Consider the following 288,358-nt stretch of genomic DNA (forward strand, 5'->3'; position numbering starts at 1 on the left):
TTTCTTTTTAATCATACTTTGCAACAGACGACAACTGCTAATCTTGCATAGTAGAAATATCCTACGAAAAGATGGTGTTAATGATAAAACTTTTGTTCGGACAATTTTTGAAGTTTTAGTCAGCAGGGGCGTTTTGTAATACTTTTCCTACTGCCATATAAGATTAAAATGAAAAGATGTACTAATATAAAATATAGTATGACCAGATTGATAAAGTAAAAAAAGAGTTTAATGTGTTCACTTACATTCTTCATAGAACAATTTAGAACGCGTCACGAGTTAATCTACCATTACCTCTTGTGTTGCTATGCGTTTGAATACCGAAAGCCGGTGTACAACTTAGCTGGAATGCATCCCGAGTTGAGGGAAATCATATGGCATCCGATTATTTCGGTATTGAAGTTTCCGAAGGTAGCCGATTCGTCCTCGGGTTTCCAGGTTCATTGTGCGCATGTACATAACCAGAATGAGTGAGAGTTCCAGCATGTTTGGCCCAGGGCAACAGTTGGATTGGTGTCGGCAGTTCAATAGCTACTCATTACGAAAATTTTTCGTGAATCAACAAATGGTATCGAAATCGATCTGGATTGATGTCCATTCATATACGGTTTATTGGAACACGTGAGGCAAAGAGAGAGTGTACCGTTGTATGATAAAATCGACAGTGGAGGCTTAATATCTTTATTCCAGCATCTAGGCTCCAGTACCGAAAGCTGTGGATTGAAGAATGTCGAAAACTATGCACTCAATTTCGAGAAATCGCAACGCTTATGCAAAAAGAACGTCTGTCGCGCATCAATCCACAGGCAAGCAGTCGTCCAGGGAATAACGGTTGCTCCGATTTAGGGTAACCCTGGATATTATCAAAACAATTTTGTAGCATGGGTAAACCAGTGTCTGGCAGGATTTTACTCTCTGAAATCTATTCAGTTGATTTTCAGCTCCCGGGAACGCATGACGTGTTTTATAACCCGTGTTTGACGTTGTAGGAATTTTCAAGCAGCTATTTTATAAGTATATGGCAATCTGCATAACGGCTAAATCCTGTACAATTTATTTTTTCCTCGATCGATGTAATTGTGTAAAGTTGCGAGAAATCATTGAAATTATCAACAGTGCACCATCTGGTGCATCAATTCTAATAGTACTTACAGCTGAATTTGCACTGGGCTTTTTGAGGCCGGGGAAAGTGAAAAAAAGTTGACCACCTAACCGACACCATAATCATGCATTAACCTTGTTAATAGCTCATCTTCTCTTGCACCTGACTGGTCTTATGCTGGAGGACTCGTGTAGTTTTGATAGACCCGGAGCAGTGTGAAAGGTTTCCGAGTTGTGACCACTGGTGCAGAAAATTGAAAGGACAAATACGCAGTCAGGGTGTCCCAGGCATGTGTGGCTTTAAAAAGTGTGTGGGCAAGTGAAAGGGAATCAAGTGTGGTGGCGGGAAGTCAACCCAGAAATACTGCTTGCAGAAAGAAACCAGACCTAACAGTAACGTCTGGGCAAAGTGAAATATCAAATTTTCCAGCGTACCGCTTTGCGTTCGCTTCAGTGGAGTTTAAATTGAGTTGGGCATCCTTTTGCTCCCAATTGCAATAAATTTGTGGATCTTTCTACTCCGCGGTTTGGATCAACAGATGCTAAATTTCTTTGGCAGCTATGCGGCTTAGAGCGGAAATGAGATAATAGAACCGAAACTTTTACCTTTTGGTAAGTTGATTTGCATTCCATATGATAAATTGATGTTCAAATGTTTGCAGCATGTATTTGTTTCAATTATAGGTAAAATATTTTATATTGACTTAGTAAAACTTTAAGAAAAACAAATTCGGTTATGTGCCTTAAGCACAAAAATGGACTTACCTCTATGTGATATTCGCTTTTTTTTTTTTTTAAATTTTGCCATTTGGGTGACTATTTTCATGTTAAGGAGGTTCAAAGGAATAGATTTTTTCTAATTTTTTGTACTTTATACGAAGGCCACTACTTATATTTAAACATATTTAAGTGAAAATGGCTTTATTGTTTTTCAAAGTATTCTCCATGAAAATCATTTGTGCCACTGTGAAGATGGCACCCCAAAAACATGGTTTTAGAATGTTTCAACAGCAACATTTCTTTGCACCAATCGACACGAGCCTCTTTTTGAGCGATTGTCAAATTGTGCGGGATCCAACGAGAACAAACCTTTTTTTACGACCAGGCGTTCATACAATATTAAATGCACTAATGCCCAAGGATGCCTCTATCCCACGGTATGTCACATGCCCATCTTGCATTATCAGTTCAAGCACATCATCGATGGTTCCTGGAAAAACAACTAATTTTGGACGACCTTCACGAAATTCGTCGGCGACCGAACTACGACCACGATTGAATTCACTATATCAGCGATATACGTGGTTTTTAATGGTGCTTCATCGCCATACAAAGAACTAAATTCATCGACACACTCTTGTTGACATAATCCACGTCGAAAGTTGTGAAAAATAATCCAACGAATTGCTTCTCTTGCAATTTCTATTTTTGGCCAAATTGATTTTTTAACTAACTGTAAACAACACAAATAACGTTTGTACATCAAAACGTTCAGAGTACGTTCATGTTAAAAGATGTCAAACTATATTTTGGTGTTGCTAGATTTTAGCTATTGACATTGGTGTGGCCAGTTCCCGAAATATAAGTTGCGGACCACGCATGTGACTTTTTTTTTATTCGACTTTTGACTTTTGAAATTTCATGTTATGAGTTCAACTATCAACTATTTTGATGTTTAGCGACTGTAACAATAACAATTGTAACACGCCAGATATCGTATGCTTAATCCTGACCTGGATGGATTTTTATGGCGTTTTTCATTGAAAAACACTGGTGGCGTGGATTGCTCTGGTTTTGCACTTTCGAGCAGAAATGGCAATGAAACACCGTCAGAATGTTGCATTTCTGCTCGAAAGTGCAAAACCAGAGCAATCCACGCCACCAGTGTTTTTTCAATGAAAAATGGCATTAGTGTACTATATACTTATACTAAAACCATAAGTTGAGATTTGCTGTCTCTGTTCCATCCATTGATTCCTAGGGTGAAATGAAAACAGGTGCATTCGTTTCGAGTTTTCGTGTTATTATAATAGTAGTATTGCACAATTGTCATTTTTTTTCTGTCGGATTGCTTTTCAGAGCCGAAGATATTGCATTCGATTCTATTACAATACGTTGATTGAAAGCCGAGTAATATGCAAAATAACATTGCGACTCTATCAATAAGATGACTATTGGTACAATAAGAGATTGATAGTACCTATTAATTTTCTTCGGGCATAAGCAGTCGATTATTTCGTGTGGAATCCGGCAGTAAAAAAATATTGTGGGATCACGAAAAATTGTTGTAGAGGTCACGACACATGTTTGGTAATAAATCACGATCGTGTGAAATCATCATGCGTGTTTTGTTCAGAGTCTTCAACAATTCGTTTGGAATTTTCGAATAAAACATGTACTGAACCGGTTTTTGACCGTCGACGCCTGACTAGAGTAATGAACGGTGACATTGATTCTCCAACGGTTTTATGTTTTATTAATCTCCAAGCTTCTCGACAATCTCCTCACTCGACTAATCTACTTCAATAAATTCATCGAACTACATTCGGACATTTTCAAAAATCTAACATCTATTCGAGTTTGGTGAACCATCTCTTAAGTTTGCAGATATTCACCCTCATACTTGTTTACTTCCGTATCGAGCACTATTTTCAATGCTTTCTTTACTTTGCACGAAGGTTAATTTAAAAATTTTATTTACCAACTTGAATTCCGTTAACTTCTTTGATGCTTGGCATATTCCTGAAAAAACTACCTGTGATGCCGATCCTTCTTTTGTACAAGAATCGCGTTCGGACACATTCGAGTGAACACAAGAATGGCTTATTTGCATTCGTTTGAAAGTATGTGTTCGTCGAATAGTCAAACAAATGTAAACAAGCATGATGATACGAAATCAACGAAGAACAGGTCAAATAACAAATGATATCAAACATTTTTCATTACAACTTATGAACTGATGGTTTAAAGTTGGATTGGCGTTGTTCTCATGTATGTACGGTGTTTGAAAGTGTGATTGATTCGAACGTAAACGGTAATGCGAATTTGACATACTTTAGAACGTGTCGCATACGGCCGTAAACAAGTATGAGTGTGATCCAAGTTATTATCAAGTTTTCAAGTTATTGATCGCTTGAATTTCGTGCTTTTGATTTAGTTCATTATTCGTCAAATTCATTTTTTAAACAATAAAAAAAATATTGCATGCGTGCCAGAGTGAGCAGTATGCACTCGAATTCTGCAGCGCTTGGAGTAGTTAATTACAATTGCACTTGGTCTATTGTTCGTTATATCTTTCAGTGGATATCCCGCCGAAACCTATTTTTTGTGTCGAAAGCGTTCATTCCAAGGCAATCCACAAACCAATGTTCGTTTCAACCTGATAATATAGATGTTTGAAGCAGGGGTAGAAATAGTCAGTATCATCTTTTCATATCACATATTTATTGTAAATATTATAATGAAGTCGAATGATTTTTGATAAGATGAATTTTGGTTTTACTTAGAATTTAAAAAGGCATTCAATTCCATTTCCCACAATTTCAAACATAATAGCAATTTTAGTTTTGTTACCAATTTTTTTAATTCACGGTGTTCGGTTTTTCGATTCACAGTCGGAAATCTTGATTCACATTTTCATGCGCAAAATGGGCTTATTTCCACCTCTGGTTTGAAGCGAAACAGAAGAAAAGGCATACATATTCTATTATCGAAAGTTTCAATGTGAGATACAATCTTACTAGATCACTCGGGCGAGACAAATGGTGACTTTTCAGACCTATAAAGGCTTGTTTGCGACAAAATCTGGACACTGTTCATTGTGTAAAATCAATTTTTCGTGATACTAAAAGCTTTTAGATCGAAGATGGCATCGATAGAAGGACGAGGTCGAAAAGCACTTGTGTGCGGTGGCAATGAAAATCCGGAACTGTCACTACGTTCAAAGAAAGCTTAGTTTTCCTGCAACCACTATCCATAATACTCTTATACCATGTTCACATTAGCGCTTATATCACTTGATATACCGAGATGATACGCATATCACGTGGTAGTGTTCACATATGATCGAAATGATATCGTTTGACAATCAAGTTGTCATATTGAATGTTCCCATTAGGAGTAAGATCAATAATATTGCTTTTCTCTCCTACAATTCAATTAATAATTGAAGTCTTGCATTCAATGGTCTCCGAACGCCAGTATTCGTTGAAAAATTCGAAATTATAATGATTGTTTATTGTCACTCTCAAAGTGACGTTCATAAATGAGTGCGTTCAATGCCATTATCCGTGTTGCTAGTTGCGATTTTTGACAACTCGATATGATATCGTACATGATATCCCGTATATCATGCCAAAATGGTGGTACGCGTTGACATCAAATTGTATGGGATATCAAGTGATATCGCACATGATATCATCGGATATCAAGTATATCCGTATATCACTTGATATCAGCGCTAATGTGAACATACTATTAGATATTTCCTTACTTGTCAGACAACAGCGAGGTGTGGAGCGGAACAAAAACGGGTCTCAGGAATCACCAGAAGAGCGCGAAGATGAAGCAAATGTTGCAGAAGAGGCCAGATTTTTCTACGCACGTATTGTGACAAGAAAAATAAAAATGTTTTCAACTTTGGTACATACTTCTAAGTGCCGTCAAGACATAAAATTGTTCAAGGTGAAAACTACCGAACCGTTATGATAAACAGAAAGTCACGGCTAAAACCCGGGCTCGCAAGTTGTATCGCGAATATTTGACTGCCATGCAAAAAACGGCGTAGAGAAGCATTTCAGGGCGAAGAAAATTTTTCCAAGAAATAGTTGACTTGCATTCAATATGCTGCTGTGGTTGAGCAAGCCAGATCTCCGTCACTATTGGAACGGTAAACATGCGATTCTTACCATTCCTATGCAGACCATGACGCTCCCTTGCTATTCTTGTATAATTTGGCATCTGGTCACTACACCAAAGATGTTTTGGAATGGTATTAAGCGGATGAAAGTCCATGATGTACTGAAACAAGCGAATCCTCCTAACTGCTCGAGTTGCGACCTATTGAGCGTTATTGGGCTCTCGTGAAGAGAGAACTCTCTCAATATAAATAACAAGTTACAACCATGTATATAACAATTTTGAAAATCTTGGACAAAGGCAGCTAAATCGTTTGCAGATAAATCTGCAAAGCAAGTCTTGGCATTACATTCCTTTTGTGGAATTTGGCCTTTCTGTTTCAACAGACTTTGCAGCCGATTCTTAGTCTTCAGAATCATTGCATGGTTAGTACAGTACTATGGATTCTACTGACACTAAAAATCCCTCCAGGTCGGGGCTCGAACATACGACAACTGGCTTGTAAGACCAGCGTCCCATGCATTGAACCGCCAACCCGCCAACTGAAATCTGCACAGAACATAAATCTAAGTAAACTCAAAAGAGCGTAGCTCCTGCATGCAGCCTAATTAAGTTACTGTTATTAGTTTCAAGATGACTAATAATGCACAATTAAATGAATAAAAAATGCATCTTGGATTGAGCAAACAGCAATTTTGTTTTATTCCAAAATTAATCTGTTCAGATTTTGTCGCGAACAAACCTTATATACATGATTTGGTTTTTACCATTAGGACATCATTTACTTTCGCAACTTTGTGGTTTTTGTGGATTAAATACATTTAACTATTCTACTAATGATGGTAGTAAGAAATATATGTAGTATTCACTTACATTGTTGATTGTATTATTCATAGTAAAAAATGTTTACTAGTTTGCCTTTGGTAGCTATTATTATCTTTCGCACGGCATGTTTTGTCCTTTATTTCAGATATTAATCGCAATTTCTTCCGTCTGTATGTGGAGATTATGGGTTCACAACTGATAAAGTAGTATTATACTATGTGATGTTAGTCCGCGGTCAAACGGCCGCAATGTTGTTATTTTGCTTTCAATATCGTTTCAATGGAATATCATGGAGACGCGTGATGATTGGCGAATCTGTAGATTGGCCTGAATCTCCATCCAACGAAGTTTTACCACCCCTACTCAGTTTGCGGAATAAATTCATGCAATAATATGTGATGTTATTCTTTCACTCGATATAGTCCAACTATACTGAAATTGTAATCCTACTTAATTCGGTTGATACATTTAAATACACAATCGCAATTTTTAGAATAGGTAGGGTAAATGCACAAGATTAAGCTGTAGTGTTGATATTTCTCAAGATCTGTTTTGAATGTCTTTACGTGATGCAAGCTTAGCGTGATGGATGAGGCGAGCATCTCTCGCATCAACCACTAGAGTTTGGTTGCAATCTCTGCATTTAGTTTGAGAAAAATTTTCTAGCCCGAAAAGTGTTTGTCTATGCAAACAGGCGTAAATCATATGCTATCACAGGCATAATATACTGCAGTTATGGTTATGATGCATTTACTTAGAATTCAGTTTATATAAGTCTGAATTGCTTAAATCGCATCGACCAGATAATAATTATAGTTATAAACAACTTTTTTTTCTACATAACACGTATTCTAGCCAAAGAGCCGGTGTGTTCTAATTAGAGCAGATGAACGAATAGTCATTTTATTAATCGGACCATCATCTTCTCCCCGGTCCTAAAAAGACATAATAAGATAAGTTCGATACTTCGGTTGTAACGAGTCATAAATCCGAAGCGAGTGCATAAAAGTTAATCTTACCATCTTGCACCAATGTATTGAAAAGAAATAGTAGAACTTGCTATCACAAATAGTTTCGTTCTATGTAAGTAATGAACTGTGATGGTAAAATGATTAGTCATAGGTTTATCTTAGTACATTTTCTTGACAAATATGTATACGATATACGGTTTATGCATATACAATATACGAATCATGTTTTTTTTGTAAAGAGAAGTAAAGTATTCTTGATAGTCTGAATGTATAATTTCTATAATTTTTTCTCATCGTTCTATAAACCCACTGTCAGCTGATGCCCAAAAACACCCAAACATGTCGACTTAATTCAGGGGAATGATTTCCTTTGGGAGTGGTAATACAGGGTGGCAAGTGACCGAGAAAATCGAGAAAACCAGAAAAAAACTGGTAATTTTTGTCCAGAACGGGGAGTATTTTATTAGCTCAAATATATGTAACAATTTTCAGCATTATGATTTTACATCTACTGATACGACTTACTTTACTATGGGGCGCATTTTCAATATTTACCCTCTGAGAGAATGATAAGGAAATGTGATCATAATTTAATGATAACATTTTCAGTTGTATGACATAATCTTAAATAATTCAAAATGAAACTTTTCTGATATGTTTGGTGTCAACGGATTTATATAAGCTAACTACCGATAGATTCAAAATTCTTCAACTTGAGCGTGTTTTGGAACAACATTAAAGTGTTTCTATAGTACACTATTGAAAAACTTGTCAGATTTTACCTATGTTAACACCAGCCAATCAAAACGCGTTCTGAGTACGAGAACAAAATGTGCATCGATATAAAAGACGAATATTTCACCTTTTTGCATCATTGTCTGAGCAACACTTAACGAATATTGCCTTTGCAGCAGCCTTTGCGGTAAGCACCAACAGGTTATCTACTTGCAGCTTATAGTTGTCTTCGTCACGGTAGCAGCCGTTAACTCATGAGCCAATAATAATGAAACACAACTTCTCCGTTTAAATGCTTTTTACTGAATGTATAAAAATATTACGGATTCTATGATGAACAATCAATTGGAAATTCGAACAATATCTCATATCTCATCCAACGAGTTTGAACAGCAGTTTTAAATGAATCTGGAAGCATGAGAGTTTTCTTAGTTATTATCAATAATAGCACAATGTAAGCTCATAAAGAAAAATAAGGGTAATTTTGATGCTTTTGCTAGATTTTTATTAGGCTTGAGAATAAATATACAAATTGTTTTTGGCAAAGGCAAATGTTTTTAGTATATTGTTGAAAAATTCATGTTTTTTTTCAAATTTTAGGCAAAAATTTTATCATAATTTTTCTCAGTATTGTCAGCTCGAGACAATACTTGTTATATGCAATTATTTGTGTGAGACAGTGATTTCTGTCAAAAAATTGAAAAAGTTTTCCACCGTTTACCGGGAGTATTTGATTTCCTTTCATCAGAACTGAAACAGGTTTGAGAGCTGGAACTAGAAAGGTCCAGAATATGGAACTAGAAAGGTCCAGAATATGGTTTAATTTGTTCAGTGGATCTATATTTAATTTTCTTTTGAAGGTCCTCAACTATGGATTCCATAATAGTATCTCAAGAATGTTGATGTTGGTATCGACGAAGCAGCAGTTGAATGTTGTCGATGATAGGGTTTTGGAACTAATAGACTCCTAACTTCAATCATGTAATGATTTAAATAATACATTGCTGTATCGATATTTCCAAAAACAATTTCAGGGTAGACATTACTTTCGGTATGAGATCTGTATCCTAGCCGATTAGTTATATGGCGGTAGCATATATAACTAATTGAACTAATCATTGTTCTATTTGAAATCCTGAATGTTATTTGTAGATTTTCTGAAACAAAGTCTGTTCGAGTAAATACTACCTTACAAATGTTAGATTGATCTTCTACAACTAGATCAATTACAGAAGGATTTATCATAGATGATAAACTAGCTGGACTATATGGAAATAAAATTAGCTAGAAACCATCGAAGAGTTAATTATGAAGAATACATACTTTCTGGTTATTCCACTAGAGATACTTAGCATTTAGAACCCAATAAAGAAAAAAATTACAGGGTTCTGCACGAAACATGACCGATTATAACGACATTAAAAATGCAATTTTGAAATTCTCTCATCAACAGACTTAAATTTAAAAAATAGACAAATGATTGTGAAACACTATCTAGGATTCTAAAGCGACCGTTCGTAAATAGAGATTTCTGTTCACGACAAGCGCAACCGGTGATTGGTTTGCTATGTTTGATGCATGTTATTGGGTAATGTTGAATAATGGTTGTACGTGAAGTCCAATCTGTTTTGTCTCCGACTAACCTAATGAGAAAATTTCTAAGGCAGGTATAAATTTAAGGATTTCTGCTTTATCTATCTTTTTCTACAGATATACTTCTAAGAACTTACGTATTTGGGTTTATTTCTTTAGAAAACTACAGAAAATTTAAAATGGGAATTATTCAAATGTAATCTTTTAATATTGGAATGCCAAATTAAAGAAAAATATTTTTCCCGGCTTTCCTTATCGTAAATCTACAACCTAATTGACACCAATATCTTAGATTTGAAATAGCTCAAAACATTACATTTTGGCATCAATTCGTTATACACGTACCAAAAATAATAATGTGGCTAGAATTTCCAATAACTTCGATAAAGTGCAAGTCGTCTATTTGGGTGTAATAGTGACAAATCTGAAACATTCTCGTCGAACCCATTCCAAAATACTCCTGTATATAAATTTTAAACAGTATCGACAATAATAATGATTAGCATCCACTCATCAAGCTGGTTTACATGCTCTTTTTAACTCGTTCAAGCATCAGTCTGTTCAATTCAATTTATTATAAGTACTTCTTATAAATAGCAAATATTTTCAAGCCTATTGGTTGTTGAATCTCGATGATCAGGCTCAGAAGTACCGTAATAAACGCTTCTAACTAGGTGATCTGAAGATGGATTTATATTATTTATCGATGAACATTAAAATAGGTCCTAAGTGAATTGCTTAGAGTATCATAATAATCGGAAGAGGAAATAAGCAAAGAGAATCTGTTATTTACAGTTAGAATTTAATCGAATGTTAATCGAGGTATAATAAAATTCATCTTTAAATCACCTAGTTAAAAGCGTTTGAAATAACGGTTGTTTTGAACCTATTAAATAAGTCCAGTGTTTTCTGCAAACCCGAACCAAAATTAATAACGAATTGCAATGCAGTCAACACCCACATAAACGAACAAGGCATTTTAATACCAAAAATGAAGTTGAACGTATTTTTAATCGAGACACTTTCGTAGAAGTGGTAGTGTATCTGAACCACTTGCATGAGAAGAATTCGAATCGTATGCACATACACACCAAACCGGTTGCAGTGAATGTAAACATTCAATATGCTTTTCAACCCTAGACATTCGTTTAGCCGAAGTGTGTAGAAAATCGGGTTTTGATCGAATTATCAAAGTTATCAATTGTTTTATTAGGTGTTGAATTTTCATTGATTACTAGCTGACCCGTCGAACTTCGTCTCGCTTGAAATTATTTTTTAAATTTATGTTTCCTGACAGAAGAATTATCAAACGGTAATGCTTCTTTCCATTATTTCACTGATTATTTAGAAAATAAACGAATTACGGCGAATTCGTATCCAACACATTAACTTCAGCCCGAAAAGGAAATATCATACAAAATTATTGTGAACATGTTGAAAGATTTTGTTGTGTAAACATTAAGTGAATGCACCGATCGCCATCTTATCCTTTGAGTCGGTGCATTGAACAGAGATTGTAGATCTCTCTTATGGGGCAATTTATCATTTCAGGAAAACAGCCATTGTTGCAAAACGCAAAAGTAGATTTCTTAGCTGTCTTCGAACAGAAATTTAAAACAGAAATATCAATTTGTTTGGCACATTTTTTCTGAATAAACTGATGTTTTCTTCGATTCATCAAGAAATAGTAGAGAAAACTGCCATTGCGTTTTTCAACAATGGCTGTTTCCCGAATATTGTTTGTAGAACTAGTCTGATGATATTACTTAATCTTGTTGGATGAATGTTCGTAGCATGACAATCACAAGATCAATTTCCGATTAACAATTTAGTGATGAAATAAGAAATTATTGAACATTCGAAAGCTCAAATTATCATTTTATCAAATATTGCACCCATTAACTTCAATATGGACACTACATTCGTTAAATAATTGTATCAATAGTCGTCTCATTAGTTGAGTCACCTCATCATTTTAATTAGTACTCGATCTACAATTAACGAATGGCGTTGAGTTCGGTCTTGAGAGTCAATATCAGAATGAATTATATGAAAAAATGTGTAACTTTTCTGTTCTAGCGGAGTGAATATGAGGAGTGATTATACCAGTATTCTTCTTATCGTTCAAGCCAATTCATAAAACAGTAGTAGTAATGGTTTTTGAATGCCACGATTTCTCCTCCAGATATGGTGTTCACGATTTGCATTTGGTAATTGGTCAAGTAATACAAAGTTCGAAAAATGGAATGATTTAGCTTAAGCAGCTTACAAATGTCATGATGCCATAATCAGCCTAAGCATCCTGTAATCCACCCTTAAAAATTTACTCGAAGCGGCTGAAGGAACTTCAGCATGCTAAATGAAAGAAAAATTTCTTTATTTGACCTCATTATTTCAGCAGCAGAATCCAGTCATTAATTTGTTTAAAAATCGTTCTATATGTTGATATGTTCAATTCACAATAGTCAACATTATTTATCCAACTGATCACATTGTACACAATGCATCCACTGGTAAACGATGTCAGAACTTTTGATCCTGCTTACGATAAATCAAGAACAGTCAAATGCGTTCCACCAGTCATTTGGCAAGCAATGATTGTGATACCTTATTCAGTACGTGTTTCAAAATAACGAATCACATGCATGTCAAATCTCCACTCAAAACTACTCGTTGCGCTCCAAACAATTTTCCAATGATCTAGTATTCTTTTCTTCAACGGCGAAATACTGAGCATCTTCCTGCGCGCCAAACATCAATCGAAGATCTAGCAATCATTGGCGACTTTTTTTCAACGGAAAATTCCATTGTACATAAAAAACAATGGATGGATTTTTCACACTCTTCCGGCAAGTTTTCCTAGTTTTTTTTTATGTACGAACCCGGTGGGGGTAAAACCTGATCAAACAAAAAAAAGAATCATGTAAATCCGTCCATCCGTTCTTACGTGAAGCGATTACAAAGAATGATCTAGATCCATTAGAATTTCAGGAATGGCGGAGGGTCCCGAATGACGGTGGAAGAACATTTCTGAGTTTTTGTGGAAAAAGAAAGAAACAATGAAGTCAGTTCTCATTTATATGTTGGCCTTTCGATTTGATGATGGCTCCACAAATTCTGAGCACTCCCAATCGTTGCCAATACTGCTGAAGACATTGACATGGATGCCAGATGGAATAGTGTTTCTCTGAAGTATCCGGTGATAACACCTGCTTCCATTGTTCAATTGACCAGCTTTTGTGTTTTTTTACCCATTTGAGTCGTTTTTCGAACCTTTACCGATCCCAACAATGCTTTTCTGGTAGCGATTCGGCCATACAAACCGGCATCATGCAACCGACGTGTGACCGTCGTATCAGAAATTGGATTTGGAAACGTTCGATTGATCTCGGCTTTAATGTCTGGCACTGTTTTAAATCTGGACTGTTTACTTAACATTTGTATATACCTATCATCCCTTACTGACGTTTTTCTGCGTCGGCCCAAGCGTTTTCTGTCTGAAAACGTTAGTTTCAGCGAATCTCTCAAATGTTGTGCCGGCTCCTTTCTATGATACTCTCACTATTTGTGCTATTCCTCGCTGCGAATAGCTTGTTTTATTCGAAATCACTATCTGAGCACGTTTTTCTTTCGATATTTGATATGTTCTTGTCCTGTAGAAATTCCAATGCAAATCCTGTACAATGTACCAGTGTAATGCAAATGTCAAACTGTCTAAACTGCAGGTTATGTTACTACTAATCAAATCCAGATAGGGTACGAAAGCATTTGAACTGCTCAGCACTGATGAGTCAAAGACGAAACGTAAAAATAATAAAAACGGTTATGTGCCCTAGCACAAAATGTTTCTAACCCCTAAAGGAAATAAATGAGTTTTTCTCTTTAATACTCGTAGATACCAAACAGTTTAGTAAACAATAAAAATTGAAAATTGGATTATAAATTATGATCATATTTCCGATAGCATGCAGAGAAAACAAATATAAATACCAAATACGAGATTATTACATGTGCCTCCAAGTTTAGTAGCTTGTGAAGGAGCAGATTTTATATCAAACTTCATATACATGCTCGTGAAATCAATGAATTTAGGGAGACACTTTGCAGGCGTATGGGTAATGTTAATAATGTGTACGTAAAAACAAATTCCAACGTCTTTTTCCAGATTTGATTATATAAAACTATTATACAGTTTAAAAGAATCAGTCGTTTCGGCTTAGAATTGCAATACAGGAAGAATGGAAATGTTTAACAAAACCTTTTTCATTTTGCTGAAAATTGCTTGTGAAAAATATTTTGGTTTCAGTTTTCTTTCATTAACATACTTCATATGCAACTGACACATTTCAATATGGATTTCCTCTAGATTTTGTTTTTAAATAAAGATTTACATGTCTTTTATTATTATTCCAGCGAAATATGAACCTTTGCTTCAAGAAGCCAAGAGCAATTGTCACGAGTTGCTGTCGAAAAACTCTATTCTTTTGGAAAAATACTTTTTAACAATATATATTTCTTTTATTTTTATTTTGTGTAACACAATCTAACACAAATGCAATAAAGTAGTGTAGTTAAGCATCCTAATAGGTAACAAAAAAGCAAAAATTCAAAATGTATGAAATTTTCCATCAAACAATGACGAAAAATTGATCAAAATTTGTATTTTAACCTAAAAGCATGCTTTATATTTGTTTGAGTATATATCATTGAAAAAGCACGAATGTTTCATATTCAATTGGTCACGCGCCTTTGGTAAACTGGTTGCACTGAACATACAAATTCGGCAGAATCAACAGGTGCAGTGCCGATTGAATCAGTATCACACAAAGTATCAAAAAACAAGGTATCACACCACTGGAGTTATCAGCTGATGGCTGTACCTTTATTAAAAACGATTCTGAACGCTTTTCTTGAGGTGTATGATTGTATTACATGAACCTATTTTGTTATTGATATATGCGATGCATATACTGACTTACATACTAGTGCTAGAGTAAATTTAAGTGTTTGCCGGAAGTGATTTTAATGACATTTCGTATAACATATGTTTATATCAGGGCCTTACGATTTCACCATCTTCATTGGAATTAACAAGATCTTTTTTTTTGTCACTAACTTTTTCGTTCCCCTTTCCCTGTTTTTTCACCATCTCGATGGCAACTAATTAGATCTCTGTCGTTTTCAAACATTTTGTTCCCACACCCCTTTTTTACCCCGTTTCCCACAATATTTACTTCTTTTTTTCATTCTCTTCCGTAACATCACCATCACCGGAAGACCGCTCCAGTCAATGACCAGCATGCGGGCCACCCGCCGGGCCTTCGTAGCCTGGGGGTGTTTCCCGCGGACCCTCACGGACCGAAGAATGCGGCCAACATAGAAAATTACCATCGCCATCTGGAATCATCTCATCCTAAATTCAATTCACCGGCCACTACCGATCGCCAGATACTATATTACATAATGATACTACTCTAGTTTTAAGTTAGACGATAATTAAGATTAGTAAATACCCTTGGCATCTTAGAGCTGAAGCAGTGTGCCTTAATATTAGATTATATTATTGAATAAAAAAAAATCAGGGCCTTACAAGAATATGCAGAAAAGTGCAATTCTATATTTTGTTGCCCAAAATGAACGTTTCAAATTTATCAATATTTGTTACTCAAGAAACAATTTAGAACAAGACTGACTATTAATACATATAACCTTTACCTTCATCACTTGAAAATTAACTTAAATAGTTCTAGATATTAATTCTACCCATTGCAAGTTCAAGCATTCCTTCGATCTGCATTTTTGTGGTGTGAGGAATATGTTTATCATATACGTACTGAACATAAAGTACGTGATATACAAATTACTAAATAAAATATAAACATGGGCCGTACTTGATTTCTCAAACCGCAAAGAAACATAAAATATATTTATAACAACACTTTTTAAATACATTTTTATTTTTGATGTAATAAGAAATTCTTATCTTTCACCACATTTAAATCTGTATTTTTCAGAGGAAATAATTTATGTGTATATGTGGAATTCATGTTTCGCACGACATCATGTTTCGAAACGACACTCATAAAGATGTGTTCTACATCAATACTTTTATTTATGCATTGTCGTCGTTATGCAATGTGTTAGTGACGGCGCAAACTTTTTCAACTTCCATTTTGATGAATCTGATGCATTTGGTAGGAAATGATCTGTGGGACTGAAAAGTGCCTTGAATTGTCACGACCAACAGGATCTGAATTTATACAGAACTGAGATGGCTTTTGGCGTGTACACGCGGTAAATTCGTCGTCCAAAATTTGACTCGAAATTCATTGTGATTTCCAATTGAATTCCAAAGAAGCTGGAACAATCCATTTCGAGCGGAATCAGTAGGTACATTTGGAATTCACAATGAATTCCGACTCAAATGTACTGAGCAGCGCTTCCATGACGACTAACGACTTCCACAGGTAGGCTTTGGGGTATGCCCGGCTGCAGCACAATTCTGCTGTTTGGCGCTCGCTTCATTCCAAAAGCATGAGGTCTTCGATGTTGCTCTCCCGTATGTCTTGCTTCGACAAGCTTTGTTCAGAAAATGGTGAGAATAGTGGAATGATCATTTTTTATTTCTATACAGTTGTACAGCAGTAGATACCACGATGTAAAATACCCTGGTGATCACGTTTTTCTATGTGTTAGTGCGGTTGTCATTTTATTTTGAAATAACAGAGAGACGTGAAGAAGAAAAAACATAAACAAATGACGTTCCGGGAGTTGCTTTTATGAAAATATTTAGAGTTGGTTCTGTTTGCGAAAATATTGACAGTGAAATGCGGTGTTTTGTTCCGGGATGTTTCAATCGTTTTCATCACCTGCATTTGAAATGCCACCCACAGCACAATCACTCCATTATCCATGATAACTGTAATAGATACCACAGTGCGATCAGCCAAATCCTTCCTCCAACGAAATGAACAGAATCGGATGTGTGTAAAATTTTCTATATTTCGACGTTACCTTGCAAGCCCTTGAAGAAAAAATGTTCAGATTTTCAATTAGTGCCAAAGATTCGCCAGGCTGCGCGACAACTGGAGTAACTTAGAAGTGAAATCCCGTTCTGAAATGGTCGTTTGTTTATGTTTACATGCTTGAATCCCGGCGCGCCATACTTAATTTCGTGAGAAAATTACCAACACAACCAAAACTATCTTATCACGCCACCAGTGTATTTTACGTCGTGAGTAGATACTTTTCTCTCGCTTTTTATGGCGCAGACCATTTGGTCCATATCAGCTAGTAGATACTTTGTTCTCTTCCTTTCTGGTTCTGACATAAGTCAAATCGGGTAGTTTTTCAATAGTGTACTATTGAAACACTTCAATGTTGTTGCAATACACGTTGGAAAATTTTGAATCTATTGGATTGTATAAATCCTTCAACAGGTCACTATAAGCTTTCAAAATACGAGAAACGCAAACACGCGTCATGAGTTTTCCTCTTTGATACTCGTTGATACCAAACATTTCAGAAAAATGTTATTTTGAATTATTTGAAATTACGTCATACAACTGAAAATTTTATCATAAAATTATGATCGTGTTTCCGATGGTGTGTAGAAAAAATTATGTTGATACGTTAGATTCACGATCAAAAACTCATCACTCTCACAAAGGGTAAATTTTAAAAGGCGCCTAATAGTAAAGTAAGTCATATTTACGTCAAAAAGTTTTGCTGTGACTGAGTAAAGCTTTGAATCACTCTCTTACAATCGATATTGTCGTGATATCCTGGAGTGTAAGGTATCTATTTTATTTTACTAAATTACATTGACCGACGTTGTATCCGAGTGATAGTTTCGGAGTTAAAAGTGAAAAGGTTGACCTCGGAAGCAGATTAACACCTAACTCTGGATCCTGGCCATAGCAAGTGGCCGAAGAAATCGCGTCGAGATTACCTGTGCACCGATCAAAATTATCACCATCGGCAGTTAAAGCGTCTTTTTGACCAGCAGCGACAGCGAATCGGCGTGACGCCATTTCCTGAAAATATCGGCGGCGAAGGCGGTACGATTCGGCGTAATTAATTATAAACATATTATTAATTTTAATATTAATTCACACAGGACAATCTCTCTATTTTATTTTTTTCTCGACCTACAATCAACGATCCTAATGTTTATGTCATCCATTAAAGCAAATGTAGTGAATAGAAATGGACAATGGTTTAGAATGCAACGAATTAGAGAAGAAATTGCGATGAATATGAGCAAGAAAAATAAAGTTTTATTCGGAACTATTTTTCAAATCGCTCGCGTTTTTAGATAAACCTGCTGAGGCTCCTGTTTAAATTGAAGGCTAATGAGTGAAAACAAATGAATATATCTTTTTCGTATACTTACGTATGTAATTGACATAAAATCGAAAATAATATCAAATTAAAACCCGATATCACTGAGAATACTATAAAATTCATTCCATACAAACATACAAATCTGATTAGAAAACAGATTTTTCAAAAGCCTGAGTTACAGTTATTAGAAATGTATTTCTCACCTAAAAAGTAAGTACTCTGGAATTTTCGTAGACAGTCATTATTATACTATGCATAATGTATATTTTACTCACACCGTGAGGTATTATAATAGTATAGGTATAAAAATAAGAAAATTTTCCAATATTCTGCCAAACTATCAATGACATTTCTATTTTAATACATTTTTTTTTTCTAATTTAATACAAAATTTCTATAACATGAGGACATTTAAATATATTTTTTAGAGGCGAACCAGTTTATTGGCACAATGACGCCAAAATGAAATGTAGAGGCGCTGCTTGTTTAAAGATGATCCTTTCAGTAAAAGCTGTCAAACCAGCAGGAAAATTTTTAATTACTTCACATTTTTAACGATTTCTTATCAAAACGGGTACATTCATTTGAAAAATCATAGTAGAGTAGAGGAAAATGTTTGTACTCTGAGTTGGTTTATTTAGACTGGAGCATTAAACTTGATTCAATACCATTTTCAAATGCCCAGAAATAACAAATAAAGTAAAAAAATAATTTCTGTTTAAAAAAATGTTGATCGGAAAAAACCTAGCCTTACCAAATTTCACACATTTTTGAAAATTTTCCATGTTTAATCGTAGTTTACACAGAAAATGTAGTAGTAATCACTTTGAAATCGATTTTCTTCTACCCCTTTTACTTTTATTGCTGATATCTATTTGGGAAGCGGCGGCCTCTTGCATACAAACCTGTAGCCGCCTCGTTTGCCCGGTCTACTCAAAGCTAGGTTTCTTTGCTTTAGTTAGGTCCGAACGAGCGGTAGCGAGGTCGGACAGCACATGAACCAAAATGATGTGGCGTAGCCGCATTAGTATTTTTTCATTTTCACTTAATAAACGGAAAATACCACCTACATTTGCCTAGTAGATACACCTATGCAATTGCTTTGATGCTTACTAGCTAATAGTCAACAAGTTTTCTTGGAACTACTTTCTGAGGTTCATGAATCAATCTTTATTCAAGAGTACAACAATCAATCATTATTCAAGAAGTACAATGGTAGATTAACAAAACGGGCGTTTACGATATCATCTTTCGTTTGTCTTTAATTTAAATCAATTCTAATTACGATTTCAGGATTCGGCGAAATGACCCTTTCGGCATTCGGCGAAGTGACCCATTCGGCGAAATGTCATTCGGCGAAAAAACCCTTTCGGCGAAATGACTTTAGGCGAAACGGCATTCGGCGAAATGGCTTTCGGCGAAATGACCCTGATCCATCTATTTGTACTATTGAATAAACGAAAAAAGTTGCAAATCACTACTACCGACATGAAAATTTTCGGTAGAACTCTCCTTTTCTTAGTTCCATTTTTCATTTGCAGGTGTCGCTACCGGTAATTCTGTTTTGCGATAATGTGCCAATAGCTCAAAACCTTTTAAATATAGACAAAAATAGACTTTGAATCAAATGGCATTGGCTTCGGTTGACGTCGGTAGTACTAATTTTCAGTATAAGTAGGCGGAAAATGCTTTAGTGATTATTGTCAATGAATTTTCATGGAAATTGTAAACAATTCTCCACATTGATAAAATCATTTTTTCGGCTGATGTAATATAATCGGCGGCATGATTAAAATGTTGTAACCGGCGCGTTGATCATCATTTTCTTAAAATGGCGGCGTGTGGAAAATATCGGCGGCAGCGGCGCACAGATCAAGTCGAGATCGCTTGAGGATGTATTTGACGATCCGTGGGTAAGTCTTTTGTATTTGCTTTGTTTCTTGGCTCTTGTAGATTTTGTATATTTTTGGTTTTAATTTGACTTTCCGCGGTATTGTAACCTATATTTTAGTGCGAATAAAATTGTGGGAGGTGAGAGCCCATAGAGTCGTCAGTAATAGGCATAGTCTCATGAGAAGACATGTTTCAAGATTTCCTAATCATGGTACCGGTAATAGATTTTACCCGAGGGTAAAAGATCTATTTAAAATGTATTATTGCTGATACATTTGAAGCGGTACTTTTATTCAAGATGGATTCAAAGGAGAAGTCTTACAGTTTCATATGGAATTTCTGAATTTGTTGCGGATATTACTTCCGGATTCGGAACTACCGGGTAAACAGGATTTGTAGATTTTGTTAGTTTTATTTCGAACAATTTTTGCTGTTTCTATCCAATGAACTGTTGTTTTTGAGAATTCCACAGTAATATTTATGATGTTATGAGTAATATGAGAAAAACATCATTACACCACTAGGTGGATGAAAGTTTTTTAAATATAAATAATTTTTTTTAGTTCCGTTCAGAATTTTTACAATAATTGATAATTAATATTTAAGAAAGAAATCACATTTTTGTGGAATCTTTTGATAGCTAGTTATAACACGTTTCTTGCTACTCACTGGCCTTCAGGCCTCAGTCCTTCCTGGTATATTATCGTGTTTTTGTTATGGGGATAAGCATGTCTTGTTTGTACAACTAATGCTTGCGTAGTTGTTTGTTGAATACTAACGAGTCACGTTACGATGTTGTTTCCCGGGACTCAAAGTGCACAGTGAAACACCCTTTTCTCTTACGTAGGGTGAACCCTCTGCTATCAGATACCGACGTAAATACTCTAATCTAATCTGAAATATGAAATGTTAATGGATACGATTACTCACCAGACGAGTTTGAGCCAGGGCATGTGCCTTCACATTAGCCAATAGACCAGCGTATGTAGTATCTATTTCGTGATAAACGTATTTGTACGTTCGTACGTCGATATGATTTTGATGCATCTATGAAAATAACCCTATATTCATATATCAATGCAAAGCAGTAACAGAACGTCGAAGCATATTGATTAGTTAAATATAATGCGCTCAATTTCCTCGGCATGATACTATGTAATCGAGCTTATAGATGAATGATTCGCTATGAAACGCGATAGACATCAGAAATTTACTAGCTTTTCGGGACTTTAAGGAATAGAAATTTTGAAAGTAGACAGAACTCTCAGTAATTCCATCCTTAAACTGTTCTACAACTATACTGCTCCCCTCTCTAGTTTATTTGGTTTACTTGAGCAATTAGGTAATTTTCGTTGTTACGCCGTTTGAAAAATGTGTTCTTTTAGTTACATTTGCGAAATCAATATCACATATAGATCTTCAACTTATGAGGATCTCCCATGCTATGCGATTTTTCTTTTCAGATTTCCCAAGTGAGTTCGCAAAGTTCATACGTGTTGCAGAATTATGTATGAGATTGACATATCTTGAACCAATGGGAGGAATAAAACTCTCGTTCAATTTTCTAAGAGATGACTTAATCGATTTCAACATGTTCAGGATTGTTTGAAAGGTACTGGTGGATCATTAATCAAGATCGAAGTTTAAATGCCTGTCACTTATGATTCCAGATATGTAATGGTATAAAAGACTGAACCGGCAAACCGCACCTCTCCTATTCGCGTTGTATTTTCTCCAAAAAGGGTTGACGTTCAAGTTCAATAGTATTATTGCTGATACTCTCGGTTCGGTGAATGTTAACAAAGAAGCGACGTTAGCGTTGAGGTACGCCTTTGATAAACCCAGAATAAATTCAACAGTTGCACTATTTATGTACCATTTAACGTTTGTTATGCTTCATTAAAGTATAGTGACTTTGTGAAAGTGTAATAACGTGACAGTGAAATAATGGAATTAAATGGTACATAAATAGTGCAACTGTTGAATATATTCCGCTAACAGCTCCAGGTGAAAAATAGCTGAATAAATTGTTATCCCCTTTGTGAATAAGTTGGTATCAAAAATTACCTCAAGAAAAGATATGAAAAGGGGTGGGTAGGGTCTAACGCTTATGAAATTCATTTATTTTTTCCTTGTATTTTCTGCTAGTAAAAGATTTCAAGAATATTTTGTAAAATCGCCTATTGGAACAAAACTCAGATACAGGCTCAAAAGTTCTGATTCGATAGACTTGAAAATTTGACAAAACATGACAAACAAACAAATGTTTTTTTTATAACAAAATGCAAAGAAAAAATATGGTTTTTCGAAAATGTTAGACCCTACGCGCCCTTTAGAAAAATAAATTGTTTCCTTCGTTTTTAAAGACAATAAACTTTGAACGCTTTTTTCTCGGAAGCAGGTTTTGAAAGTCCGTGTCCATTGTCATTAAAAAACTAATTCACATTTTTTTATAAATTTGCAGATATTTTCTAATAAATTACTAGACCCCAACGTTTGCTTTTTTGTTGTTTGTTTTACAGCTACAAAATGCAGATGAAAAATGTTGTTCGAATGATAAAGCATCATGTTATGCAAAACAAACTCTTTCACGTTTCTTCGCATAACTTTCATGTTAAAAACACTATCTTTCGATTTATAATTGAAACTTTCAAGAAATTTCAAAAAAAGAGAAAATCAACAAAATGAGACTCTCATTTTCAGTTAGGCCCTTTTGTCGTGGGACTATAAAACTGTTGACGCCATGGCACAATATCTTAACTAGACCAAACTTGAAACAAGAGGTAGAGAAACGTGTACGAAAACTCGTAATAAATGGATATCTAACGAATATCAGAAACTGTGAGCATTTTTTATTATTTTTTTGCCAGCTCATTGATACGGGGGAAAAAAGCAGATTGCGGATATAACAGCAATATAAACACTGCACAATTCGTATTAGAACTGGTTGAAAGCGAATGAACAAGGTAACTTACTAGAGAACCTAATGTATGATTATGAGATAATCATGCGTTCTCTCTAATGCTCATGATATGGAAATATGCTGCAGCCTGTTCAATAAAAAAATTGTTAGCTTATTTGCTCAAAACTCACACACTAGGATTCAAATGGCATCACTGTAAAGCGTACCATGTTATCAGTGTAGATAATAAAACATATTTCGGCGAAACCATGTTACGTTGAATCAGTTATAATGGAAATCAAAATTCCAAAGTTGTGTTGTGCAGAATTGACTTCAGTCTGTAGTTGCTGGCCAGATTAATAATGACTGTGTCCAAGCCACAGATTAAAAAGGCCCAAAAGCGTATGAATTTTGCTATTTTATTACGTTTCATTTGTTGACTATGGACAATATTCAACTAAAGCAATTTTACGTTTTCTTCCTGTTCTCCCTTAGGCTCCCTACGAAGAGCGAAGCATAAACCACATCCGCCAATGCCGGCTAGAAAGGGGCTGCTCGCGCCCCAGAATACGTTTCTGGATACAATAGCGACACGGTTTGACGGAACACGTGAGTACACTACTTTCACTACCAATTAGAATTTATTATACAGACAGAAGAACAGCTTTCTTTTGTAGCATGTAGTACATTTATTGCTTTTGCAAACTTGTTACGGTCGCGCGGATTTCGCGATTCTCGCAAATATCGCGGATTTGGCGCGTTTTCTTATCTAGTTTTGATAAAGTGGCGCGGAATTCGATATTTATGATACAATTTTGAGTAATGTAGAATAACAAATAACTCAAAATTATATGAGATGATTGTAACGACTGGAAAATCATTTTTAATGATTATTCACGGCTTTCTCAGTCACTTTTCACTGCTCGACGTTTCGGCCGTCTTTGGCCAATTGAAAATTTGACTGAGAAAGCCTTGAATAATCATTAAAAACTCAAAATTATAGTTTTCTAAAATATTTGACTTCAACGAGTATTAAAGACGCTTGTTTGTTTTTCTCGTCATCCGAGCGACGATTTTGATGCAGTGAGCTACATTGAATTTTCAAGTTACAAATTGAGTCGGCATAAAATGTAAAAATTGATACGTTTCATTCATTCTAGACAGCGCAGTTGGTTTTTACATTAGTAAATAAATTATTAAAGAACTTTTTTAATATTTTCTTCTATTGAAATTATTTAATTCGAGCACTCTATTTTTTCCTGTCTTACTAATTTCTGTGTCAGAATAGGTGTTTCGTAAATTTGTGTTACTTTGGTATAGATACACCGTTACAATTCTGGAAGTAATGAAATGAAATCATGCATAATTCAATATGAACTACCTATGAAATTATGAAAAAGATTTTAGATATATACAAGTGTGAAGTTTTTTTTCGTATTCACGTCATCCAGTTATGTCTCTGGCTTTACCCACCCACTTTTCTGTTTTTACGACATATAGAAAGCGCGTAACTTTCAAACTATACCTACCGATTGATGCAAAACTATATCGAAAATTACTAAATAAATTTTCAAATACCAAATGGCTAATCAATGCAGGCTGAACGAGATTTATTTCCGAACCGATTATACATGAAACTTCATTCTAGTAGATGATCATGTACACGATAATATGTAATACTAGTATACAATCAACGAATAGATTATATATAATACAATCGAATAGATACTAACTTTAGTACAGACGTTAAAGTTAGTATTTTATTGCATGATTTATGAATGAATTTCTGTTTACAAATAGTTTCATGTTAATTTTGCGCAATTGAGTTCTGAGTTTCGTTCGAATACTGCTAGTTTTTTGTTCAGAGATTCGCGCGGGTTTCATGCTTCGCGCGGTTTTCACGCGTTTTTGTTTTGATTTTTTCGGTGTGATACAGTGAAAATCTCTTGTAATTTTAATTAATCAGTCATATAAATACCACAGAAAAATAGACAAAAAATTCGTTTTACATTTTAACTTTGTTTCAATCTACTTAGTAATGGAATGAAGGCTTTCTCACTTCACTTATTTTCTTATAGATTATTATTTGATTCTTGAAAGTGAAAGTGAAAGAGAAAGTGAAGTGAATTTCACAATTTCAGGAACCCGGATCCGGGAACCGGTATTACCCAAGTCGGTTCGTACAGCCTTTAACTAGTATAAACTGCAAATTGCACTAGTTTTGCACCCAATTAGGAGGATTTTCAATCGCTCAATAATCAGTTGGGGACGGGTATAGCGTGATGGGATAGTCGATGCCTTTCACGCAGCCCGCCTGGGTTCGATTCCCAACCCCGCACATAGGGTCAGAGAGATTTTCTGGTCCGAAGAGGTGAATGACCTAAGATGTTAAAGCCTCTATAATTGAAACAAAAAAAAAAAAAAATAATCAGTTTTCGAAAATCGGATCCAGCAAAAAAATATTTTTCTGTTAGTTTTTAGTGGAGTGAATTAAAGCACTTTTAAACGATATTCTAACAAACACAGATACTACTGCTTCGCTGTGCTCTTGACAACCTTCATTAGTCCATAAATTCTAAGTTTATTGGAAGGAAAGTACGGTGTTGTCGCTTTTGTACTAGCACAGATATATCATTGTACTGTAATATTACAGGTAGCTTATTATGCTAAGTTTCGAAATGTTAAGGTATTTCCCGTTTGTTAGTTCTTTATATTCAGGTAGTAACTTGAAAAGCCAAGAATTGAGAATTGATTTTCTTGGTCATGGTTTAATATAGAATTCGAATTATTATTATGTGTTCCTAAACTTTCGGCTGTGCTTAGATTCTATGAAAATTTGTCCCTAATTTTTTAAGTCATTCGTCGTAAGTTCATATCAATTTTCAATAAAGGCATGTACTGCTACTTTTGACTTGAAATGATATGATAATCCCTATTCTATTTCTTTAGAAGCTTTAGCTATTTCTGCGATATGCTCTTTAAAACGAGTATCCAGTGTATTTTTGTCATAATGGGAAAACGAGATTTTATATATTCGGATTTTTTCAAATTATCTGTACTGTAATTATAGCTACTAGTAGAGTTTTTAATTGATAGTTCTTACTCCAAAATACTCATTCCAAACAAAACCTCTTCAGTAGTCTAACAAGTTTTTTGAAATTATTAACAAAATGATCAAAAACATCTTAAGGGGTTACATCACTGTAGAAATAAAAAGAAGAAGGAGTTTTTTGGGGAATTATTTTGGGATCCAAAAAATGGAGTAATCCGAGTTTTGTATGAAACACTTTTTAATATGTATATTTAAGTACAACAAAATGATCAGTTTTAAAAATTAAAAAACAAATTGGCGGCTTGGCGGCATTTCCGCGAAAGTATAAAATAAAAAATAAAAAATCATAAAATAAAAAATATTCACAACAAAAAAGTACCTATGTGGAGATAACTATCAAGAATATTCTGTAAAAATTTTAAATCGATTGGTCAAGATTTACTTGACTTAAGTTTTTCGGCCAGCTCAAAAAACGTGGTTCTGAGACACAAAAGGCGCTCGGAGTATAATAGTCTGAATCTCGCGGTAAAACTCGAAATTAGGACGTCTAGAAATTTTTCCCGCTTTTCATATTTTGGAATATTATTTTTAGATCATACATGACCTTTTGCAATGAAAAAAAAAATCTCGATTTTTTGGAAAATCTACAGTGGTGTAACTCCTTAATAAAGTTATATTTGCACAACATATGTAGGGTAAGGGCTCCCTATTTCATCTCAGCTCCAATTTCCATCTCATTCCTTCACCTCATAACTTTGAACATTAATCATATCTTTAAACGAACCTGAACAAAACTGTGGAACGTTTTAAAACATTTATTCTAAGTTTTGCCACACTTTCCAATTGCAAAAAATAGTTAAAAAAACCTTCAACGATCGCTTTTTTCATTTAAAATAAACTCACTTTTTGATTTAGGAACCACTTTCGTTTGAAGTTTTACAATTCATCGTGTTTCTGAATACTAATCGATTCGTCTCAAAACATGATTACTATTTCACATAATTACACAACTATTCAATGTTGGATGACTTTATCGTTAGTAATGCTCACTTTCCACTGTTAATGTTTATTCAACAATTAAAGACTTCTGAAATTACCTGATAAACAATAAAAGCAATGAAAAATATGAGATGAAAATTTGCAATTCAATTGATTGTGCTTTGTTTTCGTCTCATTTCATATCGCAAGGTGCCCAAGTTTTCTCATAATGTCAAATAAAAAAAATTATTTTTCTTCTTTAAATTATCATCAACAAGTATTTTTTGGTATCCGTGACATTAGTTTAATTATATCATTGATATTTATATATAAATAAAACAGTTTCGGATTCTAATATTACCAAACAGAGCGTGTTAAATACTAATTAAATAACCACTGTGGCAAATCTAGTAGCACTGGTTTCTTTCCGCTATACGTCACCATAACACTGTTGAATGTGTGTGTTTCATCGGCTGTGCACTAATTAAATGAATCAAATTCAAATTCAAATCAAATTCAAATTGGTTTTAAATTTTAATATAAATGTTTATCAGTGTTCATCATCAAACATTTGCACAAAAGATTTCCATTTTAAAATGTGATTTGTCCGTTGATTAATGAACTTTTAAAGAAGTATTGCAATCAAATACTAATATATACTCAGAGAGAAAAGTCTAACGGTTTACTTCTCACTTTCTATGAACCTTTACAAATCTGTATTAAATTTAGAAAATCTGTAATCTGGTTTAAGGAACGCGAACGCAAAAATCTATACAATGGTTCTGCATTTTGTTTTTAGAAGGGCTAATGCCTAAATAGTAACAATTCTTTTTTTGTTTTTTTAACTTCTCCAAATTAACTGCAGAGTAAAATTTTAAATTTGAAACGAAAGGTAATAAAAACGATCCAAAATATTTTAAACGTCGAATTGATTCCAAACTGTTTTTTTTTCAAATATCGTGTGTTGTGCCATAGTTGGAATTAGGCCCTTTTTAAGAAAAATTCTGACATTTTGAACCTGAGAGTGTAATAGTGCAATATTTTGGTTTTGATTGCTGTCGCCATTGCTAATTTATGGGATGAATAAAGGACCAACGATAGGATGAATATAAAACCTTTGAGATGAAAGTAGGAGCACAGTAGTGAACATATCAGAAGTGTTTTTAGCTGATATTTTAATTATTATTTTAATTTCCAAGGAATGTGAATCAATTCCCAATGTGGAGCAAGGCGAATTAAGCAGAAAGATGAAAAAATCGTAGTAATTTTTGGCTAAATCAGGTGTTTAAGGTAACGTCCTTACAAATGAGATGAAATAGGGAGCCCTTACCCTAGATTCGCGTGATTCCTATAGCTTCGCTTTTGCATCGATTGACCAATCAGAGCGATGCTTCTCAACTAATAAATCGCTTACTTCTTCAAAACCATCGTCTCTGCTCGCTATAAATCGAAATGTCTATCATATATAATTGAAAATACGTGGCTTGATACATTCAATTCGAAACATAGAAATATTTCTCCCACAAAGATGGTAAAGTTTCATTAATAAAAATAAAAAAAAAATAGAGATATTTCCAATCAAATGGTGAAATAATACTAATATTATTTTACAAAATTATCTGAGCTGTAAGTATTCAAAATCTGAACACATTTCTACGTGTATTTTTCCTTGAGTTTCGAATTTGCACCCTATATAGAAAACAAAGATGTTAGGACTTTATGATATTAGGTGAAACAAGTAACAGATCATTGAGGCCATAACCAATCATGTTGCATGATAAGCAGCTTCTTTTGAATATATTCGTTCAGAACTTAAAGAATTTTTTTAAGTCTCGTTCACAGTTTTTTCTCCTGCACTGTGTGTTGGTGCATACTACTGGTTTTGGTGGTCCAGGCTGTGTAATGCTAAGAAATGTTAAAAAAGAAGAAACATTGACTTTGCTCCAATCGCTGTTGAAGCTTCCCTTCCGTCATGCCACACGTTTTTCAATATTCTAGCATTGGCTTTTCTAAAGTACTTGCATATAAGTGCTACGAATGGCTCCGGATAATATGTCAACAATATTAGCTTTCAATTTTACGCATCTTCGCCTTATATGGAAGGTGGATCTTTCAGAAATACTGCAAGAGTATTTTAGTCGCTGTGATTGCCTCCCGCGATTAGGAAGATCAACGATATAATCGACCTGTTCATAGCGATTCACCCACTTGCTTAAGAATGTTTTTGCCCCATGTTTTTTTGTTATCTTGAGCCCATTTTAGCGCGAACATAAAAAGTGCCTCGAATCAGTTCATGTGTTACATTCGTCGTGCACGGTCGAGTTTTTTTTCTCTCCGCTCTGTGTCCATACGTTGTGTGTGTGCAGAGGATAGGTCGAAGTCCAGTTTGCAAACAATTCTCGTAGCGGGCGATTGCTTTTCTCTGTCGTTCTTTCATTGTATGTTTTGCTCGGGCTACGCCATCCGGACTACAACTTGTACTCGGTCCTTACTCTCCGAGTACTTGAGATTTTTAGTGAAATAGCACTTTCGATCAGTTGAACAAAGCGGATAGTAATTGGAAAGACAGAGAGCTTCGCTGATAGCAGAATGCCTAGAATTCTTTTTCGTTTGTGTGTATTTTGTCGTGAATAAGACTTACTTTACTATGGGGTGCCTTTCCAAAATTTACCCTCTGAGAGAGTGATAAGTTTTTGATGTGAATATCTCTTGTTGTATCAAACGAATCAACATTATTTTTGCTACATGCCATCGAAAATATGATCATAATTTTATGATAGAATATTCAGTTGTGTGACATAATCTCAAATAATTCAAAATTAAACTTTTCTGAAATGTTTGGTATAAACGAGTATCAAAGAGGATAATTCATAAGGCGCGTTTGCCTTTTTCGTATTTTTAAAGCTCAGTGATCTGTGAAAGGATTTATATAATCTAACTACCAATAGAATAGAAATTTTTCAACTTATGCGTGTATAGAAAAAGCATTGAATTATTTCAATAGTACACTATTGAAAAACCTGTCTCATTTGACCCATGTCAACACCAGCCAATCAGAACGCGTTCTGAGGAAGAGAACAAAATATCTGCTGCTGTACAACAAATCGTTCGAGAAAATGTTCCGAACAGTGTTTAATATCGTAGTGAGTTCCACAATTTGGTCCTTTAGAAAGGCAGGAATGAATCCCGTACAGCATCCGGATAGTTTCTTTCAATGAAAGGCAAAGAATGAATCCTGTACAGCATCCGGATAGTTTCTTTCAATGAAATGCAAATCCGAAATGAAATAATCGAAGCTAAAATTCTATATGCTGCTATTTTTATAGCCGTTAGGACCATCCATTAGTGAAAAGGCTACATAAGAAATCTCGTAAAAAGAAACCTTTTAACAAAATTTGGATCAGTTTGGATTCTATCGCCACAGCGAGCAGATGTATTTTGTGTCGTTTGCAAAGCTAGTTTCGCTTCCGACAAGAGCGATTACGTCACAGCTGCTAGTCGTTTGCATTGGTGTAAAAACAACGAAAAGGGGACAACGGTGGAGAGCATCACACAAAATCAGAACGGCTAAAAGTTTCTAAAGAACTATTAGGATTTGTTGTTCGCAAATCGCAGGGAAATATCCTCAGTTTAGTGCAAATCTAGAACAGTTTGGTTAGATTTGTGCACTTTTCGCTGTGTGAAATTCATAGCTATCGAGATCAAGTGAAGCCTTCTTTGTTTTTGCGAAAAATGTTCCAGAGTTTAATGTCGTAGAGAATTACGCAGTTTGACCCTTCTGAATGCTGGAAACGAATCCCTACACCATATTGGTAGTTTCTTTCAATAAATTATGCGAATCCAAAACAAAATAATCGACATTAAAATTCTGTATGCGGCTGTTTTTATAGACGTTAGGACCGCCCATCAGTGAAAAAGCTACAAACGAAATCACGTAAAAAGAAACCTCTTAACAAAAATTGGATCAGTTTGGATTCTATCATCACTGCGAGCAGATGTATTTTGTGTCGTTTGCAAAGCTAGTTTCGCTTTCGGCAAGAGCGATTACGTCACAGCTGCCAGTCATTTGCATTGGTGAAAAAGAAACTTTGGAGAGCATTAGACCAAATCAGCCGTTCTAGACGTTTTCTAAAGAACTATTAGGATTTGTTGCTCGCAAATCGAAGGTACATATTCTCAGTGTAGTGCAAATCTAAAACTGTTTGATTTGATTTGAGCACTTTTCGCTGTGTGAAATTCACAGTAATCAAGTCAAGATCAAGTGAAGCCTTTTTTTGTTTTTGCGAAAAATGTGGAAAAGGGGAATGCTTGCATAATTCATTCAATTGATCAACTAATTGATATTCGGAAGTGTTGAGGAACATGTCAGTTGTTTTCGTATTCACGACATCCAGTTATGTCTCTGACATTACCCACCTGCCTTTTTTAAATCTATATTTGTCAGAATTGACTAAGCCGTCTCTGAGAAAAGTTAGTGCACTTATTTTCATTTTTTTGCACATATCATCCTGTAATTCCGAAACCGAAAGTCGGATTCGAATTAAATTCAGGAACTGGAGCTGCAAACTAAACTAAAGATGCTCAAGCGGCGAAAAATGAGAATTTACCGCCCCAAAATTCTACGATGTTAACCTGTTAACCGATCGAGGCGCCGTCTGCATGTCATTGTCGGTGTTGTCAGATTTCTATGGAATGTGTGAAAGTTTACAATTCGATCGTGTCATTCAGACTGAATATTAGGATTGGTCTACAGCGGACCCATTCGCTAGTGGTTTTATTTTATTCTTTTAGTGGTCGTGTTTCATCTCGCGTTGCTGACAGCAGAGCGTGCAGGAGAAAAGGGATACTGGTGAGATCGTTCCTTGGAGATATTTTATATTTTTCTTACTTATTATATTTCTCCTGAGTATCCAAAATCAGGTTTTGTTGAGATCAGATTGTTTACCAAAACATATCCGGATCTCTTTCCCTCCTTACTAACAAATCTCCTATCCCGTAATGTTCGTTGAGATACAGTGGTACCCGCGGTCTCTAGAAACAACGAGTATCGGACTAACATTCCTTCCTTTCCCTCAGTAGCACAGCCTTTGGTCGTAGCCAGCGTCTTTATACATCGTTTAATAAAAAGTTAGGAGTGAGTGGGTATGTACAGTGAAAATGATTTGCTTCTCCCAAGCTTCATTTGCTTGGTTCATTATACATTTCCACTCATACGGTCATTCACGAAGTGCAACTACGGGCGATCTACTTCAGCTCAGTATAAAATTTCAAACACACTGCATCCTACAATTCCGGAACCGGAAGCCGGAACCGGATAAAACTCAGGATTTTCGTATGGGACCACAGGATATTTCATTTGAATGGAAGTGTGACAATCGTTCAAACCATCGCTGAGAAAGGTGAGTGAGATCTATTTGGGAAAATATGACCACTATTTCCGGTTCCCATCGGAATCGGAAGCTGGGAACCATGATAGCCGGAATCAGTTTTGAGGCCAGTTTAGACAATTTTTTAATGGTTTGTTTCGCCCTTGTAATGTAATCATAAGACCTTTAACTTATATCTAAGTTTGTAAAATAGGTAACGCCATCTTTGAGAGAAATTAGCACAGATATTTTCATTATTTTGCCCATTTCACCCCATAACACCCGAACCGGAAGGCCTATCCAAATAAACTTCAATAATTTCGTATGTGATGAGACTTTTCATTTTGATCTAAGATTGTGAAAACCGGTTCAGCCGTTTCTAAGATATTGTAGTGATTTCCGGTTTGGAGTACACGAGCACTTTTTTCGATAATTCCGGAATCTAGAACGAAGATTCGGTATACCAAAAATCAATGTATTTGTTCAACTAACCAAATCTGTCCAATTCAAGAATAATACGGCAATTTGAATGTATTGGATTGAATTTTCCGTGTCATGTATAAAAACACGTCCCTTAAAATGAAATTTTTATACCTATTTGTCTGTAAATCCGGAACCGGTAGTAGTATCCGGATGGAGTTTGATAAGATTACATGGGGTTGTAAGACCTTTCATTTGAACCTATGCTTGTGAAAATTGGATAAGCGTTCTTTGAGAAATTGCACGTTTTTAGTTCATTTTGCACATTTAACCCCGTAACTCCCGAACCGGAATTCGGATCCAGAGTTGAGCGGTCTCTGAGAAAATCGAATGCACTTTTTAATCATTTTTTGCACCGATCCGGTTAGCACCCTATGGGACCAAGAGACTTTTCATTTGAATCTAAGTTTGTGAAAATTGGTTCAGCCATCTCCAAGAAAATCGAGTGCACAGTTTTGTTACATACACACGAACATACATACACACATACAGACACACGCACACAGAGAAGTCACAGCCATTTGATCTTTGAACTTGAGCAATGGCCCGACAGTAGCTTTTAAACGAGCTTAAGTTTGTTAAAATCAGTTCAGCTATCTATTGAGCGTTAAAACTATCTTCGAGAAGTGCATACATACACATATAAACAGACATTTTCCGATATCGTCGAGCTGAATCGAATGGTATTTAACACTATGAGTCTCCGAGGCTCCGTTCGACAGTCGGGTTTTCCAGCAATTCTAATACCTTTCTATGGAAAAAGGCAAAAAGGCATGGCTTCTTTGTATAAAAATACACAAATGATGAAAAAAGAATCACATATAGTCATCTACAATTTTCTTTGCATTTGCATTTGATTGTACTTCGCAGATTCCAACTTTGTTCTTGGCAACGCGCAAGTTAGCGGATATCCGATAGTGTATTGTTCTGATGGCTTTGTGGAACTTTCAGGATTTTCACGAGCGCAAATTATGCAGAAAGGTAATTTTTCATGTGTTGTTACCATGTTATTCACATTCTACTAGCATATTTTGACATCCTAATAAAGCAAAATTCATAGTAAACTTCTAATGTAATGTATTCCAGGATGTGCTTGTCGGTTTCTCTATGGCTCGGAGACGAAGGAAGAACATAAAAGTCAAATTGAAAGCAGTCTCGATGGAAAAAATGAGCTGAAGTTGGAGGTGATATTCTATAAAAAGAATGGTGAGTTTATTTATATTCATTATGCACGATGCACCTATAATCACCTGAGTCGGTTAGTTGATGGTACGTTTCATAGTGTTATTCCCTTAACCCAGAAGGGCTTCTTATGCACAGTCACGGTTTGTGATATTCATTTCCATGGGGAAGAATCATAAAAATGCTATTCATTTCCGCTTTCGCAGTCGTGAGCATATGGGAAGTTTAAAACACAAGTTTGCCACAAAGATGAATTGTTTTGTCATCTTCTTACGCTCGCTTTATGAATATGAGAGTGGAAATTATATGTATATTCAGATTGTCATTTCATGATAAACTGAAAATGAGTAGATGGAAGTTGTGCTCAAAGTTTGGAAATTCTAGATTGATTCATTCAAACTTATGATGTTTCACAATAACTGTGAAATTGAACTTCGTCGTCTTCCTAGAACCGTTTCGAACGAATATGTTAGTGGTTTGGAATATTGATTTGAAAAGTTTCTTATACTTTATACTAGATTACTGCATATATATATATATATATATATATATATATATATATATATATATATATATATATATATATATATATATATATATATATATATATATATATATATATATATATATATATATATATATATATATATATATATATATATATATATATATATATATATATATATATATATATATATATATATATATATATATATATATATATATATATATATATATATATATATATATATATATATATATATATATATATATATATATATATATATATATATATATATATATATATATATATATATATATATATATATATATATATATATACAGTCACGGTTTGTGATATTCATTTCCATGGGGAAGAATCATAAAAATGCTATTCATTTCCGCTTTCGCAGTCGTGAGCATATGGGAAGTTTAAAACACAAGTTTGCCACAAAGATGAATTGTTTTGTCATCTTCTTACGCTCGCTTTATGAATATGAGAGTGGAAATTATATGTATATTCAGATTGTCATTTCATGATAAACTGAAAATGAGTAGATGGAAGTTGTGCTCAAAGTTTGGAAATTCTAGATTGATTCATTCAAACTTATGATGTTTCACAATAACTGTGAAATTGAACTTCGTCGTCTTCCTAGAACCGTTTCGAACGAATATGTTAGTGGTTTGGAATATTGATTTGAAAAGTTTCTTATACTTTATACTAGATTACTGCATATATATATATATATATATATATATATATATATATATATATATATATATATATATATATATATATATATATATATATATATATATATATATATATATATATATATATATATATATATATATATATATATATATATATATATATATATATATATATATATATATATATATATATATATATATATATATATATATATATATATATATATATATATATATATATATATATATATATATATATATATATATATATATATATATATATATATATATATATATATATATATATATATATATATATATATATATATATATATATATATATATATATATATATATATATATATATATATATATATATATATATATATATATATATATATATATATATATATATATATATATATATATATATATATATATATATATATATATATATATATATATAGGCTTAGTGAAGAATCATCAAGCAAAGCCTTGGTATTCCTGTTGTGGAATTTGACCTTCTGTTTCAACAGACTTCGCAGCCGATTCAGAATGTAGGGTAAAGTGTTATAATATGTCCCCCTTAAGAAAACATTGAGATATTTCCAAGTGTATTGATATATTTTCTTCGAGAATGTAAGTATTTCATTGCAATACGGATGAGGAACATAATTTTTAATGACTCCAATAGAAATGATGAGAATTGATTGATATAAACACATTTTCCAAAACGGCCACATTATTAGTTTTTTTCGCTCGCCTCAGACATAATGCCCCAGCAGCCGTAAAATATGTCTCACAACAAATCAGTGGCATGACACACGACAAAAGACATTTTATCCCACAACAATGATGCATTATGCTTCTTGAATTGTCCATAAAGTTACTGTTTTGAGATAATCAGTATGTCAAAGAAATGGCGGATAAAACATCTATTTAGTCGAAGCAAAACCTTACATCGAAAAGCTGCCAAATGAAATTTTTAGTTTTTTCATACGACAACCACCAAACTTGCATAGCAGAAAGATCCTACGAAAAGATTGTGTTAGTGATAAAACTTTGGTTCAGAAAAGTCTTCAATGCTTAAAAAAGGAAATGGGGCATTTTGGCTAGCAGGGGCGCTTTATAAGACTTTCCCCTACAGAACCATTGCATGGCTGGTGCTACGATTCTACTGAAACTACGAATTCTTCCAGGTCGGGGCTCGAACAGAAGGATCATCAGTACCCCATTTATTATCTCCACTTTATTTTGGCCCTTCTTATTCAATAGGTAGAGTCGGATCAAGATGTAATGTATGAATTGATCCAGTGTAATGGCGGTAGGCCTAATACAATAAGCGATAGTGCGATGCATAATACATTAAAAAAATGTTGTTAAAAAAAGAATAGGTGTGAACGGAATATAATTCATTTGATTATTTACTATCAATTGACCAATTCTGTATGAAATGTTCAAAACGACGAATGTAAAAATGAGAGATTCCTTAAATTCGTCGTTTTGCACATTTTTACAGAATTATTTCGATTGTTTTGTATATTCATTTTATTGTAAAACTGAATCTTACAAACTAGTAACAAAAAAATAAACTTTTGGTGGAAAAAATCAAACGACAATTTTTCAAAATGCCAGGTACAATAAGTAGATACAATTTTCCAGAATGCCTATTATTTTATTCACTGAAATATTAACCGTAACTAGTTATACGTTTTATCACGCTCAAACTATCTCGAATTTCGACAGATAGTACCACTGAAAGTGACCACTGAGCAAGTAGCCTGAAATTGAGTTGGCGTTTGAATTAATTTATTATATGATGGCGAGTGCGATAGATTACTTCTGAAAATTCCTCCTCATACCTATTATAATTATTTCTACCACTGTAAAAATCCCACTAATTTGTGTACCCTCTGCAGTGCGCAATCTACAACTTTAGTTTGATTAAAAAGGACATTTTTCGTGATTGATTGGGTCATCGAGAAGGTCATCCTTCTACCAATTCCGGAAAACTTGGGTATCTTACCTTACCTAACAGCTATAGGCCTGGGGTGTCCTTTGCTGTATCAAGCATACGTCTCCACATAACTCGGTCCATGGCTGCTCGTCACCAGCCACTCAAGGCAAGGATGCTTCTGAGATCACCGTCCACTTGATCGATCCACCTTGCTAGCTGCGCTCCTCTTCTTCTTGTACCAGTCGGATTAGATTCAAGAACCATTTTCACTGGGCTGTCATGCGACATCCTTATGACATGCCCAGCCCATCGTAGACGTCCGATTTTAGCTGTCCGTACGATAGGTGGTTCTCCTAGCAGCTGTTGCAATTCGTGATTCATACGCGGTCTCCACGTCCCGTCTTCCATCTGCACTCCGCCATAGATGGTCCTCAGTACCTTTCTTTCGAAAACACTGAGGGCGCGTTGGTCCTCTGCCAACATAGTCCAGGTCTCGTGGCCATAGAGAACAACCGATCTAATTAGCGTTTTGTAGATGGTCAATTTCGTGCGGTGGCGTACTTTTCTCGATCGGAGGGTTTTTCTGAGTCCAAAGTACGCACGATTCCCTGCCAAAATACGTCTATGAATTTCTCTGCTGGTGTCATTATCGGCGGTCACCAGTGAGCCCAAATACACGAACTCGTCAACCACCTCGATATCGTCACCGTCTATCAATATTCGTGGTGGGAGGCGTTGTGTTTCTTCTCTAGAGCCTCTTCCTCTCATGTATTTTGTTTTCGACGCATTTATGGCCAGTCCGATACGCCTAGCTTCAGCTTTCAGTCCGATGTAGGTTTCCGTCATCTTCTCAAGGTTACGTGTCACAATATCAATATCGTCAGCGAAGCCAAAAAGTTGTACGGACTTTCGGAAGATCGTGCCACTCGTGTCGATCCTCGCTCTTCGAATCACACCTTCCTGGGCAATATTGAACAAGATACAAGAAAGTCCATCACCCTGACGTAGCCCTCTCCGAGATTCGAAGGGACTTGAGAGCGTCGTAGATACTCGGACGTAGTACATCATTCTATCCATCGTTGCTTTGACCAATCGCGTCAGTTTATCCGGGAAACCGTATTCGTGCATTATCTGCCATAGCTGTTCTCGATCGATTGTGTCGTATGCCGCTTTGAAGACAATGAATAGGTGATGCATGGGTACGTTGTATTCACGACACTTCTGGAGTACTTGTCTTATCGCGAATATGTGATCCGCAGTGGCGCGGGCTCCAGTAAATCGCGCTTGGTACGGCCCTACGAATTCCTTAGTTATTGGTGATAGACGACGGCAAAGGAGAGTACCTTGTAGGCGGCGTTCAGCAATGTGATTGCGCGGTAATTGCAGCAATCCAGCTTATCGCCCTTTTTGTAGACGGGACATACCACTCCTTCCATCCATTCCTGCGGTAGAATCTCCTCCTCCCAAATCCATAAAAGCATTCAGTGCAGCGCTCTAGTCAGTGCCTCTCCTCCATGTTTGAGCAGCTCGCCTGGCAACTGGTCATTGCCCGCGGCTTTGTTGTTCCTCAACTTGCCGATCTCCTCACTTATCTCTGACAGATCAGTGACTGGGAATCTGTCGTCGGCTGAGCGTGCACCCAGATTGATTCCTGTACCGTTATCTGTATCTTGTGCTTCGCCATTCAGATGCTCGTCATAGTACTGCTTCCACCTGTCGATCACCTCACGTTCGTTCGTGAGAAGGTTACCACTGGTATCTCTGTACATTTCGGCCTGTGGCGTGTAGCCTCTACGTGAGCGGTTCACCTTCTCATAGAACCTCCGTGTGTCATTTGCGCGGTACAGCTGTTACATCGCTTTGAGATCTTGGTCTTCCTGGTGGCGCTTTTTCTTCCGGAAAACCGTGTTCTGTCTGTTCCGCGCCTGTCTGTATCGTTCCTCGTTCGCTCTAGTGCGGTGTTGTAGCATCCTCGCCCTTGCTGCATTCTTCTCCTCGACCAACTGCTGACATTCGCCGTCAAACCAGTCATTTCCTCGATTCGATAACCTCGTACCTAGAACGGCTGCAGCAGTGCTACTCACAGCGGACCTTATGTTCCTCCAGCCGTCTTCAAGAGTCGCCGCGCCAAGCTGCTCTTCCGTTGGTAGCACTAGCTCCAGTTGTTGCGCTTATTCCTCTGCAGTATGAATGCTTCGTAGCTGCTCGAGATTGAGTCCCGGCGTTCCTGTGCGACGAGTATTGTGCACCGTCGATAGTTTTGAGCGCATACAAACCGCGACAAGGTCAGAATCAATGTTGGCACTGCGGTAAGTGCGGACATTGATGACGTCGGAGAAGAATCGCCCGTCGATGAGAAAGTGGTCGATTTGATTTTCTGTATGTTGATCAGGTGATCTCCAGGTGGCTTTGTGGATATCTTTGCGGGGGAAGAAGGTGCTTCGAACGACCATACCTCGGGAGGCTGCAAAGTTTACGCATCGTTGACCGTTGTCGTTTGTTACCGCGTGCAGGCTCTCCAGCCCGATCACGGGCCTGTACATTGCCTCCCGGCCTACCTGAGCATTCATGTTGCCGATGATGTGTTTTACATCCCGCCGTGGGCAGCTGTCGTTTGTTCGTTCCAGCTGCGTGTAGAATGCTTCCTTCTCGTCATCGGGTCTCGTCTCATGTGGGCAGTGCACGTTGATGACGCTGTAATTGAAGAAACGGCCCTTGATCTTCTATACGCATATTCTATCACTGATTGGCTGCCACCCAATCACGCGCTGGCGCATCTTTCCAAACACTACAAATCCCGTTCCTAGAACGTTGGTTGTGCCACAGCTCTGGTAGAAGGTAGCCGCTTGATGCCCACTTTTCCACACCTTCTGTCCCGTCCAACAAAGTTCCTGCAGTGCTACGACATCGAATCCGCGGATTTGAAGCTCATCATGCAGCATTCGGTCGTATCCTGGGAAGCCAAGCGATTTGCAGTTCCATGTGCCAAGCTTCCAATCGTAGTCCTTTGTTCGTTGCGTAGGTCTTTGCCGATTATTCCGAGTCGTATTTCTTTCTTGATCGTACGTAACATATGTTTTCCGGGCGGCTTGTTAGGCCTGCACCAACCTCCTGTCTCGCCGGAGGGCCATCATGTCAGCACTGTTTAGAGTTCCACACTGACACAAGGACGGTAATCAGCCGCTCCTAACATGGAGAACAGACGCTGTTTCGAGCCGCCCCAACATGGGGAACAGACGCTCGGGTAGGCTCGCTCTCTGTAAAGAGAAGGCAAGCCCCCCTTCTTTGTCAGCATACGACCAAGGTCCAACCGGGGTTGGCTACCCGATCTTTCCTATGGTTACTCGTCCCCAGCCGGCATCGCGGGGTGGTAGGGATAGGAGTTACTGGACAAAAGGCTAAGAACCACATTGGGGCCTGAATTGCGCATAAAACTATATATTTGAAATAATTGGTGGTTGAAATTTCAATTAATAACAAATAATTTAAAAATTCCCTTTTTGCCAAACCGTTCTCATAGCTTCCTCTAACACAGATGACAACTTCGTATACATAAGATCACTTTGCATTACGCATAGCATGTAGGCGGTTATTGAAATAGAGCCCCTTCACACGATCAATATTAGTATTAAACCGACTTGCACTGTGTGCGGCTCTTAACGCTGTGTAAAAAGATTCTGTTCTCATCAGCAAATAGGCCTTATGTGCATTTTCATGCGCCGTTTGCTTTGCGTGAGAGGCAATGATTTTTTTTTGGAGTTCTGCTGATGTTTTGCATTCGAGGTGCTGATCGACCTCGATCATCGAGGGCTTGATAATTTTGATCAGTGGTGACATTATGCATCCAAGCCGAATCGACTTTTCCGTACTAGTCTTTCGTTCCGGGGTGATTCGATGAGAATTCTGAAAGAATCTTTAAAACATAGTTCTTCATTTAATTCTTCCACAAAATTAGCTTTGTGTCAATGTGTATGTATTCTGGATGACAGTTTCACTTATAATACACTTAAATTTAATGGGTTCAAAGTATGTTTATGACACGTGTGTTGTGGGCTAGAGGATTTCTTACTTTTTAGGTTAAGTCTAAATTGCATTAAAGTCAGTTTCAATCGCCATTTTGTTGTTCTACCACAACATTTATTGACTACTAAAAGATGACAATACTTTTGACTTTTATGTGTGTGTGTATGAAACATAAATGTGCCCTAGATTTTCTCGGAGATGGCTGGATCGATTTTCACAAAATTAGATTCAATTGAAAGTTCTTATGGTCCCATAGTTGGCTATTGAATTTTATCTGGACCGCTCAACCCTTTTTCCCAAGCTCAGAAAATCAAACAATTTAAAGGTTCTCACCATAAAAACAAAAATAAAGATGATGGTGGATGCACTAAACTACAGGGTCCGGCACTCGAAGTGTAACCAACTTCAGACCTTCGAGCCTGGCGTCAAGGTAAATGCGACATATTATCGGGAAAGTATTCTGGAGGTTGCTTTGAAGCCGTGGGCAGACAAACATTTCGGTGGCAGACCATGGACGTTTCAGCAGGACTCGGCACCGTCTCACAAAGCTCGAGTGAACCAAGAATGGCTGAAAAACAACGTTCCGAACTTCATCACGTCCACACAATGGCTCTCGAATTCACCAGATGCGAATCCAATGGATTATTCTCTTTGGGCCATTTTGGAGAGCAAAGTCCGAACTAAAAGATACACCAGTCTCGAGGCGCTGAAAATAGTTATTGTCCGCGAGTGGGCCAAAATACACCTGCAAGTCACATTCGGGCAGCTTGCGATTCGTTTTTTGACCGTCTAAAGGCCATAGTCAAGGCAAAAGGTGGTCATATCGAGCAAAAGTGAATTGATTATGAATTTTGTATTATTTTTACACATTTTGTACTTTGAATTAAGTAAAAGTAATTTTCCAAACTGAATTTATGGCCTTTTTAATTGGTTACACTTCGAGTGCCGGACCCTGTAAAAGCTTATTCAAGTGATCAATTAGAACCATAATCTAAGTGCTTAGATTGAGTTTATCTTTGATACTATATGATATTGCATCTAATAATTCTATATATGTCAGTCTATGCAACTCATTTGTACTAAACTGAGGAGGTCGCTTTATTATAACTTTCAGATATTTTTGACGCGTTTTAGTCCTAGTGGAAAAGCAACATGATTAAAATGGTACTGCATAACGATGTATTAGTTATAATTTTGCTTGATCAGACCATGTTTTGTAACCATTCAGTTAGATTACATGATTGTAGCTCGGCTCAATAATAATAGTGATGGGCTAATGCTAAAAGATGATTGTGTATTTGTCATATTTAAAAAAATATAAGTTTTTGTCATATTTAAATATATATAAGTGATATGAAGATTATATCACAACTTTGAACTGAATCAATTTGCAAGTCACTGTCGACAAAAGAATTCATTTTTAAGTGAACAATATCGAAGTAATGTTTTCGAATCGAGTCAAATGTGGCAAATTGATCAACAAATCGTACAGGTATACAAGCGCTCCGAATTGGATCCGATGGCTTGATTGATACTTGTGTAGAAATCGTAAAACGAAATGTAAAATTCGAAAAGTGAGATTGAGTGCTGTTTTCAAATCTGGGAAATTCTTAGTTGTTATGGTTGGAATTAGATATGATTTATAAATTATAAACGAAATTGATTTTTTAAGTCTATTGCTAATGTTTCACCACTGAAATCAAATCTGTATGTGAACTGATAATTCCATTCGAGTATAAAAGACAGTTTTAAGTCATACGTTTGATGACTACACATTAATAAACAATTTGTTACCCATATTTGTAAGGTTTTACTACCTGGATTCGTTCAAACACTAGTAAATAGAAAAACTCGTCCAAAAATTTGCTGAATACATGGATATGTCATAAGAACCACTATCACGCTATCTTCAATAGGTTAATGATATTTCATATACTCAAGCGAACACGGTGTGCAGCAGACAGCAGAAAATTGCACCGACACACAATGCAAAAGCGACAATCCTGTGAGCGAGCTCATATACTTTACAATCCAGTCATCACCTCACTGGACGATTTGGTTTGTTCACAGGCAAGCACCTAATAAGCAAAGAAATTTTATGCAGCATATATTCATAGATTTCTCTTTTTGCGAAACTTCTCATTACGCAGAGCGATGCGGTGCTTTTTTATGCATGATGCCGAAGTCTCTCTATGCCGAACGAAGCAGATCTGCAACTAAATGAAGTTCGAGGTGTAGACCATCGATCAAAAGAAGGGCATGGTATGCTATTGAAAAACTGAAACGTCATTGCCATACATGTTTAAGTTGAATGTTCCTAAATCGATTGGTAGTTGAATTATATAAATCCATCAACAAATGACTGAGTTATTATCGTTCAAAATTATAACCGAAAAAGGTTACGCGTTCCAAAGTTTTGTCTACGTGATTTATGAACGGTCCCTATCCAATAATACATATAAATCAGGAAACATTTTTTTTAGTTGAAAATTCCAAATCACGTAAACTTCTTTTTACGTAGAACATTCTAAATAACGCAAACTTTTTTTACGTCATGATTCGATTTACGAACCCCCGATTATTACGTGAATGGAGGCCAGAATGTACTATGATATTCTATTCAAAATATTTCTCTTCGATACTTGGAAGAAACAAAAGAGATGCTTTGTTCATGAACTAGTATAACCTACAGAATGAAAAAGTTCTATGATCAGTGAGGTCATCCATGAGAAAACTAAGTGAATGCCACTATTGTAGGTATTTCCGACACCGAAACCAGATAAACGGTATAATCAAAGTCGTTCGTACGGACATCAACATGACGTATAAACTCTACTAGTTATTATTCAAATTTTGATAAATCATATGAAATGATTTTGACATCGTACTTCAAACGACGGTGTGAGTTTTTGTTTAATCCGAGGAATATGCTAAATGTTTGCTAGGAGAAACAGATTTGAACTTAAGATTGGGAATACCGGTTCTGCCATCTCTGAGGAAAGAAAGTGAGATCGTTTTTTGAGTACATGACTATTATATCCTATCGTTAATCGAAAACCAGGAACCAGAATAGTCGCACTCGGTTTGTTTGGCTGCCAATTTAGATTTTTTACGTTTATTGTTTTGCCGCTTTAAGTGAGGGCAAAAAATCTTTAACACACTTTACTTTATAATTCCAGAACCGGAAGTCGGTTCCGGATGAAATCTCAGAGTTTTGTTCAAATCGGTTTCGTCATCAATGAGAAAAGTGAGTGAGACCAATTTTTGAATATATAACCACTATTGCAGCTGATTCCGGAAGCTGGGACCATGTTAGCCGGAATTGATATGTTTGGTTATCAACTGAATTGATATGTTTGGTTATCTGGCTGATAACTGATAACCGATTGGAGTTGTTTCGAGCCCTGTTTTGATTGTTTTACGTGTTTTGATTCACTGCTTTAAGTGACGGTATCATATTTTAAATATACTTTACCCCATAATTCCGGAACCGGAAGTCGGATCCGGATAAAATTTGAAAAGTTTGTATGGGACCATAGGATCTTTCATTTGAACAAAAGTTTGGTAAAGTCGGTCACGCCATTTTTGAGAAAAGTGAGAAAGTAATTTGAAATAGGATTTTTTACACTAATCACCCTGTAGTTTTGAAACCAAAAGTCGGATCGAAATAAAATTCAGAAAGTTTGTATTAGAAAATTTTACCTTTCATTTGAATCTAAGTTTGTGAGAATCGGTTCAGCCGTCTATAAGAAAAGTTAGTGCACTTATTTTAATTGTTTTGTACATATCAACCTGTAAATCCGGAACCGGAAATCAGATTCGAATTAAATTCAGGAGCTTTGTATGGTGCTACAAGACCTTTAATTTGAATCTAAGTTTGATAAAATTGGTTCATCCATCTCCGAGAAAAGTGAGTGCAAAAATGTTACATACATACATACGCACACACACATATACAGACATTTTGACTCAGTTTTCACAGATTTTTTTCATATTTACTTGCATGAATTCATTTCCAGTAAAAATATGAATTTGTGAGCAAATGCCATCTTAACACTCCGAATACCAAGGAGGTAAAAAAAGTGGGAACGCTAATTTTAAATGACTATATCTTAGGCAGAGATTTACAAATTACAGAAATTTTTGAATCTTAGTTTTTTGTGACTTGGCTAAACATTCAAGAATGTTCGTGTACCAACCGACTAAATTTACTTTCAGCTAAAATTTCAAAAATTTTATATATTTCATATTTACCAAAAATTACAAAAAAAATCGGTATTTTCACAGAAGTTTTTAAAATTGAAGAAGTTGTAGGCACTTACGTGGATTTGACGTAAGTGCACGTCTAAGAAATTTTGCTTACGTACTCAATTAACTTAGCAACGTGTAAAATTTTAGGAGTAAAATCTATTTACATCAAAATCTCAAAAAATCTACATTTTCGTGGAAGTTTTCAAATTTAGTATATTGGAAAATGTGAAACAAACATCTGTGACTCACCATCTAACCAACTAACAACAGCAATTAAAGTACAAAGCGCATCTATAGCAACTGCAAATGAACCCAAGACTGCGATCAACAATGAAACCAAGGAAACGGAAACCACTCACAACTCCAACGATGTAGCAATGGATGATATAAGCAACGGACAAAATGACCTCCAATCTTCGCTAGAAGGATATGGGAGCTCCTCTTCCCCTAGAAGAAGGGTGACAACGAGATCCAACAATAAAAAAAAATATTATGTAACAAAAACATGGGTAAATCGGCCACGTAAAGCTATACGCAAATTGGCCTGAATAAAAATTGTTATTAAAAAAAACATCTGTGATCGTTTATGTAGATTGAATTTGGTATTAGCTCAAATTTGTAGAAAAAATAATTCTATATATACCAAAAAATCTAATAAAAACTCGATATTTTTACTTACATTTTCAAATTATAACAGTACTAGGAACTTAACTAGAAATGCAAAGAAAACATCCAAGCTTTTATGTTCATCAATCGATTGAATTTAGAAACAGGTAATATTACGTACATCAAAACACCGCCTGGATATGTTGTAGAGTTTTCGGAAGAAGGAACTCAACAAATTTGCCAAGAAGTGTTTGTGGCAAGCGATCTGGGAAAAATTTAAAATGGATTTTCGATTGTACGAGGTCTGTTCAAAAAGTTCCCGGAATTTTTTAATTGCGCGCGTCTGGAGAGTCCGGTGGTCAAAAAAAAATTTTTTATTGTGTTGGTACATATGTCCCTAATGTATGGTGAAATTTTCAGCTGTATTCATTGTTTACATTCTGTCTTGTAGCGGCTGGTGTGGACTTGTTTTTTTGAGCTCGGCGATTTTTGTCTTGGTGACGTTGGGTGCTTCCACATGGATGATTGTGCTTTTGTTTCGACATCATAACCGTACACCCATGTTTCATCACCAGTTATGACCCTTTCAAGTTAATTTGGATCGTCGTTGACGTCGTTTAACAGCTCCTGAGCGATGGTAATGCGTTTGTTTTTTTTTATCAAAATTCAGCAGTTTTGGAACGAATTTTGCTGCCACTCGTTTCATGCCCAAAACATTTGAAAAAATATGATGGCATGAGCCAACTGATATGCCAACTTCATCAGCAACTTCTCTAATAGTGATTCGGCGATCATCCATAATCATTTTTTCCACTTTTCCCACATTTTCATCGATTATTGACATGCTGGGTCGACCGGAGCGTTCGTCGTCTTCAACGTCTTCGCGGCCATCTTGGAAACGCTTATACCACTCGTAAACACTTGTTTTTTTCATAGCAGACTCACTGTAGGCTCTCTGTAACATTTCGCACACTTGGTTACACTTTATTTCATTTTTCACGCAAAATTTAATACAAATTCTTTGACTCTTCAATTCTTCCATTGTTTAAACTAACAAAAATCGCCGAGCTCAAAAAAACACGTCTACACCAGCCGCTACAAGACAGAATGTAAACAATGAATACAGCTGAAAATTTCACCATACATTAGGGATATATGTACCAACACAATAAAAAAAAATTTTTGACCACCGGACTCCCAGACGCGCGCAATTAAAAAATTCCGGGAACTTTTTGAACAGACCTCGTATGCTTGATATATTGGTGTTAAGTCTGATTCGCTCCTATGTTGTCAAGCTGCTACGCGTATAATTGAGCCACTCCATCATCCCGAACCCCTTTTTTGTGAATGTATACATATTGCAACCGGGTAATAAACCGAACTTAATGCTAATGCTAATTGCGGCGAGAATATGGATTTTTTAATTTTTTTGACAAGAAAACGAAATTATTTCACTCTACAGATTTTACCAGTTTCGGAGTTCAATCGAGTTCAATGAAATTTTCTACAAATTGTAACTAATACCAAATTCAATCTACATAAAAGATCATAGATGTTTTACATTTTCCAATATACTAAATTCGAAAACTTCCACGAAAATGTAGATTTTTTTGAGATTTTGATGTAAATATTCGATTTTACCCTAAAATTTTACATGTTGCTAAGTTCATTGAGTTGGTAAGCACTTTCTTAGACGTGCACTTACGTCAAATCCACGTAAGTGCCTACAACTTCTTCAATTTTAAAAACTTCTGTGAAAATATTGATTTATTTTAGATTTTTGGTAAATGTAAAATACAAAGTTTTTGAAATTTTAGCTGAAAGTAAATTTAGTTGGTTGGTAAACGAACATTCTTGAATGCTTAGTCAAGTCACACAAAACTCTAAGATTCAAAAATTTCTGTAAAAATACAAAATTTCTTGAGAAAAAAGTTTTGAAATCGGTCCAAACATGGCTAAGATATAGTCAGTCAAAATTAGCGTTCCCACTTTTCATGGTACCCTTGGTAGTCAGCGTAGCTTTTTACCCCCTTGGTATTCGGAGTGTTAATCAATTTTTTTCTTCACAAGAAACTGTATTATTCAAACATTTTTCAGCTGAAACATTTCTAAACATTGTGACCCAAGGTTCCCGCGATGGAGCGTACCTTGGGCCAAATTTCAACAAATTTTCACGATCACTTTTTGTGTACAAATTACAAAAGAATCCGTTTACAAAAAAGTCACAATGAAGGTGAGGAGGTATACTAAAATGCAAGAGTGCTGAAGTGTTAGATACCTTTGATTTACACTTATAAACAGTTTAGATTCTTAAGTTAACGGCAGAGTTGTGGAACGTGGTTGAGAAAAAAACCGTCCTATTTTAATCTCGATGGGTTCCTGAGCTAAATGAAAAAAAATTATGTTGGCCTTTGTTAGCTGTAACGTACATCAGTGTCTTTAAATTAACGACAGGTGTCAATTAGTAAGATCATGTAACGCGGTACCAATAAAATTGACTGTTTTAGTTTATATTGGGAGTCTACTAATTAAAAATTCTCTCTCTCTTCTTCCTAGGTACGCCGTTTTGGTGTTTGCTGGATATTGTACCCATCAAAAATGAAAAACGGGAGGTGGTGTTGTTTCTCGCATCCCACAAGGATGTTACCACTGCGAAGATGTCAGAGATGTCGATGTCGGATGAGTGTGATAGCGGTAAGTAGTTATACGAGTACGTTATACTTTATGTGTTTTTCAATGCTTGCTTTTGTAACGTAAGTGCTTTGAAGATGCAGTAATATATAGTGCAAATTCGAAGATGACTGACTAACTTTGTAGTAGTAGCGCAAATTTTTTCTCTCGATTTCGTAAATTATATTTCTGATATAGTATCTGCTAGAATAACTCGTAAATCATTATCACGTGTATCGAAGAAACGAAAATCGATATAACCACCTTTCGTCATGTTAGTAACATGCATGTTTCTCCATTTCCACTGTTATGAAAGAATTAAAAGCCATTTGGATAAATGACATAATTTAATTTACTTTTACTATTAAAACAACATCAAATTGGTTTGTTATATCGTTTCTGTTCGTACATTGAAATGGCCTTGTACAACTCTAACTACACATAGAAATTGGATGGCTTTGAATCCTTGAAGTATATTAAATATTCAATTATTCTAATAGTAGTACACTGATTTTGCAATATTTTACTTCTAGTTTGACTTCTTGTTTGACTCAATGTTTGTTTTACTGCAATATTATTCTTTTATACTTTTTACCTTTTTTTATATATATAAAAAATAGGTATAGAATTCGCTCAAACTTTAGAAATTTTTTCCGAGGCCCGGAGGGCCGAATGACATATAGCAATCGATTCAGCTCGACGAACTGAGCAAATGTCCGTGTGTGTGTATGTGTGTGTGTGTCTGTATGTGTGTTGTCAACTAAGAGGTCGAGATCTCAGAGATGGCTGGACCGATTTTGATCAAACTAGTCGCAAATGAAAGGTCTCCTCGTCACCCAAAACGCTATTGAATGGTTTTGAGATCGGATGTTTTCTTTTTGAGTTATACGAAGTTTTATGTCAAAATTTTCAGTTTCAGTTCAGTATCTGTCACAATTGACCTTGAAAACAGAATATGTTTTCAGACTTTGATTCCGCACGGTAATAACTATTCAACAAGCCATAGATTGTTAAAATCCGTTCATTTTTAACGGAGATATCGGAATTTTTGTGTAAACGACTTTTTCCTTATTCCAGCAGTAGAAGTTTTGAGCGCTGTATGACAAAGAAATGCTTGGAAGCAACGTGAAACATAATTTTTTATACTGTGACATACAATTGTTTCTAAGTACTAAAAAGACTGTGTACAGCATCCTTTTTAATGACAATTTACCTTGGACCGATTTTAGCACGGTTCGTTTTGGCAATATAATCGTTCTAATATGGCATAACATATGTAAACCAGATGATATCAGCATTTTCGAGTTGGAAGTAATTCCATAATTATATTGATTTTAACTACTTACAGCAATAAAAGCTGGAAGAACATAACTTCCATATACCATACGACTCAGTTCGTCGAGATCAGCAAATGCGTGTGTGACAAATAATTTCAATCAATTTTCTCGGAGATGGCCAAACCGTTTTCTACAAACTCAGAACAACATTTGAAAAGTAGTATACTACCAAACAAGGTTCCCGAATTACGTTTGGATCCGACTTCTGACTGCGGAACCACAGGATGATATATGAAACGAAATTAAAATAATGCAATTCATTTTTTCTCGTAGATGGCTGAACCGATATAAGATTCAAATTAAATCTAAGAACCATCTATGATTCAAATGAGAGGTCTTTAAATCCTATAAAATTTAGTCAGATCATATTTCTGGTTTAGAAGATACAGGGTGATTAGTATAAAAATGTCCATTTCACATAAATTAATCAGGTTTATCGGGTTTGCTGATTTGGATAGTCGATTACGAAATAAATTTATTTCAGTTTAAGCGGTATTCAGTTTTCGATTCGGAATGTACCCCCAAATTTTAATTCGCACTACAATTTCTTAAAGATATCTACACACTCCTCAGGTGAATTTAACTGATTTCGGCTACACCGATTTTAGAACTCCGGGTCCAGTATCGAATCGTTTCTCGAAGCTCAATCATTTTTTAAAAAAGGTCAAATCGAACTTCAAAAACAAAAATTCAAATTAAAAGACTTAAGGTCCCATACAAAATTGGTGAATTTTATCCGATTCTGGAATTACAGATGATGAGTTTTTAAAATTCATACCGATATAGAAGGTGTAAATTGTTTGACGTATTAATTTATGGCCATTCGAATTATTTTGGGTTATGCTAGTTCCTGAATACCGGCTCTGAAAATACCATAAACGAAAAACTCTTGAGTGGAACTTACTTCGACATCTCATGGAATGTTAAATCGATTGTCACACGTTAAGATTGAAATTCGATACGATTTGCAGTTTCGAAATTACAGGGTAATGAGCGATTAAAATCTCAATTTGCCGTTTAAAACGACGATAATTAAAATAATGTCATGAGAACTAAAACACCTAAGAATATCCATGCAAAAAAAACACATGCGGATTGATAAAAAAAGGTATCATCTCACTGCTAGGTGGATTAATCACGTTTTTTATTATAACATCGGTATTGATTATCGGGAAGAATCGGCATATTTGAGATATAAAACTAATATTGCTTCATTACGACCTAAATCTGCACTCACTCGTAGGTTGATATTGATTTCGAATTGAACAATCATATTTTTCTTGCATCTGGATCTACCATCTCTGGGACGAATACGATTTTTCCCTCTAAGAGGCAATTTACAATTTTAGTAAAATAGCCATTGTTGCGAAAGCAAAAACAGTTTTCTTCGCTAGCGGAAAATCAGGAGAGGAATATCGGTTTATTTGGTAAATGATTCTTAATAAACTGAATAACCACAGCTTTTGCGTTTTTAACCTTAAAAAGGCAATGTACAGTGGGGTCTCGTATATCGCGGTTCACCGGGGGCGTGAAAAACTAATTCGCGATATGGAAGACCCAGAGTATATGGGATTTCGACTGATTGGGGCTGTGAACTATCTTGCTCCTGTTAACAGTTAGCACCATACAGTCCTCAACAAACTTGTTGTAGTTACTAAGACCCACCGTTTAGAGTAATTTTGCAGACAAATTGTTTAGAATTAATCCATCAGTTGTGCCTTGAAAAGAGTATGAAATAATTCATATATTTACAATTGAGAAAACGATTTGAGCATGGAATATCGCGAATATTTTAGTATTTGAAATCTTCCAACAACTTTTCGAGATACTCAAAGTTTATCAACAAGTAAAAATTATATTTCAGAATCTCTCCATTAGAAGAAATTAGTGTGTTTGTTATGGTACATATTTCAATATCAAAATTAAGCTCTAGTTCGAAAACTAAAAGTTGTAGAACGATTTTGACTTCTAGAAAGATGTTCAGAATGTTCATTTTGGAAATCATGTTAATTAGAAACTCATACACCTAGTGGCGCAAGTGGGCTCTCAATTTTGCGATAGAAAATTGGAATGTTAGTGTTTTGGAAAAAAATGTTCCGGAGTTCAAAACAGATCAAACAGTAGTTAAAATGTATGTCATTGGTGGTGTGCAATTCAGGGTTAGAAATTTTTGCAACTCAAAATCATGTTGACTTATTAAGAATGTACATTAAATGATTGAAGAAACAGTTCTTGTTGTATCTACAAGTTGGTATACTGTAACTGAAAATCATAATTGTTCACGAGAGTGATGTTATCGATTAATTTTCATCAATAAGTTAATAGAGGATATACAAATTGAAAACTGTTTTTCTAGAAGACGCTAGTAAGCTACTAGAGTATTAAGATGAATAAGCTGTTGACGTTTGAAATCTAAGGAACTTGATACAGTACAGTACAGTAGTACTGCCATTTGAAATTAATTTTGTAATTAACTTAAGAACTAGAAAGGGAGTTTAAACATAATTGGGAACAATGAATAAACAGACCATATATTCTACAAAAAGCCATAATAAGTCAATGCTGATGGAATTCTCAGGAATGGATGATATCGAAAATTCGTAACAAGTCAATATAACCAGTTCGAGGTTGTAACAAAATTTGCTACGTAAACGGCCTGAGAGACATTCCGGCGAACTGATAAAAAAGAAAAACGAACATCATTCGCCTCTTTGGACCAGAAAAAAACTTTTTGACGCTATGTGCGGGGGTTGAGAATTGAACCCAGGTGGGCTGCATGTAATGCATCGACTAACCCATCACGCTATACCCGTCTCTCACCAACCAGTTATAAGATTATAACCAATTCAAGAAATACCATTATATCCAAGTCAACCAAATTTGAGTTCAATATATACTGCGTCATCCTATAGTCGCACATGTACACACTGAATGACATAGGACATGTTTTTGAAGATCCCGAACGGAATCAATGAATTGGAGACACTCGCCAATGAATTGTATTTGGAGTAATAAATCAAATGAAGGTCACTAGCGTCAACTAGTATAAGTCACGAAAAAAACTAAATACTAACTTTTTTGAGATATGGCGTAATCTATGTTGTATTGAGAACTAACGCAATAAAAACACGGGGAGGACAAGTTTCATACTAAAACAACTTCCATTATACAGTTAAAGATCTTCCGAACAACTTTCGTGGATTAATGGATAATGTTAACCTGGTAGATCGATTCCTTTTAAATACATTTATGTAATTTTTCCCATAATTTACGTATTTCATATAAAGTGGTTTAGGATCACAACTTTTCCAAATTATCAGAATCAGTTTTATTTTTACGAGTTATACAACATTATGGTATTAACACTTTTTTCAATGCATTTCTGATAAGACAGTTCTCAACTAATTCTAATTACAATTATCCTACATTTTTGGTTTAATCAAACACAACAAATTTCTCGAAGACAATACGGTTCTATACTATACTCATTTTATGAGAACTTTCAAGAAATGTTGATAAATCAGAAGACGCTATCTAGGATTTTGGATCGATTACAAACATAATCTACTCATCGAACCCGTTAAGAAAAAAACTATAAAATTAAATCCAACTATTTAGGGTAACTGCAACCTTAATCATCTCATATACAAAAATCACCAGTTCTGGTATCTCTATTAAATGCTTTGACTATAAGGATAAAATAGAAATAGGTATGGCGCATTTTTCGTTCTATTTTCTTGGGGATATTTTTTTAGGAACGAAGTAAAAAAGTGGAACCGCATCGCAATCCATTGGCTGTAAGCCGAGAATTTGGCGAAATTCTCTTAGATTCCAGATGTCGATGGCTTTTTCAAAGAAACAGTTTTCATTGTGTCAATTTTGAACCAACTTGTTGAAAAACTGTTCGAATAAATCACTCTTCGAAACAATTCTGATTTCAAATTATAACACCGTAGAACTGCCGTCTGGGAGATATCAAAAGAGTTTTTCAATAATATAACAAGTTTTGAAACCCTGAAACATCTTCTCGATGAAACGATAATAAAAATCAACATGATCTTGATTTACAGGAATATTCAATCCGGAATTGCAAACTAGCGCCACTATTTAAGTAAATTTTGACTACTGTTAACACTATTTAAAATGTTTTGAACTTCCTGGAGGAGCAGTTCTCCTTCGCCTCTAGAGGAGCAGTTCTCAGCTAATTGTCCGTTGAATGATTCTAAATTATGAGTCTAAGGAACTATAACAAGTTTACCGAAGACTGTATGTCTGTTGACAGAAGCGAGATAACCATTTAAAACCCCAATCAGTCGAAATCGCATGTGCTCTGGGTCTCCTATATCGCGGTTATATTTCTGGCAATAAGAAATCCGGCAACAATGAATGCCAGTAAAAACGAATCCGCGTTGTAGGAGACCACACTGTAATTGTTTCAACCACTTGTTCTCATAGCATAGCCCTAGATTTCTTCATTTAAGCTTTTCCTTTCAATTCATTTATCGGGAAGAAATTAATTGATTTCTTTTACTCCTGTAAAATGCAACGATTTTCGTTTTGTTAGTGTGTATGTATGTTTGAGTAGACATCATCAGTTCAAGGATTTACCAAAAGAATGCTGGTAGATTTAGCGTAGCCCCGAAATCATTCACCGATTAGTCTTGACGTTATTGTTGATACTGAAAAAAAAAAAACAAAAAGGGTTGGGTGGACCCTTGAGCCGAAGAGATTACGCGTGTACCACGATAATGCAAAACTCCCTTCCAATAATATCATCACAACTGAACGATGAACACCTTCACTATCCGTGCTTGAACCCACCTGATGGTTTGTTTGAAAAGGTGCGTCAAACTCATAATTAAAAATAACTCATAATTTAAACTACAAGATTATTCATCAAAATCGATATTGACCCTTATTCAGAAAAATAAAAATACAAGATTATTCATTAACATCGATATTGTCTCCTTCAAAGTACTCCCCATCGACTGCAACACACTTATGCCAGCGCTTGATCCAATGCTCGAAACATTTTTTATATTCAGTTTTCGGTATGGCCATCAGAGCCATTTGTGATTTTTCCATAATCTTATCTCGGGTGCTGTAACGCGTTCCGTTACATACTGCCATCGTTATTCGTGATCATACAAACGAATACAATTATACAATTCAGCAACCACCGAATTCACCTGATTTGGCTTCCTGTGACTTTTTCCTATTTGGTCGACTCAAGAAACCGCTCCGTGGAACGCATTTCAGCACCCGAGATAAGATTATGGAAAAGTCGTAGATGGCTATGATAACATAATTGCACTCGCATGTTTCCCCGTTTGATACTGATCATATTTAAAACTAGCTCAAGACGGCTCTCCGTCTTAACAAAGACTAAAATACAAATCGTTGTCGACAATTCTTGTTGTATAAACATTCGAAAGCGTACATCTGTTTTCTTTTTGTTAGTAGTGAAATAAAATAAACATTTTTGTTTAAAATCTCGACATCCCAACAACGTTGGTTGTTTCCTTTAGGAAAATGTCGTTTCGTGGAGGGTGGAATAACCAAATATTATATTGCAAAGAAAAGGATGGGTCATATAAAAGAATGAGTCAATTCGTCGAAAGTAAATAAGTCTTATAAGCCATTATCTTACATCCATTTATACGAAACTTCTGTCATCGTATTTCAAAGCAAAGTCTTGGCATTACATTCCAAGTGGAATTTGGCCTTTCTCTTTCAACAGACTTCGAAATCGATTCTTAGTGTACAGAATCATTGCATGGCTAGTACTACGATACTACTGACACTATGAATCCTTCCAGGTTGGGGCTCGAACATATAACAACTGGCTTGTAAGACCAGCGCCGTATTTCAGCTTCATCTAATTTACTCATTAGCAGTCGAGCCGATCAGATGGATTTTGAGGTTTCTGCGACAATCAAGTTATTTCGTTCACTATAAAAGTATTTGTTGCTTTTCCCATATAAAAAGGTTATACAATCACTTGTGAAAATCAAATGTAGTATATCAATGTAGTAGTATTATACAATAGAAATCTTCTAAAACCTTTTAAATTGTAGTATTTCGGGGATTTTCTGCTGTAATATAAAGAAGAAAATAATATGAGAAAGGCAGAATTATATTACTAGGTGGATTAGAACAGGTTTTTGGCTTTATCATATAGAAAGGTTATGCAATCATTCGTAAAACCGACTAGTAAAAATTGGCTCGAAGGGTATGTATGTGTGTGTGCGTGTATGAGAGAGAGAGAGTCAAATACTCACTAGGTTTTCTCGGAGATGGCTGAGCCGATTTTGACAAACTTAGATTCAAATGAAAGGTCTTATGGTCTAGGGTGTTCTAGTTCTAGTTCTAGGGTGAAGTGTGTTCAATATTGTACATCGTCACTTAAACCGGAGGAACAAAAACTGTAAAAAATGTTGTAAACTTGACTCAAAACCGTTATTCCAGATTTTAGGGTCAAATGAAAGGTCTTATGGTCCTACCAAAAATTACTGCATATTTTCGGATACAACAAACATTCAAATCGTCATTAAGAGTGCGATGGCAAAATTGTATAAAATCTTCAAAATTTTAATAAAAACTAGTAGAGTTTGTACGTCATGTTAGTTTTTGGCCGCACAAACCGACTTCGACTTCGATTATACCGATTCTCGGGTTCCGATGCCGGCAGTGCATATAATAGTGAACCCGCTTCGTTTTCTTAAGGATGACCTACGCGAGCAAAGCACTGTTTCATTTTCTATGTTATACTAGTTAATGCACAAACAATCCCTTGGTTTCTTTCAAAAATCTAAGAGAAAAGTTTTGAATGGAATACCACAATATTATACATGAGAAAGGCATCATTACACCATTAGGTGGATTAAAACAGGTTTTCATCTTCAAAACTACATTTGTTTCTATACTTTATGTTTCGTCTTCGACTCGTCAGTACATAACAGTTTATGTTGAACATTACATTTGTTTTCCAATATTTTTGGGTAAAACCAAGCGGGTAAATAGTTTCATAAAAATCATTGATTGTGAATATTTACACTCTAAGAAAATTGGTGGCATAAAATTTGGTCTTCATGGACAGCTATTTTGTAGAACATTGTTTGTGGGGAATGTCGAACCACCAGAAACTTATTATCAGAGCCACGTTACGTTGTAAAATATGATCTTTCATTAAAATCTTATGCTTCTTTCATTGCAAAGTCCAAAAGAAACGGTTCACATGAATATTTGTTCGAATGGTCTCAATTCTCAAAGCGGAACGATTGCGAAACCAGTCTTATTGTTAAATTGACAGGACGGTCGTCTTCCCAGAAAGTAGGTAAAGCATCAACATTGCCAGTCCTCCTTATCCTTTATCTTTCCCTGTGAACGATAGAGATGGTATCAGCTCCCAATACTATTTCCTAAACAGCTCATATTTGCAAACATAGGAAAATATTGTGCAATCCGCTAAGATTATCATCACAATGTAACGCAACGTAAATGGTCTTGATTTGCAAAGCGGCTCGAGATGAGAAAATTGATGAAATATTTATTGGAATCGATAGAACGATCAATATAATTTAATGTTTGAAAAGGATTTCATGCAAATATTGGCCGTGGCTCCGCTTTAGGTGACCCATCCGCAAGGTCCAATTTTGGCACACTCTCTCCAATATATCGGCCGGTATTCCACGAATAATGCCACAGGCCCATAATCCACACCAAACAGTGCCTTTTTTGGGATGCATTGGTAGCTCTTGTAATGCTTCTGGTTTGTCTTTATTCCAGATGCGGCAATTTTGCTTGTTGACGTATTCATTTAGTTGAGTCGCTGAACAAGTTTGACAATGACACAAGACAAGATTCAGGCGTGATCTGTTAAAACTGTGCTGCCAAAAAGATACCAGCAAAAAATCACCCTTTTTTTCGAGTCTAAGTACAGATGTGGTTCGAAGTTGGTCACTTACCCCTAATAATATAATAATTAAGACATCGACTGACATATTATTGTATCATGGTTTTGAGGTACCGTGTCTAATTGTTACGGGACATACCACAGATTTGACATTTTAAATTATTTCGGGAGCATTATGTATGTAGCATAAAATTTTTTTTTAAAATAGTCTATTTGCAATATGTGCTTATATCATTAGGCTTTAATCGCTTTATTTTGCTATTTTTTCTTAAAGGGATACTTTATAACTTCATGCTCTACTCAGAACATGAAAATTTTCTTGTTACTTATTTTTGAGTTGTGTTGAATCTTTCCTTTCATCCGCTCTCTCAATTTCCACACAAAGAGCAAAACCGTGTAGATACCTAGCTATTTGATGAACTGATTTCCGGTGAAACTAACGGTCGGTGCAACGGCATCAGATAAAATATCTTCCGGGAAAATACAAGAAAACATGTTGTCGTTTCTGGACAACAAACACATCGCTACCCTTAGAAACCATAGGGAAAATTTAACATACATTCATTTGCACTACATCACATTTAAGATAACACATAATCAACAATAGTACGCCACAATACTCGGTTTGTGGCTGCCGCTCTCCATCCTCGATTACGCCCAATGCTCGCCAGATCACGTTCTACCTGTCCCACAAATCTCCCCACCTTCTTGTTCCAAACGGATTTGTGGCAAACACCAGTTTAGCAGGGTTGTTGTTCGGTATTCTTGCAACATGCCCTGCCAACCGTTCCAAAGATTCTCGAGATCCGCAAAGCACACAAATTGACTGGATCTCGTGAAAATTGTACCCCGGCTGTTAAGCCCAGCTCGTCGCATTACTCCTTCCAAGGCGATGTTGGATAGTAGGCATGAGAGTCCATCACCTTGCCGCAGTCCCCAGTGAGATCCGAATGAACTGGATAGTTCACCCAAGACTCTTACGTAGTTCTGCACACCGTCCATCGTCGCTTTGATCATTCTATTCAGTTTCTTATTAAAGTTGTTCTCGTCCATAATTTTCCATAGCTTGATTTAAATATTTGTTTTTACGTGAAATATTTGTTACCATGATCACTATTCGTCATTCGTGCACTTGTATAATGCTTTTTTTTGTATTTCTCTAAGATCAATCAACTCGTAAAGATCTCCACAACCCTACAATATATCTTAAACCCGGCGAACGATCACAATTAGGTTAAAGCTGGATATAAACAAACTATATAAGAAAATCTGTCTTAATCCACCTAGTGGTGTAATGATGCCTTTCTCATTTTACTTTATTTCCAAAAATTGCACTGGAAGATTCTGTCAAAAAAAGAAACTTTCTTTGGGTATGAACTAACATAACCTTTTCAATTTGTGAACAGTTATGTCAAATTATTAAGAATTTTACTTTATTTTGCATCGTCGCACTAAATTATTGAACACACTTCGCCCTATAGATCTAAAACCGGAAGTCGGACCCGGATGAAATTAAACAGCAACCTATGAGACTATAGGAACTTTTACTTGAGCTTAAGTTTGTGGGAGCCGATCAAATCATCCCTGAGAAAATTGAGTGAATCTCGTTCTAGAGTTTTTCCATTACTATATCCATTACTTGCGAACGGAGCAAAGCCGCACGTATCGTCGCGTATTAGTCTTACATCGTCATTGACGTCTTGCAACATCATGACGATGTGAATGTTTTGACACTCATCGCCCTATAATTTCGGAACCGGAAGTCAGATCAGGATTAAATTACATAGCATATTTAAAGCCAATGAGAGCTTTAATTTGAATCATGATTCGTGAAAATCGGTTTAACCGTTGCTGAGAAATCGAATTCATTTCCGGTTTTTGGAGATTCTATTATCGGTGCTTTCGGAAGCGGAAACCGGGGACTAGTAGTCCCAAAGTAGTTTTATATATTCACTAACTAACAAGATCAAGATAGATGAATTCAGCAGTAAGTTTTGTATAAATGTGCACCTCGTTTCGCCATCGCATGTGAAAAAATATTCATGAAATTGAAAATTTTCACTAATCGCACTGTAATACCGGAACCAGAAGTCAGATTGAATAATTTTTTCGAAGACTTATTAAAGAATTTTAAGACCTTTCATTTGTTTCTTAGTTTATAAAAATTGGTAAGGAAAGTTCCGAGAAATTTGAGTGCGCACTTTTTAATAAATTTGCACTTACCGGAACCGGAAGTTAAATCCAAATGAAATTCAGGCGAATTGTATGAGGTCATAAGACCTTTTATTTGAATCTAAGTTTGTGAAAATCGGTTCAGCCATCTCTGAGAAGCGTGTGTGACTTTTTCCTTTATTTTTGGTGCATATCACACTGTAATTCCGGAACCAGAAGTAGGATCCAAATGAAACTCAAGAGCTTTATAAGGGACCTTAAGACCCATCATTCGAATCTAAGTTTGTGAAAATCGGTTCAGCCATCTCTGAGAAAATTGAGCGACATTATTTGTCACATATACACATAAACACACAGACATTTTGTGATCTCGATGAACTGAGTCGAATGGTATATGACACTTGGCCCTCCGGGCCTCGGTTGTAAAGTAGATTTTCACAGCGATTGCATGGCCTTTCTATATGAAAAAGACAAAAAAGTGAAGTGTATTCCCGGTGTGAAAAATTTGATTTTGAAAATGTTGAACAGTGAGTGTTCGAGTGTTAGTAGTTTGAAAATTCGCGAGAATTTTTTTTAGCTACAATGTTTTACTACGATGCAAAATGTATTGTGATTTTGATTTATACTGTTTTCTTTTATTGATCAGATCAGCCCGAGAGGTGACCCAGAGTCGCCCAAACAACTTTTGAGATGTTTGTTTTAGCAACCTGGGGTCGCTCTAGATCGGACTCCAATCGCGTAGTTTCGCTCTGAAAATTTTCTCGGGTCGCACCACGCATCCATGCGAGTTTGTTTATTTTTTCCTTTTTTTCATGAGTTGTTGTTCAAGGCGCGTACTACGTGTTCGTTTTACTCGAATACGAATATTTACTGTGAATATGCCGAATATGTCAGTTCGCCGAAAGGGTCATTTCGCCAAAAGGGTCATGTCTCCTGTATAATTGATGTGGTGTAGCCACATAACCGAAGCCAAGATGGCTCGGTGGCACAAGTGGCGAAGCCGCGTTAGATATTTTTTCATTTTCACTCAATAAACGGAAAATGCCACATTCATTCGCCTGGTAGATACACCTATGCAATTGCTTTGATGCTTAGTAGCCAGGCCCGTACCCAGGATTTCATTTCGGGAGGGGCCCAAAGATTAAAAAATAATGTTACTTATGTACCAAATTCTCGGAGTGACTTTTACGGCTCTTTTTAACATACACTTTAAACTTTTTCACTGGAACTGATATTGTATTACATTTAATTACGTTTACTGTCTTGTTATTTCTGTAACACATGTCTGAGACATTCTAAATAATTATATGTTTCTGATTTCGGGAGGGGCCAGGGTCCCTCGCCACCCCTCCCCCCTCCCCCCTCTGCTTACGTTACTGTTAGTAGCTAATAGTCAACAAATTTTCTTGGGAACTCCGGTCTAAGGTTCATGAATCAATCTTTATTCAAGAGTACAAGAATCAATCTTTATTCAAGAAGTCCAATTGTAGGTCAACAAAACGGGCGTTAACGCTATCACCGAAATGGCTTTCGGCGAAATGGCATTCGGTGAAATGACCCTGATCGGTTATATTCGCGACACTTCTGGCGAACTTTTCTTATCGCGAATATGTGATCCGTAGTGGCGCGTTCTCCAGTAAATCCCGCTTTGTACGGTCCTACGAATTCCTTAGCTATTGGTGATAGACGACGGCAAAGAATTTGGGAGAGTACCTTTTAGACGGCGTTCAACAATGTGATTGCGCGGTAATTGCAACAATCTTGCTTATCGTCCTTTTTGTAGACGGGACATACCACTCCTTCCATCCATTCCTGCGGTAGAATCTCCTCCTCCCAAATCCTAGAAATCATTCAGTGCAGCGCTCTAGTCAGTGCCTTTCCTCCATGTTTGAGCAGCTCGCCTGGCAACTGGTCATTGCCCGCGGCTTTGTTGTTCCTCGACTTGCCGATTTCCTCACTTATCTCCGACAGATCAGTGGCTGGGAATCTGTCGTCGGCTGAGCGTGCACCCAGATTGATTCCTGTGCCGTTCTCTGTATCTTGTGCTTCGCCATTCAGATTCTCATCATAGTACTGCTTCCACCTGTCGATCACCTCACGTTCGTTCGTGAGAAGGTTACCACTGGTATCTCTGCACATTTCGGCGTGTGGTGTGTAGCTTTTACGTGAGCGGTTCTCCTTCTCATAGAACTTCCGTGTGTCATTTGCGCGGTACAGCTGTTCTATGTTCGGAAACCCGTGTTCTATCTGTTCCGCGCCTGTCTGTATCGTTCCTCGTTCGCTCTCGTGCGGTGTTGCAGCATCCTCGCCCTTGCTGCATTCTTCTCTTCGACCAACTGCTGAAATTCGCCGTCAAACCAGTCATTTTAGAGCTAACAGCTCGGCTGAAAAGTTCGTATCGTTTAATAGAAACACACATTTTTTGCCAAAATTCGTTTTTATTATTCAACATTATTGCCATCAGAGGCGATACAGCGATTATAGCGATCTTCCAACTTTTCGATGCCATTTTTGTAGTACGATTTGTCCTTTGCCTCAAAATAGGCCTCAGTTTCAGCGATTACCTCTTCATTGCTTCTAAATTTTTTACCAGCGAGTATTCTCTTGAGGTCTGAGAACAGGAAAAAGTCACTGGGGCCAAATCTGGAGAATACGGTGGATGAGGGAGCAATTCGAAGCCCAATTCGTTCAATTTCAGCATGGTTTTTCGTTGTTGTTTTTGATCGATTGTGAGCTCACGCGGCATCCATTTTGCACAAAGCTTTCTCATATCCAAATATTCGTGAATAATATGTCCAACACGTTCCTTTGATATCTTTAGGGTGTCAGCTATCTCGATCAACTTCACTTTACGGTCATTGAAAATCATTTTGTGGATTTTTTTCACGTTTTCATGGGTAACAGCCTCTTTTGGACGTCCACTGCGTTCATCGTCTTCGGTGCTCATATGACCAGTACGAAATTTTGCAAACCACTTACGAATTGTTGCTTCGCCCGATGCAGAGTCTGGATAACACTCATCAAGCCATTTTTTGGTATCGGCGGCACTTTTTTTCATCAAAAAGTAGTGTTTCATCAGCACACGACATTCCTTTTTTTCCATTTTTTTCACAATAACAAAAGTAGCTTCACTTAAAATGCAATATCTCACAAACTAATAATGAGACAGCTGTCAAATTTATACACGTATCTTTTGAAGGTTGGTACTAACTGAAAATGATATGGATTTAATTCTAGTGGCGCCCTCTCATAGAAACGATACGAACTTTTCAGCCGATCTGTTGAGGTAGTGTGTCTTATTATATTATATTATATTATTAAAAAAATTGTAGGGTAGAAAATATTCACATAACTTTTCACGTAACTATGATGTGATCATTTTTTAATGAAGAAGAGAAATGTTTTTTTAGAAAAAGATGCCAGTTGTCAGGTCTGGTCCTAGGTGCGAATGTCAAAACCCCTTGAATCAAATTGTTTACTTTTCGAAGGAACTGTTGTGTAATAAAAAATTCTCGTCAACGTGTAAACATATTAATGTGTAGTACAGATGGTCGGGTAATCTTTTCTATTTGAGAAAGGCAAAACACAAAAGTAGGTGAAAAACTCAACCCTTGCGTATTGATTACTCTCCGGATATAGCGAAAGGCAATATTCTTGACCAATCGACACTAATTTTATTAAATTTTGCAAGTGGTACATGAACCTCTATAAAGTGCGAAAGGTATTTTTACCATTTTTTAATAATAATAATAGAAATAGATTTTCTTATACATTTGTGTTTATACATTGCTAAATATTTGAAGTTCATATAGTTTCTGAATTTTATGCGCTTGAGACAAGACTCTGATTACTTTAATATTTCATTTATATGTATCAGACTTCAACTTCGGACGACATCGTCTGAACAGAATTCTTTTTACAACCAGCCTCGAGAGAAGCTCAATTTGTCAACTATTCTGTTTTAATTTTTTATTTGCAAATTTTTTTTCTTACCCTCAAGCTTACATCTACAGATATTTCAAAAGAAACTTCCCTGTTTTTTCTGTGTTTGTACAATGAAGAAACTGACCATTTTATCTAGCGTTTCATAGAATGCCTCCCTTACAATGGTTTATTGATAAATAGTTTTCTAATTTGTTTGAGTATTTCAGGAAGTGTCACTAAATATTGTAATATAGCAGTAAACCTAGGTAGTCAGACAAATTTCCCTGTTTCAAATTATTCTTCGCATTACCTTACGTTAGTGTTAGTGCCCATATTATCATCACCACTAGAATCTTTTCTATTCTGCATCTTGATGTATTTTTAATGAGTCCATTCTTTCCAACATTTTTGTACCATCGGTAATTTTAGCTGCTTTATTGGGAGCACGATTTCGATCCGCTGAAACCTCTTTGCTTGCAGACGATGGGGCAGAGGATGATCATTTGGAAATTCCCCCGGGCGTCAACATGGGCAGACGGCGTTCTCGTGCGGTGTTGTATCAACTATCTGGACATTATAAGCCTGAAAAAATGAAGACTAAAATTAAACTAAATAGTGTAAGTATGAAAGTGTTCATTTTTTTGAATTTACTTCTATTCACTGATTATTGTTAAGTTTTAATTCAATTGAACAGACAAAATTGCACACTGTAATACTTTTCATGCGAATGAATTATTTAAAGGGTTTCTTTTGTTTTCTGTTTTTTCGGATTTTCTAGAATATATTACATTCTAGCGAAGCCCCGCTACCTGAATACAAAACGCAAGCCTTAAAAAAATCACGTTTCATATTATCACACTATGGAATGTTCAAAGGATGCTGGGATTGGATGATTCTTGTGGCTACTTTCTACGTTGCCGTTGCTGTACCTTACAACGCCGCATTTGCTAAAACTGACCGTTTGACTATGGCATCCGATGTTATCGTTGAGGCTTTATTTATTGTTGGTAAGTAAGATGATATCGTATCTAGAGATGTACGGAAAGGCTGATTTTATGAAACGTGTCACAAGCCTGAATAGGGTTTCATCGGTATATTACATTTTTATCGATTTTGACGCTTGATAGAATTTTATTGGTTTAATATACTATTCAAATTGGATGTGCAAATATTTCGCTTTGATGTTCAGTGGGATCATGGTTAGATAGAAAAAAGTGCTTCAATTAATTTATTCTCGAAGTATTTTACCATAGATTCAGTACTGCGCATTCCCGGTTTTAGGGTGAAATCAATCTGGAGCAAATTTTGAGTGCGTATTATTATATTTACAGTTACTTTTCATCTTTTCTATACCATAGTCAAATTCTTTATAAGAGAGATGTGTGAGACACGCCACAAATTTAGTTGAGTAGGAAGATAACAATAATAAAAGTGTTGGGAGTATAATCGCGATGTTTGAAGCGTGGTTGAGGCCTGTTGTCGTAACTGACGATGCTATGTTTGACCTAACTTAGATATCCATCTGTAGTCATGTGAGTCTATTTCAAAGTATGTGTTTATTTTTAATCGGAAAATCTCACTTCGCTATATGTTATCTACGCGACTACAGACTGGAAAAAGACTGATGGAATAGCACAAATGTGAATTTGCTGAAATATTACCACTGCGCCGGGACTTGAACCTGAGGAAACCGTTTTACCAAATGAGCTACTTAAACAAAAAGAATAAAATCGGCTAACCAACCCTAGGGCAGGGATAGGTTGGCTGAGTTTGATAAAATATGTGAAACGCCTTTTTCTCCGCGATCGCGTTTTCAGTCACAAAAAGTTTAAACGAACCCAGTCTATAGTTTCAAGATTCTGATCTCTTCTTTGTATTTGTTACTCATTTTAATTTATTTTTATTAATTATTTCTCATGAATATTTTTCCTTATAATCGGTAATATTAGCATAATATTTAATTTCGTTCAAAAAAGGTTAACATTTCACGAATATCGAAGCGCACATTACTCTACGCTATACATACAACTATACAACTCGGCCAACCCAGCCCGCCCAAAATTCGACTTACATATCTTAATGAATGTTTCCACGAACAATCACAATTTATAAAAATAAACGTAAGGCTACAGCGTTTTGAATACCCTATTAAGCGGTTTTTTGGAATATGATATAAATATTACTTTGTAAAAATAGAAATTTACTCACCTGCACCGATAAAAGAACAAATATGCTCCCATACAAACGACAACATAAAAACACATGAAATTGGGTGACCCAATAGCCCACCAAAATCACTAAAGATGTCGCCACCGCGCGTAATAGTCTGTTCATAAAAGACACTCGGCCAACCTGCACCTTCTGTTACCCAGCCCCGGTCTCTGCTACTGAGAAATTATAGATCTTCTCAAATTCTTTCTCATAAACTAAACATAAATTGTGAAGCAATTAAATTATCGTTATGTACAGGAGAAGTGTTTATATTTATATCAATCTCATCCACACAAACAATTGAAAAGAAATGATGTCACAAATCGCGTCACACGTTAAGCTCGCGTCATCTCACCTTAATCGCTGCGCAGAAGAAGGATTATTATGTGCATGCAACTAAGGATTCGAGGTCTATGTGACTAAAGCAACACCGGATTTTTTTTTTTTTTTTATTTCAATTATAGAGACTTTAACATCTTAGGTCATTCGCCTCTTCGGACCAGAAAATCTTTCTGACCCTATGTGCGGGGTTGGGAATCGAACCCAGGCGGGCTGCGTGAAAGGCATCGGCTATCCCATCACGCTACACCCGTCCCCAACACCGGATGACTATCATGCAAACGTTATCGAACTATCGCTAGCGCCCAAAGCGTTGTGAACGGAACGACCGTCCCTTCGCCCTCCCATCCTAGATAAACCATTGCAAATTCAATTGATTCTAATGTATTAACCCAAGGATACAATTGTGAATGATTAATCTCACTGTAGAAAAATACGTAATGAAACTAACAAATAAAAATGATAGTTTCTTCGCATAACACATCAAAATGTATTTTACACTGTAGTATAACGAATTGAAGATTCGGAATATACACTAGTACAACTCCGGGAGTAAAACTTGACCTTAAATTTCAGAGCAGCATGCGATTTAGTGAAAAAAGGAGTTGTGACTGATACCCAAGTAATTATTACGTCATTATATATCATTCCAGATGGGACCATGTAAAGACCAGCAATTTCCTTAAAATTGGCTTACAAATTTTTCCAATTTGTAGATCTTCTTAGTAGACCATTTATCTTACTTTAGTTTACTTTACCTCGTCGATTAGAAATAACGCTTTGCGGCACCTCATCGGTCATCTAAAGTGGCGCGTCAACTGTCAGCCAGAACGTCAACCGCCTTAAAACGTTAAGTTAGTTGAATTGTGCAATAAATTAATGTCGTTTTCGCTTGATACCAAACCTAACCCAGTTTTCACCCTAACTGCTGTCAAACCGTTTATTTTAAGCTAGTTTCAACGTTGTTGAACTGAAAATCGAGTCTGTTTCGAACCTGGATCGTGTATCAGGTTTGCTCAAATCCCCGTTGCTAAGTGCGAAATCAACACAGTTTCGTGAAAAGTGTTTGTTTGATGAAACTACCCTGGGTCAGTTTCAGTTTTCTCAAGCGAAAACGACATAAATGTAATGTATATTAGGATACAATAACGGCGACGTATTCGAGCCGACCCACTTCCGGATTACTGTTTGCAACAAAATTTGTAAGTCGAATGTATTATTACTTAAAGAATATGAACTTAAATGAAAGTATAATTAAATTTCAGCTTAAAGCTGACTCCAAGTACCATTAGTCTGCTTTCGGGAGTTTGGTCGAGCAAACAATTCTACCTCAACAGAACTTCGATTATTTAGCAAACAGGTTTTTAGGTTTGTTATATTGTTTGTTTATTGTTTGTTTAGGTTTGTTATAGGAATTGTTATTGTTTATTATACGCATACTTCCAATTGGTACTCGTGCTGATCCTCAAACTTTGAAACCAAACATAATAAATCAATATATATATATATATATATATATATATATATATATATATATATATATATATATATATATATATATATATATATATATATATATATATATATATATATATATATATATATATATATATATATATATATATATATATATATATATATATATATATATATATATATATATATATATATATATATATATATATATATATACATAACTAATAGTACTGTTGTTGTAGTGTTCAATTAAACGGTACAACAACAGCACTATTAGTGAGAATATTCTACTAACAGCTCAAACAGAAATTTAGTGAATATACAAAAATTTTTCTTCGCCGTGGCATCCACAATGCATGGTACTTTCAACCTAATACATTTCGAATATCATATTATAACTATTTAGATTTGTTTGTATCAGTTCATCACTTTTATTCATATGATATAGTTGGTTATTGGATGAACTCATGGAAGAGAAAGGGGTCTAACATAAAATAAAATTTAAATTGAAACTCCAATGGACTTAATGAAATGATAAAGAAGTTTCATGTAAGGAAGGTCACGACAAGTCAGAATGTCGCGAACTGGGACATTGGGAAAGTTGTTACCTAATGCACAAAAACATCCATATATAGATCTCAATGTGTGTAATGGCGTTTTTCATTGAAAAACACTGGTGGCGTGAATTGCTCTGGTTTTGCACTTTCGATCAGAAATGGCAATGAAACACCCTCAGAATATTGCATTTTTGTTCGAAAGTGCAAAATCAGAGCAATCCACGCCACCAGTGTTTTTCAATGAAAAACGGAATTATGGATAGGCTAATGTCGTTTTCGCTTGAGAAAACTGAAACTGACCCAGGGTAGTTTCATCAAACAAGTATCTGGCACAAATCTCCAGATAATTAGAGGAATGTGCCATCTGAACCAATTTGTCCTGATTCCTGATTAATAAACAAGAAAATAAATCATTTAAGATAATACCAACACAAAGATCACTTCCAGTTGATGGTGAATATTTTCAAGGTGCTTCAGAAAGATACCCAATCAGTACAAGTAATCTTTACACAAAGCTTTATTAATTTTCTAAACAGCTGAGTTAGATTGAAATTTTACTACACGGTGCTATTCTGTGCTATGCGAACGAGTGTTCTTCACTAGAAAATTGATTAAAACTAAAACTATGTCAGCTTCTCTTCTTATCATTGGGGTTTACGGTCATCATTTCCTAGAAACGAGTGAATAGAATTCCAATATTGTTGAATATGTTCGCCCCAGCAGTTTCATTAATATTATTTAATTCCATTTTCCTATCGTTGCAGATATTTTAGTGAACTTCCGCACAACGTACGTGTCCCGAAAGGGTGAGGTTGTATCAGATTCTAAAAGTATAGCAGTTAATTATCTTAGAGGTTGGTTTGTGGTTGATCTTCTGGCTGCCCTACCGTTTGATCATCTCTATGCAAGCAATGTAATAAGTGGGGAGGTAAGCTCGAAAGCGATTATTATTTGTGTAGTATCTGTACTTGCAGATGCAGATTTTCCTGAACACGACATCTAGAAAATTTCCACTATCTCTAATCTGCCACACATACAAACACTTGTACATTCAATTGTCTTGTGATGAAATGTAGTTCCAATATCTAAATAGATTAGCCACGCTGAGAGCTGCAATACTAATTACGGTTTTTTCTTTTTTTCTCATTTTGGTAATTTATATGCTTTCATCCAACTTTTATATTTGCGCACAGGAATCTCACATTCATTTAGTCAAATTAACACGGCTGCTAAGACTGGCACGATTGCTTCAAAAGATGGATAGATATTCGCAATACACAGCTATGATTTTAACATTGTTGATGCTATGCTTCTCTTTAGTTGCACACTGGCTGGCTTGTATTTGGTTTGTGATAGCAGAGAAAGAAAGACTCGTTAATGATGTTGACTGGGACATTGGTAAGTGAATATCTCCCGGCTTGCTCGATGTTCCCCATTGTGCACCCAACGGGTCGTCTACCCGAGATTAATTATTTTAATCGATAGATTAAGCGGTTCCATTAGCCTAGCGTCAGCATAGGCACTTGCAAGTGTAATTAACGACCTAAAATCTCACGCAAATGCTGTGATTCCTCAAGAGTTCACATGTAGTGATTTATTACCACGCTCTAATTATATTCATTTTATAGGCAGCATTGTAAAGTTCGTATATGTAAATCAAGACCTTGCTACAAAATATTCTATCAGAGGGTCGAGATACATAGTCTATATTAATCAACTTGGCAGACAATATAATATGTTTACCTGGAGAATGTTACGCATCATTCATACTTTGACTATTGAATCGTAGTTATATGGATATTTCCACCTTTTTATGGTACTATGGAAGTATTGATTTTATTTTTACTATACAAACAAATTGTCTCTGGTGAGTTGAGGTATGTTTTCGAAATGTTTAATATGATAATTAATCTATTTCTATCATTGAAAACGTTCTGCTAAAATACATACGCGTAATGTTATTGGTAACATAAATTTTTACAAACCTAAAGTGTAATTTAAAGTTTACTTAGAATGCTTTCATTATATCGCATGTGCGGAACTATACAAATAGTCCGTTGTAATCTATCTATCATGAAAAATATCACTACCAGACAGTGCCAATGTCATGCTAATTTGATTAAAATCGACTTTAATGCTTTACTTTGATGGCATTCACTCTTTATATTACAAAAGCTGTAAATATTTCTAATAATTTCTTCAAAGACACGGTAGTCTTTCATGTCTTCCATTTCGTGAGCTTTATTCGATGCGACTAGAATCACTCCTACTGAAATTATTTTCGGGATATCAAATTACCACCACATGCTGACTATTTTGGTCTCTGTACTAAATTAAACCGACTTGTTAGTTTCGCTAATTTGGCATGAAACATTCTTTAGATTTTTCATCATTAGAACGTGCTCAAGGTTTATTTAACCTAGCGAATGCAAAGGTTTGGTACAGCGGGAAGTAATTATTTGTAATAACTTGTAAAGGAATCCTCATAAAACGTGCTAATTTAGTTGTGTTAACGCTTTTATTTGCAATTTTCCACAGGTTGGATCCACATGTTGGCAGAACGGTTGAAAATTCCAGTGTCGAACGTAACTCACGGCGAAGCGTACATAACATCGTTGTACTTCACGTTTACCAGCCTGACGTCTGTTGGCTTCGGCAACGTGTCTCCCACCACTATCAGTGAAAAAATCTTCAGCATCATCATGATGCTGATTGGTGGTAAGTGGTTTTCAAAGATTTCTCTCAATCGCGAACAGTTAGGTTTACGTTCTGGAATATCAAATACACGACCCGAAACGCACATGACAAATGGAACGAATCAGTTTGGTGCACATACACCACTATGTACGATCTGCACACTGATAGACTCATGTGAAATAAAGTTTCATTTTGATGTTCTTTTCCATATAAACATATTCCAAGCTATTTCAACATAAAGTTCATGTCTAAATCCACTTAAATGCTAGTTTTATTGTTTCTACACTTAGCTTAGATACGTTTTTCCATGCAATGTAACATGTATTTCTATTGATTGTGTTTATTTTTTCTCTGGTAGAAATTTGTATGTATATATAAAATCACTTAATTTTAAATCGTGACTCAATTAATATCTTTATGTAAAACAAAATGACATTTTTGTTAAATTCGTATAGAATCTGGTGTCATAAGCATTTCTTATCATTTTCAAGTGAATAGAAAATTAACGTACCATAAATTCATTCTATTCGAAATTCATTGTTTTTTCACTTATTCCATAATCTAAATGGAATTCATACGAATTCTATATGCTTCACATATAGTCATAGTTTGCACTTATTTCAACGAGTCAATTTTTATCAGTGTATTGATGGATAGTCATTTATTTCACGGTTATCAGAACCCAAGAAATTCTGTGGGGGCCAGAATAAGCTAAATTCAATGTAGTTTAATCATTTATTATTTCTAACCGTGGATCCAAAATGTGTTAACAATCACTATTGTTTAGTTCACTTGAACAGATTAAATATGTTATAAAGAGGGACGGATTAAAGGTTATTTTTTTGGAAATGTTCATAAACCCGGTTAACTGAAATTTGAGATTTTGAGCTCCTGTCTCTGTTCGTAGACTTTTGTGGACAGAAAATACTACAATTTCGACATGCTTTTCCTGATAGCTTTGCAATACTGGTGCATGAACATAAGCTTTCATTGTGACGGCTAAAACGGAAAATACACAAATGATAAAATATATAGCTACGGTATGCGCACAGCAAGCCATAGTTTATTAGCCACATATTTCGAATATGTCAATGTAAAGATGTTACCAAGACCGTTAACGTAATGTTATTGTGAGTGTAAACGTTTCGATATGCGCTTTACTGACACAAAAGCTTATTCTGAAAATGGAGTCGAAACAACAAGTGCACAAACAAATGTGCACAAAGATATAGAAAATCCGTCTATGCCGACAAAATCTTTCGGAGTCCTTCGTTTGGCAGCAAGTAGCGATTTAAAACGTCTCTCGATTGGAAATCAAGAATTGGAGAAATGCGGAACGACAACATGAAACTTCAGCGGAATGCGTCGATCTGCGGAATGCATTGCCTGTTTTCAATAACGAATTGATTCCCCGTTTTTATTTCAGAAAGAATACTTTCACTACATAAAATACTTTCTCATGTGGATTTATGTAAATCAGAATTGAATTTTCAGGAAAGCTCTTACTAGCAACTAATCATCGAAGCTATTGCTTTGGTGTTAATTACCCGGTGAAATGCGGAAGTACTTTTCCGTTAATTGAGCGCAATCGAAATAAAAATGGGTAACGCCGTTTTGTCGCATCGCTTTCATATGTGTGCTGTCCGACCTCGTGAGCTCGTTGGTACCTAACGAAGCCAAAAAACCTAGCTTTGAATTAACCGGCCATATAAGGCGATCAAATACACGATTAGAAATGAACATTGTACTTTCGAGTTATCTTGGCTTAGGTAATGTGGCTACGCTATATCAATTATCTAGGATCCATGAAATTACATAAATGTTTTTGATGAAGAGCCACAACATGTTAATGTGATATATTCGGCTCTAGTGGTCACCTTAATGGAAACAGTTGTTTTCGTTTGACATTTCGATCACTTATTTTCATCTTAACTAAATATAGGAAATCTTTAAATCATCCACAAAAAAGATTTCAAACACTTTTCTAGCTCGCAGAAATTGATTGACAATTCCTTTCAGCCATTCAGTAAAAAGTATTTAATCAAAGAGGTTGTGTTTCATTATTACTGGTTCGTGAGTTAACGGCTGCAGGTAAAAAGCCTGTTGGTGCCAACCGCAATCATTGCGAGCTGCAAGCAAAGGCTGTCATTCCCGGCTTGAAAGCAGACATACGCACAGAGGTGCGAATGCGCAGAAGTGCTCAGACACAGAGGTGCGGAGACGCATAATTGTTGAGTCGCAGAAACATTCTCCAGGTACAAGATTTTGTACGGGGCACTGTATCTGCTACGGTTGCCCGAAAGAGACGACACATGTCGCGTGCTACACAGCAAGCATCACATTTAATCACCATCAAATACTATAGCGCTGCACCAACGGTCAGGTACAGACAGCACACACCAAGTTCAGTGAAGACCACGACGGCAAAGTAACGGAGATAAAAAGTGATACTAGAAGACAGCAAATTGAAAATTTTTGGCAACGCACTCTAGGTACAGCCGGAACATACTCTCAGTTCGCAGGATTTTAATCACGGCAGAACAGCAGAGACAACAGCAACAAGGTAGACTTCATTGAATTTAAATTCATTATTTTTAATTGCAAACGAAATTTAACTATTCTTAAGTTTTTATTTTGACATCATAAAGTTAAAAAAATTGTTAATGTAATGGATTATCTCATGGAAGATCATCCGACTGCAATTCCGGATACTAGCAAGAGCTTTAATACTCCTAGGGCAAAGCATTATCCAGAGCGGCTAAGGATAGTCTATTTTCAGCGCAAATTAAAGCCATTGAGTTTGGTGCAAATTACAAAAGATTTGACAATACGTTTTTCAGAAGTAATAGAAAAGGCAAAAGTAAATGGAGATAACATTCGAGTTGTTAATGATTTAAAACAGGCTAACCAAGTTGCAACCTGTAAATTATTCGTTCTAGAATATCGAATTTACATTCCATGGAAGGAAGTGAAAATTGACGGTGTTGCCACAGAAGCGAATCTGACAGTAGATGACTTACTTTAGGATGGGGTTGGTCGCTTTCAAAATTCTATGCTTGATGGAGTTAAGATACTCGACTGCAAACAATTGTACTCTCTATCTATTAATGATGGAAACAAGACTTATTGTCCCTCAGATTCGTTTCTAACACATGGATCAATAGTAAACCAGTAACCACGTCTTTCTAGAGTACTAACCTTTGCTTGAAACGGGTCAAAATTTTAAGTCGATCCGACCAGAAACAGCTGAGTTATCAAGGTTGGAGTAAAGTCGTTTTGTAGTTTGTTTAAAAAAATGGAAAAAACCGGGTTTCGTGTTTTGTTAAAACATTGTTTTTTAATGGGCAAAAACACCGTGCAAGCGAAACAATGGATTGAAAAATGTTTACCGGACTCTTGTCCATCAAAAGCAACGATTTGTCGGTGGTTCGCCGAGTTCAAACGTGGTCGTACCGACACAAATGACGCGGAACGCTCGGGTAGACCTGTGGAAGCCGTTACACCGGAAAATGTGAGTGAAGTGACAAAAATTATAATGAAAGATCGTATAGTGAAGCTCCGTGAGATTGCTGAGATGACACAGATATCATATGGAAGTGTATTTACTATCCTTCATGAAAAATTGAGCATGAAAAAGCTTTTTTCCAAGTGGGTGCCGCGATTGCTTTCGATGGAACAAAAACAGCAACGAGTCGATGATTCAGAAAGCAGTTTATCGAAAAAAAAACGTGTTTAATCCACCTAGCAGTGAGATGATACCTTTTTTTTATCAATCCGCATGTGTTTTTTGCATGAATATTCTTCGGTGTTTAAGTTTTCATGACATTATTTTAATGACCGTCGTCTTAAGCGACAATTTGAGATTTTAATCACTCATTACTCTGTAATGTCGAAACTGCAAATCGGATCGAATTTGAATCTAGAAGTGTGATAATCGATTAAACATGCCATGATATGTCGAAGTAATTTCCACTTTAGAGTTTAGGGTAATTTAAGGTACTTCCAGAGCCGGTATTCAGGAACCAGCATAACCCAAACCGATTTGTATGGCCATATGACGAATAAATTACAACAGTTTTGAATCCAACTTTGAAGCTTTTCGGGATTGTCATCTTTTATATCGGTTTGAATTTTAAAAATTCATCATCATGTAATTCGAGAACCGGAAGTCATAATTGGATAAAATTAATTAATTTTTGTATGTATGTATAAAATTAATTAATTTTGTATATAAGTGTATATTAATATGAATTTTTGTTTCTGAAATTTGATTAGACTGTTTTGAGAAAACGATTGAGCTTTGAGAAACGGTTTTATACTGGAACCGGAATTCTAAAATCGGTATGGCCGAAGTCAGATAAATTCACCTGAGTAGCTGTATAGTTTACATTTGTTTCAAAATATTTGAAAATCAGTGAAGACATCTTTGAAAAATCATAGCACGAATTAAATTTTTGGTGCCTTCTGAATCGACAACTGAATACCACTAAAACTGAAAAAAGTTAATTTTTTATCGACTATCCAAATCTGCTAACCCGATAAACCTGATTAATTTATGTGGAATAGACATTTTTATACCAATCACCCTGTATCTCCGAAACCGGAAGTTGGATCTGACTGAAGAGCAAGATGTTTTATAGAATCTTGAAACTTTTCATTTGAATCTTAGATCGGTTCAGCCATCTACGAGAAGAATGAGTTACACAATTTTGATTTCGTTTCATATATCATCCTATAGTTCCGGAACCAGAGGTCGGAACCAAACATAATTCAGGAACTTTGTTTGGGAGCATACGACTTTTCGTATGAATCTGAATGTGTAGAAAAGAAATTTTCAGAGAAAATTGAGTGAAATTATTTGTCACACACGCATTTGCTGATCTCGACGAACTGATTCGAATGGTATATGGATGTTATGTTCTTCCAGCATTTATTGCTGTAAGTAGTTTAAAGCAATATAATTAAAAAAAATCTGCCATCATCTGGTTTATATATGTCATATTCGAACGATTATGTTGCCAAAAACGAGCCGTGCTAAAATCGGTCCGAGGCAAATTGTCATGAAAAAAGATGCTGTACACAGTCTTTTTGGTACTTAGAAACAATTGAATGTACAGGGTCCGGCACTCGAAGTGTAACCAATTAAAAAGGCCATAAATTCAGTTTGGAAAATTACTTTTACTTAATTCAAAGTACAAAATGTGTAAAAATAATACAAAATTCAGAATCAATTCACTTTTGCTCGATATGACCTCCTTTTGCCTTGACTTGATGACTTGAGAGAGCGAAGGAGTTGCTTCGTTTGGCCGAATGTGGCTTGCAGGTATTTAGGCCCACTCGCGGACAATAACTTTTTTCAGCGCCTCGAGACTGGTGTATCTTTTAGTTCGGACTTTGCTCTCCAAAATGGCCCAAAGAGAATAATCCATTGGATTCGCATCTGGTGAATTCAAGAGCCATTGTGTGGACGTGATGAAGTTCGGAACGTTGTTTTTCAGCCATTCTTGGTTCACTCGAGCTTTGTGAGACGGTGCCGAGTCCTGCTGAAACGTCCATGGTCTGCCACCGAAATGTTTGTCTGCCCACGGCTTCAAAGCAACCTCCAGAATACTTTCCCGATAATATGTCGCATTTACCTTGACGCCAGGCTCGATGAAAACGATTGGAGAGAGCCCATCTACGGTTACAGCGGCCCAAACCATTATCTGTTGCGGGTGCTGCCTCCTGGTGGCCAATCGATGATTCAAATTCTCGTATGAACGGTCGGCCAAGTAAACCCTATCGTTTTGAGAGTTTACGAATTGCTCAATTGGAAAAATTTTCTCGTCAGAAAATACAATGTTCGGAAATTGACCACTTTCGGCCAAACGAAGCAACTCCTTCGCTTTCTCAAGTCATCAAGTCAAGGCAAAAGGTGGTCATATCGAGCAAAAGTGAATTGATTCTGAATTTTGTATTATTTTTACACATTTTGTACTTTGAATTAAGTAAAAGTAATTTTCCAAACTGAATTTATCGCCTTTTTAATTGGTTACACTTCGAGTGCCGGACCCTGTAACAGAATAAAAAATCGTGTTTTCCGTTGCTCCCAAGCATTGCTTTGTCATACAGCGCTCAAAACTCCTACTGCTGGAATAGGGGGAAAAGTCGTTTACACAAAAATTTCGATATCTCCGTTAAAAATGGACGGATTTTCGCAATCTATGGCTTGTTGAATAGGTATTATCGTGCGGAATCTAAGTCTGAAAACATATTCTGTTTTCAAGGTCAATTGTGACAGATACTGTCAAAAAACTGAAAATTTTGACATAAAACTTCGAATAACTCAAAAAGTAAACATCCGATCTCAAAACCATTCAATAGCGTTTTGGGTGACGGGGAGACCTTTCATTTGCGACTAGTTTGATCAAAATCGGTCCAGCCATCTCTGAGATCTCGACCTCTTAGTTGACAACACACATACAGACACACACACATACACACACACACACACACAGACATTTGCTCAGTTTGTCGAGCTGAATCGATTGGTATATGTCATTCGGCCCTCCGGGCCTCGGAAAATTTTTCGAAAGTTTGAGCGAATTCTATACCTATTTTTTATATATATATAAAAAGGTAAAAAAAACGTTGGAACCATTGTATCACCATAAAAGGTGATTATGTTGATGAATAAAAAAAAATTTTGCAAAAAAAATGTTGTTTCCATTGTTAGTCTCGGGACTTATTGATCCATGTGTTAGTGACATTCGCCGGATCTGCGTTGCTTAGCCATATCTAAATCGATATAGTTCGTTTTCCTGTTCGGCTTTTCGTTTCGCATGTTATGAATTGCACGAACTATAAAAAATTCGAGCAGACAGCTAGTTATTTTAGTAAACAGCCTGAATATATTAGTTGTGCAATAAATACATTGAAAGATGTGTTTATTGTGGGGGGAGTCCTCGAGATCTCTCAGCATGCGCTGCATTTAAGTTGCGCAAAGCCAAATGAAGCTTTCTTAAAAAATCACGGCCTAAGTGCACATATCAGGGTGGCAAGTGACCGGGAAATTCGGGAAAACCGGGAAAAAGTCGGGAATTGGAATTCGTCAGGAAAAATCTGGAAATTTAGTGCAAATCCGGGAAAAAATTTACTAGGGTTAGTAAATTTAGTTAGTAAATTTCTTAGTAACGATTTTCAGCATCATGATTTTCAATGATCCAATAAGTGAAAAGTTGGAGGCAGTACTCGATTTTGTGTTTGAGCGAGAAGTTCAGTAAAAGTTTTGAAACATCTTATTGTCCCACACAGGTTCTATGGTGCACAATGTCTCGTTCAACGATTTTTATAAGGTTTATTCAACAATTTTTAATCAATCAGAAAGCATCAGAGCTTTCTTAGTTGTTATCAATAGCGGCACATTGAATGCTCATAATGAAAAATAAGGATAATTTGGATGCTTCTGCTGCATTTCTATTAGATTCTGCAGGATTTCTATAAAATGTCAGAATAACTATGCATTATATGTTTGCAAAAATAATATCAGGTAACATGTTTAATAAAATTATTAAAATTAAATTATTTTTCTTAGGAGCCTTCTTGGTCTTGAGTGCTAATGATTGCCCTAGTTTCATCATAATTTGCCTCAGTAGTGTCATCTTGAGACAATACTTGTGTTGTAATCTTGGTACTGATTTCAATAGGATTTAAAAAATTGAAAAAGCTTATGTCTTTGACCTTATCCACCGTTTGCGAGGAGTATTTGATTTCCTTCTTTGGGAGCTAAATTGGTTTCTGAGAGTTTGTAAAAAACCTTAGAAAGATTTAGAAGATGGTTTGATTTGTTCAGTTGATGTTTAATTTCTTGAAGGTTCATATGTCAATTTTCCGTTATGTTTTCCCCGTTCGATAATCATCATTATTAACAATAATCTATTCTTCTAGTGACTGAGATAATCTAAACTTCATTCTTCGTCGACATCAATATCTGCATTCTTACAATCCTACTATGAAATCCATAGTTGACATATGATCAACTATGGATTTCATAGTAGGATTGTAAGAATGCAGATATTGATGTCCACGAAGAATCAAGTTTAGATTATCTCAGTCACTAGAAGAATAGATTATTGTTAATAATGATGATTATCGAACGGGGAAAACATAACGGAAAATTGACATATGAACACAATGATGTAATGAAAACCGCGAAAATGTTATCGCAGAGACGGGACCGAACCTGGTGCGCGGCTCAGACCGATCCTGTGTGTTTACATATTTCGGCCCTTATCGAAAGCTGAGCGGAAAGATTTTATTGCTCTAAATGTGGAAATTCCTATATTTGGCCCTAGACCCTCTTGAAGAGCGGCTCGGCCTGCACACAAATCATAAATATATACCTGCTTTATTCAGGCACTACAACCGCTCGAAGAGCAGTTTAGTTTTGTTCATTATTATCATAATACTTTACAATATCTAGACCCACTCTTTAGGCCATCGGATGAAATCCCTAATTTGATTTAATTATTAAACGGATATAATTGAATTATTAAACTAGTCCGTAACACTCATAGTCATCTAAGTACTTCAGTGGAAACAGATCTTAAGATCTTCACGAGCAATCAGCAGCTTATGAATAATTTTTCAATGCTGTTCATAGTCGTGAAGCTGCGTACTGCCTATACGTCTATTTTTTCAGATCCAGAGATGTTTACAGTCGTTCAAGAACTTCAGTGAAAACAGATCTTAAGAGAACATTCAATCCGCAGCCTAATTTTTCAATACTGCTCATAGTTATGGAGCTACAAGCTTACTTGTCTATTCTGATCTGTTTCTGGAAAATACTCAGTTTTCAGTCATCAGGACCTCAGTGAACCGCGAGTATGGAGCGTGAATAAGGAGTGTATCGAAAATAAGCTATCCACAAATATTTCTTTCAAATTATGATTAAAAACGATATTCTATTCAAACTAAAAATTGTTTCTTTATTGTACGAGGTTAAAATTGAGCATAATGAAAACCGGATAAAATTTAAGTTATTCCTTCACGAATTTTCGAACTTTTGATCGAGCGCTCTTCATCAAGTTCCGGACAAGTGTTGCATCGCTTTTTTTGACACTTGAGCCCAAATTTTTCTGAGCTCCTGCATGTTCCCAGCTGCCTTACTAGTCTTCTTAAAGATTCTCTTTACGATTGCCCAGTAACGTTCGATGGATCGAAGCTGAGGGCAATTTGGTGGATTGATATTTTTCTCAACAAAATATATACCCTTTTTCTCAAGCCAATTAAGAGTGGTTTTGGCATAGTGAGCCGACGCTAAATCCGGCCAATACAGTGGAGGTGTACTATGCTTCTAATATAAAGGCAGCCATCTCTTCTGGAGACACTCAGATCGATAGATTTCTGCATTTATAGTTCCGGTAGTGTGAAAAATGGTTGACTTCAAACCACAAGAACATATTGCTTGCATGCCAGTACCTTTCGACCAAATTTCTCCACTTGAATCGACCTGTCCGCATGGCTCACATCCTCTCCAACAACGACAGTAAAGTATTGTGGACCTGAAAAGGTTTTTGAGTCTTCCTTTATATAAGTCTCATCGTCCATCAAAACGCATGCATCCGGACACTGCAAAAGGCGCGAATACCATTTCCAGGCCTTTGTTGCTGCTCGCTTTTTCTGTTCTACACTTTGTTTCGAGATTTTCTGCTTCTTGTAACTCTTCAGGTGATTTCGCTTCTTGATACGCTGGATCATTCCGACACTCGTTCCTGCTTTTTTGGCCAAATCACGCATTGACATTGATTTGTTTTTCATGATTAGAGATACCACTTTCTGGTCCAGTTTCGGGTTGGAAGAACCGGGTTTTCTGCCTCTTCCTAGTAGCTTATCCAAAGAATAGTGTTCCCCAAACTAATTATTGATGGTTTTAACAGTGGCATGATGAATTCCAAACCGCTTTGCCAATTTTCGCATAGTAATACCCTTCTCACTTAGCCATGTGTCCAGAACCTTAATTTTCACTTCCTTTTCAATTTGCGACATTTTGAAAACGCAGAATTTCAACCGCACAAACAAGTAAACAAACGAAAGCTGAAAGCCAAATGCACAGCATGCTGTGATCTGAGAATAAAAAACCATTACGAATACATGCGTACAATACAAATGTATGTGGATAGCTTATTTTCGATACAATCCTTATTAGGTTTTTTAATGCACTTTGTTATTCTGGTAGAACGGTCTTACGGTCTGAACTGCAGTTAGTTCATTCACAAAAAGTCAGTTAATTGCAGGTGGTATCACGACTATGGTTCGAGGACAAAAAGTTCATCAACGCAGTTCCTTATGCTGGTCTTAAGGCCTGAACGAACATGATCCGTGTCAGTCGGTGTTGAACAGTCGTTCGCACCGCACGCGTATAGCTCTTGGCTCCTGGAATTTTTTTCTGGCTACCTAGAGTTTCATTGATTCAAGGCTTCAGTCTTTTTCAAGGCTACCTGAATCACTAACTAAGTGACTAAGTGATACAAAGAGTGATATTAGAGTGACTAAGTGATACAAAGAGTGATATTAGAGTGACTAAGAAATTAATCAGCCTTTTTTAAGGCTAGCTAGGAGTCTAATCGAAGACTAATTTAGCCTAGTTAATTTAATTTAAAATTTCATTAATTTCAAAAATGCCTGCGTCCAACCGGAAAGGCAACAAGCCTAAGGCTAAAAATAATTCAATACGGAATAAATCACAATCCGTTATTCAACATTTTTCTAATAACATTCACGATCTTATAGAATCTGAATGTAAAAATAAAAGACAACGGACGGATTTCCCTTCCGTTGATCCTATGCCGTCTAACAATATTTACGAGATTCTTCCTGAATCCGATTGTAGCGACATAGAAGAAAATTCTTCAAAAATTCCCAAAATGGACGCTTGTCGTTCTGGGAAGAAACATCAATCTATACCACCAGTGACGGTGATGATTTCCGACTTCAAAGCATTCCGTACTGAGCTTTCTACTTTTCTCCCGGAAGTAAAAGTCTCATTTCAAATCGGACGAAGAGGAGAATGTCGAGTCTTGGTGGATGGATTGGAAGATTACGAACGTCTTATTCGATATTTGTCCGAAAAACTTCATAAATTTTATTCATATGATATAAAATCAGACAGACCCTTCAAGGCTGTCTTGAAAGGATTATCAAATGATCAAAGTATTGATGAAATTAAAAATGAAATAAAAGAATTGCTTGGTTTTGCCCCTTCCCAAGTAATACTTATGAAAAGAAGAGCGAATGGTACTTCTAAACCACGCTCTGGAATTTCCCATGAACTTTACCTAATACACTTCAATCGAAGTGATGTAAACAATTTGAAAACTTTAGAAAAAGTACGTTTCATTTCCCACATTAAAATTCATTGGGAACATTATAAACGGCGTAATCGTATTGCAAACTTAACGCAATGTCGTCGTTGCCAAGGCTTCGGCCATGGAACCAAAAATTGTCATATGGATATACGGTGTTTGAATTGTGGTAAATCGCATTCGAAAGACGTTTGTCCAATGAATGAAACCACTGATAAATTTTCATGTTCAAATTGCAATGGAAATCATAAATCCAATTATTTGAAATGTCCTGTCAGGGAAAAAATTTTAAACGCTCGTTCGCTTAGACAACAAGTCAAATCAACGACCTTAAATTTACAGAACATACCTGAAAATTCTTCTAAGGCACCTGCCAATTCGTCTTCTAACGAAAACAATTTATTGACAGGTAGATCGACCTCGTCATCATCTTCTTCTAATGTCAGTTATGCTGGTATATTAGGTAGAAATCTATCTCCTATTTCTTCTAATGTAAATAATCAAAACACAGGACCGCCTTGCAGTTCTTCTTCTAACGAAAACAATTTATTAATAGGTAGACCGGCCAAATCATCTTCTTCTAATGGCAGTCTACCTACAAATATTCCTTCAATGCCATTCGCTTCTTTAAATGAAGTCGATTTAGGCGATATAACTGAAAATAAAATGATCTACCTACAAGATCAACTTTTTCAAATGATCATCCAAATGAATTCGACTTCATCACTTTTTGAAGCATTTCAAATCGGATGGAAATTTGCAAATAATATTATAATGAATTTAAAATTTAACAGTGCTGTTAAATAATTATTTGAATATTTTAAATTGGAATGCTCGATCTTTGAAATCGAGTGAAGATGAATTTTATAATTTTCTCAAAGTTCACAAAATTCATATTGCCATTGTGACAGAAACTTTTCTTAAACCAAATGTAAAATTGAAAATTAATCCACATTATGTGGTTCATCGATTTGACAGGTTTACTGGAATTGGTGGTGGAGTTGCCATTTTTGTCCAACGGCAAATTAAACATCGAATTTTACCTTCTTTCAATACTAAAGTTATTGAAAGCTTGGGAATCGAAGTTGAAACCATTCATGGAATTTATTTCATCGCTGGAGCATATTTGCCATTCCAATGCACCGGCGAACAATTAAATTTCTTTAAAGGCGATTTGCAAAAACTTACAAGATATCGATCGAAATTTTTCGTAATAGGGGACTTAAATGCTAAGCATGTCCAGTGGAATTGTAGGCAAAATAACAGTAATGGTAAAATACTTCATAATCAACTCTCAGCTGGTTACTTTACAGTTCTTCATCCCAGTAATCCTACTTGTTTCTCTTCCGTGAAAAACCCGTCTACAATTGATCTGGTTCTAACAGATCAAAGTCACATTTGTAGTGAACCGATTACTCATGCTGATTTTGACTCAGATCATCTTCCTGTAACATTCAGACTTTCCAACGAAGCTATAATTAATCCAATTAGTTCTATTTTCAACTATCATAGAGCTAATTGGTTGGATTACAGATCTCACATTGAAAATCATGTGGATCATGAAACTATTTTAGAAAATTCTGCGGACATCGACACAGCAATTGATAATTTGAATCATTATGTTATCGAAGCTAGAAATCTTTCAGTTCCCAAAGCTCAAACTAAATTAAATTCTCCTATCATCGATGACAATCTTCAACTGCTCATTCGGTTGAAGAATGTTCGTCGACGACAATATCAACGTTCTCGTGATCCTGCTATGAAAAACATAGTTAAGGATTTACAAAAAGAAATTAAACATAGATTTACTCTTTTGCGAAATGAAAATTTCGCTAAAGAAGTTGAACAAATTAAACCATATTCTAAACCTTTCTGGAAACTTTCTAAGGTTCTTAAGAAAACTCAGAAACCAATTCCTGCTCTCAAGGAAGGAAATCAAATACTTCTTACAAATGGTGAAAAAGCTCAAAAGCTAGCTCAGCAGTTCGAGAGTGTCCACAATTTTAATTTAAACGTTGTGAGTCCTATTGAAAATGAAGTCTCACTGAAGTATGATCATATTTCAACCCAAGTGTTATCACACGATGACATTATTGAGACGAATTTTGATGAAATTAAATCAATTATTAGGAAACTCAAAAACATGAAGGCTCCTGGTAATGATGGAATTTTTAATATTCTTATTAAAAATCTTCCCGATGTTGCCTTGAGACTCCTGGTTAAAATTTTCAACAAGTGTTTTTCATTAGCTTACTTCCCAAAAAGATGGAAAAACGCTAAAGTAATTCCTATCCTAAAACCTGATAAAAACCCAGCAGAAACATCAAGTTATCGCCCAATTAGCTTACTTTCTTCTATCAGTAAACTTTTTGAAAAAATTATCTTGTTAAGAATGATGACTCATATAAATGAGAATTCAATTTTTTTACCAGAGCAGTTTGGATTTCGTCATGAACATTCAACTACTCATCAACTTGTCAGAGTAACGAACATGATAAAATCAAATAAATCTTCTGGGTTATCCACTGGAGTTGCTCTTCTAGACATAGAAAAAGCATTCGACAGTGTTTGGCACAAAGGTTTAATAGCAAAAATGTCTGATTTCCAGTTTCCTATTTATTTGATCAAAATGATTCAAAATTATTTAACTGATCGTACTCTTCAGGTTAGCTATCAGAATTGTAAATCTGAATTGCTACCCGTACGAGCCGGTGTTCCGCAGGGTTCGAGTGTAGCTCCAATCTTGTATAATATTTTCACTTCTGATCTTCCAAATCTACCCGTTGGTTGTCAGAAATCGCTATTCTGTGACGACACAAGTCTGTTAGCCACAGGTAGAAATCTAAGAGTGATCTGCAGTCGCCTACAAAGAAGTTTAAATATTTCCAGTGATTATCTGTCAAAATGGAAAATTAAACCAAATGCAGCAAAAACGCAATTAATTATCTTTCCTCACAAGCCAAGAGCTTCTTTTCTTAAACCAAACAATAATCACATTCTCAAATTGAATGGCTTGGAATTGACATGGTCTGATCAAGCTAAATACTTAGGTTTAACGTATGACAAAAAGCTCACTTTCAAGGATCACATTGAAGGAATCCAGGCAAAGTGTAATAAATATATTAAATGTTTATATCCTCTTATAAACAGAAATTCTAAGCTCTGTCTAAAAAACAAATTGTTAATTTATAAACAAATTTTCAGACCAGCCATGCTTTATGCGGTACCAATTTGGTCAAGCTGTTGTTCCACCAGGAAGAAAACGCTTCAAAGGATTCAGAATAAAATTCTGAAAATGATTCTGAAGCGTCCTCCCTGGTTTAGTACAAATGAGTTACACAGACTCACAAATATAGAACCATTAGATGTAATGTCACATAATATTATAAGCAAATTCCGACAAAAATCGATGCAATCTTCAATTGAATCGATTCGCTCTCTGTATTAGTTAGTAAGTTAGTATATAAGTTCCTTTTCCCCATTACACAATACAAGTAGGTTTAGAATTTTCCCTACACAAAAATCTCAGAATTGCGGAAGCAAATGATGTCTTCATGGTAATAACCAAATCATATATATATATATATATATATAACAGGGCTGAAAAGTCACCACTTGTGGCTGAACACCCAATTTAAATCTTAATAATATTAAAAAAAAAAAAAAAAACATGATCCGTGTACAAGAATCTTGATAGTTTACTTGATTACGCTGGTAGATCTTAAGGCCTATACTCCAAGTAGTTTTTGGATGAACAAGCACTACCTCATAACTCATCATAATAATCCTATTAATTCTATGTGATACCACGAGCATGTACTAAAAAAAGCTCACTCATATAAGTATTAATTCGAAATACCATTGAATTCCATTAATATTACATACGTCAAAATACGAAGTATAACAGATGTAAAAATTCAGATACGTATTTCGGATGTTAATTACATCCTTCATCAGGGATACTATTCACTATTTAGATACTGTTTCCAAATAGTATCACTAAAGATGGATGTAATTATCACCCGAAATACGTATCTGTACTATTACGTCTGTTGTACTTCGTTTTTTGATATATGTAATATGATTGAAATTCAATGGTATTTCGAATTAGTACTTTCATAAGTGAGCTTTTTGTAGTAGTTTTTTGAACTCAATGGTATTTCAAATTAGTACTTTCATTTTACATTTCATTAACAGTTCCAGTTACAATTAGAAACTCAACAATGTCACAGGTTTCGTTGGTAGACATCAAGGCCTATATTCCAAGGAGGGTTTGAATGGACAAGAACTTCCACGGAAATTAACACAGTATGTCCATTTGATGAATATAGTACTACGAAAACATACCGCACTTAAAATTTCTGCAAAAGACACGCGTTCATATCCTGATTTCTGTTTTCCAGAGAATTCTTGGATGCCTCCGATCTTATCTAGATTCTAAAAAATTAAAAACGTGTCTGAAGCATGTTGAATTGTTTTGTATACGTATAAATAAAAATTCTCTTCATAATGTTAAAACTTTTTTACGCGATCATCGCGTAAATTAAATAGAAAAACGCGAAACGAAACGCGTTATTAAAAAAAAATTAAATTAAATTCGCGTAAATTGAAGTTTTAGTGTATGTATTATTAGTGGTAGTAGGATCGTAGCACGTAGCCATGCAATGGTCATGTACGCTTATAATCGGTTGTGAAGAAGATCTCATCTGTCAGTATAAATCCATTGCTAAAAACATATCTCAATAAGATCACGTGCCTCGAATTCGGCTAAAATAGTATCCAATTTAGTATCACATTTGATATGTTTAAACAGCGCAAATCAACAAAATGCTGATTTCTTTGACTTCCATGTACAAATATCTCGAGAACGGCTACTGCTAGAAAATGAGTTTAAAGATGAGATATGAGAAAATTTATTTCTTTTAATCTGTAGAATCATATTCTAGTGTATAAATAACTATTTTTTTTTATCAAAAACGTTTTTTTAATTTAAGTTTTTCGGTTTATTTTTTTGGATTCTTGAAAAAGTGTAGGGGAGAGTGTTCGGTTTCCGGCGCCTTTTTATTTTAAGCTCATAACTTCTGACTTAGTGCACATTTTGCGGACATCTATACATCAATGGAAAGCTAAAGTCCCTAGATAACAACTGATTAAGAAACTAAGTTGATTCGTTTTATTGAAAAAAAAACTATTAATTTAGTAAAGCGATAAATTTTGGCCATTTCCAAAAAGGTGTTCGGTTACCGGCACCCCAAGAAATTTCAGAAAAATATAAGTAAAGACTGCAGTTATTAAACGAAAAAAAACAGAATTTTTTCTTTTTGGAAGTGTTTTGGACAAAAGTCTTCATTGTCTGATAGTGACTTCACCTTGGCTCTCTTGGTTGATGATTTGGATGGTGGCGCCTTTTACGTTGATTTGGCCGGTCTTCCACGTTTTTTCTTAGCCGGAGCATCTGCTGTATGAGCAGCTAGATGTTTGACCAAAACTTGGCTTGCTTAGTCTCGACAGCAGCCTGGATATCACTAACAATTTTTCACGATTTGGTGAAAAAATGGGGTGCCGGTAACCGAAATCGGTAGACATTTTGAAAATGACAAAACAAATCTTTGGTTGCGAGAATTTTGATAGCATCCGGTATTAAACCACGAAATAGATCCACTCACCTTTCCGATTGAGGTTCTTCAATTTATGATACTATAAAAAAAATTAGAAAAAACTTTCGTGTTGATTTTCACGCAATTGAAATCTGTTTTAGACGCAGCAAAAAGTAAAAGCGTCTGTCTGCTTCGGTATTCGGCACAAAAAGAACGTGCTGCTATTACACACGCATGACATTTGTCGTAATGACGCTCTCTGCTTTCTGTCAAAAGTTACGGTGAGGTGCCGGCAACCGAACACCTTCCCCTACATTATTCTTATTCAGTGTAAATTTTTTTAAAGTGGCCAATCGATTTCCTAAAACTGCCTTCTGGACACTAAAATATAGTAGTACAATTTACAGTTTCAGAATTACCATAATTTGAAGAAAGTGCATGCAAAAATACATCCGCTTTTTTAAAAATCAGTCTTGAGTCGAATTTATGTCTCAATCCAAACAAAACAAATTGTTTACTAGCGTGTGTAATATTTCATTCAAATTGAAGAAAGTCGATCCTGATTTTGATTTGAGATAAACGTATATAATAATAATAACCTCAGTAAGGCAGCTAAAGATTATCATGAGTCTTGATTGGCTCTAAGTTCCCCAACAGAAAAATGGTACAACAAATTAGAAGTGTCTTTACTAAGCGAACGATTGAATAAAAAAAGATCGATAGTATAGTATGGTTTATTGATGCTTACTTGCGACATAAAGGCGAATGGATAAGACTAAAATTAGAACCAGGAAAAGTACATGTATGATACTACATTCCGGAGGTAGACTGAAGATTACTTGCAGGTTGATGTCCAGTATCTGGGCTATACTTTTTAGAAGATTTTATTCTCGAATTTCATTAAGTAAAAATCAAAACAAGTAAACTTAGTAAGCTGATCTGATTTAGAATCGGAGAGAAGCATTTTGTAATATTTTGGAAATATGAGGTTACGTAGAACCAGCTGCAAAAATAATTTATTATTTTTTTTTTTTTTCAATTATATAATTTATTAAGGCACACTGCTTAAGCTCTAAGATGCCAAGGGCTTTTTCTAATTTTAATTAACAAATAACTTAAAACTAGGATAGTATATTAAGATAATGTAATGACTTTGGCAGATCCCGCCTTCAGCTGGCAATCGGCACCGGCCGGCGTACTGAATGTAACACGTTGGTAAGTATCTTGGTATTAGCCGCTTTTTTCTGTCCGTGTGGGTTCGCGGGGAACACCCCCAGGCTACGAATACCAGGCGGGTGGCCCATATTCATCTCATAGACTACAGCGGCCGTCCGTGGGCAATGATGATGATGTTACGGAGGAAAATGAAAAAAAAGAAATATATACAGAGAAGTAAATATTACGGAGAACAGAGTAAAAAGGGGATATGGGAACAAAATGACTAAGAACGACAAAGATCTAATTAGTTGACATCGAGATGGTGAAAAAACGTGGGAGGGGGAAGCAGAAAATTTAGTGACAGCAGGAAGATCTTGTTAGTTCCAATGAAGATGGTGGACAGACGAGGGATGGGGAGATTCGGGCGGATGTTAGTGTCGAACCTGTGGGTGGAGTTTCTTCTTAGCATCAGTCGAGGAACAGGGGTAACTAACGCAGATTACACTTGTATATTAATGTGTTTAAGGAATTTATATATGAGCAACATATATGAAATATCCCGACTCGCCAACACATCTCGAACCGGAACATCAGGTGGTCTACCTCGGGCCCTGAGGGAGTCCTTTAAAACAGACCTGGCGTCACAATACCCCACACATGACCATACGACATGCTCGATGTCCTGATAACCGTTGCCACAGGTGCAGAGACCGCTCTCCATGACCCCAATACGCCGAAGATGTGCGTTGAATGTGTAGTGATTAGACATGAGCCGAGACATAACACGAATGAAATCGCGACTCACGTTCATCCTCCTGAACCAAGGTTTCGTCGATACCCTAGGGATAATGGAATGTAGCCATCGTCCCAGTTCGTCATTACTCCATGTAGTTTGCCAACTTTCAAGTGCTCTTCGACGAGAAATACTGAAAAATTCATTGAAGCAGATTGGTCTTTCATAAATATCACCTTCTAATGCGCCCACTTTAGCCAATGAGTCTGCCTTTTCATTTCCCGGAATGGAACAATGTGAAGGGACCCAGACTAACGATATTGAATAAGACCGTTCAGATAAAGTTCGCAAGTGTTCCCGTATTTTCCCCAGGAAATATGGGGGATACTTTCCTGGCTTCATTGCCCGGAGAGCTTCTATTGAGCTTAGACTGTCCGTGACAATGAAGTAATGGTCTTTGGGCAACGTTTCAATGATCTCGAGGGTGTACTGAATAGCAGCTAATTCTGCGACGTAAACTGAAGCCGGATCACTGAGTTTGTACGAAGCGGTGATGTTCTGATTGAAGATGCCGAAGCCTGTGGACTCGTTTTTTTTTTTTTTTTTTTTATTCAATATTATAGTATAATTTTAAGGCACACTGCTTAAGCTCTAAGATGCCAAGGGTATTTACTAATCTTAATTACGACTAACTTAAAACTAGAAAAGTATCATTATGTAATGTAGCGGTAGCGGATTCTCGAGAAGCTATCGGTAGTGGCCGGTGAATTGAATATCGCATGAGGGTCTTCTATATGCCGTTGGCGAAGATCCATGTTGGCCGCATCCTTCGGTCCGCGTGGGTCCGCGGGAAACACCCCCAGGCTACGAAGGCCCGGCGGGTGGCCCGCATGCTGGTTTTCGACTGGGGCGGCCTTCCGTGGACGATGATGGTGATGTTACGGAAGAGAATGAAAAAAAAAGTAAATATTGTGGAAACGGGGTAAAAAGGGGATGTGGGAACAAAATGTTTGAAAACGATAAAGATCTAATTAGTTGCCATCGAGATGGTGAAGAGATAGGGAAGGGGTAACGAAAAAGTTAGTGACAAAAAAAGATCTTGTTAGTTCCAATGAAGATGGTGGACAGGGACGGGGATCGAGAGAATCGGGCGGATGTTAGTGTCGAACCTGTAGGTGGAGTTTATACTTTCTGAGCGAGGGATAACACATTACACTTGTATATCAATGTGTTTAAGGTACTGGTATATGAGAAGCATATATGAACTATCCCGACTCGCCAACACATCCCGAACCGGAACCTCAGGCGGTCTACCTCGGGCCCTAAGGGATTCCAGTAGCTTCGACCTGGCGTCACGATACTCTACGCACGACCACACGACATGCTCGATGTCCTGATAACCGTCGCCACAGGTGCAGAGACCGCTCTCCGCAAGCCCAACACGCCGGAGATGTGCGTTGAAGGTGTAGTGATTTGACATGAGCCGCGACATAACACGAATGAAATCGCGACTCACGTTCATCCCCCTGAACCAAGGTTTCGTCGATACCCTAGGGATAATGGAATGTAGCCATCGTCCCAGTTCGCCATTGCTCCATGAAGTTTGCCAACTTTCGAGAGTTTTCTGACGAGAGATACTGAAAAATTCATTGAAGCAGATTGGTCTTTCATAAATATCACCTTCTAATGCGCCCACCTTAGCCAATGAGTCTGCCTTTTCATTGCCTGGAATGGAACAATGCGAAGGGACCCAGACTAACGATATTAAATAAGACCGTTCAGATAAAGTTCGCAAGTGTTCCCGTATTTTCCCCAGGAAATATGGGGGATACTTTCCTGGCTTCATTGCCCGGAGAGCTTCTATTGAGCTTAGACTGTCCGTCACAATGAAGTAATGGTCTTTGGGCAAGGTTTCAATGATCTCAAGGGTGTACTGAATAGCAGCTAATTCTGCGACGTAGACTGAAGCCGGATCACTGAGTTTGTACGAAGCGGTGATGTTTTGATTGAAGATGCCGAAGCCTGTGGACCTGTTGATGTTTGAACCGTCAGTGTAAAACACCTTTTCACAGTTGACTGTTCTAAATTTATTATAAAAAATATTTGGGGCCACTTGAGGGCGCACATGATCCGGGATTCCACGAATTTCTTCTCTCATGGATGTGTCGAAAAACACAGTAGAATCAGAAGTATCCAAGAAATGAGCACGATTGGAAACAAACGAAGAAGGATTAATATTCTGAGCCATGTAATCAAAATACAAGGACATAAAACGGGTTTGAGAATTGAGCTCGACAAGCCTTTCGAAATTTTCAATCACCATCGGATTCAGGATGTCGCATCGAATTAGCAATCGATATGAGAGATCCCAGAATCGATTTTTCAACGGTAAGACGCCCGCCAGTACTTCAAGACTCATCGTATGAGTCGACTGCATGCAACCTAAGGCAATACGCAAACAACGATACTGAATTCTTTCCAGTTTAATGAAATGGGTGTTCGCCGCGGATCGGAAGCAAAAGCATCCGTATTCCATCACGGACAATATCGTTGTTTGGTATAACCTGATCAGGTCTCCTGGGTGGGCACCCCACCATGATCCGGTTATTGTACGAAGAAAATTGATTCTCTGTTGGCATTTTTGTTTCAGATACCTAATGTGACATCCCCAGGTGCCTTTGGAGTCGAACCAGACCCCGAGATATTTAAATGTGAAGACCTGAGCTATGGTTTCACCCCCTAGTTGAAGCTGTAATTGTGCTGGTTCTCGCTTCCTTGAAAATACAACCAGCTCAGTTTTCTCCGTAGAGAACTCGATACCCATTTGAAGAGCCCATGTCGACAAGTTGTCGAGGGTATCTTGCAATGGTCCTTGGAGATCGGCAGCTTTGGGTCCTATAATAGACACAACGCTGTCGTCGGCAAGTTGTCTTAGCGTGCAAGATGTGTTGATACATTCATCAATGTTGTTCACGTAAAAGTTGTATAAAAGGGGGCTTAAGCATGAGCCCTGAGGAAGACCCATGTAACTGAATCGTATTGTCGACAAATCACCATGCGCGAAATACATGTATTTCTCGGACAACAGATTATACAAAAAGTTATTCAAAATTGGTGAAAGACCATGCTGATGCAACTTCTCAGATAGGATGTTTATGGAAACTGAATCAAAAGCCCCCTTGATGTCTAGGAAAACTGACGCCATTTGTTCTTTACGAGCAAATGCCATTTGAATTTCGGTTGAGAGCAACGCAAGACAATCGTTCGTTCCTTTACCCCTGCGGAAACCAAATTGTGTATCTGAAAGTAAGCCATTAGTCTCGACCCAATTGTCTAGACGAAACAGAATCATTTTTTCGAACAATTTCCGGATACAGGAAAGCATAGCAATCGGCCGATACGAATTGTGATCGGAGGCAGGTTTCCCTGGTTTTTGAATGGCGATAACTCTTACTTGTCTCCAGTCATGTGGGACAATATTATCCTCAAGAAGCCTATTGAATAAATTCAATAAGCGCCTTTTGGCAGAGTCAGGCAAATTTTTCAACAAGTTGAATTTGATTTTGTCTAACCCCGGAGATTTATTGTTACACGATAAAAGCGCAAGTGAGAACTCGACCATCGAAAAAGGTGTTTCGTTTCTGTTTGATGAAGCGACGCGCATGATTGTCTGTTCCGGAACAGAGTCAGGACATACTTTTTTAGCGAAATCGAATATCCAGCGGTTAGAATATTCCTCGCTTTCGTTTGTGGTGTTTTTGTTGCGCATTCGTCGGGCTGTGTTCCAAAGAGTGCTCATTGATGTTTCTCTCGATAATCCGTCTACGAATCGACGCCAATAACCGCTTTTCTTCGCTTTAATCAAGCTTTTCATTTTAGCGTCTAATGCCGCGTAGTTTCTGAAATTATCAGGTGTTCCGTTTTTCCTAAACTCGACAAATGATGCAGTTCTCTCCGCGTTTAATTCTGAGCACTCTTTGTCCCACCACGGGTTGGGGGGACGGATGTTAGTTTTCGCGCCGGGTACACGTTTCGTCTGAGCTTGAGTCGCGGTGTCGAGAATCAAGCCAGCCAAAAACGTGTACTCTTCCTCCGGAGGAAGTTCTTGTGTTGTTTCTAGATTCTCAGATATCAAATTTGCGTAGCATTTCCAATCAATGTTTCGTGTGAGGTCATACGAAACATTGATTGTTTCCGATGGTCTTAATCCGGTGGCGATTGAAATTACGATAGGCAGATGATCGCTACCGTGGGGATCAGGGATTACCTTCCACGTGCAACCCAACCGTAGCGATGTCGAGCAAAGGGATAAGTCTAGCGCACTTGGTCTTGCTGGTGGTGCAGGAATTCGTGTCATTTCTCCCGTATTCAAGATTGTCATATTGAAGTTGTCGCAGATATCATGGATCATAGTTGATCTGTTATCGTCGTGAAGACAGCCCCATCCCGTACCGTGTGAGTTAAAGTCTCCTAAAACCAACGTCGGTGCGGGAAGAAGCTCTATGATATCATTGAGCCGCCGATGCCCAACCGAGGCTCTTGGGGGAATGTAGATGGAAGCAATGCAAAGGTCCTTGCCTTTGATTGTAACATGACATGCGACAACTTCAATACCTGGTATCGAGGGGAGGTTAATGCGATAGAAAGAATAGCACTTTTTGATCCCCAAAAGTACTCCTCCATAGGAATCATCTCGATCCAGACGAATAATGTTAAAATCGTGGAAGTTTAAGGGTATTTCAGAAGTTAGCCAAGTTTCGCACAATGCAAATGCGTCACATTTCAGATTATTTACTAGAAATTTGAAAGGATCTATTTTTGGGATGATACTTCTACAATTCCACTGTATAACAGTGATTGTATCCGTGACCTCGGTGGGTGTCTTAGCCATCGAAGGATACGATCGCTGAAAGAAGGGGCCATTTTGCAGTCAACTGCTTCAAGAATGTTTTAACTGTAGGAATAAAAGCCATTATCAGGCTTTTAAGAGGTTCAGAAATATTGAAAGTAGACATGATCCAGTCCACAATATCAGAGAATTTAACAAACCCAGTATTTGGTAAATTTTCTGACTGATCTTTAGGGACTTTCGGGGGTTTTGAAGTCCCAGGAAGTGATGGAAACTCTTGCTCGGAATTTAATTTTCCAAGGCCTGGAGCTTTTTTCTCTGGTTTTTTGCCATCACTACCAGTTGTTGTAATTTTTCGGAACCCATCAGAGGACATCTTCGAACCCTTACTAGGGAGCTTTTGAGAAGATTTATTTCTCCTCTTTCTAATTGATGAGCTATGAGGGACAGCCGAAGATGTACCTTCGAGGGGGTCATCATATTCGCTCTCGTCAGTTGCCAAACAAGCGTACAGGTTTACTGGAGGCGTAGCACTCTTCAACATTTCAGCAAAAGAACGCTTTGAATGTTGCTTAAGTGAACGCCTCATCTTATCCTGGCGCAATTTGTACGCGGGACAATCAGAGAGGTCATGCGGCCCCTCCTTACAGTAGAGACACTTTTCATTGTCTCCACTGCAGGAGTTATCCGCATGACTCCCTCCACACTTTATACACCGGGATTTATTGCAACAATGGGATGCTGTATGTCCCAATTGTTTGCAATTGGTGCAGTTCATGACCCGCGGCACAAAAAGACGAACAGGTAAACGGACTCGGTCCAGGAGGACGTAATTAGGCAAAGCCGAGCCAGCGAAAGTCACCCGATACGAGTCTGATGGGATATAGGACTTAGTCCCATCCTCAGCGGTCGATACTGAACGCAATTGCTTGCAGTCCAGTATCTTAACGTTCTTGAGTAGGGGGTTTTTAAAACCGCCTGCCCCATGCTTAAGAACGTCCTCGCAAGTCAGACTCGGATCGGTGATCACGCCGTCTATCTCGACTTCGCGAGCTGGTACGTATACGCGATACTCCCGCGTGAAATGCTCACTTCGAACGATCTCATTAGCCTGTTTTGCACTGGCTAACAAGACCCTAAGCTTGTCCGGGCGTACTTTCTCAATTTTTTGTACAGTATTGTATCGCGAGGACAGGTCATTAGAAAGTTTTAGAAGGTTCAATTTTTTACCATTCGCTTTGGTCCGGATGTAAACCGCATACGGTCCGGCCGAGAGTGCAAGCCCATCGGGATAGCTTCTAATGCGAGATTTATTGCCATCAGAAGCATCCATTTGATCATCGAGGGGAAGGTCAGGCAATTCTGTGCCTTTTGTCATGGCACGGAAATGTGTCCGTGCGGGTAAATATTAGGGGGCAATAAAAATCTAATGGGACTGAACAACAGGGAAAAAGAAAAAAAATACTTAGCTTTAGCTCTCGAAGGGTGATCGGCCGACAAGGCCCGGTCCTAGGCGACCGGTGAATACTCCAGTTCAATAAAGTGCAAAAAACCTCTTTGAGGAAAAAGCACTTTGTTTTTAGTCTCTCACTACACTGTCCAATGAAACCAATCTTTTTATCACTATATATATTTATCACTGTTTCTAATGTACAACGATATATACGCAGCGCCCAGCGCTGGCGCTGGCTAACGGTACCACACGCAGTGCTGCTTTACACAAGCTCACAGTCGGCCTTGAGAACGGATTAATTAGAACTATCACTCGACCGCACTGATGCACACAATAGAATACGGAATGACCTTGATAACGGAATAAAACAATTCACCACGCGATTGGAGAAAGCAGAATTTACGTCCGATCGATCCGATAGTCACGGCACGAATGCCTGTGGACTCGTTGATGTTTGATCCGTCAGTGTAAAACATCTTTTCACAGTTGACTGTTCTAAATTTATTATAAAAAATGTTTGGGGCCACTTGAGGGCGCACGTGTTCCGGAATTCCACGAATCTCTTCTCTCATGGATGTGTCGAAAAACACAGTAGAATCAGAAGTATCCAAGAAATGAGCACGGTTGGAAACAAACGAAGAAGGATTAATATTCTGAGCCATGTAATCAAAATACAAGGACATAAAACGGGTCTGAGAATTGAGCTCGACAAGCCTTTCGAAGTTTTCAATCACCATCGGATTTAAGATATCGCATCGGATTAGCAATCGATATGAGAGATCCCAGAATCGATTTTTCAACGGTAAGACGGCCGCAAGCACTTCGAGACTCATCGTATGAGTCGACTGCATGCAACCTAAGGCAATACGCAAACAACGATACTGAATTCTTTCCAGTTTAATGAAATGGGTGTTCGCGGCGGATCGGAAGCAGAAGCATCCATATTCCATTACGGACAATATCGTTGTTTGGTACAGCCTGATCAGGTCTCCTGGGTGGGCACCCCACCATGATCCGGTTATTGTACGAAGAAAGTTAATTCTCTGTTGGCATTTTTGTTTCAGATACCTTATATGACATCCCCAGGTGCCTTTGAAGTCGAACCAGACCCCGAGATATTTGAATGTGAAGACCTGAGCTATGGTTTCACCCCTTAGTTGAAGCTGTAGTTGTGCTGGTTCTCGCTTCCTTGAAAATACAACCAGCTCAGTTTTCTCCGTAGAGAAGTCGATACCAAGTTGAAGAGCCCACGTGGACAAGTTGTGGAGTGTATCTTGTAATGGTCCTTGCAGATCGGCAGTTTTGGATCCTATAATGGACACAACGCTGTCGTCGGCAAGTTGTCTTAGCGTGCAAGATGTGTTGATATATTCATCGATATCTTTTACGTAAAAATTGTATAAAAGGGGGCTTAAGCATGAGCCCTGAGGAAGACCCATGTAGCTAAATCGTATTGTCGACAAATCACCATGTGCGAAATACATGTGTTTCTCGGACAATAGATTATATAAAAAGGTGTTCAAAACCGGCGAAAGACCATGCTGGTGCAGCTTCTTAGATAGGATATTTATAGAAACTGAATCAAAAGCCCCCTTGATGTCTAGAAATACTGATGCCATTTGTTCTTTACGAGCAAATGCCATTTGAATTTCTGTTGAGAGCAACGCAAGACAATCGTTCGTTCCTTTACCCCTGCGGAAACCAAATTGTGTATCTGAAAGAAAGCCATTAGTTTCGACCCAATTGTCTAGACGGAAGAGAATCATTTTTTCGAACAACTTCCGGATACAGGAAAGCATAGCAATCGGCCGATACGAATTGTGATCGGAGGCTGGTTTCCCAGGTTTTTGAATGGCGATAACTCTCACTTGTCTCCAGTCGTGTGGGACAATATTACCCTCGAGGAACTTGTTGAATAAATTCAGCAAGCGTCTTTTGGCGGTGTCAGGCAGATTCTTCAACAAGTTGAATTTGATTCTGTCTAACCCCGGGGCCTTATTGTTACATGACAAGAGCGCAAGTGAGAACTCTACCATCGAAAACGGTGTTTCGTTTGTATTTGATGTCGCGGCGCGGGAGATCTTCTGTTCCGGAACAGAGTCTGGACATACTTTTTTAGCGAAATCGAATATCCAACGGTTGGAATATTCGTCGCTTTCGTTCGTGGTGTTTTGGTTTCGCATTCGTCGGGCTGTGTTCCAAAGAGTGCTCATCGATGTTTCTTTTGTTAATCCGTCAACAAACCGTCGCCAGTAACCTAGTTTCTTTGCTTTAACTAAGTTCTTCATTTGCTTATCTAGCGCTGCGTAATTTCTATAATTATCAGGTGTTCCATATTTTCTGAACTTTTTGAATGCTAAAGATCTTTCCGCGTTCAGTGATGAGCACTCTTTGTCCCACCACGGATTGGGGGGAAGGATGTTAGTTTTCGCGCCGGGTACACGTTTCGTCTGAGCTTGAATCGCGGAGTCGAGAATCAAGCCAGCAAAAAGCGTGTACTCTTCCTCCGGAGGAAGTTCTTGTGTTGTTTCCAGTTTCTCAGACATCGAATTTGCGTAATATTTCCAATCAATATTTCGTGTGAGGTCATACGAAACATTGATTGTCTCCGATGGTCTTAATCCGTTGGCGATTGAAATTACGATAGGTAGATGATCGCTACCGTGGGGATCGGGGATTACCTTCCACTTGCAATCCAACCGTAGCGATGTCGAGCAAAGGGATAAGTCTAGCGCACTTGGTCTTGCTGGTGGTGCAGGAATCCGTGTCATTTCTCCCGTATTCAATATTGTCATATTGAAGTTGTCACAAATATCATGGATCATAGCTGATCTGTTATCGTCATGAAGACAACCCCATCCCGTACCGTGTGAGTTAAAGTCTCCTAAAACCAACGTTGGTGCGGGAAGGAGTTCTATTATATCACTGAGCCGCTGATGCCCAACCGAGGCTCTAGGGGGAATGTAGATGGAAGCAATACAAAGGTCCTTACCTTTGATTGTAACATGACATGCGACAACTTCAATACCTGGTATCGAGAGGAGGTTAATTCGATAAAAGGAATAGCACTTTTTGATTCCCAAAAGTACTCCTCCATAGGGGGTTTCTCGATCCAAACGAATAATATTAAAATTGTGGAAGTTGAGAAATATTTCAGAAGTTAACCAAGTTTCGCACAATGCAAATGCATCGCAATTCGTGGTATATAATAAATGTTTGAAGGAATCAATTTTTGGGATGATACTTCTGCAATTCCATTGTAAAACAGTGATCAAATCCTTGACCTCATTGGATAAATTAGCCATCGAAGGATACAATCGCTGAAAGAAGGGGCCATTTTACAGTCAACTGTTTCAAAAACGTCTCAGCTACGGGTACAAAGGTCATCAAAATACCTTTCAAGGGGTCAGAGATATTGAAAGTTTTAAAAATCCAGTCCACTATATCAGAGAATTTAATAAATCCAGCATTTGGTTGATTCTTTGACTGGTCTTTAGGGGCAATTGAGTTTTTGTTTGTCTTGGGAAGTGTTGGAAACTCCTTATCAGATCTCAGTTTTTCTAGATCAGGAGCTATTCTTTGCTTCGGTGTTTTACTAACACTACCATTAGCTGTTACTTTTGGAGGCCCCTCAAGGACAACCTTCGAACCCTTACTAGGTAGCTTATGAGAGGAAATATTTCTCCTTTTTCTGTTGCTACGAGGGATGGCCGAAGATGTGCCTTCGAGAGGGTCGTCTGAATCGCACTCGTCTGTTGACAAGCAAGCATAGGGATTTGCAGATGGGCTTGGTGGTGTAGCACTCTTTAGCATTTCTGCAAATGTGCGCTTGGAGCGTTCCCTCAAAGAGTGCTTTAGCTTATCTCCACGCAATTTGTAGGTGGGACATGCTGAGAGATCATGCGGACCCTCACTGCAGTAGAGACACTTTTCAATGTCTCTTCCGCTAGAGCCATCCGCATGACGCTCTCCACACTTCGAACAACGAGGCCGATTCGCACAATGGGAGGCTGTGTGTCCTAATTGCTGGCAATTAGTACAGTTCATAACCCGCGGCACGAAGAGACGTACGGGTAGACGAACCCTGTCCAGAAGGACATAATTTGGCAAAGCCGAACCAGCGAAGGTCACACGATACGAGTTCGATTGAGGATAAGATTTTGACCCATCCTCGGCGATCGATACTGAATGCAAGCGTTTGCAATCCAGTATCTTCAGATTCTTGAGTAAGGGGTTTTTGAAACCGCCAACCCCGTGCTCAAGAATATCTGCGCAAGTCAAACCTGCATCTGTGACCACGCCGTCTATTTCGACTTCGCGGGCTGGTACATATACGCGATAATCCCGCGTAAAGAGCTCATTTCGAACGATCTCATTAGCCTGCTTTAAGCTGGTCAACGAGACCCTGAGTTTGTCGGAGCGCATTTTTACTATTTGTGTGATAGTCGGGTAATGTGACGTCAGGTTCTTATTTAATGTCAATAAATTCAATGTTTTATCTTTAGATTTGGTCCGGAAGTACACCACATATGGACCGGTCGATAGCGAGGGTTCATCGGAATATTCCTTAATCCGGGGGGTTTTATTACTGTCAACAACAGGCGGATTAGGATCTGTCTTCATTTCTTCGTCTGGAGGGGGAGGACTCATTGTGCTTACTGTAGCACGAGGTTATATTTAGGCAAGTGGTAAATTATAAGAGGGATGCAACAATAAACTGTAATAAGGGCAGAATAAAGAAAAAAAGCAATACTTAGCTTGTTGTACAGTTGCAAGAAACGGTCGCCAAAAAACCTCTACGAGGAAAAGCACAAAGCACCAGCTAACGGTTCGGTGCGAAGGTGCAAAAAACCTCACCGAGGAAAAGGCACAAATAAACTGTTTATAGTTTGTATGGACTAACGGTATCACTTCACTTCAATGTTCGATCACAATCGACACAGGGAACAATGGCCGCTTGTTTATAATCCGCACACTTGGCCTTGATCGGCGGAACAATAACCGGCTAACGGTACCGTTTCGATCGACCGCTCACAATAAGGCACTGTTCTATTATATAATGCGAAAAAAAACCTCTCAGAGGAAAAAGCACTATTGTCTATCACACAATATCGTCCGACCACTTTATCACACACACACAACTGGTTTTCAATGCTTTCGCAGTAAATCCAAATCACGTCTGTTCGCTCGGAAGGTTGAAACGGCAATGAATTTATTATTTGAAGTACATATGGCAAAAGTTGATACATTCCGACATGTATATAAGAACTAAGCTCGAAACGAAATGCCAAAAACGATCATAGGCCATGTATAAATCATACGTGTTATACAAACACTGAAACGATACGATGTTATGAAAGTCCAGTTAAAATTATCGTGTTGGCAAAAGCTGGTAGTGTTTCATCTAATATTCCCCGTGAGTTATATTGAACAAAAATGGTTTTCCAGTAATAAACATTTGCACATTGTTGTTAATTTCAACCTTCAGCGCGGATACCTTTCATGGTATGAGTTTTCTTCCCGGCAGCAGTTCCATAGTTAATCGTCGTTTGCGTTTATCCGTCTGAAACATAAATGTGCGCCTTTCTTGGCTCATGACTTAGCAGACAGCTATCGGAATTTTCCCCGCAAGCGAAAATTGATTTTCTACAGAAATATCTCTGAAAGATATACTGCAGTTGAAGTAAATAGCATACCGTGTGAATAAGGATAGTGAGAGTAGCATTTTGCCAAAAATCATAATATTTGTAAAAACGAATGAACGGATACACATAATTCTTTTTTTGTTTGATCAATTTTTATCCCCACTGGGAACGCACATAAAAAAATAGGGAATTGGATAGGAAAATGAAAAAAATACATTAAGTTGTTTTGTATGGAAAATGAAATTTTCCGCTGAAAATGTCGCTCATGTTTGCAAGATCATCGATAGGTTTTTGATGCATAACGAGTTGCATAAGATTGCTGTCAGAGTGAAAGCGTCACGCGAAGCGTCTGGACGCGCGTGTGAGCTAGTTACATTTGATCAAAGCAAACCTGTCAGAGTGAATGCGATGCGAAAACAGTACATCGCATTGAATCGCTTCGCTTCGGTCCGCGTTCCGCGCTCACGCTGACATCAACCTAAGTGTTTGGCCGTTGAAAAAAAGTATACTAGATCGTTGAAAAAATCGTTCAACGCGCAACGAGTGGTTTTGTGTGGAAATTTCACATGCATGCATGATTCATGTGATTCATCATTTCATGCCACATGCTTAATACGGTATCAAAATGATGGCGGAATGCATATGTCTTTTGCAACCCAGTCTCTTCAATGATACGTACTTTGCACGAACCAGTCTCTACAATGATGCGTACTTTTTCATGAGCAGAGTGTACCTTCGAGTTTGGCGACTTATAAAAAAAATTGCACCCTCTATACGAAGACTACAAGACTGTGATGTTTTTTGTATACTATTTATTGGTGTTTGTATGAATAACGTATGATGTTTGTATAGTTTTATTTATTAACAACGACAATTTTGTATGTATTATGTGTAAATTTTAGTGTATTGGAAAAGATAGTGGTTTTTATGCCTCTTTGAGAATAGTGCCATTGAAATGTTTTGGTACACTCAAACGGGCTTTTCCCCACTCATATAATTTAGACTGTAATGTCCAATGATAATAAATAAATAAATGAATAAATTAATAAAAAAAAATGATTGCAGAATTCATATGACTATTCTAACTATACAGCTAGCTAGCACCGTGGTTAAAAATCCTAATTTTACGCTCTTAATTAATAACAACACGTTGAAAACGGGTCAACATAGGGGCTAAGTAACTTCGAGATAGTTGTGAAGAAAGTCATTTCAAACAAATTTGCAAGGGTACTATTTCCGTAAATTAAGTAGAATTCATAAAGTATTTCCTGAAAAAGTGTCTCCTAAAACCAGCTTTTGTAAGAAAACAATGCAATCATCAAATCGAATTTTGCCTATGAAATAAACGTACTTATGGAAAAAAAAAATCAAATCGAATTACTTTATGTCATCTCAATAACATTAGAAATCATGTTTAGTTACTTGTTGCCTTTCTCATATAGAAATGTTATGCAATCACTTAGAAAATCGACTAGTAACAAGTGTCATTTACCATTCGACTACATAATTTTTGTTTGGTAGGCTTAACAGTTTAGTTTTAAGGTTATATGGTATTTTGTCTGATTACTTTTGAAATCTCAAACGTTCTGCTGTTACTTATACATTTAGGACTTTGGTCACAATCAAAGATATAGTGTTAGAAATTTTAAAATCTATCCATCAATTGTTAGCGTTACCTCATATAGTAACCACAATCGAACTCTTCAAAGTATGATTGTGATTAATATAACAATCGCTGAAAATACACTATGTACACAATAAGAAAATTTCGCAGAATTCGGTAATTTTTTAGCGAATTTTCAACAGCTGAATGCTCGGTAATCAGTTCGGTAATTGAATTGATTACCGATCGTTCGGTAATTGCTGAACTGTCAAACAAATACCGTAAACTGTAAACCAAATGGATCAAAGTGATTGTTCTGTAATTTTTTGTTTGTTTATTTTCCTTTGGTTAGAATTCGTTTATTTACGAATTTTAAAAAACTACACATATTCACAAAAGAAGAAAATTCCAACCTGTTGTGGTTTTATTCCACGAAAAAAAAGGGTCAAATGTTCCGGCTGACCGGAATTATGAGCACCTTCCAAAACACTGCACAATCCGTCGAGTCCACCAGAAATTAAATCGTTTAAGGGATTTGTGTAGGCAGTAAGTGGATAAGTGATACAAAATTATTTTCTTATTATTGTTTTATTTTTGTAAACAAAAGATTTTAGTGGTGCTAATGTTTTAAAAATTTTAGCACCTGTACCTCAATCCATTCGATGAACTCTACAAGATTTCTTTTGTTTGGTTAATAAAAAGACACTTACTGAAAATTTTATCAACTGTTTGACAGTTAGTTTTCACGACAATCGGTATTTAAAGAAGTTCGGTTATTGGAAGATTATTTTACCATACGGATGGTATGGGGTTTACCGTACTTGGCGACTATTCAGATTTACCGTATGAATTGTATATCTATTTACAGAATGCTGTAATGAAAACTGATCGTCCGGTAAAAATTTGCATAATTTTTGTAAAACGACGTTCATGTACCGAAATATCGGTAAATTCTATTGATTACCGAAAGTTTTCGTCAAAAAAATTACCGAACAACGGAATTGAATCTCTCGGTAACCATATCTTACACGAACAAATATGTCCTTCCGACATAACTTCAATTCTACTGACAGTGATCATTCGTCAAAAAAATGCACATGTGCCTCGACTCGCAGTTGTGCTATTTTCCTGCTCTTACGGGCATCATCTATGTTGATGTGATCCATCACGCATGGATCAGCTGGCAAATATTGTTGATATGATGCTACCAACAGTGCCATATCGTTTCGATGTGGTACCATGGAATGGTGATTGAATACATACCACTCTGGAGAGTGTTGTTGAGTATATACCAGAAGCTGTTTTGCTGGTTGTTAAAATTTGAATATGGATAAAAAAAGACAAATAGAAATGAAAAATACCCAACATGTCGAAGGACTATATATTTCAATACACATTCTTTGGAGGTTAAATAAAATAATTTTTATTACCATGTTTATACTTTTAGTTCATCAGTTTATAGTTTATTAGACAATATTATATTTAGTTCGAAATATATTCTGTGTTATGCTAGACTTATTACAATTTGGAAACATTTTCATGCACAGGCAGTAAGCTCAATTTTTTATGTTCTTTGTGTGGAAGGAGCCGTGGAAATAATTCACGAGGATTTGGAATTGTTCCTTATCCAGTCTGTTGGTAACAGCGCTGACTTTCTGGTAGTGTTATGTTTTCATCTCAACATGGAATAAATGACAGAAAAAAACAGATGATGAATTTGTGCTTCTTTTTTCATTTTTTCAGCTCTCATGCATGCGGTGGTGTTCGGAAACGTGACAGCTATTATTCAAAGGATGTATTCACGTCGTTCCCTCTACCAGAGCAAGTGGCGTGATTTGAAAGATTTCATTGCACTGCACCAGGTAAGTGTGCCTTTCTACTCTTGAACAGATGCCCTTTCGATGTAGGTTGTGTAACGGGGACAAATTATCATGAATTTTGTTTGTTTTTCACATGATGTATTTTTTGGAATGCGCTTAGATGCCGAAAGAGTTAAAGCAGCGAATGCAGGACTACTTTCAAACGATGTGGTCACTGAATCATGGAATCGATATATATGAGGTACGTTGATGGTTGAACTGTGTAAATATGACCTATAATGACGAGGAAAATATTTCTGAGTAATTTCAGATTTTAAAAGAATTCCCAGAGGAACTAAGAGGAGACATTTCGATGCATCTGCATCGGGAGATTTTACAGTTACCTATATTTGAGTCAGCATCACAGGTATGTCAGATAGAGGGAAATTTCGAAGATTTAAATAGCAAATATTATAATTCAATAATTCTAGCACATGAATACTTATACATTAATTTATTCATTTTGCGAATGATTTAAATTTTTGGTTAAAGTTTGTCAACAGAGCAACAAATTATATAGGATATAAAAATTGACAAACTCATTATGTTTTAAAAACTGATCCTGAAATCATATAGCTTAAATTAACACCTGTTTAAAAAAAACTAAGTCCCCACAAAACATTTTTCTAATAACATAAGTTCTGGTAGCTTGTCAAAAAAATATATTCCTTCTACTGGTTTGAAATGTGCTTCAGGTGAAATTTGTTTTGTGTTAGTTTTGAATACCCTAGTTGGTTTCAACTCTCAACCCCGAATATAGTATACAATAATTGCTTTTAACTTTTTTTTTAACTTTAACGACAAGCAAATAACCACTACATTAAAGCAATTGCAATAATTTGGTATCGTTTTTTTATTGCAATTATGATTTCGTTTTTTTTATTGCAAAATATCTGTACGGTCAATTCATCATTTTTTATTAAAATTACTCTTATTTATGGAAATGAAAAAATAGATTTTACTATTGATCTGCTGTGCGAAAAATAGATTTCACTATTGATCTTTGTTGTCTGTGACGTGATAAAATTAATAATTTGTGCTTAAATTGTATGATTTCTAATACTTACAGCTCAGCCAACTCTAGATGTATTAATTTTTTTTCCACCTGCTGCTTATAAATTTTTACACCTGAATGGGAAAGGATTAAACCATGTATTATAAATAATCAGTATTTGAACAGGTAGCTAATATTAATAATATCGGTTTGCTGGCATCTCTCGGTCGCGGTTACCAACTGGCTAAGAATAACACTACGGTAAACCTGTACCTGTGGTATAAGTCCAGCAAACAGGTAAGCCTTGTGGCATCCGGCGGAATTATTATCAACCAAAAATTGATCCACTGGTTTCCTGTTCCAAGTCGTAAAAGGCTACAAAATAGAAGCTCCAAAGTTAAGGGGTATTTCCGTGCCGATGCCTGAATAGCTGCAGGAACTTAAATAATACAGTCGTGAGCGGAATATCTTGGGTTTTGCACTTACTGTGTTAATCGAAGCTCTGATACAGTGGATAATTTCATTCTTTGCACCTCGTGGGATTTAAGTGACTAAGACATTTCAATCCTTCCATGGTTTTCTATAGACGATTATAAGCCACTATATTTGGTTTCCTCTAGTTGTTGTATGATAGGTGCTGGAGATGGAGTGTACATTACTTTAATTGATAATGGTTAGAGTAGCACAAATCAATCTCCAGCATAAATGTACTTCAACTTTGAATCTATTCTGACTTCTGCAAGAAGGTAATGCTTCTAAAGCTTTGGTTCAAGAATCATATTTCCTAAAGAGATACATTGGAAAGTTATTAAACCCAGGCTTCGTTATCAGTTTTCGTTCTCTTTACCGCCTGTACAAAATCGAACACAGCACGCTGTGTGCTTTGTTTGTAGAGGCGGTGTTGTCTTTTCATCTTCCGTACCAGCGCTTTATATGAAGGTTTGCAATTTTTGACACTCATAACCCTGTAATTTCGGAACCGAGAGCCGGATCGGGATGCAATTTATAAGACCTTTCATTCGAAACTAATTTTGCGAAAATAGGTCAAGCCATCTCTGACAAAAGTGAGTTCAATTTTAGAGTTTGTGAACAATATTCCCGGTGCTTCAAGAAACGGAAACCGGTTACTGGTACAGACAAAGTCGATTCGCTTGGCCGTCAACTGAAAAGGCCTATCAATTGGAATTGTTTTGAGTCCAGTTTTTGCTTTTCTCATATAGAAAGGCTATGCAATCACTGTGAAAATCGACTTCGAAACAGAGGCTCGAAGGGCCAAGTATCATATACCATTCAACTCAGTTTGTGGAGATTATAAAATGTCTGTGTGTATGTGATGAATACAGGCGCTCAATTTTCGCAGAAATGGTTGAACCGATTTTCACGAACTTCGATTCAAATAACAGGGTTTATGGTCCCATATACTTCTATTGAATTTCATCTTTATCCGACATCCGGCTCTAGAGTTACAAGGCAATATGTGCAAATTTATAAGAAAATGCGCTCTCAATTTTCTCGGAAATCGCGAGTATCAAAACTGTCAAACCGTCATACAAAATGACAATGCAAAACCGCTACGTGTTGGTATGAAAAAAGAAAACACCACCGCCTTTCGAACAAAGCATACATCGTGCTTTGTTCAATTTTGTATAGCGCGCAGGGTTGCCACATTTAAATCTATATTTTTCAGGAGAAACAAAACAAAATTTATTATTGAAAATCTGTACATGAAAATGATAAGAAACCATAGTGCAACGAACATAAAAAGTCATTTAATCGAATCTGAAAATAACAGCTACTTTTTTTACAGGTAGCGTTTATTGTAATGTAATTGGCAATCAGTATCTTGTTACTATTTTACATTATAACCAAGGCCACCATCTTGGCATCTTATCAGAAAAAATTTCACAAAATACAAAGAATTACACTAAAATAATTGCAAGAAAAGTTTATATAGATAAACCGTAATTAGCAAATGAAACCACTTGTAGTGTTTACCATCCGTGATATTATTTTTCATTCAATTTGTACCTACTTGCTAGTATTGTCAGAATTGTATAGAAAGTTTATGCAATAACTTGAAAAATTGACTAGTGAAAATTGGCCTGGAGGGCTAAGTGTCCCACGCCATTTGACACAGTTCATCGAGCTGAGCAATGTATGTGTGTATGTATGTATGCGTATGGGTATGTGTCAAATAATGTCACTCATTATTCTCAAAGATGCCTTGACCGATTTTCACAAGCTTAGACTCAAATAGAAAATCTCACAGTCCCACAGGTTGCTATTGAATTTCATCATGCTTTCATAGGATAAAAAGTGTTTAAAATTGCACACCGTCAATTAGAGTGACGATGCAAAAAAGGATAAAATTTTCTAGATTTGACTCAAAACTGATTTAATTTGTAGGCTATATTAGTTACTTACTAAACGTACCGACATCGGCTATACTAGTTCCCAGTTCCCGGTTCCGGATGTATCAGCTGGTCATACAAGCCAGTTGTCGTATGTTCGAGCCCCGACCTGGAAGGATTCTTAGTGTCAGTAGGATCCATAGTACTAGCCATGCAATGATTCTGTACACTAAGAATCGGCTGCGAAGTCTGTTCAAACAGAAAGGTCAAATTCCACAAAAGGAATGTAATGCCAAGACTTTGCTTTGACCGACACTTGTGCCTCCACCTGCGTTCTTGATTCTTCTACTCGATTGGAAACAAGTGTTCATATGTGCTTGATACTGATTAATTCGGTTGTGTTTTGAAAACGTTGTTAGTTTTCGTTCTCCCGTACACGTTATACGAAATTGAACAAAGCACGCTGAGTGCTTTGATCGCAAAGGTAGTGGTGTTTTATTCTTCCGTGTCTGCTTGTACCAATGTGTTCCGGTTTTGCATAATCATTTTGTACTATGGTTTGAAAGTTTCAACACTCATCGTCCTATAATTTTGGAGCCGGAAGCCGGATGAAATTGACCAGCATCTTTAAAGACAACGAGGGCTAAACATTATCCAGAGGGTACCACTGGGCCATGGATAGTCTATTTTCGTCCCAAAAAAAAGGTATTGAATTTGATGCGAATTACTAAGGATTTGACATCACATTTCTCTGAAGTTGTAGAAATCTCTAAAGTTAATAGAGATAAAATTCGAGTTGTTGTTAACGATTTAAAACAGGCCAACGAAATTATAATTATAATTAATTTATTCGTTATTGAATATCGAGTTTACATTCCATCAGGAGGTGGAAATTGACGGTGTTGTCACTGAAGCAAGTCTGACAGCCGATGATTTAGTTAAAAATGGAGTTGGTCGTTTCAAAAACTCCATTCTTGAGGGAGTTAAGATACTCGAGTGCAAGCAATTGTACTCAGCAAAAAAAGTCTTATCGTCTCTCAGATTCGTTTCGAGTAACATTTGCCGGATCTGCGTTGCCTAGCCATGTCTATATCGATAAAATTTGTCTTCCTGTTCGGCTTTTCGTACCGCATGTTATGAATTGCACGAACTGTAAAAAATTCGGACATACAGCCACTTATTCCAGTAGTAATTGTAAGAAAAGTCTTCATGATCTCTCAGTATGCGCTGTATTTAAGTTGCGTAAAGATAAAATTAAGCTTTCTTTAAAAGCACGGTCTAAGCGCACATATACAGAAATGATGACTCTGATGAAAATAGTGAAGTCACTCCTCAAGGTTCTGTTAAGAGACAGTTGACCCCCCCCCCCCCAAACTACCAAAAAAGACACTTAAAATTACACCTTCAAAAAAAGATTCCCGTGTTAAATCTAAAAAGCCAAATTTAAAACCAAAAACTGTGCCTCCTGGTTTGTCAAATTCACAAACCAATCCAGGAACTAGCACAAGAAAAGACAATAATCCAGTGGGCTTCGTTTCACATTCACCAACAGGATTACTGAAGTTTTCAGACATTGTAGAATGGATTTTCGCAGCATTCAATATTTCTGAACCTCTAAAGACCATCATAATGGCATTCCTCCCTATAGCTAGAACTTTTTTGAAGCAGTTATCAGCTCAATTGCCAGTTCTCTCAGGTTTTGTATCATTTGATGGATAATTTATCATCCGCCGCAAATGATTCAATCACTGTCCTGCAGTGGAATTGTCGAAGCATCATGCCAAAACTTGATTCATTTAAAGTTTTGTTGCATAGTCCCTCCTGTACGTCCAACTGCATTAGAGTGCATTAGATTTATCTTTTTGCTCGACTTCAATTCGACTAGATTGCACCTGAAAAGCATTTCCTGATTTACACGGTAGCGATCATTTACCAATCATCATCTCAATTAACAAATGTATTGCTTATTCAGTTAATATTCCTTATGATTTGACAAAAAATATCGACTAGTTTAAATACCAAAGTAATATTTCAAGTTTCAATGGAAGAGCTTCCCCCACTTGAAGAATATGACTTCCTGGTTTGTTCAATTCTGGAGGCCGTAGAACAAGCCCAAACCAAACGATTTCTTGATCCATCGACCAACAGAAGGCCTCCAAACCTTTGGTGGACAAAGAGTTCTCAGATGCTAAACACGCGAAACAAAATGCTTCCAAGACGCTTTCAAAACGAGGAGGAGGAACTCCTCAGAATTTTGAAAAATTCTTGATTTTAGAAACCAAGTACAAGAGCATACTTCGGGCCAAGAAATGTAGGTATTGGAGACATTTTGTCGAAGGTTTGTCAAGAGAAACCTCAATGAGCACTCTTTGGAACACGGCCAGCCAAATGAGGAATCGTAACGTGGGGAATGAGAGTGAGGAATACTCGAACCGGTGGATCGTTATTCTGCAAAAAATACTGTATTCCTTCGTCCGATATTGGTGCACTATTAGAGAATGATGATAGTGATGATATAGCCCGGTCAATGTCCTTCCACCGATAAAACTTTGAGAGCCAAATAATTTGCTCTATAAACTGAGAATAAAGCAAAGAAATACATATTTGATCTTTTACTTCTCACTTTATTACTATTTAATAACACTAGCGCAACACAAAACGGACATAATCAGCTACATTTCAGACCACCAAAGCGACTCACAAAGCTTGTTTATATATATATATATATATATATATATATATATATATATATATATATATATATATATATATATATATATATATATATATATATATATATATATATATATATATATATATATATATATATATATATATATATATATATATATATATATATATATATATATATATATATATATATATATATATATATATATATATATATATATATATATATATATATATATATATATATATATTAACACATGGATCAATAAGTCCCGAGACTAACAATGGAAACAACATTTTTTTTGCAAATTTTTTTTTATTCATCAACATAATCACCTTTTAGGGTGATACAATGGTGCCAACGTTTTTCCAATTTTTCAATTCCATGTTTAGAAAAAAATTTATCTTTCGCTTCAAAATAAGCTTCAGTTTCAGCGATTTCCTCCTCATTTGAGCCAAATCTTTTTCCCTGGAGCATTTTTTTTAAGATCAGCGAAGAGCCAGTAGTCACTGGGGGCTAAATCTGGCGAATATGGGCGTGGGGAAGCAGATCAAAGCCCAATTCGTTCAATTTCAAACTGCTTTCTGAATCATCGACTCGTTGCTGTTTTTGTTCCATCGAAAGCAATCGCGGCACCCACTTAGGAAAAACCTTTTTCATGCTCAATTTTTCATGAAGGATAGTAAATACACTTCCATATGATATTTGTGTCATCTCAGCAATCTCACGGAGCTTCACTCACATTTTCCGGTGTAACGGCTTCCACAGGTCTACCCGAGCGTTCCGCGTCATTTGTGTCGGTACGACCACGTTTAAACTCGGCGAACCACCGACAAATCGTTGCTTTTGATGGACAAGAGTCCGGATAACATTTTTCAATCCATTGTTTCGCTTGCACGGTGTTTTTACCCATTAAAAAACAATGTTTTATCAAAACACGAAACTCGGTTTTTTCCATTTTCTAAACAAACTACAAAACGACTTTACTTCAACCTCGATAAATCAGCTGTTTCTGGTCGGATCGACTTAAAATTTTGACCCGTTTCAAGTAAAGGTTAGTACTCTAGAAAGACGTGGTTACTGGTTTACTACGAGCGCCATCTCTGCTTTAGTCTCGGGACTTATTAATTTATGTGTTGAACGTATGAACGTAATTGGAAAAAGTTACTACAATCAACCCAAACAATGGAACTAAAAACTTTCAGTTGTGCTTTTGATAAATTTTTATCCTCGTCGCTTCTTTTATAACTATCAAACGTATTGGAGATGTGATATTGAGATATAGTACCGTGTATACTGTGTGAACTCATGTATTGAATTGACTATTCATCTTGATCACTCATAAACGCAGCATGTACTTCGAGCACGCTATGGTGGCTTTAACGACTTAGTTGTAACAAATTTACTTTAATGGAAGTTATTTCATTGTAATGCAATGAAAAAGGGAGTTAAATAGTTTTCAATAGTTTAATTACTTCAAAGAACAGATTCTTAGCAAATTTGACGTAGTTACTTACTTACATTATTATTGACGTACAAATTTTCAAAGAAGGTATTATACCAGTCGGTCATTTAACGCAGGTATTAATTTATAGAATCACCAGTGCGTCCGATTTAATTTAGTCACCATGTGAATCACATCTCTTAATCATATTCGAAACTAATCTTTCGGCCATAAAATGCAACTAATATACATATCACTTAAAGCTAGTGTCTTATAATCTACTGTTCTATTCACAATGTAATTAATAGGTGCGTTTTTTCTTGTTTCAATATACACTTCCATTATGTTTGTTCCCTACAGGGCTGCTTAAAACTGTTATCACTTCATATCAAGGCAAATTTTTGTGCACCCGGCGAATATTTAATTCATAAAGGAGATGCTCTGAGCTACATTTACTACATCTGCAATGGATCTATGGAAGTGATGCAGAACAATATGGTGGTTGCTATCTTAGGTAGGACAATCCAGTATAGCGTTCAAGAAGTAATTTGAATTATATGATCTTCAACAGGGAAAGGTGATTTAGTTGGTTGTGATATAAGCATACATTTACTGCATAGCAGCCAAGGGAATTCTGGGAATCAGAGCTCACAGGATGTTATTGTGAAGAGCAGTGGGGATGTCAAAGTGAGTTAATTCTAGCCACGTTTATCTTAGTATGTAAATACAGCAAAATTAAATCATTGTTTCAATTTACGTAGGCCCTCACCTATTGTGATTTGAAAAGCATTCATATGTGCGGCCTCGTGGACGTTTTGCGTCTCTATCCAGAGTATCAACAGGAATTTGCCAACGATATCCAACATGATCTGACTTACAATTTGCGCGAGGGTTACGAAGCAGAGGACGAAATGGAAAACAATGCACCGTGCCTCGCATTACCGTCCATTAGTGAAGATGATGAAAATCAGTCTGATGCAGAGTCCAGTACATCTCCATTAAACACATCGTTATCTAAATCACCAGCCCATAACGCCAGCACTAGTCCAAGACATGGGAAACTAATTCACAGGTAAGCTTAGTTCAATGTGTTGTTAAAGTACGATTTATTCACAAGTTACAAATTATGTTGAGGTAACTTATTCCTGATTTGCAGCAAAACTGACTCATATTTTTAGTTGCAAACTTGTGCTTACATAATTTGCTACTGAAGTATCGAATGCGACGATTTGGGAATATTTTCAAAAAGGCACTCTTGTTGTCATAAAAAATATTCGATATTTTTTACGAGGAACACATCTTTGTTTTCTATATAGGAGTGCAAATTAAAATTCAAAAAATTACCTACAGAAATGTTCGAAATGTGGTCAGATTTTGAACACTCACAGCTCAGTCCACTTTGTTTTAATCACTAGTATTATTTCACCGACTGAATGGAATTATTTCTAATCTTTGATTTGATTGGATAAAACTATGTTTACTCATTTAAACATAAACGAAGTTTTGATTAACAGCCAAAAAAAAATAGTAGTGCTGAAAAAGGTTTTTTATAGTTTTAAAAATACCTAAAATTCAAATATCCCAAAAAACGTATTTTTCATTATATTTATTTTTTGATATGTTGTAGCTAAAGTCCTAAGAAAATTATTAACACGAACAAATAGTATTTGAAAAAGTTACACATTTTCAAAAACATTGAATTTTTTTAAAATCGTGAAAAATAAATACATAAGTTTTCATTTTTCAGTAAAATTTTAGGAAAGAACGCTAAATTTCAAATATAAAAGACTAAAAGAGATATATCAAAAATTTACTATATGCTGCCGTTCTCGAGATACAGTGGATAGAAAAAAAATACGAGATATTTTTATTTTAGTACGGATTTTAGGGTGGTTATTTAAAAAAAACATATTTACCTAGTGGTGTAAAGATGCCTTTCTCATATTACTTATATTTAAAAAAAAATACCACTAGAAGATTCGGTCAAGAATCAAGGTCAAGGTCAAGGTCAATGATTGAGATTATAAACATGTCAGTTTCTAATCTTATAGTTCCGGAACCAGAATTCGAACCCCGACACACACACACACACACACACAGATATTGCTCAGCTCGATGAACTCTGTCAAATGGTATAGAATACTTAGCGCTCCGGGCCAACTAGTCATTTTTCAAGCGATTGCAAAAACTTTCCATATGAGAAAGACAATAAGTATACTTTTATAGGAAAGTATCGTTATCATGATTTCGTGATAATACCAATAAGTGGGCACAAATTGAATTAAAGAGAATATCAAGGATGATAAAAACTACATATGGTTCCATCTGCTAATGATAGTTTATCTATATAATTTTTACTTTCAATTGTTTTACATAATTCTTCATATTTTTTAAAATTTCTTCTAGGCTATCTCTTATCAATTCCTTTCATTGCGCTTTCTTGTCCTTTTTCATACACAAATTTTCAATACAGAATGATGATCTCCCGACACAAATTTACAGATTTTTCTCCTCAAAAATATTGATTTAAATGTGGCAACCCTATACGACAATGAACAAAGCAAGTTGTGTGATTCGTTCGAAAGACGATGGCGTTTCTAATTCCGTACCAGCAAGTAGCGATTTTGCATTGTCATTTTGTATGATGGTTTGAAATATTTGGCACTTATTTGGAAGTAAGATCTGGATGAAATTGTGCAGTATGTTTTAAGACAATGAGAGCTTTAATTTGAATCAAGTCGTGAGCTCCGTTTTTTGGAGCAGTTTATTATTTATTTAACTGTAATCGGTGATTTTGGAAGCGGAAGACTAGTAGTTGCAAAGATGGATTCACCAGTAAGTTGTATGAAAATTAGCACCTCGTTTCGCCATGGCTTGCGAAAAAATGCTCATGAAATCTAAAATTTTTCACTTATCGCGTTGTAATACCAGAACAAGAAGTCTGATCTGAATCAACTTTACGGGAACTTCATTAAGAATTTTAACCCTTTTATTTGCATCTTAGTTTGCGAAAATCGGTTAAGGAATTTTCGAGAAATCTCTGAGAAAAGTGAGTGACAATTCTTTGTGAAAAGTGAGTGACTATAATATCACACTGAATTCCGGAGCCGGATGTCGAATCGGGACAAAATTCAATAGCATTCTATGTGACCATAAGTCCTTTCATTTAAATCTGAGCTAGTGAAAATTGGTTCAGTCATTTCTGAGAAAATTGAGTGACATTATTTGTCACATACACACAACCATACATATATACACACATGGGATGTGATGATGTGAAGTGAAGCCACCATCAGTGCAAGGACTTGGCAGACTTCTCGCAAATGTAGTAGCAATTGGCCTTTTTTAAACAGTTTGGCGTTTTCCGCCCTTCCCAATTGTTACACAACCACGTTGACCAGGCATTGCACAGTGGTTCAAAAGCGCAATTTCACGCTCTTAATTGATAACTCATAGGATAGGACATAGGACAGTTTGGCGTTTTCCGCCCTTCCCAATTGTTACACAACCACGTTGACCAGGCATTGCACAGTGGTTCAAAAGCGCAATTTCACGCTCTTAATTGATAACTCATAGGATCGTGGTTTTTGAGGTACAGTATCTTCAGCAAAGTTGCTCAGAATGGTAGACGCCATCTTTTGGTAAATTTCATTTATGTGATTAATCCCCCTAAAAATGAGATAAAAATTTTATTTTTGCTCAGGGCCAACATAGGGGCTAAGTTACTTCGACAAAGTTGTGCAGAAAGTTATTTCAAACAAGTTTGCTGAAGGTACTATTCCCGTAACTTGAGTGTATTTCATGATATAATGTATTTTCTGAAAAGGGTACGGTATGAAAGCTCTTTTGAAGTAGTTTAATATGTGAGTAGTCTCATCTGCACCTTCCTGCGCCTTTTGATAATAGACAAGTTAGAATTTTATTAAAAAAAAACATGAAAAATTGCTCTATTTCATTAAACTGATATGATAACAGCATAGTATGTTTGAGAAAGTTGTGTAATTTTTAGAGATAAAAAACTTTGTATAACATGAAAAACACATATAAATTGAAAATATATATGTTTTCTTACAAAAACTGGTTTCTGGACACCCTTTTCAGAAAATTCATTATATCATGAAATACACTCAAGTTACGGGAATAGTACCTTCAGCAAACTTGTTTGAAATAACTTTCTGCACAACTTTGTCGAAGTAACTTAGCCCCTATGTTGGCCCTGAGCAAAAATAAAATTTTTATCTCACTTTTAGGGGGATTAATCACATAAATGAAAATTACCAAAAGATGGCGTCTATCATTCTGAGCAACTTTGCTGAAGATACTGTACCTCAAAAACCACGATCCTATGAGTTATCAATTAAGAGCGTGAAATTGCGCTTTTGAACCACAGTGCATTGGTTTCATCATCCTCGTAGAATAGCATAACGGTGTCCTTAATAGTTTCATCTAGTCAACTGGCTGCCCTCGATCCAATAGTAGAATGCACACCGCTCTCATTCAGTAATCCGTTCGCTTCTGTTTTCGTATACACTAAGGTCTTTTTTCACACGGTTTCTTTTCGCACGGTTTTTTTATCCGCGGCTTTTTACACGGATTCCGGAATTAACACGGTAGTAGTATTATGATTTACGCCAATGAAATGAGTTGCTTCAGCATGACACATAGTAATACGTTTTCTAATTTGATCCATATTCATCTCTATGAATTCTTTCCCTTTAATTTTGTCGCTGCGTGCATAGAACTTCATCCAGTACACATGTCTTCCCACAAAGTTTAGTTAAAAATGACTATTAAGATCGTTAGTGTTTACTACACATCGCACCTTCGGAATTGAAAACTTATTCTCAAGCTTTATTTGCAGTGAAAGTGTTTATGGGTGGTATTATTAGCACTTCTTTAGTCGAACGTTCTAAATTGTACGTATTATCATTCTTTTGAAAACCGAATTCATTAAACAGAAGGCATGAACCGTTTAGATTAATTTGCTTATCGTGCAATGTGTTTCCTAAGTGTTCTAATTTCAATTCGGCATCCAATGTGTTTTATCAAGTATGACTAGACCTTCTCGTAACCTCAGGCTGAGTTTTAGATTTCCGTTTTTATTGTGAACAAAAACAGTTATATTTGATCAAAAACTGGGGTCATTTCCGCAATTAACACGGTTTTTTTTTACACGGATTTTTTAACGCGGTACGTAACCCTCGTGTGAAAAGAGACCTTAGTGTATATCGTCGTATTAAATTATTATTTCATACCACTCATTTCATCAAAGCTAAGTTCTTTGTTTAGAGCAAATATATGTCTTCTAATACTGTTTATTATCTCGTGATATTTCTCCATAATATATTTAACAGAACTACCTTTAGTTTTGTCATTTGTGGCCACGGCAATACTCGAGATTGATTTATCGAAAATTTAAACATTAACTTTTTGGATGTATTCTCGAACGTTTGAGTCCGTTGTATCTATTGATGTTGCTGAGGTCGCTTCTAATGTTTCCTGATTTAGAACAATCATGCTGAAATTTGTTAACTCTATGAATGTTACGTTTGTTACTTGTATTGTTTCCTGACTCTGATCCATCCATACAAACAGCTGACTTTTTACTACTCGATAAGTTATCGCTACTAGATAGAGCAATTCGTTTGTTCAACTCAAACTTTTTGTTAAGCAGATTTTTCTCTGCAAATCCTAGTTCCACTAATTTGGCAGTGTAACATGTATAAAGCACGCGTGTGTCACTTTTGATTCTTTTATTTAGGTTAGATTAGGCTTCAATTTCTTACCTTTTTTTCTAACCTGCTCGGCTCGGGTCGATTACCCGGGAGAAATGCGAACTTACTTCCCTTGCATTTAATTCAAAAAAATATAAAAGAATATCGAAAAGGGAACAATATTTTAACACTGAAAAAAAAACTTTATTTCTATGCACAATGAGAACGAACCATTTATTTAAGTCTTTCATTTTGTAAAGTTTGTCCATTAGGGATTTAAAGAAAAAGGGATAAAGTGGCATCCGCTTACGGTTTTGATGCGTTGTCTTCTAGCGACGATCTCCAGCGGCCGCCTCTGCGATGCTTGAAGTCCACCAGGTGGAATTGTAGCCGTCCACCATCGGCGACAGCAGAAACAATGGCTACCGTTTCACAACCGTTTTGCTTACACGTGCAAAGCCTTACACTATATCTAGGCGGGTCCTTCGAATTCTACACTTTTCCTGCGGAGGATTTCGGGGGACCATCATCAGGCACTAGGTTCCACCCGATGCAGAGTTACTCACAATCACTTATTTTTAGACCGGTGGTCAACACTTTTGTCACTGGAAGAATAATGCGTACTTATTAATAACGCCACTTTATATTGCTAGACTTTTGTTACCAGATAAGAGAGCGAATGATCATTCGCTGGTGTTTCTATACCCGGCGGCGTCCTGACAGAGAAGTCGAACGGGCCGAATGACATTTCATTTTTGGTTGGTAGCGGGTAATGCCAGATGATAGGAATTTTATGGTGTCAGGGGGCTCGGGAAGTTTTTATAGCAAATTTCAAATTCAAATTTTAGAGAATATAACAGGGTGTTTGTTTTACATTAAATTATGTATAGAATTGCAATTCATTTGTGTTTATTGGTTTAGGGGAAATCTGACACCGTATATGGACAAGGATGTAAAATTGAATATTAAAGAATAATTTAAAGTAAATATTTAACAAAATAATTTAAAATTAATGCAAAGATGATCTTGGTGTTTATAATGAGGAATTCAATTTAAGAAAATGGTAGAAATAATAAATGAACAATAATAATAAAAATATTAATAAACATTATTATAAAAGAAATATATGATTATATGAATAATATATTTGTTAAATTCAGGAGATATTATTTATAAAGTATTTATTTACAAATATTAATCACATTGTGCATATTTTATCGAGTGTTACCGAACTTGGAGGTAACAGCAGTATTATTTTCCTTGAGTGTTCGTCAATTTTTGTTACTCTTTTTAGAATTTCATTCGGATCCGACATCTGGTTTCAGAATTGCAGGTTGAAGATTTTTAAATAATCATACCGTCACTAAGAGCGGCGAAGTAAAAAACGTAAAATAATTTCTTAACTTGCTTCAAAACTATTCCTCTTAGCCTACTTAGAAATTAGTAGAATCTGCGCTTTTTGAGTCACGCAAGTGGCTATCAGTTCAGTGTTGCATCATTTGCGGGACGTTCGCAAAGCCATTTTTTCTTCAAAGAAGATCGATTGCGTCATCCTGCTGCTGGTCGTTTGCATTGGAGCAATATACAACGAAAAGTGGACAACGATGGGATACATTATGCAAAGTCAGCCCTTCTAATGGCTCCAAATGTTATTTGAAGAACTATAAAGATTTTTTTTGTGCAAATCGGAGATAAAAATAAGTTTTGCAAATCGAAGATAAAAAAATCGAATGAAGTCAGCATTTGACTGTTTCGCATTCGAGCCAAATGCTCCGAAGTGTTTGTGATGTCGCAAAGAATTTCATAATTTGGCCCTTTTGAATGCCAGAAATAAATCCCGTACAGCGTTTTGATAGTTTTTTCACTGGAATATGAAAATCTGGAATGAAATAATCGACATCAAAATTCTGTATGTCCCTATTTCTTTACTCTCATTTGTTTCGCGTTATTTATTTGTGTGGTAGAAAATATTTGTCTCCAATAAGTCAATCTTTAGTATAAATGCACCGTTACAATTCTGGAAGCGAAGCAGTTAAAGTTACGAAATTCACACAATCAACTAATACGAACGCCTATAATGTTGACGTAGGACTACGTCTTTCTTTATTATGTCCACTTGGGTGCATTTTCAAATTTTACAACACGAAAGTGTAACGAAATTACTCCAGATTTGTTTTATTAATAACTTTTTCCCTGATTGAGTATTTTCTCTAATTCTTTCACGAAACGAATGGAAAAGATGTAAAATTGTTTTTAATACCACGTTCATTACTAAAACATTGTTTAAATAGTGAAAAAAGAAGACAAGTGGAACTACACTCAGCATTATTCAACTTGGTGCAATGGGGAATATGAGGTTCCGTTCATCAAGCCTAAACGCAGAAAAACAACTAGTTCTTCTGTGATCATATCTGCTGTTGAACATTTGCAGTGTGAGTTTCGCTTCAAACAAGAGCGATTGCGTCATTCAGCTACTGGTACGTTTGCATTGGAGGAAAAGAAAACGAAAAGTGGACAACGATGGGGAACATTATACAAAATCAACCGTTCGAATGGCTCTAAATGTTATTTAAAAATGCGGAAAATTGATCAAAGTATCAACACAAGCAAAGAGTTAATTGGATTTCCTCATATACATTAATTTTGGTTTAGAAAGTCGAAATACTACTTGTGGCTTTTCTAATGTAGAATACAGACGGACTAGTTTCGGACGGTAGTGAACTATCAAGCTTGATTGTCTAATCATAACTAAAATGTACATTTACAGTAGGTAAAAAAATATCGAGTGTAGTGTGATATTGATTTGTATACGCATGCGTGTGTGTTTTGGCATATTGGGATCATCGAATTAAAGTCGATTACGCCACATCACATCGTAGATTTACCAATACTGATGAGGGATTTTCTCACGGCGTCCAGAGCATGTTTGGTGGGTGTTCGTCCTAGTTGACATCTTGGACTGCTCTACTGGTGGATGAATCTCCTCTGCATGTGTGAAAACCGCCTTTAGCAAATCGATAGATATCACAGTAGATTTACCATTTACGTCTACAATGTTTGTTGGTACGCCGAATCGAACCGTCGACGAAGGCACGAGCTACGGTGTGTGCAATCATATTCGGCAGCGGGTAGATCTCAGGACATCTGGTGAATTTGTCAATAATAGTGAGACAATATAAATTCCCTTCGGACGGTGGAAGAGGTTCGATCAAATCCATACGTATGTGTGCGAATCGGTTATCTGGTACCGAAATTCTGGGGTGGAATCATGTAAGGTGATAAGTGACTATCACCTCCTGGTGATAACGAGGTGATCACCAGAATGTTTGGAATCACCGAAGGTGATCACTTTTACTATCACCATCACCGGTGATTGAGCCAACTTCACTCCATTTATCACCTGTCAAGAAACGTCAATTTTTCATGAGTAAAATATGAATGTTGCGTATACCGTTGATATTAGGAGGAGTAACATATGAAAGTGGCGTATACCCATATAATATTTTGAAATCTAAAGTTTTATTCCTTTAGTTTTCAATTTTTTTCATTAATTCGAGTCATGTTTATCAATGATGATTTGTTTGGATCGAAGAGTAACGTTGAAAAAAATTACCTGCGCACAAACAAATAAAAAAAATCACTTGTTGGTTTAATTTAGCGCCGATTTTTATTTTTCAATGGAAATCAATGTCACAGTCAATTCTTTAAGATAAATTTGCTAGCTTTGAAATGACTCGAATTGTTAGATCTTCTTGATGTTTCACAACGGATGGCATTCCTCTCGAATGAGAAAGATCCGTTAAATAATTTCTTGTATAGTTTTCATTCACTTTACGATTATGGCATTTCACAGAGCTTTCAAATGCTACCTCCATTTTGGAAATTTTACCCACCGGTACTACGAATATCCACTATGATTAGCAGCAACTAATTGTCCAAAAATATTGCCTTATTTAGTTCAACTCACAAGAAGAAAATTAAGAACGCAGTTTAATCTTTTTTACTCGTTCAGTTGAACGAGACTGATATGTCGCTTACTAAGTCACGGCCATCTAATTCTACTGAAAATGTTAGCATAGATTTTTTTTGTTACGTTATGTGCAACAGGAGATGTCTACATTCATAAACTTATCACTTTTCCAGAAAGCAATTTATCTTTGACTTTACGAATACCCCAAGTATATTTCTTCAAATAATAATTATAACATAAATGAATTGATTTAATTGATAAATACTACCGTTCATTCTATGAATTCTTTAAACTATATAAACTAAGTTACTTTTCATTTTGGTATTTAATTCTGACACAATATCAGTACGAATTTTATTAAAAAATTATCCTCTCCGACCAATATTGGTAGGTTGTTTATATCAGTGGCTTGAAATTCACCTAACGGACAATAATTTATAAAGCCACTTCTCAAAAAATCAAATCACTACTGAAAGTGATAACTAAATTGCTATCACCTCCATTTTGACATGAAGGTGATGATTATTATTCACACCCATATACTGCGAGGTATCAACAGAAGCCATTGCCAGTTATGCATTGTATTCCGTGCCAAAAATCAAAAATACAACGGCACAACAAAACACCAATAAGCAGGGGTGGAATCATGTAAGGTGATTATCACCAAGTGATTATCACTTTTGAAAATTTGGAATCATGTAAGGTGATAATCACCAAGTTCTGTCACCACTGCTGAGAGGCTAACATCACTACCAAACGTTGGCATTACGTAAGGTGATAGCCACCGCGATTTAATCACCTTCATGTCAAAATGGAGGTGATAGCAATTTAGTTATCACTTTCAGTAGTGATTTGATTTTTTGAGAAGTGGCTTTATAAATTATTGTCCGTTAGGTGAATTTCAAGCCACTGATATAAACAACCTACCAATATTGGTCGGAGAGGATAATTTTTTAATAAAATTCGTACTGATATTGTGTCAGAATTAAATACCAAAATGAAAAGTAACTTAGTTTATATAGTTTAAAGAATTAATAGAATGAACGGTAGTATTTATCAATTAAATCAATTCATTTATGTTATAATTATTATTTGAAGAAATATACTTGGGGTATTCGTAAAGTCAAAGATAAATTGCTTTCTGGAAAAGTGATAAGTTTATGAATGTAGACATCTCCTGTTGCACATAACGTAACAAAAAAAATCTATGCTAACATTTTCAGTAGAATTAGATGGCCGTGACTTAGTAAGCGACATATCAGTCTCGTTCAACTGAACGAGTAAAAAAGATTAAACTGCGTTCTTAATTTTCTTCTTGTGAGTTGAACTAAATAAGGCAATATTTTTGGACAATTAGTTGCTGCTAATCATAGTGGATATTCGTAGTACCGGTGGGTAAAATTTCCAAAATGGAGGTAGCATTTGAAAGCTCTGTGAAATGCCATAATCGTAAAGTGAATAAAAACTATACAAGAAATTATTTAACGGATCTTTCTCATTCGAGAGGAATGCCATCCGTTGTTAAACATCAAGAATATCTAACAATTCGTGTCATTTCAAAGCTAGCAAATTTATCCCAAAGAATTGACTGTGACATTGATTTCCATTGAAAAATAAAAATCGGCGCTAAATTAAACCAACAAGTGATTTTTTTTATTTGTTTGTGCGCAGGTAATTTTTTTCAACGTTACTCTTCGATCCATACAAATCATCATTGATAAACATGACTCGAATTAATGAAAAAAATTGAAAACTAAAGGAATAAAACTTTAGATTTCAAAATATTATATGGGTATACGCCACTTTCATATGTTACTCCTCCTAATATCAACGGTATACCCCACATTCATATTTTACTCCTGAAAAATTGACGTTTCTTGACAGGTGATAAATGGAGTGAAGTTGGCTCAATCACCGGTGATGGTGATAGTAAAAGTGATCACCTTCGGTGATTCCAAACAGGGCCGGTGAAAGAGGTGGGTACGGTGGGTAGCACTACCCACCCTAAAATTCCAAAGGTGGGTAATTACCCACCTGAAATTTCGAACAAAAATCAATGGAAATATTAGCATTATTAATAATAATAAGAATATTTTTATTGTAATTCAGAATAATAAATAAAATCAAAATTATAGAATGCTAGTTCTCAAGGTAGAGCAAGGATGTGAAGATATACCGCAGAAAGCTGAGACGTGCAAGGGTCATTTGAGCAGGCAGAAATCTTTTAGTAACTTAACTTTTCCCTTCCAGCAAAGGAGCCGAGCTTAAGCATCTCATCAATGCGAATCACTCGAGTCTCTGAGATACCGGAAAATACCGATAAAGGTTTTTTACATTTACATTCCGAACCGGCAAAAGAAGAATGCAGTAGCAAGTAGAAAGTAACAACTTTTGGTAGCTTTGCCGGAATAGTAAATAGTAGAAGACCTTCATCGGAATTTTCCGGCAGATGTTTAAGGTCGACTCCTCTTGCTGGCGTGTCTTTTTCTAATCCACGAATGACAAGCAAGCGCTGGGACTAGGTAATTGTGAACAAGGTGGATGAGGAAACAGATCGCAGCCCAATTCATTTAATTTTGTCATTGTTTCCATTGATTTATGGCACGGTGCATTGTCTTGGTTAACGGTGAATCACTTTTGATGGTACTTTCCTGTTCAAGATAGTCGATGTTAATTATACGTCGAGCATCTAAAAAACTTATGCCATGATTGTTCCAGTTACCTGTTACGTTTTCAGATGGCTTTCCCAGTCTGAATGCTGGTATGACTCCGGATAAAAATAGTGGATCCATGTTTCGTCCACTGTTCCATACCAACGCATCACATTTTATTGCGACAGACTTTTGTTGATTATGAGCGGCCGTGTTCGAGATCCGTTTGGTGACGATTTTTTTATGCTCAGATTTTCTTGCTTAATTTTTTCCGGTTGACTGCTTCATTTAGCCACGTTCAAAATCAGAATACTACAAACCTTCATTTTTAATGGATCCTAGTGGGGAAAGCACTTCTCAAGCTATAGCTGGGATTGCGCGTTTTTTCCATTAAAAAAGCAATGATTTAGCAACACACGGAATTCGTTATTTCCATTTTTTATAAATGAATTAGATTCAGTGTTCGTAGTGCTATTGATGTTAAATGTTCTTTGAAGGTTGGTACTTTGAATTGAAAACAAATATTGGCAGTGATTTTGAAACCAGGTTATACCTCAGATGCGAAATTTTGTTTTAAGACTTAGTACCGAAAACTCTTCAAACTTCTATTTACGCGTTTCATGAAAAATTTTATAGAATCAATATTCTATTAAAAAAAACGACTGCACTTTTTAGGGATAAATATTATTTCCATTAGAATAGAGAAATAGAGAAATAGTGGGTCGTTCTCCGCAGTATGAAAAATTACCCACCTGGGTTTAACATGTTTCACCGGCCCTGATTCCAAACATTCTGGTGATCACCTCGTTATCACCAGGAGGTGATAGTCACTTATCACCTTACATGATTCCACCCCTGGATCTCGTCGATCACAGTAGTAGTCGATGCGACTTAGCATATCGGCGATTTTGTTGGATTCGCCAGATACGTGCCTAATGTCGGTAGTATAACCACTTATGAAGCTGAGTCGACGTTGTTATGTAGGACTGGCTTTATTAGGTCATGTTTACATTCCTCAAACGCTTTAGTCTAAACCTCGTCCCATATTAGAATGGTTGTATCGTTGCGAGTATTTCCAGGAATCATCGAATTTGTTGGTTTACGACTGCTTGTGAAATGAAGCGCCTGTAAAAAATAATTATACCGAGAAATCTTTTTAACTGTTCAGCTATCGTTGGTCTTAGAAAATGAAGAATTGCTTGCACTTTGTTAGGCATTGGTGTGATTCCCTCTGGTGTTATTTAATGACCTAGAAATTTAACGATAGGTTGACTAATCTGGCATTTCGCAGCGTTGATGGTGAGTCCATTTTGTCTCAGTCGATCAAAAACTCAACTCAACATTATCTGACGCTATGCATAAATCGTCGATGTAAGGGTAAACAAAATCTAGTTCACCAAAGATAGCATGTAGGTGCCTTTGGAGAGTTTGTCCGGCATTGCGCAGTCCGAAGGTCATATATTTAAATTCAAAGTGTCCAAAAGGTATGGTGATAGCTGTTTTAGGGACATCTTCGGGTTCCACAAGGATTTGGTGGTATGCGCGTTGCAAATCTATGCAAGAGAAAATTTGCTTACCGTACAAGATGCTGGAAAAGTCTTGAATGTGTGGTACTGGATAACGGTCTGCCACTGTGATGGCATTCAGATTTCGGTAGTCACCACATCTTCGCCACTTGTCATTCGATTTTTTAACAAGATGCAGTGGGCTGGCCGAATTACTTTTAGATGCCTTTGCTTCTTTAAATATGTCCACAGGTATCCGGTGTGGTCGACAAAAAACAGGTTGCTTGGTAGTAACAATCTGATGCATGGTATTTGCTGTCGTTGGTTTGTGTTTCATATTCAGGTTTCAGGTTTTCTGCAAGGATTGAAGCGAATGGTGAACTCGAATGTAGTTATAATTGACTCGGATACGGCATCGATATTTTCGATTTCCGATCGAGTGGTATTAGCGATCAACTTGTTTCTCCGCAAATCCACGAATAGATCATAGATCGGTGATGACAAAAATCCACGTGAATTGTCTCTGAAGGCCAAGGTCGACGATGAGTCTTTTAGTACCAAATGTTTGAATTGTGGAACCGTTTGCTGCATAAAGTAGGTGTGATGTAGTTGGTGTAAGACGTTCTCTAGATGATAGAGGTATGACAGATATTTCTTCCCCAGAGTCGATGAGGAATCGATTTCACGTCTTCAGGTCGTGTATATGGATGCGTTGGACGTTTACAGGTTGGTTCAGGCTAGTGCGGGTGTTTTGCTTCGGCGACACTTCCGAATTTTGTCTTCTCACATTTTCGAGCTTGCGCACCAGTCGGTAGTGAAACCAGCAGATCCATCGGCTTGATGTTTTGCTTCTCCCTGGTGTTGAATCACGACGACTGAAAGAGCGTGAGAGACGACGACTGTTGTGACGGTCCCGTCCACGAAAATCATACGACAAGGCTTCTTTGAAGCGTCGCGATAGAGCTTCGATTCTTTGTTCGAGAGCCGATGTAGAGGTAGATGTTTCTGGGGTAGTCTGCACAGCGGAAATTTGCTCACGGGTGCTTCCAAAATTTTGTCAGCTACTTTGGCTTGCTCGTCGAGTGTCGCCGTAGGCATATCAGCGATAATTAATCGAGCAGTATTTGGAAGTGCTCGCAGCCACAGGTTCGATAGCACATTGTCGGTACATCCAGCGCCACGCAGACGTCTTGGTCAATAATACACTTGGTTTTCACGGCAGATTTGAGGACATCGTATCTATCGTTAGTATTCGTTTCATTACACCTTGATATCACTGAATGCACGAATTTCGAGCAAGAGGCAAGGGCAACTATTACAGCATTAAACTTGAATTTATCATTTTTGATCGTATTAACCCTAAATGCTGCTTCCAGGCATATGAACCATGTCTCAATGTCGTCGGGATCGAAGTCAAGGAAATTAATTTTAACAATGATTGCAGGTTCTTTAGCGTCATCCTCAGATTTATGATGGCGGAATCACCATTCTTATTTGGCATCGTGGTTCGCGACGGATTTTCTACACGCGGTTCACGTCGGATTTTCTACGTTCGATGTAGATGAACTACGGAGTTTTCGCGTATGTGTCTCGGGATATAGAAAAAAAAAACTTGCAAAACGAATTACTTCCGCAACGATCACGTCGGGGTCACCCGTGCGGCTTTTCTGATGTAGAATACAGACGGACTAGTCTCGGACGGTAGGGAACTATCAGGCTTCATTGTCTAATCATAACTAAACACTACAGAATATTGATAAGGTTTTATTTTTGATGGATAACATTTCAGCTCTATTAGGGTCATCGCTGCTTCTAAATGAAATACACCTTCAACCCTTCAATCATTTTCTCGTTCTTGAGACGGTTACTACGATTACTGTAGTGAGCGTGAGTAAATTAATTGATGACTTAAAGTTCCTTCATGTATCGGCCTGTGTCGCTTTTGTCTGTTCCGCACTTGCTCGTTTTGTTTCTCGTTGCTACATCATCGTCCTTACTGCATTTTTCCTCTCGACTAACTGCAAGCATTCGTTGTCAAACGAGTCATTTCTTTGATTGGATGCTCTTACGTCTAGCACGGTCACTAGAGTGCTCCTTACTTTACTTGCGGTTTTGTTCATGAGAATGAGTATCGCAATGTGTAGAAACTCGAGAGCATAGGCTGATGTGTCTACGGATAAACAGCGCATACGTACCGCATCGTATCTCGAGAGGCAGCCTGCATTAACGCTGCATGTTGACCTAATCGCCAAGAAAGTTACAGAATGCTATAATAGAAGCGGAAAGAGGAACTCCCGCAGAACCTCGTAAGTAGCATGTCTATCCAGACGGCTACGGGGGTAAGGTTTGCCCACACGGTTTCTCCTGTCTGTCTTGGTCATCCAGAAGGTTTTCGAGACAGATAACGTCTTGTTCGCATTTACCCGTTCCGACACACATCGGAGCGGACTTGTGGATATATGCGCAGGGACACCACACTAGAGAATATCGTCCAGATAATGTGGCAGGTATGATATGGCACATGGTTAAGTGTGTTAGAGTACCCAAACAAGAATAAGTACTCGGTTGGCCACATATCAATTGCGTTAAAGGAGGGTACGAGAAGTATTTTTCACCTTATGAAAAAACATCCCACCACGGAGCTGTCGTACGTGTATTTTAACTGAATGTAGAATACTTTCTTCTTTTGAGTATAGGGTCCGCCATGTAACTTTTGTTTTTTTTTTAAAAATGCAATAAAAGACAAGTGCTTATCTTTGACAGCCCCCCAAAGATAATAGTCCAACGGCGTCAACTCACAGCTCCGAGGCAGCCAAACGACATCCGAATTTCGACTGATAATTCGATCTTCGAAGACTGTGCGCAGAAGATCGATCGTAGCGTTGGCTGTGTGGCATGGAGCGCCGTCTTGTTGGAACCAAATGGTTTCCAAGTCTTCCTCTTCAAGTAACGGGACGAAACAATCGCTAATCATGGCGCGGTAGCGCTCGCCATTGACTGTGGCGGCGGCTCCTGCCTCATTTTCGAAGAAAAATGGCCCAATGATGCCGCCAGGCCAAAATCCGCACCAAACCGTCACACTCTGAGGATGCATCGGCTTCTCCATGATAACGTGCGGGTTTTCCGTCCCCCAGATGCGACAATTTTGCTTATTAACATACCCGCCGAGATGAAAATGTGCCTCATCCGAGAAGATGATTTTTTGGCAAAAATCAACGTCTTCTTCAAAGTAAAACGGCACTATTTTCACGCGTTCCTCAAGCGTATACACAACCATTTTCGTTCAGCGGAAGGATAAAACTAAGTTTCTGTCAAATCAGAAATGACATTAAGGTTACCAATGTCGAAATAACCGCTAGTTCAAACAAAAATTTTGATGGCGGACCCTGTAAGTCTCGTTTCGTAAAGAGAATACACCCAAACCTCCATTTACGAACCTTATATATGTATGTATGTATGCTTACACACTCACTCATTTACGTATATGTGTATATATTTATACATATAAATGATCGCTTTTACTTCACCAATATTTATATGTATAAAGAAATACATATATTTGCACACATGCGTACGTATATTAATACATATATACATATATAAGATACGTAAATGGAGGTTTGGGTGTATTGTGGATAGTGTGAACTGAAACTGCCATCAATCCTTTATCGTTGATTGTCTGCTATAGTCTAGTACAACACAGTGAATTTTATCGTAGTTCTAGTTTTGTCGACTGTATCGTTTCCGATTGTCCAGATTCGTATTGTGGCCTTGAACAGCTTGTTTCCCTTTTACCAACTTTCTGATTCATCGAAGAAATATAGTAAGGATTTGTTTTGTTTTCCTTCATCTTTCCTACTAAGACCGTATCTATGAAAGTTTATAGGATACAATCAGTAGAACACATGTTCTGGGGATATTTTAGTAGATACATGAACTATAAATTAAAAAAAGTTTTAGCAAAATCGGTTACCTCGCAAAAAATGGAGGATCACTTTACGAATTTTTTACTATAATACCAAAACTAAATTGAGTTTCTGCTTCTTCCAGTCGCAATAAATCTTTGGTTGCCTTGCGGGAGCGTGTCGAACGTCAACGCTCGGTTCAAGTAGCCACCATGAATTCGGTAACAGAGAGCAATAATTCCATCGAAGGACTCAACCTGGAGCTACGCGGTAAAGAAAAGTCCCAACCAACAAGAGTGTCAGTTGAACGGTTAGACACCCAAGTTACTACTCTACACAATGATGTTGCGGCTTTGAGTATGGAAGTGGGTATAATATGAATGTAAAATTTTCTTGAAGTTATTTTTTCTACTTTTCGTACAGGTCCGAAATGCGATACAAGCCCTTCAGGAAATGACTTACTCTACTATCAACTCCCAGTTCGATTTAGGACATTTTCCTCCAGCACGATCCATACCTAATCTGCAGAATGGTGCTGGTAGTATGATGCGGGAATCTGAAACTGCTCTAGCTCGAAGTAGCTCTCATCCTCCAGAAATGTGGTGCAGAGAAATGAATGCGTTTGGCGAAGGTCTACCTAGTCCTAATGGAACTGAAACATTCTCCGAAAATATGTATAGGCGAAAATCTATATTGTCGCAAAAATATTCGGAAGAAATGTCTTGTTCAACGCAGACTGAAAATGTGATTGATTTTGAAACTTTAGAAAAAGTAGTTTTAGCCCATCCCCATCTAGTACTAAAAATATTAGGTATCAACACAGTGTTTAACAATGTTTCAGAACTTAAAACATATCCGTTGAATACTATTTCTGAAACGGCCAATGCTGGTGAGACAATCGCACCAAAGGTGCACAAAGTAGAAGACAACAATAATAAATCTAACACCAACAAATTACATCACGCGGAAGACCATCTTAGAAATTATCCACCAATTATTTACAACGCATTCGACATTGAAACTATTGAACATAACAATAATAATAATAATAATAACATATCTTCACTGAATCCACCACAACAAGGCTCAATTCCTTTCTTGTTGGCTCGCACAGATGTCGAATCGAAGTTGGTTGACGATATCAGTTGCTCTGTATTAATTGACGAAAATATCAACAAGGCAAAGCAATCTACAGGCAATCACGTTCTCAAAAGACAGGAACGCGTGCCAGCTAAAAATCGTTTCTCAGCTGGCGATGCCGATAACCTTGAAAAGGGGTTAAAAAATCTTCCATCTTCCCGATCGCTCGGTGGTAGCTGAAATTAGTTATATGACAAAATACAATATCTTAACGATTAGTGATGAATTATTTATTCTCAATTAGATGGTTATTTAGTGAAATTTCTATTTATTATAAATTAAATGTAGAAGTCTGTGTATTTTTATAAATACCTTAGAAATCGTTTATTTTTATCACATTCCCCCTTAACCTATTTAAGAAAAATAGACTAGTTTGTGCAAATCTACCCAAATTTCATTCTCTTATACGAATACGTTTCGTTATTTTTCAAACAATATAATATTGTTTTCGTTTGAAAAAACTGAAAATGGCCCAGGGTAGTTTCCTCAAACAAACACTTTTCACGAAACTGTGTTGGTTTCGCGTTTAGCAATGGGTATGGAAGCAAACCCTTTATAAAACCTGTTTTAATATACCTTGTGGTCTAATGATGCCTTTCTCATTTTATTCATTATCTCTTATCATAGTATAGTAGAGATAGTCGTATGGTATCTGAAGACTTCTCCGTTTAATCAAAAATAATGGCCCTTATTACCGGTGTCACTACACGGTAAAAACCAAGTGAAGTGACTGTGACCCTTATTATGGGTATCACTTCACGGTGGAAATCAAGTGAAGTGAATGTAGGTTCTTATTACGAAAGTCGTTTTAGAGACAAAAAAAAATACTTGGATGAACTTGATGTCATTATGAACATCACGCCACCAACATTTTGTTGAACTAATTAGTTTTCTCCACCACAGTGATCACTTCACTATGCGTGATACCGGTAATAGGTAAAATCAAGTGAAGTGACATGTAAGTGAAGTGAATGTGAAAGTGGAAGTGAGAACGGTAATAAGGGCCAATAATAAAGATCGGTTAGACCGTCTTTGAACTAAGTTATTGAAATTATGTTCACCTTTTTTGTGCATATCACCCTGTCATTCCGGAACCAAAAGTGGGATCTAAATGAAATCCAGGAACGTTGTATGGGACCATACGACTTTTCATTTAAATTTGAGCTTGTGGAAATCGGTTCGGCCATCACCGAGAAAAGTGAGTGACAATATTTTTGACACACACACACACACACACACACACACACACACACACACACACACACACACACACACACTTTGATTCCAATGAAAGGTCCAACATTCTCATAGAAAATTCCTGAATTTTATTTAAAGCCATCTTCCGGTTCCGGAATAACAGAGTGATTAGTGAAAACATTTCAATTTCGAACTAGCTAGTCATACTTTCCTCAGAGATGGCATAATAAGGGTCAAATGGATGGTCTCCTGGTCTCATACAAAACTGAATTTCATCCGGATCTGACGGCGAAGCAAAAACGAAAAGAAATTTCTAAGCTACGATCAAAACTTTTTCAATCGGTAGTCATTGTCAGTAGAAGGCGAACCGATTCAGGCAACAATGGTTTCCGATTTCCGTTTCCAGAAGCACCGAAGTAAAGCTTGCTTCATTTAGAATTGGAACAAACTTTTGCTCATATTGAGGCGCTCCTGGTGGACGGATTTGGAAGTTCTTGGCGCCCACGTGTCGGGAATTTTGTCAGCTTCACGTATGATTTTAGACATTCCGTAAATCGACTGTACTTTGTAAGCAATCAACATGGAAGCCGAAAGAAGGGAAAAAATTGTGCACAGTTATTTGGAAAATCCATTCTGGTCTGCATCTAGGCTAGCTAAACAGCTGAAATTGCCCAGAAATACCGTATGGCGCGTTATCAAACGGTATAAGGAAACATTGACGACGGTTCAGTCGGTGTTGAACAGTCGTTCGCACCGCACGCGTATAGCTCTTGGCTCCTGGAATTTTTTTCTGGCTACCTAGAGTTTCATTGATTCAAGGCTTCAGTCTTTTTCAAGACTACCTGAATCATTAACTAAGTGATTAAGTGATACAAAGAGTGATATTACAGTGACTAAGTGATACAAAGAGTGATATTAGAGTGACTAAGAAATTAATCAGCCTTTTTTAAGGCTAGCTAGGAGTCTAATCGAAGACTAATTTAGCCTAGTTAATTTAATTTATAATTTCATTTATTTCATAAATGCCTGCGTCCAACCGGAAAGGCAACAAGCCTAAGGCTAAAACTAATTCAATACGGAATAAATCACAATCCGTTATTCAGCGTTTTTCTAATAACATTCACGATATTATAGAATCTGAATATAAAAATAAAAGACAACGGACGGATTTCCCTTCCGCTGATCCTATGCCGTCTAACAATATTTACGAGATTCTTCCTGAATCCGATTGTAGCGACATAGAAGAAAATTCTTCAAAAATTCCCAAAATGGACGCTTGTCGTTCTGGGAAGAAACATCAATCTATGCCACCAGTGACGGTGATGATTTCCGACTTCAAAGCCTTCCGTACTGAGCTTTCTACTTTTCTCCCGGAAGTAAAAGTCTCATTTCAAATCGGACGAAGAGGAGAATGTCGAGTCTTGGTGGATGGATTGGAAGATTACGAACGTCTTATTCGATATTTGTCCGAGAAACTTCATAAATTTTATTCATATGATATAAAATCAGACAGACCCTTCAAGGCTGTCTTGAAAGGATTATCAAATGATCAAAGTATTGATGAAATTAAAAATGAACTAAAAGAATTGCTTGGTTTTGCCCCTTCCCAAGTAATACTTATGAAAAAAAGAGTGAATGGTACTTCTAAACCACGCTCTGGAATTTCCCATGAACTTTACCTAATACACTTCAATCGAAGTGATGTAAACAATTTGAAAACTTTAGAAAAAGTACGTTTCTTTTCCCACATTAAAATTCATTGGGAACATTATAAACGGCATAATCGTATTGCAAACTTAACGCAATGTCGTCGTTGCCAAGGCTTCGGTCATGGAACCAAAAATTGTCATATGGATATACGGTGTTTGAATTGTGGTAAATCACATTCGAAAGACGTTTGTCCAATGGATGAAACCACTGATAAATTTTCATGTTCAAATTGCAATGGAAATCATAAATCCAATTATTTGAAATGTCCTGTCAAGGAAAAAAATTTAAACGCTCGTTCGCTTAGACAACAAGTCAAATCAACGACCTTAAATTTACAGAACATACCTGAAAATCAAAAAACCGTTACAAATGCCACGCCTAATTCTTCTAAGGCACTGATTTCTTCGAATTTAAAACAAAAAACAGGTACGCCTGCCAATTCGTCTTCTAACGAAAACAATTCATTGTCAGGTAGATCGACCTCGTCATCTTCTTCTAATGTCAGTTATGCTGGTATATTAGGTAGAAAACTACCACCTATTTCTTCTAATGTAAATAATTCTAACGAAAACAATTTATTAATAGGTAGACCGGCCAAATCACCTTCTTCTAATGGCAGTCTACCTACCAATATTCCTTCAATGCCATTCGCTTTTTTAAATGAAGTCGATTTAGGCGATATAACTGAAAATAAAATGATCTACGTACAAGATCTCGAAGTTCACAAAATCCATATTGCCATTGTGACAGAAACTTTTCTTAAACCAAATGTCAAATTGAAAAGTAATCCACATTATGTGATTCATCGATTTGACAGGTTTACTGGAATGAGTGGTGGAGTTGCCATTTTTGTCCAACGGCAAATTAAACATCGAATTTTACTTTCTTTCAATACTAAAGTTATTGAAAGCTTGGGAATCGAAGTTGAAACCATTCATGGAATTTATTTCATCGCTGGAGCATATTTGCCATTCCAATGCACCGGCGAACAATTAAATTTCTTTAAAGGCGATTTGCATAACCTTACAAGATATCGACCGAAATTTTTCGTAATAGGGGACTTAAATGCTAAGCATGTCTAGTGGAATTGTAGGCAAAATAACAGTAATGGTAAAATACTTCATAATCAACTCTCAGCTGGTTACTTCACAGTTCTTCATCCCAGTAATCCGACTTGTTTCTCTTCAGTGAAAAACCCGTCTACAATTGATCTTGTTCTAACAGATCAAAGTCACATTTGTAGTGAACCGATTACACATGCTGACTTTGACACAGATCATCTTCCAGTAACATTAAGACTTTCCAACGAAGCTATAATTAATTCAATTAGTTCTATTTTCAACTATCATAGAGCTAATTGGTAGGATTACAGATCTCACATTGAAAATCATGTGGATCATGAAACTATTTTAGAAAATTCTACGGACATCGACACAGCAATTGATAATTTGAATCATTATATTATCGAAGCTAGAAATCTTTCAGTTCCCAAAGCTCAAACTAAATTAAATTCTCCTATCATCGATGACAATCTTCAACTGCTCATTCGGTTGAAGAATGTTCGTCGCCGACAATATCAACGTTCACGTGATCCTGCTATGAAAAACATAGTTAAGGATTTACAAAAAGAAATTAAACATAAATTTACTCTTTTGCGAAATGAAAATTTCGCTAAAGAAGTTGAACAAATTAAACCATATTCTAAACCTTTCTGGAAACTTTCTAAGGTTCTTAAGAAACCTCAGAAACCAATTCCTGCTCTCAAGGAAGGAAATCAAATACTTCTTACAAATGGCGAAAAAGCTCAAAAACTTGCTCAGCAGTTCTAGAGTGTCCACAATTTTAATTTGAACGTTGTGAGTCCTATTGAAAATGAAGTCTCACTGAAATATGATCATATTTCATCCCAAGTGTTATCACACGATGACATTATTGAGACGAATTTTGATGAAATTGAATCAATTATTAGGAAACTCAAAAACATGAAGGCTCCTGGTAATGATGGAATTTTTAATATTCTTATTAAAAATCTTCCCGATGTTGCCTTGAGACTCCTAGTTAAAATTTTCAACAAGTGTTTTTCATTAGCTTACTTCCCAAAAGATGGAAAAACGCTAAAGTAATTCCTATCCTGAAACCTGATAAAAACCCAGCAGAAACATCAAGTTATCGACCAATTAGCTTACTTTCTTCTATCAGTAAACTTTTTAAAAAAATTATCTTGTTGAGAATGATGACTCATATAAATGTGAATTCAATTTTTTTACCAGAGCAGTTTGGATTTCGTCATGAACATTCAACTACTCATCAACTTGTCAGAGTAACGAACATGATAAAAGTAAATAAATCTTCTGGGTTATCCACTAGAGTTGCTCTTCTAGACATAGAAAAAGCATTCGACAGTGTTTGGCACAAAGGTTTAATAGCAAAAATGTCTGATTTCCAGTTTCCTATTTGTTTGATCAAAATGATTCAAAATTATTTAACTGATCGTACTCTTCAGGTTAGCTAACGGAATTGTAAATCTGAATTGCTACCCGTACGAGCCGGTGTTCCGCAGGGTTAGAGTGTAGCTCCAATCTTGTATAATATTTTCACTTCTGATCTTCCAAATCTACCCGTTGGTTGTCAGAAATCGCTATTCTGTGACGACACAAGTCTGTTAGCCACAGGTAGAAATCTAAGAGTGATCTGCAGTCGCCTACAAAGAAGTTTAAATATTTTCAGTGATTATCTGTCAAAATGGAAAATTAAACCAAATGCAGCAAAAACGCAATTAATTATCTTTCCTCATAAGCCAAGAGCTTCTTTTCTTAAACCAAACAATAATCACATTCTAAAATTGAATGGCTTGGAATTGACATGGTCTGATCAAGCTAAATACTTAGGTTTAACGTATGACAAAAAACTAACTTTCAAGGATCACATTGAAGGAATCCAGGCAAAGTGTAATAAATATATTAGATGTTTATATCCTCTTATAAACAGAAATTCTAAGCTCTGTCTAATAAACAAATTGTTAGTTTATAAACAAATTTTCAGACCAGCCATGCTTTATGCAATTTGGTCAAGCTGTTGTTCCACCAGGAAGAAAACGCTTCAAAGGATTCAGAATAAAATTCTGAAAATGATTTTGAAGCGTCCTCCCTGGTTTAGTACAAATGTGTTACACAGACTCACAAATATAGAACCATTAGATGTAATGTCACATAATATTATAAGCAAATTCCGACAAAAATCGATGCAATCTTCAATTGAATCGATTCGCTCTCTGTATTAGTTACTAAGTTAGTATATAAGTTCCTTTTCCCCATTACACAATACAAGTAGGTTTAGAATTTTCCCTACACAAAAATCTCAGAATTGCGGAAGCAAATAATGTCCTCATGGTAATAACCAAATCATATATATATATAATAGGGCTGAAAAGTCATCACTTGTGGCTGAACACCCAATTTAAATCTTAATAATTTAATTTTAACTCATATTCCAATAAATAGTTAATAAAAAAAAAAAACAAAAAAAAAAATTGACGACGATTTGGAGGCCTCAAGCCAATCGTCGGAGTGGAACTGTGGACCGGAAACTGCGTGGTAAGATTTTGAAGACTAATCTGTCGGACCGTGATTTGACCAGAAAATTCGGTGCTGCCCATAGTACCGTGAGGAGAACTCGACTCCGGGAAGGAATCAAGTCGTATCGAGCTAGCAAACAGCCAAATCGGACAATGAAACAGAATAGTGTGGTCAAAATTCGTGCTCAGAAACTATATGACCAGGTGCTGACCAAGTTCGACGGGCGTCTTCTGATGGACGATAAAACCTATGTCAAGGCTGACTTCGGGCAAATCTCAGGTCAAAAATTTTACTTGGCAACGGCTCGTGGGGATGCTCCAGCCAAATTTAAATTTGTTTTTGCCGACAAATTTGCAAGAAAATTCATGATTTGGCAGGGCATTTGCAGCTGTGGCAAAATTTGCAAGAAAATTCATGATTTGGCAAGGCATTTGCAGCTGTGGCAAAAAAACTAAAGTTTTTGTTACAAATAAAACAATGACATTGGAACTATACCAAAAAGAGTGTCTCCAAAAACGAATTTTGCCGTCCATTCGATCCCACGACCATCCCGTAATGTTTTGGATAGATTTGGCAAGCTGTCATTACAGCAAAGTCGTTCAAGAATGGTATGCAGAGAAAGGGGTCCAGTTTGTTCCGAAAAACCTTAACCAACCCCCAGTTCCGCCCTATTGAGAAATACTTGGCAATCATGAAGAAGAGATTCAAGGCACAAGGAAAGACATCAATCAGATGACGACCTGGTGGAATAAGATAGCTAAAACGATGAACGAAGAAGGTGTGCGCCACCTGATGAGCCGTGTTACAGGAAAAATTCGAGAATTCCTTCGAAACCGTGACGAATAATTTTATCCGTATTTTTTCTTAAAAAATTCTTACAGATCGGCTGTAATCCAGATGTTCTGGTGAAATATAGAGTGAAACTCTTCTTGAAAGTTAAATTTATTAGGATGGTAGACAATTTAGAGGTGATTGTTTAAAAATTAATGTGAATAGGTTAGGTTAAATATTATTAAGATTTTTTCATTTAGTTTTTTGAGACCGCAATCGGTCTGTACAATGATTAGTGGTGAATTCATTTGAAATTCAGTACAAACATGAGGTTATGTTTAGAATTAGAGGTGTTAAATTATAAAATATATATAATAAAGTAATTTAGCGTTTATATTTAGCTGAAATTTTTAACCGACGGGAATCATTGTCAACTTCTACGTGCGGCGAAAGACCTGAGGCTAGTATGTAACACCAATTTTGTCAAACGGAGTGATTGGTAAGTTCGCATATTCCGTAGCGAAATTCTCACAGTGGCCATTACTTACCGCTTGTGAATTCCAATTCCGTGGGTCGAAGTCCGAGAGCCGGAAACTCAGGCTGTATGTTGTCAATTGCGTATTGGCTTGCCTTGTCCGAAGCGGAAGTTCCATTTCGTTCTAAGGTGGTCCGTAGCGGAAGCATAGTAAGCGAAGGCCATTCAGAGAATGTTGACTTTCGTGGAAGATATTCTCGAGGAAGCGTACGTCACTTGTAGTGCTACGCCCGCTCTCGTGAGTGTAAAATCGACCATACCGCACACGAGTCCAATTTGTGAGTCGCATCATCGCCATCGCTATATATGTGTATATATTCATGCATATATAGATTGGTGATGTGAATGTGATTATGTATATGTATAAACATATAGATATAGATTCAAAAAAAGGTCTTATGATCCCAATCCTGAATTTCATCCGGATCCGACTTCGGGTTCTACAATTACGCTTTGAAGTTTTTACCATCCTTGATATTCACTTTTATTCAATTCAAAATCATGATAACGATTCTATTCTATAAAAGTATGCTTTTTTTCCTTTCTCATATAGAAAGTTTATGCAATCACTTGAAAAAGTGAAAATTTGCCCGGAGGAAAACTGATATAATTTGTAGGTTATATTAGATACTCATTAAACGATTCGACTTCGGCTATATCGGTTTCCAGCTGCCGGTTCCGGAAGTACCGGTAATAGTGGTCAAAATCTTTAAAACGAAACTCAATTTTCTCAGAGATCATTTGGTCGATTTTCACAAACTTAGGCTTAAATGAAAGGTACAATAGTCTTAAAACAATTGACTGTTTACAAGTTGATAAAGTTATGTTAGTTTATTTCGAAGAATGTTGCAAATATTATTGAAGTTTGAAAAAAAAATCTTCAAGTATCTTCTTGTGATATTTTTGATATTCGTGCTTGTTCTACGATTTTCTTTGCTCGAACTTTAGAAAGAAATATCGATTAGATTAGATCGATACGAAAGTTGGCTGATAACTGTTTCGGAAATTTATTGTGATTTCCAATTCGATTCCAAATAAGATGAAACAATTGATTGCTGGCGGAAACAGTAGGTGCATTTGGCACTCACAATGAATTCCGATTAAAATTCCGGACAATTTAACTGAGCAGCGGTGTTTTCAAACACAGCGCTCCCATAAAGCTATCTGTTTCCAGGCTGACCAGGCTGTTGTCCGTGGGTGCGATACTGATATGGTTTGTGTTGGTATAGCGTTCGTAACCGATTGCAATCTTCCAGTAAAGGAAACTTCAAATTGATGGATTGATCAATGATACAATAGGCCTGTGCTATGAAAATGGGCCGTATAGAGTACAGTAAAGCAAAACTTCGCATAATTCTTTGAAGGGATTATTATGATTCTAAAAAGAACCGATTTGAAGAATTCTGAAATTAGGAACTGGATCTGAGTTCAAGAACTAAATTCAGAACTTAGAACAGACTCAGAATTCAGTTGGATTTTAGTTCTAGAACTACAATTTCGATACTGAAATCAGTTCCGGAATTATTTTCCAGAATCCAGTTCAGCACGCAGACTCTGAACTAATCTCTGAAACTTGAAGACCATTTTTCGCCATGACTACACGGAGAACCCTTCGATCATAAAATTGCGATATCGCAGTTTTTGATTTTTGCGACAGTTGATTTAACTAATTTCTTTTTGATTCAGCCAATATGGTTTTAGATTTGCATATATTCAAGGAGTTGAAAAATATGTTGTTTTGAATGCTGTCAAATGCCGAAGACAGTTGAAAGCAAAACAATAATCGCAATGCAAAATCAACAACTTTTTTAGTTGAAATCTGTTCGTGTCGCTTCAAAATGTCAATGAAAACAACATCGATGGTTAAAGCGTTTGGTGAAATTGTGTTCATTCGATTTGACAAATTTATGATTCCATAACAAGTGTTTATCTAACAGCGGTGTTGTGATAAAGTTAACCTTGTTTAAGATGAAAAAGATTTGGTGACAAATTAGAAAATGTTAATGAATGATCATCTCGTAATCTTTCAGGTACGCGCAAAAATTTTATGCTTCAAATTCGATCATTATTTACTTCCAGCAGACTGTTTTACTTCCAGCTGTTTGATACCGATGATGATGTTCATGCATTAGCATAAAACGCTTTTTGACATGAATTTAATTTATAAAAGTAACAGGAGCGAAGGGTTTCAAACACACAGAAAGCGCTGCGATTGAATGGCGCGTTTGAATTGCCGTCGCAAAATTCTAATTCCCAGCGGTTGATGCACCCAAGTTCATATAAATTGACTAAAATTATCAGTGAACTTAAGTTCAACCGTTTGAAGGCATCATCTTTCAATACTCATTTTAGGTAAATTTAATAATTTCGCTAATTTACTCGCCCCTCCGGACACTTTTGCTGATTAAAAACGTTTTTCTACATCACTCGATTTCGATCGAATCAGAAGTATATTTTTAGAATTTAGATCTATACTGATCTCGACTTGACATGATCATGATCATACAAAAAACAAAATCACTTAGATATCAGATCAGTTCTGATTTCGTAATGATAATTTATTCCTTGGTTAAGATCACTTGAAATCAGCAGTGATCGGTGGTTTTCCCATCCCTAATGATATTACATGCCAATATAAAATACTGTTTATATTTTAACAACGATATTTATTTTATAAATTTCAACATACCGAACTTAATTCAAATAGATCATGACGTGTATCAGTAAATATATTTTGATTATTTTTGCAAATCAATAACATTGTTAGAGTTGATTCAACTATTTGCAATGTCTAAAACAAATAAAATCGATTTATTTTTCAACTAACAGAATTTTGTTTCAATAACAACACCAGTTATTTCAACTAAAATATTTGATGAAATTGAAAGGTATGTGTCCTCACTAATTGACAGCATTTTTTTTCAACCCTCGTTTCTGCTAATCGAAAAACAAAAATGACAGTTTAGTTAAAACAACAATCGATTAGTTGTACCAAATTTTAACCAATCGAATTCAGAAAATCAACTAATATTCTGGTTGAAATGGGATCGCGGGTGGTTCCGTGTACCGAAATGGGTTGTATAGAGTACAGTAGAGTAAAATTCCGCAAAATTCTTCAGAAGAATTATTATGGTTCTAAAAAGAACCGAATAGAAGAAGTCTGGAATAAAGAACTGGGCCCTGAGTTCAAGACCAATAACAGACTCAGAATCCAGTTTCAATTCTAGAACTACAATTTCGAAACTCAAATCAGTTCCGGAATACAGTTCCAGAATCCAATTCCAGCATGCAGGCTCTGAATTCTAAACCTATATTGCGGAACTAAAATCTGAAACTTGAACTTCTCGTTACGACTACCGAAAAGCAAATGAGAGTTGCGACCTGAGCGTTTGAGGTTTTAACAACGCAGAAAGTGCACTCTCCGTCGCTGCTGGTTGATGATTTAACTCCCACGACGTCTGCTTCCATCGAACGCACGAAAAGAAATGATCGATTTTCTCATAAATTCATAAATATCTGTTTATTAATCTTATTTTTGTGTATTACATCAACATTTTACAGTACAAGTGTTTTGACCCTTTGGCCTTTCATCTTTGTTGTTCATACGATTCGTTATTAATATTAGGTGTTTTAGTTACTCTTGTTTTACATACTAATGTTTAATCATAATATTTATTTTAATTATTTATAAAATGTCTACCTACTTATAACTATCCCTAACCTAATACGTACAAATTTTGAATTATTTGTATTTCAGAGATTGAGCACCTCTCTTCAAATTTCGTGCAGTATTGTTCGAATTTTTGTTCTAGTATATCCAGTGAGGCAATCTCATGTACTTCACTAGTCCTTGTCCAAGGGGGTATATTTAGAATCATCTTTAAGATCTTACTTTGAATGCGTTGAAGCCTAAGTTTGTGTGTTCGTGCACAACCCCGCCAAACAGGGACTGCGTATTCAATTGCGGGGTAGATGATTTGTTCATAGACAGCCATCTGATTCTTCAGGCATAGTTTAGATGTTCTACAAATCAGCGGATACAGAGACCTAATGAGTATGCTGCATTTTTGAACGATTTTGTCAACATGTGACCTGAATATCAGATGTCTGTCAAAGGTGAGTCCTAGATAGATAACTTCATCGGACCATTGAATGACCTCATCACCGAATCGTATTCTGCATTCGTCTGATGGAACAAGTTTTGGAGATCTTGAATGTGGAAACAAGATGACCTGAGTTTTTGCTGCATTGATCACAATTTTCCAGCTTGTAAAATATTCCGTTAAAGCGTCCAGACCTGTCTGTAGTTTATTTTTCAGAGCATTAATGACACGACCTTTGTAAAGAATGGCAGTATCATCAGCAAATTGTGACAGAACACCACCACCTGGAAGAGGTGGGATGTCTGATGTGAAAATGTTGTATAGAATGGGACCTAGGATACTTCCCTGGGGTACACCAGCAGGAATAGTAAATCTTTCTGAAAGTGCATTATTCAGAGAAACCTGGAATGCTCTATCTGCAAGATAATTTTTGATAATTTTAATAAGATACATGGGAAAATTATACCGATGCAGTTTGAACACCAGTCCATCGTGCCACACATTATCGAATGCCTTTTCAATATCTAATATTGCCATGGCAGTCGTTTTGGACACTGATTTGTTTTGCTGGATGACGTTGTTAACCCTTGTGAGCTGGTGGATGGTGGATCTTCCTTTCCGGAACCCAAACTGTTCTTCCAGAAATATATCCTGTTCATCTGCAAAAGCAAGAATTCGCCTTTGTATTGACTTTTCAAACAGCTTGGATAGGGCAGAGAGTAAGCTGATGGGCCGATAGCTCTTGGAAAAGGGAGGATCTTTCCACGGTTTCAAAACTGGGATAACTTTAGCTAACTTCCACATTGAAGGGAAGTAACCAAGCTCCCAGCACCTGTTAAAAAGTTTAGCTAAGAAGACAAATGAGCGAATACTCAAATGTTTCAGCTCAATGTTGAATGTGTTGTCGAAACCGGGGGCCTTCGTTTTTTTGGATTTTTTCACAAAAGCCATCAGCTCATTCGCAGTGACTCTACTTTCCTCAGGAACCAAGCTGTCTGATTGGTCAACCTCAGCTACGCTATCAGCAACGGCTCTTTCATATGGACTAACAATGTTAAGTCCTAAATTGTGAGAACACACAAACTGCTGGCCTAGCGCATTTGCCTTCTCTACTGGTGTGATTAAAGGTATTCCTTCAGCTGCGTCCTGGGGTGACATCAGAGGAGGAATAGGCTTCGGTTTTTTCTTAAGCACCTTCGTTAAGGACCAGAAGGGCTTTGAATGTGGGAGAATTTCTCGAAGCTTTTGCTGGAAGTTTCTGTTGCGAAGCTCAGATATCCTTTCCTGGATTATCCTAGTTAAGTTGTTATAAGTAGTCTTCCTATCTAGGATGCCAGTTCGTTGATACTGCCTCCGGTAGATATTCCGAAGTTGGATGAGTTTCTTGGTGACACTGTCGATTTGAAGAGAGGAACTCGGCATATGTTGTACTGGAACCGTCCTATCACGAGCGACTGTGATTGAATGCTGGAAGGAAGATAGGGCCGCATCGATTTCCATCGGGGAATCTAGTGGAACATTGATATTAATAAGTTGGTCGGCGATTTGTTGAAATTGGACCCAATCGGTGCGATAATAGTTCCTCCGTGGTTGAATAGGCACTGTTTCTGGTGAAGATCCCAACGTCAATATTACTGGAAAGTGGTCAGAAGAGAGCTCGTAGAAGACAACCGGAGAGCTGTCTATGGCGATGTTGCTGATGAATATATCCAAAATGGAATGAACTCCCGATCTGGAAAGTCGCGTTCGTTGATCCGGAGCGAAGATGTTGTATTGTCCAGCTTCGTAATCTTCTGCAAGTACGAATCCGTTTCGATTCTGTCTTCTGTTTCCCCACAGCTCATGCCGTGCGTTCAGGTCCCCAGCAATGATGAATTTGTTCTGTCGTCGAGTGAGCATAGCCAGATCTCGCTTCAATGATGCACACGTACCATCTCGAAGATTGGTTTGTTTGGGGCAGTACGCTGCAATGATGATGATGGGTCCCATCGTCGTTGTAATCTCAATTCCGATGGCTTCTATGAGTTGCAATTTAAAGGCTGACAGAAGCCTGTGCTGAATGGATCGTTTAATGGCAATGGCAACTCCCCCTCCTCTGGTAGTTGCCCTGTCGAGCCTGTGAATCCTGTAATTGGAAATAAAAATAGAAATTTCAGGTTTAAGATGAGTTTCAGTTAAAATAGCAATATCGGCATTCTTCTCTTGAAGAAAGTCAGACAATTCAGCAGTTTTGCTCCTGAGTGAGCAAGCATTCCAATTTACTATAACCAACTCATTATATCGCATATTCGATGATGAATTTGCCTAAGGCGTTGATTTGATCTAACCGTGTTCTGCAGTTTCGTAGTTTTGTTGTCATTGTTTCAAAAATGACGATCAGTTGTTCAGCAGAAAATAAATCACCAGAGTCATCCTTTGCTTGTGGTTGATTATTGCCCCATCCAGGAGGGATTTTTGAGGAAGATTCTTTTTGTGATCCAGCGGCTGAATCTTTTGGATTGCTGCGAGGAAGTGGCGGCAAATTCGGAATATCCCTCTTCGGTGGGAGCCGTGGGAAATTAACTTCATCCTTCTGTGGAACATTCTTGCGCGTTGATTGTTTGCGGGACGCCTGTTGTCGAATTTTTGTGAACTCAGCACGTTTGGGACACGATTTGCTAGTAGATGGATGGTCGCCATCACAGTTCACACATTTTACAGCGATGTCATCTAGTAGGCAATCGTTGGTATTGTGTGGTTCGGCACATTTCCCGCACCGACTTTTCATGTGGCAATTCCTCGCTCCATGGCCGTAGTTCAAACAGTTCGTGCACTGTGTGACATCCCGATGTACCGGTTTATACTTTTGTCATTCGATGATTATGTGAAATAACGATTTAATCGTTTTCAGTTGACTCATGGTGATGGAGCCCTTCTCCAGATGAATCAGGTACAGTTGATCTCTAAACTTTTTGTCCGTATTATGGCGCTTCATTTTAAATACCATCAAAGGCTTTAGTCCAGCCTCCGACAGTGCCTGCTTTAGTTCGGCTTCCATCATGTCGGGTAGTCCTCGAAGTAGAACCTTCATAGGTTTGTTGGCGGCAATATCGTGTGTGAAGTATTCCGCTTTTGTCTGCTTCAGATAGCATTCCACTCCTTTGTAGTGGTTCAAAGCCGGAACAGTTATTTTGTAGCCTTCAGTACATAAACGGATTGTTGCCTGTAGTCCTTTGCTGATCAGTGTGTTGAAATCCGAGCGTAGAGTTGGTGGGAAGCCCTTCAGGTAGAAAGGCGGCATTTTTTCCTTCTTCTGCAGTTCCTCTTCGACATCTACTGGCAGATCAGCATATTGGTTTTTACTCAGCAAACGGTCGTTTACCTGTACATCACTTGGCTTCAGACGCTTAGCATCCTTTGGATCCTTCTCGGATCTATGGCGGTTTTTACCCATAGCTTGGGTAGGTAGACAACTGCGAATAAAAAATAAAACAAAATCGAAATTAGTCGTAGTAGGTTATTCGTCTATCCACATCGAGTGTTAGATGACGAATGATCGATTTTCTACCACGGTTCCTCTTTTATACGCAGTCATTTGAAGATATGTGCCTGACTATCTCAAAATCGTCGTCCTTGCGCGAAAAACCCAAGCAATAGTAAAGAGTTTTCCGCGTTGTTTTCAAAGTTTGAGAAAATTTCATTTTTGAGTTGTTTGTGGTCATCTCACACTGTTCAATATATTATCCTAAATTCCTGATCATATTTTTGATGAAATGGTGAATGAATTATGTTACTACCATTAATACAAGTCGAGATATCCATGATTAAGTTCTGCTCTAAAGCGGAACTTACTTTTTTTTAAAGATAGTTTTATTCAGGCCTATATGCGTACAAGCTTTACGTGGTCGATTGAGCCAATTTTTTAAATATAATTTTTTTTTGTATTGGATCTGGTTGTCACCCTTTTTATAGGGGGAGAGGAGCTTCCATTTTCCTCCTGCGAGGATTGAGGGGCAGTTTGTTCGTGGTTCGTCTCGTCATCCATTGCCTCATCGGTGGTGTTGTTCGCAGTCTTGAGTGCGATGCTAGTTGCTGGAGATGCGCCTTGTTGTACATTGTTTGCAGTTGCTGGTTGGTTGGATGGTAAGCTGTTAACTGCAGCTGGTGTACTTTGTTCTATAGGGGTTACGTTGGATGGTTTCGTTGAAGGGGATACTTCCCTGTTGTTGGTGACTGTCACAGGTGTACTGGGGTTGCTTGGGGTTGGTGTAAAGGAAGCACCGTTGTCCTTTGGTATAGTTGTCTCCTTGTCCGGTTTATCACATGGCTTACCGTAGTGAACAGCTTTTTGGCAATATTGTCATGTGGCCATCTGATTGTCATAGGTAACAAGTGATTTGCACGGAATTTTTGTATCTTGACCGTAAATCACATAAGAAGTTATAGGCCTCTTCAAGTGTATGCGTAATAAACGTACACCACTTAGAATACCGGAGAAAAAATTCTTCCACTTTTCTTTTTCGATAGAGAGAATCTCTCCGTATTGGGACATAGTTTTGCGAATGTAAGAATCGGTGACGCTTGAGTGAAGATCATGCACACGCACTTCTATAGCAATATCATCCATATATACTGGAATGTTGTACTTAATGAATAGGATTTAGACAAAACAGTTGATTCGTTGTAGTAACATATTCTATAAATTTTATCAAATCATTCAGTAATAGCCGTTCAACCGAGAAGGTTGTGTATAGAAGCGTACAGTTTAATAACGCTGGTTGGTTTACACGCGTTAAATACGACAACGGTTGAACTACAGGTAGAGACCTGTTGGCAGCAGCCGTTAAAACGTATAGTCGTGCTGCATAAGAGAGCCCTAGTGCTGGGCCAAGCTGGTGAAGGAAACAACAAAGGGCGTTTCCCAAACTCTACCCAGGCCGCAATATACAGCCACAAGTGCTGAGCAGGAGAGTGCAAAGGCACATCGAAGAGGAAGAGTGCAAAGGCACATAGAAGCAGGAGAGTGCAAAGGCACATCGGTGCGAAGGCACTTCGGTGCAGAAGCATATCGGTGCGGAGCACAAGGAAGAAGGAGACAAGACAACTCGGTCTCTCCACTGCCATACAACACGCAGGTATACACCGGTGACCTGCGCTGGTTACAGCTGGCGAAGACGAAAGCAAATCGGAATTCGAGTGGTGCTGGATGTCAGGTAGCAGTAGCATCACATCATATTCTATCGCTACAGTGAGCTTCAGCATTGTATCAACGTCCAGATACATCCAACAAGAACATCTAGAGCAACGAGGATCTACACGGCAGTGCAACGGAGATAGACAACAATTTCAAGGTAGAAGTTTTTTCTTTTCCTTTTGATTGAGTACTGTGTAGTGTTGGTTTCAAATTTTATTTTAAAGTTTAGTTAAAAATTTTAATGTAATGGATGAATCCATGGACGTAAATCCTAGCATGAATCCGATACCCCCACGAACGAAAAAATATCAGGAGAGCTCTTCTGGGCCTTGGATAGTCTTTTTTAGACGTATATCAAAGCCATTAAACATTTTTCAAATTAATAAAGGTTTGACATCACGATACTCTTCAATCAAAGAGATCATAAAAGTAAATAACGATAAAATTCGTGTTGTGGTAAATAATTTGAAACACGCGAATGATATTGTCTCTTCAGAACATTTCAATAAAGAGTATAAAGTTTACATACCCTCCAAAGATGTCGAAATTGACGGTGTTGTTACCGAAGCGAGTCTTTCGGTAGATGATTTACTCAAGCATGGTGTTGGTCGTTTCAAGAACTCTATGCTTGAGGGTGTGAAAATACTGGAGTGCAAACAACTGTACTCAGTAGTTTATGAAGAGGGAAAAAAAGTTTATCGTCCATCAGACTCGTTTCGAGTGACATTTGCCGGGTCTGCGTTGCCGTCCCATGTCTATGTCGATAAAATTCGCCTCCCTGTTCGGCTTTTTGTTCCAAATGTAATGAATTGTACGAACTGCAAAAAATTCGGCCACACAGCTACTTACTGTAGTAATAAACCAAAATGTATTAAGTGTGAAGGGCCTCATAAAGATAATGATTGCAACAAGGAAATTGAAAAATGTATTTATTGTGGGAATAGTCCTCATGATGATATTTCAGTATGCACTGCATTTAAAGTGCACAAAGACAAAATTAAGCTTTCTTTAAAAGCACGGTCTAAGCGCACATATGCAGAAATGCTTAAAACGGTCATTGATGTCCCCCCTTTGGAAACCGAAAACGGGTTTTCAAATCTAGAGGAACCAGAGGACTCTGACTCTGACGAAAATAGTGAAGGTAATTCGTTTATCACTACCCAAGGGTCAGTTAAGAGAAAGAAGTCTTCCTCCAAATTACCAAAAAAGACACCTAAAATTTCATCTTCAAAAAAAGATCCCCGTGTTAAACAAAAAAAGTCAAAACCAAAGACTGTGCCTCCTGGTTTGTCAAATTCACAAACCAATCCAGGATCTAGTACAGAAAAAGATAATAATCCAGTGGGCTCCATTTCACAGCCACCAACAGGATTACTGAAGTTTTCGGAAATTGTTGAATGGATTTTCTCAGCATTCAATATATCTGAACCCTTAAAGACCCTCATAATGGCATTCCTTCCAATAGCTAGAACCTTTTTGAAGCAGTTATCAGCTCAATGGCCAATTGTCTCAGGTTTTGTATCTTTTGATGGATAATTTATCACCCGTCGCAAATGATACAATCACTGTCCTGCAGTGGAATTGTCGAAGCATCATGCCAAAACTTGATTCATTTAAAATATTATTGCATAGTCAAAAATGTGATGTATTTGCTTTATGCGAAACATGGCTTACTTCAAACATAGCTTTAAATTTTAATGATTTTAACATTATACGTCTCGATAGAGACTCTCCGTATGGTGGAGTGCTTTTGGGAATTAAGAAATGCTATTCCTTTTATAGATTAAACATCCCTTCAACTTCTAGTATAGAAGTTGTTGCTTGCCAAATAAACATTAAAGGCAAAGATATTTGCATAGCTTCGGTTTATATTCCTCCAAAAGCACAAGTTGGACAGCAACAGCTTAACGAAATGGTTGAAGCCCTTCCTGCACCACGATTGATTCTGGGGGATTTAAATTCGCACGGTATTATGTGGGGTTCCGTTTACAATGATAGCAGATCATCTTTAATACAAAACATTTGTGACAATTTTAGCATGACGGTATTAAATATGGGTAGCATGACACGGATCCCAAGACCTCCGGCACGCCCAAGTGCATTAGATCTATCTCTTTGCTCAACATCAATTCGACTAGATTGCACCTGGAAAATACTGCCTGATTTACACGGTAGCGATCATTTACCAATCATCATCTCAATTAGCAGTAGCAATTGCATTGCTACTTCCGCTAGTATTCCATATGATTTGACAAAAAATATCGACTGGATTAAATACCAAAGTAGTATCTCTAGTATTTTGAATTCAATGGAAGAGCTCCCTCCACTTGAAGAATATGACTTCCTCATTTGTTCGATTCTGGAGGCAACAGAACAATCCCAAACTAAACGCTTTCCTGGGCCAACGACTAACAGAAGGCCTCCCAACCCCTGGTGGGACAAAGAGTGCTCAGAGGCTAAACTCGCAAAACAAAATGCTTGCAAGACGTTTCTAAAACGGGGAGGAGGAACTCCTCAGAATTTTGAAAAACTTATGGTTTTAGAAACCAAGTACAAGAGCATACTTCGAGCCAAAAAATGTAGCTATTGGAGACATTTTGTCGAAGGTTTGTCAAGAGATACCTCAATGAGCACTCTTTGGAACACGGCCAGACGAATGAGGAATCGTAACGTGGGCAATGAGAGTGATGAATACTCGAACCGATGGATATTTGACTTTGCTAGAAAAGTTTGCCCAGATTCTGTTCCTACGCAGAGCATTATACGGGAATCTCCTCCAAATAATGGTTTTATTAATAACCCATTTTCAATGATGGAATTTTCTATAGCACTCTTGTCTTGTAACAATAACGCTCCAGGGTTGGACAGAATTAAATTCAACTTGGTGAAGAATCTGCCCAACCTCGCAAAAAGACGTTTGTTGGAATTGTTCAACAAGTTTCTTGAGCAAAATATTGTTCCACCTGACTGGAGACAAGTGAAAGTTATCGCCATTCAAAAACCGGGGAAACCAGCTTCCAATCACAACTCATATAGACCCATTGCGATGTTGTCCTGCATCAGAAAATTGTTCGAAAAAATTATTCTACGACGTCTCGACACTTGGGTCGAGACGAACGGTTTGTTGTCAGATACTCAGTTTGGCTTCCGTAGAAATAAAGGGACGAATGATTGCCTTGCATTACTTTCGTCTGACATCCAAATTGCCTTCGCTCAAAAGCAACAAATGGCATCTGTATTTTTAGACATTAAAGGAGCATTTGATTCAGTTTCCATTGATGTTCTTTCAGACAAGCTTCACCAAAATGGACTCCCAGCGGTTATAAATAATTATTTGCACAACCTTTTGTCAGAGAAACACATGCATTTTTCACATGGCGATTTGGCAACACTCAGAAATAGTTACATGGGTCTCCCGCAAGGCTCATGCCTCAGTCCGCTCCTCTATAATTTTTACGTAAATGACATTGACAGCTGTCTAGTAACCCCATGTACACTAAGACAATTGGCAGATGATGGCGTGGTTTCAGTTACTGGACCCAAAGCTATTGATCTGCATAAACCATTGCAAGATACCTTAGATAACTTGTCCGATTGGGCTGTTCATCTTGGTATCGAATTCTCTGCGGAGAAAACAGAGTTAGTCGTCTTTTCAAGAAAGCATGATCCCGCGCAGCTTCAGCTCCATATGATGGGAAGAATGATCCAACAGGTTTTAACTTTTAAATACCTCGGGGTGTGGTTCGATTCCAAATGCACGTGGGGAGGACACATTAGGTTTCTGATAACAAAATGCCAACAAAGAGTAAATTTTCTTCGAACAATAACAGGATCTTGGTGGGGTGCTCATCCGGAAGATCTAATAAAATTGTATCAGACAACGATACTTTCAGTGATGGAATATGGATGCGTTTGCTTTCGTTCCGCTGCAAACTCTCATATTACCAAACTGGAGCGAATTCAGTATCGTTGTTTGCGAATTGCTTTAGGGTGCATGCATTCGACACATACAATGAGTCTTGAAGTTCTGGCGGGAGTTCTTCCATTAAAAGATCGATTTTGGGAGCTTTCATCACGCCTGCTAATAAGATGTGAGGTGCTGAATCCCATGGTAATTAATAATTTCGAACGACTAGTCGAGCTTCGATCTCAAACAAAATTCATGACAGTATATTTTAACCATATGTCACAGGAAATCAACCCTTCAAGATATATTCCTATCCGTGTCAGCCTCCTAAATGTCCCTGACTCAACTTTATTTTTCGATACATCCATGCAGCGCGAAGTGCGTGGAATCCCGGATCATCTACGTTCGACGGAAATCCCAAAAATATTTTCAAGTAAGTTCAGGCATATTGACTCTGAGAAAATGTTTTACACGGACGGATCGCGAATTGAAGAAGCGACAGGGTTTGGTATGTTCAACAATAATGTTTCGGCCTCATTTAGGCTTCAAGAACCTGCATCTGTTTATATAGCAGAGCTAGCAGCAGTTCATTATAGTTTGAGTGTAATCGTCACATTAATTCCAAACCATTATTTCCTCTTCACAGATAGTCTGAGTGCAATTGAAGCCATTCGCTCAAACATGACTGGCAAGACTGAACCGTTTTTCCTGGGCAAAATAAAACAGTGCCTGAACGACATATTGAACAATAATTATCTAATCACTATAGTCTGGGTCCCGGCTCATTGCTCCATTCCTGGCAATGAAAGAGCCGATATTTTAGCCAAACGTGGTGCTATTGAGGGTGAAATTTATGAGAGACCAATTGCTTTCAACGAATTCTATAGCTCGTCTCGCCAAAGAACACTTGCCAGCTGGCAAGCTTCTTGGGATAAAGATGATCTGGGTCGGTGGATGCACTCAATTATTCCGAAAATATCGACAAAGGCATGGTTCAGGGGACTGGATGTGAGTAGAGATTTCATTCGTGTGATGTCCAGACTCATGTCCAATCACTACACGTTAGATGCACATCTCCTTCGAATTGGGCTCTCCGAGACTAATCATTGTGCTTGTGGCGAAGGTTATCGAGATATTGATCATGTCGTTTGGACATGCGTGGAGTATCGTGATGTCAGATCTCAACTAATAAATTCTTTGCGTACCCAAGGTAGACTATCCAATATCCCAGTTCGAGACATTCTTGCTTGTCGTGACCTTTCATACATGAAACTTATTTATCATTTCATAAAGAAAACTGGAGTTTCAATTTAATAAAGGCCCCTTTCAAGACTTAGTTCTGATCCCAGCTGCGTCCATGAGTTCAACCAATAGCTAAATTAGAATAAAAATAATGTAATGATACAAACAAACTCGAAACAGTTTATGAAATTATTAACAAAATGTCTGAAAATAACAGCTTATTTTATAATTTATAGAAGTTAATCGTTTGGTTCAAATAATATGTCCGAGTAGATTTCATAATTAATGACGAGTTACCTAAGATGATATTTAAGTAATAAGAGAATATGTTTTAATAAATGCAAAACGTTGTGACTATGTTAGAATTAAATTAGGATAAGAATATTATGTAAAAGTGATGCTACGGCGAAGAAACACTTATGTAAACTGCCTTAAGAAATAAACGTATTTATGAAAAAAAAAAATTTTATCAAATCATTTTAAATCACCAAACAAAGGTCAACAGCACCCCTATTCTGTACGTCGATCGATTCGAAATATTCCGATCGAATGTGCATTTTCCATTCTGCATTCCGTTCGAGTTGAGTATGAACTAGAATATCATTCGTTCGAGTTGTTCAATTTTCGAACATTACTCGATTGACTTGCGTACGTATTACTTATATCCGTACGTATTACTTATATCGTTCTAATTTGTTTATACAAGTGTGACGGTTCAGTTTACTAAGAAATTAATAATATAAATAATATAGAACGTGTAAGTAGTGTTGATAGCTTTGATGGTTAGTGTTCGAAATTTCAAGTGTTCCCGAACGAGAGTCGATCGAATCGTACAAGTCGAACGGAATAAAGAATGCAAAATTCGAACTCGAACGAAAGTGTAGAATCGTGCGTTTCGCAGATCTCACGCGCGTCTTGATTGTTTATTTGTTCACTTAATTATTTGCAGCGAAAAATGGTTAATTGGTGGTTGATCTGGGTAATCGGCAAAATTAATAATTTATCAAACAAACAAATATTTTTCTACTATTTATCCAAAACACCGATCTATGTTATCCCTGTTATTACCATTATAATATATTAACGGATCTTTGCAATAGTTTTATCATTCAATTTACAATTTACTGTAAGAAAAGCAATAACACGGAAAAAGAAAAAATACCACATAAAACTTTTCTCAGAAGATAGCCAAAAATCGATAAGTTGAATGAAATGGAATATGCAGAGATGATTTAGTGAAATAGAGTAATCAGAAAAAATCGTTGAAAAAATCTGATAACTGAAGGGGAAAAGAAACTCCTGCAATTGTCGCCTTCTACGACATGGAAGCAGGAACCCAGTGGAAGTTTTTTTTCCGCCGGATTCCACGCGGCATCTAGGCTGGTATTGTCCGAAGAAAGATAATAGGTACTATCAATCTCCTAGTGGACCCCATCCCCTAATCATTAATCCATTTTTTTTGTTCTTAAACTAACAAAACCTTCGAATAGACGTTCCGAACATTTCTATTCCAAGCGAGTTTTTCATTCACTCGATCGAAAAACTGAATGAAATGAAATTTTTTTATCCAATTGAAAAATGTTGATTCGATTTAAACAAAGATGTGGGTACCTTAAATTTTTGTTTTTTTAAATCTTCATTAATATCACGGTTTGAATTATTTTGAATGTATGTTATTTTAATATGTCATTTCGGAACTGGTCTTTCAATTTGATACGAAGTGATAATCGATCTAATAAACTCAAAAATATTTTTCGCTCACAACTTTTGGGGCTACCGGAACCAGTAAAGTCGAATTGAAATTACTTGTCAATTTATTGGGTTAATCACATAGCCCATGTACGAGCAACCTGATTCGAATGGTATAAGAATTTCGGCCTCACGAGCTTATATTCAAACTAGCGGACCCCTGCACACTTCGTAGCGCAATACTAGATTAGATGTAGAAAATCAAAACTACTTATCAATTTTAATGAAATGTTAAAATACACTTATTTTAACAAACAAATTGAAGAAAAATATCATTTTAATGCTCCATGATAGTGGCCCCAACCTTTTTATATCGCGGACAACAGGATAAAATATATAAAATCGGCAGGCAGCGTATAATTTTCCATCTGAAAAAGCTCTGGATTCACGCTACAAGCTCTTAACGATAATTGACGGTAACAGCAAAGTTAAACGGATGAGAAAATGATGTTCAAATTTAAATGACATCATTGGAATCCGTGGAATTTGGAATTTTGTGTACTTGTACCTCTAGTTTCTGCACTTTGTTTTGTACATTCTCTGCTTGTTTCATAATTGGTTCCTGTACTTTCTGTACCTGCTTCAGTATTTCTGTATTTGGCCCTGTAACTTCTGTAATTATATATCTACCACCTGCACATTCTGTACCTTTCTCTGCACTCTCTGCAATTCTGCCAGTACTTCCTGTACTTGTTTCTCTCATTTCTGTACTTGGTTTTGTACTTTCTGCACTTGTTCCTGTACCTTCTTTATTTTTCCATGAACTTATTTACTGTACTTGTTCCTCTTATTTCTGTACCTGTAGCTGTCCTGGTGAACTTCTCACAGCTCAAAAATTATCTTTGGATGGAAATTATTTCGAATACTCTAAAGTCAGAATAATCGAACGACCCTCATGATTGCTCGCGATCAGTGAAGTAGAATGGTATTTTTCTCGCACAGTGAGAAGTATTATTCCGTAAAAATGAGTCATCTGACAATTGTTTTTGATTCGATCTCAATATTTTTCCCCAAAACAGGTACACACGTACTCTTCGCACTTGAAAGCAGTTGTTTCCTGCTCTTAAAGGTCCCAAATGACCCAAGCAAAATATAACCAAAATCAGTTTGACAGTTTATGAAGAAGAAAGTGAATCGTTCGAATAGGTAAAACTAGAGTGCCTATAACCAGAGTGACGACATCTCATCTGTAATGCTGGCAACAATTAAAAACATTCCATTAGCTTTACATTGAATTGACAGGTCGTTTGCTCGTTTGGAACTGGTAGCTTTCATTCCAAATGAACAGCTGTCGCCACTCTGATTATAGTCACTCTAGGTAAAACATGTTGATGAGTTCCCAAATCTCGGTTCCATCGATGTAATTTAATAACAGGAGGCAAACGGGACTATTCGAGTACATTGGACGAAACTGTTCATAGCTATTCAAAGGCAAATTATTTGAAATTTTGTAACAGCAATGATTATATCTATCGTGAAGATAAGATTCACATTTCTGGAGTTTTGGGAAAACAACGAATCATAAAAAAAAACGTTAATCACTTTCTTTTCTTATAGTCGTTCTATAATTTGACTTGACGGCATTGAACCCAACTTTATATATATGGGAAAATGGAGTCCTGTATGCTGTTCATTTGGTGCCCTTACTTAATTGAATATGTGATTCGAATGTCACCTTTCGAACAAAAAAAATCATTTGTAGATCGGTCCTCGCATACCAGGGAGCATTAGCTACACACACTTTTTCCAATATTATCATATATATATATATATATATATATATATATATATATATATATATATATATATATATATATATATATATATATATATATATATATATATATATATATATATATATATATATATATATATATATATATATATATATATATATATATATAAGTCGATTTTCACAGTGATTGCATATTTTCTTATATAAGAAGCACAACAAAAATTGCAACCTAATAATTACATATAAAAAGTGGGTGAGTAATATCAGTGATATAACTGTATGACGTCAATATGAATAAAACTAACACGTTTCTTCACTTCTCTGAATATCAATCTCATAAGTTGATATATTGCGTGAATTGTGCTAGGTTTCATTTTACATCCAGAATTTTAACGGTGCACCTATACTAAAGTACGACGAAACCACACTTATTTTAACAAACAAATTATTAAGACAGGACAGAAAATGTTCGCTTGCAAAAGTACATACGGTATGAATTACATTAATTTCATTGAAAGAAGATATCAAAAAGTTCTTCAAAAATTAATTTACTAATATTAAAGTAAACTGTGCAGGTTTAGAAGGAAAAAAAAACAAGTCAATTAACTTAAAACCGGGGTATAATAAATGATATTAATATTGCAGATTGCTTCTAAGGCTGAAGGCAGAGTGGGCGCGAGAAGACCCGTCAGAATACAAGCGAGAAATCTGCTCAGCTTTCACTCTGACAGGGTCCCTTTGATTTGCTGCTAATATCATTCCCGCTCTAGGTTTGCTAATGTCAGTCACCAGTTCGGCACAGCTTCTCGGACCCACTCTGCCTTCGGCTTAAAGCTAGACTTTTGACACAGGTTACCGAAAATCAACAAAAAAAATCTAGTTTTACTATTAATCTTACTTGAATATCTGCCGAACTGGTAACACTGCTTACGAATTTGACAACAAGCAGAAAAGATGCAAAGGAAAAAACATAGATATGCACCGAAGAAAAAAAACTTAATAATTTCATAAGTTGTGATTTATGAACCAGCACAACTTCATTGAAGGCTTCCCGAATAAAAAATATTGTAAAAAAGCAATAGGATTTGCTGTTACAAAACCTGCCACAACTATGCTTTAACCGTTGAAAAATATTTTAATGTGTTGTTATACACCATTCAATTAATTGTGAAAATGCTTTTTACAATAGAATGTATAGGTCGTTAAGTATCGTAACAATTCAAATCATAAAGTTTTCTCATTCATTTTTTCTTGAAAAACAATAAAATGTACAGTTTGCATATTGTTTGAAACAGCACGTGTACAATAAATTGAATTGTAGAATCGTAGAAACAATATATTAAATCGTTGGAAATGAAAAAAGTCTTGTCAAGATACAATAAAAATTATTGTAACCCATATATCTAATTGTGAATCAATTGTTTATACTGTACAATCAATGGTTTATTTTTTTACGGGTTACACGCTCGTTCAATGTACAATTTCGCTCACTTTCGTTCGTTGTGTACAATTTCACTCACTTTCGTTAAAAGTGGAACTACTCTATAGAGAGTAAAGTTTGTTTACTCACTTGTGAGTAAATATGGTATTTGTCAAATTCTGAGTAACATTTACTCAGTGCTATAAATAGTAAAATTAGCACGAGTGAGTAAATATTACTCAATATCATTCGCCTTGAATAAGGGATTCGAATAAGGAATTTTGGCTTTAAACAAATACTGACTTACTTTTATCCAACGAATGAAGGAAGCCGCTACCTGTTCATCGGTCATTGGAAAGGATCCGTCTGCCTTCCTACGTTGCCCACGTACTGGCATTTTGTACAGCATTCGTACAAATGATGTATTCTTATATAGAAAAAATAAATAAAATACTTGCTATATGACTGAACACTTTCTTACCGTCTTCAACCTGCGCAAATTGCTTTGAGGTGTACAGTAAGCATTTCGATAATGTGCTGTTATAATATAGCCTCCGACAAAGGGAAAACCTCAGTGAACGTCAATTTTCACACAACGTTTTCAAAGCACTGTGAGTCAATTTAAAAATTGAGTAGAAGTTACTCAGTTTTCTAAATCAATATTACTCACTTTTTGACATTTGAATTAAATAAGCTAAAGTGAGTACAAATGACATGAGTACACTTGAGAGTAACATTGAATGAGCGTGTATGCTTTTAGTAAGCACACATACACTGAAATAATTTGCACGCTAGCATCATGTACAAAGCATTTGATCTATCACTGTTTGTAGAACACTTGAAATTCATGAAAATATACACTTAACTCATAAAATGAGTGTAAAAACTGTTGATATTTAGTGGAAATCATGCTACGTTTCTTATTTCCTACATAAAAACGATAAGAAATATCGTTACCTCTAGATTCTATATGCATTTTCTGTGAATGTCACATTATTTTCCACATAGAATTCAATTAAAAAAGAGTTTACCGATTCAAGTGTTTTGCACATACATCTGTGCTGTACTCATTCCCACTGGAAAATAAAGTGTTTAACACATGTAGTTCGATTCAATAGCAAAACACATCACATCCAAAAGAAAAACATATCAAAGCTAAGTGAAAAATAATCCAATCTTAGTGAACTTGCACATGAAATCTTGAAACAAATCGCTTTGGTTATGTATTGAAATGAAAAAGCATATTAAATTCAAGTGATGTTTACATATGAATCGATCGTGCAAATTTTTATCAGCGTATGAACTTCATAAGCATGACTTATGAAATTCATATCAATGACATATGCATTCCTTAAAACACAATTTATGATTTTTATAACAGTCTACCATGTGAAAATGCCATTCTTTCCCGCATACGCATGGCTGCCAGATGGCTGACTAAACGCTGCCAGCTGGAAAAATATGGCTGGCAGACATTCTGGTGACCGACTGCCTCACCGCTGCCAGATATACAACTCAAACGATACAACCGTATCCACCAGGATTTTTTTACATTGAAATCTTTGACATTTTCAGCGAAGGTGAAAAGATGAAAACGCTCGGCTAATTTAGATACAGGCGACTTTGTTTTGTCAAATTGGATTTGACAACCGTCACTGAATCAATTTTGGTAGCCGTCTGGTGGCATGGCTGCCCAGGTATCCAAAACGCTATGCGGGTTATAAGAACAGTCAAACCGAAGAAATGGAAAACGAAGACACCGTTGTTTTTCTTCAAAACTTTGTGCAAAGCGCACCATCTGAAGCGTGAAAAACACTTTTTCATAATTCGAAATTACAACTGATAGAGTTGATCACCTGTGGAGATGAAGAAATAAATTCGTTGTCTTCAAAAAATCCCGTTTTTCAGAAATTGTTTGGAATTGGAATGCATATTAGAATAATTGAAATGTAAGTCTCTATTAATTATTTTATTTCATGATAGTAACACCAAAGATAAATAACAAAGACATGTACGTGCTTATAAATATTTTTAAAAAATGTGGTTCGTTCCCGGTACCTTCTGAAATGACCGCACTCACCGCTTGGTGGAGCGCGAGATTAATTGCACTGTTATCATTTCAACCAAAGTGTGCCATAAAATCTCAATATATACAAATGAGCTACCGAATCGAAAGGGATCTCACGGTTTGACATTTGCATTATGAATGTTTGATGGGAACTCAGCAGTGCAACCAATGTATTACCATTGGTGCCAGTTTCACGGAGGACCGTAGATGTGCGCCAAAAAAAGATCGTGATTATCATGTCTGGAAATTCGTTTGTGGTAACACCTTGTTTATGCACGAAACAGCAATTAGAAAATATTGCGTTTGTGGAGGAAAATAACATCCAGAAATCGGAAGCTCTGTTTAATCCAGACTCGTTTTCACATGACAAATATAAATTCATCATTTGCTATCCACGAAATAGGAAATCATTATCTATTTAGACCAAATGAAAAATTTTTGTGATAGGTAGGTTCCTTTTTTATTGATAAACAATGTAAACAAATAAACAATGGTAAAGAATAAATTCTGTATTATAATTTTTTTTAGATTTTCTAATTTATATATGTATATAGGGAAACAGAGGTATTTTGGTTATTTAATGTGAGTAGCTTAAAATTGATGCAACATGGGTTACTGATAGATGTTAAATCCATATAGTTTGTAAGGTGGGCCAAAATACCTTACCTCTGTTACCTAAGTTATATATATATATATATATATATATATATATATATATATATATATATATATATATATATATATATATATATATATATATATATATATATATATATATATATATATATATATATATATATATATATATATATATATATATATATATATATATATATATATATATATATATATATATATATATATATATATATATATATATATATATATACATATATATATATATATACCCACACTCCAAAAAAATTTTGAATTTTACAGGTGACTTAATCCCTCATGCGATGTAATTCATAAAGACCTAATTTGTCAAATGACGGAAAATTTTATTTGTAATGACTTAATGTTAGATGAGCTTGAATTTTACTGGTTTCGTCTGTAACTTGCGTTCTGCTAGCAGGTTCGACTGTATAAATTTAAATGCACCTTTTACCAGTCAAGCAGATGCATGTTTCTGTGGCTCAGTCTATTAACAGACGTACTTATGATCCAATGATTCTCGGTTCAAGTCGCGGTGGTTGCTATCAGTATTTTTTTTAATTCCATTTATTTCATGTCATGGAGTCTTAGACACAATATTAAATGTTCTTCGACGTAAATTTGCGTGAACTGCGACACTCCATTTATGTGCATCTAATAAGATGTAAAATCACAGTTTTTTTTAAGTGTGTTAGGTAACAGGTATTTTGGTTACTTCATATATTTTGGCCCACCTAACAAACTATATGGATTTAATAGATGTTAAGTAACCTATGTTGCATCAATTACCTATTGCGGAAGGGTATTTTTTTTAATTCCATTAATTTCATGTCATGGAGTCTTAGACACAATATTAAATGTTCTTCCACGTAAATTTGCGTGAACTGCGACCTCTGTTTCCCTATATACATATATAAATAAGAAAATCTAAAAAAATTTATAAAACAGAATTTATTCTTTACCATTGTTTATATGTTTACATTGTTTATAAATAAAAAGGCACCTACCTATCACAAACAAATTTTCATTTGGTCTAAATAGATAATGATTTCCTATTTCGTGGATAGCAAATGATGAATTTATATTTGTCATGTGAAAACGAGTCCGGATTAAACAGAGCTTCCGATTTCTGGATGTTATTTTCCTCCACAAACGCAATATTTTCTAATTGCTGTTTCGTGCATAAACAAGGTGTTACTATCATGAAATAAAATAATGAATAGAGACGTACATTTCATTTATTCTAATCTGCATTCCAATTCCAAACAATTTCTAAAAAAACGGGATATTTTAAAGACAACGGATTTATTTCTTCATCTCCACAGGCGATCAACTCTATCAGTTGTAATTTCGAATTATGAAAAAGTGTTTTTCACGCTTCAGATGGTGCGCTTTGCACAAAGTTTTGAAGAAAAACAACGGTGTCTTCGTTTTCCATTTCTATGGTTTGACTGTTCTTATAACCCGCATAGCGTTTTGGATACCTGGGCAGCCATGCCACCAGACGGCTACCAAAATTGATTCAGTGACGGTTGTCAAATTCAATTTGACAAAACAAAGTCGCCTGTATCTAAATTAGCCGAGCGTTTTCATCTTTTCACCTTCGCTGAAAATGTCAAAGATTTCAATGTAAAAAAATCCTGGTGGATACGGTTGTATCGTTTGAGTTGTATATCTGGCAGCGGTGAGGCAGTCGGTCACCAGAATGTCTGCCAGCCATATTTTTCCAGCTGGCAGCGTTTAGTCAGCCATCTGGCAGCCATGCGTATGCGGGAAAGAATGGCATTTTCACATGGTAGACTGTTATAAAAATCATAAATTGTGTTTTAAGGAATGCATATGTCATTGATATGAATTTCATAAGTCATGCTTATGAAGTTCATACGCTGATAAAAATTTGCACGATCGATTCATATGTAAACATCACTTGAATTTAATATGCTTTTTCATTTCAATACATAACCAAAGCGATTTGTTTCAAGATTTCATGTGCAAGTTCACTAAGATTGGATTATTTTTCACTTAGCTTTGATATGTTTTTCTTTTGGATGTGATGTGTTTTGCTATTGAATCGAACTACATGTGTTAAACACTTCATTTTCTAGTGGGAATGAGTACAGCACAGATGTATGTGCAAAACACTTGAATCGGTAAACTCTTTTTTAATTGAATTATACGCGGAAAACAATGTGACATTCACAGAAAATGCATATAGAATCTAGAGGTAACGATATTTCTTATCGTTTTTATGTGCGAAATAAGAAACGTAGTATGATTTCCACTAAATATCAACAGTTTTCACACTCATTTTATGAGTTAAGTGTATATTTTCATGAATTTCATGTGTTCTACAAGCAGTGATAGATCAAATGCTTTGTACATGATGCTAGCGTGCAAATTATTTCAGTGTATGTTGTCTTACTAAATGCATAAACCTTCAATGAAGTTGTGCTGGTTCATAAAGGATTATTCACACATTACAGTTCCGTGACGGTTCAGTGAAAGTGCCTTCAGTCCGCCGTCGGTGTTCTTTTTTTGTCGGAACCCTTCCGTTCCGTTTCCGTGCTTCTTCCGTTCCGGCACAGCAAAGGCAAAGGCCACATACCGAATTTAGTGGAAATAAAAATATATCGGCGACGACGAATTTGAGTTTACCGGACGGACGCTACACTGACGGCGAGCTACGCTGAAACAGCACGGTACCGGATAAGTGTGAATGCGCGCATATAAAACAAATGAAATAATATCAATATCCGTGCACGGTGTCGTGCCGGCACTGAACCGGACCGGATATGTGTGAATAATCCTTAAGTCACAACTTATGAAATTATTAAGTTTTTTTCTTCGGTGTATGTTTATGTTTTTCTCCTTTGCATCTTTTCTGCTTGTTGTCAAATTCGTAAGCAGTGTTACCAGTTCGGCAGATATTCAAGAAAGATTAATAGTAAAACTAGATATTTTTTGTTGATTTTCGGTAACCTGTGTCAAAAGTCTAGCTTTAAGCCAAAGGCAGAGTGGGTCCGAGAAGCTGTGCCGAACTGGTGACTGACATTAGCAAACCTAGAGCGGGAATGATATTAGCAGCAAATCAAAGGGACCCTGTCAGAGTGAAAGCTGAGCAGATTTCTCGCTTGATTCTGACAGGTCTTCTCGCGCCCACTCTGCATCATTTATTATACCCCGGTTTTAAGTTAATTGACTTGTGTTTTCCTTCTAACCTGCACAGTTTACTTTAATATTAGTAAATTAATTTTTGAAGAACTTTTTGATATCTTCTTCCAATGAAATTATTATTATTATATATAAATATATAAATATATATATATATATATATATATATATATATATATATATATATATATATATATATATATATATATATATATGTATATATCTATATATATATATATATATATATATATATATATATATATATATATATATATATATATATATATATATATATATATATATATATATATATATATATATATATATATATATATATATATATATATATATATATATATATATATATATATATATATATATATATATATATATATATATATATATATATATATATATGTTCATACACCTTCACCATGGAAATCAGTAGCGATCGTTATGAATACCATAAGAATGTAGCGGTGAATTTCATAAGGAGGAGTTATGAAATATGTTAATAACTTATTACATTCATTTCTACATTAATCATAAGTCTACCTCACGAATTTCATTAGTATGATTCATGAAATTCATAAGTAGGCCTATGAAAATTTTTTTCATAAGATTGGTTTATGATTTCCAAGTTGTAGCGAAATATCATGTGTTTCTTGTGAATTTCAACAGCTTGTTGTGTCCGTGTATGATTGTTTTGTCGTTAATGAACCTCACTTCCGTTGAAACTCTTAACGAGTGAGCACGTTGTACTGTGTTAGTTGCCGTAAAAATTTGAGTATTTCGCTAAAAAGAAAAGATTTTCATCCGTACCGTGGCGACTCGACGTTGTCAAAAAGTGAGGTTATCATTTGTAGTCCAGTAAAAAGATAGCCCATTGAACTGTAAACGAAAATTTACTGGTAATTTAGCCTAAGCTGCTGTGCCGTCGCGGGTTGGCGGTTCAATGCATAGGACGCTGGTCTTACAAGCCAGTTGTCGTATGTTCGAGCCCCGACCTGGAAGGATTCATAGTGTCAGCAAAGATAAATAATAAAGACATGTATGTGCTTATAAATATTTTTGAAAAATGTGGTTCGTTCCCGGTACCTTCTGAAATGATCGCACTCACCGTTTGGTGGAGCGCGAGATTAATTGCATTGTTACCATTTCAACCAAAGTGTGCCATAAAATCTCAATATATACCGTAGATGTGCACCAAAAAAAGATCGTGACTGTCATGTCTGGAAATTCGTTTGTGGTGTCAGTAGGATCCATAGTACTAGCCATGCAGTGATTCTGTACACTAAGAATCGGCTTCGAAGTCTGTTGAAACAGAAAGGCAAAAATCCACAAAAGGAATGTAATGCCAAGACTTTGCTTTGCTGTGCCATTAATCGGTGTCATCTCAAGTGAGGTGACGTCAACTGACTGACGTTATAGCAAATAGCTGTGCCATATACAGATGTGACAGCTGTCACATCAAAGGAGAAGAAGATGAAGAAGAGGTGACGTCAACCAGAAGTAGAAAAGATCTGTCAGTACAGAGTAGTAGCAGAGTTGATCACACTTTTGTTTCAGCAAAGTGTATATCACGCGTTTTTTTTAGAACGTCAAACCTGTCAACTTCCACTTTCGAAAGAAATTGCAAGCGAGCTATAAAAGATAGTGGCCCTTATTACCGGTGTCACTACACGGTGAAAACAAAGTGAAGTGACTGTGACTCTTATTATGGGTATCACTTCACGGAAAAAATCGAGTGATGTGAATTTAGGTCCTTAGTGCGGAAGTCGCTTCAAAGACAAAAGTAATTATTTGGATGAACTTGATGTCATTATGAACATCACGCCACCAACATTTTGTTGAAAAAATTAGTTTTTTTGTACCACAGTGATCACTTCACTATGCGTGATACCGGTAATAGGTAAAATCAAGTGAAGTGATATGTAAGTGAAGTGAATGTGAAAGTGGAAGTGAGAACGGTAATAAGGGCCAGTGTATTAAATTTAACAGGTGGCTTATTAGCCGTTCTAAAAAAAACGCGTGATATCAACATTCTGTATAAACGAAAATCATCCTTAAAATAGTGAAGCATTTATCTACTGCAGCTAGTGATGTCTGATTTTTTGTATTAATCGATTATTAGGTTTTCGATTAATGAAAGTGTAGTCGATTAGTACAATCGAATACTATTAGGCACTAATCGATTAATGTCGATTAATGATCCAATTATTCTAGGCAGAATCAGAGCTGCCAAATGAAAATCTGTGTTGAATTAAAAATATTCACCATTAGTGTATCATAAAGCAAGCAAGCACCAGAGAAAATGTTTAACGTTCAGGTTGGGTTTTTATTCGCTTGTTGGATGTCGTGTCGAGCATGTTGTCTTTTCAACCAGCAGCAATAAATTATCAGTAATCGTATTCAGTTTCTGAATATTGAATCTGAATTCGGTAGCCGAATTTTGGATTGGATGAACTTCGAAACTGAATTCAGAACCTGGATTCTAGTACACTTGAATTTAGAGCTTAGTTTCAGGTTTAGAGTTGGGTTTCAAAATTCAGTTTCAGAATTTAGATCCAAATTGGAGGTTCAGAAATTTAAACTATGACTCTGGAACATAACACTTGAACTAAATGCATGTACTGAATTCTTGATCTGGATTCCGGACCAGAATTTTGTAACTGAATTCTTATCCTGTCCTAGATTTTGAGTCTAGTTCTGAAGTCCAATTCCAGAATTATCGATCGATTATCGCTTTTCGGAAGTGTGATAAAGGACATTTCAGTTTAATTCGTATATGATTCCATCCGCTTTTCCCAATATGAAATGAATCTTCTTATTTTTGTGGATCTCTAATGTAAATTTGAGAAGGCTCTTGACCAATGATACTCTGTTCAATGATTTTCTGTTCTGACAGAAAAAAGATGATAAATATTCAATCTAATTTCAATTACAATCCATATGAAAGTACTAACTGAAGAACTTTGGTAGTGTATTCTCGCGCTCACTCTGTCTGCAGCCTAAGACTAAACGTTATCTACAAATTGATATATCTCGATTAATTGATTGCTATTAATCGATTATCTCGATTAGTGGCACTGCCGTTAATCGATTACAAATTCTCGATTATTTTAGCCTTTTATTCGATTATTTTGATTAATCGAGTAAAAATATACATCACTAGTTGAGCTGAACTGAAGACACACTCAAAAAAATCCTCACGTTAACCTTATGTGAAAAAACACGTAGATTCCAAAAATGGTGATCTTCTTAACAACCAACGGATCATGATTGAATATGAAATGAACCATATGTCAGAATTATTGCTGTTGTCACATATACTTTCTGTGTCACGCACTTACTTGAATTCATTTTGTCATGTTCATTTTGTGCTCGCAATATAGCGTCAGTTGAAAAACCTATAACAAACAACATAGGCCAAATCCCTTTCGACCCTTCTACGATATTTATCACAGTGATTTTAGGGTAAATAATTGCTCATTGATTTTATCGACAATTATGAAGTCTAGCTAATTTTTATTATACTTTCAGATCTAATATTAGTACCAAGCAGAAGTATAATTTTTAAGCGAATGTACCATTTAGTGAGTTTAGTACAACTTATTTGCATGACCAATTGGCATTACGCGAATTCTGTGCTCTAAAAATACGAAACTGAAACACAATTCAATTTTGTTTTTTTTTTCTACAGCGGAGCTCAAAAGGCAAAACTTCTAGATATTGTTCCAGCACATCAAGCACATTTTGAACTACTAGTTCCAGCTAAATGCATTCCTTAAAGGGAACAATGTTTGCTTCAGTTTAGCTGCTCCGGAGAAAGGATTTAGAGCAATGCATTCTGTATTTTTGATATTTTTCGCAAGTGATTCAACAGAAACGAATTTAAAAGTAAAATTTTCAGAGTATCTGCGTGCGAACAAAATTTATCGCAATGTTATGTCCAACAGAGATGTCTATCTCCTCTGTGTGACGAAGAGCAAGCAAAATTTCTCCCCTCGCACTGACAACTTCAACGAGAGCTCTTTTCTTTCACATTTATACACCACTGTTGTGTAAGTGTGCACGCATCAAGAGTGCGTTTGTTTATTTCCTTTTACCTCTTCCACTGAATCACACCAAAGTGCTAGAGCATTAGCTAATAAATTCTCTGAGGTGGATGCAGATACTTTCACAGAGGTGCACACGCCGGTGAGCACTCTGCTGTATGGTTTTCGTAGATGAAGCGTGGACACGCAAAATCAGCAAAATAAAACAATTTATCGTAAAATTTTCGGTTTTCCTTGCAAATTTTTCATAGCAAGGCCAGATCTACTCTCTATTAATTGAAGTTCACAGAAGTGTTCGCTCACAATCACGCGCCAGTGGTCACTTGGGTGTATTTAGACGAGAGCGCGTGTGAGCGATTCATGCGAAGAGAATGTGTTTCACTCGCGCCAGCTGCTTTAACCACAAGCACACACTCAAATGCTGTCTATTCGACACTGAGAAGAAGTGCGCTTTCCTCTTTGTGCGGTGCTTCGTTTTTTCATCCTCGGTGTGGCAGAAATCTGACTCTAGCGTTTATCACTGTGGTGAAATGCCATCTCTGATGTCCAACAGACTATGTAATCTATTAGTTTTTAATACCAATATACCAATATTAAGATTCAATATAGAACTTTATAGTAACAATTACATGGAAATAATGTGACTATTAAGTAAAATTCTGGTCAAATGAAATAAATTTTACAGCACAATTTAAATGAACTTTGTATAAATTTCACAAAAGTATTCTATAGAATCTACGAAAAAAGTGACGTAGATATTACGTGATACAAATGTGGACTAAGAGTTCATGAGTTCATTCTGTGCTATCTATACTTCACATAAGTATTACAAGAAAAGTTCTATGGATAAAAATCACATACGTTTTCATGTAGCATTGAAGTGAGGATTTTTCTGAGTGCAGGCTGCTCTCTCAGCTGACAGGGTCGGCCCAGGGATGCCAGGTTCACAGATTAGTCTGTGTTTCACGAATGTTCAACTTTCTGCACAGGTTTTTAAAATGGCCCAGATTTTCACAGATTTCTGAAAATAATCACAGAAATCGATCACAGTTGAGCACCAAAAAGTACAGAGCGATTTGAAATAGTGAGACCTTTTTATTTATTTTTTGTTTTTGAAAATAATTCTGCTCAGCAATTACGGCGCGGCAAACGTGCACAGATTTTCACAGACATGTTTTTATCTTGATCACAGATTTTAGAAAAAATACCTGGCATCCCTGGGTCTGTCTCGTCTTAGTTTATTACCGATAAGATAATTACTATTAAATGCCACACTTGATTTGTGACAGCGTAGCTAGTTAAGTAAAGTTTCAAGATTCTAAAAACCAATGGAAATGATGAACTCATCGATTGTGCAACCGGTGGTAGTGTCTATTGTAGAACGTATTGATTTAAGGACTATTCCTTTGCATGCCCTAGGGCATCGCACTTTTCAGTTATTATCGGCACTGCTAAACAAAAAAAAGATATTTAAATCGGAGGAAGGCTACTGTCGTGATTGGCGAGGCTTGTTTCAAGTTCTTCGCTTAGAAAATCAGTACGTGTCCGAACTAGAGAACAATGCTAATCCTACAAGGCGAGTTATTGATCTCTGGCAAGAGGCAGCTGAGAATGCGAAAATTGCACCCAATTTAATGGAACTTCAAGAAATTCTCGGCAAAATTGATCGTTGGGATGTCCGGGATAGCAGCAATAAGTTTATCTGTAAGTACTATATTTTCAATGCAATATGGTTATAAGAATGTATTGTTTTGTTCATGTCATTCAAATTGTGATAGATTTTTTTTTTCAGATGAAGATGCAGAGGTTTTTTTGACACAGTGCCAAAGAATAAGAAGCCGGGAAAGCGATGCCAGTGGAAATAAGATTCTAGACGAATTTCGTGGTACCGATGAAGATATCATCACCGTAGATGACACCTATAATCATAAGCAATTTTACGATGCATTCGTTTTGTTTGCCGATGCTGATGTTGAATTTGCTACAAAAATGATTGAACGGTTAGAAGAAAAACAGTTGAAGGTAAAGGAATATATAAAATATTGCAATTTCGATGTGTAATTACATTGCATTATTTCTAGATTTGTGTAAAAGATCGAGATTTTCTTGCGGGAATCAGCTTTGAACATGAAGCAATTATACGCCTTATAACCGAGCGCTGTCGTCGTTTGCTGGTGATCATTTCAAAAGAATTTTTGAGAAGTCCCTTGAACGAATTTTTTGTCACATTTACACAAGCTTTGCAAATAGAACAGAAGAAGCGTAAAATTATACCTTGCGTGTACGAGCGTTTGGAACTGCCAGCAAATTTAAAATTTCTACATGTGTTGGACTACAAACGATCAAATAAACTGTACAACTTCTGGGATAAATTGGTGGATGCCATTAAGGTGAACGTAGAACCAACAGGGTCGCATTCGCGGTATGAATGCATAATACTAATGGAATCTAACATATTTTAATCAATATTTTGTTTTAGGACAGAAACCAAATCTGTGGATTGTACCACAGAGCATGAATCTAACATTAGTGATGCTTTCGTAGCCGTATCTAAAAATGGTTTATCATCAAGTTCAGATTTAAACAAATTAAATGTTTCACAATCCAATAAAAAGTCTCACTCGTCTTGCGACATATCTAGCACATCCAAACAAAATCCAGGTTATGTAAGCAGTATAGAACTCACATCAATGCCTGAAATTGGCACGTATGAACAAAAGAAACGGAAGTGGTATTCAAAGTTAGGTCTATCTTCAGAGAGTCGTAAAATGGTGGAAGTAACAACATCTGATAAACACAAGAAAAACAAAAGTAAATGGTACAAACCGAGTAAAAAGGTTGCAACGGCACTGTGATATTGATATTTATTAAGTACGTTCCATTTGTTGTTTATTAGTAAGCATTTATTCGCGATATTTAAGTTTTATATTAGTATAAATAAAAATAAACATGTTTTCACAAAATGTTTCAAATGACTCGCTTCGAGAAAAACCAGCTTATCAATCAGTTCAATCACAAAGATCGGACGAAGTTAAAACTAAGTTGTAATGAATAAGCAGATCAGTAAAGAAGGAAAAATCGATACGGTTCGCGGAGATCAAGTCGAAAACCGAGGCGCGAACTATTTACTATCGATACACCCTTTGTGTTATGTGAACGTTATTTTACTGATTGGTTGCTCCCCGTTTGTCAACACAGAACAGCTGCTTGCAGAGATGCCTGATTTTATTAGGCTTTGTATAATATTTGAAAATCGCAATTAATTATGGGATTACGTTGTTAATATATTTAAACTTCTTTGGCAATGTTTGAGGGCAAAAATTAATTTTAATAAAGTTGTGCAGTAAAATGATTTTTTAGGTACGTAAAACCGATTATTGGTTTGTGCTTTTTACATAGGTGAAATATATATTCTTTTTAGTTAGTTTTTCGTACGGACTGTTTAAAAAGTTTATTATCGGGCCCGACGTAAAATGAACTTGTAGTCATCTGGGCTATTGTTGATTGTATTAGTAATTTTCATCCGAAATTACGTGGCAGCAGGACAGAAGCATGTAAATATCGTAACAAAACATTGTTTCGATTTTGTATTGCGTTAGAGGATGAGAAGTAAGCCCAATTCTGTATTTAGTTTTGACAATATTTATTAAATCTGTATCCTGTATGCAATCCGCATGGACGTATTGTGACCTGTTATTCTTTGGTCACAATGTTGTTCCTTTGGTCACTGAGTCCAGCTTATATATATATATATATATATATATATATATATATATATATATATATATATATATATATATATATATATATATATATATATATATATATATATATATATATATATATATATATATATATATATATATATATGTCAAATTTTGTAATATTTTTGGTTATATCAATTGTCAGTAAATGTCTGAGTAGAATTTAAACGTATAATCGCATTCCTTCTCCGTGTTTACATGTTTGAGTCACGTTTAAGTTCTGCTCAATAGCCTACACACTTAAAACCATTTCTTGAGCTCGGCATAATAAAATGCCGAAACTGATCAGCAACACCTAAATTTGCTGATTGCTCAGTAATCAATACGCATGTTTCTGAACTTCGTTAAATGCATTCACTGATATTTCGGTAAAATACTTCACTTTGCCGAAATTTGGCATAATTGCTTGCTGAATTTATCAGTAAACAACAGATATGCCGACATCAGCAGAGACGTTTGCCGAGATTTCGGAATATGCGCTAGCTGTTGCCGAGATTCAGCACGACAGCTGTCATTTATTGCTGCGTTACATTTTCGCTTCGCATTGCGCGATTATTTTCTGATGAAATTCTCGAGTGCAAAAATGAATAATCTTCGAAGAAACGTGGAACCACTTGCAAGTAAAACTATTGAATAAATATAGTGACATGTTTCGCTTTATAAAAAGCGACTTTATCAGATCACATTATAAGGGAAAAACACCCAACACGGCTCAAAGAGTCCTCGAGACAAAACGGAGGACAAATTCAATAGATCAAAGTTTATTTTTTGAACAATACCGTATATGCATCATTAAATATTGAAAATTTTTGTATATTTATTTTTATTTTCATATTTCCAGCTCGACTCAAGGTGGCCGCATCCGGAAACGCCGCTTTTTATTATGCTACATGTTTTAAGGTAGAGGCTTTAAGCACTACTGGCAACAAATTTGTAAGCCTCCTTTAAGTGTAAATAAAATGAATTTTTGATCCTGAATGGTGTGTTTATAATGTTTAGAAATTACAAACAAAATTAATTGACTAAATTTTTAATTACTGATGATTTGGTAATTTGTTTTTTTTTCATTTTTTCGTTTTATTGGATTGCCGAATATTCAGCGAACGTTTCACTGAGCAAACAGTAAATCTTATGCTGGCGATTTCGGCAATATTTGACGTTTGTCAAATTTGAGGGTGCCGAGACGCTCAGTTATTTTATTTTTGCCGAGATGATTGCTGATTACTCGGCTGTGCGAATCTCGGCATTTTTTTGCCGAGACTCAGCTAAAAAATTTAAGCGTGTAGGTTGGTGTCACAAGTAGGGTTTTGTTTAATTATTTATTCTATTTATTTATTTATTCATTTATTTATCAATATAATTATTTATTTATTCAAAATTTAATTATTACATTTATTTACTATATATTCAGTATTAAATTATATATTGTATTTAAAAGTATTTATTTATTTATTTATATCCATCAATTTATATGTATCTTTGTTATTGTTCAATACAACTCATATATCAAATCGCATTACATATTAATACAATAAAAGGAAACAAGTGTAGTAGGTACTAATATAATCCAAGATACCAACCTGAAACACAAACGATAAATCATTGTAACCGTCATCTGTCCACACACTGTCATCGTCCTCATCATCGTCATCATCGCAGCATAAAATGCGGGGTGGCCTGATTTGAAGGTGGCGGTGGGATTGGGATGGAAAATGGACAGCAAGCCGATAAAACCGCGGGAAAACCCTTGAGCGGGAGCTAGTATTTTGTTGACCCGGTAGAGTGAAGGTTGCAGCAGCGTGTCACCCATCAAAAGTGACAATCCTTTTCGTTCCGTTATTTGAATTCTGGTATAAGTGGATCCAAAGGGATTAGTATTTAGTACCGAGGTATCCCACGAACGTTTGATTCGGGACAAGTGCAATAGACCGGCTAAGTTCGTTTGCTGTTAGCCAGACGTGTGTGCCTTTGCAGTGAAACGAAGAAAAAGTTGCTGCTTTACCTGGATACCCTGGTCATCTTGTAGCTGTTTCGTCGCCCCTGAAGCAAGTGCCACTCTGCAGACGTCGCCAGTACCACCAAGTCGACCAACGAGCATCACGGCCGCAACGTAGTGTCGAGTAGAGAATCTTGACCAAATAAACTTGCGCAAGAAAAAGTCTAATATTCTATTGTTTTTTTTTGTTACAAAAAATAGTGTTTAGAGTTAAAAATTGTACGGTCTTTCTTTTTATACAAGCTGTGTCGTCCATTTTGTTTCTTGTTTCCGCGGAAACGATTTACTCAGTGGCCACAGGTTGGGAAAAAAGTCCGCCCTAAACCGAGTAGTGAAGTGAAATTTCTTCGGAGACCAAAAAGGTAAACGACCCTGAACTGATGGTCCGGTGCTGAAAAGCAGCCACCAGTACAGGGTCCGGCACTCGAAGTGTAACCAATTAAAAAGGCCATAAATTCAGTTTGGAAAATTACTTTTACTTAATTCAAAGTACAAAATGTGTAAAAATAATACAAAATTCAAAATCAATTCACTTTTGCTCGATATGACCACCTTTTGCCTTGACTTGATGACTTGAGAGAGCGAAGGAGTTGCTTCGTTTTGCCGAAAGCGGTCAATTTCCGAACATTGTATTTTCTGACGAGAAAATTTTTCCAATTGAGCAATTCGTAAACTCTCAAAACGATAGGGTTTACTTGACCGACCGTTCATACGAGAATTTGAGTCATCGATTGGCCACCAGGAGGCAGCACCCGCAACAGATAATGGTTTGGCCGCTGTAATCGCAGGTGGGCGCTCTCCAATCGTTTTCATCGAGCCTGGCGTCAAGGTAAATGCGACATATTATCGGGAAAGTATTCTGGAGGTTGCTTTGAAGCCGTGGGCAGACAAACATTTCGGTGGCAGACCATGGACGTTTCAGCAGGACTCGGCACCGTCTCACAAAGCTCGAGTGAACCAAGAATGGCTGAAAAACAACGTTCCGAACTTCATCACGTCCACACAATGGCTCTCGAATTCACCAGATGCGAATCCAATGGATTATTCTCTTTGGGCCATTTTGGAGAGCAAAGTCCGAACTAAAAGATACACCAGTCTCGAGGCGCTGAAAAAAGTTATTGTCCGCGAGTGGGCCAAAATACCTGCAAGTCACATTCGGCCAAACGAAGCAACTCCTTCGCTCTCTCAAGTCATCAAGTCAAGGCAAAAGGTGGTCATATCGAGCAAAAGTGAATTGATTCTGAATTTTGTATTATTTTTACACATTTTGTACTATTAATTAAGTAAAAGTAATTTTCCAAACTGAATTTATGGCCTTTTTAATTGGTTACACTTCGAGTGCCGGACCCTGTAGTGATATATAATACAATACGTAACAGTATACAAATCAGTACATTGCAGACATCTGTATGAATGGCAACTCAGTTCATAAATAAAAAAATAAATACAGTTTAGATGACAGATTGGATGCTTATGATAGGGTAACGTGGCGACATCATGACATATGCGAGTACTGTCCCACCTGAAGGAATATTCGAAATGACCGCTTAAATGATTGAAGAGTCCATTTTTAGTGTCCTGTCTGTTAGTGTGTGATTTGATGCTGAAATTGCCTTCATTGTGAAAGCGAAAACCACACACAATGACGTGAGAAGTGTTGCATGAATGAAAAAGAAAGTACAATCACAAACTAACAACCGGACACTTAAATTGGATTCTTCAATCATTTAAATGGTCATTTCGAATATTCCTTTAGTTGAGACAGTACTCGCCTATGTCATGATAGCGCCACGTTACCCTACCTAAACATCCAGTCTGTCATCCAGACTGTGTTTATTTTTTTTTATTTATGAACTGAGTTGCCATTCATACAGATGTCTGTAATGTACTGATTTGTATACGGCTTTACGTACCTAAAAAATCGAACAATTTTAGGAAAATTAATTTTTGCCCTCAAACATCGCTAAAAAAGGTTAAATATATTAACAACGGAATCCCATAATTAGTTGCGACAATTCATTTTCAAATATTATACAAAGTCTAATTAAAACAGGCATCTCTGCAAGCAGCTGTTCTGTGTTGACAAACGGGGAGGAACCAATTAGTAAAAAAACGTTCACATAACACAAGAGGTGTATCGATAGTAAATAGTTCGCGCAGTTCAATATAGTTGGAGTTAGTGTCCCACGAAAATCTATTTTTATAAGAATTTACTCATAGTGCTATGTCTGTTAGTCTGTGGTACAATGGCCTATGGTAAGCGTACATAGATCCAAGGTGAAAAGTATGGATTTTCGGCGACGGATGAAGGAACAATCAAAATAATCGATGTCAACTAAGTGAAATTTGTTCCAGAACATTAAAAAAACTTAATTTCAGTCAGTAAGTGGATACCAGGGCTGTCGAGAGGAAGTTGGGAGAGGAAAAAATAACTTGAAACCGGGACTTTGTCAGTATATCCGAAAAATTCGAAAATTTTGAAATATTTTTTTATTCTGCATAGTAAAAAATATTTAAAAAAACGCATTTGGTATGTGAATTATTTTGTTAAGATAATGTATTCAAAAATCTATTCTGTGCATGATTGTTCCATGCCCATCAATTTTGAAAAAAAGTGGATGGGTAATGTCAGATACATGACTGGAAGATGTGAATACGATTAAAACTGGCATGCCTTTTCCATACATCCGCATATCGATAATTGCACTTACTATTTTTGTTTTGAAAAAGCGCCTCATAGTAAAGTAAATCGTATTCGCTCCCGTCAACATTCTTGGAAAGCTTTCTTTTGCTCGCTTTATTAGAAAATGTATTCAATTAGTAGATAATAAGCTAAATAGAATTGAATTTTTGTTTGTTTTTCGTGAGGAGGCGTGAGATTCGAAAAAAATACGAAACCTTTGTAGTATTCAATTAGACTGGCTCATGATATTTACTATTCAATATGTTGTTCAGATACTGACTTATTTTGTACAAGAAAAACGGCTCATTCTTGCCAACTATGTTTGAGCGAACTGCGTTATGGCTTCAATCGAGCTCAGACTATCTGTGAAAAGAAAATAATTGTTATTGTTATGTACTAAATTTAAGTATAATCGATAAACTACATTACGAATAAGTTGAAATAAGAGTACAAAAATGATCGATTAAAAATATAAGAACTGGCAACTAGGCTGTGCCGAGTTGCTCAGTTGATTTCCAAGACTTACACCAGCTAGAAGTGTTTTTAGTGCGTTCTTATCCTAAAACCAATTTGTGAATTGAAGGCTGAACATCTTCCAGATTAAAAGCAGTTTGTAAGGAATCTATTTGGCACTTTTAGACTACCCTTTTCGGATATATTATAGCTGGCGACGAGGAAATTCGGCGGCGTGAGTTGTTCTTAGAAACCCTGGTTGGAACTCTCTATACAGCTGGTGGAACTCTCTTTCTCGCTGTGAGGCAAGCATAGTGTGCTCTGCAAGTAAGCAAATTATTTTCTAAACTAATAAACTGGTGAATAGAATTGAAAGGGAAATATCCCAATTGTGAATATAATTGAACCTCATATATATTTGTTTCCTCGATTGGAAAAACCGACGCTTTCTTTGTGTAGCAAAGCCATTTTGTTTTATGTATACGCTAGTGCTCCCATTGTTTAGGAAAGCCATTTTGGTTTCCTTATATTAATCGTTTTCTTTATCTTTTTGGAGTAGAACGGCAGTGCGACCAGAGGACAACATTTTCGCTGAAGTTGGCGGCAAACAAAAATCGAATACAGAAATCAAGTTTCGCTAAGGTTGGCGAACAATAAAAATCGGATAATATTTTCCAGCCTTCTGGTGGGCTCGTATACCGATAGTGTTTCGGTAAGCCGGTAGGAATTTTTTCTGCGGTGAGTCAACGTTTTTTTTTTTTTTTTTCTAATTTTGGAAAATTTAAATAACTAGGACTGTTAATAATATTTATAAAATTATTATAAAATTATACAACATGGCGAACGTTTTCGTTAATATTGAGCCGTATCACACAGGTACTTGCTTCAAAAGTTGGGCGGAAAGGTTGAAATATTTTTTTATTGCTAACAAAATAGAAAATGGCAAAGATAAAATAGCTTACCTCATAACAATTGGAGGCTCAGTAATTTTCTCACAATTAAAATTCATGTATGTGGTAGAATATTTTGACAATGTTCCGTATGATGAACTAATTTCAAATTTGATTACTAGTTTTGATAAATGTGAATTGGATATGATCCAGCGTCTAAGATTCAATACTCGTAACCAACAACCAAATGAGTCTTACGAAGATTATTTGTTATATCTCCGGTATCAGGCAGAGCTTTGTGGATTCGGTGTTCGCAAAGACCAAGCTATATTAGACAGGATTGTGGCAGGTGTGCTAGATGATGATTTACGGAGAAGATTGCTAAATGAGCATAAATTGACACTCGTTTTAGCTGAAAAAATTCTTTTGACATGGGAAATGACTAAAAATAACTTTAAATCGTTTTCTGTTAATAGCGACGAGGCTTTTGCTAAAAATTTTAACCCTGATAGCAATAAGGGAAGCATATCTGACCTCGAGTATATGAAACCACAGGACCTAAATTTAAAATTAGATGTTTCGGATAAACGGTCAGATATGCATGTTACTTCTTCAAGCAATATTGGTAGTCCTCCTTTGATAAATGTCAAAATTAATGGTATACAAAAGCAAAAGAAAATACACTGTGAATCTTCTGTAATGGCAATGAATAAAGATCTATACTTTTCGCATTTATATGAAACTTCACATAAACTTGGCAAACAAATTGTTGCAATAAATGGTTCTAATCTCACATTATTAGGGAAGTTTTGGGTTTTAGAGAAATTTTATGACAAAGCAAAATTAAAAATGTTTGTGATAAACTGCGGAAACATTTTCTATCTAATTGGTAGAACAAAGTTTTATGCTTCCATATCAAACTGGATAATTTTATTTAGAGAAACTGTTCAAGTAAACAGTTTTAATAGAACTTCAGTTATTGATAAAAATAAAATGATATGGAGAACTGTTACCATAGAACACTGTATTATACACACTTTAAATTTTAACAGTGATTTCTCGATGGAATTCAAGATTAAAGTAATAAAGCACAATTTTTTTGTTTATTGGTACGGGACAAATGCAGCGTACGAATTTTTGTTTGATAACTGTGGTATCTGTAATAACATTAGAAATTTAACTGAACAAAACATTTCTTCTGAATGGAAAGAAAGAACTAGGCTGTTTATCTGTGTGAATTTAGGATTTGTTTACTTGAAGTGTTACATTTATTTGTTATTGCCGGATAGTTCCTTTAAGTGGATGGAGGTTTTATGGTGGAATCGATATAGTAATGAAGATCTAGGATATTTGTTTGACTATACGGATTGGTTTGTTTTATTCAACGTTTTAATCCTTGACGATGATCCTCTTTACGATTCATTTTCTCTAACTAATTTTGTGGAGGAACGAGATTTTAAAGTCTTTGAATGTACTATTTATAATCCTGCTGTTAATGGCTGGGTGGAGAAGCTAATTCAAAAGCCATTTCCGGTAGATTCTGGAACAGTTTTGTACAATTTGACTACGAATAACAAGTTATGGTACAAAAACCATGAGCTCCTCATGTACTCTAGATGGATAAAAACAACTTTTCTGAAAAGTATTTTTGTAAATATATTTCAGATAACAATTGAAAACGTTCCCGTTCTGGCGCATCGAACTCAGCTCAAAACAATTAAACATGCGAACTTAATGGTTCGGCCAAATATTTTGATAAATGTCAGCCATCAGAAGGATAAAATGAAGAATATAAACTCGACACCAGCTGAGGAGAATCCAGGAATAAATCAACCTTACAGTATGTCCGTATCGAACAAATCTACGGATAAGCGTTTATCTGGCGAAATCGAAGAAGAATTTCGGGGTTTCCCGGAGGTTAACTTGGATATGAGGACAAGGAGAAAGAGAAAAGCCGACGAAATGACAATTGAATGTCCACGTCGATCGAAGGGAAATAAGAAAACAAAACGTTTTGAAGATTACATCTTATATAATTCATAAGTTTAAAAGAATGTTATTCTTTCGAATCTAAGTAAATAATGTTGTATTTTTATAAATTATTTGAATTTTTGAATGATACAATTTTCCTCTTAAGTGAGAGGGACTGTTATGTACTAAATTTAAGTATAATCGATAAACTACATTACGAATAAGTTGAAATAAGAGTACAAAAATGATCGATTAAAAATATAAGAACTGGCAACTAGGCTGTGCCGAGTTGCTCAGTTGATTTCCAAGACTTACACCAGCTAGAAGTGTTTTTAGTGCGTTCTTACCCGAAAACCAATTTGTGAATTGAAGGCTGAACATCTTCCAGATTAAAAGCAGTTTGTAAGGAATCTATTTGGCACCTTTAGACTACCCTTTTCGGATATATTATAGTTATGACGATAACACTCGAGCTATAATCAACTGCTGCTAACTCTGCCATGTTAACTTGAAACCTAGTAGCCTCATCGAATAGTGACTCACCTGTGTAAAACATATACTCATGGTCAATATTCATGAACTTACTTGAAAATATTTTTGGGATTTCCATCGCGCGTAGGTAATCCCGGATTCCTGCATGGATGTGTCCTACAAGAAGCAGAAAATCTACAAAAAGCAGAAAATCTCGAAACCTACAAGAAGCAGAAAATTTCGAATCAAAGTGTAGAACAGAAGAAGCGAACAGCAACAAGGGCCCGAAAATTGAATTCGCGTCTTTGGAAGTGTCCGGATGCATGCATTTTGATGGACGATGAGACTTATGTGAAGGAGGACTCAAAAATCCTTTCAGATCCACAATAATTTACTGTCGTCATTGAGGAGGATGGGAGCGATGCGGACAGGTCGATTCAAGTGGACAAATTCGGTCGAAAGGTACTGGTATGGCAAGCAATATGTTCCTGTGGTTTGAAGTCAACAATTTTTTACACTACCGGAACTATAAATGCAGAAATCTATCGATCTGAGTGTGTCCGAAAGAGATTACTGCCTTTATATAAGAAGCATAATACACCTCCATTGTTTTGGCCGGATTTAGCGTCGACTCGTTATGCTAAAACCATTCTCAATTGGCTTGCGGAAAAGGGTATAAATGTCATTGAGAAATATATCAATTCACCAAATTGCCCTCAGCTTCGACCCATCGAACGTTACTGGGCAATCGTGAAGAGGGTATTCAAGAAGACTAGTAAGGCAGCAGAGAACATGCAGGAGTTCAAAAAAAGCTCTAGCGTCAAAATTCAAAAAGAACTCTAGCGTCCAAAAATACTTGTCCGGAAATTGATGAAAAGCGTTCGATCAAAAATTCGAAAATTCGTGAAGGAATAACTTAAATTTCATCCGGTTTTCATTATGCTCAAGTTTAACCTCGTACAATAAAGGATCAATTTTTAGTTTGAATAAAATATCGTTTTTCATCATAATTTAAAAGAAAAATTTGTGGATAGCTCCACTGGATTCGATACACTCCTTAATCATTCCAATGTCGTTGGAATTATGCGACCAACTTAGCTTTAACTCCGTCTGATGTCTGTGATGAAACTGTCATGATTGATAATCGACGACAGTTTTGTGAAAACATGTTTATTTTTATTTATTATAATATAAAATTTAAAGAATTATAATCGCGAATAACTACTTATTGATAAATAACAAATGAATCGTGCTTTATAACTATTAATATAACAGTGCCGTTGCAACCTTTTTACTCGGTTTATACCATTTACTTTTGTTTTTCTTGTGTTTATCAGATGTTGTTACTTCCACCATTTTACGACTCTCTGAAGATAGACCTAACTTTGAATACCACTTCCGTTTCTTTTGTTCATACGTGCCAATTTCTGGCATTGATGTGAGTTCTGTACTGCTTACATAACCTGGATTTTGTTTGGATGTGCTAGATATGTCGCAAGACGAGTGAGACTTTTTATTGGATTGTGAAACATTTAATTTGTTTAAATCTGAACTTGATGATAAACCATTTTTAGATACGGCTACGAAAGCATCACTAATGTTAGATTCATGCTCTGTGGTACAATCCACAGATTTGGTTTCTGTCCTAAAACAAAATATTGATTAAAATATGTTAGATTCCATTAGTATTATGCATTCATACCGCGAATGCGACCCTGTTGGTTCTACGTTCACCTTAATGGCATCCACCAATTTATCCCAGAAGTTGTACAGTTTATTTGATCGTTTGTAGTCCAACACATGTAGAAATTTTAAATTTGCTGGCAGTTCCAAACGCTCGTACACGCAAGGTATAATTTTACGCTTCTTCTGTTCTATTTGCAAAGCTTGTGTAAATGTGACAAAAAATTCGTTCAAGGGACTTCTCAAAAATTCTTTTGAAATGATCACCAGCAAACGACGACAGCGCTCGGTTATAAGGCGTATAATTGCTTCATGTTCAAAGCTGATTCCCGCAAGAAAATCTCGATCTTTAACACAAATCTAGAAATAATGCAATGTAATTACACATCGAAATTGCAATATTTTATATATTCCTTTACCTTCAACTGTTTTTCTTCTAACCGTTCAATCATTTTTGTAGCAAATTCAACATCAGCATCGGCAAACAAAACGAATGCATCGTAGAATTGCTTATGATTATAGGTGTCATCTACGGTGATGATATCTTCATCGGTACCACGAAATTCGTCTAGAATCTTATTTCCACTGGCATCGCTTTCCCGGCTTCTTATTCTTTGGCACTGTGTCAAAAAAACCTCTGCATCTTCATCTGAAAAAAAAAATCTATCACAATTTGAATGACATGAACAAAACAATACATTCTTATAACCATATTGCATTGAAAATATAGTACTTACAGATAAACTTATTGCTGCTATCCCGGACATCCCAACGATCAATTTTACCGAGAATTTCTTGAAGTTCCATTAAATTGGGTGCAATTTTCGCATTCTCAGCTGCCTCTTGCCAGAGATCAATAACTCGCCTTGTAGGATTAGCATTGTTCTCTAGTTCGGACACGTACTGATTTTCTAGGCGAAGAACTTGAAACAAGCCTCGCCAATCACGACAGTAGCCTTCCTCCGATTTAAATATCTTTTTTTTGTTTAGCAGTGCCGATAATAACTGAAAAGTGCGATGCCCTAGGGCATGCAAAGGAATAGTCCTTAAATCAATACGTTCTACAATAGACACTACCACCGGTTGCACAATTGATGAGTTCATCATTTCCATTGGTTTTTAGAATCTTGAAACTTCACTTAACTAGCTACGCTGTCACAAAGTCAAGTGTGGTATTGGATAGTATTCACCTTATCGGCAATAAACTAAGTGACAAGAATGCAAACTGCCTACCCTTTTTATTACTGTAGTCTGTTTACCTACATGTTCATATTTTCTTTTATTCGTAATGTACCACGCTGCCTATTGAAAACCAAAATTCTATTACAGTAGGTATGCAAAACTATACCGCGTTAAAAAGCTGTTGCCAAAATCAAAACCGCTTGAAGTAGGTAGAAATTATATCTTCCTACATTTTACTGTATCCTTGTTCGAGCTACAGTGCCACGAAAATATACTACGCTGCGGTAGAAAAATGTACTTGAGCTACCAACTATTTTGTACTACCTATTTGTAGTTGTCGAAAAAATCAATCTATACAATATCTATATGATGAAAAATCAATTGAAAGCATACTGACTATTAACTATGTGAAATTCTGTATTCTGTATTCTAGAATCTGTGCAACTCATTTATATTAAATCTAGGAGGCCGCTCAATCAAGTTAAATGTGACAAATCCATCAACAAATCACCGAGCGCTTCAAATTAGGTTCGGAAAATCTATCGCTAATAGTTCAAAATTGGGAACACGGTGTGCAGCAGACGGAAAATGGCATCCACGCATCGCATACACTGCAAAAGCGACTATCCAGCGAGTGAATGGATGCCACTCAGTTTTGCGATTTACTCACTAGACAAGCTACTTGCTACTTAGACTAAAGTGGAAATTGTGTCAAAGCACACACTTATAGATTCCTTTTCAAGCGAAGGTTCATACCGTGTATACGATACTCTTTCATGCATGACGTGAACTCCCTACACCTATCGAAGCAAAGTTGCTACTGAATGAAATTCGAGGTGTAAATACTGAAATACTGAAACGACGTTGCCAAATGTTTAGGTTGAATGGTTCCGAATCGATTGGTTATTAAACTAGATCAATCCTTCAACAAACGACTGAGTTACTATCGTTCAAAATTATGACAGAAAAAGGTGGGTGAGTAATGTCAGAGACATAACTGGATGTCGTGAATACGAGAAAAACGACACGCTCCCATCACTTTTCCGAGTATCAGTTAGTTGATTGATTGTATGAATTGTGCAAGCTTTCCCCTTTTTCACTAATAGAGTTTGAAGCGATGCACCTTCATTAAAGTACAGCTACTATTCTACAACTATATATTCCAAACTTGAAACAATTCCTTTTTAATATAGGAGGCTAGGTACGACAAATTTGTAGTTTATTTTTATTGAAGCTATGAAGTTCGAAGATATCTGATTCTTCTCGAAATTTCAGTACGAGACAATTGCAATGGCCTGGTCTGAAATGTATCGACGATCTCTGGTATGCAAGAGTCATTTTAATAATAATAATGATAGTAATAATTATGATAATTATAATAATAATAATAATAGTAATAATAATAATACATATTAATCTGTACATATATGTATGTAAAGGGTGATTTTTTAAGAGCTTGAGAACTTTTTTAAACAATAAAACGCATAAAATTTGCAAAATCTCATCGGTTCTTTATTTTAAACGTTAGATTGGTACATGACATTTACTTTTTGAAGATAATTTCATTTAAATATTGACCGCGGCTGCGTCTTAGGTGGTCCATTCGGAAAATCCGCTTTTTTATCGACAAATTTTGTTCAGCGATGAGGCTCATTTCTGGTTGAATGGCTACGTAAATAAGCAAAATTGCCGCATTTGGAGTGAAGAGCAACCAGAAGCCGTTCAAGAACTGCCCATGCATCCCGAAAAATGCACTGTTTGGTGTGGTTTGTACGCTGGTGGAATCATTGGACCGTATTTTTTCAAAGATGCTGTTGGACGCAACGTTACAGTGAATGGCGATCGCTATCGTTCGATGCTAACAAACTTTTTGTTGCCAAAAATGGAAGAACTGAACTTGGTTGACATGTGGTTTCAACAAGATGGCGCTACATGCCACACAGCTCGCGATTCTATGGCCATTTTGAGGGAAAACTTCGGAGAACAATTCATCTCAAGAAATGGACCGGTAAGTTGGCCACCAAGATCATGCGATTTGACGCCTTTAGACTATTTTTTGTGGGGCTACGTCAAGTCTAAAGTCTACAGAAATAAGCCAGTAACTATTCCAGCTTTGGAAGACAACATTTCCGAAGAAATTCGGGCTATTCCGGCCGAAATGCTCGAAAAAGTTGCCCAAAATTGGACTTTCCGAATGGACCACCTAAGACGCAGCCGCGGTCAACATTTAAATGAAATTATCTTCAAAAAGTAAATGTCATGTACCAATCTAACGTTTAAAATAAAGAACCGATGAGATTTTGCAAATTTTATGCGTTTTATTGTTTAAAAAAGTTCTCAAGCTCTTAAAAAATCACCCTTTATAAATAACATACAGATTAACCTGTATATATGGCAACCCTGTTTCGCATGGCATATTTTCACACGACCCCAAACTAGTATAAAGATGTGTTCAACATCATCACTTTCGCTTTCGCAATGCCGTTCGTAATTGAATGTGTTAGTGACGGTACAAATCTGCCTTTCTATCGGTTTTCGGTGCCATCGTGCTGACGGTGTCTCGTACGTTCAGAGTAGCTGCTTTAACTTAAATGACGCTATTTCTAACATCACATTTCATTTTATACCTGCTATTGGCAGCGGTGTATGGACAACCCTTTTGTTAGAATTCCTTTCCTGTACGCAGAACGGGAAACAGTGAGACGATATAAAAGAGAGAGTTAGCAGAGCGGCAGCTAGTAATACTGAATTGGCTGTCTAGCTGTTAACAGCATCTTGTGGAATTTTGACGCAGAAACACGCACACAGTAGGAACAGTTAAGGGCAAAGCAAAGTCCCGCTCAAACCGTGTTGGTCTGCAGTTCCCAGTTTGCGGCAGAATCCATCGTTTGCCTCAGAAGGGGAACTACGCCGAGCGTGTCGGTGCTGGTGCTTCGGTCTATCTGGCGGCAGTGATGGAGTACTTGGCTGCCGAAGTGTTGGAATTAGCCGGTAACGCTGCCCGTGACAACAAAAAAACGAAAATCATCCCTCGCCATCTGCAGCTGGCCATCCGTAACGACGAGGAGTTGAAAACCCCGTTCTTTCCAGGACGACCACATCACTGTGATAAAGTAATATTTAAGATTGCTTTAAGTTTAGCCAGTTCTGATACGCCCGAAAAGTAGAATAATTAAGTGGAAACCTTTGTTCTAACAATTTGTTCATTTTTGTTTTCGGCCGCATACTAAAGCATTCACGACAAAAATACATATTGACCTATATACTCTGTTTCGCACGGTATATTTGTATACTAGTATAAAGATGTGTTCAACATCATCACTTCCACTTTCGCATTACCGTTCGTAATTGAATGTGTTAGTGGCGGTGCAAATTATTTAAACTTCTCGTGTGTGTCTTGTTTCGACAACAGTTGCTCGGAAAATGGTAGGAAAGCAGCAAAATTCAACTAGTTCTTTAAGATTATCTTTAACACTAAAAAGTGCTTTTGAATGGGCCTTGCTGGACTTTTTGGCTGCCTTTCTACCGGGTTTCGGTGCCATTCTCACATCACATTTCATTTTATACCTGCTAGTAGCTGGCTGCTACTGGCAGCGGTGTATGGACAACTCCTTTGCTAGTATTCCTTTCCTGTACGCAGATCATGAAACAGTGAGACGACAGGTCCTCGATGTTGCTCTCGTGTGTTTTGTTTCGGGAACAGTTGCACAACAAATGGTAGGAAAAATGAATCACTCAACTTTTATATGGATGCTCTTGTATAGATGCAGACATCTCGCGTTCTGATTGGCTGGTGCTGTCATGGGTTAAATCAAACAGGTTTTTCAATAGTGTACTATTGAAAAACTCCCCCCCCCCATAGTAAAGTAAGTCGTATTCACGACAAAATAAAAAGTACATTAAACTTACTAAATAACTTATAAAACAGATTTTAAGTGTGAAATACATAACGTTTTGAGCTCCACCAATGTCGTTATTTTTTCCATGGACACTAGTCACTGCCACTGGCATATTGACAGTGGTCTCGGCTCTTCGGCAGAACTTCGGGAGAAAGTCGGATGAACTTTCGCCTTGAAATCGCAAGCTCAGTTTGTTCTAAAATATTCGGTCTTCACCCGAAAGTAAATGTTAGGAGTTTAAAAACCCATAGTTGAGAAGAGTGAGCAGTAAGTCAGTTTCAGAGAGTTCGCGGAAAATATCAGTAAGTCTCGGGCGTCGACCCATAGACAATTTGAGCTCAGTCAGGTTCTCAGATAGTAACGCGGAATGTCGCCATAGACGCCCGGATCAGTCAGTTTTGCAGTGCTTACCGTGAAGTGAAATTTTAATGCCATAGTTACGTACAGTAGTGTAGTATACTGCACCGGGAGAAATAATAGAAAAAGTAGTTAGATTAGTTAAAGTTATATACCTCGTTGGATCTCGTTGTCACCCTTCTTATAGAGGGAGAGGAGCTTCCATTTCCTTCTAGTGAAGATTGGAGGTAACTTTGTCCGTGGCTCATATCATCCATTGCTACGTCGTTGGAGTTGTGAGTTGTTTCTGTTTTCTTGTTTTTTTTTATATAATTTATTTTATCCCGGCTTTAACCATTTTGGTCGTTCACCGGGGTCCGTTTTCTTGTTTTCATTGTTGATCACAGTTTAGGGTTCATTGCTGGTTACTGTAGAAGCGCTTTGTAAAAAACTAATAATTGTTTATTAATATATATTGCTTTGAGGCAACTCGCTTCTATACGCGAAGTCGAAAATTGAAAAAGTGCCAATGAATAAAAAGTCTGTGTAAACGGCAAAACCATTTTTTTACCTTTTTTACCTTTTTACCTTTTTTGTAAATATAAAAAAATAGGTATATAATTCGCACTAACTTTAGAAAAAGTGTGTCATATAACAATCGATTCAGCTCGTCGAACTGAGCAAATGTCCGTGATTATGTCTGTATGTGCGTTGTCAACAAAGAGGTCGAGATCTCAGAGATGGCTGGACCGATTTCGACTAGCCGCAAATGAAAGGTCTCCCCGTCACCCAGAACCCTATTAAATGATTTTGAGATCGGATGTTTACTTTTTGAGTTATACGTCAAAATTTTCAGTTTTTTGACAGTATCTGTCACCAGTGTTGGTGATTGTCGAAAATTTGACAGAAGCTTCTATATTGCTATCTATATTGTATACAACATTTTCAATCCGGTAGAAGATACTACAAGAACTCGAGTCTCTCAATGCATGAACCGCGAGAGAATTTTTCTACATTTCTTCGCTCCACTTCATACACTGAGTATTTCACGGCCCTTAAAAAAATTTACAGTCTGATAATGATCGGTGCTGTGTGGAATTTACCAAGAGAGACAGCTATCGCAAGTTGACAATTATCGCTGAAAATCGAATTGATGATTCTCATACTTGGTTGCAATATTTCAAAACCCTTGTGTAGAGCATTCACATACATTTTCATAAATACAATTTATACTAGTAAAATGATTCTATCGCAATTATCAACTGCCTATGTAGAATCGGATAGAGAAACGAGAACAGGCGACCGTTTGTTGCTTTAGAGAGGATCCCCACAGCAGCGTGCTAACCTATGATTCTCAGGAATGTCATCGAGAGAAATTCGCTCTCGCACTGGTGTCTATTCTATGCTCAAATGAGCCATGCCGGGTTTTTGTTGTTGCGATGATATCCGTCTTTCTTTGATAGCATTTATTCAATCGTGTGAAGAGTTGCTGATGAGCGTTCTTTGATACGATAAAAGCCATCCTTGTCTGTCACACTTGACTTTGAAAACAGAATATGTTCCAGACTTAGCTTCCGCACGGTAATAGCTATCCAACAAGCCTTAGATTGTTAAAATCCATCCATTTTCTACGGATGTATCGACATTCGTATAAGCTACTTTTCCCCCTATTTTAGCAGTAGGAGTTTTGTGCATTGTATGACAAAGCAATATTTGGGAGCAACGTGAAACACGATTTTTTATACAATTGTTTCTAAGTTCCAAAAATACTGTGTACAGCATGACACATGTAAACCAGATGATGGCAGCATTTTCGAGTTGAAAGCAATTCCACAATTTAATTGATTTAAACTACTTACATTCTGGAAGAATATAACACCCATATACCATTCGAATCAGTTCGTCGAGATCAGCAAATGCGTGTGTGATTAATAATTTCACTAAATTTTCTCGGAGATGACTCAACCGTGTTCTACAAACTCAGATTTATATGAAAAGTTCCTGAATTACGTTTGGACCCGACTTCTGAATCCGGAACTACAAGATTATATGTGAAACGAAATTAAAATAGTGCTACTAATTTTTCTCGTAGATGGCTGAACCGATCGAAGATTCAAATGAAATCTAGGAACCATAAAAGATAAAAATGAAAGGTCTTAAGATCCTATGAAACATCTCGCTTTTTAGTCAGATTCAACTTCCGGTTTAGGGGATACAGGGTGATTAGTATAAAAATGTCTATTTCACAAAAATTTATCAGGTTTATCGGGTTTGTAGATTTGGATAGTCGATAACCAAATAAACTTATTTCAGTATTAGCGGTATTCAGTTTTTGATTCGGAATATTCCCAAAAATTTAATTCGCACTATGATTTCTCAAAGATGTCTACACTGATTTTCAAAGAGTGTGAATCAAATGTAAGCTATGCAGCTTCTCAGATGAATTTAACTGACTTCGGCTACACCGATTTTAGAATTCCAGTTCCAGTATCGAATCGTTTCTCAAAAAAGGCCAAATCGAATTTCAAAAACAAAAATTCAAATTAAAGGATTTATGGTACCATACAAAATTAATGAATTTCATCCGATTCTGGAAACACAGGGTGATGAGTTTTTAAAATTCATACCGATATAAAAGATGACAATCCAAAAATACTTCAAAGTTAAACTCAAAACTATTACAATTTCATCGTCATATTAATTTATGGCCATACGAATCATTTTCGGTTATGTTGGTACCTGAATACCGATTCTGGTAGTACCGTAAATAACCGTAAATTCAAAAGTGGAACTTATTTCGACATTTCATGGAATATTCAATCGATTATTACACGTTTAGATTCAAATTCGATCCGATTTGCAGTTTCGACATTACAGGGTTATGAGTGAATAGAACTTTAAATTGCCGCTTGAAACGAAGGTCATTAAAATAATGTCATGAGAACTAAAGCACTAAAGAATATTCATGCAAAAAACACATGCGGATTGATAAAGAAAGGTATCATCTCACTGCTAGGTGGATTAAGCACGTTTTTATATTTTCGATCAAAAAGAAACACCCCTCCAATCCTCCTCACACGTTGCTCGGACTACGCGGCAATACGGGATATACAATGTGATGTTAGTGTTACAACCGCGAAAACAGAATGATAAATTCCGGTTGCCTTGGTGTAAAAGCTTGAAAAAACAGAACAATGCTGCTGATTCTCTTCGCGACGCCGCTCGGACCAGGGCGGCTACAACCGGTGCAAATCAGTTCCTTTTTCAATTCTATTACACAAATATCGAGGCAGCATACCAGAATGAAAATGAATACCATGGTTAAGTAGTATATTCTCTGTTTCACTGAAAGCCATTGTAATGCGTTCAGTAGAAAATCTGAGGAATTATATTTGCTACATTTTAGAATTAATCGCATGATTTTATTTTGAGGTTGCTGTAATCTTAAGTTTTGTGTGTTAATTAGCATGAAGCAGAATGGATGGGCAGAAGTCAATGTGTGGTGAAACGGCTGTTTCATACAGAAGAATCTTACTGTGGATCGTCAATTATGACTTCAAGATACTTCATTTCTCTAACGCGAACAATAGTTTCACCATCAATTTCCACATTGGTGTCATGACTGGTGCTAACAGAAGAAATAATCATACATTTAGTTTTCGCGACATTTATGTCGATTTTAATTAAAAAACACTGGTGGCGTGGATTTCTCTGGTTTTGCACTTTCGAGCAGAATTTCAACATTCTGACGGTGTTTCGTTGCCATTTCTGCTCGAAAGTGCAAAACCTGAGCAATCCACGCCACCATTGTTTTTCAATGAAAAACGCCATTAGTTTCAGTTACTTAAATTTCAACCATCGAATCAGCGAACGCAGATCCTCGTTGAACTGTACCACAGCTTCATTGAAATCTTTAGCTGTAATGAACAAAACAGTATCGGCAGCAAACAAATTTATATCACACAAACGTAAGACTCACTTTATATTATTAATATAGAAACAAGTCATTATAAGTAGATGAGAAAACAAACTAATTTTGGCTATTCTGGTATCCAGTTTCCGATTCCAGAAGCACCGGAAATAGTGACCATATTGTACAAAATGGAACTCACTCTTTTTTCAAAGATCCCATAACAGTGTAGATGGTAGTAATAGCCATGAACAAACTGAAGCTATCATTCCCTGCTGGCTCCGACGGTATTCCATCATCTGTGCTTAAGCGTTTTGCGAATGCTCTGAGTTATCCGTTATTTTTTTTTTATTTAAAAGACATCTTTATTCAGGCCTATTTGCGTACAAGCTTTACGTGGCCGATTGAGCCGATTTTTTAAATTCTTTGTATTCGATCTCGTTGTCACCCTTTTTCTAGGGGGAGAGGAGCTTCCATTTTCCTCCTGCGAGGATTGAGGGGCACTTTGTTCGTGGCTCGTCTCGTCGTCCATTGACGCATCGGTGGCATTGTTGATTTCCGTCTTCTTTTCGTTTTCCTTGTTATTCGCAGTCTTGATCTCGTTGCTAGTTACTGTAAAAGCGCCTTGTTGTACATTGGTTGCAGTTGCTGTTTGGTTAGATGGTGAAGGTGATTTTGAAACAGGAGCACTGCACTCACTAGTTTCCGTTGTTGAGCGGTTGTCCTTGTTTTTGTTTGTTTTGTTTGTTCTCGCAGTTTCAGTGCAAGGTTTGCCGTAGTGTGCAGGTTGTTCACAAAACTGACATGTAACCAGTTGATTTTCATACGTAATCAGCGTTTTACACGGATGTTTCCCGTCTTGATTAAAAATGATGTAAGATGGAATTGCTTTACGTAGTTGCATACGTACCACTCGCACGCCATTCCGGATACCCGGAAAAAATTCCGCCATACTTCCCTTTCGATGGAAAGAACTTCACCGTACTGCGACATAGTTTCCCGAACATACTCATCGCTGGACTGCGGGGGGAGGTCATGCACGCGTACTTGTATGGCATTGTCCACCATGTGCACAGGAATTTTGTATTTAATGTTGTCACACTCAACGCTGTGCACCTCGTTGTTAACCGAAGCGAATGCAATTGCATCGCTTTCACGTTTAAACATAATGTACACACAGTTAGACGCCTTGTTGGATTGAATCTCAGTTACATTATTAGCGTCTAGATGCATTCGTTCTTTAAGTAAGATTTCAATTTCATTTGCTGCTGGTCTAACTTTGCAACGCTTGAAATCTATACAAATTGAATTTGGCCTTGTTGGCCAAGTTTCAGGCTTTGTTAAATCGTATTTGACCATTCCGTACACTCTATTGTTCACTGCACTGTATTGTCTTTGTTTCGTTTGCTTCGACCGCAAACGATTTTCGACTGCGTTGGCTGAGATGCGAGCACGAACTGAGTTATCCGTTAGTTAGGTTTTTAATGGTTTTAATAAACCGTTCAGTTCGAGTAAAAATTGCATATTCAACTTCGGATATATTCTCGAGTTAATCTGGAGCTCCGCAAGGCAGCAATCTTGGTCCGTTAATGTTTTCGATCTTCATAAACAACGCTTCCCTGTTGTTACCACCGGAATGCAGATTGTTTTATGCGGATGATGAAAAAATCTGAAAGTCATCAAGCGCAGAGCTAATAAAAGTTCATTCAGGGGTTAGCCAAATTTTGTGCTAGGGCACATAACCGTTTTCATAATTTTTACGTTTCGTCTTCGACTCATCAGTGCAGAGCAGTTCAAATTGAACTGCTTAGTGCTAAACTCGGCAGTTCAATTTGAACCGCTAAGCAGACCTAAAGTTTCTGCTACTTACAGAACACTTTTTGTTTTGCAACGGAGTGCAATGTCTTTTCTGACGTGCCGAACGAAAACGTGTTTTCGACTATTTCTGGCCGATGCAGGTATGGTCATTCAGGGGTTAGTCAAATTTTGTGCTAGGGCACATAACCGTTTTCATAATTTTTACGTTTCGTCTTCGACTCATCAGTGCAGAGCAGTTCAAATTGAACTGCTTAGTGCTAAACTCGGCAGTTCAATTTGAACCGCTAAGCAGTGCCGAGTTTAGCACTAAGCAGTTCAATTTGAACTGCTCTGCACTGATGAGTCGAAGACGAAACGTAAAAATTATGAAAACGGTTATATGCCCTAGCACAAAATTTGGCTAAACCCTGAATGACCATACCTGCATCGGCCAGAAATAGTCGAAAACGCGTTTTCGTATAGCACGTCAGAAAAGACATTGCACTCCGTTGCAAAACAAAAAGTGTTCTGTAAGTAGCAGAAACTTTACGTCTGCTTAGCGGTTCAAATTGAACTGCCGAGTTTAGCACTAAGCAGTTCAATTTGAACTGCTCTGCACTGATGAGTCGAAGACGAAACGTAAAAATTATAATAAAAGTTATTTTCATTGACTAAAAATAGACGAAAATGACAAGAAATTACTGTCACTCTCAGCTTCGCATGCAAACTATGAGAACGAAATCCATGTCCAGTCAATGACATAAGAGGGACAGTAGTTTCAAAATTGTGTTTTTTCTTTCACTTGCTCTTTCAGTCATTTGCAGTTTTCAGTGAAAATCCCATAGTATGCAGTGTCGATATTCAACCGAAGCTGTGAGAATTGAAAATGACAGGTTTCACAATAATTTTTACCTCTTTGTGCTTGAATTTGTAGTAGTTTTGGTTTCCAAAGAGGTTCTGGGATGTAATTACTTCGATTTACCATATTTTAGTCACTTTTTATAACCAAGAGTCACAGATTTGCAATACGTCGATGAAAGAATGAGAATTGAAATTCTGCTGATGCTCCCTGAAGACGTTAGTTTGGTTTAGTCTGAAAAAAGTGACGTTGGCAATTATACTCTCTCATTTTTTCGATGAGAAACGAAAATGCTTCGTCTCTCTTCGTTTGTTCTGGTGTCGGTCATTTACGAATGAGACTGTAAAACATTGAAAATGAGACTGTTGGAATGGTTTCTTTCATTGAGAATGCGAGACAATTTTAAGCTCTGATCAAGCGTCTCGAGGATTGCTTTGAACTACAACATATGATACAAATATTGGTTGATTGGTGCTCAGAACATTTCTTGTGCTTGATTTCGTGAAATGCTACGTCATATCGTTTTTCGGAAAACGGATCCTATCTTGTATGATTATAAAATTTCGGGAAGGTCTATGACGCGAGTAGAACATACTAAGGACCTTGGTGTCACATTGGATCGTAAATTACCTTTAGACTACATTATTACAATATTTTAGCCAAAGTTAATAATCAACTTGATTTTATCATTAAGCTTGGCAAGGAGTTTCTGGACCCGTTATGTTTAAGATCATTATATTGTTCATTTGTACGTTCAATACTAGAGTCAAACGCTGTAGTATGGTGCTCGTACCATGTTTACTGAATCGCTAGGATTTAGGTTGTTCAAATTCAATTCAAGATTTGTTCGATGCGCTCTGTGTTTGCTACAGTGGCGAGACCCTATTAACTTACCACCATACGAAGATCGGTGCCGTCTTTTGAATGTCGAACCATTGGAGTTACGACGTAGAAATGAGGTTTGCGTGAATTTTTGAAACCTATACTATTAAAGAACCTTGTTTTTAATGAAACTCCGATTAGTCATCAATCGTAAAATAATTGGAATTGAAATATTTACTTAAGCTAAGACGCAAACAAGGTATAAATGATCATTTATGGTTTTTGCATTTGATTTTCGGTTTCGAAAGCATCATAAATCTTCTGTATAAAATTCCAAAATGATACTCGCATTTGTCAGAGATAGATTAAAAAATTAGTATAAATTTTGATTACAACGGTCTTTCGTCCCAGCGCTTTGTGTGAGAAATGGGCGTAGTTTTTCCAATACCTCCAGTGGTACAAGGTTTGAAATGCACATACAACTTTATACATGCATTTTTGCACCCATTCCTCCCCAGATGGTGCTTTTTGGTGTTACTGATATCTATTTTACATGGTAATTTCGTTCGAGTTTCTATATCTATTTGTTTCATGCTACCTTTCATTTGAATAAAACATTTTTTAAATTTAAACAACCTGTGTTATAATTTTATTTTAAACTTTTCTTAAGCGATTAAGTTTATTTATTTTAAATAATTTTTACATAATATAACAGAAATATTCTATACAAAACATTAGGTTGTGTTTTTGTTAAATATATTTTCATATATTTTTTGCATATTTTCATTCGCCACTTATCGTTTGAACAAATTTTACTTATTCCTTTTTCTTCATTTCTATATTCGTCGATTTTGCTCTTTTTGTTCTATTTTTTGTTCTATTTTTTGTTGAATTATATTCAAAACCCGTTTATTTAGTTTTATGTTTTCATGTTTACTTGAATAATTAGGTTAATAATTCTAGATATTAAATGAATTCGACCTTAATCAATGTTTTTCATTTTTTTGTTCGTCTAATTTCAATCGATAACCATACACCATGCTTTGATCGACTTAGTTATTTTTCAATTTTTCTTTTCTTGACTATTTATTTAAAAAAATATGTTACCGATATTGTTAGTTATTTTAAGTTTATTTTATATTTCAATTAATTTGAAGGATTGTCGGCCCTTCTCTATGGTTTCTTTTGTTTTATGCTTATGATTTGATGTTGTTTTGTTGTTCAATGCTCATAAAACATACGTACCTTCGTTTTTAGTACTTGATTTTTACTAAATTTCATTCAGGGCTTAGGGCAGTGTCAGATATTCATTTAAACTTATTCTCGTTAGTTCTTTTAATATGATAACTTGCTTTTCCGATCAAACCACTTTTTTAAAAATTTTTAAACTTAAATAAAAGATTGCGGATGTGCGTATGAGCTCGCATAAATGCATGAGAAAACAATTTTCTACATTAATGCATGAGAAAACAATTTGAAATGTTACTAACAGACGTATTTGGGTATCCTGTGTGGGCACACTTATCGTATGGTACGATTACGACATTTAGACAGAATTGGAAACAAGAGCAAAGCTACTCAGAAAACTATCTTGATAACGTAGAACAAAACTTTCTGTAACTGAAAATGAAACTGGCAATTGAACAAAGCCAATGCAACCAGTTTAGAAAGCCGTTTGGAAAATGTTTTTGTGTTGACGCGCTGGATGATTGATTGAGTCATACATGTTATTTTTGTTATACTGTATTGGTATGTGTGGTTTTCTAAGCTTTGTTTACCTCTGAGAAACAGTTAAAACTAGCGTGTTTCAATGATGCTTATAATTAGCTTTAGTCTGCGTTACTATTCTTCAAAAATAATAAAAAATAGATGAAGTAGTAACATTACATACAAATAATTAACTAATATGTTCATAGAAATGTGTTTACAAAATATTTTGTTTTTTGAATATATTTTTAACAGCTATCTTGCTTGATATTTCGGTATTCAGAGAAAATAATACAATTAATTCTGTATAAGTTGTAGGACGGGCAAACTATATCAATCAAAATTCCACAGTCAATTTTACAACATTACATCGGACAACAAATCGGTGCACAGCTTCACTCATGAGTTATTACAAAGGAAAAGTTTTCCTGTTTGTGCTATTTAGTTAGAGTTTTCACAGTATAAAATAATTCAATTCTCTTACTGGTTTAGTACAAGATCTTCTATCTTTCGTTTATTGATTTTTAAAACTTTCATTGCCTTGTCTTATGTACGTGGATTAACAAAGTAACGCATCCATTCATGGTTTTTATAATATTTTTTGATTATAATATTCTGTTCGAGTTTACCTACTTCTCGCATGTCGAGTATTTTGCTCTTTTTCGTTTATTTTCCTAAAAATACATTGCTGGCGCATGTCTAATTCAACAGTTCCACTATAGTGCATCCATCTGGTAATTATTTGCTCTGAAAAATTCACGAAATGAAACTGAAACAACGATTTTAAATCGAAATGGAGCATAATTGGCCTGACAAGTTTGCTCAACTTAATTTGTAACAACCGTAGTGAAACAAACGTTGACTTAAACATGTATTAGATGAAATGAGTATGATCGGTTACGAGTTTACGTGACGCAAAATCGTCAGTTCTTTGTTTCTATACTGATTTGTGCTGCAAACTGCTCTATAGGACTACGGTATTGGATTGGATAACCATTGTGGATATTGGTCTCCCTGAACACTGAACAGCCACTGTGCTTGAATCTGCTGTTTCAGCTATCCAATGTAATCAAGTTGACTTGTTGTCTTACTAGTATAGTGGAAGTACACAAAGACGTTTGGCTATCGTTCTTATTTGGCACATGTTCCCGGCATGCATTAGGTATGATTAAGAACTCATTCCCAACTTTTGGCATTTTATATATTATTCATATTCTGAATGAATCGAATGAACACAGACTCTTTTAATTCAGGATCTATATCTACCCGATCGGGTTTTCTGCGTCGCAATTCAAAACTTGTTAGTACACTTTAGAAAAGATAGGTTTACGATTATCATCGATTGGTTCAGATGGAGGTAACTTGTAAACCTTGGGTCAACATGCATCCTAAATACGTAGGATTGGGAAACGTCCATAGTTAAGAACCTAAATGATGAATCCACTTAGCTGTATTTGGTATATCGTAGCTTTGCCGTTCCTTTTTTTACGCAAAACTGTATGAAATTCTAGGTTTTTCGATTTCGTGTTAGGTACTGCACATGTATCTACTTCATACGTATAGGCTGCGAACGCGCGTGTGCGTGTTTGTGTGTATGTGACATAAACATGGGAACGTGGAAACTCTGCCGTAGTAACTGCATGTGTAGGCATGCGTGCATGTTCTGTGTTTAATGTTGTGCTAAAATACACGCTAAGAGGCCGATTTCTATATAGTCGTTAATAGTTATGACCCATCCCGATTTGTGTTGATCTTTTTGGTGTGATCTTTGTTTTCTGGCTGAGTGGACTATATTAGTATTTGTGTGTACAAATTCATTTGGATGCTTTTGCTAGCGTTGACAGACGTACCGAGTAGAATTTTGTTCATTCTTGTATTGTTACTTTTGCCATTTTATCCAATTTTTAAATTTTTATGCTGTGCGAGTTAGAATCATTTTTCGTTATTGAGTGAAGGTGTTAATTTGAATTGAAAAATGAACTAAGGAGCAATCCAAATATTCTTTATACTTTTGAATTTGCTCTTTGGTTAAAACACAACGTATGCCACATCCACACACGTACACACCTACACATACAAATATACACACATTCATGCAAGGGTCCATACGGATACACAGCTATATGTGCAAGTGTACAAATACATTTACTTGTCGGGTTATCATTTGATACATAACTATGTTATCTCATTTGAATTTCAGTTTCTTGTTTTTCTTGTAGTAAAAAGTTTATCATTTCTACAGAAATGATGTATTTAAATACATAATTTATTAATAATATAATATATATTATTATTTGGTTTTGATTTAAATCCTAGATTGGCGATACGACTGTGGTTCACGTGTTTATCCGGTTTGCATGCTTATTTCTTCTGCTGTTTGCTGTTTATATTATTTCAGTAATTACAGTATTACTACGTTATCATTATTATAATTATTATTATTATTATTGATTACAAGATTTTCTCCATTATTGAGATGTGTGACAATCGTATCTCCATATTTTGTTTTACCTACTAACTCTATCATGAAATTAGACACGATTGATGTCTTCGGTTTGTTTTTGTAATGCTGTCGACTGTCTCCATTTCTGTTCTGTTGCAAACTCGTTCGGAACGCGCGTGTTTCTTCGTATGCTTCATTAGAATGATTTTTTTAATTGCTTTATGCTTTTTAATGTAACGGTTACAATGATGTGCGTTTCCATTTTTTTCGAGTTTTAGATATTTTGTTATTCATTAGTGATAACGTTCACGAATTAAGTAAGTCATTTTCATATTTTGTTTGTGTTTTTAATGGCAGCATTTGTGTTTTTCGATTCTCCGGTCCATTTCATGTATGCACAGCTCGAAATGGCACTGATTTTGGCAACACACGCCCTAGTAATTCTCCGGATTCACACCCGCCTTATGCACACGAGACTTCGTCAGCAATCTGGTTTAATGTTTACTTCATCTTAATCATTTGCTCGTCAAATATTTTTTTTATTGTATTTCAGTTTGCTTTTCACTTCTTATAATTAACGCAAGAACGTTGCTAGAAGATTGGGTAGCTCTTTTATAATCGATCTTCATCTTCTTCTTCCACATCCTCGCCATTTTCCTCATTTTCCTCTTTGTAGCCAGGATGCTCCGATATTGCATAGTAATTACCGTTGTATATAACACCTAACTCACGTAATGCATCTCCGCGTATCGTTGCTTTGATCGTCCAGTTGTAGCAATCGTCGGACTCACTTTCGCGATCCAGTCGTTCTACATCTAAAATTTTGGAACTAAGTCGCTCGAGGATAATACCGATGTCCTTTATGCTAAGATGCCGCTTCTGATCTACCGAAAGCTGATCTATCAGAAGCAAAAACTTTTCCGACGTGATAGTTTCATCCTCCATAACTGTGTTTTCTGTTTCACTTTCGGAACTGTCCCGCTCTGGCCCAATGTCGAGAAAGCGCACGTGTCCTTTGGTGTTGGACGTTCGTCTGCTATCCGATAAACTGCTGGGCGGTGGTTGTGGACTGGTAGAACCATCCTGAATTGGAGACGTGGCCACGTTTTTGTGTACTGCAATTTTTCGACCCTCCTCATGAAGAGCACAGCAGTGGAAATCACATTCGGTTGCTCCGGGACTACCAGCCCGAGTTGGTGTGTGAGCATGATGTGCACATTCAGGAGTATGAATATGCACGGCTCCCACAGCGCTATCAAAGGAACCACCTTGCTTCGATAATCGTCTAGCTGAGTGGTATACCGCCGACTGAGGATCATCGTGATTGATTACCGTGATTTGGGGACTCGGATAACGCTGCTGGCTTGCGATTGAACTTTTATCTAGCGAATTTTGAGTGGATAAGCTTTTCTTCGATGGCGAAAATTTTTCTGAGCTAGGGCCATTACTCAACACTCCACTCCCACCTCCAATACCACTACCACTACTTCCTTGTCCTCCTCCTTGTCCACCCTGACGTTGATCCCAGTGTAATACAACGGTAACACGTCCCTTGTTATCCATAATCTTCCAAGAGGGTGTTTCATCCTGCAACTCCAAGGCATGTATAGTTTCACAAACGATTTTTGGTATGGCAGATATCGCTGGAATAAAAAGATAATGTTTAGTAAAAAACACTTAATGGTTTTATCAACAAGCAGTTCCAGAAATACAGATTTTTGAAACATTCTTTCAAGGATTTATACAACATATGAATTCCTGATCAGGTGGTCGAAATTTGAAATATATTGCTATGTTAATGTGTTAATATCAATATATCTAAATTGGTTACAATATGTTTTGGTTTGGGACATTCTCAATATGATCGAACAGTATGAAATTTGCAAGAATAGAGTGGAATTTAAGCACAATAAAGTTATTTGACTAAAAATTTTTACGAAATTTTTTCTGAAAATAAAATTTAAACCATTTTTTAGTAGGTGTAGGCTGCTCGGAAATGTCTAAGTAAGATTCCAGACGTTTTAATCAATTTTGGTCGCATCATGTATGTAAATAGTATTCGATGGTTTCATAGACATCACTATACCACAGGCACGATATTAGTGCACTACCGGCTGTAAAAATTTCATATGCATCGCTAAGCATGCAATTCTGCTGCATGTCTTCTCGATGAATTGAATTTTAGTTAATTGCAATGCTTTTATTAATTCGGGTGCACATCTCGTAAAGTGGTTATGATTTGTCTCAACTTCACCGCCACGTTCAACCAAAATCATACACCGGTAACAGACATTCGTACCTGAACCATGATTCTGTTTTCTTCAACAAGGTTGAGAACTCGTGCTCTTGTGTGCTCGTTGACGATGAACTCGGTTTAGATTTCAAAACAAATCTCGATATCGATTTTCGATTTATTTACCGAGCTCCGTTGTATTTTCTTCATCCGAACCAGCCCACGTACGTACAGTTTAAAATATTGATTAAAAGTTCTGATCAAAAGCGTTACTGAAAGTCTAGTTATAAATATTAGGAAACTTCACATTGTTGGTATACCAATAAATTCAAAGCGGTGACATATATATTTTTATATACTAATAGATTGCACTAATTTGCTATAATCTGCAGTAGCCAATTATTTCAAATTTCCTAAGCCAAAAAAAAACAGATAGTTAGATATTTTTACGGAAATTGAAGAATCTTAAAAATTTTCTACACTTATCGAGAAATGCAATGCAGACAACCAAGCATTTCTAAGAGATAAATGACTGAATTTGATGCCAGTTATAATTTGAAGAAATCAATTTTACATTTACTGTAATATTATAAAATCAAATTTCTAACACTAAGAGTGAAATTATAGTGAACATATATGCATTTTTTTAACACTGAAAATATATGCATTTTTTTTAACTCCGGGCTCTGTCGGTTATGTCACTTATTAAATTCTACTTCCAGAATCGGGAGTGTTAGTCATATGATCATCAAACTTTATCGAAGATGTAATAGTAGCTTTCAAATGAGTCTATAACTGTTAAAATCGTTTCTCCCATCTCCGTGAAACTTGAGCGTATAGTAACAAGTGTGGTTCATCGGTGACATCACTTCCACAACTATTTCTCTGTAACTGGTAATGTCAGCCATTTGATCTTATATAGAAGCACTTATGTTACTTCACATATCCGGAATCAGAAATGTCGGCCATGCGATCTTAGGACCAGTGGCGCATGTAAGGGGGGTCGAAGGGGGCACTCGCCATGGGCGCAACGTTTTTAGGGGGCGGCAAACCAATTCTTGAGACCATTTTTTTGATCGCCCAAGCCATGTTTTCGGAGATGGAGTTCAGCTTTGTTTCTGTTTTGCTCACTAAACCAACGATGGAGGCGGCTAATCTCTTATTTTGTACCGGGCGCCAAATTTCCTCGGTACGCAACTGCTTAAAACTTTATCTGCATTCCAATAGTAGCTTGCAAACGTGTCTGAGTGTGTTGAAATCGGTTCAGTTATTTCCTGGGAAAATGAGCGTTTAGGGTAATGTGCGGTATGTCAGTTACACCACTTCTACGATCATAACTCCGCTACCGGAAATGTCAGCCATGTGATCCTCGAACTCAATCCACAACTCAAAAGTAGCTTTCAAACGACCGTAAATTGATATCGGTTAAGTCACCTTCGAGAAAATTAAGTGGATAAATAAAACAGGGAATAGAACACAACCATTCACACGGGCATACACATACATTTTCCGATCTCTTCGAATGGTATATACCACTATCAGTCTTCGAAACTTTGATCAAAAGTCGGTTTCTCCAGAATTTCTACATACTTTCTATAGCGAAAGGTTAAAAAGCTGTTGCCGGTTATGTCATATCTACGGAACCGGAAATGTGAGTCATGTTTTTTTCCCAACCCAATAACAGCTTTCATATGAACCTAAGATCACTAGGTTCAATTATATAGCCATCTTCGAGAAAATTGAGTGTTTAAAAAAAGTCAGGTTTGTCGCTAATGTCACTTCAACGATCATATCTCTAGAACCGGAAATATCAGCCATGTGATCTTCGAACCTGATTCACAATCCAATAGTAGCATTCAAACGAGCCTAAGTTTGCTAAAATTGGTTAAGCCACCTCAGATGAAATTGAACGGATAGATAAAATCTGAGAAGGAACACATGCATACACATACAAACATATATGCACACAGTCGTTTCCTGATCTCGTCGTTCTGAGTCGAATGGTATTTAACGCTTCGGGGTCTCCGATGTTCCGTTCAAAAGTCGGTTTCTTCAGCATTTGTATATCCTTTTGTCGTGAATACGACTTACTTTACTATGGGGTGCCTTTTCAAAATTCGCCATATTGAAGAATGGGCAGAACTTAATCGTGAATATTTCGACTTGTATTAACGGCAGCAACATAATTCTTTCACTATTTCATCAAAAATATGATCAGGACTTTAGGATAATATTTTGAACAGAGTGAGATAACCGCAAACAACTCAAAACTTAAATTTTCTAAAATTTTGAAAAAAAAACACGGAAAACTTTTTACTTTTGCTTGGCTTTTTTGCGCAAGGACGACGATTTTGAGGTAATCAGGAACATATCCCCATCTGAATGCGTATAAAAGGGGAACCGTGGTCGAAAATCGATCAGAATCAGATGGCTGTCTGTAAACAAATCATCTACCCCGCAATTGAATACGCAGTCCCTGTTTGGTGGGGCTGTGCACGAACACACAAACTTAGTCTTCAGCGCATTCAAAGTAAGATCTTAATGATGATTCTAAATCTACCCCCTTGGACAAGGACTAATGAAGTACATGAGATGGCCTCCCTGGATATACTAGAACAAAAATTCAAACAATACTGCACGAAATTTGAAGAGAGGTGCTCAATCTCTGAAATACAAATAATTCAAAATTTGTACATATTAGGTTAGGGATAGTTATAAGTAGGTAGATATTTTATAAATAATTAAAATAAATATTATGATTAAACATTAGTATGTAAAACAAGAGTAACTAAAACACCTATTATTAATAACGAATCGTATGAACAACAAAGAGGAAAGGCCAAAGGGTCAAAACACTTGTACTGTAAAATGTTGATGTAATACACAAAAATAAGATCAATAAACAGTTATTTATTAAAAAAATGCATGCAAAAATCGATAATTTCTTCTTGTGTGTTGGATGGAAGCAGACGTCGTAAGAATGATTTATCATTTGCTTTCCGGTCGTCGAGGGAGCGATATCATCAACCAGCAGCGACGGAGAGTGCACCTTCTGATTGGTTAGAATCTCAAACACTCAGGTAACAACTCTCATTCGCATTCTGAAACTGGATTCTGGAACTATATTCCGGAACTGATTTCAGTTTCGAAATGATAGTTCTAGAATTGCAACTGAACTCTGAGTCTGCTCTTAGTTCTGAATCTAGTTCTTGAGCTCAGGTCCAGTTCCTAATTCCAGAATTCTTCAAATCGGTTCTTTTGTCCTGAATACGACTTACATTACTATGGGGCACCTTTTCAAAATTTACCCTGTACAAGAATGGGCAGAACTGTACAACGGATATCTTTTGATGTACTTAACCCAACAACATATTTTTTTACAAGCTGTCGGGAATATAAACAGGAATTCGTGATTAAATTTTCAACAGTGTGAAAAAACCCTAAAAATAATTGAAAAACAAAGTTTTCTAAAACTTTTGGAAATAATGAGGAAAATTCATCACGCTTGCTTGCCTTTTTCGCATCCGGACGACGGTTTTGAGGTAGTCAGGCACATATCAGAATCTACTGAACAAATAGAAAAGGTAATCTTTGAATAAAAACTGTTCATTTCTTTTATTGCTACAGACGGAACTGGATGTCGAGGTGAGGTTCTCCCACCAACATCAGTAAAAATAAACCAAGCATAAAGCGTGAAACGCTCAGGTCGTCCTCTCATTTGGACTTCGGTCGTCAGGAAGAGCAGTCGGCAATGAAAGTAGACCTTTGATATTAGAAAGTATAAAGAAAGAGTGTCATTTTTATTCGTATTCACGACATCCAGTTATGTCTCTGACATTACACACCCGTACTTTTCAACTTGAGCAATATATGCATAGTGCTAAACTCCTCAACTGAAGGCAAATTTTCTAAAAATAGCGATTTCTCATTCATTCATTCATTGACAATTTCGGTGACACATGTACAATTGATATTATGGTAAATGGCATAAAAATACTGTTGGTTGTTCTATATATTTCGTCAGATGCTGAACAAGAAACAATCGAGCAGAAATTTGAAAACTCACACAATAAATTCAAAACTAAATGTTCAACTTCCGAACATGCCATTAAAAGAGCTCTGTACAGCTAGAGTTAGGTTACGTTAGTTTAGGTTAAGTAGTTAAAAATATACAATTTCAAGGATATAAATCCAAACATGAATAAAAGTCACTAACAATTTAGGACTGAAACAGTAAGAAATAAAAAACATAGACTAAACAGATAATACCATAGATGTGAATTTATAAACTGTATCACCATCGGAATTCGAACTCAACTCATTACTCTCTATCACGAACGTCTTCATAATAGTTTCTTTCCAGAAGCACCATTATTTTATTATAAAGAACTATACTGGTTATTTCATAATATTTAATTGTGGGTCAGAATGTTTAATGTAACTAATCTGTACTTTAGTTTAGGTATATCGTTTCAAATTCTTGTAGTGAAAAATGGGAAAGCTTGCTTAATTCACACAATCGATCATCTAGTATAAAGAAAGAGTGTCAATTTTATTCGTATTCAAGACATCCAGTTATGTCTCTGACATTACACACCCGTACTTTTTCCTAAAATTGTGAGTAAATATTATTATAGAATACTGTTTGTTGAATGAAGAGATAATTCAGTGAAATAGAGTAACCAGATGTGAAACGTTGAAACAATCTTATTACTGAAGGAATAGTGAAACTTCTACAATTGTCGCCTTTTTCGACATGAAAGCAGGAACGGAACGGTGGATCTGTTTTTGATAAAGTTTTTTTTCGCCGGATTTGGTGAACCCCAGCCTCTCAATAGTGCCACAATGGATTGCTGGGATACAAAGTCCAAAAAATCTCTCTAAACGACACCTGTATTGAACGTACGCTGAATGACTTTGTAACATGATTATTGGATTTACGATGGAACATTGTACAATTGGAATGTTTTCGTACAAATAACGTTCCTTGCCAAGCATAAATGAATGAACGGCAATACTGATTTTCTCAGCATCGTATCGGTAATTTTATTTTCATCTCTTTCTCATATTGATTATTACCGAAGTTGTTAATTTTTGATTTTTTATTCTTCCCTCTATCACTGGTTCGCCCATATCTAATGCATGCCGAGTGTACGTGCATGGCAACTCGACCCAATGTACGCATGTACTGTTCTTACTCGTTCGTGAACGGTGTTCAGGATGAGCATGAACATGAACTCGCGATAACATGTGCTTGAAATTTACTGCATAGGTATAAACGTATTGATGTTTATGGGATGGAAAACTTGAACCGATGTTTATGGGACTGAAAAACCTGATGATTGACCTGTTTCAATTGACCGTGGGTGTAATGGTGCCTTACAAATAAACATTTCACGAGAAATCGATACATGTTTCATATTGAACATTTTGGATAACTGTGTCTGGAATCGGAATCAGCAGACTGTAACCAGGCCTACATGTTCGAATAATAGTAAAATTTGCTTAAAAAAATTTTTTTTGTGTGAACTATATGAAGGTTAGACATTTTTGTCTTTCATTATTCTGGAAGTTTTATCCGGATAAAATACAACCTCATTCAATAGAATAATAAGACATTTATTTGAATCATAGTTCCACCGGTTCAGTCACGGTTTGTTTGTTACTCATCACTTTGTATTTCTGACGCCGGAAGTCAGGGCTGAATGAAATTCAGGAGTAATGTATGGAATGAATCGGCAAAGCCACCGATGAGAAATGTGAGTTCATTCCATTTTTGATTTTTAGTCAAAAAGATCATATACACTTTTAAAGACATTGCACATCGCCTTGACGGGTTCCTTTTGACTATAACCTGTTCTTAGAAAATTAAGTCCAACACTTCTCCGAGAGGCTACATTGATTTGGATTTGCGGCAAAAGTAATAACAGAACATTTAGATACACTCAGAGTTAACAATACAGTCCTCTCTAGATCGCACTATGAAAAAGAGTTCTAGATTGTCAGTGTATATGAATTTGAAACCACACGGGATCATATAGGAGACAAATAAGGAAAAGAGCAAGGGCCCGAGTTTACTTCTTTGAGGCACTACAGATATATTGATAAAACTGAATGATTCAGTGTTTCCCAGCTTTACTGATAGAGAGCGACCAACCAAATATGATTTCAACCAGTTAATGATATCAATCGATGCATCAAGTTTATCAGTTTTTGCCAGCAGAAGCGATTTATCTACAAGATTAAATGAAGCATAGCAAGCAATTTGGTTGGCCATTGAGCGTTTGTTGAATGAAATACTGCACGAAATAATCGTTCAGTTTGCTGGAACGGTTTTTAGTTCTTTTTACTCCCACAAAAATAGTGTGAAAATTATGTGTTATCTTCAATAAAGAAAGAAAATTTGTGGTTATTCAACATGAAATAGAATTATTCTTCAGGTATGTTCCAAAATTCTCCAGTTAAACTAGTCCAACGGGTCTTCCGCAGCTACATTGAAAATGGCTCAACAATGGACCTATGTCTGCCAGATTTGTTTTTTACAAACTAAGATTCAAATGAATGGTTATATGGTCCTATACAAAACTTCTAAATTTCATGTGAATCCGGCGAAGTAACTAAAGCAATTGTTCAACTTATCAAAAATTTTCCTAATGACTGTGATAATTGTATCCGACTTAATATATGCCGAAATGGCTGTTTATCTCTTGTGAAGAAAAAAATAGTGAAATTATGCTCTCCGCAAGGCAAAAAATTGTAAGCCGAATTGAAAACCTCGCAGTAAAAACAACTTTTCAGCCGAGTCCGCATAGTCTTGGTTGCCTCCTAGAATATTAGGTCAGTGTGTGCAGATTTCTTCATTTTTAGAAACACATTTCGAAACTTGCAAATAAGTTGTACCAGATTTATCTGCTTGAAATGAACGCAAAACTTACCGACATGAGAATATTATCATAAAAGTTCCAGAAATACAGCATTACATATGCAATGAAAACAAAAAAACAATAAGATAATTTGTACCCGGTTTTTATCTCGCGAAAAAATGAACAGACCTGACATTACTTTTTAAAGATATTGAAAGAAAAGTTAAGTTCATCATAGTTACTCTCCTAGTTATATATTACCGCTTGAGCAACTTGTTTTTGAAACTAAAGCACACCTACAGCGCGTATCACAAAAGTCGGGTTCACTAAGATGAATGACTAAATTATATTGTTGTTTAAGTCAATTAGTTTGATAAATATAAAAACAACTATTTTGATAAAAATAAAAACAAAAATTTCTCTTTTTAATATTTACACGTTTATATTTTATTTTATTGTCGTGAATACGACTTACTTTACTATAGGGCGCCTTTTCAAAATGAACCCTCTGAGAGAGTGATAAGTTTTTGATCGTGAATATCTCCTGTTGTATCTAATGAATCAACATAATTCTTGCGACATGCCATCAGAAATATGATCACAATTTTATGATAAAATTTTCAGTTGAGTTACATAATTTCAAATAGCTCAAAATTAAACTTTTCTGTTTGGTATCAACGAATATTAAAGAGGAAAACTCATGACGCGTGTTTGCCATTCTCGTATTTTGAAAGCTCATAGCTCAATGATCTGTAGAAGGATTTATATAATCTAACTACCAATAGAATCGAAAATTTTCAACTTGAACGTGTATTGCAACAACATTGGAATTTTTCAATAGTACACTATTGAAAAACCTGTTTGATTTATCCATGTCAGCACCAGCCAATCAGAACGCTTGATGTCTGCATCTATAAAAGAGCTTCCATATACAAATTGAGTGGTTCATTTTTCCTACCATTTGCGAGCAACTGTTCCCGAAACAAGACACACGAGAGCAACATCGAAGACCTGTCGTCTCACTGTTTCCCGTTCAGCGAACAAGAAAAGGAATTTTGGCAAAGGGGCTGTCCGTACACCACTGCCAGTAGCAGGTATAAAGTTGAATGTGATGTGAGAAATAGCGTCATTTAAGTTAAAGCAGCTAATCTGAACGCACGAGACACCGTCAGCACGATGACACCGAAAACCGGTAGAAAGGCAGCCAAATAGTCCAGCAAGGCCCATTCAAAGCACTTTTCAGTGCTAAACATCATCCTAAAGAACTAGTTGAATTTTGTCGCTTTCCTACAATTTCCTGAGCAACTGTTGCCGAAACAAGACACACACGAGAACCATCTCAGATCTCAATATTTCCTACCAAAAGATTCATCAAGATGGAACTTAAAATAATTTGCACCGTGATGTTGGATACATCTTTATACTAGTATGGGGTCGTGTGAAAATATGCCATGCGAAACAGGGTTGCCATATATACAGATTAATCTTTATAATAATAATAATAATAATAATAATAATAATAATAATAATAATAATAATAATAATAATAATAATAATAATAATAATAATAATAATAATAATAATAATAATAATAATAATAATAATAATAATAATAATAATAATAATAATAATAATAATAATAATAATAATAATAATAATAATAATAATAATAATAATAATAATAATAATAATAATAATAATAATAATAATAATAATAATAATAATAATAATAACTGGTACTAACTGAAAATGGTATGGATTTAATTCTAGTGGCGCCCTCTCATAGAAACGATACGAACTTTTCAGCCGATCTGTTACGACAAATTTGTAGTTTATTTTTATTGAAGCTATGAAGTTCGAAGATATCTGATTCTTCTCGAAATTTCAGTACAAGACAATTGCAATGGCCTGGTCTGAAATGTATCGACGATCTTCGGTATACAAGAGTAATTTTAATAATAATAATGATAATAATAATAATAATAATAATAATAATAATAATAATAATAATAATAATAATAATAATAATAATAATAATAATAATAATAATAATAATAATAATAATAATAATAATAATAATAATAATAATAATAATAATAATAATAATAATAATAATAATAATAATAATAATAATAATAATAATAACAATAATAATAATAATAATAATAATAATAATTATTATTATTATTATAATAATAATAATTATTATTATTATTATTGAAATTACTCTTGTATACCGAAGATCGTCGATACATTTCAGACCAGGCCATTGCAATTGTCTTGTACTGAAATTTCGAGAAGAATCAGATATCTTCGAACTTCATAGCTTCAATAAAAATAAACTACAAATTTGTCGTACCTAGCCTCCTATATTAAAAAGGAATTGTTTCAAGTTTGGAATATATAGTTGTAGAATAGTAGCTGTTCAATGTAACTAATCTGTACTTTAATGTAAGTTCATCGCTTCAAACTCTATTAGTGAAAAAGGGGGAAAGCTTGCACAATTCATACAATCAATCAACTAACTGATATTCGGAAAAGTGATAGGAGTGTGCCAGTTTTTTCGTATTCATGACATCCAGTTATGTCTCTGACATTACCCACCCACTTTTTTAGGTGGAATAAATCATTACGTTGGGTGAACCATTTTCTTTTCAACACACTGTTGTCCTCGATGCCATATTGAAAAATATTGAAGAAAAATTCATTTCAAGATTTATCAGATTAATTGATACATCAATATGATTAAAATCGTATGAAAAAGTGTATGCATTGTTGATAGCCTTTTTATACATAATTTGAGCACTTTTCCGATCATATTCCTTGAAAAGAATAGATTGTTATTTTCATAGAAATTGATGTGCAATCATCAAAACACGTACATTCAAAGGCGCTTGAAAATTTCAGGCGTACGAAGACATGTTTCATTTTCTATTTACTAAAACATGAAAGATCAATTCTACAATATGTAGTATTACCATTTATTTATGTGCAGAATATTTTTAAAGTTCCATTTTTGTGTTACGAGCAGTTGTTTTGAAAATCAAATGTGAAACTTATTCATTAGAGATTATGTTTGCTATTTTTTTGAAAACATTCTTGTTTACACTACGTAGTAGTTTCCATGTGTTTCACAATCGTTTTTTCGTTGATTTATTTGCAGCATTTGTAATGGGATCGATGAGTTTTTGTATCAGTTGCACAATAATTGTGAATAAATGTTCGTAACAACGAAAGAACTTAAAGATATGTTGCACAACAAAGAAAAATTGCGCTTTTTTCATAACACAACAGTTACTAGAATAGTAATATAAACTAATTTGATAAATTGCAAAATCAGTAGAAAAATACAGGAAAGCAACTTAACGTACTACTTGGGTCATTCAAAGGGGTGAAATGAAAACCGTAAAAAAATTCAAGCCGGCCTCAAAACTACTCCAATCGGTATTAATAATCAGTAGACGGCCAAACAAACCGATTCCGGTTATTCTTTCAAGAATCGAAGACTATTGTTTTGAAGACTGCCGCAGTATCACATATGAATATGTGCGTATTAAAATCCCCCCGGACCCGGTTTTTTCTCTCGGTGGCTCTGGAGACATTAGCATTGCTAAAAGTTAGTTACTAAATAGCAACCGACTATTAGACGTTTCGTACGTATGAATGCTAATTTGGTCGACGCAAAATCTTTCATCAAAAAGCTGTCCGTTGATATTTTCAGCTCACTCATATTTTGTAGCAGACGACAACTGCCAAACTTGTAGTAATGATCATTGACTTACCAGCTTTTATCACATCGACACCTGTTGGGTACCACCGTTCACCCTGTCGCAACAATAACAGCACAGTGTTGTTGGCTAGTGTCCGGAAATATTCTCCATCCTCTACTTGAGTGCCATCGCATTCTAAAACTAGCCGAACTGGCTCTGATGCTGGTACTCCTAGTTTGTCTTTCCCTGTGAATGAATATTCATCATTAATTCAATGTGGCTAACTGGTTAATGGCATAAAAAGCTAAAACAGTTGTAGTACTTGTAGCTTTTTCCGACATTATTTACGAAATTAGTTGTTACCAAGTTAAAACGGTTAGGAAATTAGTATCTTCATTATTGTTTTTTTTTGTTGTTATCATTCTTCCTATACAATATTTATCATGTAACATTTCGAAATTATAACTAAAAAATATTGCATAATTTTCACAGTGTCCAGAAAGCACCTCATCTCTATATAGCAAGATTCTTCTGGCCGTGAGAGCGATTTGCCACAATGCGCAGCTTCTGTAATTTCCCATGACACGCATACCACCACGTGTAGGTGACTTCACAGACAAATGTAATCACAACTTTAACCGATTGATTATTAACTGGTTGTATGTGTCTTTGACACCAATTTGAATCATTCTACTACATACGGAGTAGAAGCAACTGGATTCTCTCAGCGAGATCCTGTTCAAGCTTGGCCTACTTTTGACTATTTTGGTGGTTAACACTTTTTCTAGTTATTATCCTTTTTAACGTGCTACAGTTTATAGGGTTGATTTTTCTTCATACAACTTACCTCTAACAATTAGTTCCTCAAAACTACCTACGACGAGACCTTTACGGACATTGCGCCAACTGTCCCAGATTTTTAAAGGCCTCTTGCCACGAGACTCCTACAAAGAGATAAATAATAAATCATTATTATCCTACTGAAGATTGTATTTATTGGAGTTCAAATTCAATACCGAAGCCATTCCTTGTCGAAAGTTCAGGCAATTGCATCCCCAAATTGGTTTGGATACACCAAGAGTACATAATGCTGCAGACCACATTCCTATAACCTGTGTTATGTAGCGCTTATATATATTGCGTATTCGAAATCACTATTCCAGGTTCAATGCTCTAGTGGAGAGCTATAAAATGTAGAGCAAGAAGTTTTAACCACATTCTCGTGAATTCCTTGAACAGAAATTATTGTCGGTTCGCGGTTTTCCTAAAGCATAAACCGTACGTATACTGTTTCGATTAAAATAATCTTTTAATCTTAAGTATTTCAGTCGTTTTCATAACTCGTATAAATCTTCAATATATCAGTTTTATTGTATAAACTATTCAATAAAATATATCTTGATAAATGTAGTAATAAATATAAAAAACTTATATCACAGTTTGATTCACTAATGAAATTCACTCATTTTTATGTTCTGTCTAAAGTCTTGTGAAAAATCGACGGGGGATACGTCTAAATCACTGTCATGTCCTTTGTATACTGACACAAATTGTTGCAGCCAAAGCCTGGATGAGCTTCCTTTATGTACCAGCACTACTACGAAATACATAGCACAAGAGGCTCTGCGTTGGCCTATATTTCAACTGACTGCACATTTGGATTCTGCTACAGCCACACTTCAGCCTACAGTAACCTCCTGCTTATTATCCTTTGTGCACTGCAAAGTTTTCAAGTTGACTTCGTTCTGCCAGCACAGAGTAGGTTTAATTTTATCCACGCTCTGGTCTCTGCGGTTGTGGAAACTTTGTTTCAGCATTTTTATAGCTTCAATCGGTTCTGAATTCGTTAAGATTCAACTTAGCTAAAACCACGAATACAATGGGATACAAAACAGGTAGTATGATAGGAAAATGCAACGAATGATCCTCTCGTGTCAAATGATTATCGTAAAGTGCACTGCCCTCGTGACCGAATGACGAATCGAGAGCGGTCGTTTACGTGTCGTATAACCTCGTTTCCGAACAAAGCAGCACATCAAATGCAATAAATTACAAGACAGGAGCGTTCTCTATATATGAGTAGAGTTTGTGTACGCTTTTCCAGTCATGCCAGGAAGAAGTATGCAAAAAAAAATCTAGGAGAGGGATGTTTTTTCTCGCTCGGAGCTTTCTACCTGTCGAGCTTTACTTTCCATCGCAATACACGAGCGAAAACTTAAATTTGAAATACGCTCTCTTCTCGCGTGTTCAAGATGATTTCCATGTGTATCAGTTTTGGTGAACTAATTGTACAGTCAAGGTTTATATAGTGTAGGAATAACGATTTTCGTAGATTTCTAACGAATTGGTTTCCACAAAACAAAAATCTTATTCCAATTAAAAACAAAATATTCTATTTAAACAAACTTGGTCGTGAATTCCTAAATGTTCAGGACAATTACATGACTAAAGTTACGATTCTACTGACTGACCGAATTGTGGAGTTCATCCCCTTTGTACTCCTAATCAGTGATCAGAGTTAATCTTATTCCAATGATTGGTAAAAACTACCGAAAAATATATAGTCCGACACAATGGCGTACCGCGGAAATTTGGCGCCAGGGGCAAAATAAGAGTTTTGCCGACCCCATCGTTGGGTTAGTGAGCAAAAAAAAACTGAACTCCATCTCCGGAAAGAAAGTTGAACTCCATCTCCGCAAAGATCTTCGGCGAGCAAAAAAAAAAGGTCCCAAAGATGACTTTGCCGCCTCTCTACAAATGTTGCACCCGGGGCGAGTGCCTCCTTCGTCCCTCTAGATACGCCACTGATTCGGGCAAATGAGGCTGAGCATACCATCCGGTTATCACTCAACCTGCACCGTAGCAAGGGTCTCGGGAGTCCTCGAACAACAATTCCTGAGGAACACTTGAAAAAAAATATCTATAAAACGGTGATTTCGGAACCATTTTCTCCTAAATACTAATAAGGGCGATATAGAAAAAAATTCCAATAATAGAATCAATTTTATAGAATGCTATAAAGAAGTTATTTCTAGCTCATACTGTTTTTTAAAGATTTAATTTAATCGCATAATCATTATGTTGAATATTTTAATTCTTCTAAAAAGAACCGAATTGTGGAGTTTATCCCATGTTCACAACTGTTGAGTACTTTTTGCCATCGTTTATTTATCTACACCAGAACCAGAATCCTGGACCAGGACTCCTGATTAAGAATTTAAGTCATGAATTTAGTTCTAGAACTATGGAACTGCACTTATTTTCAGAATCCCGTATTTAGTTGTAGAGCTGAACTTGAATTCAGAACCTTAATAATGGAACTGGGTTCAGTTCCAAAAGCCATGTTCCGAACTCAGTTCCAAAATGCAGGTTCACAGTATTGGAATTATATTTTGAAATTTAATTTATTAATTGAATTCTGAAAATGAATTTAGGAAATGAATTCTGTTTCAGAAGGCAGTTCTACAATTCAGTCTCGGAGTTCAGATCTAATCTTTTCTCTCAGAATCCAGATCTAAAATTCATATTCTGAATTTTCGTCATGAATTCTGAAGTTGAAATCCTGGATCAAAATTCTGGTTTCGAATGCCGAACACGAATTTAATTTAGTTCCAAATCCTTGCAGAGAAAACTTTTCGAGAATCCAGAATTGAATGAATGCACGACTGAGCGTTTGAGGCTTCACACCACACAGAAGCTCCTTTTTCACCAAGACGTTCTGGTCTGCCCAAAGCACAAGAAAAAATTATCGTCTTTCGACTATGGTTTACTTTATATTCGCACAGTTGAACAGCGGTACTGCTATGTGGATTACTTCAAAACCTGACTACTTCGATGGGTTCTCCCCGTTGTTTAAAAAAATTGAAAACAAATCCTAATGTTTTAGTTATTTATGGTTATCTCAAATTGTTGAAAATTTCATCATAAATAACTGATTATATTACTGATGGCATGGAGAATGAATTATGTTTTTTTTTTGAGTTTAGTACAACCCGAAATATTTACAATTAAGTTCTACCCACTCTGCTGCAGGGCGAATTTTGAAAAGTTGCCCCATAATAAAGAAAGACGTATTGACGTCAAAATAGGCGCGTAAATATTCATAAAGTTGCCAGCACATTCCACACAACAAAAGTAAATTCGTTTATCACGCATAGAGCATTGCTTTTATCTAGCAACTACTGAATATTTTTAAATATTTTCTTGTCTTTGTACTGAGAAAATGAAATATCTAGGGTAAGGGCTTCCTATTTCAACTCATTTGTAAGGATGTTACCTTAAAAACCTGATTTTGCCACTAAAATCACTGATTGTTCATATTTCTGCTTAATTCACCTTGCTCCACATTGGAAATTGATTCACATTCCTTGGAAATTAAAAAAATTAATAAAAAAATCAGTTAAAACACTTCTGATATGTTCGCTACTCTGCTCTCAAATTCATCTCAAAGGATTTTTATTCATCCTATCGTTGGTCCTTTATTCATCCTATTGATTGGCAATGGCGAAATCAATTAAAACAAAATATTGCACTATTACACCACAGACTAACAGACATGACAGTATGAGTAAATTCTTATCAACATAATTTTTCGTGATGCACTAGTTCCACCTATATTTTACTGCGCGAACTATTCACTATCGGTACACCCTTGTGTTATGTAAAAGTTTTTTTACTAGTTGGTTTCCCCTCGTTTTGTCAACACCGATCAGCTGCTTGCAGGGATGCCTGATTTCGTCATAATATTTGAAAATGAATCGTCATAATAAATTATTGGATTGCGTTGATAATATATTTAACATTTTCGCGATGTTGGAAGGTAACCATTTATTTGACTCAACGTTGTTCATCTACACTACTTTTTATTGTGTTGGTAGTTTTCACCCAAAATTAGGTGGCGGCAGACCAGAAGCAAGTAAATATTGTAACAAAAGGGGTTCGATTTTGTATTGCGTTGGAGGATTAGAAGTAGGCACAATTATGTATATAGTTTTGGCAATATGTATTTAATCTGAATCCTGCATGAAATTCGCATGGAGGTATACAAATCAATACATTACAGGTAATTCTGTATGAATGGCAACTCTGTTGGTAAATGAAAATAAGAAACACAGTCTAGATGACAAACAGGATGTTTTTGATAGGGTAACGTGGCGCCATCATGACATATGCGAGTACTGTCCCAACTAAAGGAATATTTGAAATGACCGTTAAAACGATTGAAGAATCTGATTTGAGTGTCCTGTCTGTTAGTCTGTGATTACACTCTCAGGTTCAAAATGTCAGAATTCTACTTAAAGAGGGGCCTAATGCCAACTATGAGACAACACACGATATTTTTAGAACCAGTTTAGAATCCTTTCGACGTTTAAAAATTTTTGGGTCGTTTTCGTTACCTTTCGATTTAAATTTAAAATTTTACTGTGCAGTTAATTTGGTAAACTTTGAAAAAAAAAGGAATTCGATAGTCCTACGACAAAAGGGCATAACTGCAAATGACAGTTTCTCTTTGTTTACTTTCTTTTTTGATTATTACGAAGACATTATTGCAAATTCTCTAAATTTTCCAATATAAATTGGAAGCTTGTAGTTTTACCTTGAAAGTTTTGCGAAGAGTAAAGCGTCAAATATAAAATCAGTTCGGTAAATCGTGAAATAAAAAGTAAACAAAGAGAAACTGCCATTTCCAGTTAGGCCCTTTTGTCGTGGGACGGTCGAATTCTTAAAACATAATGCGTAGCCAGAGATGCCATTTATACAGATTTATCTGTATTGTATAGATTTTTGCGTTCGCATACTGACTTAAGTCAGAGTACAGATTTTATACAGCCTTCCTAAATTTAACACAGATTTGTACAGGTTCATAAAAAATGAGAAGTAAAAAGTAGTATATAATTGCAGTGATTCTTTACAAGTTTATTAATCAACGGAAAAATCACATGTTAAAATGGAAATCTTTTGTGCAGATATTTGATGATGAACACTGACAACCGTTTAATATTTTAATATTTTAAACCAATTTGAACTGATATATGTATATATATATATATATATATATATATATATATATATATATATATATATATATATATATATATATATATATATATATATATATATATATATATATATATATGTTAAAAAAATTTCTTCGTTAAATATTCTAGTGAGTGCGGCTATGACTTAGTGAAAACAGATAGAGCAGATATAGACTTTTTATTCAAAGCACTACATATTTAGAAATGAAACAGCGTTAACAGCGTTATGCTGACATAAAGCGGAATAAAATCAGTGCTACTAGATTTGCCACAATGATTATTTCTTTAGTATTACACGCTCTTTCTGGTAATATTCGAAGCCGAAACAGCTTAATTCAAATATAAATATCAATAATATAATAAAACTAATGTCACGGATGCCAAAAAATACTTGTTGATGATTATTTGAAGAAGAAAACAATTTTTTTTTGCAACATAATGAGAAAACTTGGCATTTTTGTGAAACCAAATGAGATGGAAACAATGCGCAATCAAGTAATCTAAGTGGAAAACTTTCAACTCATATTTTTGAAGACTTTATGGCTTGTCGGGTAATTTTTAAAGTTTTTAATCGTTGATTAAATCAGTGGCAAGTAAACATTACTAATTATGAAGTCACTCAGCATTCAATAGTAGTGTAATTGTGCAAAATAGTGATCTTGTTGTGAGATGAATCGATTAGTAGATATTCAGAAATATGACGAACTCTAAATCTTGAAACGAGAATGTGTCCCCAATTGAAAAGTGAGTTTGTTTTAATTGAAAAAAAAAACGATCACCGAAGTATTTAAAACAATTTCTTAAAATTGGAAAGTGACAATAGCTTATATAACCATTTTAAAACATTTCACAGTTCATGTGAATGTTCAAAGAATTCATGTTCAAAGTAATGAGGTGAAGGGATGAGCTCAGATGAAATAGGGAGCCGTTACTCTATAAGATAGAAATTTTAGAGTAGGGGAAAGTGTTATAAAGCGTCCCTACTGGCCAAAACGCCCCCCTTCCTTTTTTTAAGTATTCACGACTTTTCCAAACAAAAGTTTTATCTCTAATGTTATCTTTTCGTAAGATCTTTCTGGTATGCAAGTTTGGCAGTTGTGGTTTGCTGGAAAATATGAAAAAAACTGAAAATATCATTAGACAGCTTTTCGATGTAAGGTTTTGCTTCGACTAAACAAGCATTTTAATCGTAAAAAAAGTCTAATGGTCGGTTGCAACTTAGTAACTAACTTTCAGCAGTGCTAATGTCTCTATTTACAGTATAAATATCTAGAGAAACAAAGCCATTTGTTTGTTATACGAATTTTCTCTTAACAATCACTCTATGGACATTATGCCCCACCTTCGATTCAACAGTATGCTTCGAGTTAAAATATTGTTTTCAAGATTTATAACGGTTATTAAAACAAAAATTAGCGTTGGGAGGATAAAAAATGTTGGTTTCCAATTGTAATTAATTGATTATGCAATTGATTTCTGATGCAAAGAATATCTTCTTTATCTGCTTTTTTTCTATACCGACATTTCAAGGGGCATATTGCATCATTGTTGTGGGGCATACCACTGATTTGTTGTGAGGCATATTATACGGTTGCTGGGGCATTATGCCAACAGCAAGCGAAAAAATTGAGAATGTGGTCGTTTTGGAAAATGTGTTTGTATCAATCAATTCTCATCACTTCTTCCGAAATCATTGAAAATTATGTTCCTCAGACGTATTGCAAAGAAATACATATATTCTCGAAGAAAATATATCAGTACATTTAGAAATATCTCAATGTGTTCTTAAGGGGGACATATTATAACACTTTACCCTAAAAAATATGGATTGATTGTTTGGCGAAAATAGAACAAAAGGTTGTTGCATCTCCCAAGGCTGGTTACAAAAAAAAAATGAAGGGTTGTGTGCGAAACACGACTAAATAATTGCTAGGAATCTAAATCTAATTTTAAGAAGTTGGAACCTCCAGTTATTATTACATCACCGTCAAGTTCGTTCAAGAAGTAATTATAATAATATCAATATGGATCACTCTTGCGATTCACGAGGGACATCACAATAAAGTGTGGTGGCACTAAAGGTTACTAATACACTACAATTTTTTTTATGCACATACGACTGCTTCCCTGATCAGTACACTAAACCAAACATCCCCAAATATATGGGATATTTCTCGATATATACTGCACGAAAAAATAAGCTGCAAATACGGTTTACGATCTGATATTAATTAGGAAGAGAACACATTGTTATAGAAAAATTCCTTTTTATATAAATGTGTGTGAAATGTAAACGCAGAACCAAACAAATTAATTTTAATTTATTTATTTATTTATTTATTTATTTATTTGTTTTGAATCATCGGACATTGCAGTCTAAATGATTTGAGTGGGAAAAAGCCCATTTGAGTTTACCAACACATCCAATGGCATAGTTCTCAAACAGGCATAAAAACCACTATCTTTTCAACTATACTAAAAATAATGACATAATACACATAACACTAATATAATTGTCGTTGATTAAAAGCAGAATACATACAAAAATTAAATAAAATAAAATATATCACAGAAGTTGTAGTCTGCGTATGATGGATGCAAATTTTTTTGATGAGTCGCCAAACTCGAAGACACTATCTACTTGTGAAAAAGTGCGTATCATAGAAGTAACTGGCTCGTGATATCCAAAACTTGTGCGATGAAATCTTGTCGATAGTAACGATACATCGCGAGTTCTCCTAGAGGTTCGTAGATCTATACGGGATAGCAGTTCGGGTACATCAATAAATTGTAATTCGCCTCAACGAGAGCTATTAATTGAAGTAAAAGTAATAAGTATAACTTGTTCTTATGCTTACTGTATTGCACTTATTATTCTATTTATTAACATTTTTTCAGTACTAAATAAACTTTCTATTTGTAGAGTTTTGGAATGGTTCGTCTGTTAAGTAAAATTCAATTACTTTTAATTTAAATGCAATGTCATGAATGCAATGAAATAAATATCGCATCCAACGAAACTTGTAATACACCGTTCATTTCATTTTAATTTTGTTGATATATTCTTTATATCAGAAGTGATCTGCCAAAGATCGCCCTCACAGGTTTCGTAAAGATAAGTGTTTCAGCACTATTCATAACATTCATGAGCAAAGTTGAATACTACTTTATAACTCTTGAAAGTGAAGACGATAGGTCTAAAAAAGTGTGATTCTACATTATTTATATGCGATATTAACTTTCGTCAGAAAAAAAACACGCACTAAAATATAAAAAAAGTTTACATTTCTATGTGGGCATCATGCTCAATTATTTTTGACATTTCACTTCTGGGTGCACACTAAACGCAAACTATTAAACATGACTGAACTAATAGCCTTTTTCGTCACGAGATGGTGTTACTGTGATATATTTTTCGATTTGTATTGGATTCGTTAAAGTGATCCGCATTGATATACAATATATTTGATAATATTCAAAACAATTTTTTTTTACAAACTTTCACATCCGTTCGTAAATAGAGATATCTATTCAGGACAAGCGCAACCGGCGATTTGTTTACTATGTTTGATGCAAGTAATTAGGTAACGTTGAATACAGGTCGTACGTAAAGTCCACAACAGATTGGTGTTTCCGACAAGCCCATATGAAAATTTCCATCACGGATGCATATCTGCGGATTTCTGCTATCTCTACGGATCTACTTCTTAGAATCTATTTTGGTTTATTTCTATAGAAAATTACAGAAAATTGAAATTGAAAATTATCCAATTATAATTATATAGTTTTTGAATGCCAAATTTAAAAAAAAAAATTCTCATGGAAACACCTACGCTCGTTGGATATCCCAAAAATATTTAAAAATGTTTTTCACGGACGAATCACGAATTGAAGAGGCTACTGGATTTGGTATATTCAACAATAATGTTTCGGCTTCATTTAGGCTTCAAGAACCTGTATCTGTTTATATAGCAGAGTTAGTAGCAGTTCATTATAGTTTGAGTATAATCGTCACATTATCTCCAAACCATAATTTTCTCTTCACAGATAGTCTAAAAGCAATTGAAGCCATTCGCGCAAACGCTGCTGGCAAAACGAACCGTTTTTCTTCGGCAGAATAAAACAGTGTCTGAACGACATATTGAATAATAACTATCAAATCACAATAGTTTGGGTTCCGGCTCATTGTTCCATTCCAGGCAAGGAAAGAGCCGATAGTTTTGCCAAACAGGGTGCTATTGAGGGTGAAATTTATGAGCGACCGATAGCTTTCAACGAATTCTATAGCGCGACTCGCCAAAGAACACTTGCCAGCTTGCAAGCTTTTTGGGATAGAGATGATCTAGGTCGGTGAATGCACTGAATTATTTCTCAAATATCAACAAAGGCATGGTTCAGGGGACTGGATGTGACTAGGGATTTAATTCATGTGATGTCCAGATTCACGTCCAATCAATACACGTTAGATGCACATCTCCTTCGAATTGGATTTTCCGAGACTAATCATTGAGCTTGTGGCGGCGGTTGTCGCGATATTGATCATGTCGTTTGGATATGCGTGGAGTATCGTGATGTCAGATCTTAACTAATAAATTCCTGCGTACCCAAGGTAGACTATCCAATGTCCCAGTTCGCGACATTTTTGCTTGTTGTGACCTTCCTTACATGAAATTTCTTTATCATTTCATTAAGTCCATGGGAGTTCCAGTTTAAATTTTATTTTATGTTAGGCCCCTTTCTCTTCCATGAGTTTAACCAATAGCCAGCTATAATAATTGAATAAAAGTGATGAACTGATACAAACAAACCTTAATAGTTATAAGATCATGTACAAAATAAATGTATTTTATTTAATGTAATTTATAATAGAAAATCGCTTGATAAAAACAGTATTTAGATTAACTAATGAATATCAACATACTAATATGATATTCGAAATGTATTAGGTTTAAAGTACTATATATTGTGGATGCCATGGCGAAGAAAAACTTATGTATATTGCCAATGAAATAAACGCATTTATGAAAAAAATGTCAAAAACAATAGTGCAGGATCAACAAGGATACACAATGTTTTGTATATAGTATTGCATACTTATAAAACTTGGAGATGCAGATTACTTTCAGTTTATTTTAAAAATACAGGAAATTATATAATACAATACCAATATTGGGGTCAAATCTTACTTGACAACACAGAAAGTCGCCATCTTAGATTTGAAAATAGTTCTACACATTACTTTTGACATCAGTTCACCTACTACCCAACTAAAAATAATAGGAAGTCGTCAATTTGGGTTTAATAGTGACTTGAAACATCATATTTGAAACCTTCTCGTCGAACCATTTCGGGTACACTAAGGTCTCTTTTTACACGGTTTTTTATACACGGCTTTCTTTACACGGATTCCGGAATTAACACGGTTTTTATTTACACGGTTTTCGCAATTAACACGGTTTCTGATGAGAGTTTAAAAAGAACTGTCATTTGTTTTTTTTTGAGAAAAATTAAAAAAAAGGGAACAGGTTGTCTGTAAGAAAACGATTATGAGAGTTAATTTAAAGTTTGAAAGTGAACTAAAATCATTAATTCAACAATTCACGGGAGTATTGACTGTCGTTCCATAAAATGATTATTCAGTCTCCAGATCTTGAACCCCTGTCGTAAATTACACGAGAACGTCTCTTCCGCACTGTTGTGGTGTGGGATGTCAGCATCGTCATTGATATCATCGAGAATTTCGGAGCGTTGAAGAACTAGTCAAATTTACTTCAACTCTTCATCACATCGAGCAGTACAGTATTTCATACCCATTTGAATGATATAGCTCTAGTAGTATTATGATTTACGCCGATAAAAGGAGTTGCTTCAGCATGACACGTAGTTAACGCTCATATCCGTACTGTATTTTACAGTATTGTATTGTATTTTCGACTCAAATACTGTGTACTGTTTTTACCCTCAAATCTACTGTATTTTTACACTGAAATGTACTGAATTTTTCACACTTTAATTTAATACAGAATTTTAAATCTTCAACGCATCGAATTTAGATCTGCCCTAAAAGGGAAATAAAAAATAATTGAGTTTATGAACTTGCTTCGAACGATTTGTTTAGTCTTGTTAAGACGTAAAGCCGTATTGAGTAAGTTTTACATGATATGCGAATACAACTGTGTGATGAAAACCGCGAAAAAGCTACCGCAGAAACGGTACTCGAACCCGAAATAGTTCCTATCCTCCTAAATCGTTTTGCCAATTAAGCTATCCTGCATGTGAAGCATAAAAAAAACGGACTAATTGAGGGCTGAAACACCTTGCGGAGGGATTGTTATTGAGAAATGACTACAAATGAACGCCGTGGGACCCGAGCAAAGCTGAACATGCTCGGTTCTTCTGTTCAGTTAGGCTATTTGTATGTGTATCTCACATGTAGGATAGTTTAATATGCAAAACGATTTACCCGAATTTGGCTTGCTACAGGTTCGAGTCCCATCTCTGCGGTGGCTTTTTCGCGGTTTTCATTACATAGTTGTATTCGTATGTCATTTTTTCAATCTGTTTTCCTCCTAAGATGCTGATCAAATTTATTTGCTTTTGTTTTCCATTCACTATTTTTAGAAAAAAAAGCGTACTGTAAAATGTACTGTAAGTTCAAAGTCGATGTACTGTATTTCCTTGATTTTTACGCCAAATGTATTGTTTTTCGTAAAAAAAATATACGAGCGTTACAAACAGTAATACCTTTTCTAATTTCATTTATATTCATCTCTATGAATTCTTCCCCTTTAATTCTGTCTCTGCGTGCATAGATCTTCATCCAATACCCATGTCTTCCCACTCAGTTTAGTTGAAAATGACTGTTAAGATCATTAGTGTTTACTACACATCGCACCTTCGGAAGAACTGATTCTCAAGCTTGATTTGTAGTGAAAGTGTTTATTGGTGGTATTACTAGAACTTCTTTAGCCGAACGTTCTAATTTGAAAGTATTATCGGTTTTTTGAAAACTGAATGCATTATACAGAAGGCATGAACCATTTAGATTAATGTGCTTGTCGTACAACGCGTTTTCTGAGTGTTCTAATTTTAATTTATCATCCAATGTGTTTTATCAAGTATGACTGGACCCTTCTCGTAACCTCAGGCTGGTTTTTAGATTTCCGTTTTTATTGCGAAACAACAGTTACATTTTCACAGTTATGTGCACTTTGTATAAATTTGGGAGTTAAAAATAAGCTTTTATCGCCTTCAAATTATCAAAAGTTACATTTTATCCTAAACAAAACAAACAAATAATCAAATCTACGGTTTTTGGAATTATTACGTCGAATTTTCCACGCGGTTTTTTTTTGCACGGTTTCCGCAATCAACACGGTTTTCTTTTACACGGATTTTTTCAACACGGTACGTAACCCCCGTGTAAAAAGAGACCTTAGTGTATTACGATATATACCTGTATTTTTTGATAGTTTTTTCAGTGCAGATTAATATATTAGTTATTATTCTCTGCAAGTAGAGAGATGAATTGCTAAGAGTACCGTAATAATCAAAAGAGAAAGTAAACAAAGAGAATCTGTCATTGCAGTTAGAACCGCATTTAATGTTCATCGAGGACTAATATGAACCCTTCCTCAAACCACCTATATGAAACGTTTAAAATTACGTAATTCTGAGCCTACTCTGCAAGTACAGCTTTTCCTGCAACTCCATCGTTCACCGGTGTACCAAAATTGATAGCGAAGCGCAGTGCAGTGAGCACCCACAAAAACGAACACATATTTGGCATACCCGCATACGAGACGAATTTTTCATGCCAATATTATGTTTTAAGACTATATCAATTTCTAACCATTTCATAAAATAACATGATTATTGTTTGGTTCAATAATAAAGACTGTCCCAGAAAGTATGGACTCAACCAAAAACCGCTGCCATTTCGCAATGGTTCAGAGTCTGTCAATTTTTTTGGCTGCGTCCTGTTGTTTACACTCTTCTCTAACCACTTGTGCAGTTGTTTATTCGTTTTCATTAGTTTGTTTCGAAATGCGTGGACTTTCAGCAGAACAACGTCGAAAAATTGTGTACAAATGGTGCACAGAACGCGGACTGTCACTGGGAAAGATAACAAAAATGGAAGGGGTATTTTAAAAAGCCGTGCGAAATGCAATCAGGAAGTTCGGTAAGGATAATCCGAAAACGGGCAAAAAAAACGTCCTGCTAACCCTCAGTTGGATAAACGTATACTGAAGGCGTTCGAGCAAAAGAAGTAGGTTTCAGTTCGGGATGTGGCCAAAAAAAGTGGGCACTTCTAAGTAAAATGTTCTTCATGCTGAAGAACGTTAGAATCTTCGAACCTAAAAGAAGCAGAAACAACCAAAACGTAGTCCGAAACAAGAAGCATCGATCAGGCCGAGGGTTCGAAAGCTGTGCAATACGATTCTTGCTGGAAATTTGAACTGCATAATCATGGACGACGAAACCTACGATTACAAATCCTTGCCGGGACCACAATATTATACGGTGCGAGGAGGGCAAGTGTTAAACCAGTCCGAGGAATCGATTGAAGTCGAAAAATTTGGTAAGAAAGCTATGGTCTGGCAAGCAATTTGTAGCTGCGGTAAGATTTCGAAACCCTTCATCACCACTGCTTTAATGAACAGCGAAATATACATCAAGGAATGTTCTCTAGGTGTTTTTGAACGGAAGGTGTTGCGAACCATCTTCGGCGGAGTGCGGATGGAAGACGGTACGTGGAGAAGGCGAATGAACCATAAACTGCACCAGTTGCTGGGAGGACCAACCCTCCTCCAAACGGCCAAGGTTGGGCGGTTACGGTGGGCCGAGCATGTTGTCAGAATGTCGGAGAGCAACCCGGTTAAAATGATTCTCAATAATGATCCGACCGGTAATAGAAGAAGAGGCGCGCAGCGGGCAAGATGGATCGATCAAATTGAAGACGACCTGCGGACCCTTCGGAGCTACCGAGGCTGGCGACGAACAGCCATGCACCGAGTTGAATGGAGACGCCTTCTGTATACAGCAGAGACCCGCGTGGTCTACGACTGAAAGAGTAAGAGTAAGTGAGTATGTTTACAAAAACGACTTCTACCCATGATTCGAAGCCACAAGGATCCTGTTGTCTTCTGTCACTTTCGTCCCAAAAGACATGAATCCACTAAATTGCCCACAACTTCGACCAATTGAGGAATTTTGGGCATTAACGAAGACACATCTTAGGAAACATGTCTCGGCAGCCGAAACTATTCAACAGTTCGAAAAAGATTGGAAAAAAGTGTCAAAACTTGTCGCCAAAAAGTCTGTACGGAATTTAATGAGGAACGTTCGCAAGAAGGTGCGCCAGATAGTCTACAATGGCTAAGTAGCAAATGTTGAGAATAATATTCTGTTGTTGTAGTCTAATTTTATCAGTATATCGAATAAAATTTGAATATCTAACACTTGTGAATTATTTACAGCGAAATCAAAGTGCGTCCATACTTTCAGGCACAGTCTTTATTAGGTAAGGGCTTACGCTGAAAGATAGTTCATTGTCTTTGACCACGTTCAATTGAATAGAAGTGTATATCTGATAATCTTTCATAACACAACTTTGAACTTAATCCATTTGCGAGTCACCGTTTCGCTCGTAAATGAAAATTTAAGTATGTACACGACCCCGTCGACAAACAAATCTATTTTCATGCGTACAATAGTGTAGTAATTCTTTCAAATCAAGTTAAATGTGACAAATCCATTAACAAATAACTGAAATACAAGCCCTATATATATTGCCGATCAGTGGCATACCGAAGAAATTTGCCGGCTGGGGCAAAATAAGAGATAAGCATCCCCCATTGTTGGTTTAGTGAGCAAAAAAAAACAACAAAGCTAAACTCCATCTTCGGAGAACTGACTTGGACGAGCAAAAAAAAAAAAGATCCCAAGGATAACTTTGCGCCCCCCCCCCCCCCTCTAAAATGTTTGCGACCGGGGCGAATGCCCATTCGTCCCCCCACTCCCTCCCTAACCCTAGATACGCACCTGTCGCCGATAGTTTTAAATTATCCTGCTAGTTACCGTAGAAACAACAGCTGATCATTTTTCAATATACTCAAGTGTGCAGCAGACGGAAAATAGCATCCACAAACAGATAAAAAGCGAGTATCCTGTGAGCGAATGGATGTAACTCTGTTTTGTCATCCAAGTTACCTGTTTCGTTGGTAGGTTGCCACCAATTAAATTAAAAATTGTGAAATGGCATATATTTATGAATTCCCTTTGGTGCGAAGGTTTATACGATACAGATACATCCCTGCATGACGTATATCCTCCCTATATTGATTGAAGCCGAACTGAAATTCGAGATGTAAAGCAACGATCGAAACCATCGGCCGTGCGAGAGAAATCGAACGATTGACGTCATGATGACATGCTGTGATTGGCTCGTGAAAACAATTTTTCAATAGTATGCTGTTGATATACTGAAACGACGTTGCCATACATGTTTAAGTTCAATGTTTCCAAATTGAGTTAAATTGTATCAATCCATCAAGTTATTATTATTCAAAAATATGACAGAAAAACGGCTACTAGTTTATTTTTGAAACGTTTAATTGTCACCCGGCCCGTATAGTGAAGAATAATGCCAAAAAGTAAAGGTATGTCATGTCACAGACATTATTGGATGTCGTGAATACGAATAAAACTTAAACGCTTTCTGCTTACTTTCGAATATCAATTATTTGATCACTTGTATTAATAATGCCAGCTTTCCCCTTTTTCACTACTAGAATTTGAAACGAGACACCTAAACTGAGTGGGTTCATTTTATATTGTAAATTAATAGAAAGTTCTTACAACAACTACGAAGGACCGTATATAGTACAGTAAAGTAAAATTTCGCGTAGTTCTATGAAAATATGTTAATGGTTCCAAAACGAACCGACTCGAAGAATTCAGAAATTTGACTGGACCTGAGTTCAAGAACTAAATTAAACTGAATGGTCTGCTTTCATTTCCGACTGCTCCACCTGATGACCGAAGTCCAAATGAGAGCACGACCTGAGCGTTTGAGGTTTTATACCACGCTAAAAGTCTGCTCTCATTACTGGCGTCTGCTGCTCCCGTCCGGGTGCGAAAAAGGCGAGCAAGCATGATGAATTTTCCTCATTATTTCCAAAAGTTTCAGAAAACTTTGTTTTTCAATTATTTACGGTTTTCTCACACTGTTGAAAATTTAATAATGAATTCCTGATCATATTTTCGATAACTTGTAGAAAAAATTATGTTGTTGGATTAAATACATCAAAAGATATTCGCGATAAATTTTCAAAAGGCGTCCCATAACAAAGTAAGTGTTAATTTTCGATTCTTCGTATAAAAAATGTTCCTTAATATCGCGTTTCGAGGTACGATTTGAGATTCGGTTGGTTTCAAATCGATTGACCACCGTCCTGAGAATTTGCCCTGAACACACATTAGCGTTCAGGTTACGAATAAAGCGTGGTGGTTTTCAAATAATTAGATCAAATTATGATCATTTTTTCACCCTGATAACACCCGTCCTTTTCTGTCACATTTGTAGTGATGCAGAATTCCTCGGTCACTGGTAGCAGCAAGTGTTGAACTTCCTTTCCTTCCTACAGGGACCTGCATGGGCGTGACCTTCTACGTTATTGATCATTTCATGCTCGAAGTCAGTTTACACACTAAGATTTGAATCTGCTGTTTGATATTTTTTTTACGAAAACTGACGTTAATCATTAGAAATAACCAATATTTCGGTACATGAATTTCATTTTATAAAAATGATGCAATTTTTTACTAGACCGTCAGTTATGCGCAAGTAAGTCTGAATAGTCGCCGAGTACGGTGAATTCATGCCGTCTGTAAAACCTGATTGTTGTGAAAACTAACTATCAATTTTTTTATTATCAATTTGTACTGGCTGCAACTGATAATGCGGATGCGTTCAAATTCGAGCATTCAAGTAGAGCAGCCAACAGTCCCGCAAGCAATTTCTATCTCATTGTAGGGTAAAAGTAGCAAGCGTAGCTCACAAATATGCATTGATTCGGTTCAATCCTAGTGATGCAATTAGAATGGAATGGGCGCGTTTGATTATCTGACTTGGTACAGTAATATAAAGATCGTAGAACGGGTCGCGTAAGGTGAATCCCAGTTGTCTCTTACACTCAGGTTCATAATGTATCGCTCTATATGACAGGTTGTAATTTTATACCCACTACCTAATAATACTTTTCATTTAAATCGGGGTTTGTAAAAATCGGTCCAACCGTTTCTGAGAAATTGTAGTGATATCCGTTTTGGAGCACACAAACTCTTTCGGTACTTCTGAAACCAGGAACGATGATCCGGTACACCCAAAAACAACGTATTCGGTCATCATCTAACCATGCCTGCCTAATTGTAGAATTATACGCCTATTTGAACGTATTTGGCTCGATTTTTCCGGATCATGTACAGGGTCCGGCACTCGAAGTGTAAACAATTAAAAAGGCCATAAATTCCGTTTGGAAAATTACTTTTACTTAATTCAAAGTACAAAATGTGTAAAAATAATACAAAATTCAGAATCAATTCACTTTTGCTCGATATGACCACCTTTTGCCTTGACTATGGCCTTGAGACGGTCAAAAAACGAATCGCAAGCTGACCGAATGTGACTTGCAGGTATTTTGGCCCACTCGCGGACAATAACTTTTTTCAGCTCCTCGAGACTGGTGTATCTTTTAGTTCGGACTTTGCTCTCCAAAATGGCCCAAAGAGAATAATCCATTGGATTCGCATCAGGTGAATTCGAGAGCCATTGTGTGGACGTGATGAAGTTCGGAACGTTGTTTTTCAGCCATTCTTGGTTCACTCGAGCTTTGTGAGTGAACCAGAAGTCGGATTAGGGTGGAATCCAATAGCAGGCTATGAGACTATTAGGCCTATAATTTGAATCTATGTCGAAGTAAATTGGTTAGCAATCTCTGAGAAAATCGAGTGCATTTTTTGTTCATTTTTTAACATTTTATCCCGTTACTCATAAGGCAGAAGATCGATTCGAATAAAATTTGATAAGGGACTAAGAGACCATTCATTTGAATCTAAATTTGTGAAAATCAGTCCGGTCATCTCCGAGAAAATTGAGTGCACATTTTTATTAAATACGCACAGATACACACACCGAAATTTTGCGTACTCGACAAACTCTTCGAAAGGTACATGATGCTCGGATTACCGGGCCTCGGTTGAAAAGTCGGTTTACACAGTGATTGCATGGCCTTTCTGTATGAGAAAAGCAAAAACCGTGGTTCAAACAAGCTGATAGAATATATCAGATTGAACCCTCAAATGGTCTCTGTCATAAATAAAAAACTTGAAAATGAACTAGGATAGTAAACAAGCATTGAAAGTGTAGCTTGAAGTCATTCATGTATGCTGTTTTAGAACATCATGTAATGTTAATAAGTTTTAAGTCATCCTCAAAGCTATCTAATAGTCCATTCCAGTAAAATATGTGACTCTTAATTAGATGCATAGGAGATGTTATTTTTTATTTTAATTCTATCCCTATCAAATAAGTCATAATCTAACGTGATTTTTTCGTACTTCGCATACAAGTAATAAACATGATTTTAACATGATTCAATCAAATATTTTTCAAATAAAAGTTTTCAAAGAAAACGATTTGTTTGTTGTCAAACAACTAAGATTATGCATATTTAGTTTTGATTTGACATTACAGAATATTTGAGTTAAGGTACCGCCGTAGTTATAGTCCATGAATATGTTTCCGCATGCGCGAATTTCATTCTTGCTCATAAGTTCCGGTAAGTGACGGAGTAAGAAGTTGTTATGAATTGAATATGTAGATACTATAATTATACGCCACAGTGTCAATGCGATTCCAATGCAAGCGAATCAAAATATTCATTAATCATTTGAATACGAAACTCATTGTTGAACGATCATTGAATGCGAAGATATCAAACCGTAACATTTTCATAACTACAGCATTGCTATAACTGGACTAGTTTCAACATGGTGCAATTAGTGACGGCAAAACATATATTTTTGATCTAATTGACGCTACACGAATAAATTTACATTGCAATGTAGCGCTCACGCTTATACACCCACATATGATATACTAAATTTGATTAAAGTAGTCCTTTGAACCCATTGAAAATACCTCGTTTTTTGTCACCAGCATACATCACAGGTTGAATTGTAGCATGTTATCGAATAGTATTTGATAAGCTATACAGGATTTTTCGATCAAAATAATGTTCGATTCCGTTTTTCATTTCAATAACACTTCTTATGACATTTAAGGTTGTAATGCGTTCGTTTCACATTCGAGAGAAACTCCCTAATTTTGACACATTGCTATGCAGTGAACACTGTTTCCTCAACCACGACCGATTTTTACTTTCCTTCCCTGCTCTTATTCTTCTTTTCCACTGTTGGGTGGGTTTATAGATCCAAAACGTCAGAATTTCTTAATACTCGCAAATCTGAATATCAGAGAATCTAACTTTGAATACTAGGCGATTAACTAACGACAAGTATCGGCTATTGAAAGTTAATTTTTTTTTCAAACGTACAGAAATAATACATACACCTACCTCTCTTGCCATTACGACATGCCTCAAATGAACAATATCGGGGGCATTTGCCTGAGCCCCCTTGCTGCATTAATAAAGTTCAGTAAATACGACATTTATCGCACCATCACACCTAGGCACAGTTGATTTTCTGGCTGTTATTGATGCATTTGCTATTCGCTCTGTTCAGTCGCTAATCACAACTTTGAAGCATCGAAAACACCCTCCATGTCGTCGATTAGTCAGGATGGCCTTTTTTTCTTTTCTTCACGAACTCCTACGTATCACACTTCATCTAACGTATTTGCCATCCTTTTCTTTCTCTCCCAAAGACGATTCGATTAAATCCGTTTCGAATATCCGATTCCTCCAGCCTATTTATATGTAGCTGCTTTCTATGCTCTCAACTTTTGACTTCTCTCACACTAGACACTTTTACTTTTTCGGCGCAATCGCAATAGGGGTTTTATGAAACTTTTTGCTAAAAAGGATTTTCCTCTGAAAACGTTCAAGCAGTTTGGCCTTATCCAAATCGAAGGAAATTTTTGGGTCCGATCAGGGAAACTACGATTTACCAAAAAGCACAACCAAATCCAAGCCACAAGAGCACGCCTTTCCGACACCTTTTGGAATCCTGGGTGTTTCCAACCACCCAACAGAATGAAGTAAATCGTTCTCCACTGATCGATCACAGGTCTTCGATAAACAGGAGCAAAGGTAGGGCAAACGAATTGAAAGCTGAGCAAATTTTATCTGAAGGTTCACGGTGTTAATTCCATTCAAAGAGAATAAGTGAACCAGAGAGTTTCGCTGGATAACATAAAATATAGAGACCTATGTAGCAGCAGGTTAAACATCGAGGGGCACTTTTTAAAAAAATATCCCGGACTACATCTAAAATATTTGCTGAACTATAGCTTGTATATGTTCATTGAAAGTACATATAATGCTAAGAAGTTTAGCTACCATGTCTGAAAATGAAATAGAAACTGAGTAGTGCAGAATGTGTATATTCTAACTCTCAGACTGCTTCATATTCTACTAGATAGAGTAAAAATTATCCTAGGGAATGGAGAATATATTAAAACCTATGTAAAACCATCTGGTGGTGTACTGATTCCTTTCTCATCATCATATATTAGAGAAATCTATTCAATTTAAATTTCGGAGTTTTCTAAGCAACGCTTGCGGTGTTTCCGTGACTAGAAACTAGAGACCGATATTTCAGAAATAAATTTGTTTAGCAAAAGCAAGTTCTAGAACCTGTTTTATCCTACAAACTGGTGTGATGTTACCTTTTTCATGAGCATTTCATGAGAAATCGATGCAAGTTTCAACCTTGTAACTCTTCTACTGTGTATCCCGGAAAAGCTCAATAGCAAGAGACCCCTCGAGCTGGGTCTCAGGGTCGGCTTACTACTGGGCACTCGGAGGGACTTCGCGAACAACTTATGTAGGGTACTGTCACCTGGCTGAATATGGGTTGTGAACAGAGTTGCAAGTTTTTTTTTCAAAAATCTGTCAAAACTAAAAAATTTATCTGAATTTATCTGGGTCTACTATATACGAGGAAATTTTTTACGGGTTTTATTTTCAGTGAGCAAAAAAAGGTCGAAACGAGAAAAATCTGGCATTTGCAGACCAATCTGCAACCTGGTAACGCTGGTTGTGAATAATAAAATGAAATGTATCTGGACTACGGATTTATTTGATTTTTGTCGTGAATACGACTTACTTTTCTATGGGGTGCCTTTTCAAAATTAGCCATATGGAAGAATGGGCAGAACTTAATCGTGAATATCTCGACTTGTATTAAAGGCAGCAACATAATTCTTTCACCATTTCATCAAAAATATGATCAGGAATTAAGGATAATATTTTGAACAGTGTGAGATAACCACAAACAACTCAAATATTAGGTTTTCTCAAACTTTGAAAACAACGCGGAAAACTCTTTACTTTCGCTTGGGTTTTTCGCGCAAGGACGACGATTTTGAGGTAATCAGGCACATATCTTCAACTGACTGCGTATAAAAGGGGAACCGTGGTCGAAATTCGATCATTTTTTCTTGGGCGTTTGATGCAAGCAGACGTCGTGGGACCAGCAGCTTCGGAGGGTGCACCTTCTGCGTGGTTAAAAACCTCAAACGCTCAGGTCGCAACTCTCATTTGGACTTCAGTCAGGTTCAGTCAGGTGGAGCAGTCGCCAATGAAAGCAGACCTTTTGCGTGGTATAAAGCCTCAAACGCTTAGGTCGTGCTTTCATTTAAACTTCAATCGTCGGGAGCGCAGCGGTCGTCAATAATGAGAGCAGACCTTTTGCATGGAGCCAAACCTCAAACGCTCAGGTCGTGCTCTCATTTGGACTTCAACCGTCAGGTGGAGTAGTCGTCAATGAAAGCAGACCTTTTGCGTGGTATAAAACTTAAAACGCTTAGGTCATGCTCTAAATTGGACTTCAATCGTCGGGAGCAGCGGTCGTCAATAATGAGAGCAGACCTTTTGCCTGGTACCAAACATCAAACGCTCAGGTCGTGCTCTCATTTGGACTTCAATCGTTGAGAGCGCAGCGGTCGTCAATAATGAGAGCAGTTCTCTCTTGCTTTTCGGTAGTCTAAACGAAAAGTCGTCTTCAAGTTTCATATTTTAGTTCCGGATTATAGGTTTAGAATTCAGAGTCTGCGTGCTGAAACTGGATTCTGGAACTATATTCCGGAACTGATTTCAGTTTCGAAATTATAGTTTTAGAATTGCAACTGATCTCTGAGTCTGTTCTTGAACTCAGGTCCAGTTCCTTATTCTAGAATTCTATTATTCGGTTCTTTTTAGAACCATAATAATACTCTCAAAGAATTATTCGAAATTTTGCTTTACTGTACTCTATACAACCCATTTTGATAGTCGTGTCGAAAAATTGTCTCCAAGTTTCAGAACTTAGTTCCGGAATATGGGTTTAGAATTCAGAGCCTGTGTGCTGAACTGGACTCTGGGATTGATTTCAGTTTCTAAATTGTAGTTCTAGAACTAAAATCCAACTGAATTCTGAGTCTGTTCTAAGTTTTGAATTTAGTTCTTGAATCAGGTCCAGTTCCTAATTCCAGAATTCTTCAAAAAGGTTCTTTTTAGAACCATATTAATACTCCCAAAGAATTTTGCGAAATTTTACGTTGCTGTGCTCTATACGGCCCATTTTTCAACCACTTGTAGTTTGTAGTAGAACTTTCTGCTGATTTGCTATATAAAATGCATAGCACCGACTTGGAAGCCATTAATGAAAGGTTCCTTTCAGAACCACCATTATTTTATCATGAAGAACTATACTGGTTATTTCGTAATATTTAAATGTGTGCCAAAATGTTTAATGTAACTTATCTGTACTTTAGTTTAGAAGTATCGTTTCAAATTCTAGTAGTGAAAAAGAGGAAAGCTTGCACAACTTGCTCAATCGATCAACTAATTGATATTCGCAATTATAAAGTAAGAGTGTCAGTTTTATTCGTATTCACGACATCCAGTTATGTTTCTGACATTACACACCCGTCCTTTTCTTTATTTTATTTTTTCAATCTGTAAGTGTGAGTGCTGTGGGGTTTTCCTTGTACGTACCACTGCTGTTGTTAGGTGAATCGGGACGGTCCGGCGAGCGCTCGCGTGGCTGCTACAGACAGTGCGATTGTACGGGAACTATGCAGGCGTAGAATTCCGGCTGCTCGAACTGGGTGGCTTCTATGATGTTGTGTTACGGCTGTACTGGCGTCTTCCCTCTTTGACGGAGATCGACAGGCCCAACACGATAGCGGAGTGACCGTCCCGAGAGGGGTATGTCCTCCTTTGCAGTTATGGTCCAAGGCTAGCGAACAATCGCTGATCTTTGACGGGTTAGGTGTAGTGAGCATCCAGGGCTCACTAGGCCGAATCGTGTGCTACTTTGAGAAGATTTTCCTTCAGTCCAAGGCGATCAATTAACAAACCAAAAAGGTCTTGAGCGAATTGTTATCACACCTCAAAATTTAGATAAAATACCACAATTTTCACACTATTTGATGCTCTACTGAACCTCAGCACACGAACGCCAGATTAATTTTGAACCGTTGCACAGTGGGAAAAAATGGACCAAAAACGCGACGATTTTTTGGGGGCATGATACAGCTGACCACAAAGCACTTTTTTGGTGTAAAATGGTCAGTAAAATCGATTCCATGTATTTAGAAGGACCGCACGAAACGCTATCATGTTCATTTTACCCCAAGTTCCCTTTTTATACTGCATTGTATTCAAGCTTAACTATATAACATGAAACTGAAGAACTTGCAGAAGAGCAAATAGAGTGTTTCCGATGTAAAAAAGTCTAACAAATCGATTGCATATAGTTTAATTGACAGCAGAAAACTCGTTCCAAAGTTTTACCCCATTTCTTTTCTACTTATAATATTTAGTTGAAATATGATCTACAATCCAAAAACAGATCCAATGCGATCTATCAATATTGGTTCATAATACGTGCAAAACATCTGTGATCCAATTAAACACAATGGGAATGGCAGTACTAGCCTGTTTAACCCGTTTTACCCCAATTTATATCAAAAGTCGTATTGCTGGTTAAACGTTCTCTCGCATACCTCGATTGATCTGCGTTCAAAGACTATTGTGTAGCCGAACAGATCGAACACGTTTTGGTGACCACAGGCGGTCCTCGAGGCAACGGCCAAGTGGAGCGTGTTATTGTTCCTGCCCTGACAAAACTAACATTGGATGGTTCTGAAGATTGGTACAAACATGTAGGGGATCTGCAACGATTCCTCAACAACACGTATCGGTCGAACTCCTTTTGAACTTTTGTTTGGTACTAAGATGCGTTCACCGGAAGACGTCAGATTAGCTGAAGCCGTCGAGGATGAATGGATAAAAATGTTCGAGAATTCCAGGAAAAGAATTCGCGTTGAAGCGAGAGCGACCATAGAGGAAATTCAACAGAAAAATAAAAAGGGATTTGACAAGAACCGAAAGGAGGCTGAAAGATACGAGGTTGGAGATCTAGTGGCCATCAGCCGGACGCAATTCGGCAGTCATCTAAAGATCGCAGCAAAGTTCTTAGGACCGTATCGGGTTGTCAAGAAGAAGAGAAACGAACGATATGACGTCGAAAGGTTGGGGCTCATGAGGGTCCCATAGAACCTCTACTTGTGCAGAGGATATGAAACGATTTATGCCAAACGACGACGACGACAATTTCTACGATCGCGAAGACGAGGAATGTGAATCGACCGCCGCAACGCTCTAGAACTCTGTTTCGAATATCATCCGAGCCGGATGTTTTCTAGGACGGCCGAATGTGGAAATAAAATGTAGAACAACCCTAATTACCATCCTTTGCGCTCAATTTCGCTCTCTTCAATTTGTATCTCTACTTTGAACTCTGTACAATTTGAATTATATAGACAGTAATCAAGATATAGCGCAAAGGACCGGTCCTATTGCTTTTATTGTTTCGTAGATTGGAAATAAAATTGTGAGCTCAAGGTCACGGTGTTTATAGTTCCATATCTGAAAGTTTCTCGGTCTAAGTTAAAGTTGAACGAATCAAGCGGTACTACATATATAACACATGGATCAATAGGTCCCGAGACTAATGCAGAGATGGCGCTCGTAGTAAACCAGTAACCACGTCTTTCTAGAGTACTAACCATTGCTTGAAACGGGTCAAAATTTTAAGTCGATCCAACCAGAAACAGCTGAGTTATCGAGGTTGGAGTAAAGTCGTTTTGTAGTTTGTTTCGTGTTTTGATAAAACATTGTTTTTTAATGGGTAAAAACAAGCGAAACAATGGATTGAAAAATGTTATCCGGACTCTTGTCCATCAAAAGCAACGATTTGTCGGTGGTTCGCCGAGTTTAAACGTGGTCGTACCGACACAAATGACGCGGAACGCTCGGGTAGACCTGTGGAAGCCGTTACACCGGAAAATGTGAGTGAAGTGACAAAAATTATAATGAAAGATCGTAAAGTGAAGCTCCGTGAGATTGCTGAGATGACACAGATATCATATGGAAGTGTATTTACTATCCTTCATGAAAAATTGAGCATGAAAAAGGTTTTTTCCAAATGGGTGCCGCGATTGCTTTCGATTGAACAAAATGCACCCTGCAGCAAGTCGATGAAAACAATGGCGAAATTGAACGAATTGGGCTTTGATCTGCTTCCCCACTCGCCAGATTTAGCCCCCAGTGACTACTGGCTCTTTGCTGATCTTAAAAAAATGCTCCAGGGAAAAAGATTTGGCTCAAATGAGGAGGTCGTCGCTGAAACTGAAGCTTATTTTGAAGCGAAAGATAATTTTTTTTATAAACATGGTATTGAAAAATTGGGAAAACGTTGGAACCATTGTATCACCCTAAAAGGTGATGAATAGAAAAAAAAAATTTCCAAAAAAAATGTTGTTTCCATTGTTAGTCTCGGGACTTATTGATCCATGTGTTATATATATATATATATATATATATATATATATATATATATATATATATATATATATATATATATATATATATATATATATATATATATATATATATATATATATATATATATATATATATGTGTGTGTATAGGTAAAACAATATGATTCAAATTGCTTCAAATTATGACAAAGATACTTACGTGGGTTGCTTCGAATCAAATGTTGATACCTAGCCCCATTTAGTACCGCATGTGTTCTGTGTGATGATGATGGATTTTTAGTTTGTTTGAGAGTTAAAAATAATAAACAATCAACAAACGTTTGAGCCTCGAGCGCGAAACAGGTAGTGACTATTTGGAAAGTAAACAGGACTGGCCGGAGAGCCTTAGCATTCAGTGTGTTAAGATTGACTCTTGAGCTTGGTCGCAAGGTTTGATTAGTAATTTGAGGAATAGATTCTGGAAACTAATTGGGATCAACAGTTGTTGATGGAATTGGGTTTGGCTCTGCTCTTCCGCAGTCTCGTTACTCCATCGTAGCAGATGTGTGTAGCGATGACCTGGTCCGGTGGGAAGGGCCAGGTGAATTACTGTCCGATACTGGTAAAGATATCGGGTTCGATTCTTGATGTGATCAAAGAACTTCCCGGGTTGGAAATTTTCTTGATAAACCCTGGATAGTAGATACGAAATATTTGAATGTAATTACATTGTGGTCAGTCGTTCCTTTGAAGAAGAATCTATAAGCAAAGCCTTGGCGTTACATTCCCTTTGGTGGAATTTGGCCTTTCTGTTTCAACAGACATCGCAGCCGATTCTTAGTGTACAGAGTCATTGCATGGCTAGTACTATGGATCCTACTGACACTAAGAATCCTTCCAGGTCGGGCTCGAACATACGACAACTGGCTTGTAAGACCAGCATCCTATGCATTGAACCGCCAACCCGGGACAGAAGAAGAATTTATACCTGCTAGATTAATCAAATCGTTTTCTTTGATTACTGGTTAAGATATGTGCTAAACTATCAATTATCATTCAGATAACTCGTTCTACTCACATCTTTGTAGGGGTATGAAGTGGGACCATCATCATCAGAAGTTGAATTGATGCAGCGCAGATTTGTTATTTTTTTCCTTAGACGGATGCCATGGAACAATTTACAGTATTGTCTACTCTAGAATTTACAGTAACCTCTTTGGACACATTTCAATAGAACTGTAATTGTGTTTAGTCATCAACTTAACAGTAGTAATTGTTTATGCTATTATTCAGGGACTTCCGTTATATTTCTCTGTGTAGTATTTTGTATATATATATAGATTAATTATTACAACAATAATGATAATTGTTCATTTCTTTACGTTTATAAGTTAATTGTTTTCATTCATTGATTAAGTCATGGGTAAATTAGAGTTTAGTGAATTTCAAGTTCGTTTTATTCCCAAAAATTAATTTCGTGGTAATTTCTGTACAAAATATAGTTCAAATTTTTCTATTAGTTTTCCACATCGTTTCTCTAACAAATGCTTTTAATGTGTACATGTTTCAGAGTGACGTGAGCAACAATTACAATGCATTTAGTAGTACTGTGGGTATTTCAATAGCGAATAAATCATACAGGCGGTTTCTAAAAAACATACAATTAGCTGCTCTAGTTGAATCAGATTGAATTATGTGCGATGTTAGAATATTAAAGACTTTTTAAGAAAATGTACAAAAGATACTTTGAAAAGAAAGTTGAAGAATATTGGCAACAACCAGAGACAAATACGACGTTCAATAATTATGTTCTTGATAATTCGCAAAATTCAGTTATTTTTACGGAAAACATCTCCCACAGGCACATCCAAATGGTTTTGTTTTTATCAAGGTGTTAACGTCTTAATTCTTCACCAAAACATTTATACGAATAATTGATTTGATTGGGATTCATCTGACTGATACTGATAAGAATGGTTTACGTTTTATCTCTCACATTGTGAACATAGCTATTTGAAACGATTATTCGTGTTATCTATTTGTATCTTTGGTGATTTTATCGATGTTGTTATATTTCTGCTGTTATCACTTGAAAAGGAATTCGAATTTTTAAGCATCATCAACAGATACTGGAGCAGTTCTTCTGAAATAATTTTATTAATCATAATTCCAGCTATACTTCAACTAGTTATATGTGCCATTAAGATCAGATTTACTTACGCGAGTGAGGAGGAAAATTTGTACACATTGTTATGATTTCTGATGATGATGATGATAATTATTCATGCCTGTAGCTGTGCAGCTTTTCTTAGCAGCTTGAACCCTCTTTCAATTAATGACTATCTCGTTGGTCTAAGATTGTTTGGGTTTTTTTTCACTAAACTTGATTTCACGTCCAATTGACTGTGTATTAAAACTATATGTAAATCAGAATTGTGTTGTACAGGTTCATCGTTCCTGCTCCAATAAATATTTTTTTGGCTATACCCATGCATGCGAAATTGTGTGAAAATGTTTTGTTTTGTATATCCTGATTGTATTACTAGCCAGATGGATTAAAAGTGTTCGGTTGTGGTTAATACTGATAATTTATTCTGTAATAAATGGGACCCAATTAGTTCACTGCTCATATCTAACAATTAGATTATTGTCTACTCTAGAACAACATCCTTTTTTACTGTGTCTTGAAATGAGTGCTTTTTCCATCAACATGAAATGACTGTATCGTCCATTATTACCTACACATTGAATAATAATTTTCGCTAGTTTGTAACTTCGGGATGTTCATTATTCATCTGGGAAGTATACATGTACGATGCAAAACAAATGCAGTTGTGTTTTCACAACAAAACTGCCAAATTGAACTTAATGAACAAGAACAAAACGGATTAATATAGCATTGTTTGCTTTACGATATGAACAATTCTTCCAATCCAAACTACTTTCCAATTTGTTGTGTACCACGTACTTAAATTTTGTATTCTTGTGTTTTTTTCTGCGACAAAGATAGTGTGGGTATCTTAATTATAATGTAATCGTATGCTTTTTATTCGATTCGCTGTTTACCGTACGCTATGAAGTGGTTTTTAGCAATTGCAGTTTGCGTTGGGTGCACCTTGCGGTTGGTCTGTTAATCGTTGTCCTTTCGGTCCGCCAGCAACCAAGGCAGGATCAGAATCTAAGCTCTCCGACATTTTGTCACAGATTATGTCCACTAGTCTTTCAAATACATTCTAATTGGGAGAATAAGTTTAATTTTTTTTTTGCAACGTATTACTGAAATATTACCTTGACGTTGACATTTTCCTTTGCAGATGTTTCAAAAAACTCAACACCAAGCTGGTCAGCCAACTGCTTTCCTCGTTCGAATGATATTACTCGCTCGTCTTCCATATCGCATTTGTTTCCCACGAGAATAACTTGTGCGTTGTCCCAGGAATAAGTTTTTATTTGTGTAACCCTATAACGGAAGAATATGGTTTAGTTGAATGATGCTTCAATCTGAAGGATTTCAATAGTTCATAGCTTTGTAGAAAGGTATTCGATGGTTGGTGTATCGTGGAAAACTATAAAGTTTAATTTGAGACGACAATAATAAAAGGTGATTTTTTTGAGGTTAGGATTTTCATGCATTAGTATTTGCTCAGATTTTTTGAGGTTATGATTTTCATGCATTATTATTTGCTCAGTATGCTCTGACATTTCATCATGAATAGACTTACTAACGAGCAACGCTTGCAAATCAGTGAATGGGCCCTAGAAAAGTTGGCAGAAAATCCGCTTTTTTATCGACAAATTTTGTTCAGCGATGAGGCTCATTTCTGGTTGAATGGCTACGTAAATAAGCAAAATTGCCGCATTTGGAGTGAAGAGCAACCAGAAGCCGTTCAAGAACTGCCCATGCATCCCGAAAAATGCACTGTTTGGTGTGGTTTGTACTCTGGTGGAATCATTGGACCGTATTTTTTCAAAGATGCTGTTGGACGCAACGTTACAGTGAATGGCGATCGCTATCGTTCGATGCTAACAAACTTTTTGTTGCCAAAAATGGAAGAACTGAACTTGGTTGACATGTGGTTTCAACAAGATGGCGCTACATGCCACACAGCTCGCGATTCTATGGCCATTTTGAGGGAAAACTTCGGAGAACAATTCATCTCAAGAAATGGACCGGTAAGTTGGCCACCAAGATCATGCGATTTGACGCCTTTAGACTATTTTTTGTGGGGCTACGTCAAGTCTAAAGTCTACAGAAATAAGCCAGTAACTATTCCAGCTTTGGAAGACAACATTTCCGAAGAAATTCGGGCTATTCCGGCCGAAATGCTCGAAAAAGTTGCCCAAAATTGGACTTTCCGAATGGACCACCTAAGACGCAGCCGCGGTCAACATTTAAATGAAATTATCTTCAAAAAGTAAATGTCATGTACCAATCTAACGTTTAAAATAAAGAACCGATGAGATTTTGCAAATTTTATGCGTTTTATTGTTTAAAAAAGTTCTCAAGCTCTTAAAAAATCACCCTGTATATACGTATTAGGTTCTATTTATAATCTAAAGAAAACAGGCATTGTTAAAAAAACCAAAACAGCTTTCTCCTTTGTTGCTAGATATATCTGCATAAAAAACATCACTTTATGTATAAAAACGTGATTAATCCACCTAGCAGTGAGATGATACCTTTTTTTATCAATCCGCATGTGTTTTTCGCACGAATATTCTTCGGTGTTTAAGTTTTCATTACATTATTTTAATGACCGTCGTTTTAAGCGACAATTTGAGATTGTAATCACTCATTACTCTGTAATGTCGAAACTGCAAATACAATCGAATTTAAATCTAGAAGTGTGATAATCGATTAAACATGCCATGATATGTAAGTTCCACTTTAGAGTTTACGGTAATTTAAGGTACTTCCAGAGCCGGTATTCAGGAACCAGCATAACCCAAACCGATTCGTATGGCCATATGACGAATAAATTACAATTTTGAGTACAACTTTGAAGTTTAATTGGATAAAATTCATCAATTTTTGTATATATGTATAAAACTAATTAATTTTGTATATAAGTTTAATTCAATTTGAATTTTTGTTTCTGAAATTTGATTAGGCTTTTTTGAGAAAACGATTGAGCTTTGAGAAACGATTTTATACTGGAACCGGAATTCTAAAATCGGTATGGCCGAAGTCAGATAAATTCACCTGAATAGCTGTATAGTTTACATTTGTTTCAAAATATTTGAAAATCAGTGAAGACATCTTTGAGAAATCATAGCACGAATTAAATTTTTAGGTGCCTTCTGAATCGACAACTGAATACCACTAAAACTGAAAAAAGTTAATTTTTTTTATCGACTATCCAAATCTGCTAACCCGATAAACCTGATTAATTTATGTGGAATAGACATTTTTATACTAATCATCCTGTATCCCCTAAACCGGAAGTTGGATCTGACTTAAAAGCAAGATGTTTTACAGGATCTTAAAACTTTTCATTTGCATCTTAGATGATTCTTAGATTTCATTTGAATCTTAGATCGGTTCAGCCATCTACGAGAAGAATGAGTTACACAATTTTGATTTCGTTTCATATATCATCCTGTAGTTCCGGAACCAGAGGTCGGAACCAAACATAATTCAGGAACTTTGTTTGGGAGCATACGACTTTTCGTATGAATCTGAATTTGTAGAAAGAAATTTTCCGAGAAAATTGAGTGAAATTATTTGTCACACACGCATTTGCTGATCTCGACGAACTGATTCGAATGGTATATGGATGTTATGTTCTTCCAGCATTTATTGCTGTAAGTAGTTTAAAACAATATAATTAAAAAAAATTCTGCCATCATCTGGTTTATATATGTCATATTCGAACGATTATGTTGCCAAAAACGAGCCGTGCTAAAATCGGTCCGAGGCTAAATGTCATGAAAAAGGATGCTGTACACAGTCTTTTTGGTACTTAGAAACAATTGTATGTAACAGAATAAAAAATCGTGTTTTCCGTTGCTCCCAAGCATTGCTTTGTCATACAGCGCTCAAAACTCCTACTGCTGGAATAGGGGGAAAAGTCGTTTACACAAAAATTTCGATATCTCCGTTAAAAATGGACGGATTTTAACAATCTATGGCTTGTTGGATAGGTATTATCGTGCGAAATCTAAATCTGAAAACATATTCTGTTTTCAAGATCAATTGTGACAGATACTGTCAAAAAACTGAAAATTTTGACATAAAACTTCGTATAACTCAAAAAGTAAACATCCGATCTCAAAACCATTCAATAGCGTTTTGGGTGACGGGGAGACCTTTCATTTGAGACTAGTTTGATCAAAATCGGCCCAGCCATCTCTGATATCTCGACCTCTTAGTTGACAACACACATACAGACACACACACATACACACACACACACACACAGTCTGTCTGTTTTCATAAAATTGTTAATTGGATCTTAATAATTGGCTATGTTTCATAGTTTTTAAACGAATATAAAAACCCAGATTTTTCTACCTAACATCTTGCCATTTGAATGCATAGTAAGTTCTATTGATGAGAAACTTAATTCTAAATGCTAGCGAGCAAAAATGCACGAAAAAATCTTCCAGCGAACTACGATTGTTAAAACCGGGGTTAAATTAACGCAAAAAGCATGGAATTGGCGTGTATATTTTAAATGAGCTAAGAAACTAATGACATATTCTTTTTGTTTACTTTCTCTTTCGATTATTTAACACATGGATCAATAAGTCCTGAGACTAACAACGGAAACAACATTTTTTTTGCATTTTTTTTTTTATTCATCGACATAATCACCTTTAAGGGTGATACAATGGTTCCAACGTTTTTCCAATTTTTCAATACCATGTTTATAAAAAAATTTATCTTTCGCTTCAAAATAAGCTTTAGTTTCAGCGGTGACCTCCTCATTTGAGCCAAATCTTTTTCCCTGGAGCATTTTTTTAAGATCAGCAAAGAGCCAGTAGTCACTGGGGGCTAAATCTGGCGAGTATGGGGTGTGGGGAAGCAGATCAAAGCCCAATTCGTTCAATTTCGCCATTGTTTTCATCGACTTGTTTTTGTTCCATCGAAAGCAATCGCGGCACCCACTTGGAAAAAACCTTTTTCATGCTCAATTTTTCATGAAGGATAGTAAATACACTTCCATATGATATCTGTGTCATCTCAGCAATCTCACGGAGCTTCACTTTACGATCTTTCATTATAATTTTTGTCACTTCACTCACATTTTCCGGTGTAACGGCTTCCACAGGTCTACCCGAGCGTTCCGCGTCATTTGTGTCGGTACGACCACGTTTAAATTCAGCGAACCACCGACAAATCGTTTCCTTTTGATGGATAAGAGTCCGGATAACATTTTTCAATCCATTGTTTCGCTTGCACGGTGTTTTTACCCATTAAAAAACAATGTTTTATCAAAACACGAAACTAGTTTTTTTTCCATTTTTTAATCGAACTACAAAACGACTTTACTCCAACCTCGATAACTCAGCTGTTTCTGGTCGGATCGACTTAAAATTTTGACCCGTTTCAAGCAAAGGTTAGTACTCTAGAAAGACGTGGTTACTGGTTTACTACGAGCGCCATCTCTGCTTTAGTCTCGGGACTTATTGATCCATGTGTTATATGTTATTATACAAATGTTAGTACGTATATCAGATTGAAAGTTTTGGGTGTCATTTTATACAAATACACTTGCTAGTGAGCGGGAAAATGAGTAAATAACAGAGAATCTGTCATTGGATTTTAAGCCCATTTGAAATGTTTACATTGAAATCTGAAATTAATGTTTTCTAACTTTTTTCTTATCCTACTATTCCCCGAATTCACTATGACTATGTTAGGGCTGTTAACGTAAAGGAGTAACTAAATTCAACTAATTGCAACAGTATCTATTCCCCTTCTGTTATTAAAAAGGCGAATATAAGACGACCTACATAACAGTAACTTTAATCAGTATTTGACACGGAAACCTAAAGGAACGGGGAAAAATGACTAGAATTGCTGAAATGAAAGAACCAATAACTTTTTCTATCTGGAGAAATCGTTGTACCTATCAAACTATTCTGATTGTGAAACATAAATTAGAAATCGTTCTGATTGAACTGGTCTGTGGAAACCTCTTTCGTTCCCAGAATAGGGAAATCTACGGTTGCGATTCTTTTATTTGTGACAAGTTTTTCGGAAATTCTTACATCTACTTTTCTTTTGATCAGACTTTTTCTGTCTGTTAACTTTGTAGTCATATCGCCGTTTTTTTTTAATTTTTATTAGGGACCTTTTCATATCGCTGATAAACTACTCTCGTGTACTCGACTTCGAAAGGGCTAGGAATTTTTTTTTGGTATTATAATTTGATGTGGTATAATAGGTAAATTTCAACGAAAGTGAATTTGAAAAAAAATAATTTGACTCAGAGTTAGTATTTATCTAGTATATTAAGTATAATTAATGATGCAGATACGACAGGTAAAACTTGATCCACATGAAATAAATACTTATAAAAACATGCTTCACAATATTGGACATAGATGGCCAACTATTTGAAACGATTCGGATGGGGAGATTTCTTCCAAATTAATGTTCTTTCATTGCAAAAGCTTGCAATGACTTCTATGATCAGTGATAGTCATTTTTTATTTTTATTCTCACCACACTTCCCCATTCCAACGAGCTCATAAGATCCTCCTGGTGATGGAGTGATGGAGTAAGCCGTTGAAAAAACTAAATAAAACAAGATACAAATTTATGGTTCTGTCTAATATATAAATTTAAGAGTTTAAGCGGAAGCGTAATAGAAATACTCAAACAACCGAAAAATATATTACCTATACAACAACAAAAAGCGCCAAGGTGGAAAAAGATTCCTTTGAAAAATTTCTTTATAACATTCAATAAACATTTTACAACAACTGAAATTTGAAATGGAATACGGAATACGAAATTAACCCACTAGCTACATAATTTAATACAAGCAATTTAATATTTTTGGAAAAATAAATAAAAACAACAATAAAAAGAAAACGAATACTAAACGAGTATCAAATATGGTTGGCCGGTGCTTGTTAGCTGTGTTATAATTTTAATTAGTTTCAATCTGGCTTGTCTTTATTTCATACTGATTTTTTCAACTTATCTAGTGAGATTTTTATACTTTTCTCGTAACTATCGTGCAACAAGTCATTAAATTCTTCAGTTGTTACGAATAACAAAAATTAATATTTTGACCAATTTCGTAAGAAGAATTGTATACGATGTAGTTGGGTTATGAACTATCGGAGATACTTGCAAAAGGTTTTTCCAGTCAATGTGAAACGTACCATGTTTAAAAGCTTTACCCAGAGATTTAGCACCACAACTGCCGTCATTGAGCTCGTCGATAAGATTATTAATAGAATTGGATCTAAAGAAGTTATGGGTGCAATATTTATTTATTCGAAAAAAAAAGATATGATACTTTCGATAGTGATGTGTCACGTAACAAATACATTATAAATGGCATGAAAGGGGTTGCGCAAGAAATTATTCGTATATATCTTGCCGATAGGAAGCAGTTCGTTAATATCAATCGGGTTACAACTTGACAGCTCCCATTGTTCTCAAGAGTTACAAAAATTTTGGTTCTCTGGTTCTTTGAAAATTATTTAGTATATTTGAAAAGGACGTTATTATGATTGAAATGAAAATATATTTAATTGTTTAAAAACTTCTTCCAATTTAGTCATTTCGTAACAATATTAACATAGTGAGTTTCTTTTGCATTAATTGCTTCGCATGGTTAAAATTTCTTGCAAATTGTTTCATACAAAGTTTTAAGAAATAATCCACAAGTAGTTTTAATAGTATCTTACGATGACTGTTCACTGCATATGTGTTTTATATGTTTTCAGATACCTATACCATTAAACACACCTGGAATGTCGTTCAATACTCGGAATTACGCTACCTTTGGTTGGAATTTTTTTCCACCTCTAGCACGGATTGCAGAGAATTTTGTGGCAAATATTTACTGAAAAGAAGAGCAATCATGTATCGTCAAAAATAAAAAAATGCAACAGCAAATCCAAAATTCTTACCCAACATAATATTTTATTTTCAAACAATTCATTTTATTAGTATACCCTTTTCATATGTTGCGCCCATCAACAACCTTTTGTCTCTACGATTCCACAAATCACGAAACGAATGCATGATATTTCATAGAGATACAAAGTTGCGACATCTACAATTTCATAGCAGTTACGCGAAACTCAGCAGATGTGGTAAGTTGTTCCCCGGTTGGTTAATAAACCTTACAGTGAATGTAGCCCATTAGGTAGAATCACTACAGTTGAATTCCAAGGGAGAAATATGGGATGCTAATTCTCGTTCATATTACCAATCTAGGGAAACTAGAGGAGTCCCCCGGTTATTCATCAACAGTGGTGTACCGACGAAATTTGACGCCGGGGCAAAATAAAAGATTTGCCGCCCCCATCGTTGGTTTAGGGAGCAAAAAAAAAAACAAAGCCGAACTTCATCTCCGGAAAGCTGACTTGGGCGAGCAAAAAAACAGTCCCAAGGATTACTTTGCCGCCCCCAAAAATTATTGCACCCGGGGCGAATGCCCTCTTCGCCCTCCTCTAGATACGCCCCTGCTCACCAATGATACTGCACTTTTTTTTATCTCAGCCGTTGTGTTAACAATATCATAGATAAAATTGAAAACAATTTTGATTTGTTATTGAAATATTTTAATTCAAATCTGCTGTCCTTAAATTTACACAAAACCAAATTCGTGTTGTTTCATTATTTTAGAAAAAAAAAGATCTCTTTGCATCGTAAGCCAATACCCAAGCAACAATCCGCAACTAGTTGTGATACGACTAAGTCTGAACTATGTTGCAACAAGAGCACGAATATGTTTTTGTGTTATTCTGGTTAAAACAAGGTGACAGCAATGTTTCATCATAACATAACTAGTAACGACATAGTTATTTAGATTTTTAATCACCACATCTTTTTGTCATATTGAATTAATTATAAATTATAAGCTATCGTTACTTAATCCAAACATATCTTTAACAACAGCTGTGCATCTAGCTACTAGTTGAAAACAAGTTTATTTAACTCCAGTAGTAGCCCACCGTAACTAGCTCTGATACCACTTAGCCCAACTATGTTGCAACAAGGGCACGAACATGTTTCTAACATATCTTTAATCACAGCTAGGGTTTCAGCTACTAGTTGAAAAAAGGTTTATTTTCAGTTGCGAAATCATTATAAATATGTAAACGTATACGTTAATCGCTGCTGTGAAATGATATAGCAATAACATAGATATTACAAGAATATAACATACAATATTTGACTTGATTCAAATAGCTATCGGTAGGTTTTCCCAACGTAATGATAATGAAAATGCAACCTAAAAAAACTTTTGTTGGCTTCAATATGGCGATCACACTATGGAGTCGCAAGAAGTGTACAAAACATAAATAAAACCAGGATATTACTTTTCTCAAAACTACTTTTTGGCGAAAATAATGAAAGGCAGAACAGTCATTTTTGTGCTATGCACTATCATAAACACGAAGAAATCAATATAGGAGTTGAACATCGATTGTGATAATATTATAGTTGTCATGATATATGAATTTAAAACAATGAGAAATCACTCTGCTTGGATTAATTTTGCGTATTCTGAACATAGGGTTTTTTAGTTGTTTATTGTTCATATTTTCATAAACAGATTTTGATAGAAGGCGCATAAAAACAGTTAATTAAAATTAAACTCCGCTCGACAGTTTTAAAATCGCTGTGAAATTTATACCTTATATCAAGTTTGTATTTCACGTACTCTACTGCCTTTTTATTGTTGATAGATAAGTATTCTGGATTCACTCAATGTTTATAATGTCGATGGTGACAAAGTTTTAACTAGTTTACTTGAAAACAAGCTATTTTCAAGTTATGGAAAAATAAGTTATTTCAGTACTGCAGTACAGCGTAACGGCAACTTATTTTTAGCCGACTTAACAACTAGTAGAAACTGCGCTATTAGAGTCAAGCAAGTGGTTAGATATTAGTAACAATCACTCATATTTCTGGTTGCAAACTAGTCACATAGGTTATTTGTGACTAGTTTGCAACCAGAAATAAAACAACAAAAATGTTACTTGGGTAGTAAGACTATGGTCCAATTGCAGTGGAATAAACATGTTTTAATCCACCTAATGGTGTAATGATGTCTTTCTCATATTACTCATAACATCATAAATATTACTGTGGAATTCGCTAGAACAACTGTTTATTGAATAGAAAGAGTAAAGTTTGTTCGGACCTAATCTAAACTCTACAAATATTGTTTACTTTGTAGTATCTACAACAAATTTAGGAATTCCGTATGAAACGGTAAGACTTTTTCTTTGAACCTATGAGTTTGTGAAAATCGATGTGGCCATCTTGAATGAAAGCGAGTGAGACCCTTTTGCAGTTTTTAATCACCATTTCCAATTCTTCCAAAACCGGATTCAGATAACCGGAATAGCCGAAGTTGGCTTGTTTGCCTGCAACAAATATGACCTACAAGTGGAACAGTTTTGAGCCTAGTCAAACCTAGAGTTCTTTGTCAATACTTAATGAAAGGTAGAACTTAGAAGCTTAGAATATATTATAATAGCGATTACGGGAGTACAGACTCGAACAAATAAAGATGATAATTTCCCATTTCGGTATTAACATGAGATAAGAGCATATCGTGCGTTAGGCCCTTTTGAAAGTTACAAAAAAATGCTCATTACTCGAATTTTAAGCATGGAATTCAAGCATATTGTGCTTAATTTCATAGATTGGGCTTCCATCTACAAGATTGTTTCGATTATCTATATATATAAAAATGCAGAGATCATTCTTGTTAATCGCATCACTTAAGAACGGATGGACGGATTTACATGAATCTTTTTTTGTTTGATTAGTTTCTACCTTCACCGGGTTCGTACATCAAAAAAATTTGGAAAATTTGTCGGAAAAGTGGGAAAAATCCATAAAGTTGTTTTGTATGGAATTTTCCGTTGAAAAAGTCGTCAATGATTGCTAGATCTACGATTGATGTTTGGCGCGCAACGAGTTGCATAAGTGTTTGGTCGTCGAAGAAAAGAATACTAGATCGTATAAAAAATCGTTTGAAGCGCAACGAATAGTTTTGTGTGGAAATTTCACATGCATACTTAATTCATGTTATTTGTCATTTCGAGTTACGTGCCTATTTGGATATCACAATTATTGCTTGCCAAATGACTCAATAACGGAATACATATGACTGTTCTAGGAAACCGCTGTAGGCAGGAGAAAAAGTTCTGATATCGTTTACCAGTTGATGAATTGTGTGTAATGGAGTTAGATAAATAATACTGGTCATCGTGAGCGCGAATTTAACTTATCAGAAAATTTTTGATTGAATCAATGATGAGATTGTTCTGTAGAAGCGCTAATATCAAACTAATAGATTTTCCTTGCTTTCTAATGATTTAGCGCACATAAAAGTGGTAATTAGATATCAATGTTCAATATGATTATCATAATGGATTTATACTGCCATTTTATACTTCATATTCTGGAAAGAATGTTCAAATTGGCAAGATCAATATCAAATTAAAATTTAAGCGACGTCTCTCTAAGCAACCAAAAGTTCCACAGTACCTGACAGGCCCATGTGGGGTTTCAAGAGAGGGTTCAAGGATGGATTCAAAAGAAGGGGGGCAGGTGTTCAAGAGAGTGGGGGGGGAGTTCAAGGAGGGTGGAGATTCAAGGGTGGGGAAGGCGCACAAATTTGAAGGAAAAGTCAAGTTATTTGCACTTTTATATAATAGGTACTCTATTGTTCATATTCTTTTTGAGCTAAAGTGAATGTTTCCTGAATTCCGTTGATTGTAGGTTAAGTAATCAGAAAAATAATGGTGGTAAGTGGTTAATAAATGTTAACCACTTAGTCGTTTGACAATTCTGCTGTTCGAAAACATAAATTCGAACAAATTCGAATTTTTGGGAGAGACGAAGTTCGACGGGTCAGCTAGTTGTATAAATGAAAGTTGTGGAGCCGAGCAATGAGCATTATATTTTGTAACATTCCCAAGGACCTATCGTACAATATGCCCTAATCACATGTTAGTACCGATTTCGTATTAACTGTACAAGAGAGGCTAGCATAGTTTTCAATTACGTTGAAAGGTAGACCTAAATAGGGTCTCGTGGCAGTTATTTACAATAAATCTTGATTGTTCTTTCATAATGTAATCTCAATATCCATTGAAGCGCATGCGCAATCTAACTAATCAACTAATTAGTGAACTGGAAACCGTAATAATCACAAGACACACCAAGTTTTCTTTTATTTTTTTCAACTTACCAGTCTTGAACCGAGTTGAAACTTTCTTCGTTTGTAATATCGTACATTAGTATAAAACCCATTGCACCTCGATAGTATGCTGTGGTGATTGTGCGGTATCTCTCCTGACCAGCAGTATCCTATGTTAGGTGAAAATTTGTTGAGTAACGAAAAAAAACCTTCGAGTTCTAAGTTTATTCACTATCTTACCCAGATTTGTAGCTTAACACGTTTATCATGCCGAAATACTGTTTTCACCTTAAAGTCAATTCCAACCGTCGACACGAAAGCGGATGTAAACGAATCATCAGCGTATCGGAACAGGAAGCTAGTTTTGCCTACACTAGAATTACCGATGATGAGAAGTTTGAACATGTAATCAAAATTTTGATCGGATCCATCCTTCTGCCACTTTGGGTCTCCTGCGGCCATCTGAAAATAATTATAAATTTCTTTATACCTGATTGAAAACTCTGCAATTGAATATTTATATTAACTGTAGAGTTAGCCTCGTTGTTCATGTTATTCAAAATCAATTAAAGAATTGTTTTATAAATAAATTTAATAGTAGCTGTGTTATTATTTAATGCAATAGTAGATTCAAAAGGTTTTTAGAATAAAAGCGAAATGAAAAAAAATGTCGTTGCTACAGGTACGAAGTTATCACTTCGGCACCACGGGGAAAACTACTTTCTCTAACTCAAATGGTGCATGTGTTACACAGGTGTTATCAGTATGTTTTGTCGTTCGCATTAAACAGAACAGCAGTTTTAAAATTTCCAACCATGTGTACCTAGTCGATTAAGATTTTAATTTAAATCATTTTGTTAACTGCTGACATGAAACAAAAATAAACCGAATAGAAATAATGAAGGTAAATATGTAATTTTACCTACAATATCTGCATAAATTTAGTTTCACATTTAAATTATCGCTAGGTTATATAGATCGTGATTCAATTACGTATATGGTGCGTGTTAGAAGACTATAATTACAGGCAGTAAAGCTAAGAGAAAAATGAATTTTTGTGTTTTTTTGTATTCAAACTGTTACTTAGATTAAGAACATTTATAATAGTGAATATTTAGGGGTTTTGTTTATTTGTCTTATTAGGGTTATTATTAAAGGGTTGCAATTGTGCAAAACTTTGCGTCTGCTTAGCGGTTCAAATTGAACTGATAGGCGCGAGATGGCTGTTCAATTTGAAGTACTGATGAGCCGAAGACGAAACGCGAAGAAATAGATTTGAAATAGTGTTGCATTAGTTATTAGAAAATAATTCTGACTGCTGGATCCAGCCAGACCTTTTTCGTTTTTTACCATCAATTTTACATATTAATAATTTATCTATCGACGTGAGATTTCAGGTAGCTTATAAAAAATTTTGTTTGTTATCAATCTATGCGATTTACAATATAGACAGTGTCGTCGAAAAGGACGAAAAACAGCTGGTTTGAAACATTACCCTCGGTCTGACTAATGGTATCTGGCTGGACCCCACATATTCCGTATAGAAAGACATATGATATAATATTTGTTTATGATTTTATTAAATGTGTTTGTTGTAATTCTCTATTCAAACCTCCATTTAAGTTCACATCGTACATATACAAACCTGTTTTAATCCACCAAGTGGTGTAATGATGCCTTTCTCATATCAATCATACTATCATATATAATACTGGTATTCTTCAAAATAATTTTCTTCGATTCTTGAAAGAATAACCGAAATTGGTTTGTTTGACCGGCTACTGACAAAAACTATCGATTGGAGAAAATTTGAGATCGATTTAGAAATTTTTTAACGGTTTTCAACCTTTTCAGTAACGGTAAATTTTTTTTACACGCTTTTCCCTGTATTTCCGGAACCAGAAGTCAAATCCAAATAAAATTCTGGAATTTAGTAGTTGACTTAAAAAGCTTTCATTTGAATCTAAGGTTGTGGAAATCGGCTCAGCCATCTTGAAAAAAGTTAGTGCAAAAAACGTTACATACACACATACGCACATAAACACACACAGACATTTGGCATACTCGACTAACTGAGTCGAATGGTATATGACAATCGGGCCTCCAGGCCTCGGTTCAAAAGTCGGTTTTTTACAATCATTGCATAACCTTTCTATAAGAGAAAGGCAAAACGCTCGAAAACATTATTGGTTTCATTATTGCCATTTTTCCGTGTAATATCTTTACTTTTACAAGATTTCAGAAAATCGTATGTCGTAACAAGTAAGAAATGAAAGAAACGAAATATACCTGGTTTGTGTAGTAATAAACGTGAATACACTTCTAATTTACACCGAAAAGCGAAAAAATACACGTAAATGAATAGCGGTCTGGCCAGACCAATAAGTCAGACCGATGGTATTGGGGTAGATGGGGTAAAACGTACCCCCTGAGGAAATGTAGCTATAGCTTAACTATAGAGAATAACACGGAAAAGTTTCATGCATGACTATCTTCCGTAATCATTATTTCTCAAAATAACGTACAAATTCTCGCTGAATGCATTGAAAAATACATGAAATATCATATTTTTCAAAACCCTTAAAAATTGTCTATTAAAATATATGCGGGGCATGACGCCCGATCGTGGAAAACATGAAAAATATACATTTTAAATTACGCGAAGTGACGATTATCTGAACATAGAGGCAGGATGATCTTATGTTAAACAACGGGTAAACATCCATCAAAACAACGGATTAAAGCTCATGACAACCACTGGGCAATATGCACTATCATAAAGCCTCTTATTCTTATTAAAAAAAAAAGCTTTAGATTTTTCGTTGACGAAATGTTTGCCAGGTGGAAGATTGTTCTCTATTATGCATTAAATTGATAACTTATGGATAATTGTTGTAACCGAATTTCTGAGCATTTTTCCTCGCACAATTCGGGTCATTTTGCCCCAAAAAATATGAATGGTTGGCAAAGAAGTTCACTGGTTACATAAATAAAATCGTCTTCCTCACCCTAGTAATTTTCTATGGAACGAATATCAAAAATTACTTATAATTGTTTTTTTTTTGTTAATTTTTCCAGATATGATTGAGCCATCGCTACCAAACGTGCATAGTGATCTGTTGTAATGGCGGACTTTCAGTTTCAGTAAAATTTCAGTGAAAAAAATTGATAACTTTTGAGAAAAGCAAAAGGTGCATTATGCCCCGGGGATACGTTTTACCCCATCTTCCCATAAAAATATCTGTCAGATGGAGGATTAAGCTTATTTGCATTGGTAGTGTTTATAATTATAAAAAACCTGTTTTAATCCACCTAGTAGTGTAATGATGGCTTTCTCTTATATAATACTGTGGTATTCTATTCAAAATGTTTTTCTTCGATTTTTGTAAGATACCAAGAGAGTGTTTGTGCATTAACTAGTATAACATGAAGAATGAAACAGTTCTCTGATCGGTTAGGCCATCCATTAGAAAATGAAGTGAGTTCATTGTTATATGTAGTTCCAGCACCAGAACCTGAGAACCGGTAATACCGGTAACCGGTATTTTGAAGATTTCATACGATTTTGCCATCGTACTCTAAACGACAGCTTAAATTTTTGTTGTATCCGAAAATATGCAGTAGTTTTTGGTAGGACCATAAAACCTTTCATTCGACCCTAAGATTGGGGAAAATGGTTTTGAGTCCAGTTTAGACATTTTTTTACAGTTTTTGATTCGCCGGTTTAAGTGACGGTGAACAATATTAAACACACTTTAGCCTATAACTCCGGAACCGGAAATAAGATCCGGATGAAATTCAGGAACTTCGTATTGGACCATAAGACCTTTCATTTGAATCTAAGCTTGTGGAAATCGGTCAAATCATCGCTGAGAAAAGTGAATGAGATCCATTTTTGAATATATGACCACTATTTTCGGTACTCCCGGAACCGGAGACCGGGAACCAGGATAGCCAGAATCGGTTTGTTTATTTGTCTACTGATAATGGATATCGATTTGTGTAGTTTTGGACCAGTTTAGAAATTTTTTTCGGATTGCCTTTTTCATATAGAAAGGCTATGCAATCACTGGGAAAACCGACTTTTTAACCGAATGTCATATACCATTCGACTCAGCTCGACGAACTGAGCAAATTTCAATTCAAGTTTGTTATGAGTATATACCAAATTCGTTACTGATAACTTTTGCATGTATCAGGCAACTAACAGTTGAGAAATTGGATTCTGAGTTGATTATGGCATTCATTGGTTTAGGTATTTAGTAAATAAATAAATAAATAAATAAAAATGAATAAATAGAATTCGTTAGAATAAAATATGCAAAGTGTTTTTTTTTGTGACAAAGGCAAGTTTCATTAAAATCTGAGAGGGTGCTGCCAATATGAATGGAGCAGTATTATGCTTACATTTGAATTTAAGTTAGTGAAAAACTATTAAATCATATTTTAGAAAGTGAAGTAAGCTACATTTTAGGGTAACAGAGGTATTTTGGCCCACTTTAGGATAGATTTTATTTTGCCCACTTTGTGAAAATATTCATCAATCGTTGTAATATCTTCGAAAAACCTTTCCGCAATAGATAATTTAATGTGATTAGCTTCAAATTGATGCAACATGGGTTACCTAACATCGACTAAATCCATAAAGTTTGTTAGATGGGCCAAAACATATGAAGTGGCCAGAATACTTGTTACCCTATTACATTTGATTACTATTGTTGGTACTTCCGCAACCAAAAGCTGGATATCGGCATAGTGACATTCGGTTCATATGGACTTGAATAAAATTCAGCAGATCTTTTTTGGGATTATCAATGGTTGGTTTATTTGGTTACAAACTCTCATGGTCGGCAAACTAGAAAAATTAACTAGCAAATATAAAAAGGTAGCTTATGAAAAAAAATTCTTTCATTTGAATCTAAGCTTATCAAAATCGGTTCAGTCATTTCCGAGAAAAGTGAATGATATTATTATCACATATTTGATGCATATCACCCTGTAATTCCAGAACCGGAAGTCGGATCCAAATGAAATTCAGGAAATTTGTATGGAGCCATGAGACCTTTAATTTGAATCTAAGCCATGAGACCTGGAGCCATGAGACCTTTAATTTGTGAAAATCGGTTGAGCCATCTCCGAGAAAAGTGAGTGACAATATTTGTCACACACACAAATATTTTGCTTAGTTCGTTGAGCTGGTATATGACATTCGGCCCTCCGGGATTCGGTTCAAATGTCGGTTTTTGCAGTGATCATATAGCCTTTCTTGAGAAAGGCAAAACGAAAACAAACCGAACTAACAAATCGACTATAGTGGTCCTCGGTTCCGGAAGCACAGTAAACCGGTTCCGGTTCCGGAAGCACAGTAAACATTGGTCAAAAGGTCCAAAATGAAAGAATAATATGTAATATAAAAATATGAGAAGGCAATCATGGTATGGTTGTCTGATCGGGTAAAGGTATCTTATATTTTATTTTTCGAAAAAAGTAGAATTTTTTGCTCACGTTTTCTTAGTCACAAAGCGGCTCCTGATCACATCGAGTCTTTTCGACCTTACCAACCTGGTGCATTTCATCTCGTTAGGTTTACATAATCTAGAATCTATTTAGTAAGATGAGCAAGTCCGATGCCTAGCTTTGCCTCCGGAAACGGGTGCCAACGGTATTTAACTTTCCAGAATGACAATGAAGACGGTACATATTAAAGATTATCTTCGTTCGCGTCTCGCGTCATTCTTGTAATAGTCATTTGAATAACTTTGAAAACGTGAACGACAAAACTGTCGCACGTATGTGAATAACATACTGCGCTTTAAAGTGTGTCCAAAATCTATATAAAAGGCAAGTCTCTGACCAGTGTCTTAGGTCAGAAATCCGAGATCATTCTGGATTGGCACCTCGCGTGCCTAATCTTAGTCACTTTTTGAGGGAATAGTGAAAAAAGTTCCAAAACGAAATAGTGAAAGTGAAATGAATAAACCGAACCTTTATCAGCGGGCTAACGGTTTGCAACGACGGGATGCTGAGGAGATTCTTGAAGAGTACGGCCATCTGCTACGTTGGACTGGGAAAGCGAATGAGTCGCTGTTGGATATCGGTTGCGGTAGTGGAGATGTGCTGATAGATTTCATAGTGCCACAGATGCCACGGGATGATGTGCGTATTGTTGGGACTGATATATCGGAACAGATGGTTCGACACGCGCGGAAAGCTCATTCCCATTGCGAAAATATTTTTTTTGAAAGATTAGATATTGGAACTGAGTTGGATGGGTTTTTGGAGAGTTGGGGACAGTTTGATCACATCACTTCATTTTACTGTCTTCATTGGGTCAAATATCAAACGTGAGTTCTTGGTGTTTATGACAAATAAGGCGCAATTGTCCTCTATAAAATTTTCGAAACGAATGTCTGTACTCCGGGCATGTCATTACAAACATTAAAGTAACATGATTGTTGAATATTACATAATAGTATATTAGTACAATAGTTTCCCGCATCTATTTTGTGTTTTTTTTTCTCAAAATTGTTCATAAATTCGTCTGACTAACGAACATTTTGTATTGAATATTCTCATTTTTTTTATGTAACCAAATTTTTTAGTAATTTTCGCTAATGGATTTGTAACGAAATAAAAACAGTGATACAATTCGCTAATAAATAGAACAAAATTGAAAATGTAGAATGATGAAGCGTTTTTTCACGGTGTTTTTTCATCTTTAGAATGGCGTTTTCAAACATTTATGCACTACTTAAATCTGGAGGTGATTGCTTGCTGGCATTCTTGGCACGCAATCCGATTTTCGACATCTACGATCAACTTTCACGTTCTTCCAAATGGACCAAATATATGACTGACGTGAACAAATACATCTCCCCCTATCAGTACTGTGAGAATCCAGCCATCAAAATTGAAGGAGTACTGTCATCCGTAGGATTTACCAAATATCAAATACAAATAACGGATAGAATCTATGTGTATGAAGGAATTGAAAGCTTGAAAAGTGACTTTTAACCAGTGTGCCAACGCACAGTGCAATGATAGGTTTTACTTCTTTACTTTCAGAAGCTGTCCAAGCTGTCAATCCTTTCAGCGAACGAATGACGCTAGAATTGCAGGAAGAATTTCTGAATGACTACATCGACGTGGTGAGCAGGATGTCCTTGAGGAAAAGCTATTGTGAGAATAAGAGTGATTACAAATTTATAACGCCGTACAAACTGGTGATGGTTTATGCTGCTAAATAAACGGCCTCATTTTTGTTGATATCTTCTAATCAGATGCACGAAATAATAAATTTTTATGTTACGTGGTTGAATGGGACTCGATTTAATTAATAAAAGCAAAAATCTTATAGCCTAAAAAGAACCTTACTTAAACAAATGATAGATTACAAAAAACGTAGGTTGAGTGATGCGAGCAAATTAAAAATCGGGGTTATATTTCTACATTTACAAATATATAGTGAGATGCACTGAAAAAAAATTGTTTAATCATTGTATGCTGAAATTGATGGACATTTTAGTCATACACAACTGCGTTGCAATTGAGCCGAGCTTTATTAATTTCCAGTACGTGATGAAAGTTAACAACGTCACAGAGCGGACCAGCAATTGATTGGTTGCATCGATTTACACATTAATTGTTCCGCATCATTATAAACAGGTTATTAGTATTAGAAATACAAAAACGTGTTTAATCCACCTAGCAGTGAGATGATACCTTTTTTTATCAATCCGCATGTATTTTTTGCATGAATATTCTTCGGTGTTTAAGTTTTCATGACATTATTTTAATGACCGTCTTTTTAAGCGACAATTTGAGATTTTAATCACTCATTACTCTGTAATGTCGAAACTGCAAATCGGATCGAATTTGAATCTAGAAGTGTGATAATCGATTAAACATGCCATGATATGTATGTTCCACTTTAGAGTTTACGGTAATTTAAGGTACTTCCAGAGCCGGTATTCAGGAACCAGCATAATCCAAACCAATTCGTATGGCCATATGACGAATAAATTACAACAGTTTTGAGTCCAACTTTGAAGCTTTTCGGGATTGTCATCTTCTATATCGGTTTGAATTTTAAAAATTCATCATCATGTAATTCGAGAACCGGAAGTCATAATTTAATAAAATTAATTAATTTTGTATATAAGTTAATTTTAATTTGAATTTTTGTTTCTGAAATTTGATTAGGCTTTTTTTGAGAAAACGATTGAGCTTTGAGAAACGATTTTATACTGGAACCGGAATTCTAAAATCGGTATGGCCGAAGTCATATAAATTCACCTGAGAAGCTGTATAGTTTACATTTGTTTCAAAATATTTGAAAATCAGTGAAGACATCTTTGAGAAATCATAGCACGAATTAAATTTTTAGGTGCCTTTTGAATCGACAACTGAATACAACCAAAAATGAAATAAGTTTATTTGGTTATCGACTATCCAAATTTGCTAACCCGATAAACCTGATTAATAAATGTGAAATGTACATTTTTATACTAATCACCCTGTATCTCCGAAACCGGAAGTTGGATCTGACTGAAGAGCAAGATGTTTTATACAATCTTGAAACTTTTTATTTGAATCTTAGATGATTCTTAGATTTCATTTGAATCTTAGATCGGTTCAGCCATCTACTAGAAGAATGAGTTACACAATTTTGATTTCGTTTCACATATCATCCTGTAGTTCCGGAATCAGAGGTCGGAACCGAACATAATTCAGGAACTTTGTTTGCTTCCACATACGACTTTTCGTATGAATCTGAATTTGCAGAAAAGAAATTTTCCGAGAAAATCGAGTGAAATTATTTGTCACACACGCATTTGCTGATCTCGACGAACTGATTCGAATGGTATATGGATGTTATGTTCTTCCAGCATTTATTGCTGTAAGTAGCTTAAATCAATATAATTAAAAAAAATTCTGCCATCATCTGGTTTATACATGTCATATTCGAACGATTGTGTTGCCAAAAACGAGCCGTGCTAAAATCGGTCCGAGGCTAAATGTCATGAAAAAGGATGCTGTACACAGTCTTTTTGGTACTTAGAAACAATTGTATGTAACAGTACAAAAAATCATGTTTTCGTTGCTCCCAAGCATTTCTTTGTCATACAGCGCTCAAAACTCCTACTGCTGGAATTGGGGAAAAAGTCGTTTACACAAAAATTTCGATATCTCCGTTAAAAATGGACGGATTTTAACAATCTATGGCTTGTTGGATAGCTATTACCGTGCGGAATCTAAGTCTCAAAACATATTTTGTTTTCAAGGTCAATTGTGACAGATACTGTCAAAAAACTAAAAATTTGGACATAAAACTTCGTATAACTCAAAAAGTAAACATCCCATCTCAAAACCATTCAATAGCGTTTTGGGTGACGGGGAGACCTTTCATTTGCGACTAGTTTGATCAAAATCGGCCCAGCCATCTCTGAGATCTCGACCTCTTAGTTGACAACACACATACAGACACACACACGGACATTTGCTCAGTTCGTCGAGCTGAATCGATTGGTATATGTCATTCGGCCCTCCGGGCCTCAGAAAATTTTTCTAAAGTTTGAGCGAATTCTATACCTTAATTTTTATATATATAAAAAAAGGTAAAAATAAAGCTCTCGATGAAAATAAAATAAAAGGAAGTTTTGATTCATTTGAATGTAAAACTTTAGAAGAATGAATCATCAACAATTTCAATCTTCGCAATATATAAATAGAAATATCATACTTTTTTAGTCACAATCAATAAAAGTAATAGTATCCCAGCAACTAGAAAACTAAAAACCCTTATCAATCCACCTAGTGATGGTAGTGCCTTTCTCTTGACATTTGAATAGTATAATTAAAACATTTGTAAGATTCTATCCGCTACCATTAGTATTGTAAGCTTACCAAATGACCTAATAGTAGCTTTCAAACGAGTCTAAGTCTTTCAAAATCGATTTTTTTCATCTTGAAGGGGTTTATTTTATTTACTGAAATTTGTCGATTACGTTACATATAACATCACATATTTCGAACCGGAAATGTTCGCCACAACCATTCCAAATTTGATTGACCTTTCAAATAAACCTAAGTTCACCGAAATTCGTTGAGTCGTCTTCGAGAAAATTCATCAGATGAAAAATGTGCGATTTATACTATTATATCTTCAGAACCATTGTGTCGTTTATACTATTATATCTTCAGAACCGGAAGTGACAACTATTTGATCTTCGAACTTGATCCACAGTTTTATAGTAGTTCTCAAACGAATCAAGGCTTGTTAAAATCGGCTCTGCGAAAATTGAGCGGTAAAAAGTCAACGCAATTTGTCTCTCACGCCACTTATACCATTATATTATAGTGAAATCGGCAAAGCCATCTCTGATAAAATTGAATGGTTTTTTATTACGTATAATATTATATCTCTGGAACCAGAAGAGACGCCTATTTGATCTTCGAACTTGATCAATGATTCTATAGTAGCTTTAAAACGAGCCTAAACTTGTTGAAATCGTTTCAGCCATTTCGAGAAAATTGAGCGGTAAAACATTTTTTGAAAAGTACATACACACTCACACTCACACATAGACATGTTCCGATTTTGTCGAGCTGAGTCGAATATCCTTCTATTTCCTTCCTGTAAGGAAAGGCAAAAATCCCTTCACACATGGCCCGGTTGGTACATCTTTTGTAGTGTTTTGTCAAAACATTGTAGTTTTTGCTGAGCGATTGTGATAATTCAGTCGTTTATCGAATCTCGAATGCATAAAAAGGCGTAATGTCAGAAACATAACTGGATGACATGAATACGAATAAAGCTGACATGTTTTTTTCATACATCCGAATATCGATAACAGCACTTACTAGAGGATTGATTGTGTGAATTTTGCAAACTTTTTTTTTGCATCCAGGATTTTCAGATCTTAGTTGCGAATTAATATAACATTAATTGCAATAGCTCACTTGTCAAACTAGTCTCGGAAATACAAATTGTACAACGATTTGAAAGATCATCCGTTAACCGAATTTAACAATTGGACAATATTAATTATTGATATCCACTCGCCAAGTACGGACAAAAAGTATCTATAATTTCATAAAAAATTAATGAGAAATGGTGAACTATTGTTCACTTATATACTAATATGATGTGCACTTCACAAACTAAGTATTTTTAGTAAACAAGCCTGTTGTAATACCAATAAAAAAGATCTTGTTTGAAAATTACTCAGCTCTTTTTATAAAATGATACATAGTTGGAAACAGCTGGATGAAGTATTGTCATCATACCAAAGGTTTTGATCTGTAACAAATACTCGTGGTTTATAAGCATACAACATACATTGTAAGTATCTGTTTTACTAAAGAACAAAACATGTATCAAGTTCACTGCACTCAACCATTGAAAATATTCCGTATTGTGTCGGTTTTGTATGATACGCAATGATTCGTTCAATTATTGCAGTTGGAATTTTGTGCACCTTACTTTGGTACTGAATTTAACCTTAATGCTTGTTCATACCAAACATTTAAGAAAACTGCAATTTTGAGTTATTTGTAGATATTTCTTACTACTGAAAATATTATCATAAATTTATGACCATATTTCCGATGGTATGGAGAACAAAAAAATTTTGTTAGGGAGGATGGGTATAGCGTGCATAGCCGATCCCTTTCACGCAGCCTATTTGGGTTCGATCCCCAACCCCGCAGATAGGGCCAGACAGCTTTTCTGACCCGAAGAGGCGAATGACCTAAAGGTTAAAACCTCTATAATTGAAACAAAAAATATTTGCTGCTACGTCAAATTCAACAAGATATATTCCTTGCGGTGAACGACCCAAACGTGGTTAAAGCCGCTAATAAACGACAACAACAACAACAACAAGATATATTCGCGATTAAGTTCTATTCATTCTTGTACAGGGTAAATTATGAAAAGGCGTCCCATAGTAAACTAAGTCGTTTTCACAACAAAAGCAGAATGTTACTAATCATCGTGATATCACAAGTTTCTTCGCCGTGTCAAATTTTTTTAAACAATTAAGCTTTAGCTTCCATATACCTTCATCAATTCGTTACAACTTGTTTTGAACACATGAAACACTGTTGGTGTTATTTATACTGATCGTAAAGCAGTTCACGATAAGGTTAATCTTAAGGTTCTGCTAGCAATATTTTCCAAACTTCGAGTCTCTGAACGTATTGGCCTGACCTGATTCCTGGTGTCGTAGCAACAGCCATGCAATGGTTCAGTGTACTGTAAATCAGCTGTGAAGTCTGTTGAAGCAGAAGATCAAATGCCACAAAAAGAAAAGTAATACCAAGACATAGTTTTTTTGCACCTCAAGCAAACGGGTTAAAGGAACAAGTTGACAGTGAGTGTTTAGTATCACCGTTTCAAACAGCCAATAACGTTCGACTAAATCGTTCATGGTGTGTTCAAAGTCGATTTGATGTAAAGCTAAGCTAACCGACAGTTAGAGTTTATCACGAAGATATTTACAAACTTCACTGAAATTTACTGATTGAAAGCTCAATTGCTCACTTCATCAATACTGAAAAATGCTTCAAAAGGAATGGCTTGGAACTTGAATTTGGAATGTGCAGTATAATGTAAGGAATGTGTTGATTTCTTGCCGAATGTATTGAAAGGTTTTTGCAATATAACCATACTTCTCCCTCAGGAAAAAAAAACAAGAAATTTGACAAAAAAAAGTTCACCGAACGTTGCTATATTATTACATTCAAAAAAAAAATTAACCAACAATACTTTGAAAATAACAATAAATTTTAGGGCTTCCAGACCTGAACCTAAAAGTTCTTATTTGTCCGCTAACATTTTCTGCTCTCATCCATACCATAATTGTCGGTAAACCGGTAAATTAAATATCGCAAACTGTTGTCTAGTGTGAAGTATATCCCATGCAATATGAAGTATACTGGATATCACGCAAAGTTAATCAGTTTGTGCTATTGATATTTCCTATCCAAGTGAAGTTGAAGTCAAACACTCTTAAATGGAACTCGTATTCCTTGCTCAGAGATAGCAGAACTGATTTTCATAAACCTAGATTCGAATTTGAAGTCTTACGGTTTCATCGATTGTTGTTAATTTTAACAATGGGTCCTATTCTGATGTTCGGTTCCGAAGTTACAAGGCGATGCAGTGCTCAAAATTTCAAACTGTCATACAAGTGACTGAAAAGTAATAAACTGACTACGTGTATTTTCTTCCGTGTCATTAAATATGGTTTAGATTCGAAATGAGAAGCATATTAATTTCTCGTTCTTGTTAATGTAAAAGGCCATCATCAATATAAATTCTCCTAAACAGCTGCTTTCGTTGCATCGATCAACATTGCAGACAACACAGATGCAATACGGGGCGAAATTTCGAAGTCCATTGTGTTACTCAATATCTAATAGAGGTCAAAAGTACCAGCTTTGTTACACGTTTCGGCAGATTAACATAAATGCTAATTTTTGAAAGAAACGTCAAGCACGGTGGAACTGAGCTCACTGTTTTCCTATTTTCATGAACAGTTCCTAGTATTGTCTTATGCAACTTATTTCCTGTATATGTGCGATTGAAGGTAAAGAGTGTGGCAATAGTGAAATTTGATTAATTGAACTTCCAACATTCGAAGGCATCTCCTTTTATCTGTACTAAAGTTATTGGGCTTATTTTCTCGTGTTACGAATGGTATCCATCTGAGCATACCACTCTCACTTGCTTCCGCCCACTCAACTCATGCATATACTACAAGCTAGACCTTGTTTATTCTCTGTCATATAAGTCGATAGATGTGTATGAAGTAATTCGTATTATCGATTTTTGTACTGGAATTTTTGGATTTGATGAATAACGTGCCTATTAGCATCATGTGCACACTTTTCCTAAATATACGTGTTAAGCTATATTTCCCTGCTGGGTTTGAGAAAAGTTCGGAACGTTAGTCTAGATTTGATCGAAATTTTATAGCCTTCTTCATACAGAAAAATATGGCTCATGCTTGGAACTCTTACGAGAATAGAAAACTCAATCACAAATAACATGTATAATTCAAGGCATTACTTACGTTATTTTGAAACGCCTATGCCACAAGAATTACAATCCGAATGATTGCAAACTAAAATCTGATTGATATTTAATCTCACACGTTTCTTTCTTTTTTCACGATAAGACACTTAAATTTGCTGTAGTATTGCGAATTTCGAATTCACTTCTTTTTTTCAATAACTCACTAAACTTTAACGTTTTGCACAACACAAGGATCACAATCAATTGTTGGGAAGATTTCTCTGCCAAAGTAGATAGAAGTTACGATGTATAGATGATACTTGTATCGAAGGACCTATAAGAAAAGGCGAAAGCTCTATTCATTCATGTTTCCATTTTTATGGGGAGAGCGAGGGAGTCGACAAATATGCAAGAAGAGAGATACTGTATTCGAAGCAAAAGAAGAATAAGTTGTGTAATATGGCAGAAAATAAAGCATTTGTCAATTTACATCCTGCAGTTAAATTATAATACTGAGGTTAACATTTTTGAGCATCGAACTTTGGTTACTCACTTGACAAAAATTGGATTACAATAGGCCACGCGTTAGAGTGACAATGATAAAATTAACCAGTCCAATCTTCAATCACTTTCCCTGTATTTTCCAGGTGACATTACCAGCCTTCCCAGTGAAACCTATGTTTTATTGATTGTATACATATATATTTCGAAAAACGCTGCTCATGCGCATGTGCTATTATTCCAACTGTATGTTTCGAGATAAGGAAATTGTTGAATTAAACGTCATTATTGGAGATTCAAACCTGTTAACTTGTCAAGGTTGAAGTTTGCTTTGTAGGAGTGTGTAATTATTCAAACATCAATTTCAAAAATATGATAATATTCATATTGATAATTATTTGACGTAAAGCCGCCATAACTAAGTTCAATTTTTACAATGACTGAGCGGAAACATATATTGGAGAAGCCAAATGAATGAAAAACTAACAGAAAAGATGATTTATTGGAAAAAGATACGCTCAGAGACAGGACTCGAAACTGCGATCTTATGCATTCCGTGCATACGCGCTACCATTTCACCACTCTGAATCTTGTAATAGGCACTCTAAAACACCAGTAATACATAGTAGAACGAACATCGAACATGGTCTACATCCAAACATCTTCTCTGTTCATCAAACACTAGTCTTCTCGCTTTATACCTATTTTTTCGCTCAAGCATTGAGTAGGAGAGTGTATTTATATTCGCTTGTCACCTTCTTTAAAGGTGCATTCGTCTTCTAACACTCGATGTGGATAGACGAATAACCTACTATGACTAATTTCGATTTTGTTTTATATTTTATTCGGAGCTGTCTACCTACCTAAGCTATGGGTAAAACGCGCCATAGATCCGAGAAGGATCCAAAGGATGCTAAGCGTCTGAAGCCAAGTGATATACAGGTAAACGACCGTTTGTTGAGTAACAACCAATACGCTGATCTGCCAGTTGATGTCGACGAGGAACTGTAGAAGAAGGAAAAAATGCCGCCTTTCTATCTGAAGGGCTTTCCACCCACTCTACGCTCGGATTTCAACACGCTGATCAACAAAGGACTACTGGCAACAATCCGTTTATGTACTGAAGGCTACAAAATAACTGTTCTGGCTTTGAACCACTACAGAGCAGTAGAATGCTACCTGAAGCAGACAATAGCGGAATACTTCACACACACGATATTTCCGCCAGCAAACCGACATGATGGAAGCCGAACTAAAGCAGGCACTGTCGGAGACTGGACTGAAGTCTGTGATGGTGTTTAAAATGAAACGACACAACACGGACAAAAAGTATCGAGATCAACTGTACTTGGTTCATCTGGAGAAAGGCTCCATCACCATGAGTCAACTGAAAATGATAAAATCGTTATTCCATATAATCATCGAATGGCAAAAGTATAAACCGGTACATCCGGTGTTCTGTCACAATTTGCTGATGATACTGCCATTCTTTACAAAGGTCGTGTCATTATTGCTCTGAAGAATAAACTACAATCAGGTCTGGATGCTGAATATTTTACAAGCTGGATAATTGTGATCAATGCAGCAAAAACTCGGGTCATCATGTTTCCACATTCAAGGTCTCCAAAACTTGTTACATCAGACAGGGCCGGTGAAAGAGGTGGGTACGGTGGGTAGCACTACCCACCCGAAAATTCCAAAGATGGGTAATTACCCACCTGAAATTTCGAACAAAAAACAATGGAAATATTAGCATTATTCATAATAATAAGAATGTTTTTATTATAATTCGGAATAATAAATAAAATCAAAATTATAGAATGCTAGTTCTCAAGGTAGAGCAAGGATGTGAAGATATACCACAGAAAGGTGAGACGTGACAAGGGTCATTTGAGCAGGCAGAAATCTTTTAGTAACTTAACTTTTCCCTTCCAGCAAAGGAGCCGAGCTTAAGTATATCTTCAATGCGAATCGCTCGGGTCTCTGAGATACCGGAAAATACCAATAAAGGTCTTTTACTCTTTACATTCCGAACCGGCAAAAGAAGAATGCAGTAGCAAGTAGTAGTTCTTCGGAATCTTCCGGCAGATGTTTAAGGTCGACTCCTCTTGTAGAAAGTGAAAGTTAAGTTACTAAAAGATTTCTGCATGATGAAATGAGCCTTGTCACATCTCACCTTCTATATCTTCACATGAAGAAAATCACTCAAAATCTTTTGACGTAGGACTACGTTTTTTTTTAAACAATAATATAATATAATTTTAAGGCACACTGCTTAAGCTCTAAGATGCCAAGGGTATTTTCTAATCTTAATTAACTTAAAACTAATATAGTAACATTAGGTAATGTCGTATCGGGGTCGCGGATTCTCGAAAATTCAACTTTCTGGTGGCGATCAGCAATGGCTGGTGAATTGAATATAGCATGAGAGTCTTCCAGATGGCGTTGGTAAATATCTATGTTGGCCGCATCATTCAGTCCGTGTGGGTCCGCGGGAAAAATCATCAGGCTACAAAGATTCGGCGGGTGGCCCGCAGCCTGGTCATCGACTGGAGCGGTTCTCCGTTGTCGGTGATGGTGATGTTACTGAAGAGAATGAAAGAGAAGTAAATATTGTGGAAAACGAGGTAAAAAGGGGATGAGGGAACAGCATGTCTCAATACGACAGAGATCTAATTAGTTTCCATCGAGATGGTGAAGAGACGGGGGAAAGGAGAACGAAAAAGTTAGTGACAAAAAAAAAGATCTTGTTAGTTACAATAAAGATGGTAGACAGAGACGGGGATCGAGAGAATCGGGTGGATGACTACGTTTTTGCTTTCTATACCGGTGTGCAAATTCAAAATACTGAGAACAGTACAAACAGTGCTCAGGTTTTGAACATCTATATCTCAATAATTTTTAATTAATTTTCCATATCATTATATAAACTGCATTAAAAATATTTCTACACTTCAATTGGAGTAGATGAATCTATATCTATAAAATCATATTTCAGATAATTGGTGATCGAAACTTCAGTTAGTAACGAAAATCTTTGTCATGGTTTCTTCTAACAAATACATACAAGTTCACGGTTTCCATTAAGTTTCTGCGTTTCAATGAGTGTGTCGCTTCTAAGTAAATCACTCATACAAACCAAGATTCTGTATCGAATAAACTTGAACTCTGTGTGGTTCAGAAAAGGAGTAAAAGTTGCTAACACAACGTTCAAACAGTCCATGAACTAACCAGAAAAACACAATTTCGTGTGCAGGCATATTTTTTATTCATCAACATTATCATCTTCAAATAACATACAATCGTTCTAGCACTTTTCATAATTTTTCAATACCATCCTTATAGAATGATTTGTCACTGGTCTAAACATCGGCTTCCTTTGCGGCGATGACTGTCTTATTCGAGCCAAAAATTTTGCGCTGACGTGTCTTTTTCTAATCCGCAAAGGACAAGCAATCGCTGGGGCTAGGTAATTGTGAACAAGGTGGATGAGGAAACAGATCGCAGCCCAATTCGTTTAATTTTGTCATTGTTTTCATTGACTTATGGCACGGTGCATTGTCTTGGTTAACGGTGAATCACTTTTGATGGTACTTTCCTGTTCAAGATAGTCGATGTTAATTATACCTCGAACATATAAAAACATTATGCCATGGTTGTTCCAGCTACCTGTTACGTTTTCAGATGGCTTTCCCAGTCTGAATGCTGGTATGACTCCGGATAAAAATAGTGGATCCATTTTTCGTCCACTGTTCCATACCAACGCATCCCATTTTATTGTGGCAGACTTTTGTTGATTATGAGCGGTCGTGTTCGCGATCCGTTTGGTGACGATTTTTCTATGCTCATATTTTCGTACAAGATCGTAAAAGAACTTCCAGCTCATGTGATAACGATCTCAGCATATCTAATCTCACGAACTTTGATTTTGTGTTCATACATCCCGATTATTAAAATTTGCTTAATTTTTTTTCCAGTTGCCTGCTTCATTTAGCCACGTTCAGAATCAGAATACCACAAACCTTCATTTTTAATGGATCCTAGTGGGGAAAACACTTATCAAGCTATAGCTGGGCTTGCGCGTTGAATTAGATTCAGTGTTCGTGGTGCTATTGATGTTAAATCTTCTTTGAAGGTTGGTACTTAGAATTGAAAACAAATATTGGCAGTGATTTTGAAACCAGGTTAAACCTTAGATGAGAAATTTTGTTTTTAAACTTAGTACCGAAAACTCTTCAAACTTCTAATTTACGCGTTTCATGGAAAGTTTTATAGAATCAATATTCTATTAAAAAAAACGACTGCACCTTTTAAGGATAAATATCATTTCCATTAGAATAGAGAAATACTTCGAAGTAGTGGGTCGTTCTCCGCAGTATGAAAAATTACCCACCTGGGTTTAACATGTTTCACCGGCCCTGCCATCAGACAAATGCCGAATACGATTCAGTGATGAGGTCATCCTTTGACCGACATCTGATATTCGGGTCACATGTTGACAAAATCGTTCAAAAATGCAGCTTACTCATTAGGTCTCTGTATGCGCTGATTTGTAGAACATCTAAACTGTGCCTGAATAATCAGATGGCTGTCTATAAACAAATCATCTACACTGAAATGAAAATCTTATTTATAATCATCAGATTTGTCATATGAATCAAATGCAGAATATAATTTATAGAAGTTATATGGAAACTTATAATCTTTATTTAAAGCGTACGTTAAATCTAAATAGACGTTACCATAATGAAAGTTATGAGAATATTCCATATAATGTATATGGAAATCCAATGAAACCTAACTCGGTACATAATTTATATTCATTTGATATGTCTTATGAATCGTACACGTATGGTATTTCACAAAAGACATATGACAACTTATGACCTTTAATGGAACTCTACATAAAATCTAAATGATGTTCAATAAATTTTATATCTTCATAATCATTATGATATTGATAAAAACACCATATACAAGTTGAAGCTGAAGAAGGAGTTGTGTCCTCGATATTCATCAACTGCTCCAGACAGTTTTTTTTAGGAAGTTCCGTTATTTTAAATCGCTGACAATATAGCTCATTCAATTTCGTTCAAGGATATGCCCTAACGGATTATGAAATAATTACCCGGTACGTCTCATCATTCTTTCTGTCTAATAAGAGGATTTAAATTATTTATTTATAGTTTCGGGATCCTAATTCTCCTTCGCAAATATCATAACTACTAGTATAGGTCAAATCCTCAATAAAAGAAGTAGTTTCCGATTCGTTGTGCATCTGATTCGTCTGGTAACTGTAAATATCCGATGAAATCAGCCAGTTCCAAAGAAGTAAGTGTAGTTGAAATATTAAAATAAATTTTCATTATGAAACTCTTAACATACGAAAAATATAACAAGTTTTTAATAAGACAATTATTTTTATTGTTTTTGATTCCCTTATGCACCATTATCCCAGTATTTTAATCAATTTGAATCTTATATGTATCACTTATTCAATCAAATAGCAATAATTTTATCTATATATAACTGCTATATAGAACTAGGATGACCTCCATCAAAAGTTATATATAAATTTTATGAAACTAATCATATGGTATAGATAAACCTATCTATATTAATTCGAAATGAATATAATATGCGCTTCATAAATTGTTTCCATGTATGTTGTGTGGATATCTAGTAATGGTTATAGGAACGCGCCAATAAATTTGACTCAGACTGGAAATTTCATTCGTTATATGAAAATCTTGTAAAAATAACATTACGAAGAGTTTTATGTTTCATAAGATTATCTTATATATTTGACATGATGTTGAATACACTTTGTAGCTATCAATGGAAATGCTAATAGTGAAAATTCATTAGAATATCATATAATGTGAAAATGAGAATTTAGCTCAGTGTACTCCGCAATTGAATACGCAGTCCCTGTTTGGCGGCGCTGTGCACGAACGCACAAACTTAGGCTTCAGCGCATTCAAAGTAAGAAAAGATGATTCTAAATCTACCCCCTTGGACAAGGACTAGTGAAGTACATGAGATGGCCTCCCTAGATATACTAGAACAAAAATTCGAATAATACTGCACGAAATTTGAAGAGAGGTGCTCAATCTCTGTAGTACAAATAATTCAAAATTTGTACGTATTAGGATAGGGATAGTTATAAGTAGGTAGATATTTTATTAATGAATAAAATAAATATTATGATTAAACATTAGTATGTAATACAAGAGTAACTAAAACACCTATTATTAATAACGAATCGTATGAACAACAAAGATGAAAGGCCAAAGGGTCAAAACACTTGTACTGTAAAACGTTGATGTAATTCTCAAAAATAAGATTAATAAACAGATATTTATGCAAGAAACTTTTTTTTAATGGTGCCAGTCACTGGCTGGACATCGTCAGCGACAGACCCCTATGAAAGTTGTATTGATTGTTACCGAAAATCAAACCGCAATTGTTTTTAATGATTTATTAATTTTAGTTGGTTTGACGTAAAACCACCATAACTAAGTTCAGTTTTTGAAATGACTGATCGGAAACATATGTTGGAGAAGCCAAATGAATGAAAAACTAACAGAAAAGATTATTTATTGGAGAAAGATACGCTCAGAGACAGGACTCGAACCTGCGTTCTTATGCATTCCGTTCATACGCGCTACCATTTCGTCACTCTGAATCTTGTTATAGTCACTGTAAAACGTCAGTCAGAAAAAAAATAAAATAAATATTCATGTTGCGATTAAACTGCAATGCTTTTATTGCAAATTTTCCACTACAGTTGATCACCCAAATTGAGTTTTAAATTTTATTTAGAATGCATGTTTTACATCATCTCTATGGAACTTCGATGAAACTGACGAAAGGAAACGCATATTTACTGGACGATGCAAAATGAGGCTACTAAAGTTCACATTCAATAAACTGTATTAATGTTTCGCTTAGCGATCGTATGGTTAACTAGGAATTGTCTGGTTCGGTGTTTGAAGTGAACTGCTTATTATGAAATTCTCAGTGTACATGTTATTTCCGAAAAGTCCCTTAGGTGCAGCTGATGCGCTAATAAATATTTCTTGGTATAGCCGAAGTCGGTTCGTTTGGCTGTCAGCTAACAAGGCCTATCGATTAAAATCTCTGATGAAAGTGTTCAAGTAATATAAAAATAAAGTTTTTACACATTTTATCTTGTAATTTCGGAACTGAAAGTTCGATTATTTCAACATTGAGAATTTTTTATAGCCTCTTAAGACTTTTCGTTTACATCTAAGTTTGTAAAAATCGACTCAGTCTGAGCAAAATTGATGCAAAAAAGTTTCTTAGCTAGATACGTACAAACAAACTTATACACACACAAAGGCATTTTTTGTACATGACGAACTGATTCGAATGTTGAACTACGACGTTCGGTTTCGAGTGTTATACCCAAAACCGAAAGCTTTGAAGGCATCTCTATTGCAACCAAGCAGTGATCCGTATCTATATTCGTACTGTTGTAGGAGCGAACATTGTTGATGCCCGAGAAAATTTTCCGTCGACCAAAACGTGGCCGGATTTTTGATATGTTGGTCAGGTAATTACAGATAGTTTCGAGGATGTCTTTACGGGAAGAAAAGGTGCTTCTGACTACCATTCCTCGAGAGAGCGCACAGTTAACACATCATTGGCCATTGTTGTTCGAACCAGGGCAATTTTAACGTCTCTACGTGGGCAGCAGTTATGACATTTTTCTAGAATGATACACGCTGGTGTAAGTTTTATGTCTACACTGAGGATGCCGCAAGCGAACAGCACACAAAAACGATAGCGTACTTCTTCTCAGTGTCGAATAGAAAGACTTTGAGTGTGTGATTGTGTTTAAAGAAGCCGGTGCGAGTGAACCACATTCTTGTCACATGAATCGCTTTCACGAGCTCTATACTAAATACACACAAGTGATCACTTGTGCATGCTAGTAAGAGAACACTTCGATGATTTGTGTTTTCAATTTATAGAAGATAGCGCTGGCCTTGTTATGAAAATTTTTTTCGCAGCAAGGAGAAGCAAAATTTGAACAATAAATTGCTGAATAAGCGTAACCCAAGCTTCTCGGTACAATTCGGTTAATATAAAACTGCGTCCACTTTTCCGCTCAGAAATTTGAGAGCTCTTCACTAGCACTTTGGTGTGATCCAGTGCCAGAGGCGAAAGAAAATAAACACGCGCTCTCATGATGAGTGCATACTCCACATAACAGTGGTGTATATATGCGAAAGAGAAGAGCACTCATTGATGTTGTCAGTGCGAGGGGAGAAATTACACTTGCTCTTCGTCACACAGAGGATATGGACATCTTCGGTGAGCAGCCGTCATAAGCTTTGTGTAGGAAATACAAGTCAATTATGCATCCTAGCACTGATCGGCAGCCACCCAATCACTCACTGACGTGTATTGCCCAGCACTAGGAAGCTAGTTCCCCGCTCGTTGATTGTGTCACAGCTTTGGTAGCCACAGAAGGTAGCCGGTCGATGTCCGCTTTTCCACACCATCCGTGCCACAGCTTTGGTAGCCACAGAAGGTAGCCGCTCGATGTCCGCTTTTCCACACCATCCGTCCCGTACAACAAAGCGCTACGACGTCGAAGTTGCGAGTATTTAGATCGTCGTATATTATTCTGTCGCAGCCGTCGAAACCTAACGACTTGCAGTTCCATATTGCAAGTTTCCGTTGGAAGTCCTTATTTCGTCGCGTAGGTCTATGCCGATTGTTTCGGGTTGTATTCTCTCCTAAATTATTTGCAATAGATGTTTTATGTGTGGATTATTAGGCCTGCGCCAACACTCTGTCTCGGCGGATGGTTATTGAACTTACTCTGTTTAACTAGTACTATGACAATCACGTTTGGTGGGACTTCCACCTTGGATTTATCTGGACCAGATACAGAATTTCCTATTCTGCTGGATAACTACCATAACAAACGTTGTTTGACGCCGATTCTAACATGGAGTACAGACTCTCCGTTATTCTCCCCCTCCCCTGTTAGCATACAGTCAGTCATTCACCAGATAAAATTATGGCGGAATTTATTTTGAGCGCCGTTCGCAGTGTAAGTTTCGCTTCAAGTAAGTGCAATTACATCAGTATTCAACTTTCATAACAGTCTCATGAAAATATATTTCATACCTTCATTGAATAATTTTATACACTAATTTTGACACCAATTGATTCAGATTGAATCAAGTAGTTCACAAAAGCATGCTTCAGTGTTTATGTCACACAGTCAGCATCATTTTTCCAAACTAGTGCTTGACATTTGCGTTGCCTATTTGTATGAGAACAGTGATGCTAATCTAAAAAAAGCCTTCTCAGTCCACTTAGTGGAATTTTCATATATCTTGAAAAATCACCATAGGGGGGAGTACATGAAATATTCGAAATCGAAATTGACACTAAATTTCGATGTTTTATGCAGTTTTAGGAGTTTTGACATCAAAAAAATTTTCGATTTTGGAAATTTCATGTACTCCCCCCTATGCACAGTGGTTCAAAAGCGCAATTTCACGCTCTTAATTGATAACTGATAGGAACGTGGTTTTTGAGGTACAATATCTTTAGCAAAGTTGCTCAGAATGATAGACACCATCTATTGGCAAGTTTTATTTATGGGATTAATCCCCCTAAAAGTGAGATAGAAATATTATTTTAGTTCAGAGCCAACATAGGGGCTAAGTTACTTCGACAAAGTTGTTCAGAAAGTTATTTCAAACAAATTTGCTGAAGGTACTATTCCCGTAACTTGAGTGTAATATATGATATAATGTGTTTTATGAAAAGGGTGTTCTAAAACCAGTTTTTGTAAGAAAACACATATATTTTCATTTTATATGAGTTATTCATGTCATACAAAGTTTTTCATCATTCAAAATAACACAACTCTCTCAAACATACTATGCTGCTATTGTTTCAGTTTTATGAAATAGAGCCATTTTTCATGTTTTTATTTACAAAATTTCAACTTATCTATCATCAAAAGGCGCAGAAAGGTGCAGATGAGACTACTTACATATTAAACTACTTCAAAAGAGCGTTCATGCCGTGGTTGAATTACTCGTCTGCGATCGTCTGCAGGCGAGATATGTTCTTTTCAAATATCCTTGTCCTTGACATTTGCAATGATAAAGTTCATTGTATATCAGATCAGACTTCAATATATATTCGTTACTCTCACAATAAATGATTTTTATGGACATCGAAGTCTACAAATAGAAAAGTTTAGTGATCATTACAGACGTTTTTTGAAAGTAACTGTCAGACATTTTTCGAAAGTGAGATAAGAAGCCACAACTTTGAAAAAACGGCAATCATTTTTTGGTAAGTTTTTCTATAGAAAAACTCTGCGGATAAATATCATCTATTCATCAATTTAAGTGGAGATCGATAAATGCTTGCTATATTGTACTATTCAAAATGATTAAGAAGTTTCTTTCATACAGATTTCGAGAGTATTATACACACGAGCAATACAGATCACTTACGAATCGGGATCCCATGAATTGGTTATTAGTTTCATCGAATCCTTTGGTTAGAAATATTCGTGAATGGCCAAAACAGTCCAAGAAGAATCTGTCCGACGATACTAAGAGTCTATTAGCTGGTTAAGAACATTGTCAGCTATCATAAAATAAATACAAATAACTAAAAAATGAGTTCTGATCATACTTTTCTCTACCAGAAGATGACATAACTTAATTCGATTTAATGATTCCTTTTTTTAAAAGTCGTGACAAAAGAGTTACTAACCTGTTCAATTTATAGACTTCAATGTGCAAAAAAAATCATATTTTGTGGCAAGTACCATAGTAATGAATATATATTGAAATCTGATCTGAAATACAATGAACCTTATCATTGCAAATGTCAAGGACAAGGATAATTGAAAAGAACATATCTCGCCTGCAGACGATCGCAGACGAGTAATTCAACCACGGCATGAAAGCTCTTTTGAAGTAGTTTAATATGTAAGCAGTCCCATCTGCACCTTTCTGCGCCTTCTGATGGTAGACAAGTTGAAATTTTGTAAAAAAAAACATGAAAAATGGTTCTATTTTATTAAACTGAAACAATAGCAGCATAGTATGTTTGCGAACGTTGTGTAGTTTTCAATGATGAAAAACTTTGTATAACATGAAAAACTCATATAAATTGAAAATATATGTGTTTTTTACAAAAACTGGTTTTAGAACACCCTTTTCATAAAATAAATTATATCATGAATTTCACTCATGTTACGGGAATAGTACCTTCAGCAAACTTGTTTGAAATAACTTTCTGAACAACTTTGTCGAAGTAACTTAGCCCCTATGTTGGCTCTGAACTAAAATAATATTTCTAACTCACTTTTAGGGGGATTAATCCCATAAATAAAATTTGCCAAAAGATGGCGTCTATCATTCTGAGCAACTTTTCTGAAGATACTGTCCCTTAAATACCACGTTCCTATGAGTTATCAATTAAGAGCATGAAATTGCGCTTTTGAACCACTGTGCTATGGTGCTTTTTCAAGATCGAAAATTGTCAAACCTTTACCACCGGGCAGCACCCCTTACACATGTCCGATTTAGCTCAAATTTTGCATGAAGGCTTTTTTCGAGGTGCTTAAACTTTTGAGCACTAGAGCTTAACGAAAATAGAGGTGATCCCAAAATTTTGGCACCCTTACCGTATAAGAGCGGTAAAATTCAACGTGTTTCGTCGGTTACGTCACATATACCATCATATATCTGGAACCAAAAGTCGCAGCCATTTGATCTTCGAACTTGATCAATGATCCGACAGTAGCTTTCAAACGAGCCCAAGTTTGTTAAAATCGGTTTAGTCATCTCTGAGAAAATTAAGCGCGTCCAAATACAACGCTTTTTGTCGGTTACGTCACTTATACAATCATATCTCCGGAACCAAAAATCACAGCCATTTGATCTTTGAACTTGATCAATGGCCCGACAGTAGCTTTCAAACGAGTCCAAGTTTGTTAAAATCGGTTCAGCCATCTCTGAGAAAATTGAGTGCGTTCAAATATCTTCGAAAAGTGCACACACACACATACACACACATACACACACACACACAGCCATTTTCTGATATCGTCGAACTGAGTCGAATGGTATATAACAATATGGGTCTCCGAGGCTCCGTTCGAAAGTCGGTTTTTCCAACAATTGTAATACCTCTCTATAGAGAAAGGCGAAAAGCCTTCTCAGTTCTGTTTTTGACCTTCGTTCGTGAAAAAATATACTCATGAAATAGGTAATTTCCACTTATCACGCGGAATCGGAAGTCGGTTTTCGTTTTCTTCACCACGTGCACGGAATCGAGCACCGCACGCTATGTGCAGCTTTGGTAAAGGCGGTGATGTGTTGTGCGGTTTTTACCCTTATCTGCAACCTTCTGCTATACATATGCTGAATTAAAGGATAGTAATCATATAATTACAAGGAAATTATAATGATACATGCATTTTTGAAATCGCGCATAAAATTATGTTATATATGATGGATATCTTTTGCTACAGCTGCTTCAATTCATTCACTTTTGAAGTATTCTTTTATGCCTTTTGAACAAGCAGACATAGTCGTAATCACCTGACAAACTGTTCATTCAGATGCTGATATGAGAGAATTTATTGGTTTTTTTGAATATTTTTTCGTGAGTTCTCACATTCACTAATTTATTCATTTCGTGGCATTTACTTGTCTTTTGTTCGATTGATAACAATTTGCAGTGGCTTTTCCTCATTGGAAATAAAATAATATAAATTATAATTATTTTCAATATTTCCGGAATTATCAGGTGCCCTAAATGTGGCGAAACCTGAAAAACTTAGAACAAAATTATATGGACGGAATTTTTTCTCGGTAACAGTATTTTTTGTACAGTTTCAGAACCAGTCATCATCCTTGAATTCAGAGATCATAGCGCATACATTTTAAACACAGTATATATCAACATCGAGTTATAACAGATAAGACTGTAGGGCAGTTCTTCGTGTCGACTTCGGCAGCTACCTGTTTGAGTAGTGAGAAAGTAGAAATCTCTCACTTTCTGCATCATTGAACTAGCACGCGGAAAAAATTCAACATGTCTTGAATATCTTAACGAAGGAAAACGCGTTCATATTGCAATCTGAGACTGGTTCTGATGCTCAGTTTTAACTATAACAAAAATGCATCCTTATTTCGGGAATGAATATTTCTTGGAAGCCATCCATGTAAATCCTATTCAGGCGATTTGTTGATCAACAATGTTGGTTAGAATTTTATTTATTTTCAACTGGCAGGTGGGAAAACAAATGTTGCTGCACGCCTATATGGTAAAGATTTTCCATTCTCTCGTGCTCTCTTCGATTCTCTCGATAAATGTATTAGCAGTTGATTTTCCTACTCTTTTACAGCTGGTCGGTCGTGTATAGTTACGTTGCATTATCCATTTTCCTTTCCAACCAGTTGGGATTGAGACGCGACGCCGTGCGAACTTTTTTTTCGATACCGTCAGGCCGAGGAGTGGAAGACTCGTACACCTGTATTCTCAAACATATAATTTCCAAATGATATCCTAGTTCTGTTGGTTAGTTTCATACCTTCCGATTTTCGAACGAAACAAAAATCTACAACTTCGAAAACGTTTTTAAGATAAAAATAGTGTACATCAATTGCAAGATTTGTTTCGGAAAATTCGGGTGAATATCGACATATAAGTGATGTAGTGAGTGTTCAAGTAGGTAGACGAAGAGAAATACTCTTAATTGAACTCCCTGGGGTGTTGATGCATAGCTTGATTTTTAATATGTTATTAAAAACCGTTTATTTTTAATACCACAGCACCAAACGTTTGACCAGGTTGACAGTGAGAACGATAGTTGCTCTGTGCAGTACACGATATAACGGATATGTATCTGTGAATGTCATTGAAATGAGACAAAAACAAATGAAATGGGACCGTTTTTTACTTTTCATATATGCTCCCTTAATCTTGCAAAATTAATAATATAATTTTGATGGCAACGTGTGTCGTTATCGGTAACGACAATATTAAACTCGCAAGTGAGATAGCGACGTGAGATTGTGTGTGGGAGAATGAACAAATGTTGATGATAGCATTCGTAATGAAAATATCGAGCTGTTTAATTCTTTATTTCTTCTGTTTGATTTTCCTGAACCTATTATTCCTTTGCCTCAATATTTCATTTTTACTCACTGTTACATTCTTTGACCAAAGAGTGGCTGTGAAATAATCCTATTTTTCCTCTGCACGAATGCAACATACACTGAGGTAAACATCATGTTATGAATACTCAAAGTAAAAAAAAACACTTGTTATCGCGAAACGAGAAGGTAATTCTAAATTTATATATTTTTCTATTGCCACGGTCAACTAAGTGAAACGTGTGTGAGGATGACCGTCGTTTTTCTCACTCTTCAATTTTTTATTCGTTCGCTAGAGACTTAGAGCGGCGAAAGAGTGAAGAAGAGCTTGAAAAATGCCGCATGAAAATACACGCAACCTTTCGTTTTATTTTTATTTCCCGAATAATTTTAATATCTTGCGGATTGCCCAACACATATGCGGACATGGTCAGTTGGCGCAAAAAACTAGCGACCCTTCCCCATTAGCAAAGGAACGTCATCTCATGCATGTTGTTTCATTTTAGTCCCATTTTTATACTTCAACGCCTCAGCGCTGTTACGATGGTCAACAAGTGAGTATTTGTGTGTCTCATAATGTAGACATAAGCGAATATTTCGCAAATTTTGTGAAATATAGGAAGTGATGAGTAATGGCTAGTGTGTGAAGCAAGATTGGTATATTCATGAGCGTCGGAAGAAAAATAAAGCAAACGTTTTATGACGTTATGAGACGCATACGGTGACATGATTCTAGCAGTGTAATGAGACTTTTACAGGGCACTTTTCAAACACGCCGTAAAACTGGTAGTGGCAAATTAAATCACCATGTATACCATATACACTAATGTGGCATGACACGTTATGGCACATGTTCTTTAATGTATTTCCGACCAGCGATGCAACCGAATAAGTTTCGAATACTTTTGAGGTAAACGGTATTGATGAAATTGATTATAAATGCAAGGAAAGTTCATATGCTATGATAACCGTTGTTACTAATGATTTTTTTTTTAATTTCAAGTACTACGATGGCTTGTTCTTACAGAAATTGTTGCTATAAACAGTTTCATTGTAGTGAAGATTAATTAAAAGCCGACCTCACATCCACTTTATTGGATATTTATTGTTAGACGTTCTATTCAATTCATCGAGCTGAATCGTATGGTATATGTAATGCGATGATATAATGATACACACATGATTACCAACACTGTTTGAGTTTCTGATATTATAGGAAATCTTGAAGAATGAAGTCTTTATATTCGTTATTTATGATCAATTCCTACGCAGGTCATGTTTGACTGCAGATTTAGAAGGAAACGCATGGTAAAATCATTGCACCGTTTCGTACAGGAGGCACTCATTCTTTCAAACACACAACCAAGAGTATTTAACTCTGCTCTCCGTGCCAGTGTTCGATAGCAAGTACCGTGTGTGGCAAACTAAGCTCCGGTGTCAGTGTCCGTACATAAATTGGAGATGCTCTTTGCTCTTCATTTTCTCTTTCAATATTTTGTCTTGAGGAAAAAAGCTGAAAGTAGCGCTTGAGAATTGAAGACGCTGATATCACATAAACTTGGTTAATTTCCAATTTTAAGGTATTGTTTCTTATTGTTCCTGTACATTGAATGATTCATTTTTGCGTGCCAATCAGACGTTTTCTTCCAAAATCGTTCGTTCTAGAACCCTAGGTATTGCAATTAGGTACAACAACTTAAAATTTGAAATTGTGATATGACTGTAACCGCAAATGATTACACTGTCATCGCAAACTACAAGGACCAGCCCCATGGGGTTGTTCGTGCTATTGCTGTGGAACAAGTTTGTTACGCAGCTTTTTTACGAGGATTTTCGAAGCTACGCTGGTTTATATGCGGATTTCAGAAGTTATGCGGAGCGTATCTCCCGCGTAACAAAAGACCTCGGTGTATTAAGAACCAACATCGAACACGCGAACCCTGACTCTGTTTGCCTTGATTCGTGTTTGTCTTGTATACGACGAATGTAATTTCGGCATTAATAGCCCAAATATATGCAATTATACCTACGTGCATGGATTTCGGATATTTAAACTTCTTTTCGCCAAGCTTGTATTCAAGTTTTGCATGCAGTTATTTTTATAGCGTTCAGTTCTCTTTCCATTCTGCGATATCGATAATAAATCGAGTTAATCTTAATCTTAATCTTAAGCACTTAAAATTTACCCTTAGATTCGACATAACAAATCATTTCTTCCAAACTCGCATGACACAAGACCAAAGAAAACCAAACTTCAACGCTTCAAATCGTTTTATGGCAATTTTTGTATTGCTGTCTAGTAACAACCTACCTGTAGCATGCTACACGTAGGATTGAAACGTTAGCTATAATTTCGCTTATATTTATAGTTTCGCGTGATACCAACAGCTTCACTCTTTCATCGATTGACCAATCAGAGCGATGCTTTCTCATTGATATATCGCTTACTCCTTCAAAACTGTCGACTATGGCAGGGAAATCCGGCATGCCGGAGATTTTTAGCAAACAAAATATGACACTGGTAGCTATTAATCAAAATTTCAATCATACCTAATTAAAAATACGTGTCTTAATATATTCAAATCGAAATATTTCCAATCAAATGATGAAATAATATTAATAATTGATACAAAATTGGCTGAACTGTAGAGATTTAAAACCTGACCACATTTTTACGTGCATTTTTCCTTGAGTTTCTAATTTGCACCCCTATATAGAAAACAAAGATGTGTTCCACATCAAAAACCCCCCTTAATCCACCTGGTGGTATGATAATACCTTTTTCTTACCATCAATGTAGTCTCAATGAAACATTTATAAGATTTTATCCTCGGCCATTAGTATAGTGAGCTTATTAAATAACCTAATACGTAGGTTGTTACTTATGTATTCAGCTTTGGCAACACTAAGTGTTACTCGGTGGATTTGACGTTTCCATCATAAAGTTTGACATTTTTAACCATTACCATCTTCAGAACATTCAAATGACATTGAGCGCTAATTGTTTTGTTTTCAGTAAGCTGAAAAATCACCTCAGCAAAAAATTGATTAAAATCGAAAGCATTTTTGTGCAATTATTTATTACGGTTTTTCGCGTAAATTATCAAGACAAGAGTGCTTCAAGCAACTTAGTTCAACTTTTAGCACCATTTTAGAACCATCCTATGAGACCGTAAAAAATGGTATAACGAATTTAATCATGGTCGGTGAATTCAAAGAAGGTCGTCCAAAATCAATTGTTTTGCCAGAAAACATCGTAGCTGTGAGAAATCTAATAATGAAGCCTTGGGCAGCACCCAAAAGGCCGTATAGTGCTGACTTGACACCTAACGACTTCTATTTGTTCTCCTTTCATTGAAGAATAAACTGAGTGGTGAGCGATTCAATACTCCTGAGAAGCTTTTGAAGCGCTCAAAAACCATGTTTTGGGAGTACCTCAAGAAGAGTGGAAAAAATGTTATGAAAATGGGTTCAAGCGTATGCAAAAGAGTATTGATCATCTAGGAAAATATTTTGAAAAACAATAGAACCATTTCCGATCAAATATAATACTGTTTTCATTTTTAGGCTAAATACATAAGTAACAACCCTCGTAGTAGCCTTCAAACGAGTCTAATTCTTTCGAAGTCGTTTTTTTTATCTCCGAGAAATTTTGTTGCAATCAAAACCACTGGGATTTGTCACTTACATCACATATAACATTGCATCTCTCGGAAGGGAAATGTTCGCCATTACGCTTCCAAATATGATTGACATTGTTAGCTTTCAAATAAGCCCAAGCTTATCGAAATTTGTTTAGTCATCTTCGAGTAAATTCAGCAGATGAAAAATGTGTGGTTATTCGTTCACGTCACTTATACCATTATATGCTTGGAACCAGAGGTAACAAGCATTTGATCTTCGAACTTGGTCCATAATTCAATAACAACTTTCAAATGAGTCTAGACTTGTTAAAATTGGCTTAGTCATCTCTGAGAAGATTGAGCGGTACAAAAACAAGTTTTGTCGCTTACATCACTTTTACCATTATATCTCCGGAACCGGACATGCAATTTTCGATCTTGGACCACAATTCAATAGTATCTTTAAAATGAACCTAAGCTTTCTGGAATCGAGAAAATTGAGCGACAAAAAAAGATTGAGCGATAAAAAAAAATTCCAGCAATTCTAATACACAGGACAAGTTCCGATTCTAGAAACGCCTAAAATAACTTGTTAACTTGCGTTCATTGCTCCAGTTGTGATTTTGTGTTTCAGAATTTAAACACTTAAACGAACTGCATGAAAAAACACGTGTGAATCAAACCTCTTAAAAAGAAACTTTATGTCGAATTGTTGCAAATACCGCGGGTCAATTTTTATCTATATCTATGAAACAAATTAATCAAAGTGGTTGAACAAAATATTTTTCTGATTTTCGTTAGATGGTGTTCCAAATTCACAAACGAATTTATTTGTTGGTTTATGCTAAGCTCTTGGAATGTTATTCTAGCAACAACGGTCACATCAAATATGTAAGAATACATTCAAACAAAATGTAACATTGATGTTTGTCAAATGTCAATGAACTCATTTTTACATCGCGATCTTAACTGAAACGTTGCTAACAATAAACTGTCAAAGCTAGGACTCGATCAGTCGCGCGACATGTGTCGTCAAGTTAAGCCCGTATTCGAGCGAGTTGCACTGCGGTACACTCCGCGCGTGTGGGTCGAGATTGAAAAATTTACTGCTCCGAAAGTATTAATCTTTCCACTCTGAAACTTTTCCAAGATTGAGTTAAGCCCCTAAGGCTTCCTTTTCTAACTAAAAAAATTAGGCCCAAGTTTGATTTTTTTTAATTTGGTTCATAATTCGGGTCGTGATTGAAAAATTCACTGCGTTTGAAAGCAGAAACCGGGCACTAGTAGTCCCAAAGTTTATATTTATATATCCACCAACTAACAAGGTCTGCCAACTGGGTGAATTTACCAGTAAAATTTTTAAAAAATGTGCACTTCGCCATCGCTTGTGAAAAAATACACATGAATTTGAAAATTTTTACTAATCGCACTGTAATTCCGGAACCAAAGGTCGGATCTGGATCAACTTTTCGGGAACTTTTTAAACAATTTGAAAACCTTTCATTTGCATATTAGTTTGTAAAAATCTGTTAAGATATTTCCGAGAAAATTGAAGGTGCATTTTCTCATAGATTTGCACATATTGCCTTGTAATTCCGGAA

At 36.2% G+C, this 288,358-nt stretch overlaps 7 protein-coding genes across 22 annotated transcripts in view; 4 read left to right on the forward strand and 3 right to left on the reverse strand.

The window, feature by feature from the left end:
- The first annotated feature begins 520 nt into the window (after positions 1-520).
- LOC131439069 (potassium voltage-gated channel subfamily H member 8) lies at positions 521-132,545 on the forward strand. 2 transcript variants are annotated; one of them, XM_058609610.1, is made up of 19 exons: positions 521-885; positions 942-1,713; positions 23,719-23,832; positions 33,970-34,080; positions 34,186-34,305; positions 48,890-49,027; positions 64,781-64,968; positions 65,130-65,358; positions 69,699-69,862; positions 70,128-70,332; positions 71,473-71,652; positions 105,755-105,873; positions 105,992-106,072; positions 106,142-106,237; positions 113,712-113,865; positions 113,923-114,038; positions 114,113-114,423; positions 131,242-131,461; positions 131,520-132,545. In XM_058609610.1, the coding sequence occupies exons 3-19, from the start codon at positions 23,757-23,759 to the stop codon at positions 132,414-132,416; spliced, it is 3,405 nt and encodes a 1,134-aa protein (XP_058465593.1). In that variant the 5' UTR covers positions 521-885; positions 942-1,713; positions 23,719-23,756; the 3' UTR covers positions 132,417-132,545. The 2 variants fall into 2 exon arrangements, with proteins under 2 accessions (XP_058465593.1, XP_058465594.1); XM_058609611.1 differs by having other exon boundaries at positions 521-1,713; positions 64,832-64,968.
- Positions 132,546-157,348: 24,803 nt separating this feature from the next.
- LOC131439070 (myeloid differentiation primary response protein MyD88-like) lies at positions 157,349-172,660 on the forward strand. 2 transcript variants are annotated; one of them, XM_058609612.1, is made up of 5 exons: positions 157,349-157,516; positions 170,390-171,008; positions 171,097-171,326; positions 171,386-171,726; positions 171,784-172,660. In XM_058609612.1, exons 2-5 carry the CDS (start codon positions 170,633-170,635, stop codon positions 172,157-172,159), a joined length of 1,323 nt encoding a protein of 440 aa, XP_058465595.1. In that variant the 5' UTR covers positions 157,349-157,516; positions 170,390-170,632; the 3' UTR covers positions 172,160-172,660. The 2 variants fall into 2 exon arrangements, with proteins under 2 accessions (XP_058465595.1, XP_058465596.1); XM_058609613.1 differs by lacking the exon at positions 157,349-157,516 and having other exon boundaries at positions 170,012-171,008.
- Positions 172,661-182,763: 10,103 nt separating this feature from the next.
- Positions 182,764-184,677, reverse strand: LOC131439281 (myeloid differentiation primary response protein MyD88-like). 2 transcript variants are annotated; one of them, XM_058610109.1, is made up of 4 exons: positions 183,953-184,670; positions 183,635-183,864; positions 183,235-183,575; positions 182,764-183,177 (listed from the first exon to the last, which is right to left on the reverse strand). In XM_058610109.1, the coding sequence occupies exons 1-4, from the start codon at positions 184,326-184,328 to the stop codon at positions 182,796-182,798; spliced, it is 1,329 nt and encodes a 442-aa protein (XP_058466092.1). In that variant the 5' UTR covers positions 184,329-184,670; the 3' UTR covers positions 182,764-182,795. The 2 variants fall into 2 exon arrangements, with proteins under 2 accessions (XP_058466092.1, XP_058466093.1); XM_058610110.1 differs by having other exon boundaries at positions 183,002-183,172; positions 183,953-184,677.
- Positions 184,678-197,766: 13,089 nt separating this feature from the next.
- Positions 197,767-234,360, reverse strand: LOC131439280 (uncharacterized). Of its 2 annotated transcripts, none has more exons than XM_058610108.1 (4): positions 233,654-234,360; positions 213,824-213,920; positions 213,049-213,222; positions 197,767-201,813 (listed from the first exon to the last, which is right to left on the reverse strand). In XM_058610108.1, the coding sequence occupies exons 1-4, from the start codon at positions 233,663-233,665 to the stop codon at positions 200,783-200,785; spliced, it is 1,314 nt and encodes a 437-aa protein (XP_058466091.1). In that variant the 5' UTR covers positions 233,666-234,360; the 3' UTR covers positions 197,767-200,782. The 2 variants fall into 2 exon arrangements, with proteins under 2 accessions (XP_058466091.1, XP_058466090.1); XM_058610107.1 differs by lacking the exon at positions 233,654-234,360 and adding an exon at positions 213,993-214,268.
- Positions 234,361-241,355: 6,995 nt separating this feature from the next.
- Positions 241,356-269,141, reverse strand: LOC131439283 (ras-related protein Rab-3). Of its 2 annotated transcripts, XM_058610115.1 has the most exons (6): positions 269,004-269,141; positions 268,509-268,784; positions 254,668-254,889; positions 254,479-254,597; positions 243,359-243,530; positions 241,356-243,303 (listed from the first exon to the last, which is right to left on the reverse strand). In XM_058610115.1, exons 3-6 carry the CDS (start codon positions 254,887-254,889, stop codon positions 243,157-243,159), a joined length of 660 nt encoding a protein of 219 aa, XP_058466098.1. In that variant the 5' UTR covers positions 268,509-268,784; positions 269,004-269,141; the 3' UTR covers positions 241,356-243,156. The 2 variants fall into 2 exon arrangements, with proteins under 2 accessions (XP_058466098.1, XP_058466099.1); XM_058610116.1 differs by lacking the exon at positions 268,509-268,784 and having other exon boundaries at positions 269,004-269,135.
- On the forward strand, positions 260,058-262,539 carry LOC131439282 (juvenile hormone acid O-methyltransferase). Of its 3 annotated transcripts, none has more exons than XM_058610114.1 (3): positions 260,058-260,771; positions 261,150-261,404; positions 261,493-262,539. In XM_058610114.1, the coding sequence occupies exons 1-3, from the start codon at positions 260,398-260,400 to the stop codon at positions 261,560-261,562; spliced, it is 699 nt and encodes a 232-aa protein (XP_058466097.1). In that variant the 5' UTR covers positions 260,058-260,397; the 3' UTR covers positions 261,563-262,539. The 3 variants fall into 3 exon arrangements, with proteins under 3 accessions (XP_058466097.1, XP_058466096.1, XP_058466095.1); XM_058610113.1 differs by having other exon boundaries at positions 260,060-260,771; positions 261,150-261,430; positions 261,496-262,539; XM_058610112.1 differs by having other exon boundaries at positions 260,064-260,771; positions 261,150-261,430.
- Positions 269,142-282,433: 13,292 nt separating the features above from the next.
- LOC131435409 (uncharacterized) overlaps positions 282,434-288,358 on the forward strand; it is a 328,202-nt gene continuing 322,277 nt past the window's right edge. For 8 of the 9 annotated variants that reach the window (XM_058603255.1, XM_058603260.1, XM_058603258.1 and 5 more), the window contains exon 1: positions 282,434-282,706. The gene's annotated coding sequence lies outside the window, so the exon portion shown is untranslated. Of the gene's footprint in view, positions 282,711-288,358 lie in introns of all 9 variants that reach the window. The other variant, XM_058603256.1, reaches the window with a different exon arrangement.

This window comes from Malaya genurostris, chromosome 3 (assembly GCF_030247185.1).
Source record: "Malaya genurostris strain Urasoe2022 chromosome 3, Malgen_1.1, whole genome shotgun sequence".
Lineage (NCBI taxonomy): Eukaryota > Metazoa > Arthropoda > Insecta > Diptera > Culicidae > Malaya > Malaya genurostris.

Coding starts and splice junctions, on each gene's coding strand:
- LOC131439280 (XM_058610107.1), bottom strand. CDS start 214,079: ATGTGGTCTGCAGCATTATGTACTCTTGGTGTATCCAAACCAATTTGG. Junction 213,921..213,992: donor TTCGACAAGGAATGGCTTCG/GTATTGAATTTG, acceptor ATCTCTTTGTAG/GAGTCTCGTGGCAAGAGGCC. Junction 213,223..213,823: donor TGAGGAACTAATTGTTAGAG/GTAAGTTGTATG, acceptor ATTCATTCACAG/GGAAAGACAAACTAGGAGTA.
- LOC131439282 (XM_058610112.1), top strand. CDS start 260,398: ATGAATAAACCGAACCTTTATCAGCGGGCTAACGGTTTGCAACGACGG. Junction 260,772..261,149: donor CATTGGGTCAAATATCAAAC/GTGAGTTCTTGG, acceptor TTTCATCTTTAG/AATGGCGTTTTCAAACATTT. Junction 261,431..261,492: donor AGGAATTGAAAGCTTGAAAA/GTGACTTTTAAC, acceptor CTTTACTTTCAG/AAGCTGTCCAAGCTGTCAAT.
- LOC131439281 (XM_058610109.1), bottom strand. CDS start 184,328: ATGGAAATGATGAACTCATCAATTGTGCAACCGGTGGTAGTGTCTATT. Junction 183,865..183,952: donor TAGCAGCAATAAGTTTATCT/GTAAGTACTATA, acceptor TTTTTTTTTCAG/ATGAAGATGCAGAGGTTTTT. Junction 183,178..183,234: donor CCAACAGGGTCGCATTCGCG/GTATGAATGCAT, acceptor ATTTTGTTTTAG/GACAGAAACCAAATCTGTGG.
- LOC131439283 (XM_058610115.1), bottom strand. CDS start 254,889: ATGGCCGCAGGAGACCCAAAGTGGCAGAAGGATGGATCCGATCAAAAT. Junction 243,531..254,478: donor TTCAACTCGGTTCAAGACTG/GTAAGTTGAAAA, acceptor CTTCCGTTATAG/GGTTACACAAATAAAAACTT. Junction 243,304..243,358: donor AGGAAAATGTCAACGTCAAG/GTAATATTTCAG, acceptor TCTCCCAATTAG/AATGTATTTGAAAGACTAGT.
- LOC131439070 (XM_058609612.1), top strand. CDS start 170,633: ATGGAAATGATGAACTCATCGATTGTGCAACCGGTGGTAGTGTCTATT. Junction 171,327..171,385: donor TAGAAGAAAAACAGTTGAAG/GTAAAGGAATAT, acceptor CATTATTTCTAG/ATTTGTGTAAAAGATCGAGA. Junction 171,727..171,783: donor CCAACAGGGTCGCATTCGCG/GTATGAATGCAT, acceptor ATTTTGTTTTAG/GACAGAAACCAAATCTGTGG.
- LOC131439069 (XM_058609610.1), top strand. CDS start 23,757: ATGCCGGCTAGAAAGGGGCTGCTCGCGCCCCAGAATACGTTTCTGGAT. Junction 70,333..71,472: donor TGATGTTGACTGGGACATTG/GTAAGTGAATAT, acceptor AATTTTCCACAG/GTTGGATCCACATGTTGGCA. Junction 131,462..131,519: donor TTGCGGCTTTGAGTATGGAA/GTGGGTATAATA, acceptor CTTTTCGTACAG/GTCCGAAATGCGATACAAGC.